Genomic DNA, 248807 nt, shown 5'->3' with positions numbered 1-248807 from the left:
ATACAGGATCACCGGCCTTCTACTCTTTATTACAGTTGGTAGTACAGCATTGCCCATGATCCCAAGTATCAGAGCCTATGATGACAGGTGCAGTACAGAATAACAAATCTTGTGTTCAGAAAAGCAGCCAAGACAAGTAATTAGCACCTCATCTACCTTTATGATGAGATGTACTGCAGAAAAGTAGACAGACGGTTCAACAAAGATTAAAAAAAATAAATAAATAAAACCTAATTTCTCATTAAAGCGATTAAAAGTGGCCTGGTCTGGTTTTTTAATTGATGTCCCATGGCACAAGTCAGACATGACGAAAGGGATTCTCTGTGATGTACTCTCTTTCCTGCTGTGGAAGTTCCCAGGCTTCGTAGAGTTCATCAATGCCAGGCTAATTAACACAATGTAATACTGCCACTTACACCCATTTCCCAATTCATTTGCACATAGCTTCCACTTCTACAGAAATCAGGGTAAATTCATCGCACAGATTTCCACAGGAGTTGACCCCATTATACAAATGAATGCTGTTAACCTTTTCTATTCCTTTCCTCCAAACAATGTGATGCTGATGGTCACCAAACATGACTGGTGATTTAGTGTACCAAAATATCACCTTACGGGTCCTTCAATGTACATCTCATCTGTTATTCACCCATTGCATGTCAGCTGGTTTTAATGGCATCATTTTTATTAAGATTAATATCTCCTCCAGAGCTGTTTAATTCCTTCCAGAACCTGAATGCTGCAACTAGCGGCCATCCAAATATATTTGTGTTATGAAACAATTAAATATCTACATTTCTGATTAATAACTATCTCTGATATGTGATGTGAAGCCCACTGACCACTAGTGATCCTTACAGATCTATGGCATTTGTTTGCAAGAGCAGAGGGTATTATAAACTCCTGGATCTTGGCCTTATTCCAGTTGGGATAATTAAATTTTACCGCACTAAAATTCCCCCTGCAGTTTCAGTTGGAGAACTCCTGTTCTTCACTTCCTGTTTTAACAACCAGACTGAAGTGTTGCTTGAGCTGAATTGCCAACACGTTCCATCCCTGAGCTGGGGAAGGGGACTCAGCCCATGGGTACACATTCTGCCAAATGCTTTGGGACTCATTAGGAAGGAGGTGTAGAACATGTGACCTAGAAAACCATAAAAACATAGCTCCAACCTCAGGGTTACTGCAGATTGATCGCTATGCTCGTGTGTTGTTGGATTTTTATTCTGGCAGAGGCAATCAACATGAAACGTCTGAGTATCTATCAGTGCTGCCCTGAAACTCCCCAGGATGGACAAAGAGGTTTTGCTGGTGAGCATTTTATCAACTGCTCAAGCAAGTGTAAGAATCAATCCAGCTGAGATTTAAACTTCAGGACTTTCTATGCCTGAGTAATCACTTAGTTACACCGAGCGTTTGCAAGTTTTAGATAACAAATTGATTTTCTAGGAATACGCAGTAAATATAAGTACTCATCATTTCGTTATTGGGGAACACCAGAAAATATTGATCTGAGCAGTGTTTGCTACTTAAACAGGGAATTCTGTTTATTGGTTCTGCTGAGCTGCTTCCTCTTTCTATATGCTAAGAATATAATCTGTCTGTAGGGAGGCAGTGAGGGGTTGCAGGGCACCACTTTCACGTCCTAGGAAGCAAGTCTGTAACTTTGTCAAGGGGGGAAATCCATGCATTTAAAGGTTGATTTGACTAATTTTCTTATGAAAAGCATTTCTGGGCAATCTAAATCTGAAACCCAGAAATTGCAGTGACTAAACAGACCAATCCACTGAACTATTAAAAAAGCCTTGAAAGTACTATTTCTGTATTCATTTGAGAGCAAACAGACAAAATTCTTTCCTCTGAATTCCTCCAGCTTAGCGTAAGAAAGATGATACACTGTAGATTCTGTTGCTCCAGGCAACTGATGAGGAACATCTTTGATGTGCTTTGATTAATGCAGACTTCTTTGATTCAGTGATATTTGGTTCCAGTTCTACTTAAAAAATAAAAAATCCTTACTACCACAGGGAAAAATGTTAAGGATACTTGCTTGGAAAACACTTGGGCTTATGTTAAGAGTTCTAATTCAAGATCGGAAAGTTTTGTCACCTCTACTGTTCTCTCTCCTTTTAACTGGTCTCCTTAGCTGCAAACATAACATGAGGTATATTATCACCACGTAGCACTTTACATCTTTTAGAATAATAGAAAAACAGGAATGAAAGGGACTTGTAGAGACTATCCATTCTCTCCCAAACCACCTGAACTGTTTCTATCAAACATCTCCCTGCCAGATCTCATACTGCCCTGGAACGATCTGGGTATTTGGGGATTTGACCATTTCACCCACCTGCAGCTTCAGACAGAAAGATATTGTCAGGAAACATAAGGCCTCCTGAGAAACGTAAATTCCATAGTTTACTACAGAAGTGTCTGTATAAAAATGAGTACAAACCACTTCCTTAGCGTTTGCTTAAAAATGGGAATGGATGTTTTATCCAGATAACATGGAAGGGATTTGCTGGAAGTCAGAACAGTCGGAAACTAGCAGGATGCCCTGGCTATTTCACAACTTTGGGAATTTATCATTAATTTCAAGTCTGGTAGTTTTTGATTAATCAGGCCTGGTCATAATACCAAGCTGCTTTAATCTGATGTCCAGCTAACAGAAAAAGCCAGAAACAGTAGCACAGAAAGGACCATCTATCATGTTTCATCAACAGGGCAGGCATCCTCAGACTCAGTCCAAGAGAACTCCCACTTGTTTCTAAGCAAACTATTCGAAGACTGCATTTTTTCCTGAATGGATCAGTACAGCTCGTAGGCTTAGGGATATTCTGGAATGAGTCAACGGCATTTTTAAACCACTCTGAGTTAATATCAGTCTACACTGCAATATGTATCTCAATAGTGGTTTAAGTCATTTTTTTTATTATTATTATTTTTTAAGAAATGTGAATTCCCCAACGCCCCACTTTGGTAGCGTAAAGATTGTAGGAGGTCAAAAAAAATAGGTCATTGAAAATAACATTGCAACAAGAAATTAATTGCAAAGAACGTTTAATATGACAGGGGACTACATAAAATCCTATTATATTTCTCCACTATCCTACTCAGTAGTCTGTACTACTGCTATACTCAAAGGCCAGGGCAGTCTCCCAGGGTAAATTGCTACATTAGTTTGACATTTCTGGCTCCAATTAACCTTATATTTGAGCTATTTTCTGAGGGTTTTTTTTTTTTTTTTAATCTGTGATAAGGTTATGTTTTTCTATTAGAGTTTCAATTGCTTAATGGCCTGTTCCTGATGCCAATCCCTCTTTATACACACCCTAGGTAAGAAAAATAGGCCGTACTTTGACAATACATTACCTGCAGCAGCAGGACTAGCTTAGGGTATTCCAAACTCTTCCTGCTTGTCCCTGAGCTCACAGGGCAACGCAGTCCTCCACTTTGCATCCACTGGGCTAAGTGCTGCACTGCATTACAGGAAATAATGAGGCTTCAGAAGCTTGCCAAAACACCAATCTTACTAAGTTTGTGAAGGAACAAAAAGAACAGAGAAGGAAAACAAAACAGCATCCTGTTATTGACATTAAGAGCATTGCATCAAATCAGATGTTGCATTCTGCAGTTAGCCCAGCTGTAAATGCTAAGGAGATCACGATGGCAAGTACTGAGAGGGTGCTTAGCCAGACAAAAGTCAGTGAAGATATCAAAGCTAAATCACAGCTGTTGTGGATCTGGACTGATTACATTTCATGTAATGTAGCCCAGCAGCCCAGAGATTTGGAAACAAAACACAGCATGAACCCGCTACTGTGGGTTGTGTGGTGCCAAGTCCTGCTCTCTTTTCTCAGGCTTTAAGGTGCAATTGCACTACACTCCTGATACAGTGCCATGCTACTATGAGGGAGGGAGACTGTCCCATTCAATCTATTCCTAGGTATGCCTTTCATTTGCATGCTTAGAGATCATGCAAGAACAGCACGAGCTGGATCACATAGGGCTTCCATGTGCAAATTAACCTTGATTAAGAAATAAACAAGATTTATATCCTTCTGATTTCTATATTAGATAAAAATAACATGGAAATGAGCGATGCAAATGACTTTCCACACAAGAAAAGAGCAGTGCTAAGACCTTGCTTATACCTTAAACATGCGGTATAAGGCTTGGTTTGCAACTAGCTGGCAAACAGTTTGCTCCCAGTATGAAATATTCAAAACACCAAATTCAAGCTACATGACCTATTCTTTAGCAGAACAGTCAGTTCTAATGCTTCAATTGCAATTCAGACAAAACATTCTTATGTTTACGAATGCAAATTCATTAGCCACAAACAATTGTGAAAAATAAAAAAGCCTTTTGAAACTTTCCCAATGTCGTCTGTTTACTAGAAGGATTCCAGAAGAGGATTACTTGGAAAATGCAACATCTTAAATGGTTTGGTTTTTTTTCATATTAATATATTTCTATATAATAGCTAGAAAGAATAACAGCTAGATTTTGCAGATCCACTCAGCTCCAGTATTAGGTGAGTGGTATTAATACTGCACAAAGCATCGCAGAGACAACTACAGAAGTGCGAGAGCTGAGATATGGTTGGCAAGGAAACCACAATTTACAATAGCTTGGATTTTCATATGCAGAACCTACCACACTGTAATGTTAATTATGTACAGCAAAGCAACGCTTTGCTTCTGAAGTCAAGTCACTCCACTGACAATCACATGAACCAAACTAAGCAAATATTGTGTACTTCCATCATGATGCAGAATTTATCTGATAGAGCCAATGGAAGTAAATGGCAAAATCTGCTTTTTATTCAGTGGGCAAACATCAGCACCTTGGGATTTATTTTACTTATTTTAATCCATTCTTAATACCATTTATGATCCAAAACTAAACGCTATCGTGTAATCTGTATTATGTAATGCAGTCCTTTATTAAAAACAAACAATGATCTAATTTTGGAAACACAGTGAGAAAATAATCATGGCTAAGATTTTCAAAGGACTGATATTTTAGTTGGGTAACTTAAAAGGCAGTGGTACAGCCTTTGAGAACATGGGAGCTCTTGAAATCACTTAACGAAAATAAGGACACTTATTCAGGTGCCTAAAGAAAGTTACAGTTAGATGTGAAATTTTAGTATCCATCAAAACATCTTGACACAAAAGTGATACTCCTGAACTACGAAAAACATTCACCTCAAATCTGAGAGCTTGCTCAGGATCTTATTAAAATTAGGCACATGCAGAGATAATGAACTCCAAAAAAACCCATTATTGAGACCTGACTCTCAAGTGTGACCCAGAGCCCAGCAGAGACGTCCAGACTCAGAGCAGACATGGGGCAAATTTCAGCTCAAACTGGTGACAGCAATTGGCTGTTGCTCTCTCCCTTCTTCTCAGCACCTCAAAGAACTCAAATCCCCAAATGTGAAAGATCCTATTTGAAGAAGCCCTCCTAGAACAGTCCTAATGCATTCTGAACCTAGCAGTGAGATACAGATCCTCATAGTGGACCTAAGGTCAGGGCAGAAACAGCCCTGCACACCAGAGCTGGCCCTTATGCAGTCGGCCAATTCTCATTGTAAACACTGTGCGAGCAACACTTCATCCACCTGGAGGTTACCAGCATATCATTTATTTATTGTCTAAAAATTACCTTTAGAAATATAAATGCTAATTTCACCATAAAAAAAGATTGCAGAGATTCAGGCTGGGGGATGTTTTCTACATTCATTAATGCAAAATCAACTGTTCTGTTTTTCAGGAGCTAAGGATCAAGGACTGTCTTTTACATAATTAAAACTCTGAAATGTTAATATTATCTTCCCAGCACAAGATTTGGAATTCAGGAAACACCTCTCTGAGTATTAATTGTGCAGAATAATATGGCTGTCCATCTGTATGATCTGTTCATCCTTTGATGTTTAAATTGATCCTAGTATTCTAGAGACAGCTTCTGCAGAACTGATTTCCTTGTCTTTATTTTAGCTAGGTTCATTCAAAGGGCAAAATATCTAAGCATTCAGCTTTTGACCCTACTAGCAAATATTTAATGTATGAATTAAACTGGACAGGGCTTTGCCAGAAGCTCTCTTCATGTTTTATTTCTGAAGCTATTTTTACCAACATTTAATCGCTTAAATGTAAGGAGATAAAGACATCTCTGACAAACTGTGTTTATTGAGCTAAATGCAATCAAGGAAAGCCCTTTTATTTTTTTATAATGGGTTCAGTGCGCTTTGCATCTCTGGCTTTATTCTGAACACAATGTTACAATCCAAGAGGATGATACAGTAGTTAATATTACCTCTAAATAAATGCACAAGTGGATGGACACAGAAGGCAAATTGACAAAGAGATGGATAGAAGAACTGAAAACTGCCTTTAATAGGCTCCCATGAAAAAAAACAGTGGTGTACAATGCACAATCTCCAGTTACTCTCTTGCCCTTTCCATGTCTATTTACAAGGGACTGTTCTGTAAAAACCATCAGCAAACAAACAACAGCCAGGCACCTGATTAAAGGTCAAGCCAGCCCCAACAAAGCACAAATTAAAAGGCAACCCCCAAATTTTCACTCCCTCTCCCCAGCCGTACCAACAAGTAAGCGATAGAGACCAGTAGCCTTAAATATTCTGGATATTAACGGTGATCTTTGAGATGAGTAGCACGAGGAGGAAAGCAGCAAGGAGGAGAAGGTTTTAAGAACAAATAGCCCATGGAAAGAGAAGCAGCAGAACGTGAGAATGACAAAATCAGGCCAGTGACAGGTGGAAAGGACATTAGGGGAGAACATGATCAAGTAATTAGCAGGTGGAAGTGGCAGTTAAGGGTCAAAATCAATCTGTCAAGGGACAGCAGGGAGGGATTACCATTGCAACCAGCTCCTGATTGACCAGTGCAGAAGGAGGTCCACAGACTGCTGGGAAGAAATTGCTGCCAAACATTTGTCCCAGCTCTATTCTAGCTGCAACATCCTTCAGCCCAAAATTGTACTGCATGTTCAAAAAAAAAAAAATTGCTGTTTCTGCTGCAATTGCTCCTTTCTGGTGGGAAAAGAGGACTTCTACTTTGTTCCCAATATGCAAAAGCTGAACATATCCAACAGAGAGACAGGCATTGCCCAAACTAATTCCAGTAAAGAAACTATTTCAATGCAAGTGTTCAAACATAATGGCCTGTTCACATCATTAACGTCTTGGATCCTTAATTTTTTTGTTTGAACTTCTTTTTATGAGCACTTGTCATAGAATGTGGAACAAGCAACACAATACACAGATCCTTAGACTCGTGGGAGATTTTTCTCCCCAGTGAGATGAGGGGAATTTGTACACTTTTCTGATTTCAACAACAAAACTGAGTCTCTGTCCTTCTGAAAAATCCACCCTTTGATGTTCAGTTCCACTCTCAAGTGCTGGAGAAAGCGCTGCAGAACACATTTCTTGCCTTTATTTTAGTGAGGTTCATTCAGAGGTCAAATATCCAAGTATTCAGCTTCTGACCCTAGTTAATCTGACTAGCAGGAAAACTGTCTGTAGTGAAGTGACAGAATGGCAGGTGCAGAGACAAACTTCCATACCACGTGTCCTACAGGACAGACTGTTGTCAAATTTCCATTTACCATCAGGGAAAGCATAGCTGTAGCAAGTGAAGCCCTCCACCATGGTCCAGTCACCCCTTGCTGCCCCTGCAGAGGTCAATAATAATGGTGATTTTTGTCATGGGATAGTGATCTGTAATTTAAGTGGGGGCATTCATCATTCAGAAGTCACAGTCGAACAAGCTGCTCAGTGATGACCCTAGGGCACTCTCAGTCACAAAACCAGACTCAAATAGTGAGCTGGGGATATAAATGCTCATGTTTAGAGACAAGTGTTTACATTCTCTCTCTCACTACTTCTATTGTTTAATAGATGGGTTGAGACCTCATATGATGCCCTTCAAGGGTCTATAAAAACCTACATGAGCTTCAGCAACCCAAAGTAAAAAAAGGACTCTATTAATTAGTCACCTCTGATGATCTGCTCACATTCATCATAAACAGACTAAAAAAAAAAGATGCATCTCAGGCAAGACTCTTCAAGAAAGCTGGGATTTTTAATGGAGGAGCACTATAAGTCAGTAAGACACTCAGAATATTTCGTGGCCAGCGCAGCGTACATAGGACATCTTTTAATAGATCATCAGGCATCTTTATGACTGTCTGGTTACCATGCCCATCTAATTACCTACTGGAAAAATTCTATCCATCATCTACTGTCTACCTCCAGTGCAAACAATATTACTGTCCGCTCCAGTTTCTCAGTCAGAGCAGACTGCCAGGAACAGTAGCAATAATGACATCCCCTTCTGTCCTCACAGGAACTGAACACAGAAATATAGCTGCTGGTATTCTTCTGCATGCTTTTGCCAGGTCCGTTGCCAGGCTCTAGCTGGAAGACAGACTGGAACCAGAGATGGCTTCATAAAGAAAAAGTAAAAAATGGAAAAGACCCACAACAACCAGATGTGCCCAATAATCAAGAAAGAAAACCCTTCCTCTCATGTGCTGTAAGAAACTTTCAGCATTTTGTGACAACCAGCTTTAGTAAAAATACATAATGCAGGATTTTGATCCTGCTCTGATTCTTATCCTTTGAGTCATCTATGCTTTGGTATCCATAGCCTAACGAGAGATGACATTACTTTCCCATGCCTTGGTGGTTTTGTGAGGTTTAACCCTTATTAACATTTGCAAAGGAGATTGGGACCATTGAATGTTAGGCTGAAGAGAATTTTCAAAGCTTTCTTACTTGAGAAAAAAAATGGGAAAAAAATATCCCAGCTAGGGGTAGAAGACTCTGTTCCCCATCTTGATGTGGCAGCATTCAGATGTTTGCAACCAGTTTAACCCTGCTCTGTAAGGCCGTTCTCTGGCTCAGCTGGCTCTGAACAATCATGCTCTGCAATCACCTCTTTTCATACCCATTACAAAAGGTGAGCAATACTTATTGGTTCAAGCAGGGCCAAGGGCTGACATTAAGCAAATTTCAAGGGTTATTTGAAGTTAATTGAGTTTAATCATGTAATGATTTTATAATTAGTCATAGTTCCCACTCTAGCACTGAAAAAGTCACACTTAAGAATTATTTAAAAGAAAATTAAAACCAATTTAGAACAAGCGAAAGGAAGCCACATCCATGATTGGTGGGACTGGGTGAGGTGATCACAAAGTGCTGGCTAAATGCACTAACTGCTTCAGTGCGCTCAACCCCTGCCTTTAAGTGCAGCGAGCTGAAGTCCCAGCTGGGGATTTGCACTAAAGCTAAGGACAGCAGTAAGTTTCCAAATGTTAGTTATGCTGACTTCGTGGTATTTCTCACTAGCAATGAGTTGGGTGGATCCTGCCCCAAGGGGAAAGAAACTTCAGAGTTTTTCCACCTCACTGGAGCCAGGTCCACCTAGCTGGTTCAAAGGCAGGCAAAGGCCAGGAGATCCAAACTTGTCAGTGGAAAATTATAACCCTCAGTTATATGTGGGAAGGTAAATCCTGCAAAGATAGTTATTCTCAAAATTCAAGCTGGTGAATTTGAAATGTTATTTAAAAAAAAAAAAAAAAAATCATGTGAAATTGGCATGTACAACAATAAATGAGTTGTAAACAATATTAACATCAATGAGTTCAGTGAAGTGCTGACAACAAAGCACCACCTATTATATCCTCAACTCTGCAATGCATTCAGGACAAGTAGAACACAACACCTCAAAAAGGAATGCTGGATATGTACTTAGGAATAAGGGGCTTACAGAACATACAACCATCTACCTGCTTGGTAATTAGAACCTGTGCTCCTCACTTTCTCTTAATCTCAAGGAGCCACATGACATTAAAATACAGCATATAAATCATGTGGATCTGCTGTGGGTTAAAGTATGTGCAAGTTTCTCTTGAGAGTGAAGGCAACATGCAAACCAGCTCTGAATCTACATATATCATGAAAATCCAGCCTCTGACACAAAGCCATTATACTCCTAGGAAGAGAAAACAAGATGCTTCCAGAGAATAATATCCTTGGGTATGGCTCCCACCAAAGCTGTTCCAAGGTGCTGAAATAAATGACAGTACTGGACCCACCTACAGTTGAGATTTTGGGGGTTAAGGAATGTGTGGGCCCATGTCTCCCCTCCAACCTGGCTCTTTCCGCTGGTACCATTTTCCACCAACCAAAAAGAGACTCAGACTCAATTTATCTGTGCAAATGAACAGCCCCATGAGGATGCTGATTGGATCAGTGTCTGTTCGATGGCACAGGAAGCAATGTAAGGTTTCACACAGGTTCACACTCTTTGATGTGGCATGAAGACATGCACCACGTGTCACAAGCATGGCAGCACTGCCATGTTCAGGGCAGGCCCCACGGTGTAGATGATTTATCCAGATTTAAGAAGTGAAGCATTTATAAGCACTTCAGTAAAGACACTTATCAGCCTGCATAGAGACATAATTATTGATAAAATCATACTTCTTCTCATTACCCACTGACAATTCTTCTATAATTGTCTTACTTATTTTCAACAAATTATAGAACTGATCCGTTCCCAACTACTTGGTGATAATGAACCACAGGAAGCAGGACTAGCTGGGACAATTTTTTTCTTTTGAATACTTAAATTGTGTGGAAAATTCAGCCAAGGAAAAATAATGAGACAAACAAAAATTCAGAGCAGAAGTAAAAGTGGAGTACAGTATTCTCCAACTCCAATATCTTCATAAGTCGAGTTTTCATTTAAAAAAAAAAAAAGATTTTGAAGTGATATCATCCTATCTTTAATTGCAAATACACATTGCAAGTACACGTATTCCGACTTGAAATGATGGATTCTGCTTTTACTGAGCAAGAAATTATTTTAGAGACAACACTAAGACACGAGATAATCAGAGCAGCCCAGTAAATATTAGGCCTTCATCCTTTTCCACAAAGGAATGCCTTGGAGGCAATGCTCTGCAGGACGTAAGCAGTTACAAAGCCTGACAATGCTAGTGCCTGCCCAGTACAGCACGACACATCACACTGCTGAGTGCTGCCTGATGCAAAACCTTTGGTCCTTTCTGAGAGCAAATCAAGAGTGAGAGGAACAAGAGGTCTGTGAGTTAGACCTGTATTCAGCAGGGTGTCCATGACAGGACACGCAGTGTGCCCCATGGATAACCATATCAGAGGCTCTCAGCTGGTGGCTAATTCTTTCAGAGGATGTCCACCTCCCAGGACAGTTCACCAGCTAATGCTTTAACTCCAAAAGGAGGGGTATAAAATGACGAGCCTAACAAAGGCTTCCTTCCATTTGAAACACAATCATATCCACAGCATTCCTACCTTCTCCCTACAGCCATAAATAATATCAGTGTATTACTTAATGATATGACTTATTTATTATTTATTTAAATGATTTATGTAGAGCCTATAGCCTTAACAACTACAATGATAACGATTCAAAACCCAGAAGCAACATGAAAAGGAGATGCTTAAATAATTAAATGCCTCCCGCCTTTCCCGAAAGAGAGCTGAGGAGCAGTGTGTTTTTCTTTCTTTAGGTTTTCAGTTCTCCTACAAGTGAAAGGGCAGAGTGCCATTGGCTAAATGCTAGCTTAGCAAAGGAAAAACAATAAATCAGAATAACCAGTGTTACAGAAGCTCTTGTCTAGCATTTCCCATTCACGCATCTCAGAGGAGGGTAAGTACCACAGGACCTATTTTACAGAAGGTGAAACTGAGGACATGGAGGTGATACAAACAATCCACAGTCACACAGAAGTTCGCTTGCAAAGTTGGGCATAAATCTCCTTCTCCTCCATCTGTTAGACCAGACCTGATCCGCTAAGCCATACTACTTTCCTATTTCCTCTTCTTGAGCTTTTTCTCTCAAGTCTTTTCTGAATCTACCACGTTTCTCCTTTATATCCATCTTTTTTCCAACCCCTACCTTTAAGCATTCCTCCTTCCCAGCAGTCTTTTCCTCCAACCTCACCTCTCCCAATATTCTCTTTTTACCCAATTTTTCCAAATAGGTTTTATTCTCTGCAACTAGATAAATACTTGGCAACTCACAGTGCAAGTGGATAATTGAGCACAGTTGTAAGTGGATTATCACTGAAATGACTGATTTTACACAGAGCAAAAAGCTCAAGGCAGCAACAGGGTGCTTTGCAATTTAAACACTGTAAAGAGAATGAAAATATTTTCAGGTTTCATTTTAAAAGTTTCTAAATGCACAGTGGAAACCAATTTCCAAAAGGCAAGGCATAAATACACACAGCAAACTCAAATCACCAAATGTTTGCCTACTTGTATTAAGGGGAACAGATGAAGTATTAGAATCAGATTTTACACAATACAGCTGGAGTACTACAAATAACCTGAAATTTTTAAAGATGTTCCAGACTGTTCTTCAAACCAACAAAACGACAGAGGTGCCTTGACATCAGTATTGACATGTAATGGAAAAAATACTGAACCAGACTGACAAGTTAAAAGTTAAAGTTAAAACCCTAAATACTTAAACTCAGGGATCTCAAAGTTTACACCTACATTGTGGAATATTCACTGGAATGGCTTTGAGAATTCCTTCATGGTTTGGATTGGTAATTTGCAAACCCAACAGCTCTTTAATCTAGAGATCCTCTCTATTAGTTTAGTACAGAACTGGCTCATTAGCTAAAGAATGTTGAGTTCTTCATTGATTTAACTGAAAGTACAGATAGCCTACAGGTGTTGGAAAGATTTTGTTGGTTTTAACATACTTGAGACACTGGAGTCATTCAATAAAGCAGTTCAATATCCAACCCTACCAAAAACTTTATGCGTGACCTTGGAAAAGTCATTTAGGTCTACTCATCTGCATTAGGAAGTAAATCCACCTACATAATGCAGAGACAGAGACAGGCACCAAAAGAATGGGGATGCAGACCACCTAAATAATACATAAAGATACTACTTTCTCCCACTCTTCATCTCCTCTATTGAGTATTGTTTATTCGATGCTACATTATATTTATGGCATAGATTTTTCTCCCACTTCCAATAGGATCCCAATTTCATATGCAGTCTTGGAGTATTGCATTATTACAAATAAAAATACAAATTCCAAATTGTTATATTTATCTCATCACAGCTGCTTACATTTAAAAGATGTAACTGTCACAGAGAACAGCTCACAAATAACCTGCAAACTAAGAAGGAAAAATAAATAAAATGTTTTGTTAAAAGTCGTTCAAGGAATGATTCAAATCCACAATCAACATAAGAAAACCACAGTCTGCTCAGTGACCCACTGAGAACACAAAGATATAGGAAGTTTGAATGAAAAAATACAAACTTAATCTGCCAAACTACTTTCTTTATTCTCAGAAAGAGCAAATAAAGAAAAGCATTTGTGAATAAGACTATTCAGTGCTGGAAGCAGGTATGTTAGATATGGTGGACTGCATAAGCAGACTCAGTCTGCTGGAGACAGGCAGTCGCAACAATTTCCAGTGTCAAAGAAAAATCTGGCACCTTGTTAAATATTAATAAGCTGTCAGGGTCAAAATGTTTAGGTCCTCCCAACTCAATCACTTTCATTTCTACTTCTCAGAAGCCATTCAATCGGAAATACCCCTTCCTGTCTTACCCCTCCTCATCCTGCCATCTCACCCAGAGCCATGTAAAATCAGACGAATATGGACAGTAAATGAGTTGATAGCCAAATGATGCTTTTGTCTCCTCTGCCTTTGTCAGTATGCATTCTGTTAGTTTTAGTGAGGCACACAAAACTTAAATATAAGAACAAGAACGATGCAAAGAGTTAGTTTAACAAATCTTTGCCACATTTTCTGCAGGTTAGTGCTATTGATTACTGACACCTAAGGGTCTGACACATAATCGATAGACCTCATGACCCACATATGTGACATGGCCTGTGGGGGCTTTAGAAACAAGAATGAACATGGCAGTTCCATCTGAAGCTTTTCATATAATATTTATTTATTTATTTATTTGCAGGCAAAGCTGCTTCTGCTCAAATTACTGTCATGGTGAAAACTGGCGTCAGAGGAGGATGCTCATTTCTTCTCCTGCTGAACACCTGAACACAAGAACAACAATTACTGTCAGTGAAACAAAAATCAAACTCTAAATCAGTAGTCTAGGAGCTAAAGCTCCCTTCCCTCACCAAATTAGTTATTCAGGATGAGAAGTAGTCATCTGAAGAACTACTTAAATAAGAAAAAGAGGCAAGAGGTGTCTCACCAGCTAACCTTCATGTTTATGCAAGGCACCAAAGTAGTGCAAATCAGCATGGAAAACATCAGAAGATCAGAGGAGCTCTCTTCTGGTATACAGTCCTCTAAGACAGATGGTGAGAAGAGCTTTCTCTCTCACCAGTTTGCAGCCTTCTCTAAACATAAATCTTTATCTCTTCACTATCTTCACTGAATACAAACCGGTCACTCTGGATAATGTCTGGGTCTCAGGAGCTACTTCAGATGTGCTCATTTCCTTGACTGCAGCACTGATTTTGTTGGGATTTTACACTCTCAGAACTTTCCTTCTCTCAGGTGACTATCTTCAATGCCACCTGTGCAATCTTCAAATGAAGATATGAAATTCTTCATCAGATTTTCAGATATTACTAAAATTCTTCCTCCCATTTCTCCAGTTCACTCTATCAGTTGCCTGGTTTCTTTCTAGTTTGTTGGAGGTTTTTTGCTTTGTTTTGATTTCACTGCCTGAGCCACAATTGCTACAAATCACCAGTTATTGCATTGTCAATGCAATATTTTAAGGCTCATACATACCAGCTCATACATAAAAGCCATACGCAGGCTCCTTATAACAGCACCTAAAATAAATGCTGACTTTTAACTTCATGAGCAGAAGAAACAAGTGAGAGCACTTATTACGCAGTTACTGAATCCTGGCTAGAGACAGAAAAGTTCACTATTTCTTCACATGGTTTGAATATGGCTCTGGGCATCTTCACCCCCATAAACCAACACCGAGGCTGAAGGTGTAAGCCTTAGACTAGCCAAATGTTATTGGAGTGCTCTACTGCACAAGGGACAGATACTTCACTGCTTTGGATAATTCACAGCATTAAGCAAATTATGTCCTGCTACTACTATACACCCTTCACAATCATAGCAAGTTAATTATCTTTTGGATGAGCAAATTCATGACAGAATAGCCTAGATTTCTTCATAAGCAATGGCTTTCATACAGTACCTGCCTTTTTACAGCAGGCAATATAGCCTGCTGTCAAATCAGGCCTCATGAACCACTTGGTGGGGCTGTCTGAGGCCACAAAAAGCATCCTGCTGTTTTCATCCCTGGAGACTTTTTGCCTCACTTCTGTCACATAGACACTTTTCTGGCATGTTTTGAAGGAAAATATGTTTCTGACCCAAAGCTACATGCACTTTCAGTGTTCCTTCCAAATCACAAGGAAAAACACTACTGGAACCAGAGACTTCCCACTGACTGCAAGTATTCAAGACAGAGGCTTAAATCTCAGAGAAATCCTTTTGTATATTAACTGCCCTCCAGAGCACCTAATCTTGAGATATCAGTCAGCAAAAGTCAATTGAGATGCTGCTGACAGGTCATCCCACAATCCTGTTCACTGTGCCAGCTTCTGTGTCATGCTGGAAAGATTTCAGTTCTTATGAACTCTTTGTCAACATGAGCAAAGTTCCTATTAGGCCAGTGAAGTGTGCATTCCATAATGCATGTACCATGAGGCACTGTGTGTTGAAAAAGGTCAAAGGTAGCTAAAGACAGAGGAGAAAGTAAGGGGGGGGATGACCCACACCCACCTAGTGATCTTAAAGCCCCTACAGTTCTACAGTGGTTCACTACAGCTCTCACTTCTCAAAACAGGAAAGCTTTCAAGATGCTCAACTACACCAAGTAAACCTTGGCAACTCAACAAGTTCCACTCAGATTCCCTCCTGAACGTCTAACTCCAGCACTATTCTGCCTCACCTCAGTAAAGCACACTGATTCCTGATGCAGACAGCTTCACATCAGCGTTGCATTCCACCCCATAACTGATCGTATTTAAGCAGAGGTGGAATGTAGCATTCAGCACTGTTGGTCTGTGAATTGGTCAGAATCCTTCAGGAAGAAGACCACATATTTTACCCACACACATTTCACACAAGCCAACCACCTAATTCTTCTTCTCTAGTTTTCAATTTTTGCAAGACACTGTTATTTTATGGAGAGCTGAAAAATACCCATAACTAAGACAGAGGCAAATAATAATACCCATTCAGTGCACCACTAGAAACCCTATGAAGATTTTTTCTTTCCACAAGACCCAGCAATATCCTGCATGAGAGGTAGCCTGCTGCTATCATTTCAAACGTACAATCTTTTTTTTCATCCTTCCTGCTGCAGAAAATTCTTCATCACCTCCCTGTAAACACTATTTCTGTTTTACTCTGCTGTGCCGCTTGGGGAAACACACTGCTGGGTGCAGGATCTTCCTGGTACCTATTTTACGCCTCCGGGAGTTTTCCAGCAGCCAGCAATAATATAAAAGATCACCAAGGACTGTGATGTGACCAATTACAGCAGACAGCAGTTATTTATAGAAAAGTCAGCAGCTGTGAAGCTTTAACACCAGCCAGTGCACCCCTCTGCTTCCCATCACCTAGTATGTGTGCCAGCATCCTGCAACATCCTGAATAGCAAGGATTTTTAAAGCAATTACCTTGCTACCTGACAAAACTGTGCAGATGCACGGCATATGCCCACAGGACAATAAAGGCATAGCACTTTACATGCATAGGATCCTAGAGATGCCACTACGTATTTAATTTTCATAAATTGTTGACCCCAGATGTCACTTTCACTCTGAAATCCTTGTCCACCTACTCAGCAGCACAGCACATTAGGGCTCAGCACTGTCAATGTGCATAAGACCCTGTAACGCACACCGTCCTGATTCCTAGCTGTTTGCAAAATGTCTCTTATTCCCTCCACACCCTGCTATAAGGTCTGTCCAAATACTAAAGTACAAAGGAGGATGTGCTAGCTAGGTTTCTTTCTGGATTTCCCTTATCATGATATAAACCAAAGTACTTGATGCAGCTTTCATTCTGTTGATGCAGTCAGAGATGGAAAAATCACCAACAAAGCCAGAAAAATCACAGCAACCAAGTGGGCAAAGATACTTACTGGGTACATACCCTGCCTCAAGGAATCCCTGCTATAAGACAGACGATGGTGATAGTCCCTAACATGTAAATGTCTGTTCTCTGAGCTGACAAAGGATAAGGGAAGTTTGGGTAGTTAAGTACCTGACATGAGTAACTGTAGAAATACGGATCCAATATGTAATTTTTAATTATTTTTCTCTGTGAATTTTCCATACACGTTAAGTGCAAAACTGCTCATGGAAACTGAGGGAAAAAGTTCATGGCCTCTTCCTAAAGTGAGCATTTTACAGCTGAGCACAGTGCAGAATGAAATGCAATACTGCCACCTACTGCCTAGACTCAATAACATCTCCTCTCCATCCGTCGCATCCAGCTGAAAATGAGATCAACGTTTCAGGACAGGGAATCTTTTAATCATAACAAAAATGTGATCTTGACTGATCTAAGGTCACATTACATTAATACAGTCTTCACAGCATTTTTAATAATATAATTAACAATTTCTGCCATACCATTAAGAGAATTAGAGACCAAAAAGCTTAAGGGGTATTGACCTATTCAGTTTCAGTTTCTAAAATAACCTCGAAGTAACACGGACTTTTTTTTCCCACTACCACCACCACCTTTAAGCTCCCAGATACATAATTCTTAGATGTGTTTTCTAATTGTGTTCATGGATATTATACTTTTAGTAAAGATGTGGATCAGCCAGTAGAGGCTGGTTAGCTGCTTTTATCTTGTGAACCAATAGGTCAGGTTAGAACAGCTTATGTTACACAAAGAAGAAAAACACCACCACTAATTAGCAAGCTTGATACCACAGTTTGATGCAGAAAGAGACTTACCTCCACAATGACACTGGAATTCACTACCAATCCATTCTCTAAGCCAACATTCTCATTCTCTTAACCTGTCATCACCCTAAAGTGCATCTGTGCCTCTGCAAATGACTTGGAAGCTTTAAGGAAATTAAATAAAGCCTACAGTATACACTGGCTAACTTTTGCTCGCAGTAACTTTGCTCTTCAGCACCCAAAGTCACAAATTCAAATGGTATTCTTCAACAAGTGGTACTGTTAATTGGTTACTAAGTTTAGTGTGAGCATCCTTGGGTTCAAACTACTCCTTAGTGGCAGTGCAGTGTGGGATGATGGCTCCCATGAATAATCCACCACCAGAATGCAGTGAGGTTCAAACTACTCAGAGGCTGTGGCTAGAAAGCCTGTTCTGATGCACACTGATATGGTTATACAAGGAAAGTTAGCCTCAGAAAGCTGCAACATGAAGTCTCACTCTTAATGAGCTCCATGAAGACTTTAGTCCAAATGGCATTATACCACATGCCCTTATATCAGCTGAAATCTCTTCTGAGTACAGGTTTTGGTTTTTTTTCTTCTAATGCATCATACACAAAAATTTACAGTCCATATCTACTTTTAAAGAAAGAGAATCCTGGGTAAGTTGTTTTGAGTCAATTGCAGTTACTGGCAGCGTTTTGTGATGAAAAATAGACTCATCTGAAGCTCCACACACTCCTGGGCAGGATACAAAAGAAGAAAAGCAGAACTGTGCATGTGCATGAAAAACTGCAGATGAAACTAAGGGACCATGCAAAATCTATAACAACAATAAAGAACGCAGCTCAGCTCATGTCATCACCATATGAGCTTATTGTCCTGGGCAAGGGTTCAACAATGGATTTGGCAAAGATGATTCCTTCTGATCAGCATTACATCAATCCACAGCTACAAATATACCGAATAATCTAGCATCAAAGCTGTCATGGTTGTATTACTCTGCACTTCTGGGTTCTGAGCAGCAGAATACTGCCTGCCTCCTGGATTTTTAACAACAGTGACTTTTTCACTTGGCTAAGACAGGCAAGAATGTTTGTCCTGACCTTGCTAAGTTGAGAGGTGAATTATCACAGTATGTCTTACCTCCCCTTCAGATCCCATCGCTGAAATGGCAGGGGACAGGGAGTCACCTCTGTCCTTGTAATTATGCTGCATCAAAGAGACTGGTTGATCTGAGAGAATGTCACTGCAAGGCTGTGACCAGGAAAAAATAAAAACACAGAAGCAAAAATCAGGCACTTCTTACTGCTTGTAACTGATGTCAGCTCAGTCTTTGGTAGAAACTAGCCTTCCCATTCCTCTTCTGACTTCACTCTAAGCTAAGGCCTGTAAGTGAGAAGCTAGGCAAGGACAGAGCACAGCATGGTACAACCATCCGTTGGAAGCCAAAGGCTCTCTGAAGCTCTCAGCCTCAGATACCTCAGTGACTAGAAAGACACAAGGTTTCTTCCTCCACCCCCAGCATGGCAGAGAAACATGCTTTGCAATCTATTTCACAACTCACAAGGATACTACCTATCGAAGTTCTAATGTCTTTGATGCCTTAACTGTTCAGGCAGGACATGCTAAATATCATCTCACAGAAACTTCTGATGTCTACAGGGAGCAAGACCCCTTCTTGACCTTCTCTCTTGCTATTTTGCTGGTTTTGTTCTGTGCTTCTCAGAGGTGTTCCACTCCAGATGTACAAAAGAGGTCAAACTAGCAGAGGTGGCTTGTGCCAAAGGCTTTGGCTTCTGCCAAGAGACACTTGAAAAGAAAGAAATTTGTGCTAGTGACATAGAGCAAAGAGGGACAATATGTCTTTTACTGCAATTGATTTACCCACCAACCTTCTACGCAAACAAGGATAAAAGCAGCATTTCAGACCGCATTACAGCAGATGGGTTCTGCATGCAGCACGAGAGAAATAGCTTTAAAAAAAATACTGAGCCAGCCCCAAGATCTGGAGAGGGTGGGAGAATCAGAAGGTGTTTTTATATTGTGCAGCTTGAAGATGTCATTTACCTAAAACGTGTCTTCGTTAAGATAGTTATCAAAAAGGGACATGCCAAGCAGCAAGCAACTTAAAAATTAGTCAGTTGAAGTAATCCTTTTAGGAGTTGTTTTTCTCTCCTCCTTGCACAAATCTAGGACAGGTTTACCGGTTCTAGGTAGGAAGACAAAGGTATGTTGCACATCTGTATCTCCTAAAACCAGCATGGAACTAAGGCCATTAAGCCAGGTTCACTCTGTTTACCAGAGAGCACAAATAGCTCCCAAAGTGTTTCTCCACTCACGGTCACTGACCTTTAACATTCCACAGTGCAGAAAGGCTGAGCTATTAATTACCAATCAAATACTGTTGAATGAATACCAACATCCCCAAATGTACTCATGACGGTGAATGCAACCTCTGATCTCCTCCATGAGAATTAAAAAAAGAAGTTCAACTTCATCTAACTGTCAAGAGGCTGGGAGAAAAGAATCTTATCAGATGGGGGTTATTGATCTTCCAAAAATGAAGTCTCCATTTTAAATTAAAACCAAAAAGACTGCTTCATAAAACCACCACCACGACTAAAGTAAATAAACAAATAAATAAGTAAAATCCTTCAAGGCACAAAAATTCAAGGCAAATAGAGAAGATTAAACAGAGACTTTACCATAAAAAAAAAAAAATAGCAAGAAGAAACAAATTGAAAAGCAGGCTAATTACAAACTTCTAATTTTGTCTTCTGTGTACCTAAAATTTTATTGCATACTTATCTATAGCAAGAATACATAAAGAAAGGTCTAAGTTAGTGCTAAACAAATAGCTATATCTGGGTATATATCTATATATCTCTATATATTCTTTGTTTATGCAGTTGACTGACAAGTTTGACAAAACAGAAATTCTGTTTGGACATGTTAATTCCATCTTTTTCTGCAACAGCCTTGATATGCTAATGGTAAAAAGGACAGAGTTAGTGTTAATGAATAGAGTTAATGAAGTTTAGATTGTTCTGCTCACTCACTCCTTCTTCATCTATGGGACACAAAAATGTGATTTGAACAAACCAAAATGATTGCAATTCAAAAATTAACAAAGAAGAAATAAAATTAAACATCTTCTTCTTTCTTAATATGCTCTTCTCTCCTTTGGAAATGTCACAGAAAATAGTAGGAAAGGAAGAAACAGCCTTTAGGGCAAGAAGAGAACATCTTTACTTTTCTAACGCTGAGAACATTCTCAGCATATCACGTGGCAGGTGTTCTTGCATGCAAAAAGAAAAATAGCAAAGAAAGTACTTAGTAGTCCTCTGAAGGAACGTGTATATTAGAAATAGAAGGGTCAAAAACAGAAAATGAGATGCCTAAATTATCTATGAAACAACAGAAACAGAATTATCCAGTGCTGATCACTGAAGCAATAACATGGCACAGTCCTATCCAAGCTTCCTGATGAGACATGACCATGAATGGACACAAGCTGGGTGCAACTTGCATTTGGTGCTTCTCTGTGACTTCATTTTGGCATCACAGCTATTTGAAAACCATTACCTCTGGGCCTATTCTGGATAATCTCCATTGATACAATGAGATTGAGTGGCAAACACAAAACGAGCTTTACCGCACTGTAATCTTCCTTTCTCTTAGCAAGTAATCTTTCTCTGGAGAAGTCCAGCCAACCAGCGATGTGTTCAAATCTTGGGCACTGTCTCAAACACCTAAGGCACAACAATGTTAAGCTATCTAACAGTGCCATCTCGTGGCAACATTAAGATGATGCTAGACCAACTCATTCCAGTACTAGGTGCAGCCATTGTGCCCATTAAAGACAAAAAACTGAAACAAATACCTCTTCATTTCACTGCATCATGTAAGTTTTACAGTGTTCACCATTCGGAATGCCATAATGACCTACAGCCACGTCTCAGCAGTCGGGAAATGCTAGCCTGTAACAGTCAGAGTGAGTGTAACTGGAAATGGGTCTCTGATGATGTTAAAGCTTCTAAAAGGAATTTTAAAGAAAAAAAAAAATCTCTCTGAAAGGATAAGAATGATTCAAGGTCTGGAAAATCTGCCTCACAGAAACAGATTCAAACATCTCAGGGCTGATTGCTGATGTCATGTCTAGATCATAAAGAATCTATCATCCCCTCATGGAAGGAGTCCTGATAGTAACAGAGCCATAGCTCAGCATTAAACAGAAGAGAAAAATCCACCATGGGTGACCTAAACCAAATGAATTCAGACTGGACCATCGAGTGCACATGTAAACAAAATCAAACTTGAGAAAAACTCAATGAGGAACATGGCGGATTTCCTATTTCCCAACAGCTGAGAAACAAAACAGTCAAATCAAAATCATCTTTCTATAAAATGGGCTATGTTTCAACCAAAACAATCATTTTTGGTACAGCAACCATGCATGAAACTGTCTGGCTTACAATATGTAAAACATCAAGATTGATGAACATAATGAAATTTCTAGCCTTAAAATCCATGCAGCCTTTGGATTTGGGGTTGTTTTGGTTTTTTTATTTGGTTGGTTGATTTTTGTTTTTTTGTTTTTGTTTTTTTGAGAGATATTCATATCTTGACTTACTTGGCACTCACTCACCCAGATCACTGCTAACACTAATACTCATGTTTAACATCTCACTTTTAGGCCAGACACATTTATGTCCATAAGAACAACAGGTGCTGCCATCCCTCTCATACACACACATTTACCTTCTTGTCTCCTAAGCAAAAATGCCATCGTGTCAAGACACAATTATGAGAGTGTACATTCAGAAAAAAATTAAATAGTATAATAAAATAATAATTGAAATATAATATTTTGAAAATCTAAGTGTAATAATTGAAATACTCATTCAAAACTCTGTCAACTTTCACAGTACTTTGAAATCATTCTACCCTTGAATAAACAGATTTATTTTCGATAAAAGAATTTTCACTGGGAGAAAAAGATACTTGTGCTTTCTGTATTACATTCTCTTAAGATAGTGAAGATATTACATCTGTTTTTGCTTCAGATCCTCTTAGGTCTTCGGACTGTCAAGATCCAAGCTTCTAAATGAATCAGATACATTAAAGCACAAATATCAACAAAAGTTGATAAACAAATAAACATTCAGACTAATTGTTCCATAAGCTCACATTTCTGAAAGAATGAAGAGCAAGCCTGTACTCTCCTCCAGCCTGTAGACCATCAATCTGAAGATGAAGTTAGTCCTAACTGTATTCTTTTATTCTCTTTGAGACAGAAGAGCCATAGGAAAAGAGCCTCCCTGACAATACTGGATTTGTTTCTGGAAAGAAATAGCTACCTCTTCTTCTTCCAAGACATCCATTTAAGAATTCAGGCTGCTAAATCTGTTCAGGTTCCTCAAGACACTAGTGCTGCTCTCCACTGGGCTCATCTCTTTGCAGAGAATTCCTCACAAGACTAAAGACCTGATTCTTAAGAATTCACTTTCAATTGTTAATACCATATTCAAGCATCAGAAATTTTTCACTAAAAAGAATTTAATACAGAATCAGTTCTCAGCAAACAAGATTTCTTCATTGAGCCATGACCCAAGTAATCTGGTGAAATATGTTACACTTCTATGTTAATTAAATTAATAAAAAAAAAAAAAAAAAAAGATCCTACCTGAAATAAAACATGCAGTATATAATCTACACAAAGGCAACTTAAGGCCTATAGCTCACCTTCTTCTGTGTACTGAACTTTTCCTGCATTAATGGAGTTTGCATAACCTCCTGTCCACCACAGGGTTTAAGGCAGATTTTTCTGCTGGAAAAGCTCAAATGAAAGCAATTGAAACATCAATTGTTCACTTTGATAGGAAGGTTACAGCTGTCATTCTGATAGCAATGTGTGTTGCGGTATCTCTCTTCCATAATGCAGGATGTGGTTTCCATAGAAATATCTTCCTACATCAGTATCTGCGAGCCCTCCAATTATTCCCTTTTGGTCATCTCAATCCATTAAAGTCTTTCCTGAGCAGGGAAATAACTGAGCTCAATCACTTGGTAAGAAAAAAAACGAAAAGACAATCACTAAAGAAAAGCTTTATTAAAACCAAACACAAGACAGAGAACATTTCCTTTGCAAAAAAAAATTACATCTTACCTGAAAAAATCTATCTGGTGTTACAAATTATGCACATTCGATTACATTTTTTTTTTTAAGCTAGACTGAGATTTTGCTGCATTTTTAGAGTGCAGTTATGGTATAATCCTGAATCATTTGATGGCCTTGTCTCCAACAACATCCCGAGGATCTGCTCCTCTTCTGGATCCTTTGCATTGCTGATTATTGCCTCCACTTTGTTCTATGTCCTGCCGCTCAGGACTGTGAGTTCAGAATCCTTACTGCTTGCTGTCATCTTCTTTGTTTATTTATTTATTTTCCTGTGGCACCTCCTGCTTCTTTCTCCAACATCAAGAATGTATTCCATGCCCTGAAATCAGAACCAAGAACATCAGATTATACAGAAACAACATAAGCATTGACTTGCCTGTGTCACTGAAGGTCCCCGTAAACATGCTAGGTCAAGAAACTTTGCTGCATTGTTTACAAAGAACAGCTCCTTTCCTGCTGCTCTGCCTACATTTCCAGAAGTGTCAGCATTAAGAAAATTGGAAGTTCATGAAGCCTTTATCTGACTGGGTGGGCTCTAGAGCCATGACCACAACACATAATGTGAGAGTGTACACCACAGGGGTCAGCACTGCTGTGGTTCCCCCAGGAGATTCATGTCTGAAGAAAACAAACTGATTTAATTCTTGTGCAGCAATCAAAACATGTTGCGGAAACAATCCCTACAGCTCTTTGTTTTGCTTCCAATTCCTCAATCCTTTTTCTTTATTAAGTGAAAAAGCCTCACTGTGATTTTTGTGTCAGATATATATTCCTGTAACTAGGCTGAAGCTCCACTGAAACCTGTTGGCCTGCCTGGAGCTTTTATCCAGCAAAAATCTAAGAACACTCAGTTGTGCAGCTCAGTAGTGGCATAAAGCACCTCACAGTGCAAGGAGCTTGGCCTCCTCACTCTAAAGGTGTCACACTCAAGCCACTGTACAGGTGCAAGAAAACACACGAGTTGAGTTTGGAAAGCCATTGCAGGTGCAAACCTTAGAATGTGCTGTATACCAGCTTGGTTACAGTTTGTTTACCTCAGTAAGGATCAAAACAAAAACAGTAATGAGAAATAGCCTTCATTATTTATATTATCACAAACTGCACTGATTAGCTATATAAATCAACGAGCCAGAAGTAAAACAACACCCACTACTATTAGTGATGGTATTTCTCATACTTAATTCACTAAAAAGGGAAAAGGCCACCAATGACAAAGCAACTCAAAATGGCAAATTTATCACTGCATTTTATTCACCTGGTTTGCATCTGATTGTCTGGGTTTATTAGTTTGAGCATTCTTCACACTAGAGATCTGTTTACCCTCTGGAGAAATGAGAATAATTCTGCCCCAGAAACAGTTATAAGTGAAAAAATCTCAGCAGAGATTCACACAAATTTTCACTTCAAAAATGCATAAGAAAAAATTGTTTGGATGCTACCCCTCTTACCTTGCTTTTGTTAATTAAACAAACCAGGGCAGATGATGACAGTACCTCAAAAGACAATTTAATCTGTTTGATCAAGAAACAGCTATCTGTTCTCTAACAGCTTCCTGACTAGCACTTAAATATTTAAAGCTCCACACTTGAAAGAGTTCCCAGGCCAATCATGTAGCTCTACCACAGAGGTACCTTTTGTAGATGTTATCTGAATACTTCTTCAGTTTCTGCATAATAATTTATATCTGATTAAGGTCGGTAAGTTGTTCAAAATATGTTTTTGTCTATATATGTCTTTTGGTAGCTTCTATCATCCTCACAGATTAAAATATCACATTGAACTATTTGAAGGGAGTCTGTAAGCCCATTTTTTCAATGTTTCAGAAGAATCTTAGTGATTAATGATGAGGCAAAACTTGCAAAGAACAGCCAAGTGGCACTAAGCAGATCTAATTTTGATTGTTACTTGAAGAGAAAAAGAGAAAGACCAGACAATACTGAACTGTAGAAAGTTTACTACCAAGACCAGGTGAATGTAGCTGCTCTGTTAGAAGGGAGCATTTAAACCTTAAGAATCTTATTTTTAGCTCCTCACGGTGAACAACTGTGCTAGAAACCAAATGACCCTGGGTCTTTCTTAGCCTGAAAGTTCTGCTGAATTAATAATCTATTCATTCTAAAGCCCAGAAAATCCATAACCTTCTTCCTTTTCAGAAAGTACTCTGAACAACTCAGAGAAAAGATTATAACCAACCATCTGAAATACGTTAAATTAATGCTGCAAGTGTCCATTTTTGGCATTAGCTTCACACTTACAAGTTTTATGCGTATTCTTAAACTATTTTAGAACAGCTGAAGTCTCTATCTTGCAGATTCTGTAACTAGGACTCAAACAATCATGTTAAATGATTTCTGTTTCTCCAGTCGGCCACAGAAGAAAAATGTCACTACGTTCCTATTACTGGGGGTATTTGCTTTGTAAGTAAATCTCTCCATTTTTCAAACAATTAAAATTAAGTCAATATGAATGATTGCAGCTGTGGGTGATGACACGCTAAGGAGATTGATTTTTATAGATATATGTACACATCAACATTTTATGCATCTATGCGCAGTATCATGGTGCTGCAGTTTACCTGTATTGCCACTAGATGCAGCCACACAACCTTGCAAAATTAAAAACTCTAACCTCAAGGTTGCAGAAACAGTTTTGGAATACCTAGAATTGTAAAATTCTCACAACAGCTTTAACAGTGTTCATTCCCAAGCCTTGGAAAACACAGCGTAATGCAAACGATTCTTTTCTTTTTTTTACATAATTTTGTTCCAAAACATCAGAAAGCATCACCAACATTGACAGGAATCTGAGAAATCACAGCAGAATAAAATGGGTCTATTTTTGTGACTGTTGCCACAGATCCCGATTGGATCTGACAATGTTGATTTAGACTGTGTTTTTCTTTCTACACAACAGAGCAAATAGGAATGAAGCACCACGTTCCCAAGTCATTATGTATTCGACTGAATGTGTCCACGTGCAACAACAGGTAAGAGCACAACTCCAGCGGTTTCCATACTATGCTACATCACGCTTCTCTTTTTAGGCCCTATACCACAGCTCTAGAAATAAAGCTTTCTCCTTGCATTTCTGGCAAGCAGCATGACAGCTCCTTCTAAAAAGCATGTTTCCTGCGCTCAGAGAATGTTTCTGCTTTTCTGCTATCTGCTATCAAACAGCACGAAGCCCTGGCAAATTCTCATGATTTCCAGAGCTACGTAGGCCTCACACTGCCTGTAGGACAAAGCACAACCAGGCACATCCTCCCCAAATTTTATTGGGTATTATCTATTCTGTGCTCTCAATTGGTAATCTCGTGGGTGAGCAACTTGCACATTACAAATACACAAGTAGATTCTCTAGGTAAACAGAAATAATACCTCTATTATAAACTGTTTTAAAATACTATTTTTATAGAGGGGTGATTTTCCACTGAAGACTGATAAAGTAAAGCCTGTTCAGCACATTCAACGTAAAGAAAAGTGCTGCCTGGTGAGCTGTGCACCAGAATGGAGAACACAATTTAAAAAGCAGATTTTTATTATGTATTTAAGTACTAAGTTCAGTGGCTTCTGCTCTCTTTCTCTATGAACAACACACTACACTTCACAGTCTATTTGTCAGATAGACCCACTCCCTTCCCTACTGCCCCCACCTCCCTATCCTGCCATTTCTGGTTTATAGTTTCCCTTTTCCTTCTTTTTGTAGACAGAAAAGCATAGTTTCTATCCCCCAAGTCAGATGCCAGGCCTCACATGTATTTCTAAATGACAGCCACTGTGGTGGAATTATATTTACCTGTGTTTCAAGTTGTTTCTCTTTGTTTATTTTTGTTGAAGATGGCAAAAAGAAGAATGAAAACAGAAATTACGCTCTCCTCTAGCATCTGCTTTCTTTTTGATGATTTGATCACAGTTCTCTTCAATTGCCATTAATAAACTGAACTGAGCAAGATGGATTAAAGGAAAAAGGAACACCAGATCTGTTGTTTTAAAGCATGAGAAACATAAATACAATGGCTTCAGAGAAACTCAGCCTAGGGCAAAATTCTGGCTTGATTCTCCTGTGGGGTTCTGCAGGCAAGATGAAACACAATGTTTTAGCTAAAGGTCCCCAAGCCAGACAAAGAAGGACAGATGTGTGAAGGGGTGGGAGCAATTTGCTCTGCAGCACTCCTTGCTCTGCACTTTCAGAAAAAGACAATATGTGCCCTTCTTTTGGAATCTAATGCTGATCACAGCTTGTGTGCAGGCAGCAGAGGGGCCTGTCTGGATCCCCAGGCCAGTTGAACAGATTGCATCAACAAGATCCCCTTATGAACTGTCAAAAGGGTTTCTACTCTTTTGCTGTCTTTTATGAAGTAGGCAGAAAATGCTCCCAGCAAGAGGGATTTAGCCTGTAGGAGAGAACTTTCAATCTTCCAAAAGCCATAATGAACATGTTTGTGCTTCCATCCAAGAATGGTACTGGCAACAAATTGAAGGTAATTAAACACTGCCCACTGGCCATATAAATTTATCCTCTGTAATAATTTCAGAGATACAAACCCCTCTCCGTAACCCAGACATTGTGCTGTGCAACAACAGTTTTTTGGGCCAACTTCTAACCTGCTGTAAATGCACTGCAATGAGAGTTACAGACATTTTATGCTAAGACTCCGATTTGTTCAATCCCTCTCAGATTCTCTGTAGCTCATCTTCATTACCTCACACTTTCTAAGAAACATCCTGCTTACTGGGATAAGACCAGTGAACTGGAACGCATAATCAGTGGTTTCTCTGTTTGCAAACTACACAGACAATACCTTTTATCACTATCTAACCTTTGATTTTAATTCATATCTTCATACAGCTAATGTGGCCATGTTCACACTGTTTAACTTACTTCCTGAAAGGGATGACTCCATCTGAATTTTTAACCAGATATTCACTCGCTGGCTCCAATCTCCTGGTGCTTCCACCTCCCAGAGTCGCTTCTGTTCCTCAGGGTAAGTCTGCAAGTATTTCAGGCAAACTGAAAGGAAAAATCAAAAGGTAAAAAAGCATGAATGAATGAAAAGTACAATGGAAGGGGGAGTGTATTCTATCCTGGAAATTCTCGGAGACCTACTTCCATTAGTTCCTTTTCTTCTCTCTTCTCATCTTCCTTTTTCTTTCAGGTGGTGCTTTTAGAGAAAAGCAATGTGGAACAGCCAGGACAAAAACTGCTGAATCCTGTCTATCTGCTTCAGTTTAGATTACTTCCTCATGAGCACAGAAATTTTGCAAAGACTCCTGCAGGACCTGCATCACAGAACTACCTCCAGACACACAGCAGGTTTTAAATTAACAGTAGTGTCTTTTTACCCTCAGTACTCTGAAGGAGTGCTTCAGTATCTTCCAGCTTTAACAGATATGAATGCTCCTTTGTTTTCTATTTATAGACAAAAATTTTGTATCAGTTTGTTTCTGTATCAATACCACCTTCCATTCTACTACAACATTCCACTGCTGTGGTTTATTTCTTTGGACTGGTAAAACAGAAAATATGAAGACTAACAGAGGAATAACACAGTTACATGTGTCAGATGTATGATTGTCTTTAGAAACTGTATTTCCATGGATTCCTACCACTGTCTCTACACTGAGAGATTAATGTAATTTGGATACACAATCAATTTTAGCCATGCTTATCTTACTAAACTGAGATCAGTCTTATATAGCAGTTTCCTTAGAAGTCTGCAAGTCTGCAGATCTAAGAGGAAGAATATGTTACAGGACATAGTTGAGAAAACAGCTGAATTAGTTGAGCAAACTTAAAGGGTATTTTTAAACTTTCTGTAACCAGCGCTCTATCAAATTATACCATCTGTACTAAGACAGCAATCTGCAAACAGGAATATGATTTTTGTGCTCTCCTCTGACCACTGTACTCCATCACACTGCAGCATGAATTTAAATGGATCTTTTACCTTCAACATTCAGTTGACTTTAATAATGGGATGTCAAAACCCAAACTAGTACATCCACATTCTTTATACAGTAATGAACAGAACACTGTCACTAATTTTATCCAAGGATATCCAAGCTAAATTAATCATATCAATAAAAGCTACTGAAAGTAATATATATACCAAAATAGAGATGCTTGCTAAAAGGCTTTTTACTTCCTTTCAGGCCTCTAGAGCATTTTTTAAAAATATTATTCTATTATACTTTATCTTATTATACAATTGTATAAAGCATGCTGGTGAAAACTGTGAACATTCAGAGCAGCATTTTAGAATAAAAGGTTGTGATCTTTAGTTCAAGTAAGAGATTGTGATGCCAGTGAAAGAAAAAAAAAGGCAACTCCAATATAAGTAATATATATGCAACATTTAACTTCCATTACTAGTATTTTTACAAAGACCTCCCCCCCAAAAAAAACAACTAGAACCACTGATGCCTGCCATAGGAAAAATTGATTTTACTGGGCAAAGGGAAAGAATGTTGTAAATATTGTTCTTTGCTGAATTTAGAAATATCAGTGTGTTAGGAACTCCTGGTGTACATTTTCCATGCATTCGAGGACACATTCTGACTATAGACACAGTAAAAATTGTATTGACATACATTAGGAAATGGATGCAAAGTCATAAATCGATAGAAAAGCCCTTCTAAAAATGACAGCAAAGACTCTGCACCACATAGACACTTTATGCTCCTGTAAAGAAGAAAGTGTTATCAATAATGTTATCAGAGATATTTCCTGAAAATTTTACTAGTAAAACCAGAAATCCAACCTGAACATGGAGAAGAAATAAAACTACTCATCAATTTGTAAAAGTAACAAATGTTTCAAGATCGCCAATAATGAAAAAGTACCAGTAAGACTGGATACATGAGCAGAACCCAGGTGTGTAATTTGTTGCATGTAATTTTATTTTATTTTTTTTTTAACAAATGCAGCATCTACAAGAGCATTATATTCATAGTGTAGGCTTGACAACATCACTGCCATATAAACAGAGCTGATAAGTCACTGTCCTGGGCACTGACATAGTCATGTTTCTCACAGACAGCAAGTTAAGAATGCAAAATGTCAAAGAGGCAGTAAACATTCTAATTGTTTTACATAAATATTGGCTTACCTTTCCTTTCTCTGGAAGTTCCAGAGAGCTCAAGAAAACTAACCATGATAAAAACAGTTCAGTTCAGACAAGCGCACTGAACACTTACACAGCTAAGAAAATCCTACCATGACCATATTGAAATCTATACATTATACATCACCCTTACCTAATGCTTCCACATCAAACAATTTACCTTGATACATGGCAGCAGAAATAGGGCAGCTGATCCCCAAGGCATCCTCAGTCTTGAAGGACTGACAGAAATCACGCAGCATTTTCATCCCTAGGCCACCTCTTCTGTACTTTCTCTGGACAAATATAGTATCCAAAACTGGCAGCAAGTAACACTGACTGGTAGTACCATCACATAGACTCCCTGAAAGAAGATGGTAAAAAGACAGATATATTAACTTGAAAACAAAATTGATACTGCTGCAGTAACTAACGGCAGTGGGATTCTAACCACAAATACTGCGTTGAAAGCTCTACCGAGGCTACAAGGCTACTCTCAGACAAACTGCATTTGGACAGATGGTAGTAATACAAGTAAAATGCCTTCCAAGAGGAAGATGTATGCCATTAAACTGAGAGTACCTGCTATGCATGTCACCATAGTGTTTTCCAGTCTTGGACTCTTCATAATCAGACCATCTATGTATACAAGCCATGTATAAAGACAAGAAAACTATTTGACAACACAAGGACTCAGCCCTGAAATGACTGACTAGCACCAATTTACCATCCATGTACATTTCAGATAAGGTTAGCATTGAAAGATTACACTGATATATCTTCATTTTAAAAAAATATTTACAAGGATTCTATCTTACGCTTCTATCTGGATATGTGATAACTTAAATAAAAATGGATATCCACACCTTTATACCAACATATGACATTTATAATATGACATTCAGTATTACATATGACTGTTTTTTTGCTAAATTGCATGAAGACCTCCTTGGTTTTCTTTCTTATCACCTCCCAGTCTACCATCCAGTCTAAATTTTAAGTGTTTCCAGTCATAAAACTTTCATCGCTTCACTAAGACCCATTGCACAGGATGAAATATTAGAATGGCTTTTCCCAAGTTCCAGTACAAGACTTTTAATACAACCCACTTTTTCTTTATCACAACCCCATAGCAAAATTAAACTAAAGTCAACTTCCATTTCTTAGGGCCACATTGAGTAACTTTTGCTGGTATTTGTGAAGTGTTACTTTGATTACTCTTTTTCCAGGATACTAATTCAGCAAAGCACACATGAATACATTTAATTCTAGACTCTGATTTGTCAAGGTTGTAGCTCTTCCCTCTAGCAATATCCCATGTCACACATATTCTCAGCCATACAGCAAGAACTACATTACCAATCCATTCACATTCAGGGCTGGTCCACCCCTGCTTAATCAAAGTGCATGCTTAACTTCAAACACATGTTCAAGCACATTGTTGGTTTGTGGTGGTGTTTATAACCTTTCAATATTTGTAACACATGATGGGTAGTTGCTCTTTTTTCATAAGCCAAGAAATTGAGTATATCCCCAGTCCCGTTGTTAGCTGAGAGCCCAACAGAGATGTTGTATTTCAGCAGTATTGCATCATACAGTGTAAAAACAGGACAAACTTCTTATGAAGTCAGTAGCTTTAAGAATTCCTGCATGTGGCAAGTGACTTTATAAGCTTATTATTAACACCTATAGTCTGTCTCCTATAAATCCTTATGAGACTGCTGTGGTAGCAAATCCAAGGGTTGAGTGATTTATGGCTATGCTCCTAATTTTGTTGAGAAGACGACAAAAACTTGCAATGTCTAAAGGCACTGTAAATAAAGAAACCACGAAAGCATTCTTCACCTTCTCCCTGGAAAACAGAAGAGTTATAGCCTACAGACATTTGAAATAAAATAAACAAAAACCTTTGGAATGAAGGCCATATTAATTCTAGTTCCAATCCAGTAACGAAGAGGTTATCATAAGCTAAAGGTGGCCCAAAAGAGATCACTGGGGTCTGACGCATTTTGTTTAAAGGTTTGTTTCATTGCTGAAACACACACACTAAGTCCTGAGGTGAGGGAAGAGACAGGGAAAATATGGGCACTGGCAATGGGGATGAAAGCATTCATGCAGTCTGCCCTTTGAAAACCTTTGATCTGCCTGGTTGGGTCACAAATGCCAAATGACCAACTTATGAGACAGCAAAATCATAAACAGATATTATAAGGGCAGGAAAGCAGACAGCCATTAGCATTCCCAAAGAGCCACAAACCAGAAAACAAAACAAAACAAAACACCAACGTTGTGCACACTGACTGTTTCCCTGCTGAATAAGTCCACTTGGCTCACACGTGTTTGGACAGGCCCTCTGCAGCCTGAGTGGCTACACAAAGGGTGGGGAGGGTTTCTGCTGAACAGAACCCAAGGGTCAATCTGTTGTGTGAATTTGTATGTGCCTCCAATAAAATTGAATGAGTTCATGTCTTGACTGGTATGTAGTCATTCAATTTTTATTACAGCCAGAACCTTCAATCTACTTCAAAAATGCACATTAAAAACATTATTGCTAGAAAACACAGGGAGAGGAAAAACAACTGTCCAACAAGATCCCAACTAACAGTCTGTCAGGTTAGCTTCAATTCTGATAACTTCTTTTCCTACAAGAAATGTGTGCAACTTGTGAAAAATTATTTTTTTTTAATTTCTAGAGATCACCAGTTTTGAGATTTTAGCTCATGCAGCCATTTCAAAAACAATCTGCTAGAGAATTTATCATCATTTTGAAGCATTCTGGTGTTCCCTGGTAAGTGTTTGATACCACTTTTCTACAAACAGCCCACAGGTTTCATGGCACTGTGCTTCGCTAACTGAAAAATAAGTCAAAAATAGAATCTGCCCCTTCATCCCAATGTAAGACCTGGCTCAAGGCTTCTCACAGGGGACAAGGCTGTGTTTGTGTTCCTGCCCACAGAAAATTATAAACTACAAGTAAACCGAAGACATTGCAAAGTTTAGGCTCTCATGGAAAGGGGATGGAGGGATGGGAAGTGGAATGGGCAGTGAATGACTTCACACCACGCAGCACCTACTCGCACACGGCCATTTTCCAATGCAGCTGCCTCGATACCAACAAAGGGTTTTGTTACTCTCCATTTTTAAACGGACTAAGACACTCCTGGCTGGCTCAGAGCACCCTCAGACTTCCTCACTGATTGATTTGCACAGTTTTCTATATTCTCCTGACTGTTGCAGACTAATGTGAAGGTGGTAAAAATCCATTTTCAGTAATTGATAACCTTCTGTACAGAAAAATAACAGGTTTTCAGGGAATTACATAGTCACTTTGCACAAAAAGTAGTATCAATAACCACATTCACTAATCCTACACCACTACAAAAAAAAAAAACAAAACCAAAACACATTATTTTAGAGGTTTTCACACAGATTTAGAGGATGCCCAGAAAAAAATCTGAAAGGAACACCTGAAAGAAATACAAAACAATCTAAAAACTGAGGTATCTATATGAGAATTTTCTGCAAAATATTTCAAGTGTTGCAGGCCACCATTTGCAAAGTAAGGTACAAGGACAGGAAACTAATTTCCTGTTGTACCTTTAAGTAGCTACATTCAGTGAGGTCTAACTCGTCAGCTGTCTAATATGGAAGCCGCTGACATAGATAAAATTGAAGACATTTATCTTGGCACGTGACAAAGTGTCTTATCAGCCTCATTAGTGGCTTAGTACGTCTCATCAATCTTTAGTGCACCCAGTGGTAAATGCTGCATGCCTGTCACTGGATAGGAATAGGCACATACCGGAGAGGTTAGGGTGATGATCTGTGCAGTCATGAATAAATTTTGTTTTAATAAAGGTGTCTAATGCTCACGAAAACTGATAGCCTTGAAGAATGAGTCTTCTGTTTATCTACACAACAGGTGCAGGACAACCAGTGTCAGCAGTTGCCAAACTGTCTCAAGACACTGACTTAAAGTCACTGTGTCTCTGAGCAACGTGAGTGCTCAGAACCATCCATCCATTTTTAGCTGCACTACCAAAAGAGATCCAGTTAAAGATGTTCAAAAGATGGATGGATACATTGAACAGAGCCGAAATCACAAAGTTCTCTTTGTACAATATTGTCAAGCTGGTTAACCGGAATCAATGATGTCCATTGAAAATTTAGCTTGCATAATGGCACACTAGATCTGTAGTAAAGATAGAAGAGACTCTTTCCTCCTTGGTCACCACTTCTATGATTCACATAGAAAATCCATGGTTGAGATAGCTGTGCCCCACAGATTTGTTCTGGCTTATTTGTCTCCACTGAAGCATGTTTTTTGTCATACTTTGGATATTGGAAAATCCACAGGTGAAAAATACAGTCGAACACAACATCAGCATCAGACTCTCAATTACCTACTGGAGAAAATAAAACCATAGAGAATGGCCAGGAAACTGCACAGCACAGGAATAAAGGCAATCAGAGTCATTTAGTGATTCTGAAGAAGGTCATTTCTTTCTAGGACCAGAAGTTGTAATGGAGGTTCAGCACAATGTAATGTCTAGTCCATAAAGCTGCTCCTGCTAAATGTTCAAAGCAAAATAGTAAGAGGAGAACAAAACAAAAAGTTCCTAAAAAAATCTAGAACAACATTGTGATATATGATTTCTAAGAGAAGACACTTTACTTAGCTTGTTTCCAGAATAATAAATCATGGCTCTTCCATAAAGCAGAAAGAATAGGATCAGCCAGAGCATGGCAGATGTGAAACTGAAATCATAGAACTTCAGAAAACAGAAATATTCTCCAAATATGCACAGAAAATAGCAAAAACAATCAGTTTCAAGCTTCCCAAAAAGGCTTTGGCAAAACACTGCAGTATTTTGTGACACAGGCCAAAAACTTACAAACATAGCTGCCCAGAGAAAAAAAGCACTGGCAACAAAAGACAGACGCTGACAAAGCTGGACTCAAAGGGCTTGTATTTTATGTGGACGTGGTTTAAAACTCTTAATTTACTTGGAAACATTTTCAACTTGGCTAATACTTCACTCATAAAAGACTACTGTGCAAATTTATTTTACTGATGCATTAATCATTACAGAAAAGAAACATACAAGCGTTTCCTTCCAAAGGCTTTGCTCAGAAATATGGACTTAAAGGAAAATTCACTGCGGTCATTGAAGCATTTGCCAGTTATGAAGAAGCTCATCAGCATATTCACAGATATGTACACAAGATTCCTTAATCACAGGGTGCAAAATGGTTTTTCATTGATAGTCAGTAGCAGTGTATCATAACGGTTGATGTGCAAGCTGTATCTCTGTATGAATAAGGATTTTACACATCCCAGGCAGCTGAAGAGCAGAACAGCTCTTACTGCTGCTGCCTTTTGAGTCTATCAGAGAAGGTGCCTTCAGACTTGTCCTCCAGAGGCTACAGCAGATGACATCTGCACAGCTCTCAACCTGTTTCTTATTCTCCCCTTTTTGATAGATAGCTACTGATGGCTGACTTCCACAACACATCTACCTCCACAGATACCAACTTCTCTACATTTAAGCTGATAGTGTCAAGAGGACAAGATAAACACAGACAGGTAATCAGCTTTTGAAGGAGAGTACATATTACCCAGCTGCATACCTGCAGTTACTCTAATGAAGCCTTTTCCACACTAGATAGCAATACACCCGCATTAATATACACTCATTTTAATAAAAGCCCTTCCCTCAAACTTATAGTGGTGTAGGAATGCATAAAGAATCAAATATGACCTCATGTTTTTCTGTGCAAGTTAATCAATTAATGACAACATCCATTAATCATCATCCTTTAAACCCGGAGCACCACAACTGGATAAACCATGCCAGGACTGATCTGGTGTATACATGTTCCTCTACAGAACCTAGCCACTGCTCCTTCCATATCCAGGGATGCGACCACTTCTTGCCTGGTACACTGCCTTCCCTCAACAAACTTTACTCCTTTCTTTCAGATATCGCAGTTTCTGAGATGCAGTTCCCCATTCTGTGAGCAAGCCTTGCATTCTTTGTTCGTACATATGCAACCTTCCTGTTGTCTGTATTAAAGCATATTTCATTTGAATACACCAGTACCTTAGATCACTCACTGTAACTGAGAATAGAGTTTGGAACCATCATGTTAAAATGAAAGTAATATGGATGGCTTCCAAATTCTGGGAAGGCCTGTTCCCCAAATTCACTCTGAGAGAGATTCGATATAAAAATGTAAATGGGAGCCAGGATTATTTATACTGAAAGATAAACAAAAGTATTACATTTCTAGCTGTCAGAAGCTAATGGGAACATGCCTCTACCATGACCTTACCTTTCATCTTCACTGAGTAAAAGGCAACTGCTTCACCATTTCTCCAGAGTATTTTGGCACACTCAGTGGCAGAGTGAGGTAGAAAGAATGCATCATTAGCTGAATTCCCTTCCGGCATTCCAAAAATAATGCAGTTTAGAACAAAGAGGACAATCCTTTCTCCAAACGTCTGGACCTTAGTGAAGAAACAAAAACAGACCAAGGAAAAATGAAGCAGAAAACTGTATTTTGCCTTTCATGAACAGTTTCAAAATTAAAGAAGCTGCAAGGAAAGAGGTCAGGAAACACGTACCCTTAATTTGGGGAAAATACCTTATGAATTGGTTCAGATAGAACAATAAAAACAATTCTTCCCAGTGTTCCACCCTTCATCCAGAGGGCACCAAATAATTTAGAAAAAAAGTTATAAAGCTTGAAATATCTCCTGAAGTCACAGAGAAGAGTTACAAAGCACCAGGAAAAGCCTCTCGCATGGAGTCACAGAGAACCAGTCACAGATTTGGAAACATGATCAAGGCAATCTAATCCTACCCAAAAGAGAAATAAAGCCAGGATTCAATGAGCTATTCCAATCACCACTTCCCTATTACATGTCTTGCCATGCCAGCAAAGAACTTCAGTGGGCCAGGACCTTACTGAGCAAGAAAAGAGAATAAATACAGAGCCTGTCCCAAGCAGCTTACAATCTAGACTGAACAACAGAAGCAGTCAGCTTTTATGACATGTTTCTTACTGGATAACCAAGACAGGCAGATGGAAGAACGCAAAGAACAGCACATTGGTCATCAAGGCAAAAGTGGTGCCAACATTTAGACTGAAAATAAGTGCTTCCACAAATAATAACAATTCAACTCTCAGTAATGAGCTAGAAGGGACAAGCTTTTTGTTTTCAGATATTTTTTCATTCTCTGTCAATACAGCAGAAGCTCAAAAACCTGAACAGTTATGATTCTGCCCCAAGTTCTATCTTACCAGGATTTGTATCTCAAAATCCCTCCAGTTCAGTTACTCAAAAAACAAAAAACAAAAAAAAAAAAAAAAAACAACCACCTAAATTAATTAATTTAGTGAATAATTAACCTAAGGAAAGATGACAAAGGACAAAATCTGGACATAGAAGTTCAGGTATTAAATAGAACTGAATTAATAGCCTCATGGCAACACAACTCATACTCTTAGTAGAGAGTAGATCACAGGCTATACAAACCTCTTAAATTATGAAAATGTAGTTCTAAGATTATAAATAAGATCATCTGTTTGGAAAAAGAATTGCATATATAAAATCTATTAAATAAATCTGCTTTATAAAATGACCACAATACAAGCATTATCAGAGGCAAAACAATTTCACAAATAATTATGTAAGACTTTGTTCCAAAGAGCAGTAATGCTCCCTTCAGACAGTCAGTCAACAAACACTAATGTCAAGAGTACTGCTAACATGAAATGTCTGCTTATTTGATTATTCCTCTATCAGGCATTGAGGGCAAACTAAAACCAAGTGTGAATAAATCCCACAGCATCACAAAGTGCATGCAGAAAATTGTGTGCAGAGGGTTAATGTGCATGCCTCTCTTCAGTGGGAGATGTCCCCCAGGTCCCACAGGTTATATAGAGAATGAGCTGTAGGAAGCAAAGACAGTTAGTTACGATTGCTTCAACTGGGAGTGTCCAGGGCAAAGCCAAATGCTTAAAAAGCATCCTCACCGAAATCAGCCCATCTCTAGAAGGGTCAGCAGTTTTTACAACATCTTCAACAGGCCACCATCGCTGGTTCATATAAAGTGCCAAAACTACAAAAAGAAAAGAGAGAAACACGTGAACTGCAATAACATACTAGTCTGATTCTAAACCTTTTCACAAGCAGTCCCAGATCCAGTTCTCCCTCCAGCTGACCCTAGTTTGATCTACTATGACGCAGTGGAACAATTACTGTATTTCAATTTCACCTCCACACCCCTTGGCATCCAATTTTCAGTTCTGCACATGAAAAAGTCATCAAGAAACACCAAGTGAAGATAATATTTCTCAGAAATTGAGGTGACTTTGGTATGACAACCTGTGTGCCATATGAATAAAGCATTTCCTGCACAGTATCTATTCAGCAACATATTAAGTGTGGGACAAAGACAGCTATCTGGTTAAAGATTACATTATTTAATTTTATTTCAGCCTCTGTCCCCTGTCCATATGCATGCATGCCAATATTGACAGCCATTGCAAGTAAAGCACAAAAGTTTTCACATCCACCATATCAAACAGCTTCTCAGTTAACTGTGTGTCTCAATTTTAATGTATCTGTACCTTCAGAGTTGCCTCCTAAATGTCTGCATGGACAGATATTCACAAAAGTTCAGATGCATGCAGAGATGACAAATACATGCACTCCTAAATCACAATTTAAGGAGTGTTCAAGAACCCTGATATCTTTATTGTCTTTAAACAGAGTGGCACATATCCCTACAATCTTTATACAAAATGATATAATGCAACAAGTACAATGCACAGATACACGGAGTTCATACTCCTCCAGTCCTAAGGGAGAGCACTCTCCTCTGGCTCTCTAAGCTATCCAAATAAGGCTGAATATGAGAAAGTTAAAAACCATCTGTCAGCCAGAGACAAATTTACACGTAATGAAGTGCAATGACTTTAATAGGATTCATCATTCACCTGTTTTAGCTCCAGGTAATACAAATGTCTCTGAGGTGCAAAGGTTAGTTTCCCTTTTTGATTCAGAATTTACCAGCTCACACTGGCTTTCAGGCTGGAGATTCTGCCGAGCTAACTTATATTTTAAATGAATTATTAAAGCATGTGCCAAAAAGCATTACACTTTGCATACTGGCTTAACAATGAAGGAAGTATTGCACGCAAGGGCAGATGCTTGCTTACAGCACCAGATCAATTCATTAAATATTATGCACTAACTTGCATGGGAGTTTCACACCTCTTCTGTGATGGATTCAATCTGTTCCTTCAGTCCCTTCGCTCTGCTTTCAAATGCAAGCAGCCACTGCTCCATTAAACATCTATGACACGAGTCAGACAAAGGGAACATAATGGGTCAAAGGCTGACTTTAATTGGAGCAGCACAAAGTACAGAGATGTCCAACACGTGTAGTAAAGGTCAGAAAACTTTGAAAAAGCTTTGATGAAAATAAGGAGATGTATAACCACATCCTATGGAGCTACTTTTATAGAGCATTTACTGTGCTATTCAATAATTTAAATGTGTGGAGGGGAACACTAGTTGACATAGCAACTGTCACACCACATTACTTGAGAAACCTTATCTATATGGATGCCTTTCCTGAAGGAAAAACATTTCTCCACATTTCATGCAAACATATGTACTTAGCTTTTTGTTATCATTTTTTAAGTCAACATCTGGTCCACAGTTTAATCCATCTATGCTTGCCCATATTCTCATTTTCATTTTATAGTTAACTTGAGGAATACTATTTCAAATGCAAACATGCTTTGTGAAAGCACATGTTCCTTCACTTATATTTCCTCCTCTTATTGTTCTTTTCACGACATAAGGTTACATTCACCTCATCATAAGAGACCAAGTTAATTACCAATCACCAAGTTACACACATACCTGCACACTGTGATTCATGATTAACATGATCTTGCCTCTGCAGAACTAAGTGAAATGACTAAGTCCAACACATTTCAGTTCACAACTAATGGGGGTATCTACACGCTCAGTTGTGCAGCTGGCCCTGTAAGCACTAGTTTGCTAAGCCTCAGTACTTTGATCAGTTGCAGAGACAAAAATATTCACAGCGCTGCAAGAAGTTGAAACAAACAATTCCATTCCACTACGAGTATTTGGAAAGGGTAACTGAACAATAACAAACTGAATTGGGCACCAAACACAATGCAGTTGTGATTATGAAATGTATTCTTTTGCTATGCAAACACGGATTCTTGCCCAACCCGGGTCTGGATTACATTTTTACCTTCTAGGTGAAAATACACTGGCCAAATGTTCCCACACTGGCGTGCAATTATCCAAACGAAAATTGCACATCAGGACTTCACAGAGTACAGACAGAGAAAAGCAGAAAAAATAAAGTAACATCAGCTTGGTATTTCTTGTTCCGCAGCCTTCATCCAAATTGCTGAAACCCATCCCTCTGTCACAGTCTAAATTAAAGGCAAACACTATATGTAATAGATGTAAATTGAGTTTGTTTAATAAATATTGAATCTAAAAGTTCTGCTGAAGTCATCTTTCCCTAAATTTTGGAAGTAATTCAGGCTGATGGCACACTACAGATTGCTGTTGTTACATTTACACCTGAGAAAGAGAATGGAGAATTACCCAACAAGCATTTCCATGCAGCCAAGTTCAGGTCAGCTCTGATAACAGAACGCGCTCAGACATACTGCATTAAACTGCATTCTGCAGTGCTGACATACACTGAATGGCTGTCTGCCCCAGTTCCCTATCTTTAAAATGGAGTAAGAGCATCTCTCTCTCATTCTCTCTCCCTCTCAATCTCTCTGTCTCTCTAGGAGTCTTATCAAAATAAATACATTAAAGCTTGGGAGGCATGAAGGTGCTGCAGTAATGGCAGCTACTCAAGTATCCAAGATAGATATCTTTCCTGCAACCAATTACATTTTTTTCTACAATTCAAGTTTTACTCAATGATTTGTTGCAAATGTCTTGTGATAAATGTTCCGTGGCATCTAGCAGTTACTGTAAATTATTATGTACAGCACACATGAAGTGCCACAATAGGATATGTTTATTTAGTGTTATAAAGATGTTAATCACCCATGTTATGCTCTGTAAGGCCTTACAACATGATTTACATTCTCATAAAAATATCTGTACAAATACACTAACAGAATACTCAGCCCACCACAAATAAATTAAAAATGCTCCCAGCTAAGACCACGAAAAGCTGCCACTTGTTTTCCCTTTGAAATATGCAGGTCATTTCAGATACATTACATAGCAATTCTGGATAACATATCTGATCACGATGATCGATATAAATCTCAGGGTTGGATTCAATCCCTCTTCAACCTGTGCCCAAGAATCAAATGTCATCAAACTACAAAGCTCTTCACTGTCAAAGCTGTAGATAGGCTGTTAAATTTTGTATTTGTTAAGAATCCCAATTATTAGAATGTTAAACAAATGACTGGATTGGCAGTACTTACTCTGAGACCTGTGGAAATAATTGTTGGAAATAATTATATTATAGAGGATATTATTTCATAAACATAATGTCTGTCATTTTTATCTATGCAGTACTAATCCATTAGTCTCCAATGTGGATTTCAGTTGCTATTTGTAGAAATCTTTTCTTCTCTGCTTCTCTGTGTACACATCTAATTAATATGCATTTTTCCTGTTACTGTTATCCAACTGAAGATCTGTGCTAAACGCATTGACTTCACCTGCATTTATTTAACAGTTCTTTATTTTCATGTAGTCATTACAAATTCCCATTCCTCTTCTGCAGTCTAAACTAAATTTCAACCATGTTCCTTTGAACATGAGTCCATCGGTATGCACAGCTGCCTTCAGTGCAAGTTTGGCCTCTGGTGTAGGCACTTCTCTCCTTTATCACACCAGAGCCTATCTCTCTTCGGAAAAATGTTAATAGAATATATAAATTAATGTCAGGAATGAACTTCTCTCTCAGTAGTTACAGGGGGACAATGAAGACATTTTTATCTTAGAAAGGTGTTCCACATTCAACTATGTGAATCACAGCCCATTAGTGAACCCCCAATTGAAACCCTGTGTAAAACAAGCTGGAAAACTTTGCAGAGTTCACCTCTAAACACAGATGATTTTGATCTGTTTTTTGTCCTTATGAGGAAATTTCCTGATTACTTGATTTGGGCTGAACAGTACTTACACTGCTGTTTTATGTAAGGTCATTTTCCAGCTACCAGCAGAGCAATGCATAGAATTTGAAAGCCCTCAATGTCAATCCTCCCTTCCACTTTGTAGCCCATCAAAACAAACCTGACAGGTAAGGGGAATCCACCTTGTATTCAAAAGAAAATCTCAAGTATTTAAGTATGTAAACCAGCAGTCCACCTTAAAAATCAAAGAAAGTACAACTGCTCAAATTTCAAAATATTTTTACCAATTCTAACCTGTCTCTTTATCCTGTGGATCAGTTAACAGCAACATTTTGCAAGTAGGACTATTTCGGTAGAGGGGGACAAAACACACACAGGAATCTTCAAGTTTAACCTAAAAAACAAACAAGCCCTGTAGCTGTTTGTACTGCAAAGCTGGCAAGAAGCACTTCATGTATCAGATGCACTTACAGTATGTCATACTAACATGCACAGTATATGCTTAGCACAACACCCTCTCAGTCCTCAACTTAAAAACGGAAAGTGATACATATGTAATAGCCCAATATTATCAGCAAGCAATTTAGAAGGAATTAGTTGTTAAAGGTAGTGAAAAACTTAGTATTGACTTACTACAACAGGTACACAACAGAGCTTTGAACACTGTTACATGTGGACAAATGGTGTTACGAAAGACCAGACACATTGTATCAACTGCAAACAAATACAACTTGCACTTCTTACAGCTCAGTCCAGCTGAGTACTTGTGGTGTTTTGCAAACAATGAATTAAGCCTCAGGGTACAGGGAGTATCAAAGCGTTAGGGCAGCGCCTGGGCAGTTGATCTGTGAGGGACAGGGAAGGGAGATAAATTGGCGCACGGTGGTTACGGTGCAGGGAAAGCTCAAATCAAAATCCAGCTTTCAACCTCTCAGACTCAACTTTTAAACGATGTGACACAAACACAAAATCGCAGTGCTCAAACAGCTCTATATGCATGGAGATGACGATTTCCATATGAATATTGTAAATGCTCTCTTGGAAGTTTAGGTACAGGCAACAAGCGTGAATAATTTAGCACAGTATGTACTGTACTTCCAAAAATCTGGTCCATTGTGTATGTGTGGGTGTGCCTCTCTCTAATTGCACCCATTTGTCAGTTTGCTATGAAACTCAAATCAGTCATGTGATACATTTAATATTACTTGGTGCATGGAAGGAGCAGTATGAATATGGATGGCTCAAGATAACAACTTTCAGATGAAATCAGCGTTCACTAGTTTGTCGGCGGCAGAATCCTGGGATCATCTGTGCAAACATTGGACTCTTGGAAAAAAACTGAGAACTCCCTGAAATCTGTATTCATGAGCTTCCTGCTCTCTCACTCTGTTCTGGCAATTCAGCCTTTGTGTGCTACAGATATAACAGCACGGGTATCACCATGGCACCTGAGAGCATTACTGTGATGGAAAGGCCAGTACTAAATCCAATGCTATGGTTGCTATTTGGTTTTGCAATGTAATGTGCACTTTTCATAGGTGCTAGTAACATTAGGATGAGCCAAGTGTAGCTTTGTCTTTCTGAACTCTGACAGTGCTCTTCCATGCTGATTTCCTTGTCGTTTGTGCACTCACTGATTGCCCACAGATCATGACATACCAAAAAGAAGTTCTGTGACCTGAGCAAGTGGGCTGACAGACACTAATTATGCACAGTTGCTGGTCCTGCCACTCAAAACCTGCTTCAATTCAGATGCATTAAAAAAAAAAAAAGAAAAAAAAAAGAAAAAGAAAAAAAAAAAAAAGCTGGTAGCTACAGCCAATTATTTAAACACCAAAATCCTCATCCTTAAGGTTGTAGGTACATAACAGATTCTCTGGAAATTAGAGTTTAACATATCACATTCAATTTATTTTTAATTACAAAATATCAACATTCAGCAAAGTACTTGTAATAGAGTATATAATAGAGTATAAGGAAAAAAACACATAGTGTGAACATTGCCATTATTTATGTCCTTGACTAGCTGTCTGACTGCAGATTAGATTAGACCTGAATTAAATGAATGCAAGGAGAAATGTGTTGCTATGAGACTCAAATCTGTCATGTGATACATTTAAGGTCTGAAGCAATCCAGAGAATCAAGATAGCTCTGAATCAAAAGCCAGAAGTCCTCCTTTAACTGATTTCACTGTGTTTAATTATTGCAAGAATATACACAGCACTGCTTGGGATTTTATCTCAGCCTCCTTTTCAGTGGAACAGAAAATAAGCTTCTGAAAGTATAACCAGGCATGAAAGGCTGAGGGAAGGATGGAGAAGCCCTAACTGGAGGTTCTGTGCGTGGTCAGGTTTATTTGTATTTAACCCTACACGGTCCACTAGAGGGCATTAAAAGAATACTTAAAGCTAGTTACAGTCAGTGCTCAAAGATGGAAGCCAGCCACCTGAAATGGTATGCTTCTGGAAACTACTACTTGTTATTTTCCTAAACTGGGGAACAAACATTGCATTCCAAACATTCATTTCAACTAACCCACTTACTGATTTGATAGTGCAATACCAGGTACTCCAGTATGACGTGGAAAATGCCCAGAATTGAAGGTTTAAACATATATATATATATATTTTAATTGGTAAGGTTGAAGTCAGCATATTTAACAGGCCAGCTCTCTCATCCCCAGATCACTCCTCAGGTGGCTCAGGAATGGATGGTAAATCGCATCACTGACACCTACAGCATTTATCTATTAGTCTCATCTGATCTGAACTCGGAGAATCCACATTCAACATCACTGATGCTACAATTAGAAAGGGTGGGAACCAAAAAATAGTCATGCACCAGTACCTGTGTAAACTGCTAATAGAGGCAGAATAGAGCAGATCCATGGTGTCAACTGCTACCAAGCTCCCTGTTGATCCAGTTCTCTAAGGATCAACAGGTCAATGTGTAAATTTCAGCTAAGTACTTCAGACCTTCACCTACACCTGGAGGGCTTTAGACTTCTAGTTTAAGCTTCTCTCTAATTTGCAACAAGTAAACTATTTGAAATAATGCAGAATTTACTGATTTTAAGAGATTTATAATCTGGTCACACCGGTTTTCCCCTATTCACAAATGGACTACGAACAGAACCAACAAACTAGTTTGCAAGTATCTAACCTGTAGAATGAAAAACAACAGCATATTACCTTTTCTCCTCCAGGGATGGAAAAAACGTCAGGAGCAGATGATGACTGCTTCAACAGTTTTTCATAGTATGTTTCAGCATCTGCTTGCAGAACCTCTGGATCTCCTGCTACTGTATCTACCAAATAACAGCAACCTGCAGTTAAAATGAAACACACAATATTTTTACTTCTAAAGCAAGATAATAAATATGAATTTTAAAACCATAGTTTTCTTAGCATCTGCTTAGTGTGAATGGGCTCTTAACATTCCCTCTAGAGCTTTCTGTATAATCCTTGTCTTAAGAATACTAGTAAAATCCTATCTATTTGTTACCTAACCCTTGACATGCGATTTTACAAAGTAGTACCATGACAGCATCAAATCACAATGGCTTTCTTTGAATTCAACAAGCAGAATCTTAAATTTCTGTAAGTGTTAAATAAATTGCTCTAAAACTGGAAAAAAAAAAACCCAAAACCCTTCCAAACACAACCTGATTTTTAGTACTGTCCAAAAACACAACAGAACAGAATTCCAATTTCTTCTTATTGCTTTTTGGAAGACCAACCCCTTCTGGGTTAGACCATGATCTGTTGTATAGTTAATTATCTCCTTCTCTTTTTTGACTCATTTCAACTGGGCATTTTAAAAACAATTCAATAATGTCCAAAAAATTAAAGTATTTACATGCAGAAGCGTTCCCAAAATAACAAATACAAGTCTTTATGCAACACAGTTTTCTTTCCACATGACTTAACACCATGTGATATTTATTCAAGATATTTGTTAATTGCATGCAAACAAAAATTACATACATCTGATGCCTGCCATCTAAATGCAAATTCCAAGCATCTCTTTTCTGATACAAGAAATCAGACTGATTGGTGGTTCATCACCAGTTGAAAAGAAAGGACAGTAGAATCAATGAGCTAGCAGACCAAATAGTATTCTGCAAGTTTTCTGTCTTCCTTTCTGAGGAAGGAAATATATTCAATTTTAGGTGCTTTCAATCAACAAGCCAACCTGCAGCTCTTGTGTGACCCAAACTGAGGACAAAAATCTTGCAACACACTGCTGTAGTTTGAGCACTAATTCTGAATCCCGCATTTTTAATCATGGTTTCCCTTCACATGGCAGTTTCAATGACCCAAGTTTAATGTGAAATAACTACGCTAATAGTAAGTGCAAAGTAAATGTCTGAGACAATGAACGGTCTCATGAGGGCCATTGTATAGAACTGTCTACATCAAGACTCAGAAACTACAGGTGATGAAAGTGTGATAGTGAAAGCAAGACCTTTCCATGGAAAGAAGAGCATGGGATTTGCAGGACAAGGTCAGACCGTTTGTCCACCGTCCCACCATCCTCCCTCTGGCAGCGATTACGATCTGATTCCTTACCGGAAGGTAAAAATCTACATCTGATACACCACCTCCCAGCACTGCTTAAAACACATTAGGCACTATTTTGCTGCCCTTACAAGCAATCAGCTTACAGCCTGAGCCTTGACAGCAAAGCTCTGTAGTCAGAATGCTGAACATAAGCCACCGTTCTGCGACAAAAATGAGAGAAAGAAGCATTGCAACACTGCACATTGAGTCACATTATAGAATCCCAGCCAGTACTTAGCAGTAGCACTTTGCTGCTGCTGCAGGCGTCCCTGCATAGTGTTTAACAACACCAACCAAACAAGCCGTGTGAAGGAAGGAAGAAATCAAAGATGATTATTAAAGAGCAGCTGAAGGGCAGCACATAAGATTTCAGTTTAGAACAAAGAAAAATGCTGATTATGCTGATAAATACTCTTCATGAGATGCTGCTTACAAGGCGTTACTGTGCCACTGCTAAGCCAAAACAACTTACTGAGTGCATTAGTGCTTTCTCCTCGCTGAACAAAACAATTACCACCTTTATGTTTACAGTAACTTTCTGGTACCTAGTATGCTTGTATTCTATAGGAATGGCAACACATTAGAAGAATGAAATAATATCACAGATTAAATAACAAGATATTTGAGAAAATTTTGAAACATTTCATTAATTCAGCCTTCCACAGAAGTTATTTTTTCTCCAAAAATTGCTTTTAGACTGCCATTTAACTTGGCTTTCCTGTGTAATACTCTGAAAATGTCAGAGTTAGGAGCACACGTTCCAACAAAGGGGAAATCAAAGGAGGAGGTGGGGGGATCCTCCAGGACAACACGTTGCAGGCGTCTAACTTCTGGTACCCCAGAGTGTCCTGAAGAAGTCAGTTGTACTAAAGCCAGATTCTGTGAACATCCACCCAAAATTTGCACACATGTGCACTTATCACTTCTACTGTACAGCTGCCATAGGCAGTAGAAGGATCACAGAGTTTGCTTGATTTTGCTTACATCAACTGTGCTTCCCAGTTTTCCCCAGAACAAAGTGAAGAAGTTACACTTCCTCTTCTGTGTACATACTTTTTGTATGCTTTTTTTTGTCTATGGAACCAAAAACAAAAACCCTGACATAGTCTAACTGTTATTATTAGGCATTTGATCACAGCAATAATTATTGCTGGCTAACAGGGCATTATAAAGTCTCCAAAATCAACAGCAAAATAATTTAAATTTGCTTTGAAGGAAAGCAGCACTATTCTCCTGCGAGCGCTTCAGTCTGAGGCCCCCGCCAGCATCCTGAGATACAAAAATTGCAATGTCCCAAGCACAGCCTTTTTACAGATCTCATTCAAATTGGATCTTACCCAGCGACAACAAAGGAGCACGTTGTTGCAGCCAATCAGCCAGCACCTAGCGAGCACATTTTCCACCAGGCCATGTGCACAAAGGGTTACCATCGGAGCAGGGAGCGGAGGGGGTGGGAGGGTGAGTCATAAAGAAGGGGCCTCTTGCTGCAGCCACAGAGGAAGGGCCATAAACCAGAAGCAGAGTAAATTTAGAACGGAGGCCTGCTGCGTTACAGGGATTCCAGGTATTCACAATGTAGTGGCTGCCAACGTTGGTCAACACGTCATACAGACTGCTCCTACAACTGCATGATGAGGAGGGGTTTGCAGGCAACAGATGGGTACCAGCCTTTGTCTTGTGGGGTTCCAGCACTCGGGGTAACAGAGGAAGAAGTGGATGCAGGTCCACTGAAATAAACCTACCTAGAGATAATTAAAATAGAAAACTGAATGGCTGCAATTTAATTTTGTGCATGAAGAATGGATTTTAAAGCAAAAATTGAGATGGTAATTCTGCTCTCTTGTTCCCGCAGAGTAGTCTGCGCCATATTCTCAGCTTGCACATGTAAGTGCATTTCCTCTCACGCTGGTAATAATGTCCATCAATTTGCACTATGAATCTGATATACGACATGAAAAGCTGCGACGCAGCAAGCAGGCACTGCCCATACTCAGTCATCCTTACGGGACACCAAACTCCAGTACCTCAGCTTGAAACATCACAGTTTGACTAATCCACGTAAACCAAGGCCCTTTGCTTCGGTTCTGATCCCTAAACCAAGGGTTTTTTATCTTCTCCAGACAAGAGAGATGAATTTTATGGGCGTTCCATGAAGTGGACAAATATTTTTCTTGTAGGGGTAGAAGTCAGATGAAGTTCTCTTCAATTAAGATTAAAAAAAAAATCAATATGTGGGAATCCAGATAGATTTGATTAACATCCTTACGTTCTGCTCTGGGTAGATAAATAAAGACTGGAATCACAAAACAGAAGGCAATATTCCATCTTGAACTAGAAAATTATTTTTGTAGACTAGAGACAGACCCTCATCATTACAGATTCAACAAGACTGTCATCTGATCAGTTGAAGTAAGCAGGAAATATTTTTCCACGGGCAAAAGAATTTATTCTCAATACAACAGAAAACACATGGTGCACACACTTGGATGTGAAATTCCACAAGTGAAACTGCAGAGTGCAGGAATGCCCAAAGGTAAATGAAATGCTTCAACTCTGATTCTGTCTGACAATTCTTCCACATCCCCTGCAACTAAACTCTATATTGTAAGAGAAATAATTTAACTCGAATTCAGATAACTGTAGGCTTACATAAATGTGATGCTCCAGCAGCTGAAATCCCTATCACACTCCTCAGGCTCTCTTTGACTAGACCAGTCATTTTAGAGCCCTACTTATCAGCCTTACCATTCTGTCACGGCCTAACAGATCAGTTACAATTTGGGACAATCGATTCCATCTCTTTGTGAAGATGTTTTAAATGCTCTCGTAAATCTCATATTAGTACGTACTGCATATACTCAGTTCCTTTTGATCATGAACCCAATGCATCACTTATTAAACAACACAAATTTGTAGCTAAAAATTTCCCTGTATTCATATGTAGCTTATCAATACTGGGTCCATCACATTGGTGACACAGAGATTTCAGACTAGACCCATCACTGGGTTGACAAACGAAGATGAGCTGATATTTCCAAGGAAGAGTTGAAAAGAACATTTTAGAAATTCATAAGAGCATTTAAGATGCAGCCAGATTTGTAAAGCAAAATACATCAACCTCACTGTGGATGAAGCACGAAACAAGCATTATGTCTGACGTGAATTAATCATTTATCCTACAACTACTTTTTCATGTTCCACAAACACAGGGAACGATTAAGAAACGTATGTTTGCAGAACAGCCATCAGTCTGCACTGTGCACCCATTTGTACCTATTTCTGCTAATTGCACTGCATTTATGTGTAATGAGAAGTGTGGTTCCTAATGAAGCCAAAAAGATAGAAAAAAACAATTCAACATTTCTAACTTTTTAGTCTCATATTTTATTCAATTTTGCCATTCGTAATGTTTGCAATAGCAGCACTGGTTTTATTTATTTATTGGCTTTATCTGCATGCCAATATATTTCACAATTCAAAAAAAAAAATTAAAAAATCTGACACTTCAGCAGATTTTAAGTGCTTTTGACAGTATCATGGGTTTTTGCTGTCCAAGAAGCATTTTCCACTTTTTTCTTTAATTAAAAACCACTTTGCAATATGTGACAAACATATGTACACCAACACAAAAAGTCTGTGTATCATATCAATTCCCAGAAGAGAATGGTTCTGTAATTAAGTGAGGGAACTAAAACCAGAGCCCCTACAATTTACTCCTACCACAGGTGCGTTTTTGTGGCCCCCAACAAATCACTTCATCTTCCTCCCATTTCTTAGCTGTTAAGTGTATCTTATCAGCCACTTCAAAAGGCCGTGACGTTTTTCTTATCAGTCTCTCTGAAGTCACAACATAAAAAGTCAAAGAAATCATGTAGCATAAATGGTTCTCTGTTCTCCTGTGGGCTGCCACCTCCACTACAGCAGCACAGCCACGGCGCTTCTGGGACCTGAAGACAACAGCTCTTGCTCTTGTATTTTGTGTACATGTCACAGAAGCACTTTCCACTAGTCTCTCACTGGAGCAGGAGCTCTGGTAAACAGCAGTGCTTAACACCAACTCCTCCACTCCTTCCAATGAGCCATGCATGTGGTTATCATTAGACAGCCATATTTGTTTAACTTTGCAAAGGAAGGAAGAGGTCTTTGGCATGCTCCCAGGAGTACATGCAGAACCTGACTCTCATATCCTGACTTTCATCGAGCAAGCTCATGTCAAAAACCCAAGTTCTAGTGGAAGTGAAACTGCAGTCTCATCACACTGTGTGATGGCAATGGAGCTAATGGGCAAATGCTGTGGTGTGATATTTGGCCAACTTGGCAAGGCAGCCCTTAACCACATGCTGTATATCATTAACGAAAACAGTGCTCTTCCCCACTGCATCACTTTTCACCACTACAAATAGAGCAATCACACTCAGAACACAAAGGATGAAGAAACCTGCACTGGCATTAGCATGTTTCTATGTCTGATTCCAAAATGCTGCTTAGGTATTAATCTTTATTCCATCACAATTCGAATGATGAAAGGAGATAAAATAAATACAAGTTTCTGACTGCAGATAATTTTCTGCTGTGAAATGCAGAAATGAAGGCAGAAATGTAGGGAAATAATCCTAATTGCATTCTCAGTCAAGAAACCAAAGTTTAAATATGAGTTCAGCTGTAGCTATACGTATCATTATTGCAAATCCTGTCACTCAAACGCAGAGCAGATCAAACATCAAGCATCCCAACTGCAGGATGCTGTCAGATTAGCCATCCCATTCACACTAATACATTTTTACTACTAATTTAGGAAAAGGGAAGAAAAAAGCTCAAAGCATCCACATAAATTTAGCAGAATGTACATGAGCACAGACCAAACAAGACCAGACAAGCCTAACTCTGAAGAAATGTCCAACAGTTTCAATTTCCACTTTCCTCAAGGAGCTTTAGAGGCCATCAGAACCTCGTGACGTGACTGGGGTCTGTGTGCACATCTCGTTTAGTTTCCAAAATCTGTCACAGTAATCTGCAATTTATGAAATGGAGGGGGGGGGAAATAGGCAAATGAAATAAATAATTGGTTTAATTATTTAGCTATTTTGGAAAACTACCTGGATGAAAGCACGTCATTTAATATGCTTTCAAATCAAGGAAAGCAAGTGTACACTGAAGGGATCACAAAATGGTGCTGACCAATCCTAACCCACAGTGCTCCCATTCCTCAAACAGGCTTCATCCACGTGAATTTCCCTTCAGAAAGATTTTTAGCAGTGCTACATTAAAAAACTAAAGTCACACCCAGTTCATAGCACAGAGAAATGAAAACACGTCTATGTAAACAGGCTACTCCTGGCATTTAACACACAAAATGCACATCTGGCTTGGCACAAAGCTCTAACCTAATGTGACTGAAAAAAGCTGAGACATTATGGCCCGCAAACGGACTTTATAAATAAATACTGCAGTGAGCTGCAAAACCATGGGAGTGCTACCAGCTGTAACTCTGATGTATCTAAATTCATACTGCTGCACACCTAACTCTCTTTTTCACAGAGCATCAATGCTAAGAAGAGGTAGAGCTTACAGAATGACCCAGAGAAAACACAGCCGTGAAGTGACATTCAGGACTGTAACGAATAAAACCCTTAAGGTTGCAGTTCACACAGAGATTTTGTCAGGGACATTTCATTAAATGGGTGAGGTTGATGCTAAAACCTCTGAATCTCTGGACATCAGAATTAGGTTCTTAATAGGTACTGTTTTCCATACAACCAAGAAATGGGCAGATATGCTCCTGCACAAGTCTAACTGCAACTACTGAAGGCTGTGGAGATAACAGTGGTAAGGATTTTCTTGGATATCTAAAAAAAAACTTCTGCATTTGGCAACTTGATTATTTGTCCACCACTAAGCAAAATATGCAAACAAATAATGAAGTTGTTATCAACTGTGTCCACACCAGGGGCTTTTTCCTGTATAGCTCTGCCACTGATACATCTCACTTCATCATACCCATAGCCAAAATAGCTGTGCCAGCAGAAATTCATATTTCTAAGCCTGACCTCAAAATAGAGTTTGACTGTCAAAGAATGGGAGGCCCCAAATGACACTGGAATGTATCTCTGAAGTACATTCGTTATTCAAAGAGGCTGAATTGAAGAAAAATGACAGCAAAGTTGCAGTGAACAACAGAAGAGCTTTTAGGAATTACCAGTTCAAATGTGATAGCATTAATTCCTTACAAAGATGGAAGGCAGAGAGGAGGACACAAAACGCCTAGAAGTCATCCCCTAATATAAGGGAAGAGAGGAAGATAACACCTCACGTAGTGATAAACAAGGAATAGTGAAATGGTAAGAAATGACAAGTCAGTTTGGAAAACGAACTAGCATAAAGATGATTTCATCCCATGGGAAGATGCCAGACAGATTGCCAGCTACAACAGCTTCAGAAAATATCTGCAATTTAGGACAGGAGAGCCTTTAAAATTACTACTGAAACAGCCACCCTCACAAATTGGCACCAGGACTAAAGTTTAAGTGACATGTTAATGACATTTGCCTGTTACTACCATCACTCAAAGCACATGTGGGGAACATAACACCACAGGGCCTACATGCAGCCTTTACCTTCACTGCATACAAACTGCCAGTACGGGTGGTATATGTAGGGTACCTGAAAGCCACGGTCTGCCATCAGGAAGCACAGTGTTCCCCATACAAATAATGCAGTAATGAAAATATGAGACAACCAGACAGATTTTCTGTCTCAGATCCCCCCATAGATTGAGTTGCAAATGCTGTACACCTGAGAAATCAGTAGAGCACATAAGTCTACCGAAGACAGCTCAGCAGCCTTCCCCCAAATTACTTACAAGGACTAATTTGTATTGCCAGATTAATCTCAAAATAAAGCAATTAATTTAAGCAAAATAAAAAGGAAACAAAAAAACACCTTCTCTACCATAGTAATTTACACATTAGTAAATTTATTATGCAGCTGCAAATTAATATGTCACCTACACTAGCTATCACAAGCCTCTCAGTCTGTCTTGGAACCTCTTGCTTTAATAAACAGCTGCATGTAGTGGAGAAAATATGCAAACATCTTTCTTGTTTCTCTGTGCCATTGTGTCAGCTGTTTTACATGTCTTTGAAAGTGCTCCAAAATCAGCATGGTTCTGCTTTTTCCTTTATTTCATTTTGGGAGAAGACAGAAGCAGAGAAGGAAGGACAGGCTGGCAATAGTAAGCTAACTCCACGCTTGCTGTGCTCATGATAGTAAAGCTGAGATTGTTTCAATTCAGTTTACACAGACCCTTCCGTAAGAACAAAAGAAACCAATGATGGTGGTTAAAAATGCAAAAGGTTTTGATTGTAATGCCTTGACAATCAGCCAAAGATATGACTGGGGGGGAAAAACACCAGACAGCAATGGCCAGAATGGAAGAAACAAGGAAAAACACATGGCTTGACTTCAGAGCAGAAAATTGACTTAGGCTTTGCATAAGCAGCAGCATACCTCCAAGCTTGCCTGATCCACAGCCTGCCTGGAATGAGAAAATGTAGTCTAAAAGCAGAGCCTATTAAAAGGCATAATGTTTCTAAATGGCATCTGTTGCGTACTAATAAGCATTACTTAAAGGACACAGGCCTTAAATTGCTACCAAACGTGCACTTATCTGAAACTGCTGCAAGGCAATCATTACAAAAATGTCACATGACACCATGGGAATCTGAATTTGATAAGATGTTTTTATTTAGTTTGGCTTGAAATCATTACGCAGAAAAAATATGGAGGCATTTTCTGAGACTTTGAGACTGTGGAACTTCACAGGAATGAAACACTAGCAAGAACTACATCAACAGAGCCATTTGCCATCTGTTGTTGGTAATACTATAAAGACCAGCCACCAGACAGCAGTTTCAAAGGTTACAAACAACATTTTTAAGCATCCACAGACCACTCAGAAAATGAGCAGGACACAGTTTACTTTGGATACGTGTGACCTGAGGGTCTGCCAGTCATTTTCCAAACACAATATGTAAGGACTGTGACCAGTGCATGCCACTAGAAATGTTTGTGAGATTCTTGGTGTGCAGCTCTTATACAGTGCAGAAAATACGCAGCAGTGTGTTCTACATAGGTCCTTATAACACACTCACAAGCATAATGGCAACACATCTTGCCCCTTGAAATTTAAACAGGCAAGATTTTCTCTTGTGGTTTGTTCTCTTATACTCCCTCCCCGAGGGAAGGTGCATGTTTGCTGAAACGCTATTATGAAAAGAGACTCAGATTTGTTTGCTGGGATTTGGAGTGTATTTTTTTGTTTTAGGAAAGTATTTCCAAGGAGAAAGGATTTTATTACCTGTTTCCTTTCCTTCCGGGCCGTAACTACGCGTTTATGTTAAAGCAAGGTGACAGTAACTTACCTTCCTGTGGCACAGAAAGTAAAAAGGTTCTAGAAATTGTTACCTCCTAGAAAAGCATACTCCTCAGTCTGAGTAAAACGCTCTCTCTTCCATAGATGAGAGTTTAGTTATGCTGAAGGAATACAGTTGCTGATCAGACTCTAAGTTAGAGCTTCGAGTAGGTTTTCTAAATGTGCATCCACACTGTCATGATTTTGAGTTTCCACCTTTCAGGGTGCTGCCCTCACACCTGCAAACTTTAAATGATTAACATCAAGGCAGATGGAAAATTAAAACTTCATTAGTGCAGTTGTTAAGCTAGATGTGTGGGTCTGTCACATGGCATCTACCTACTTCTCAGCTCTGGAATCATAACCTTGCAAGTCCTGCTTTATGAAAAAGCCACAGGAACAGATGACCTTGAGATCATGTAGAGTTGTACAACCTCATTATAGAAGACATAACCTGGAAAGTACCTTTTGCACAAGAAAAGCTAATCGTTGAATCCAGTATTTTCGTGAAATGTGCTGTGTGCTCAACCTGTATTCATTCAATTGTTACATATGAGTATGCAATTAACTGAATAACTACGTCAAAATTCAAATGATGGCTACAAACAATGACATTTGTCCCAAAAGAGGAGAGGAATAACTCTTCCAAACATTCCATTTGAGAATAAAGAAATCTGGAAAATAAAATGTAGGTGTACCTGAAGCACCCAACGGTCCATTTGCTGGGACGTGAAAAACCTAGTCCCATTCATCTAGAGATACTGCATTTAAAAACATGAGTAGAATAAGAGAAGAGAAGAGAAGAGAAGAGAAGAGAAGAGAAGAGAAGAGAAGAGAAGAGAAGAGAAGAGAAGAGAAGAGAAGAGAAGAGAAGAGAAGAGAAGAGAAGAGAAGAGAAGAGAAGAGATCAACATGCAATTATTATCAATGTTTGACTTCCACAAGTGGCTGGCAGGAGAGGAAAAAATAGAGCATTCTGACTACAAGTGCATTTAGCCATGAGCAGTTAGAGGAACTAATGAACAGCATCATTATTCTACTGAAGGGGATGAAGTAGGTGCTTTAGATAAATGGTAGCAACTTAAAATACGTTTCAGAAGATAAAATTCACTTTCTCTCCATTTACCTGCTGGTGTGACAAATTAAGAAAGAGCATAAAACAGGAGCAAGAGGGAAAGCAATGCAAAAGGTAGCTGAGGGGATGCAATGGGCCCTTATACAAATGGTGCACACACAGAGAGTGCTGGAAGAGCTCCTAGACAAATACAACCAGGACGCTTCACACACTGGGCTGCCTTGGAAATCCGTGACAGAGTTTGCTCTGAGTTTGTCCTAAAATAAGACTCCAGGCACCAGAAGTGCTGCCACCCTGGAACTAACCTAATCTGTTTGCTTCAGTGTTGCACCTGGAATGCAATCAGGAGCTCTCCCAGCTGGGCTGTGCTGGGCAGAGGCTCTTTGGCAGCTGCCACAAACACCACCAAATCGATGGTCGCTGCAAGCAAAGGGGCAAAGGTTTTCTTCCCCCAGAATTAATCATTAGAGACAGTGAGTTTTTTTACCCTACAGCCATCTCACGATTAACAAAGTATTCGCTGAAGGGCCGAGCACCCACGCACAATGGAAAAAGCCTCCTGCAGCTCCTCTGTACACCAAAACCACCCAGCTAACTGTTTCTCCGCGGTCAAAAAGCACCGCGTTCGCCTCTCCTCGTGTCCCCGACGCCGTGCTCTGCTTCCCCCCGAGGAAGCACTTGAACACAGCCCACAGTTTGGCCTTAAAGACGTATACGTGTGCTTAGACAGTGTTCTCCCTGCTCTTTGTTGCTTCTCGCACATCGAGCCGTCGGGCCACGAGCTCCGCACGGCTGGACGGGGAGCCCAAGCGGGGCCGCCTGAGGCCCCTCCTCACCTCAGCGATCCTCTAGAAGCACGGCCGCCAAGGCCGGGGCTCGTCCTGCCATGACCTCAGGCGACGGAACAAAGCATTCCTGGAAAGGCCCGCGACTTCGGCCGCGTTTTGGCCGTTTCTTCACAGCGCCGCGGCGGGCGCCGAGGGCAGCGCGGGGAGCCCGCCGTTTCGCAGCGGCGCGAAGCTGCGGGCGGGACGGGGCACCGCGGGACGGGAGCTCACTGCGGGTGAGCGACGTGCAAAGAGCACGAGGGAGGAGAAGCGAGCGGGGCGGCTGCCGGCGGAGGAGCAGAGCGGCGCGAGGGGACGGGCGAGACGGGGGCCGCTGAGGGAAGGAGGGGAAGCCGCGAAGCGCGCGGCTCCGGCTGGCGGGCGGGCGGGCGCGCGCGCTCCCTCTCCTCTTACCAGCGGCTGCTCGGCCTCCTCCCTCGGCCTCCATCACTTCCTCTGAGGCGGGCTCCCAGCACGCGGCCCGCCCTCGCCCCGGCCGGGGGTGGCGGTGCGGCCCCGTCCCTCAGTGCGGGCGGGGAAACAAAGGGACCGAGAGGGAGGGTGGCCTGAGGAGGAGCAGGCAGGAGAGGTTCCGGCTGCAGCCCCAGGGCCGAGCGAGCGGCCCCCGAGCTCCCCTCGGCCAGCAGCGAAGCTCGCTTCTTCCCTTAACAGCAACGAAACAGATCAGCATACCTCTGCGCTTAGCTTTGGGGGAGTATCGCTGCTTCAGTCCATTTGAAGCGACATTTCAGAGTTCTTCAGGCGGCTCGCGCTGCTGTTGCACGCTCTATTCCTGCCAGAGCTGTAAGAGAAAACTCCACGTGGTTGATCTTCCCTTCAAACGTTTGTAAAAACGTACTCAAGCAGACCTGTGTTTTCTTTCCTCGATAAGACAAAGCGGTATTGCCCTCCGCTGTGGGACAAGAGCAACCTCGGCGCTGACGCTCAGTCACACAGCCACTGTGCAGCACATCAGTGCATTTCAGTGCATGCCTGTGAGCGCTCGAAGCCTTGCACCTTCCTCCATTCCCTCAGTATCACACACGTCACTCAGCCCAAAGGTTTCACCGTCATCTTGAAAATGATGAAACCTGGCCAGCTAAGTCTTGTCAGCTGGGTTTTGTTTATAACCAGGAGTGGTAAACATATTACCATTAAGCCCAAGGAATCTGTTGGTCCTACTTAAGTATTTTGCATACTATCTCATAAATAATTACTTAAATCCTGCATGTGCTCTGTGGATGATGCCTGAACAAAAGAGACCCACTGATGGAAAGTTACACTCTGCACTGCTGAGGTCCTTTTTCTCTGTGTTAAACTATAGCAGACAATTAAAAAAAAAAAACTGTTTATGCACAGGAGCTGAATTTTGCTAATATTACAAGAACAGCACAACTAAACGATAGCAGCCACCCAACAGGTTGACTACATTAAGATTATATACAATTTCAGGGTTTCCATTGGTGCTAAGCACAAGGCATGCACCGATAGAACAAACTGCAGAAGAACTTCCATAAACAAGGCAACGCTGTTCAAAAACAAATGTGAGTGAAATTGCTATAACATTTTTCCATTTCCCATTTCTACTGAGTTTGTTTCTCCTTCATGGGCACTGACCCATAGAGAACAGCAAGCTTTACACCAAAATGTTCTTCTCCTCTGTTTTTGTGACACTGTATTCCATCTAAGAGTGATAACCAGCATTTTCATAGTTGAGTTGCTTCCATTTCTTCTTCACTTCAAGATGAACACCATGTCAATCATATCTGTATGCAGCTAGAAAAAAAAACACCAGTATTGAGCTGAGTCAGCTGTGTCTGTGATCTGCTCTCAAATATCCAGGGCTTGTTTTCTTAATTGTGGATGAGGAAACAAACTGGCACACACCTCAAATACCCATATGCTGCAAACACATAAACTGCATGAACACATCTTGATTGACCTAGGAAAAAGAAAGACAGTGGAATTGTAAATGCAATTCACTGATGGGAGTGGTAAATTTTACCTTATTTAAAGCTGCAGTTTCCCATTTGGTTTACTGGCTGCTCCTTCAGCCTCAGTGGCTAGTAAAAGTCAGTTCTGCAAGCTCTATTAGCCAGGGAGAGACAGGGGTGATAGAATCAGTGTCATTTTATCAAAAAGAATCCACAAATTACTCTCAGTTTAGGAGGATTCAAAGGACAGAAGCAGCTTGTAACTCCAAACATTGCTCGGCCACCAGCCAATCCAGGAGAGTTCTTCAGGGATTTTCTCTCTTAGGATCTCATAATTACCATCTCTCTTGAGAATGCACAGCAACTTTCTATTCTTAGTTTATTTCTCTCCTCTCTCTCACACACATGCACATACTTCCTACTCAAAACAAGACTCAGCAAAACCCTCTGCCCACATAGTTCTAATTCCCAAGAGGACTTTCATATGCTTTTGTTTTGGGCAGTGACAATGTGCATATGTTTTGATTTCAGGCCCCCTATTGGTTTTTGCACTTCAGTTTAATGAAGACACACCAGCTATTAAACTCACTGCCTCAAGATTTCCTTTGACATTTTAATTTGGACTGAAGTTTTGCTATGTGTTGTCCATTCAGTCGTGCCAAGTAAATATTTTGCTTTAGCAAATACATATTTTCCTGTTAATGTTTATTTTTAAAGTGTAAGGAGCTTGGGGAGTTTAATAAATAATGTAAGATAAAGCTGAAGATGAGTGAACGAGGTAAGTGCTGTGAGGGAGCACAGGAAAGTTACCTCTATGTATTTATCGATAATAAGAAACTAACCCTAACACTGAATGGAGTGGAAATAGAGGTACGTGTTTTTAGCTCAGTAGTTCTTCACGATTGAAGAGAATTACAGCAGTGACAAGAATACAGTATCCACAGGCATACACTAAAAGTGACCCAATTAGTTTTGCTTACTTGTATATATACAGTTTTCTGATGCAAAGTATTGCTGGATATTTTATTGCTGGACATTTTGCAAAAAGTTTCTTGCAGCCTTTTCTGTTCTTGAGGTAACCTGCTGCCTTTAATATGCAGGTGTAACAATTTGTTTTGAAAGTTCCATGGGACAGAAATCATTCCTCTGGTGTGAATCCCAACCCATCCCAGCTTTATGAAAACACTTTCTTCATCCAATAGAAATCTGCATGCTTCAGAACGGTTTGAATCAAAAAATAGATGCCCCAGATGAGGAAGTTTTCCACAGATGCATGAATGCTGATACCACTGTTTGGAACTGCAAGTCGATGAGATTTCACCTTTTGGAGCATGGATTCAAATTCCAACATTGTGGTTGTGACTGGTAAGATTTTTGTTTTTATTTTCTTCTCCTTTTAGCTAGAGATGGTATGAATACATGCTTGATCTCTGTCATAAACAGTTCCCTGGAGGGAAAAACAGTAGCAAACGGTCATACTTACAATTCCAAATAGAAAATAACTTACTGCTGTGCCTTCTTAAGATACATGTCAGCGGAAACAAACTGCAGCATGCCCTCTTTACTGCCATCCAGTTTGGTTTGTTGCTCATTCTCTCCATGTTTTAATCTTTGTTGACATTCTCTCTGATCCAAACCACGTAGCTCAAGGCAGTGCAGGCTAGTATTAGATAAAGCTTACCCAAAAGGAGCTCTGAAGCAGCAAAACCAGGTTGCATCACAATGTCACGTAGTCAGTGTCCAGAATTAGAACCACACATGGCAAGTTTCAGGGTCTCAGTGTCACGGCAAGGTAAGAGAAATTTGAACAGTAGATGCTGCCTCACCACTGCTGAACTACACCATTAACTTTAAATATATCAAAAGAACATGTGTGAATGTGCAGCATAAGGGACAGAATTTGTTCTTTTTCTTGCTGGCTGATTTACAGTGGCAGTGCCACCAGCTAGAGACTACTAGCTTTAAAAGGTTAAAGCTCCTAAGGAACGCTGCGACTCGCTGTCCCTCTCATTGCCACTGGCTCATCCAAAGGCAGTCATTACACATATCTTGACATGCGAGTCGCAGGATAATTTTCCACTGTAGGTCAACCGAGGACACAGGAACGAGGTTGAAGCTACATCAAAGAGATTTGCATCTTGCTGTTTTCAATTAAACACTTTTTTTTTTTTTTTTTTTTTTAATAGCTCCAAGATGAGCAGAACTGGTTTGGCTTGCTCCAAAAACCTGCAGTTGAAATGAATGGGAGTGCAGGAGAGAGCAAGAGGTATTTGCTAACCTCTTAAAAGGCTGACAGCCTGGTTCTCCCTATGATATTTATAGCACGTACCCTTGATGGGCACACTTCTTAGCACCTTGTTAGGTTTTTTTCTCCCCTTACATCGCCATTTAGGTACAGAAATATACTTGTTCAAATGCTTTTAGTCTAGTGTGTCCCATTAGAGACACAGGTGCATCTTCAAGCTATTACAGAGATTATCACAGCATGCCTCTGTCACATTCTCACCTGCTCATAATATAAACCTGCTGGCAGTGAGCCCAGTTTACTATATAGTGCCTAATAATATTCAACCTGTTAGCTCTTGAAGTTTTTGCAGGAATTTCAGTACTGTAAAACTCTCCTACATTTATTTTGTTACATAGAATAATTTATCCCAAGCAGTGGATTCTTACAGCCACAGCTGGGATGCATGAATTCAACTCCAGATTACTTAATAGCGTTGTTAGAACTCTGCACGCATGCAGGTACCCCAACATGCACAACAACTGCAGCTTCAAAATGGGGTGACTGTCTCCCTAATTTCACTCTGTAAATCTAGCCAGAGAGATTTTTTTCTTCACTATCAATGTGAAATGAGTGCTGCTTCCCAATCCCAGGGAAATCATTGCAGCAATACAACTACCACCAGGCTTTGCATCATATTAAAGAGAAAAGATCAAGCAGTTATTAAACAAGTATCAGCAAATTAAGAAATGCTTAAAATATATCATTAATTATTAAAGCTGTTGTAAAGTTTAATAATGTAAGTTCAACTATTCCCATATACAAGTAACTTTCAATGTGTAAAGGAGTAACCATACACTGTCAGTATTTATTTGTCCATTTGTGGATTTTTAAATATTTAAAGTGTAAAGCACTACAACCATTTCACAGACCAGTTTTCCTGCTGCCCAGTGTCTAAGACTTTCCAACACACTGGACTGAGAGCAGTAATTGAGATTAATAAAGGCGGTGGGAGCTTTCCACCAAACTTTTAGATGACAAAATGCCCATCCAAATCAAACCAATTTTTGTCTTCTTGTTAAATAAAAAAGTAGCTCACAAAAGGAATTGTAAAACTAAATGAAATCAAGTTTTACTCTTTCAGACGTGTACTTTCATCTTCCTGAGCTCTCGACAGTAAGAAAGGTACAATGACAGCGACCTGGGATTGTTGACACCAGTCAATTTAATCTAACATTTCTGTGGCTAATGATATTCTCCCCAAATCATCACTTACATGAACGGGGCTCTTTTGGCTCCAAAACATTTAGCAGCTTCAGTTAAGTTTACCTCATAAGGCTTGTAGGATTAGCTACTATGTCAGCACATCTCAAAAAGTGCTGACCCTTCCCTTGAATGTCATAGAGGCTAAATAATATATTAAATAAAAAAATCAACCTCTGTAACAAAAAATATTAAAGTACAAACATGTGATTATATACCTGTTGTCAGCTAATCTAACCTTGCAGAGCAAGGATAAGTTAAAAGCACATTCTTTCCTTTTCAGGTTTTGGTCCCTTTAGACAATACCTGGTTAATTCTAGCTGGGAAGCCGTGAAGGTAAGCAGGAAAAAAAAAAGGGAGGGAGGTGTTTTATTTTGTGGAGATCCACAGACAATCTGTTTCCGGGCTTTCCATTCCTTCCTAGACAGTTATTTTTCTTACTAAACAGAATCGCAGCCTTTGGAACAGACACAGAGGGAAGAAAATAATGAAGAAGTGAACATGATTGGCAAGGGTTTTTTTCAGAACACTTTTAGAAGTCTAACGGACGTTTGTTCCTTGTCTGCAGTCAGTGCATGTGCCATGAGTTATCTCTGCCTTCTGTAAACACGCCGTGATTCATTTTATCGCGCCTATGTGAGGTGATTTCCTTCTTATCCACTATGAAGCTGTTACTGCCTACTTCAGGAACACAGGATGTAAGCAGGTCTATTCTAAGTACGTTTTCACATCTTAGCTTTGCTTTCCACTTTCAAAAGACAGCAAAGTCTGCAGTTAACACTGAAAGCAAGATCATTCAGATTTCTCCCCAATCCAGACACCTGGATTCTATCAGTAGCTGCAGCATGTCTAAGATGGAGTCCTGAATGTTCCTGATTATTTCCTAAATATGTGCATTAGAACAAATTTAGGGTGGTGGTTATATAAAAACATTGTTTGCATCCCTGGCTTTCAGCGTAAACTTTTCAGTTACAGTTATTCTCAAATAAGAATGTGTGACTTCACATTGAGTAGCCAATATCAAAAATTTCCACAAATAAATGATTTCCCAGAACACAATTATTCTTTTTTTAAATTGTGTGTATCTTAAGAGCTGTGCATAACTTCTATATTTAAATATGCCTTACAAAACAAACACCCACCCCTAGTAGATAAGAATTGTATGCTACAAGGTGATAATTTACTAGTTTGATACTTTAATATTGTAGCTCAATTTAAAGTGTGAAAGGTCATAATATACATACTTCATCATTAGGAACAACTACAGAGATTTGCCGAGCCTATGTACAAATCTAAGGTCTAAGCTTTGACCCTAGATCTCCCGGCACAGACAATGGCCATTCCTTGGGTTCCATTACTTTCTTCAAGTGTTTATGAGCAGAGTTATTGTGAAAGGGTCTTTCACACAAGTTTTTATCAATCTTAAGTAGAAAGAAGGTTAGCAATGAAATCTGAAACTAGCTGGAGAACAACCAAGGTAGTAAAAACTAATTGGAATGTTGGTGAAGCATATGCAACACAACAGATAATATTGGTAAAATGGAAAGTTAGACATACAAAACAAACTGAGGAGATTATGGTCTACTAGAGGAAATGGAATAAGCCCATAATAATTAACTTTAATTGATCTGGACATTGGAATCAAAAAAACAGCTGTAAGATAATGCTAGTAGTGATAGAAAGACTGTGACCTTACAGGACTGTAACTGTATTACAATTTCAGGTGACAGCTTCTGAGGATCTGTCTTGAAAATGAAGTGCAGACAAGTCAAGAGATGATGAATAAATAAACAAGGAACTAGCAAATATTTCCAAAGACCAAGGCTTCTAGCTTTGCTGAACAGGGAGCGCCAAGTGTGAGCTGCTGTTTGGAAAAATGTATCCATTATCTACCCTAAGTCATGAGGGATGTCATCCCTGTGGGCTGATAAGAAAGGAAAAAAAAAAAACAAAGCACTTGTGTTCTACCTTTCCACTTTCTAGTCATCACAGAACACCTATAAATTATCACAGCTCCAACTTGAGGTGATTTAAACCACAAATATTTGTCAGTTGACAATATTCTTGCTCATTATTTCCTGGGTCCCATTGGCTCTAATTTTGGATGCAATATCACCCACTTCCCAGTGAAACCATGTTATTTATCTGCAAGCAAAACAGCCCAACACCAAAATACACTGATGAGTCTTCTGTAACAATGGCATGCACTTGCTATGCCAGGAAGTTATATAACATGGACTGCAGCAGTCTATAATGAAACAGATGTCGGTTCTTGTGTATAGAGTACAAACCCATTTCTCTCTGATGTGACACCCTCTGTGAGGAATTAATTTGTATTCATACTGGCCATGCTGCTTTGGTTTCCCATTCCCTGGCAAAGGTGGGTAATCCAGACAACTCATGGAAATTTGTTACAAATCTGGAAGTACTTGGAATTTCGATAGGCTTTTTGATACTAAATAGCAATCTCATGGTATTGTTCCATTAGCCTTGTTCATATGAGCCCAATGGTCTTGAGAAAGCTTATGCACATATATTCAAGACAGCAAAATGTAGAATTTACATCTGAAAGTAATCCTAACTTGGCTTGGAGTTACTGCATGGATCACTAAAGTGACATAAAGCCCTCCTGCGGAGTCTCTTTCCTGAGAATCATGCAAGAGTGCACTCGAAGTACTGAGCAGCCACACCACAGCTACATACTAAACATGATTACTAAGGCTTAATTGTTGCATAGTATTACCCAGAGCTATCCTAATTACTACCTCAGGCTGAGCTGCACTCTTATCAAAAGCCACGGCAGTCTCAGAGATGCTGCAGAGCTGCAGCACTGACATTTATCATCTCAAGTAAGAGCACATCCCAGGAGAGTCCTCACATGCAGAACATATCAATTCCTGTAGAAGTGCATGTATTGGGAGTCTCAGGTTATAATTCTCAAAGCGTAGCCTTCCCTCTATGCTTCTTGGGATGGGGCCTTGCCAAAGAGCAATGCCTTCACTTCTGTGCGCAGCACTCACTCTTATGTGCATTTGCTTCCTTAAGATCTCTGTTGCCACCTTCACTGTAAGATGCTCTTTCACTCTTCGGCTTGCTGATAGGATCAGCAATTTTCCTACAGCTTATTTTTTGCTGGAAGAAAGATCAAAGATCAATCCAGTGCGCACACATCTCGTTCCATGAGTAATATCCCTTTTATACCCTTACTGGTCACTCAAAAAATTAGCATGATGTTGTTTCTCTTACAAACTAACCATGTAGTCCCTCACAGTCAGCAGAAAACCTGATTTCTCTGACGTCCTCAGGAACCAGATGATAAATATTAAGACTTTACAGATCACTGTTAGTTTAGGAAGAGCATTTGTTCTGAGTTCTTAGATCTCTTATTGATACTATGCAGCAGTGCACTCTTTTGCATTTCCTCTTTTAGCACCCATCAGCATCGCTATGGATCCGTCATTCCTTAGCAAACTCTCCTTGAGTGTTTAGGAAAAGGGATAATCAGAAGAGTCAGAAAGTACCAGCAAACCTGTCAATTCAGAGTTATTGAGGAAAACTTCAGGGCCTTTACAGACATTGTCACATGGCCCAACATAGTTGCCTAGCACTAGAAAGACAGATTCTCTTTTGGAAACCTGCCTCACTCAGTTTTTCATGGTTCTCACAACTGCACTCACCTGAAATACCCTCCTGATATATGCATGAAAGCTCCACCAGCACCTCTTAACTCTTGAAATGCAGAACATTCTCTCTGGAGAAAAACAACACTGAGAGTTAACACCACATTTGCAGACAGATCACACAGAGTTGTTATGATGTGTTCTTCAGAACCACGTGGGACCCTCAGAATCTCAGATCTCCTGAGCCATTTATTCCATCTTACAGACCAATGGTCCCACCTAACACCCCTGATCCAACTCCATTGCTATATATTTCCTCCAGAAGCCTACGTCTGGCACTTGGCAGCTAAATATCCTATCAGAGCAACCTACCATCAAGGTCGAATTCCCCAGTTAGTAGGGCACAAGTGTAAGCTGAGTGACAGCATTCATAGCAATTAAACTGTTAGTGCAAACAACAGGTCACATTTCCAACTGCTTCTGAGAACTACGTCTGATATCAGGAGACAAGGATCAGACCTCTGCTCGCAGTTTTTCATTCTGCTGCTGACCATGTGGTCTTTGGAAATGTGTCATTTAATCTCTCTCCCTCTCTGCTTTGGTTTCATCATCTGTGAAAATAAGACGTTGCTATTTAGTTCTTTCATTTGTGTTCTGGAACTTTCTTATATCTCTAACACGTTAAAGAGCTATCTACAGGATTAAAAGGAAAAAAAGACTTTGCATCAACCACTTTCTGAATGAGGTGCACAAAATTAACACATGCAACCGACTTCCCCACTCGCTAACGTCCTGGCAACCCAAAACTGTGAAAACTCAAAGAAGATCTGTGAAATGTTCTGGAGCTTTCTAAAAGTTTAGGTTGTTTGTCACACTCAGTGTAACACACAACCACCGCTTCTGACCTCAGCTGCTCTGTGCAGATCGTTTCTCTTTGGAGAGGGCTATGCATGGGCATGAGCCAGAACTCCAATGAGCTGTGGTTGTGATCACAACTCACCAACAACTCCAGGTTGTCAACTGATAATACTGGATTCTATTTTCCTTTTAGGAAGACTTTCCAACAGCAACAACTTTGTTTTCTTTTGAACCACTTTTCCCACAAAAAAATAAAAAATAAAAAAAAAAATAAAAAATAAAAAATAAAAAGCAGTTCTCCATAGGTTCCATAGTCTCTCAGTGTTTTCTTTGCTGTCTCAGCTACAGCAGACAGGCTGTTTACTGAATTGATTCACCAGTGTGGGATTCAGCGTTCCTTCTCATCTTCAGATTCTCACATTAAATGTAAAAATCGTTTTGATTATGGCTGAGACAAGGAACAACCTTTTTTTTTGTTCTGTTTGCTCAACATGTGGTGTAATGGAGTGTAAGTCCATGCTCAGGATTCCTGAATAACAAAATAATCATATTATTGACAACGTGCTATAATTCCTTAGGACAGAACCAACCATCATCCTTTGACACAAATTCCCAACCCTGGGCTACTGGCCAGCTTCTGATTTTGTCCTGCACAAAAGGAATTTCTGCATTTCTCTACGACAGAGAGCGACAAGAACCTCAATCCAGAAGCACAAGGAAAGAATAGCTTACAATAGTTTATACAACTTTGGGCCTTCTGATTCTAAACTTGTGGATAGCCAAGCACTTTAAGTCCTATAGTTAAAAAGGAAGAATCTCATTAAATGTTAAAATTAAAAATGTTTGAGAAAATAAAATGCTAATTGTGAACCAGCTGGGGTTTTCTTTTTTGGACGCTAAGACACAGTACAGCATTCTTAAGCAAGATGATGCAATGGCCTCTCAAAGACTGTCAGCGCCCAGAGGAAAAAAAGGCTGGCAGTGTTCTCTAAATGTGTTTACTTCCCTGCAGGCATTGTTTCCTTGCTTGTGTCAAATAGTTTATTGAGCACAGCTAATCAATGTTTCCGCTGACAAGAGAATTGGAACAGTTTATATAGGAAGCCAGTGTTGAAGGGCAAATTTCCCAGTAAACTCAGCCCCATGCACGCAAATATCCTTGGTAAGAAAGGAAAGCTTAAGGAAACAATGACATTGAAAAAGTTACAAGTTTCTGGGACTATCAAATACTGTTGCTGGTGACTTCTTGCCCATGCCCTCCATAGAAATTCAGAAAATTTGTACACTTTTTTGTAGTGGTCTACTAAGATGTAACAGGGATTTTCAACCACCATTTCGCTTCACTGGGACAAAGCTTTCTGTCTCAGTTGTATTCTTTCTGCATCCTGCCACTGCAGTGTTTACGTTCTTCATAAAGTCTTATGGCTTCTTCATTAGCCCTGTTCCACTGACAAAATAACTTAAGGCATCACCACATGATGCTCATCCTTGACTCCTACCAAGACCATCTTGCACACATCTAGCCAACCTGCTGTTTTAAAGGATGCCTTTTTTTATTTTTTTTTCTTTTATCTCAGTCCTGGGCAATAATTTTTGTTTCCTTCGGGAAAAGGCCCCATGCAGAACTTCAACTCAATAACAAAGAAGTAACATTCCAACAAATAACACTTCCTTCTTTCATAGGGAAACACATTCTAGATCAAAAGGAAATGAATTCCTATCTCAACATGCTACTGTGCTGACACTCACTTTGAGCAAGGGTTTTCAGAAGCAAGTTCAAGACAGCAGGTGGAATGTTATCCAAGGGACATCTGATGAGAATTCTCTCTCATTTGTGTCTCTCCAGAAGCTCAGGTTTATCTACTTTGTCTTTCAGAGGAACAGCTTACCTATATCAAAGCCTACTGGATGTGGGTCTTTTCTGAGAAATTCTGTATTTCATGGTTCCCCATGGGCCAGTTCACATCAGGATTGCACAAACCACACACTGGAGGCTGAGCACCCTTTTGGAAAATATAACCATGGCTCAACACGGATGTGACATTAAGAAATTCTTTTGTACAGCTGACTTTCCTTTAATAAAAACGGAGAGCTGTCATCAGAACTGGGTCTCGCTGCAGAGCAAGGAACAATAGGGCTACGCAGTGATACACTGCTTTCCGTATCTGCTCAGTTGAATCAGCCTGATTTCTACGTCCCACTGAAAAACCCACTGCTCTTACACATCCATCACAGTTGTTGGCTTGTTTTTTGTATCTATAGGAGCTGTCCAAGAGAGGCCTTGGAAAAAACATTGATCTTCGTATCATGCAGCTACCAGTGGTTTACCAAAAAGCAAAGGAACAAATCTTCAGGATATGGACAACTCTTCATCCAATAGTGAGTAGTCACAACGTTGGGCAATTTCCCCCTTCATTTCTAAATAACATTTTCGGTAAATCTTTAGAAAGATCTCCAAAAGATTATTGCACAATGTGTACCAGGCAGCTCTGGACAGTGACTGTACAAACGGTGATGAAGGCTCCAAACAACTTTGGAGCACAAATTAATTAGCATGCCACTTTAATCCTGTGCCACGTAAACAGTATAACTGCATGCAGAACAAAGAAAAATACATCTACCTACATAAATGGTAGGGAAAAAAAGGAGAAAAAAATTTCAGCTTTGAAGTGTGGAGTTGAGTAGACACAACAACAACGAAAAACAAAAAAACCACAATTTGGTTCTCATTTATAATCTCTTATCAAAGTTATCTTGAAGCATGAGCTACAGCAAGGCTTCCCACCTTGAAGACAGTATTTCACATAATGCTTGGCACTCCTGCATTACATGTTTTCAAAAAACAGGTCTCATTTTTAATTTCCTGTTATTCACTCTGGTGGGAAAAAACAGCTTGCTGTTCACGTTGGGCTGGCTTCATCCACCAAAGCAATCATCATCCTTGAGCAGTGTGGGAAGAACAAAGGCTATGAAGAGATGGATGCTTGTGGTTTTCACCCAGAAGGTGGCTGCTGCATGCTAGATGGTCCGGAAAAGATTGAATCTACAATTAACCTGAAGACTATCTGGAAAAATATTTCAGTGGAAGGAATTGATATCATCTTTTCCAGAGATGCGGGAAGGTAAATATTGTGTATCAAGGCCTCAAAGTAAAAGCAGAAGTAATTCAATCAGCTCACTTAACCTTGAAGAGTCTCTGCAATGAATTCTCCTCTCACCAAAATCACTTTGAAGTGAAGACTTCCAAGTGTCACAAGTATAAAATGAGGACAAAGTTAAATTTTATGTAGAGAAGCCTTCATGGCAAACAACAGTCAGTAGATAGTTTTCCATGGACTGCAAAAGAAACAAGTTTCAACATAGCACACTGCGATGAGCAACCCCAGTAAACCTGTGCTTTCTGAGTCTAAAAGCAAAACTGACTAGTGGGAGATTTTAATCTGTTTTTCCCAACTGGGAGAGATACAAAATGTAAATACACACACTGAGGAACAGAGCAATTATCGGTACCTTCAGAACAGTATCTGTGATCTCACTGTAGGATTCAAATTTTCTTCAGTTAAAAGGAAAACAAAACAAAGTGTAAGTTGTTTTTTTATATATAGCTGATCTCATCCTGTGCTTTTAGGATATGGATCTGCGAGCTAAAAGGTTAAGGTGATAAACAACAACAAAAAAGGTTGGCGGTGAGCCTGTATGACCTCCACAAAGAAATTTACTGATGTGCTGTAATGGTACGGCTGCAGTGCTGGGGGGCTGCATTAGCTTTCTCATCTGACTTAGCTTACAGAAACCTAGAAGAGAATGCATGTCTTATGATTTATTTATTTCTATTATCATTTCTTAAGTTGCTTCTGAGTGTCTGAGACAGTAACAATCAGATATGGAATATCTGTTTCTCAGACCAGTTTTATTTCAGCATTCCCTTTACTCAGCAAGCAAATACGTTTTTAACATTTTTGTGAACCAGATCTGGTTTGGCTACCTAATGAATATTTAAATTTAATCAAAGTTTACTGTTCCTTAATTCGGGCTTCTGTTTCTGTTTTGTCCGTTGCATTTCAGGTACATCTGTGATTACACCTATTACACTTCCCTGTATTACGGCGCTGGAAGAGCAGCTTTCATCCATGTGCCTCCATTATCAAAGTCGGTAACAGCAGACTCTCTAGGAAAAGCATTACAGACAATTATCTTAGAAATGTTAAAACAGTGTGGGGAGCAGACAGAGTAAGATGGAACAGAAGGAAAAAGGAGGTTTCTTAAAATGGAATTTCTTATCTCTTAGAAGTAGCAAATCTAATGATTATTTAAAGCCCTTAAAAATTTTATTCCAAGTTATTTTCAGGGAAATCTCCTTACAAAAGCCAAACAACTGTTTCCCTCTCTGCTATAAAAATCTTGAGGGGAAGAAAAAAAAAAAAAACACAAAAAGTGACAGTTTGTAACACTAAGATTGCTTCAGATTTACCAAAGTGCAAAAAACAGGACTTAAAAATGGTTACGTATTTCCTAAAATCTTTTAAAAGCATGTTTTTAAAAAATCTAATTAAAACAAAACAAAGCAGAGCGAATGTCAAAAGATGTTACTGCAGACTTGTTGAATCAAGATCCATTCTTACGTCCGTAAGGACATTCAGCACTGATACCACAAAGTTCCCCAAGTCCCTGTTCAAGTGCAGTGACACGGGCTCATCTAACACAAGCTGCCCATATATAAACTTTAAATATGAGGGAAAAATAAAACACAGGTAGAGATCCTGTTATTTTGAAGGTTTTTTTCAGTTTCTCTTTGAGACCTGCTGTACGTGCCGGCTTTCACAGACAAAACAGCCTACAGATCTGGGGTGATTAATACAAAAAAAGCTGGAAGCTGGCAGACACTGTAAAGCTGTTTGAGTTTCAACTGCCTGAAAACACCCTTTCCCCAAATTCTCAGCATACGTCCCAGAGGAAAACACTGCTGTCCTTCCACAAAGCACAGCACAAAGACAACAGCCTTTCAGTACAATGGGTCACGCTATGCAGGGATTTGTACATCAAAATCAACAAGCCAACTTGTCCCAAGAAAGGCGAGCAGTGAAGCACCGCGCAGTGGAATGTCACGGCACATTATCTTTCTTACAAAACAGGAACCAAATGAGATCCCAACTTATAAAGCTTGGGATCAGACACTGACAGATCACTTCTGAGCTTCTCCCCTGCCAAGCCAGGCTCCTCGGTGTCTCAGACATGGCTATATGCAGAAGCACTGCTCTATTAAGGCTGGGCAAGACAGAGGTTTACAGCGTGTCCTCTTTAGCTCACAGGGAACGTCAATGCACACAGTTTTGCCTGTACCATGACAGACAATTATGACATAAAACCAGCAAGTATTTTTCAAAAACAATCACCGGAACAGAAGAGCAGCATCTTGACGTGGACACCTGGGATTTTTCTAAGGGAAAAGAAAGCTCATTGCTCTAGTGTTGTGTCAGTGAAAAGGACAAGAGACAAGGACAGCCTAATGGCACAGACACCTGAACAAGCTCTGGGCCACCACTGTGCCTCAGTCAAGACTTTTATGACAAGACTCAGAGAAATTGTAAATGCCAAGATACTGCTAGCTTTCTTGTCGCTATTTTTCTAACAACATTTGCAGAAAACTGATAACTTTGTACTGGATGGCCGAATGCCTCATGTATGCATTGCTGTAACAGCAAACGAAAGGATTTCCTTCAAATAAATAAAGAAAAAGACTTTCCTTATTCAAATGAATCAAGTCCCGCTGACAAATGGTCCAAAGGTTGGTGTCACTGGATGACAATACTTCTGACTTCAACACAGCATAATGGCAGCACTGACCTCTACGAAGATCGTTTTCAGAGTTGCTCAACTAAATGCAGCCAGAAGTGCAGAAGAAAAAGTCTTGAGTCTTCTGAGCTGCACTTGCTTTGCAATGAAGAACAACAAATTCAAAAGCAGACAAATGCATACAGAATTCTTTTATTTAACTTAAATCAGGTAGTACTGAAACTACTAGAAAAAAGCAGAGTAAGAGAAACTAATGGAGCCTTAGCTTCAGCCATTCAAAATAGACAAAGTTTCTTCTTTTCATAATGTAAAGAATCCCGAGTATATCGCAATAACAGGAATAAATTCTTACAACAGAATATACAAAAACATTTTGAATTTTTTTTTTTTATCTACTGATTCATTTTAATATAAACACAGGAATTTCTTTAGGAATAATTTATACACAGCAAGTCTTTTTTATGTAATAAATTGGCCATGTTATTGTTGAATTTTCTCTTAAAAAAATCTAAACAAGAAAACTCAGAAAATGTCGTATTTGCAACTGCATCCATTCCTTAGCACTTTCTAGTTTTGTTTTTGTCCCAGAGGTAGACAAACTCTGGCCAATCCTTTCATCTCAAACCTCACTGGTTTAGAAAACAGAAGAGCTGATCGTTAAATAGCATCTAAATCATCGTAACGCTTCAGAAATGCAGTTAGTCAGACTTCAGGGGGAAACAGGGATCTTCAGTATTCTTAAATAAAAATAAATAGGGACCCCGCTTTGCTTATTTCAACAAAGCTTCAAATGGTAATGCTTCAGCATCTTTAGAGGCTGCATACAAACTTTTAAAGTGATAAGAAATATGCAAATAGTTCTTCAATTGTAATTACAAAAACTGCCTTCCCGCTTTCTCTTATGCAGTCATTTCCTTCAAACCACCTGGCACCCATAAAACAGGTACTGAACAGCACAAGTGAGACTGTGTAGCAGCAAAACCCATTCTGTTTTCCCAACCAGTGAGGTTCTTGCAATCCGTTAAGTTCACTGCACTAGACAGCAAAGTGAAATGACCAGTTAAGATGATCCCACCCCAACTAGAGGGCTCTGGAAGACCAGGATGCTGAAGATACAGAACATTTCCTCAACTTCTTTACTCGTTCTCTATGTACTGAGACACAAAGCTTGGGCAGGTAGTGGGAGAGGGATGAGCCTTGAATTGGACGAGTTAGCGATCCTTTTTGGCATATTGTAAAGCTAGCTAGTAAACTGGTACCATCAAAGAAAACCGATCTCATACAGACACACGCACACACAGACAGAAAAAGTGCCCTTAAATTATATTTTAGGCATTAATAAACTACAAACATTTTATAAAATTATTCTATGTACTTACAAAATGCAATGAAACATTTAGTTAGTTCTTGTAAACCAGATCTTCGTCAACTGACTACCCGTAATCTACTGGACTTAAAGCCCTATTGAAAATGCTAATGGATTACTAATCAACAGAACGCGCACAAAAAAGGTGGACACGCACACATACGCACGCACACAACTGGTGATAATCTGGTACTTGCAAAACAGACCAACAGAAGGTTGAGGCTGACTCATACAGACCAATGCCACAACCACTGAACTCCTGTTACGAGTTTACCGCTTCAGCTGGAAAGTCCGGTTTATTTACAAGTACCAATGATCAGAATGGTGACACCTGAGCTCTGCTGCTGCCCCACGCACACCAAGCTCAGGAAACAACTACAAGCTTCTGCCAAGCCCTGTGTCTTCATAAACATCCTTTTCCATACCTTTTGTTTTCAGATGTCTCCATATAAGCACTTCTCAGTTCTGATTTACCTGGCTGCACTCCGTGACAGAGACTGCTTACTGCCTCTGAGCAGCCAGTTTCCTGAACTGAGGCAATCTTTATGCCCTCCTGCCTATTTACAGTTCTGTATCTTCAGCACCTCTGGCCACTACTGTTATTTTCTACACACCATTCTTAAATTCTTGTCTGCACAACTACTCATGGGTTAAGTTGCAATATCTGGCTTTTATCACTGGTTAGTAAGGAGTGGACCCCTTGCACCTTCCTCCGCTGTTGTTTAGCCCAGTGATTAAATACACCGTTGACAAACAAAATAAGAACAACAGGAAACAAGTGTTACTTGCACTAGTGGAATGAATAGGATTCAAATACATATATATCTATATTACAGACATACACACGCGGATATCTATGTCCATATAGATATATACTTATGGAGTTACACCAACAACAGGAGTGTTGTTCGCTTAGACTCAGATTGTACGGAACAACCCTCGGCAGTTCCCAGAGGACCTGACAGCGGTTCCGCCTGGTGACCAGTCGGTCCTGGGCAAACTGGGCTTCACTTGTTTTTAAAGACCAACAGGAGCATCAGTGCGAACATCTCTAGAATCATACATCACTTAGAACCAGCTTTAAAGAACAGAGGCGTCACGCTGAGAAAGACCTGGTGAACACAGGCTGGCCTCGAACTTCCAATCACGCTTGGCTCCTGTGTCCAACTCATCTCTCGCTCAAAAGCGCTTCTTAGTACCAAGCAGCTGACACTTCTGTGCTTACACAGGAGCCGCCTTCCTTTGCAACCAAACCACCTTCTGTGCCACTGAGAAGCTTTTAAATGTGAGGCAGGTGAGAACAATGGCCCGAGTGCTGAAATCAAAGCCTGCCCCTGCAGTGATGCCAGCTTGTTATTCTACTGCATCAAAACAGCTTGGTAATGTTTGTCAAAACGCTGGGTTTTGGGGCTGGGTGGGCTTTTGTTTTTAATTTGTAAGGAAACTGGATTACTTGAACTTTATTCAAACACAGTCGAAGTTCTGAATAAATTTACCATACCAGACAAGCCAGTGGTCTCAGGAAAGAACAACATTACAAACCATATTATGACTCTATCAAGCCAACATTAATTCTCAGTTGTTCACATGCATAAACAACTTGATTTACTGTCCAAGGGAAGTCTGCATGAAAAGCCCATGTGAATAAAGCTATTCAAAATGCACAAAACACAACAAAAAACGCTATGGAAACAAACAGAACAAAAAAGTAATTAAGCCTGAATTGCAAACACAGAACACAATGGTATCATGAAGGTGGTTTGGTCCAGGAGAGCTGACTGTCATCACACGTGCGTACTTTTAGTCCCGTGACTGTTTTCTATTGAAGTGCTTTTTGAAATGTCTATCACAATGGGTGCTACGTCATTAGTGTTTCTTCCTAACACATTTTTAAACCACCTACATCAAATTACAAAAACCAATAACTTGGACAGTTTTAACAAAACCCTCCTAGCCAGCTGAAAGATCTGAGGATCTCCAGTTGTGGTAATCAATATGTGCAAGTGAGGGGAACAGTCACTGCACCAAAAGGTCACTGGAAGCTTCAAAGAAATGGAAAGACAAAAAGGACACGGTAACAACTTTAAATTTGCTGCTTTTTCAGGGTCTGAGAGAAACGATCCCTCCAAAGACAAGCCCTGCAGTACTCAACCACAGCACTGTATATTCAAGAGGCCGCGTGCAATTCGAAGTAGCCAAGCATCGCATTATTCAGATACCACAACCAACACCTGCACGAACAGCTGCCTGAGCTGGAAAAAGAGAAACATTATACATCATGTTGATGGCAAGCCTGTGTTAGTCCTGTGTGCTTGTAAACCAGTTACACGCTGTCAGAGGGCAGTTAAAATTTGATGGCTGGTCCATCAGAATCCACAGTTATGAAGCATATAAACGGGGGATGAAAGGGAAACTGACTTTACTGGCACATCAAAAAATTCAATTCTATGTTAGTTTTGAAAACAAAAACAAAACAATAAGATAAAATAAAATAAAATAAAAAAATCAGTGCTCTCATTGAACAGAAGCAGCAAAGATCCAAAGCTGTAAACTCGACGTGGTATTATCATCAGGCAGCCCGCAGCAGGTTTGTCATTGTGTTGGTCAAAAACAAAAAAAAGCAACACTGTGCTACGTGAGCCAAATGGGTGCTGGTTCAGCCAAATGTCTTTTTGGTGCTTGCGGCATCTGAGGAAAATTTGCCAGGAATGACTGAGGCCAAACAGACCACTCTCCTTATTCTAGCAATTCTTCTGGACCTTCAAACACTGTAAACAATTCATTTCTGTAGCAAATTTGATCGAAACTCGTCAGACTGAAAAGTTCTCGTGTCAGGTCAGATCTCCAGCCCTCCGAACACGCAGCAGCCCTGCTGCTGACCTGAGCACTGCCACGACGGCCCGTTAAAAAGCCTTCGTGTTTCCTTAATGAACGACCACCTCCTGTCAGGCAACTCTCGGATTTTCCTCACAATACCAGATTGGAACTGAAAAGGCAAAACTCCTTGGAATTGAGGCAAAGATTCTGAAGTGACCCTTTGTGATGAGCGGTGACTGTTCCCCTCCGGAACCTAGAGCATGTGGTTTATGGAGTGAGAGGTTACCAGTATCGACGGCATTTATTGGCTGCTGAGAAATGTGAGATGTATTTTTTTTATATACACACATATAAAAAAATAAGAGTGAGGTAGATAAATGTTTGAAAAAAATCAAAAACTGTCCCCCTGTCATACTCAAAAACCCTTATCTCAGTATTTAAATTTATTATGGGGCATCTCTACAGTGATTTAAACTGATATCACAAAAAATAAATAAAAAATCCTACATAGAATACCTTCTTAATTAACTTTTTTGTCTTTTTCATTTTTAAAAGGGAAAAATAACTATGGGACAGAGGCAAGAGAAGATAATGGGACCTAAACTACACAAGCAAAAAGCACTACAAACTTTTAAAAATCTCCAGTCAAAACTAGCAATCAGTATATTTTAAGTCTTTGTTCTTACTCAAAGGTTTTAAACATTTCCATCCCAGAACCACCTCTTCACTGCCATCAGTTGGCTGGATCAGTGCTAAACAAAGGCTAAGATGCTGTAACTAAGATGAGCAACTGCTACGACTCCTTGGTTGTAGGCTTTATGATGGCCCCCTCCTTCCCTTTTCACCAAGGCTTCTGCAACTGAACAAACAAGCTCACTCATTTTCTTTTGTTCTGAGGTTTGGTCTATGACTTAAGCAACAGGCTTGGACTTGAACAGGTTTCCATAGCTGCCAACACTTAACTGTTTGCTAGCCGAGCCGCTGGCTCCAGCTACATGCTTTCCACCCTACCCCACGGAAATGGCGTGCTGTTGATTTGGGTGTTTTTAGTTCTGTTTACCTTGGGGTGCAAAATGCAGCCCACTGCGTCCTCCAGGAGGACTTCCTCATCGGGAAGGCAAAGAGCTGGGGCTGGAGCCAGGTGTTCAACGGCCACCCAAAAAGTGCCCTGTGCCGCCAGCCATGATTCACACGGCTCTTCTTCAAGGGGTGGCAGAGTTCAAATAGTCGTTTTCAAAATCAGTGACCCAAAAGCCTGGCGTCTGCTGTTGTACCCAACAAACAAAAAGAGTGTGTGTGTGCACGTGTGTGTCTGTGTGGGAGTGTTGTGGGGATGGGTGGGGGGTGTGTGCCACAATCTAAACAAGCAGGGAGGGAAGGAGGAGCAGGACCCTTGTACAACAATGAACATAAACACTGAACAAGAATGTACTAAATATTTAACCTTTTTTTCTGACCTGAGTTTGTATCATGCCTTGCACTGTAACAGACTCGCATGCTGTCTGGGCAGAGGTTCGTGGGAAGGAAGGAAAACTGGGTCTGAAAAACACCACACCGCTGCTGGAGCGCTCGGTGTGGGGCGTCCCTTCTTTCTCCATGTCCTCCTCAAAAGCCCTGTGACCCACACAGCCAAGATGTTGTAAAACAACTAATGGGAAAAAAAAAAAAAAAAGAAAAGAGGAGGAAATGCATTTATAAAAAGGCATTAAACAGTTCATGGCAAATCATATGAAAGGTATCAGTTACTGGGAAGGAAGAAGTAAGAGTTACACACTATAGTACAAAGCATAAGAAAATTTGTTGAAGTGGGAGGGAAGGGAAGGAGGGCAGACCTGAAGGTTTTCATAGATTAAATCCACAAAGATAAAGAACAAAAAAAATAGCAGCTTTTTTCTGTACAGACATATAGATGAGTATCTGAACCGTAAAAAAGTTATAAAAGTGACACAAAAGACAATGTGTATGCAAATGATCCATGGTCTAACATAGAACTGCAAGACCCTTCGAGAAGTCTTAATCATAAAGAGAAAAGGTCAACAAAGCATTATATACTTGAATCCGGTTACTGCTTTTTTTTTTTTTTGTCTTCTCCAATTTTTGTTTTATTGGTGCTTTTTTCCCTGCAAGCCTGTGGAGGAAGGCAGGCTGCAACGATGGAGATCTCTGCCGCTTTTGTCATGGTTCTCACATCTCATTTTTGGCGTGCGGTTGACTTTTTTGTACCAAATGCACATGTTGGTTTAGCTCACCACTGCCAGTTTTGTCCAGAATTCATCGGGATGGGCACGGGGTGGAGGGAGGGCTGTTTCTTTACTCCATCCCTGTTATCTTCTCCATCACAAGAAAAAAAAAAAAAATTATCACATTTTATCCAGTTTTGAAAAAAAGAACCTAAACAATTTTTTTTTTTTCCTTTTAATACCAGTGTATGATTGAATAGAATGTATTGGTCAGGATTTCTCTTAAACAGAGCAGTTGATTACTGTGCTCCTTCCATGCCTACAAAAAAAAAAAAAAAAAAAAAAAAAAAAAAAAAAAAAAGTTCTTTTATTATTTTTTGGCAAAATTTGGCAGCGTTGAAAATGGTAACAACCTTGGACGAATGATGGCCCTTTTTTATTCTTTTACACGTTTCTAAAAAGTTTAAAGAGCAACATTAAAAATCCAGTCTTTCAATTTTTTTTTTTTTTTCTTTTATGGATTTTTTTGTGGTTTTTTTTTGTTTGTTTTGTGTTGTTTTTTTTTTTTTTCTGTTTCTTTTTTTCCTGTTTTTTCTTTTTTTCTTTTTTCTTTTTTTTTAAATAAAGACCTACAGTGTTAGGCAGGTGCTTGCAGGGGAGCAGGAGCCACCTGGCCTGCGATATCTTTGATCTGATAAAAGTGCCGTACGGTTGAACTTGCACGCAGATATGTTTCCCATTATGAAGCAAAGACAGACAGAAAGAAAGAGATAGGGAGGGAGGAGAGAGAGAGAGAGAGAGAGACATCAAATCTCAAGTTTTCTGTTGCTATTAAGTGTTAACATCAGAGTTTTAAAAGGCCAACTGTGTGCCCCATGAATGGAGTCCTTTACCGAAACAAACATCTGCTTGCATATTGAAAAAAGAAAAAAACCAATAACTTGTTTACTGAAAAAAAGGGTTCTCCCAAGTGCAGCTATGGCAGTTCTGAAGATCCACTGAGGTACAGTAGGGCTTTTGAATATTTTGTAGTTTCCTTTCTTTCTTCCCCCAATACACGCGTTTTCCCGTGCTCTGTTTCTGTCAGATTCTGGGTCTAAGGATCAGCAGGCCGAAGACTGGGGCAGCGGCAAGGCCCGCTCGTTCTTGCGTCCCCCGTTCATGTGTGCGTACGGCTGTCTCTCCTCAAAGCTGGCCCTAAGTACCACCACCCCCGGGCCGTTCTCGGCTTTGTGTCCTGAGTGCTTGTCAGTGGGTTGGAGGGTAGAGGAGGGATCTAAAGGAATGCTCTCCATGTTCTCAGTCTCCAGGTCAAGCTCCTCTGTGTCCGGAGGCTTGTTCTCTTCGCTGTAGAAGAAGGAGACCTCTTTGAACGCCGGATCCAGCTCGTCCTTAATGCTGCTGATGATTTCCAGGAAGGAGGGCCTCATCTTCGGGTTGTACTGCCAGCACATGCGCATCAGTTCAAACCTGGACGGGAAACACACAGCAAATCCATTTAGTGAGGTGTTTTACAAGCCCTGCCTGGAGTGCGACCGGCCGTGACTGAATCAGATCGAGCGTCTCAGAAAGTCGCTTAACAAAGATGGGAGACGAAGTGACAGGACTTTTACAGGCTGACATCCCTGGGACACACACTGACCTGCTTTCCAACCGCTGATTGACTCCTACGGCTCCGGTCTAAACCTTCTCAACCCCTTTCCACACACGCCTGCTCGTAAAGCAGTCCTGCGACACCTGACATCCAGCACTATTCTGTATTCTTATTCCCATGTGGCACGTCCCTGGTTCTCCTGCAAAGCATCCTCTACTTACCCAGACACCTGACAGCACCTCTCAGACCATCTTTTCAAATAAATCAGTTCTTACTCTACCAACAGTGTTTTGAAAAAAAAAAAAAAATAGAATAAGAAATACAAGGTAAAAAAAAATAATAATAAAATAAAGCTTTTTTTTCTTTGGAAGAAGAAAATTCTTTAAAACTACAATATCCAAAAGGCATTTGCAAATCTCAAAAACATTCTCTAACCTTTTATTTTAAAATTACGTTTTTTCATTTACGTCCTGGGAAGCATAATGCTTTGAGGAGCCTGAGATCACCTGTTGAAGCACATCAACAAACAGACCTGTACAACGTCCCACGCTGGCAAAACAAAAACACAAAACAAATCAGTAATATGTAAATCATTTTCTTAGCTTGCACAGGTGTTTTTCCTTTACAGATGGTCAAAAGTAAGCAAGAAATTCCATGTTATGCTTCACTCTGCACTGCCTTTGGCCCTCACAGCGGGTCACCAGGTCTCTGCATCAGCATGTGGATTTTTTTTCTTTTTCATTAAAAAAGACAAAGCCAAATAAACAAGAACACGCTCTTTTTTGGGATAGCTCCCAAGTCTGCCACAGACTGAGGCCCTACTTTCTGAAGGGTCGCTGCCCTGGAGTAAGCCTTGCAACATGACTGTCACCGTGCTGGAGCCCTGCTCCACGCCTGCTGCACCAATGCACAGCCCTGGCCTGAAACACAACCAAAACAAAGCAGTCCCTCCCTCTCAGCTCTTTGCGGGGAAATGCTGTTCCCAGCCGACCAGAACCAGCAAAACCGGGGAAGGCTGCTGTGTTTGGGATGCAAACACTGCTGAGAGCACTTCAACCAAAACAAAAGTGATCTTAATTGAAGTACATTTGAATGCACAAATATTACAGCGAGAGCTCGGCTGGCACAACGCCGTGTGAACAGAAGCCAACCACCTGAGCACGGCCTTGTGACACCCAAAAGAAGCTGGCAAAACCGGCTGTGCTGTGTGAGCGCCCCGCTCCTCAACGCCGGATGGCAGCGGGCACGTAGACACAAAACACTGCTCAACTATCGCTTGTTTTCGAGTCTTTAAGAGGCTTTCATAGCGAAAGTGAAGCCAAACTATAAAACTGTATTACACCCTCACCCACAGCCGAGGAGGAAAGCTTGAGACATAAATATATAAAATCCATTTCTGTTACTTCATTGCTGTTTCCTTTCCAGCTGACTGCTGAGTCCCTGAATAGCAGCCTCGGCTGGAGCCAAGAACACTGGATATTCACTGGCACTTCGCCCTGAGGCCTAAGGGCAATGCTAAGGAGATACCACAAGCAGTGGAGTAATGCATGTGACATCAGCACAAACAAGGACATGTGATGTTTCTTTTAATCCATTCCAGATTTAAAAACCCTACAGAGTTCCCATAAAAGGATATTTCTTTTCTTTTTAACTCTGTGGGCTCTAAGACCTTGTTTACATTATCTTAAAAAAAACTTTCCAGCAGACAATGGAAGACTTTGCAGGCTGCTAATACAACCCAACTACTTCTATCGAGTGTGTTTCTGGCTGGTGGCAAGTGAGCCTGAGGAAGCTGGAGGCATTAGACTGGGGAATAACCAGCGCCACCCTAAAGCATCTTTTGCTCAAAGAACACTGCAGAAGTGCGGTTACTTCTTGCACTGAGACATTAAAAAATATATATATATCTGGAAAATTACTACAGAAGTTGCATTCCATTTGAGTGTGCACTTGTGCTTTGCATCAGACGTGATTTGATAGAGAAAAGAGCAGCGAGCTCTCCTGCCCTGCTGCTGCTGCATGCTGGTGTCACCTCTGAGAGCAGACCCTCAAACCAAGTGAGTGCCAGGAACAAAGGAAAAATCAGTACTACGTAAACAGTCTAGCCATCTACACGTGGGGGAAGCAAGTCTTACTTCAAAAGCAGCGTGGAATTCCAACCTACACAATTTCTAAAAGCCCCATGGGAACGCACTGTCTGAGAGCCTCAGCTGTAATCTTCTCGCAACGCAGCCATCACCTGACAAATGCTGCCTAACAATGGTAGTACATAAAAACTTTCCTTATTACACAGGAAGAAGAGAAAAACAGCAAAGCTTCTCCTGGCACCATCTTATTGAACCATCTGTCTTACTGCATGGTTCTGTCTGTAAAATCATGCAAACTATGCCAAGAGGGTGTAGCATAAACAGAGCTGAGTCTTGTTTCACCCTGTGCAAGAGTGAAAAGCCTGCAGAAATACCGTCTTCTTTGTGCTCAGCCCCTTCCCAGTGATTTACCATTTCTCTGACCCACAAGACAACTGTGCCATAAAATCCACCTTTGCACAACCATCTGATACATCCACGCTGCAGAACAGAACCCCTCCAGTTCTTCAAGTGTCCTTGGTCTCTGATCTGCTGGGAAAGCTGATGGCTCTCTGCTAGCAGGGGTTAGCAAAGCACAGCCACTAACAAGCATTACAGGCATTGCAGTCTTAGGAGAGATGGAACGGCCAAGACCGCTTGCACCACGTAGCATTCACACAGGGGGCAACAAGAGGCCCTTACAAGAACTGCTGTGCTGTGGCAGGAGTGTGCACGGCTGTGTCAACACTCACATCATCCGCAAGGTTAAAAATAGTCGGTTCGGTGTCAGTTGCAGAGAGATTCTTCTATTCTCATCCACGCTTCCCCACAGCAGAACACCTACTCCACCTGTTCTGGACATTTTTGTGTCAGTATATTTCTCCCTCTCTTCAGAAAGGTAAATTTGTTTTCTACATTAGATACCATCCTCCCCTTATTACATTTTAGTTGTTCACCTGTCAAAGCAATTTAAATAAAAAATACATGTGCAGTCATCTCCTACCACCACGTATGCTCCTAGCTCCACTTCTGGTTTGCTGAGCATCAGAGAAGTATGCTGACTTGCCTACAACAGGCAGGCTTTGCTTTCTGGGCATCTTGAGTTAATGCTGTGAGCTAATAGTAAGTCCCATAGAACGGTCAGTATCTAGCACAGAGAATACATGCTTGCAACTGCCACAAGCATCTTTCTGTAGGTTCAATAATAATGTCCCACACTGAGGAGTGGGTAAACAGACAGCTGGAGGGAGAGAAGCAACTCTGCCCCTAGGGCAGCTCCCTGCCTACCAGCAGTAACAGCGAGCTGTGATTGCACCAGTTGCTGAGGGCTAAACAGCACCTACACCCAACCTGGGGCCAATAGGACAGACAATGGGAAAAGCAGTGAAAGTGTGCAAAAAACCCCAGGCACTACAGTACATAGAATAGGTTCTTTGGATGCCCAATAGGTGAAGAAAAGGTAAAGATTACTTTTGGAGCTCCCTACTGCTATTCTCTTAACAGCCTCGTTGAATTTCAGCAGGCTAGAGAGACTGTCCTAATATAAAGACAAAATAAGCTGAAAGGAAGCTACAGCAAGTCACAATACACTTCTAAGGCCAATGCATTCAATTTCTTTCAGCATCTGGACAAAGTTAGGATCTTTTTTTCACAGCTCTACTGACGAAATAAGAGAGACATCACTAATCTGGATAACTGGATGTGCCTTAGTTCTGCTTCTTGTTCCAATGGAGAGAAGTTAAAATGAAAGGAAGGTATTTTCATTCTGCCCCTCTGCCATGTCCATCTAGTTTTGATGGCCATTAACAGCCATCAGTTGTGAGCAGCTTCATTTAAAATCGGCACAAAAAAAGGTTTTTGCTGGTTTACAGCAATGCAAGCACACGCTGGTTACCCTGCAAGCAGACCTGGTGAAAGCAGTGCCCATGAGCACAGAAATAGTCTCAAGAAATAAGGCGAGTAGACGATGGGCTGCAGCAGTGAGAGCTTCCCTTCGCCCTGCCCATACCACACGTGCCCCAGGTAAATGTGGAATTTCTGAGGCTGAAACTCTTGTCAAGTTTGCTCTCACTGCAGAGCTCACTTTTCCCCGCTGACTCGGGGAGCACAGCAGCCTTACCCAGAGCCCCTCACAGCCCCGTTCCGCCCCATCCCTGCCTCCATTACACTGTGCTCACCATGTGAAACAATCTCCGGTCGATCCGCCTGCCAGAAATTCTCCACAGCATCGTGGAAAGGAAAGAATGTGAAACTGAGGAATCACATGGCACTACACCTCCCCTTGCACATACACCCACCCCCCTCAAACAACAAAAACAACACTGCCTGTCATCTGAAACCAGAGCCAGCCGGCCAGCCAAAAAAGCTCTTTTCCTAAGAATCTCAAGCAGCTGAGGCCCTTAAGTGATTGTATCCCTTCTGCGGGCCTCCAACAAATTTCAATAAGTGCAAGACGCAGTATTTCCTTCCCAAAAGCCAGTTTGGGAAGTATATCAAAGTAATAAAGTCTGAACAACTGAAACTGCTGCACACCAAAGCCAGCAGAAGTATTTCAGCAATGTAAAGCTAAAAACCGAAGCCTGCTGCGCTGCATGCTGCTCGGCCGTGAGGCTTTGTGCGGGCTTGAGGGGGACACAAAGGTTTTTCTGCGTGCCTCTTTCTGTGCTCAGAGGGCAGGAAACTGTTGGCTGGGCAGACTTGTTTACCTAAATGCAATGAGCAGCGACCAACATGGCAGATCCAAAGCTGCTTCAGACACAGGAACGAAGGATTCATTTATCTATACGCCAAACTGAAAACTTGCATTGCATAGAGTTTAAGTACAGTATAGCTAAGCTCTTTTTTCTCCTAATCCCCAACAGATTTCCTTGGAGCAGAAGAGACAAGATACAGGTACAACATTTTCCACTGCAGCAGATGACGCTTATGAGCTGTTATTAAATGTAAATTTAGTTAGGAACACAGAGATTGGGTGTTGCTTCCTTATTAAAGAGCCCAATGTGAGATTCTGCCCACAAGCAAAGGTGTTTGATGGTAACTCTAATTACTACAAAACAGAAAATTGACAGAGACTGTTCAACCACATCTTTCATTGCAGTCACATCTTAATAGCCTCTCCTGTGGCAGACAGGGCAGGAGCAGGCACAAAGGGATCATGAAGAATAAGCTGAGCACTCAGGCAACGGTAACTGCAGACACTTACAGCATATCAGGGCAGTTGTCTGGCTTTTCCAGCAGACCTCCCTCCATCACAAAGCGGAGCACTTGCTCATTGGTCATGCCTTGGTACGGCTGCTCCGCTAATGTTGCAATCTCCCAAAGTACAACACCAAAAGACCTGGAAAACAAAAGAACTTTAGAAAGCCAAGCAGTGTTTACAAGGATATTTTTCGTTGATGACGCTGAGCAGGTCGGTTTCTGGGGGAGCTTCCTTTTACAAAGAAATCTCTTAATTTTCACACCGTAACTTACAGGTGAGAGCTGATCACCATTATTCAGTAGTCCAACACTGCTTGTTTATAACGGTTCTGCAAAGGTCGATCAGTAAGAAAAGCCATCACAGGCTCCTTGCACTGACCAGAAGCCTCCTAATTCAGAGGACAGCTAAGCTGGGCACTTGTCTGGACGATCTGCACAAACCTAATTTCCCTCTCCCACAGCTCTGAGTTCAGATTCAAGGCACCCTGGGAGGTAGGAAGAACAGCAGAGAAGGAAAGATGCAGGTAAGGGAAGAAGGAAAAAGAATACTGCTCCTATCAACCTCCTGTGTAGGTTGGAGAGCTGCTGGAGAGATGGTTTTTTAAAGAACAACCACCAGTCCCAAAGTGACAGAGACAGCAAGGGAAAAATAGCAACTCTGTGCATTAAAGAAATGAAACCCAAAGTCTGCATGTGACATCTTTCAGGCACTGCTGATAGCAGCTGAGCTGACAGTGAAGCAGAACTCTAAGCTTTCTTTCCAGTGCAAGCTGCTTTTTGTCAGAAATCCTCGAGTCACACAAATTTCATTTCAAAGCTTCAATTTTTCCTTACCATTCCAGGCAGCAAAGAGCTAAACAGTAAACGCACCCACCACACTTGTATCTCAGCTGCCTCCCCTTTAGAAGCAAACCAACCAGGTTTGCTTCCGTTCCCCAGGCAGAAACTGAGCAATACTTCCCATTTGTCTCTCTGCTCTGATTTCCTCCACATTTTAAGTAAAAAATGCAAAGTAAGGATCAAGGCATTTGAAATACAGAAACAACTAATGGAAGTGATCTGTGAAAAAGGCTGAGAAGCAGCAGAAATGTTCTCCAGCTCCTTGAACAAAGGCCCTACACTTTGCTGCTTCAGCAGTACAGCTAAGTCCCACTAAGAAACCCAGCTACTCCTTTAGCAACATCCTGAAACAGAGCTCCTAGCTATTCCCAGCTAACTACAAAGGACAGTAGAAGCGAAAAACAAGAAGTTGGTCTAATAAGACAAACTGATTACTGGTGAATAAAGATAAACACAATTATGTAACTGGAGAGTTCAGATGTAAATATCGACACTTTCTAAAAATGCCCCAATTTAAAATTAGTTTATTGAGCAGACGGATCAAATTGTCTGCCCTGCATTGAACAGTCATCTACTTTTAGAGCTGCTGCGCAATGAACAAATCTAGCTGCTGTCTTGTCTTCTGCGGCTAAAATGCTGAGTCAAGTTCAGACACAGAAGCACAGCTCCAACAGGACGCTGCTGTGCAACCAGGGGTCCAGCACTATTAGCTGGTCATGGAACAGAGGTTTTTACCTTTCTGTAATACACTGGATCTGAAGTGGCTTGTAACTGAAGCCAGAAGCCACAGACAGACCTGCAGCTGTTAGCCTTTCAGGGGAGGCAGGAACAGAGGGTCAGTTCAGCACCTTGGTGGCTTTGAAGCTGCTTTGATCGCTGCAGGAATAAGGAGAGCAAGTTCTGCACACCTCCTAGCCACATCACCATAACAAGTACACTTACACTGCTCCTTCAAGGCAACCACTATCTCAGGAAGAATGCAAGATGCTGAAGACCTATTTACAAAAGCACACCCTCATCCTGAACAGTATTACACTCATTTTAAAATGTTCTCCTACACAACAAGTGTTCTTTCCAACTACAACAACAACACTCTTGTCTAATTACCTCATTCTTCAGCCTGGAAAGCAACAAAAGAATGAATTGCCAAAATAAAGCTCCACCCTTAAAAACCTCCAGACACTTGTACAGTTTGCCATTTCACCTTACAGCTTATAAATCTTGCACTCTGACCACTTGCAGTTTTGTCTTTTTGACATTTTGGCTCCTAAAACTGATCTCTAAGAACACGGAACCAGATGTCACAATTTCCTACCAAAGAGGCAGAAAAGAACTATCTACTTTTTTTTTTTTTAATATATTGTTTGAAAAAAACCATGAATGGCCCCTCAAAAAGTCTTCATAAGCTCAGCAAGTTTTCATAAAGCAACTTCAACACAGAGACTCAGGTGATTATTCATGGGGATGAAGAGGCCTTCAAGGTACACAACTAAAAGTTACTGAGAAGCAAACTAGAAGGAAACACTGGAAATTTTTGATCTGAATTAAAAATTAAGACCATCTCTATCCATGGATATGTGGCAAATGCAAGCATTACACATTCTAATCCTCGTGTGGAACCAGCCGCTTTGTTCCTCAAGGCAGCATCCCCACACGAGCTGAATTTTAGGAAAAATATCACTTCACCAGTCACAAACCACGCCAAGAGGAAAGCGAAGTGCTGACGAGATCTGTAGAGCTGCAGTCCAGCAGCTGATGTTTTCCTCCTTCTATGCTTACAACTACGGATCTGTCAGATCTGACTTTTCTCCCCTACGTTTTCCAGCACTCCTGTCAGTGAGCTGCTTTCCTTTATGGGACATCTGCAGTAGTCTGGCTACAATACGTTCCATGTCCCACTACTAAAATGCAATACAGTTTGATCAGTCTTGCTTTGCACAAAGAACACTCTTTTGTTAACTCTAAGAGAACAACATACACTTCCTGCAACAACTGAAGCACAAATTCAGTACTGACGCTTGACTTTGCATCTCATCTGTTATTTTTGTGTGTTCTGGAATCCAAGTCCACTTTAAACAGAAACACCACCTAGGAGTTGCAGGTGAATAGGAAAATTTGCATGAACAACAGCAATACATCAACAAAGCTGAACAGCTGCTCTGCTACAGACATGAAACAAAGGCTGAAGATGAGGGCTGGACTTGGAAGTTCCTGTTTGGTGGTTAGAAGAGGCAGATCTGCCAGCTCTTCACTCTAAGCTAAATTCACTTGTAAATCTGGGGATTTTTCTAGTGATGTATTTCAGATCTGTCTGCTCTGTGAAGCCATTACAAGTCCCAGAATTGTTTTACTACAGAGGAACTGCCAGAAGCGTGGTTCTGTTAGGTGAATGGCTGATGAGGGCTTCCCCTCCAACTCAAAGTGGATATTTTCATTGAATTCAAACTTTGAGGTTACTGGATACATAAGTTATTAGCCATATGGAGAAGGGGAAAAAAAAAAAAAAAGCACAATAACTGAAGTAACATTCTGATACTGTGCTTTTCCACTTGTTTTTTGAAGTTGATGCCGTGGATCGCAGCCCACTGACTCCAAAATCCTCAAGCTGTTTAAAGAAAACGCAGTTTACTACTAAAATACCATTTCAACTGACTTTTAGGCACTTGGAGGCATTCAGCTGCCAATTCTGTAACAAATCAGCAGTAAAAACATCTTGTTAAGGAGGCAGAGAAACCATAAAAGTCTGAGTAGAGGCAGAGGTTTTGCCAGTACACATTCATCTTTTGCCAAGGCCTCTCTGTCTTTCTGCAAAAGCAGAAAGAAGCAGTGGGGGGGTGGGGGTGAGAGGGAGAGAGGAATGTTCCAGAGTATTATTTCTACTAAGAAGTTTATTTTGAAATTTCCTGAATGCCTCTATTAATAACTTCATAGATACAGCAACTAAGCAATGTGCTTTTAAAGAAAAACCTATTTCCGCATCTTGCGGTATATAAAACAAGCAAACAAAGCCCCAAATGGAGGAGAATGCACACGAGGGAGAGCTCCAAAGAAAAAAATTGGTAGTGTACACAAACCGTCTGCAGGAAAGTGGAGCTATTTACACAGAAGGTTTTGATAGAAAAGCAGGTCAGCGCCATGAACCTTTCCATATTCTTGGCAACTTAGAATGCTTTTCTTGAAGGAGGGCAATTTGAAAAACGACAACTTGCTCTTCCAGGTGAAGGTAATGTTCTTCACTGCACAAATGATTTTACAACTCACAGCAAGAATTAAGCTGCACCTCCAGCTTTGGAAATCCATTTAAGGCTCTGCCTCTGAGGGCAGAATAACCTCATGAGCCCTTGATTTTTGCAACAGAAACAACAGAAAGTAAAAAGCTTTGCAGTGGATAACCAGAGCTACATTTGAGGAGCCAGAAGAAGCAGGATACTTAATTAAATCCTGGAAAACAAGAGCAGAGACCAGAAAGAAAAGGGCTAAAACTGCTTTTTCAAAACCCCTTTTTTGTTACCAGACATCGGAGTGCGTCGTGAAGACTCCATCCTTCAGTGATTCCGGGGACATCCAGCGGACAGGCAGCAAACCTTTCCCTCCTTTCCGGTAATAATCTGTCTCGTAGATATCTCTTGTCATACCAAAATCTAGAAGGCACAAGTTGTGTTAGTCTGCATGATGAAACAACTAACATTTCAGTTTACTACAAGCCACTGTCATCAGCAGATGACCACAGTTTGGTACAAAGAATCTTCCACCTGTCAGCAGAGCCTTTACCTGCCTGCCTGGGCTGGCTGCCTTTTCTCCCAGCAAAACCAGCAGGCATTTTTACCACAGACATCAGCGGTCAGAGCTGGATCCAGATCAGCTCTGAATGACTTAAATAGATTATTAAGGAAAGTTCCACGGTTTATGTCCAAGCCTTGCAGTAAGTTATATCTTCTGACGTTCACATCCTCACTAATCCGCTCAATAGTTCAGTGTTTTTCTTTTTCTTTTTAAAGAATGCAAATAACTCTCTTATTACTTATCCTGTTTAAAGAACGCAAATATTTATTACTTATCCTACTGCCTTAATTAAAGAATCTCACATTTTGACGGAAGCGCTTCTCTCACTTTTTCCTTTCTCCAAAGCAAGTTTTCAGTTCCTACATAATATTCTACCTCAAATTCCACAGAGGATTAAGCTATTCACCTATGACTAATGCAGACCACTGTTAAAGCCACACTCCCAGTTACACGTGTCATGCCCTTAGCTGGAAATACGTAAGCACTTGCAAGGCTTGGCCTAACACCATCTGACTGGCACTCACTCCTTCCAGTTTTTTCCATGCCATCAGTTTGATGCACACAGCCTGGCTGGGCCTTCTACGAGCCTACTCACGTAAGCAACTTCACTTCCAAATATTAACAAACATTTAGTAAATCACGTGTGATTGAACTGCTTACTAAATTAAATGCTATCTGCTGAAACAGAAGGGCTCGGACAAAATTCAGTTTATCATTTTTTGTCCTGGAAATGTGGAGTGAAGAGAGAAATCCTCCAGCTTAATCAGTTCTCACAGTCATTATTACAAGTCCACGGCTTGAATGAGAGACCATTGATCTTTCTCATTCCTTACCTGCTAGAGCTGCTGATACCCCAGTGATCCTGACTAACAGCCCCATCTGTGCAGCCATTCCATCACTCCCACACGCCAGGCTGATCTTACCCCCCCGCAGGAAGGAAAATTCTTTTAAGACACAATACAATGAGCGTAGGACAGCACAACACCAAGCTTCTCCTTTGAGATCTAAGCAGTCTGATCTGGCGTGTTCCAGCCAAGATGTTCCCAGACTGTGTCCATATGAAGGGATTTTTAATACAGGCACATGAACAAGAGCAGTGCAGCATATTTCATGAAATGCTTTTTGGGTAACTATGCACCATGTTAAAGGGAGGACAACACACCACCTTCAAATCACAGAACTGTAAAACATGCTGGGGTAGGAACACTGAAATGGAAAGGATTTAAGGCTGACTTCCTCAAACCTGCAGAAAATGTACATAATTCCCCAAAGATCTCATTTCCTAATTAACTGACTCAAAATGAAATCATATTTTCTTTCTCCCAAATGACAGGATTACTTACACAAATTATCAGAATAGCTGAGTTAAGCTCAAAGAAAAAGAATTAGTTTCCTAGAGCAGAAGGCTGTTACCATACATGCTATTTTAATATGCACAACTTAAAAACAGCCAAAAGCTCAAAAATCACTCTCTGGAGGGAAGTCTGAAAAAACTCATCTGACACTGTTTTGAAGGAATGGTGAAGGGGGAAAATAAGTGGTGTTCTAACAGCAGAGCAGAGGAAAAGCCATTCTGTTGTCTGGAAAGCAGCACTCCAGTTCACACTGGAAAGCATCCAGCTGAAATCAAGCCTTACATTCCATGTCTAATTCAGATATGCTTTAAAATAATCCTAAAATTGTTTTTCTTGAATCAATAAACAGGAGGTAGAATTATTTCTGCGCGTTAACAGAAGAGCAAATGACACACAGTGGTAACTGTGCCATACACCCAGATGTCTGCAGCATCTGCCCCTCAAATCGCTGCCTCACCCGCTCCTTTTAAGCCCACATGCTATGCTACTTCCTCAATGGAACAACAGCAAGGAGAGGTATTCCAAGAGTTTCAAATCAACGCTGACTGCTCACACATCTTAAATCACAGCTAGCCTTCATATGAAACATAATTCATTCTGCAGAAACTAGAACTAAGCTCAACAAGATTTCAAAAACAGATTTAAAAACAACTAAAACACCCTCTAAGATGTTGATTTTTCAGGGTGATGCTTTTCATTCCTGTAAACATCAAAAAACACACCTCCGATTTTCACTGTGAAATCTTCTGCCACCATGCAGTTCCTCGCCGCAAGATCTCTGTGAACAAATTTGTTGGCGTTGAGGTAAGCCATCCCATCAGCAATCTCTCCTGCCATTTGAATCATCTTCTTCAGAGTTGGAGGCGCTTGGCCAGGATTACTCTGAGCAGGATTAAGAAGACAAAACATGTAAGGGGAAAAGAAAAAAAGAAAAAAACTTATTTCCATACCAAACTGCAACATACTTTTTAAAATGATGAGCACTGTAGCACCTGCTTAGAGGGAAAACTGGGCATAACAAACTGGTTTACAGACAGAACACCCAAACAGCTCTTTTTTAGTAGCCATTGGCCATGCTATTATACGGAATACAAACAAGAAAGACTTTATAGTACAGCAGTGTTTTTTCTTACACCTGAAGAGCTTAAATAGTTTATTCAGCCTGGACATTTTCTGCATCCAATTGCTTCAGCTATTTGATATGTTCAGTGTTCTCCATTCATACCACATGTATTCTCTGTTGCACATAACCATATACTCATATTCTGTTCCTTTAAATTACTCGTGCCAGAAATTCTAGATTATTCCACCAATGGCAAAAGAAAACTGCTGGGTTCATTCTCTACAATGTCTACTATGTTTTCAACGTTCAGTATCATTTTTCAGACCCTACATCATAAGGGGCAATTTTAGCTGTTAGACAGATGGCCTACATGTTGAAGTACGTTCGTGTATTAGCAAGCACACTGGTTTTTTAAATAGGCCTTATTTGTAATTATTTTCCAGCAGAGGCAACAGGCAGGATACAGAACACGAAACAATTATCCTAACATGTATACTTCAACAAGCCAATCTTTTCAACCTCTTGACAAGAATTAGGTTAGACAAGAGATCTAATTCAAACATGGAAAATCAGACTCAGTACCACAAGACAGAGCCTATTCCATACAGCACACTGGGCTATTTGCAGTAATTACCACATCAAAAAGAAGTGTTGCAGATCACACAGCAGCATGTTTTGTGCTTACAGCTTAAGGACAAGGGCAAGAAAGGCTAACTGCCTGCTCCCTCTGACATGATGCCTTTTTGCTCAAGATGATTTTGAGCAAAGAAATAAATAAACAAAATCCAACAAGTTGTGACTCACCTCTGTGTCTGGCCTCAATGATCTCAGATAACTTTTGAGGTCCCCACGTGTCATCAGCTCCATGATAACTAGGGTAGGCTGGCCCTGAGAAACAACACCTAGCAGGCGAACCTGGAAGAGGAAAAACAAACACTCAGCTCCAGATCCCACCAACTGAAATGCAGTAAGCATTTATTCATGTGATACGTAGCCCCAGACACCCACGAACCAGTGGGATGCGTCCGGAGGCAGATTTATTTTCTCTCTGACTCCTGCTGAACAGCAATATTCTAACGCTGCCGAGTTGAAGCTAAAATCCAAGCACCTCTTCATCCAGTGAGGACATGCCCCAAACACCCTCCCGCCCTCAAAGCACCACGGCCGTATCAGCCCGCCTGGTTACACGTTCATGACTTACCACATGGTGACAATTGAACTCCTTCATCACCGAGGCCTCATTTAAGAACTCTATCCTCTCACGCATGCTTGCAGACTCATTGACTGTTTTGATGGCCACCCGGGTCTCCGGCTCATCCTTCACCACTCCCTTGGCTATTCCCTCATACACCATCCCAAAAGAGCCTTGCCCAAGCTCCCGGCACATGGTGATCTTCTCGCGGGGCACCTCCCATTCGTCTGGAACGTACACTAAGCAGAGAGAGAACACGCCATCACGTTCTGTTTTCCTAAACACCGGGGTCACTTTATGATATCAGTTGTCTGAACAATTTTACCATAAGCAACGCTGGCCATAATGCTGAGCCCCTGAATGATGCATGCAAATATTCCACTTTCCCATACAGAGACAGGCAGATCATTTGCATACAAATACATCTTAAAAGGAATGTGTAGACGGATGCAAAGGGACTGGCAGAATGGGATAAAAATAAGGAACACAATGCGCACAACCAGGGTCATTCAGCTCCTGCTGCTGCTCAGGAGCAGCCAGCACAGGACCTGCCAAGGAGTTTATCTACAGCACAAGCAGCAAACCCCTCTGCAACAAGTGAAGTACAGGAGAATAAGACAGACATACAAAAACCTATGTGTTTTTTTGTTGTTTTGCTTTCTGTTCATTTGTTTCCTGTATGATTTTCACAGAATCACAGAATTGTAGGGGTTGGAAGGGACCTCCAGAGATCATCGAGTCCAACCCCCCTGCCAAAGTAGGTTCCCTACAGCAGGTCACACAGGTCGGCATCCAGGCAGGTCTTGAACATCTCCAGAGCAGGAGACTCCACCACCTCCCTGTTCCAGTGAGGAATTTCATCATGTTTTACATCAGGTGAAATAAATTCAAGGTCCAGAATTATGTATACAAGCAAGAAATTGAAACTAAACAATCCTAATGAACAATAAGCCTTCATCTTCAACTGATCCTGAGATCAGTTTTAATTCTTGCTTTTTATTTGACACTGGACACCTTCACCATTATCCTGATGGAAATTTTCTGCAGTCTTCCAAACCATTGGTGCAGTTACATTTCCTCAGGTATGCTGCCAGTCATACAAGCCCAGCATCCAGTCCTCTGGGTAACAAAGTTCTGTGCTAGCTCTCAGCAGCACCCCCACACCTTCAGAAGATGCTTCTGGCAGTGTAAGAATCTCATACTACACCATTCCCCTCAAGCTTTCAATGGGCACATTAGATGCTTTTGTTTCTTCACCGGAATAAAGGAAAGAGTTATTTATTCTACCAGTGGCAAACAACCTCATTTGGAGGCAACCAGAACCACTTTAAGCAAAACTTTCCAATTTAGTAGCTAAGCAAGAGGAAAGCCCATTAGCTGCCATTTCCAGCACCTTCTTCCATTTTTATTCTTTCATTCAAAGAAACATTACCCATGTTACATATTCCACAGAATGTTGTCATTTGCATCAAGTACAAACCTGCTTGGTCAACGTGAAACTAGTTTGAAAAAGCTTTTTAGTCAAAGAGTAACTGACTTCTATATTCCAGATACTAAAGAGAAAAGAAAATGGAGATTACATTACAACGGCTGTGCTCATTTTAACACAGAATTGCCACACGTTATGACTGGCAAGCAGCAAGCCAAGCAAGTGGTGAGCTTGTTCCAATAGGTCAGAACGGGGCTCAAAAGGACAAATAGTGAAGACACAGAATTTATGAATTTTTCCTTCATTCTAGAAACAAAATTACTGCCTAAGTAGACAATGCTCTGAAAGGGAAACCCACCCAAGTTAATCTCAGCTTAAACTCCAGGAAAAACTTCAGAAACTCCCCAGTTTCAGTAGGCAGACAACATTCACGTACAACTGCCTATGAATTAACCATGGGTGTGCAGATACAATGAAGAGAAAGAAGTTTTACCACATCCCTTTGCAAGGGTTTCATACCTTCTCAAGTCAGACACAAACAGAGCATACAGAAGTGAGCACACAGAGGCTCAGGCCACACTTACCATCCGAAGCACTGAAGTACTCAGGGTTCACAGATGCATAAAGTACTCCGTTGCCCAGTCTGTCACTGTTCCTGTTGAAATATTTTTTTTCTTTTTTAATCTTTAAACTCAAATAATTGCAGACTGCCTATTCTACAGCTTTTCCACTGTTTGCACAACCATGAAGTATTTACTGTACGTGGAGAGCTTTTCAGAGAAAGAAGACAAATCACATTCTTATTCTACTTCCCATAATCAATAGGAAAACAGCTCAGAACATTTTTCCCAGGAAACCTGCAGTCTTTTCTGGTGCTGATGTGGTACAGAGAAGTGTAAACACACGGTACTTTCAGCTGCTGGGCAAACTTCCTTTAAGAAAGGCAGCTGTGCACTGATACACCCAGGAGACTTGTGGCTTCAACATCACCTGCTTTCTACTATGAAACATAAGTGATCAAGCAAAGAACAAGGCTTTTTTTAGTTGGGTTTCTTCTATTCAACTACTTTATAAATTGTTTCTATTATTTTATTTTACTGGTGTGATTTTCAGAATAAGACATTTAGTGAGAGTTGTATGAGTTCTTGCAGGGGGCAAGCAGTACAAATAAAATTATTAATCAGACTTCAGAAAACCAAGGAAAACATTTTTGTGTGCTAGAACAACAATTTAAAGAAGGATGAGGTATCAGTTACTTCACTCCAGAGAGGACATGGGAAGGCCAAGCAGGTGCCTCACATCACTTGAGGCAAAACCCTTTCTGTAGTGCAAAGCCTTTTCTGTGGTGCTTGGGAACTGAGATTACAGTGTGCACATAAAGGGATGAGAGCTGGAGATAATGAGATACTCAATGAGCATAATTTAAAAGTAGGTGTAACAAAAAAGCTCCACACTTAAAAAGTTGCAAGGGAGAACATTTGCACTGACTTCTGCTAAGTTCTCATTATGTATTTCAATTAAATAAATAATTTTTTAAAAAAAACCCAGTTATTTAAGTACAACACTAAGGAAAACAAATCAATTGAATGTTCTGTCCAGCATACAAACATTATTATGTATAGACTTCAGAATTTGCAAGAAATCACTGACTTGAACTAAGTTTATAGAGCAACCTGCATTTCAAAGCATCTGATTATAAAGGTTCAACACATCTGCCATCACTGGGTATCTTCCTGACAACCCCTCCTTTTCCCCTTCAAACATGATACTGTAATAAAAAGCCCTTTTGCATCCCAAGCAGCAGGCAGATACTGGCAGTAACTCTACACCACCTCCTTCTACACACCAACAAGGCTGAATCCACTTGAGCTTCTCAAGTACTCTGAAAGCTATTTCACTTTTTATTTTCTAACTTGCTCCACAGACACAGATTTGAAAATAAGCATTCCCCTCCTGCAGTTTAGCTTCAACCACAAATATAACTCACCTCTTCTTGTTAAAGACATACAGCATTATCAGCAAACCCCCAATGATGAGCAGGAAAGCAATGGGGAGCACAATTATCAAATGGAGGAAATTGTCATAGTTTGCTGCTGCAACCAACAAGAAAACAATTGTATTAAGGTTTCTATAAAATCTCCATTAACAAAGAAACATTCAAAACCCACTCAAGTATATTTCCATACACGGGAGAAATCAAAGTACTCATTTTCTTGTCTGATGTGGAAAAATGTACTCAGAAACACTCCCTGACTGCAGATGAGTGGAACAAGAGAACAGAGATTGAAAAGCATTAACTTTGTACAGAACAGCGTCTGTCTGGAGTTTGGTTTCACATGTTATGCTTGAAGACTTACATTCCTCAGTGAACAATACGCGGTTGTTCACTTGTATATTAACCTTTCTTTTCCACCACCTTTTGTTCACCTTGCAATTGCTCGTACTTCAGAAGATATTCACGTTGGTTTGGAGTTTAATTTTCTGTGGATACAACTGCTTGGAGAAGGTCTCCGTGTACCCTGTGCAGAGCTATTCTTCCAAAACCTAAATTGCTACCATTCTCAGGAGCAGTATCCCGTTTCATTAGTACCATCTTTATCACAACGTGCCTAAGATCAATTCTAAAGTATAAAAAAATCATACTGATATTTAAATAAAATCTGCCAGGTCAAATCTTAACAGATCACTGGTTCTTAAATCACTTTGCAATTCAAAGTAGGTGTGCAGATTATCACAGTTTCTGCACAATTTAACTCCAGCATTTAACTCCTAACATTACACAGGACTGTGAGGTGGGCATCAGAGAGAGCCACAGTAGTGAACTCTATGCACCCATCACCTGGCTGCACCTCATATATGTGCAATGCATGCAACAAAAGGACCACACCTCCAATACACCTGTTGCTTATAAACAACTGTCAGAAAGTAGAACAAAGAGGAATTTCCAAAACACATCAACAGGTAAGAGTATTCAGAGTTATGCAAGTAAACCTTAGGAATTTTCAAAAAGTCAAGTCCCCAGATGGACACAGCCAAGCAATACTGGTCTTACATTTGGGCTGTACATAGAAAGAGACTGGCTCAGTCCAAGATCCATTTCCAGCCAATGATGTGGCCTGAACTCTAGCAGAATAGTTTCCGGGGTTCAGATGAGTCAGCTTCGCCCCTCCAAGCTTCTTGTATTCCTGTCTCGAAACACATTCTCGTTTCTCCTGAAAGGAAAAAGCAATTTGCAGTTCATGTTAAAATCTTCATACTCTTCACTCTGGAGAAGAGAGTAGGGCTGCAACATAAGCTCATCTGTACAACTAAATACCCTGCCTGATTAGCCTTCATTCCAACAGCTTAAAGAGATGTGGAATCCAAAACCTGACAAAATAAGACAAAGGAATGAGACACTGCTTGTTGCTGAGTGTTTGAAATCACCATCTCCATCACTGGTCTGTAGCAGCACTCAGAAAGAAGAAAGTTAAAAAAGATTCCGTTTGTATCTCAGTTGGGACTAAGTTAAACACTGTTCCATTATTAAGGACTCGGTAATCCAGAGATCTCTGAAAGAAAGCAGCTACCATAAACACCACATAAAAATTACTTTTCTTAAGAATACAGAAACAGGTCTATTCTGAATATTACATTTTTGGTGAAAGTCACAAAGATAATTTTTGCAGTGCTACCAGATCTCCAAGCTTTTTATTACAGCCTGCAAATGATTAAAACCAAATCATTAAACTATTAATTTTTATAGACTGAATGTATCTAAACACTGTATCCCCCCCACCCTTACTCAGTTTTGAGGTATATTTGGTATTTTAAAGCATAATAAAAGTCATAACTTGGAAGCCCTTTCAGTTTCTCATTCCCAAACTGCAGGTAACCCCCGTGGGCAACAAGACTAATAGGGAACTCCAAATTAATGTGGATGGCAGACTGGCTGCTAAGTCACTGTCTGTGGCATCAAGTGCTGTGTGACCCTTAGCAAACTCAAGTGTGACACAGGCTCTTCACGTAGCACTATGTCTTTTGCACAAAAGTCAAAGCAGGGAAAATATTCTACAGTTGTACTTAAGCCTAGATTTTCTGAGGCTGACAAAAACAGGCTGAAAAATGCTACCTTGGTTAGACAGTCTGATGTGACAAGATAAAAGTATAAACTAGAGTAACAAGCAGTAAATATTCACAGAGAAGTGTCAGATCCTCACCTCTCCATGCTGCCCATACTTGATTTCATACATTAGTATCAGCCCATTTGGATTTGTAGGCTCTAACCACTTCAGGTAGACGGTGTTTTCTTCTTTTGCTTCCCATGCTACTGTTCCTGGAATGTTATCTGCTCCCTCTGTAAAATATTTACAATGAATGTGAGAAGAATACCTACTGCTAAAACAGGAACTTCGGCAACAGTTGATAGTGGGAGACAAAAATAGAAGTTCATACTATTCTTTAGGTCACAAAGAGTTGAAGGAAGTACTATCTGAAGATCCAGAGAATGAAATGCATTGGCCAGGGTCTGGCTGGATAGATTAGTATTGCATGAACTGCTGATTGTCAGAAGTGAGGGTGTACATACAGCTTCATCAGATGTCAGTGCTTTTTTACTAAGTGTGCTATATTTGCATGACACAGAGCTGCTTATCAGCGTTTGGTTCTTCATTCCAAGCCTTTCACTCTATCAAAGCCATGCAGACACAGCTAGTCCCACCAAATGGCTGCAAACAACAACTGCTAGAAAGACAGCAGAATCTGCCCCACTGCCATCCCTTCTCTGTAGGTAATCTCAGGAAACTACTCAGTCTAAAATAGCGTCTCATCAGCAATTCAGCAGTTGTGTTTATCCCCAGTCATTTTCATTCTTGGTCATTTTATAATGTTTATTCAAATTCTAACAGAAGTATGAAGACAGTTTCAGTCTTATAAGGTACAGAATAAAGTAAAATAACTTAGCCTTTAATTTTCAAAGCCATACTCTAAATATCTGGGAACACTTATGTCCCTTTTCTGGATCTTACATATTTCCTTACTTCCTTGAAATAAGTAATACTTTCACTGACACACATGAACCCAAATTATGAGGGAAACAAAGCAAAATTACTACCACTGCATCAAATATTCCCAGACATCTGCTGGAGTCAGAAACTCTTTGCTGGATGCATGTGAGCTTACACTAAAATCATCTCTATTCTTCTCAGAAGTACAATCTGGATAATTCCCAGACATGAGTAGAGCATTCAGTGTTTCTTATTTGAAGTATTCTAGATGCCCACGACTGGGCACAAAGCATCTCAGTGCTCCTCCTGTTTCCAGGCTGGACAAATGCTTGGTCATTCTGTGACAGAGAAACATTTGGCACGCATTTCCACCAGCAGCACTAACATCTGTAAACAGTTCAGCATGAACACAGCAAAACTGAACACCAGCAGAGAAACATTCCCTTGTCTCTATTCAGCATGCAGGGAACTGAAGAATAAAACCTTTTAATCCATCACGTCTGCGGCTCTCATCTACAAAGCTGGGAAACCATTTCTCTCACAATCATCTAGGTACTGGAGGCAGGGCTGCCCTTCTCCAGATCAGAGACAGGCTCAATACAGATGACTCAGTACACAGGAGAGAGCAGACGAGACAATTAAACTACTGCAAGAAACTTTCATACAATTCCAATTTATCTCCTCGCGTTCCATTTTTATTTCATGCTCCCAACACTTCTCTATGTGTTTTCAAAGATTTGTCCCCCCTGAGACTCAGCTCTTGCCAGAAAAAAAGAACACAACAAAACCTTGATGCTTATGAGAGCATACCTGAAGGCATGGTTCTTGCAAAGACAAAGTTGGAAGCGCTGCAACCGAGTGTGTCAGCTTCGTGGTTGCAGCTGTGAATATCAATGCGGTAAAGAGTAAAAGGCTGGAGATGGGAGATCACAGTTCTCTCCTTGCCATCCACTTTGGTCTCAAAGAACGGGTATTCCACCTCACTCTCCTCTGCGTCAGAAACATTGGTGAAATGATCTGCCCCAGTTGTGTTCCTGTTCCGAGTGGCCAAAGTGGCGTTTGCAATTCGGAACACATCCCTCCGCTTCCGATCAGGTCTGTGGAGCAAATACAGGAAAAAGGCCTCGTTAGAGAAAATTCACTTTTCCTCTAGGTTCAGGAAAACTGGTGAAGAAACACAGTAAAATAGATAAATGCTATTAAGAAGGAAAGCTAAATAAAGAATACTGCAAGGCAAGCAAACAGCTCTCTCTTTAGCTGAACCTGCAGTGCATCAGTACACCCTATTGCTCTCTTTTGGTTGGAAATCCATCTCTGAAGCCAAAAGCAAGCCTCATGATACATGTGCAAACTTATGACCACCCTGGTGCGGGCATGATAAACTGAATAGCAAAGACAGTTATTCTGTTATTTAAAAAGCAAACTGGATTTGTATTTAACGACAACAATGTTGAAGCTTAAAATAAAAATCAAGATGGCAAAGGCTTAAAAGGTTAGGGAAAAAACATTCTGAAGTTTGCTCAAGTAGCAAAGCTAACTCTCAGTGGGCTTAACTCGTTGGCCTTTTCAGTTGCAATGGAACTGCAGAACTTTGAATGCACCGGACTGAAAAAAGAAACCTTGGATGGCAGCTGAAAGCCATGAAAGTCAATCACCATCACTGCATGGTCATTTGTGCATCTCTGTTTCTCTTACCTGCTGTAAAGGAACAATCTTCCTAAATGAGAAAATGCAGCACTAATTTTGTGTACAGCAAAGAGTTCAACTTTGCTTTGCATCTATATGAGATTTGTGCACTGAATTAAAAACGTGAGGATTTACAGCAATGCTACTACTTTCTCAGGTCTAAGGAACAACTATAATGGCCAAGCAGCGGCATGACAAACATCAGTATAAAAATACCCTACAAATGTTTTGCTGGTATGAGCTAACCAACACACAACTGCTAAATAAAAGACATGTCACTTGATCATGTGTCAAATCCTTGCCTGTTTTGCCCATAAGCACTAACTACGTAGGCAGGAGAGTTTCTCCACCTCCCACTTCCCTCCTCGCTGAAGTCACCTGCACTGCTCACATACAGATAGCAGTGCACCAGGGCAATTCATTGGCCTGCATCCTGCCCCACCTGCCACCCTTTAGCACCTGGTCAGTGCAATGGATCTCAGTTACAAAGGTGAAGTCTACCACATTCCTACCAGAGTAAGCTGCAGATCAGGTGCGTAATGTCTTCCCCAAGCACACAATGGGAATAAGCTGATGCAACAGGAGAAATTAATTCACTACCTGACGAAATTCAGAACATTCAGTCACAAAGCAGCATGTTGCAGAGTAAGCCAAAAAGAGCCTGACTTGATTTTGAAATCTGGCTGTGGATGCACTCATTTTTTTAGGAGTTGCCTATGAAATTTTCCAAAATCCTTTTCCTGTGTCTTGAGGAATCGTTCTGACACTCTCAGCTGCCATGTAAACCACAGCACAGAAATAAAGATAAGAAAGAAGCTTAAGTTACCAATAAATTGCTTTAAAAAACATACAAGCCAATGTAATTTCTTGTCGGTGGGATGTTTATTTCACAGGAGATGTAAGCATTTGCTTCTCCTCTACAGCGATATTCATGGAAGTTACTAAATCCTATTTAGCTTGCTTTGGAAGAGCACCCATTGACTCTTTAATTCAGTGGGAAGAAAAAACTTTTCAAGACCTACAAACACATGGAATGACCTCCACCAACCACCTGCACAAATTCTGTGATAAAAGCAGTAAAAATACAAAGCTTGTTTCCAGTCAACAAAAGCACAAATTAAAGTATGAACCCAGAAAGCATGCCTTAATCCACCACCTTTATGGGATACAAGATATTTCACTCTTCAGTGGTATCTGAAAAAAAGTACAGTCCTAACTGGTCTTTGGGAAGAAACAAAGAGAAAGCAACACTAAATTTGGTGGTAAAAACTATAGTCATATAACGGAGAGAAAAAGACCTACAGGAAAACAAAGGAAAATGTGATTAAAATATCAAGAGATTGGACACTACTGCTTTGCTGTCAAGCAGTTTCCTGCTCCAGTGAAAGGAACAGATAAAGACAAAAGAGCAAAAGCCCAAGAAAACAAGGAAAAGGCAGGAGATAAAAACATGAAAATTTATCTATTCTGTTAAAGGGAGAAAAATAGGACTTTGTAAAAATGAAATCAAATTGACGTCAGTAAAAAAAAAACAAACAAAAGCCATTTAAAATGCAAGTTAACTGTTCACAGAATCATAGAATGGCCTGGGTTGCAAAGGACCACAATGATCATCTACTTCCAACCCCCTGCTATGTGCAGGTCGCCAACCAGCAGACCAGGCTGCCCAGAGCCACATCCAGCCTGGCCTTGAATGCCTCCAGAGATGGGGCATCCACAGCCTCCTTGGGCAACCTGTTCAGTGCCTCACCACCCTCTGGGTGAAAAACTTCCTCCTAACATCTAACCTAAGTCTCAGTTTAAAACCATTCCCCCTTGTCCTATCATTATCCACCCTCGTAAACAGCTGTTCTCCTCCTGTTTATATGCTCCCTTCAAGTACTGGAAGGCCACAATGAGGTCTCCCTGGACTTCTTATACTCTATGACAACTTTGTAATTACTTCTGAGATACCTTCTATTACAAACAGCATGCATCTCATCCTGCTCATTACAGAACTAAGGAACCTCATGAATAACTTTTCATCCTGTGGTCACGAGCATCTGTTCAAGACTGACCAGAGTCCTAACGTTTGAAATCTACTTCATGACTCCAATAACCACACTCATCCAAGAACTGCACACAATATTAGATCAACAGACTTCAAGCAAACTTAAAACCACGCAGCTGAATATTTTAATGCAGTATTACATGCTGCATTTCTTTCACAATATCCTGGAGACAGGTAGAACACTGGAAACAAATACCACTATTGAGGTTTACATTAACACATTGAATAACTTCTCCCTTTGGAAAAAAAAAAAACAAAACCATGGACATCAGCAGGTAACAAGCTGCTTAGATTTGTCCCACAGAGATATTTTACTAGCTCATAATCTCTAATTTCCCTAACATAACATCTAAAGTTGCTTAGCTATGCAGCTATTTCTGAACATTATACTTTATCTACCCTTGCTGTTACAAAACACACCCTTATGGCAGTAAGTTAAGCAAAAGGGGAAACAATCAAGCTTTCAGGAAATTCTTTGTGAACTGACTGTCAGAGTTGAAAGTTCTGAGATTTTCCTTTTGTTTTGGGAAATGCAAGCAAATTGGCAAGAAAAACAACACATTTTAGATGACCGGACTTTACTGAAATAAAAATAATCTTTTGTAAATGCTGCTTTGATAGATTTTCAGGTAGTTTATAACTTTAAAATGCCTTTCAAAACTCCTTCCTATTTCATAAAATCCAAAATAAGCTCACATTTGTACCATCTCACATTGCACAGGGGAACCTGGGCAGTCATGGTGGCTGCTACGTTATCTTTGCAGCTGGTTCTTATCATCAGTAACAAAACACTGCATAAATTCACCCACAAACACTAAACGTGAACCAGCCAAAGCTCAGGCACAGTAGTTAGCACCTCCAAAGAAAGACAGTACTTATTTCCTCATTTTTTCAGACAAAGCTAAGAAGAGCTGCAAATATTGTCCCAAAACCAAACAGGCCAATCCAAAACTGCCTTGAATAAAAGTTCCAAAAAAAAAAAAAAAAGAAAAAATTATACTGGAGAGTAATATAACCCAGTTTCAATGAGCAACAGAGCCACACTTCAGTGTACTCAAACACAGAGCTTGAACATAAACTTAACCTGTCAACAGTGACAATGGATAGCATGCATGATTGAAAACTGATTCCTTACAGAAACTTAACATGTTAAACAGCTGTATACCGTGTGCTAGGCTCCAGGGTCCAATTACCCAAAGACCAGCTTACATAAAAGATAAATAAGAAACTCAAGGATCAAAATCATCAATTCATTCAGTAGTATCTATTCTAGGATGTAGCATAAATTACCATTCCGTGTGGTGTGGAAGTAGTAATGTTTATAACAGAAACAGAAGAGTGGGTACATTAAATACTTCTCTGCAGGATAGACCCAGGAAACCAGTATGGCCACTATAATAAGAGCAGTGAGAAAGCAAGACCAGTTTCATTTCTGCAAGGTGAACGTGTCTGCAAATTTCAAAGCCAAATAAATCTTCAGATTGGGAACACAAGCACTTAAATGGCTATTTAAAGATTACATTTGAAATCCTTCATTTGCCACGTGTTGCTCATCTCTGAAACTCTCAGAGACAAAGAGCTGCTCAAGTGACTCTTGACTCTGAAAATAAGCCATCACTGAAGTCTTTGAACAATATAGGTAAGAACTCTCACTACTAGCTAAAATTGAGAGAGTGGGATGAAAATCTGCAACTAAGAGAAACCGCAAAGTAAAAGGACTGCAGACTGTCTCACATATACTGAGAAACAACACTGACACATTTGAGGTATTACCTACATATTCTTTCTCATTCAGGAAGCCTGAGCTCTAGGAAATATCTTTTAAAAAAATGCAATGAGCTGAAGACCATTACCTGGGGACAAAGATGGAGTTGTGAAGGAAGTTCTCAAAGACTTTCCGGTACTCTGCTTCCTCCTTCTCAGCTTGTTTTTCTGCCTCTGTCTTGGGACAAGCACAGCAAGGTCCTTTTTCTCCCCCACAGCCCTCTGGCTTGGTGGGTTCAGTAGCTTCTTCTGTATCAATGGTCCCATCAGCATATCTTCGAATTGGGACTTTATCTTAAAAGAAAAAAAGGCAGCTTATTGCTTTTATCTCTGTGTTATAAACATGTTAACTATTCACATTTACAAATTCCTGTATACTTGTAGTTATTCACAAAAGTACTGTGAAGCACGGCACAAGCTTTAGACCTTGTAAGTAATCTACCCTGACAGGTAAGAGTTACTGGCATTTCAAAACTATGTTCAGTTAGCCTACCTTTGGAGCAGTAATTGTGTCTGTAAAGGTAACTGTCCTGAGGTTGCTGCTGCCATCGTACAATATAATAGGAGAGGTTGCCATTGGGAAGAGAGGGAGGATTCCATTTGACAATCAGCTGTGAAGAGGAGTTGGATGCTGAAATAACATCCAAGGGAATGGATGGCACTGGCAGGGAAAAAGAAAATGAAGGCACTTTAAACCCAGCACATACTACAGTGTATTTGGATGCTTTTAAAGTAAATCCCAGATAATAAGCATACCTAAAGTCTTATCAGCTCTTCACCAAGGGACGAGGATCTTACCTGCAGCATTGGTTCGTATATACACAATTTCACTTTTTGCTCCATGAATGTGATGGTTTTCCATCATTGTGAGGGTAACAGCCTTGACATAAATCGCGTACTGAGTCCAAGGTTTTAATCCCTGCAGTAAAATTCCAGGGTCATTCTCCTTGTTTGGTGGCAGGTCAACATCGACCATATTCCAGCTATTGGAGCCGCACGCATCCTGTCCATCATACTCTGTCACATTTTTGAACGGCCTGAAACATTGGGGGAAAAAAAGTGCAAGATATTTATTCTCTTCTAAAAACTGTCACACACTTATGCAAGTACCTCACTTCAATGTTGTCTCACCTTAGCCTTGCACCTAACACCATTCTGAACCTCCCCTTCACCCCACTCCCCCCAACTGCTTACAGAGTTGTTAATGTATTCATTTGTATTTTGACTACTTTAAATCTGAGCCCTTACAAAGATATGCAAAGGTAGATAGATCTCTGAAGAAATTATGCTCCCTCCAGTAACTGCTTCCTACTTCAAGAGATACTAATGCAGAAAATTAATGAGGTTGAGAAACCTAAATAACTTCAAATACTGAGTAAGACAAGTCATCGAGGTGGCAGGTAAAACGTCCTCTTAGAGCTACGATTAGAGAATATCTCAGCAGAAACAACAGTACGACTTAGCTCCAAATTAGTGCCCTGAGAATTCTGAAGCCATCCAACTCATTTTCCCAAATTTGAAACCACCCAATGGATTTGGAATCCATTTATAGTCTTCAGGCAATATAATCCTCATTTTAAAGGGTTTTTTTACTCAACCAAGTATAGAAAGCAAATGAAGGCAGGATGTGAGAATGAATTACGTAAACTGAATGAAATATGTAAACTGTGAAGTAGGAACTACCTGAAGGAGTTTTGCTGACTATCTTGTCTCAGTAAAATGACAGCCAGAAGAAAACTGCCTACTATCCCTTGACTGTCTCCATTAGTCTCTGAAGATATCTACTCACGCTTCTTTGTAGTAAACAGTGAAGCTAATGAGATCTCTGTAATCTGGAGGGCGATACCGTTCCCACGTCAGCTTAATCCGATTCTTCAATGTTGTGTTGGAAACAAAACGCAGAATGTGGCTTTCACCTGCAACACAGAAAGACATCACAGGGCTGAGTCATCACTGTACTGCCTGATTGTTTAGCTTAACAGTTATTGCTTTTTCTAATGTACCAGTTTTTGCTAATTAGTCTTTCCTGCAATGCCTATGATAGCACAATATGCAGGCAGCCTTTGTTTCCTTATACCTCAGTATTTCATGGTACCCTATTTCGAGTGCTTAGGGGTAAGCACTGGCCTGGCCTTGGAAATCACTGCAGTGTATATTGAAGCTACTTGTTCTTTAGGGTTTTAGTTTTTGAAGCACATTTCCTTTTAGTGCACCACCAGAAGCTCTTGAAAACTACTTCAGCCTTTCCCTGAATGAGAAATCGAAATCCTGTTTATTCACAGGATGGATTTAGTAGCACTAAATTCACCATCCAATTGCAATGCAAAGGCAGAGATGTAAGTGGCCTCCATATTCTCACTTTCTGAGACAGTTTTAGGCAATTACAACTAGTCTTTCAGAAGAATAAACAAGATAGAAAGGAGAAAGAAGTTTATATTCTTAGTCATTACAGGCTGGACCAAAACCTCCAAAACTCAGATCATATACTGCACAACCATTTGATGGCAGCAGCTTCCAGCTCCTCTTCTGAACAGAGATGGATGGAAGTTGGCAGCTTTGAAATGAGTGGTTTCCCACTACCAAGTCAGAGTTTTCCAATCCAAAATAAAATAGCATTTTAAAAACTTAATACTTGGATGAAGAAACTGAGTTGTAAGGATCAACTGTGTGGCAGTTTCTAATGTTTCATACAAGTCTCCAAAAATAAAGGGGGTTTCACCCTCATGTACACTGGCACTGTTGGTGCTATCTTTTCAAAGGCAGTTTAGCTTTTGTTGATTCTTTTCCCCTTTTCAGAGTCAGAAAGCTTTCTGTAACGTTTTGTTTTTTTTTTAAACAGGCAGAGGCTGGCACTTGCCTCAGTGGTAGTAAGGACTGACTGTGTGTCTGTAACTCCTCCAGGACTGCAAGCCTTTGCTTTATTGAATGTGTAAAGAATGGAGTGTACTTACAACAAGGATCTATGCCATCTGCATTTATGCATCGTGCCTAAAGAGACATTCAGCAGAGTACGTGCCCTAGTTTTGTGAATACCATCCTGAACAAGGGGACTTGACTTATACACAGGATACGTTTTAATTTACTCAGCTCCAAGAGCACCACAAACAGACCAAAGAAAAATGCACCATCAGTTCTAAGAGTCTGAGTGTGAGGTCAAAACTGTAAGCATTCTGCCTTCTTAATTCCTACAAGAGAGATTGCTTGTAAATGTGTTGGTTACACCTGGAGACCTTATGTGAACTCCACAAAGCCTAAACAGGACTTTCCAATAACTTTGACATCAAGAACATTGCAGAATCCAAAATTAAATACAGACACTGAAGTTTAAGCACACTGTAGGACACTAAAAATAGTTTGCAAATCAAAAGCAATCTGAAAAATAAAGCACAAAAAAATTGAGCGTGCAACAAGCTCTTCTAGTAACAAAATGCAATATTTGGCAGGAGCTGAAAAGAAGCTCAGAAGTAACACGAAAGGTATTTTAGAGTCTGTGAAATTGTTATGTAGGCAGCTTCCTTAATAACAAAAAGAGTATATACATCTCAGAGAGAAAAATACCAATAATTATGTAAATCCGCAAAGGAAACAGAGCAACTGCTCTTCATTGGCCATACCAAAACCCAAGATTTTACTGACTCTGTTCCTGTTGATATAGGATGCTGTTGTTACAAAACAGTATTCTGAAGGCAGGCTTCTTTATCAGTTTTTATAGATGATGCAGTGACTATGTAACCACATCCACCAATACAAACAGACTTTCAGCTACATTTGCACAAAACAATCAAGCAGAATGACTGAAAGCCTAGCATAGTTTCTAACCTCTACATGTTGTAACAGTCAATAACACGGCCATGTGGTGAATGGCTTTTTATTTTGTTTTGAAACTTACAAGAGGCTCTCTCCCCATTGTTCCTCGGATTTATATCTCCTTTGCTCTGTCGCCCTTTGGTTCCTGAAACTTCCTCCATGCGGTAGATCTCAGAAACGCACAACTTAGGATTAAATGCAAAGTACATTTTCCCCTCCTTGATCGTCAAATTGTGATGGTTCCAGTCCCACAGCTGCTGCAGATTGTGGTTATCAAGCACATAAAAAGAATAATTCCTAGAAGAAAGTTTTTGAAGGAAAACATCAGTTTTAATTCATCACCAATTCCCACGAAGAACATCTTCATATACGCAAACTTTAAAATTCTGTACTTCCTCTCATTAATTTAAATCGGTATTCAGCAGAGTAAATGATTTTCTTCTCTCCCATGGAGCACGTTTTTCTGACTGCTCACTTTGGTCAGAGGGCAGGCAAATGACTAACAGAGGACCCCAAGGCTGACACCACATTGTGTAAAGCCTGCTCCAACATATGTTTTAATCATGGATGAATATGCAAGCTGCTGGAAGGAATACAAATTCATGTCCTCTGGACGGCAGATCTCTACAATAGATTTTCCTTTTTGTGCCAGATAGGAAGTTATGACCTTGTATACCTTATGGGAAGGAAAGCAAGCTGCAGTTCTGACAATAAATAAAATGGTGAACACAGCTGTCTTGCTTATGTTTACAAAAGCAACTGCAAGAGTTTGCATAGTGAAGCTTCCTTGCCTCTGTGTCTTAGTTTACCTTTTGGCCCAGTAGAGGCTTCCTGCGCTGTGCCAAGTACAGTTGTGCCTATACATCAAAACTGACAGAGAAGAGTTGCACGGACTGCACAGCACAGGACCCACACTTCAAAGTGCAGAGCTAATAACACAGGCTGTGGCAGCACGTGCTGAGCCCATTCCCGAAGCACAGCAGGGGAAAAACATGAGCATCCTTTACTTCCACAGACATTAGATGCAAAGTTGTTTCTGTAAATCCTATCACACAGTAAGAAGAAATTCCTGGTGCCACTCAATTGTGCTGAATTGAAAAAAACAGGTGTGCAGCCAAAGCAAGACAACAGGCTGCACACCAGCAGTAAGACAACACCTGCAAAAACACATTTTGGGATGACAGAGACAGGAATGCACAATTAGGAAATGAGTTAAAGGTTTGCTGATGGATTTAAATCACAAGAACCTATTCTGTCAGTATTTATTACATTATTTTCGGGACGTCCTACCAACAGAAGTTGGTAGACATCAACATGTAATCGATTATTAGCACGATAAATCCCTGCAACCTGTGCATGTCATTTTGCCTCGGTAAGCTCCCATCAGCACGGTTAAAGCTACAAATCCTACGCATCCTTTCAACTGCAGTCAGAGTTAGCCAGAATAACATGGCAGACAAACCACTCTGCTCACAAGAAGCTGGCACACTAGAGACTCATTTACGGTTTTCTTTCCACTGTTTCAAGTAAAATTTAGCATTCATTCCTCCCTCACCCAACCTGAAGTGAGAATGCACTCTGGTTGCAGCCTGCACAGAACACAGCTGCAGTTTCTCATGACACACCAAAATGCTCAGAGTATTTTGAGAGCGATGTGAAAGAGAAGGGCTTTGTCCTATTTCCAAGTGCCCCCTAAATATCCAGGGCTTGGTCACTAAGAAAAGTGATACACTGGAACTATTGCAGTAGGATGCTGAGAAGAATGTGCTCTGGTGACTAACAGTTGAAAAGGGAGTACATACTTGCATGCCAAATGCTTCTTGCCAGGAGAAAACAGTGGTGTTACCCTGCATGTGAGATTCAACAGATACCACTGGAAAGTGTGTTTATTTGTTACAGATGACTAAAATCCCTGCAGCTCCTTGTGCACTGCTCAGAAGATGACACTTCACTATAATTAGCTGTGTGATTAAGCAACGGCAACTAAGCTTTTCAGCAAAGACCCAAAAAGCTGGACTCAGACTTAATGCAATAAACAGGTGTGGCTCTATGGCTACAGAAACCATCTTAAATATTTAATAACAGCCTACCTGTCTCCTGCTCACGACTGTGGCAATAATGCTTCAGACACAAGAGATCATTCTTGTACTGAAGCATGACAAATAACTTGCATTTCAAGAGAGTCGAATAAATGGGGCAAATCAAGTACACATGGGTGCTTTACACAACTGCACGCTGACTGGGACAGTCTGGGATTTCTATGGATTGTACTTCTAGAGGCATCCACACAAGTTTGAGCAGCAGTCTGAGGCAAGGCAAACAAGTCCAAAGGGATCCTATATACACTGTGACTATAAATTAGTGGAAGTTATTCTGGCACCACACAAAGTGCCAAGGAAACCAAATCTGGAATGCTAAACCCAGATCCAGGCACAGGAGAGGTGCAATGCTGCATGGCTCAGAAGGTGGAGCAGCGGGCAATGGGAGGGCACTTAGGGCTTGGGTTGTAAATAATGATTATATCAGACACTGACTCCAACAGCTGTGGAAAAAATAGAGATTTCAAGGAAGATAGCATGGAAAGAATAGAAGATTCAGTGTAGGAAAACAAAGCACTGCTACTCAAACCCTTGAGAGACTATTAGTGTAAATGACTGGAGACCATGACTTGAAGGACAGGCTGAACCTCTGAACAGGAGCAGGAGGCACATCTGGTGCCAGGCTGTGCCATAAAGAGCCTCAAGTCAACCTGCATAACCCACACACGCCCACAGGAGAGCATTCCCACAAGGTGACGCATACCCCAACTGCAGAGCACCCAGAGCTACTTAATTATTGACTGCATTCATCAGAAACCTGTTTCACACTGTATCTGCACACAGTGCTGCATTTATCCACATGCACACAGCATAAAGCAATGATGCAGAACACTACACCTACAGCGAGAGGAGATACTGGTAAAGAAGAGTTCTACATAACAAGCTTTCAATCACCTTTTATTCCCATTCACAGCATATATGACACCAAAAGCTCTGGGAAGAAAGTAATGACCAGGTAAGTTTGCTGCTGAAGGGGTTAACACAATGTTAACGTGTAAAGAAGTGACTTGCACCAAAATGGGAATAAGAACTGGTAAAGGACTGTGAATGGCTGCAATGGATATCCTGGCTACAGAAGACCAGGCTAGTGGCAGACAGAGTCTGCCTGTAAGACAGTGACCTGTAAGTGACCTGTAAGACACACAGAAAAGCTGTTCATCTCTCAGTGCTACAATGAAGAGAAAAATAAATCCCGCTAGGCCAGCTGGAACATCAGCCAATATGAGAGCAAAAAGGAAAATGCTTACTGCTTTACACCTACAAAACATCAGCTAAGAAGCTGCCTATTAACTTGGCATGTGTTCCACACCTATGTGGCCCTGATCACCGAAGAGAACCTGATGGTAACAAAGCCAAATATGTACACAATAACATGGCAGGGAGCCCTGGCCATCGTCTTCTTACTTCTCCTTAAGGCCACAAATTACTTGTGTTCCAGGTAGCCAACACTTGAAGAAGTGCTGCCCAAGTGCCACTCACTCACAGGGCAGAAATGAGCACACAGCACTCAGCAGAGGACAGGATGGTCAGGCAGAACCAGCACCAGACTATGAACGAAAATCCTGCAGGGAACACAGAGACCCTTCCAGCACATCTCCAGTTCAGTTTCCCTATACACAGAGGGGAATTTTTTTTTGTTATGGGAATGCATTCCCTACTGATGTGGTGTTCAAGAGAGGTAATGAACATCCTGAAAATAACTGCAGAAATGAAATTCCCTATAATCTTCCCACGTTCTGTAACAAACAAGGCAGGCAACAGCGACTGAGTAAGGAAGAAATACTGAAGTACTGTTTTGCTACTCCTGTTCAATAAAAAAAAACAACAGTGCAACGGGGTCAGTCATGTAATGAACAACTCCCATAATGGTTCTTAATTTAACCTCCTTCTCACCCCTGAAGGCAGCACTCCCATAAACTACTGTCTGAGTACAACGGTACTTCCCCCCAGGACTGCCCCGCTCCCTGATGTTCACAGCTCTGCCAAAGTCCTACTTCAAGCTTACTTCTTCCTTGCCAGGTGTCTACTTTCACCCAAATATTTTTGGAAATGTTATTTAGATTGTGGCAATGCCTAAATTACGCTAGGCATTCTCCAGGCAAAGCGCCCCTGACATCAGTATGCAAATGGAGCCACTTCCTAACTTCCCTCAGCCCTATTTTCCTCTTCAAAGCTGCACCATTTCCTTTTCTAGTCGGGAATCAGATTTTAAAGCCTGTCATTCCTCTTCATATCAGCTCTGCTGATATCTGCTTACCGACATCCAAGGTAACAGCAATATATACTACTTAAACCTCAAAGCTGAACTCAAATTTAAGGAGTGCAAGAGAGGGAGAAGAGAGGTACGAGAAAAGACAAACAGATAACTGGAGTATCTGTTAGAGCACAGAGCATCATGCGTGGCTGAATGTGCTCAGAGTGACAAGCCTCTAGGATTTGCAATTAGAAACAAGCTTTCCCATAGAACAAACAATCTTACTGAAAAAAAACCTGTGTTTTGCAAGTGCAAGATGAAGAGCTGCCCTTTAACTTGCTCTGTCAGATGATGGAATTTGAAGAATTTAAGGCTGACCAAAGACTACTCTGACAGAAGCAGGGAAGTTGAGAAGAATCTGTCATGCTGTAACTTTATCCTGTCAGGGCAGATAAACCAGGCATAAGCAACCTTTCCCATGACCTTCCCACTACCTTTTCCTATACAATTATAAAATTCTTTGTTTAATAATTCTCTCATTACTGACACAGACTTAACTTTTCCCACAGAATATTGGTTTAAACTTGAACTGAAACTTGATTCAGGGAGAGAAGGAGAAACACAGCTTGCTGAAGGAACATCAACAAACCTGAGCACTGCAAGTTCTGTGGAGGTTGAAAGCTTTTGTTTCTGCTACCTGTGCCATCACAGAGAAACGGGAGCTGCATACAACTGTAACTGCGGAGCAGCAGAAGTATCACACATCGTATATGCATTACAGAAACAGAATAACCCACAGCAACCATTTCTGGGGGATCGAATTTACTCTTCCTGACCAAGCTACTTTCTGCTTGATAGACAATTAATTTAATGTTAACATTTTAAGGAACTGCAAACAATCACAACTTACAAACTAATTCATACCAGTGGAGTCTCTTCCAGTGCAATCCCCCATTAGTGACATGTATTACCAGATATTAGCAGAAGAGATAATTGTCTAACAGTACACGAATGTTCATTAGGAGACTCAGCCTCTTGTGGCTTTGTGTTAAAAGTTAAATTGCACCTACAAATGTATAAACACTTACCCATCCACCTGTTCCTCTCCCAAAATATACCGCAGGTTCTTCAAGAAAGACAGAGAAACCAGTGCATGGGAATGGCGAATCTTCACATACCCTGTCACTGTCTCAATCAGACCCATGAAATTCTCCAGTTCTGAAGCTATGTTATCTACATTAAGAAAAAACAGGGTTTTATTACTCTAAAATCCATAACTTCATTCAATATTCTACTTTACTCAGCACTGTTTTAGTAAAAGTTTGCATTTTAGTCTGCATTTGTTGCTTTTGAAAATGACAGACAACGGTATTCCTCCTAAAGTGGCAGTTAACTGAGCAGACAGATGGCTGGAGGACAAACACTAAGGCAGAGCAATGCTGTGAAGACACTCTTGCTTTTCTGTATTGTTATCTATGTTTCTTCCCCAGACACTATGCTCTGAAGACAGCACCAAATACTGAGCCAGTGTTCTGGCCAAGCTGAAGACCCTTGTGTAAATGCATATATCCATGGGAATGGAATTGCTCTTCAGGTCCAGAGCAAGGCTCAGGCAGAAACCACCACTGGAGAATGGAGAATGAGACTGAAGACAAATGTGAGGAGGTAGAGAAGTGTGCTAATGGTCTCCAATGGGGCATAAAACACTGATTTTGGTGGCTTAGAAAACTTTGCCCATCAAACTTGGAACTCCATGAAACAAGGAAGACAAAACTATAAGGATGTCGTCATGCCACAGACCATGCTCTGTGCAGCATCACACTAGTGATTTTCCACACTAACTTATTTAAACTTCTTCAGAGCTAGCTCCAACCTTCAGCACTCCATTTCCCTAGGACGTGAGCTGTCCTTTCCAAGCTCTGCAAAATCCCACCCTTCACCCTTCACCAGGCTCAAGGATTGCAGTCCTTGTGTGGTGTCACGATCTTCAACACACTTAGATAATAAGTAAGCCACAACATCCCCCCTCTGCACGTATTTGCTCCAGTTATACTGAAAATCTCTCCTGATGCAGACTCTACTAGCAACAGTGGAACCATGAGTGAAGTAACGCACATACTGCTGTTTCTAAACCCCATAATTTTCATTAAGCAGAAGGAAGGGAATCAAATATATCTGAAGGTTCCAACCATATTCATGAAAAAGCAAAAAGCCCCTTCCATACAGAGACAGATTTCCAACAAAAACTAACAATTTTTACTGCGTATTTCTTTAAAAGCTCACCAACTCTCAGCACTTCCCTGACCAACTAATGACATCCCTGACAAATTTAATCCAGAGCTTGTTCAAGACATGCAACAAAGACTGGCCAGCTCACTAAGGATGACCATCCAAAGGCACAGTGCTGGGCTTTGTATGAGCTTTTGGAGCAATTGATTGCAAATTTTAGCAAGACAACACCTCCTACCTTAGAAACTGAGGCTATTCCATCTTCCAGTGCCACTCCCTCTTATTTACCTGCCCAGATACAAGGACTTTCACTTTTTCACTTTGTTAAGGCTTTATTACTCCTTTGGGACTATTTCTCATCTCCCTTCCTAGTCCTGGTGCCTCCTGGTTCCTTGCCCTGCTGAGAAAAGCTGAAGAAAATACCAGCTTTCCCTGCTTCATGGTTGGTAGCTGACTACCTATTCCATCTGCACGTTGGAGAATGGTGCTACAAGTGGGCCAACCCAAACAGGAGCACTGCTATCTGACAGGAAAACAAACAAGTCATGGCTTTTTTATGTTCCTGTTATTACGCTGACAAAAGAAAAATATTAAAAGCAGTCTCATCAGAGGTTTGTAAAGGCAGGGAAGTCACTTACTTCCACGACGGATGTTGATCAGCAAATTGCCCTTGAGAATCGTGCATCCCTGCAACATTTGTGCTGATGTGACAGAGTCAATGGTCTTCGTTTTCCCATCCTCACAAATTTTGGGGCAAGGCCCCTCACAAGGGCTGCAGAACATACTGTTTGGAAAGAAAAGGAAACAGAAAATAAGCAGTGATACACAGCTCAGATTCCACAGACTGCTTTCAATTTCATTTTGAAAGACATTTCCATATGAAGCTCAGGAAAATGCATCAGCCCACAATGAGAGTTACCACACTAGTGCAGAGACTTATAGGTAAGCATAACAACACACTTGTAGGACACAAGAGAGGCTGGCACATCACACCTCCTGTCCACAGCAACATGGGAGCAATTGAATGGACTCCTACCTGCTGCTCGCCAGTTTCTTAAAGGCTCTGTTACCCTGAGCAGAAGGCACTTCAGGTAAAAAACACCACTGTTTCATTTACTCCAGCTTCATTATAACCACAAAGATGACCCTTCTAACCTACACAAGCATCAAGTGCTATTGAAGTTTTGAGCTAATTTAGACTTAACCTCCAAAAATAGGCCAGCTAGGAACTGGAGATGGGCAAGTACTGTTACAAATTCTATAAAGTTCTCTTTCTCCACGTCCTCAAACCAGCATTTCAAGACCAACCCTAGTGTTTTAACCTGGGAAAGACAGCTGTGGGTGTATACAGTCCTGAGTGACACAGAGAAAGTGAGCAGTGAATTAGTCACTGTTTCTTATGGCGTCAGAGGTATTAAAGCAGCAAGTTCAAACAAACAAAAAGATGCACCTTCATGCAAGACAAAACTAATTTGTGTAACTCACTGCAAAGGACTGGGAGAGGCAGACAAGAAGTCTAAACAGATCCAAAATGGATTACACAAATTAAGAAAGAACAGGTACACCTGTGACCATGAAACATCAAGACAGGCATAGCCTAACTCAGAGAAACCTGACTGTCAGGCTGATGTGTCCTGCTTCCCATAATCACAGACATCTATAAACATTTTAACAGGCCAAACTCAAGGAGCAAGATTGCAGGCTAGCCTAGCCTTTGGCTACTGCAGCTTCATATAGACTGTGCCATTAAACACATGTGGAAAAAACATGCCTTCTGATCACTCCTGGTACAAATTTCCTGATGCAAATTTGGTTTTGATCTCACTCACAATGAAAATATTGGAATAAATTGGATTTCATTACCACTCACCCTACATTATTGCTTTAGAGGGGAAAAACAGGGAAGAGAAAGAGCTCCAAAGGCAAAAGCTTTTGATGCTAACAGTGATGACCACAGACTTAATATTTATTACCTTAAAAAGAAACTGAGTCCACTTTCTTCTAAGGCTTAAAGAAACATGTAAATTGATAGCAGCCATTTTTTGTGTGCACAGTGTAACGAAGGAAGCTTCCTTTTCTTACTGGTAAGGTCCTATTTCAAAATCCTGCACTGTAGCATGCCACAGACCACTAAAAGCTACAGACACAAGCAAGAGGCATTCAACTAAATGTACAAAGAATGCGGGAAATGCTTTCCATTTGCAACTATTTGTTAACATCACCTCTGGGGAAGAAAACATTCTCTGGCCTTGGGTTACAGCTCCTTCCAATCTCTGCAACTGAGCGCTACACTGAGATAAGATAGAACTGTCATGCACTTCAGTGTAAGCAGCTCAAACAGCTGGGACTACAACCTCAGGTAGATAAGTGAAAGATTTCTCTGGTGAATACTGACTGGGCTTTGAGCAAACACAGTGTTAAGTTGCTTACAACTTAATGTGAACCAGGGACTGCCTTGCTGCTTGAGTGAACAGATGAATGCCATGCACAGACACACAGCCAGTGCAGGTACCATCACAACCATCTTTCCAAAAACCTGTATCTTACAGCAACTTAAAAGGGCATCTGTTTAGCATAGCACTGAAGCACCCTCCCTTATTTGTAGAAGTTTGGGTCAGCAGACAACAGAAGCTGTTAGCTTAACCCTATGTAAAATAAGAAAGTGTTCAGTACACATCAGTCCAACTGTCAGAATGAAATAAGTGGAGGTGAGTTACACCCTTCCAGAAATTTATTCTGTGTAATGTTATCTGCATCATTTTTGTAACCAATTTTACCATTGTTCTCTTCTAAAACATCATTGCTATTTTCTGGAAAGAGTGAAAAAAAGGAAATAAAGTTACTAAAGAACACATGTCTAAAATGTAAGTATACATAAAGCAAATAACATGTGAAACAAGGCAGCTCCTAGCTTGCTGTGAGTGTGACAACGGTGATCTGCCAATCTCCAGCCCTGTCTTCCTTGGCTCTCACTTTCTTTTGTTCAAAACCTGGGTTTGCACTGTTCTGACCTGAAGTCTTTCAGAACAAGCAGCATGAACTGATGTGCACAGGCCATCATTGGACTTCTAAAATGATGTCTGAGCAAGTCTTTACTGAGAAGTGATGAAATTCCAAAACACTTCTTCCACCAAAAGCAACTTGCATCACAAGGCTGCCACAGAGTAGGGAGGGAGGAATAAACATGCTAACTGTGTCGGACTTGAAGAAAGTTGCGTTACCTTTGGCTCCCATTGCGTATGAATCCAGAGGGGCACTCTGCCATGCACTCATCGTTGTGAATCACAAACCTCTCGTATTCACTTGTTTCAGTGGCAGGGACTTTGGAGCAGAACTCCTTGGTCACGCAGCGCCAGCCCTCGAACTTGTAGGTGTTGGGAGGGCAGGTGGGCATGCAGACCCCTTCGTAGTAGTAGTTGCGACAGGCCACGCAAGCAGTGTTGTTGTCGGGTGCTGTGCAGCTCCCCAGGCACTCAGGATGGCAACACTCGTTCTGGTCTGTGCAGGCTCTCTTGCCACATGAGCTGGGGCACACTGCAAGAAAGAAGGCGAGGGATCTGAGTTGCTGTGAAGTAAGGGGAATGGTATTATAGAAAAACCCCGATCTGCACAAATCTACGTCTTCATTGCCTGGGCTCTAGGGAAGCTCTGCAGAAGAGTCAATTCCTTTAAAACTGACTGCACTGACTATTTTTTTCCTGTTTCAGTTGCCTGAAAATATCTTTTTTTGCAGATGAAATTCGTAACATGAGCCAATGAAATAATGCAGCTTTGAAAAGAAGAACAACATAAGGATAATGGAAACAATTCAATACTCCCCCATCCCAAAGCCCTAGAATTATGGGATTTCTTGGTGGTTTTTTTTTTTGAGTGCTGACTTATTGTCTTTCTAAGCATTCCTTGTCTTTCCCATTTGTACACTTCAAATTGGTCTTTACTGGCAAGAAAATGAGCCTCCTTTAAACAACTTAATTACACTTGTACAATAAAGCACTGCTATACTATAGCACACATGGTTAGGTCAACCCCAATGTAGCATCCCAATGTTGCTTATGTATGCAGAATGAGGTTTAATAAAGTACAGATGGTAAACATCAAATACTGTGCAATCAGAGGCGCTGCTATTTCTCCCTGAAGAATTCCATAACAGAATTCTGCCTTATCCCCAAAATTCCAGGTTTGGAGAACAAAACAGGTGAAGTACAGGAAAAAAAAAAAAAAGAGAAGAAAAAAAAAGAGGGGAGGTGCAAATTTATTGGATTTATTGAGACATTCGTTTTCTGTGAAAGCATTTTGCTTGGAAGAAACGAACAAAGAGCAGAATCGTCACCAGACAATCTCACTATTGTTACATCAAAAGAAGTGGCAGCATTATATTTATGTAACAACAACATTTTGATTGCAGCTTTGTATGGTCCTTTAGCCATGCGAGCTGTGTGCCAGAGGCTCTGTAAACAAACACAGATAGGAAATCTGGTTTGCATTAAGTGACTGTTTTCCACTTTCTAACTTAGCTAAAAAACAGTACCAATAATAACAGCGTAAAGCAGCATTTCAGTAGTACAACTCCAGTATGATCCAAGCAAAGCACCACGAGACATTTAACTGAGCTATTGGAGCAAAAAGCACACGACCAGCAAAGAAACTAATGTCCCAGAATGCACACAGAAGCAACAGAGCCCAGCCTGCAGGGAAACACGTTTTAAGATACTGTTAACAATTCCACAAAAGAAATTTTACACTGCAACTTCCTCTTCCTGACTGCCAAAAATCTGCCATGTGGCAAAGCACGAATATCTGAGAGGAAATTTCGTTCAACTGGTGCAACAAACCAGAAAAGTCTTCAATTCCTCTGCTCATTAAAAATCAAAATGGTTCACAGCCCTGCAACAGGATCTACGTGTTGCTCACAAAAAGCCCGTGCCCACCCCCAAACGGACTCATAAGACACACATCAGACAACTCTGCATTTGTAATCCAAATGGTTTTGTACTGATCTTGCTTCAATATTTTGCACTTTCCCCCGGCCCCTTTTTAAAACAAGTCCCAGCTGCCAATCGCAAGTTGAGCCTGGCATCCAAGTACCAACCAGCTTCTACGATCACCACTGCAAACATTCTGCAGAGGAAATTCAACCTGCAGAGGTGGTGCTGCATATCCTGCTAGCCAAACTGCCAGACCAGGTGAAGGCAGCACAAATACACCTCAACAGGTCAAATGAGGAAGTTTCCATAGGGAGAACTACTTCCAAAACCCATAGCAGGAGTGAGGACTGCTACAGAATGCACAGCACGGGTATACCTGATTTCCTCTGAAGAAGGAAAAAACACCTACATCACACACCAACAAAAATAAAACAGCATATTGGTGTAAAGTCTCTTATTGATGGTTACTTGCATCAGTGTAAAAGGAGAGAAGCATGCCCACACACCACCCAGTAAGGCACATTCTGGTACACAGCACTACCACACCGACAACTAAGGAGTTAAATAAACAAACAGTGTGCCTTGCTAGCAGATGGACTGCTGCTCTGAGTGACCCCCCCAGTTAGTGCAGTAGCAACGTTCCCACTTCAGAGCCATACTAAGAAGCAGCACACGTCCCCATGCCTCCGCAAAGTTCTAGATTTACTGAAGCAGCACTGTGTGTTTCCATCAGGGCAGACACTTGCAAAAAACAAAGGCTGCCACACTAAGTGTCCACGTGAACGTAGTAGAGAAGGAGCGAGATGATTTCACTCCTGGAAAAGCCTTCCATACTGCCTTAGTGCCTCTGCAATTCAGGAACAGACTGGTGTATAAATAGGATTCCCTGCATCTCTCTGTAAATCTGCTGACTGCTGCCTGCAGGAGCACAAAGTGAAGCAAAGGAGGATATCCGAGTTCACGTGAACAAGGTAATCAGTGAACTAGATTTCTAAAGCGTAGGAATAGTTTTAACGGCAGTCATTTGAACGATAACTACTGAAAATGCTGTACACATAATTTTTTAAAAGCTCAGCAACCTCATTTTTCTCTCAACCCTATTTCTCACTTGTTGCTAACGTTGGCAAAGTTCTCAGCCTGGAGACAATACAGGCATCCTGTTTCTTAGAAGAGGCAGGACAAGAACTTTTGTGTACAGGATACAGAACAAACAACACGAAGTCCTATCTGCCTAAAATGCCAGGTCCCTGAGACAGCCCTGCTCAGAAGCCTCACTACAGAACATCAGCCTTACTCCCCCTCTCCCTCCCTCACGAATCGTGTTACTTGGGCTGCTACATCTTAGCAAAACATTGAAAATGAAAGTTTGCCAAAAAAAAAAAAAAAAAAAAAAACTGAATTACATTTGAATACTTGTTGACTTGAGTCTGCAGGAACATCAGACAAACATAAGCGAATGGTGGGCTGACATTTTGGGACAGAATTTAACTGCTAGGTACGAAAGTGCCTTGAATCAGAAAGGCTGATGACTGTACACAAGAAAAAAAGAACAAATCCTTGCTGACAGCCACAAGGGCAAGAAATACTTAATTGTCATCACGTGGAGCTACCAAGATAATGGAAAATTTCAGAGACCTTGGAGTGCAGCCATGGAAGGAAGAAGCCAAAACAAGACCTAGGAATAGCAGACCCTTACGCAGCTTCATGATCCTACTGAAGAGATGGCAGTGGCTCGACTAGACCAGAGAGCCTCGTTGTTTACTTTCAGGGAGTGAAAGTACCAAATAATCAGCAGCTCTTCAAAGAATGACACGACAAGAATACCACAAGCCACAAATCAAATTTACCAGAGCAAAAATAACAGCACTAGTTTTTCTGACCTTCTGTGCTTCACCTTCCCTCTGATTTCTTCAAATGAAAGTTCTCCTTGTCAACACAATTCAAGAGATTTTCCAAATGCTATTAAGATAGGATTACTCAAAAATGCAAAATATATCACTTCCAGCTAGCTGCTCATTGAGCAGCCCGGCCAGACCTGTCACACAGAAAGGAGATACTGGAAAAATAAATGCAAATCTTTAAAAGAAGCAAGAAGAATTCCAAGAGAACCCAACTCAGACTCATCACTCTCAATTAAAATCTCCAAGATGCTGAACTGCAATTGCAAACTAAAAGCCAGGTTGGGAAATCCTCAAACAAAACAAAAAAGGCAAGAAACAAATCATGTCTGTATTTACAGCAGCTACTTTTGGGACAGCTTCACACCGTGGCAATAAGGCTTTCTGCCACGAGTTATCTCAGTGCTGTATGGAGCGACACAGAGCGAAAGCTCCCTGAAACGGCCCCGCGTTGACATCACGGCTATTGCACAGTTTGGACACACAAAGTGCTCTTATCAGCTCCAAGACGCTGGGACTTCAGCAGCCCTGGAACAGAAGCATCAGGTGAACGAGCCATCCGTCTCATGGAGGGGAGCGTGGCCAGGAGAGGAAGACTTCTGGCAAGCTGTGGCGGCCGGCCCTGCCAAGGCTGGCACCCGGCCAGTCGCACGCGGGCAAGCACCGGGCTGCCAAGTGTGGGATACTATTTTATTATTATTATTATTCTTTAAGATTCTTTCTCTCCTTCTGAAACGATATTCAATCCTTCCTTTTTTTTTTTTTTTTTCTCCTTTCATAATGCATCCTTCACATAAAGCATTTCTGAAAGACAAGGGAAAAACCCAGCTTTGAGCAGAAACCAGAAGAGGGAGGGAGGATGTCCTCCCAGCCAACTACTGAAAAAATTAGCTGTCTAAATTTATCCACAAAGACAGAAAAAAAACAGTCATTTTTGGAATGCTAATCCTTCTACATGACAGATTTTTTTAAATATTGCATTTTAATGGTCTAAACTTTGGTCTGGTCTTTCAAACAGCTGACTTCAAATGGACAAACAGCCTCCACAAGACCTGATTTCTTTTGCCCAGTATATGGTAAGAATGGAGAGACTGGAGATATTACTCAGAAAATCCAGGTCCAGTGATTCACGGCCAGGGCTGGAATTCAACAGCTACAGAATAAAGGCTGCAAGAAGGAAATATGCATGTTAAATACATGCAGTAACATGTTCTGATCACAGAAATATGGGTAAAGTCATCTCCAAAGAACTGAAGAAGCCACTTGCTTACATGACTTGTAGAAAATCTTCATATTGCCATAGAAACAAGTACTACTAACACACACGGTGCGTTATATTATTCCCTCTCCATACTCTCCTGCACTCTAAAACTGGTATCTCATTTTTGGCAAATATCCTAAAATAAAAAAAAGCTGCCATATCAAAGAACTTCCGTACCTTCCAGCAGCTAAGACATAAAAACGTGGCACATTTTGAAATTACCAACTTGATCTCAATAAAGGTTCACTTTAACACAACTGTGAATTTAAAGTGTTCAGCGCCTTTCTCTGTACAATTCCATACAGTCATACAGTCACACATACAGTCATTCCCACCACTGGACTTTTTGGCTGGTCCTATACAAACTTCTACTAAGAATCAAGACCAGGGCATTAAGCCTGGCCTGCAAGCTACATCTGACTGGAGAGACTTCACTAAATCCACGTGTTTCCATGTTCACATCCTACTTGTTACCAGCGTCTTTTTATCTGGCAGACCTTTCCAAGGATCTTGAAAGTATTCCGAAGTTGTTCTGTGAATTATTTTCTTCCCACTGTACAAATCCAGCTGATGTTCGGCTACATTTGCTTGGTTTATACACCAAGCTTTTTGATCCCCTGCACCCCAACACTGCACTTCATCACAGATACCACATGAGATAATCTCTCATCGAAAGGCACGGTGCCACAAAGCACCCAGAACTGCGGCTCAGAGGATATTTCCAACCTGCAATCAGCCCACCAGCAGCTCAGTCTTCAAGCACATGAAACAATGACCAAGCAATCTACCTGGACATCCCTCTTCCCCAGGATTTGGTGGCTAAAATTCAAAACCGTGCTAAAAGCCTGCATAATGCAGGTCAGCAGCTGGGTACAAATGCCACAGAGGATCAGCTGAAAGCAGCTGCCAAGGATACGGAAGAGAAGAGCAGGGACTGGCCAACGGAAGGAAGCCCAGCACCACACAGCACCTGGAGATGCTCAGAGACCACCAAGGTAAGGCATGAGGCAGAGGATGTTCGTTGTTCAATAAAATGAATATTCTTCTAGAACATACTATTGTGGTGAGCTACTCAGTGCCCTCGAGTCCTGGGACATGTTTTCATCAAAATTAATACTCTCCCTCCCTTGGAACATGGCATGCCACACTAGCACAGGGAGCAAAACAGCACACTCCTGGGGAGCCAGAGGCCCATGGCATGGTGTGCAGCCCCCCCAAGACACAGCATATCTGTTGCTCTCCTTCCTAGCTGAAAAGAATACAACAGCTCCCATCCGAAAACGGAGCCAACAACAACAGGAACATTTCAGCTGGATGCAGTGGACTTCGAGTGGCCTTCCCCACTTCTTTCCACCATCTATCACTCATTCCTCACCCCAGAAGTCCCCCTCAAAACAGCCTTGAGGCTACCCAAGTTGTGATAAATAATGATGTGTGCTCAGTTTGCTTTATTTAGAGTGCCTACAGGACGTAGGGACACTGTTTGGCACTGCAAAACCAACCAACCTTTCAGGTTTTCTGCAGATGAAGCAATCAGCCCCGTTAAAAGCTCCCACAGCTACTCACATCTCACAGAAATGAGAGCAAACAGAAAGCCGAGTGAAGAAAACAACTGCCTTAAACCACAGTCAACAGGAACTAATAGATTGTACATTCCTCCATTTGCTCCAACGTGCGTAATAGCAGCGACCAGGAAGGTGCAAATAAACACGACTTATTGATGAGAACGGGCAGCACGAACTGCATTCTCTTTCAAAACAGCTTATGTTGCCCAGCACAACTCAGATTGGCATCGCTGAAGCTGGCACTTGAGAGAAAGAGGAAAAAAACAAGTCCATTTTGTCCTTTCCACGCCAGTATGAATTCAGTACACAAACAAACACAGCTCAGGCGCACACACAGCACCCAGCAGGCGTCAAGGCCACTTTTACTTTATCTTAGACACCAGGTAAGCAAATTGCTTGGGAAAAGTTTATGATCAGCACCATACTGTTCTAAGAAGTGAAATTTCCCCGGCAAAGAGTGAATTTCCCACTGAGGGAATGCAGATGGAAACAATAACTGCAGCACCAGTGGGGATGTAAGCATGGTGTGGAGGAGAGCAGCGGCTCAGCTCTTCCCCAGTCCAGAGAGAAAAAGAGAAGCTGCCCTAAAGTACCTCTCAACCAAGTTCTTTTTCCTTTCCTTGCTTTCACAACCAAGATATTGGAGTGTTGTTTTGTTCCCTGCGCTGTTGCTTAAAGCAAGATCTAACCTGCAAGTGCAAGGCAATAAACTTTACGCCATTTAATTAATAGACTGCAAGCAAGGAGTCTTGGTCAGTCGTCTTCTGGCAAAATCCCAGCTGGAGGAAGAATACTTCCACATTCCAGATCTATTCTAAAGGAAGAAGATGGTTTGATAACATTATCACAAAGGCCTCAATTTTGTAGTTCTCTTAACGGTGATGGTTAACAGCAAAAAAGTCACCAGTCCTGAGAAACGGGAAGGACTACAAGTGCAAAACAAGATACGAGAACACCAACACTCAGGAAGTTGTCAGAAACCCAAGTGTAGTTGTTTTAAATTAGGGACTATTAAGGCTTTGAGTACAGCATCACTTCAGACATCTTCACTGGAAGTGAAGTCATCCTACCAAGATCACACCACTTTAAACAATACTAAAGGCAATTATCTTCAAAATGATGGGCAAAATATTGCCTACACAACTTCTTGAAATACAAGAGCGTGTAAGCAAATCTGACAGTAAATGAGGGTTGTGTTCTTGAGATCCTCAGCAAACAAAAAGTAAGCACTTCTCTGGGTTCCTAAGAATCATGAATAATCTTCATTCCAAATCTCTAATATAAACGCAGACAGAACACACAGTGTGCCAGAGTTCACAGCACCCAAAGGCAGACTGAGTCCCACAATGCACTTCAACTTACACACAACGTGGACAGCAGAGAGGGCACAAGCGACCTGAAATCTGCACTAAAATCACTGTCTTCTCATACAAAATGCAATTGTGAGCTAGAAAGCATTCGAAAAAGGAAAAAAAAAAAGGCAATTCTGATGGGTTTTCTCAGTGTTTTCATGTAACCTAAGGGAATGATGGCACTGCCTCATCCAGGCTGCACTCACTTTGCTACCTCTAAAAAACCTCCTCTGCTATCAGAACTATTTCAGCTCTTCCAACACAGCCATAAAACAACCTGAGTGAGAAGAACCGGCACCCCCTGGAAACTGCCAGCACATGATCCACTCACAACAAGGGGCACACAAAGCGCTGCTGCCCACAAAGGCAAGTACAGCTGATTCTTGGATGCACAACTGCCTATGCTTACTTACCAGCACATGCTTTTGAGGAATTCCTACTAGTATGACTAGAAAAAAATGACATTGCCTCTGATTTTCTAAATCCCTTCCCGTAGTAAGGATTTGTGATCAGATTAGGGAGTAGCAGACAGCTTTGTTTATTTATTTTACAAAGGACAGTCAAGGTGAGCTGTATCGCCGAATCCGACAGGGACTCTGGGCTACAGCAAAGCCAGTTCTGAGATGCTGCCTCTGCTGTACTGAAGCTTGAGAAGGCACAGGATGGCACTAATTTAAAAGGAGGGGGAGAAGGGAAAGAAGAAGAAAGAAAAAAAGCAGGATTCATGTTTCGATACTGACAAAAAGTGGGAAGCACTTCCCACTATGTTTCAGCTTGAATTTGGCACATCTGAACTACAGCTTTCCACTCTCGTACCTTTTTTTGTACTCTCGAGTCACATTCACATGAACATATAAATACACAGATCCCTACACACTGTGTATAGCAGATACTTACATGGATGGTCTCAAAAAAGAATACGCTTTTCACACACTAAAAAAATTATACAGAGTTATTTTAATGCAGAACTGTTTGTATATTCCTTATAAGTTTATAAAACTCTCACTGTCCTCCCATGACTAACGAAACTGGAATTGAGAGAGTAGTCTATATTTATAACTCGTCTGGTTGCTCATGCCTATGGCCCTATTTCTACTCTCTGTTACTGTACACAGAGCTATGTGAGGTATTGTGGGTTCCCAAACTTCACCGATTTCCTAACAAGGCAGGCCTGTGTCCCGGAGGAACAAACTGGGGGCTGTTTCATTCCAGTATTGGCCGAACTCAGAGGGAGAGGCCTTCAGCTCTGTGGTTTTGGCAGCTCCTCTTGAAACTGGTATTAGAGGCCATTTCTGTGCAATTACATGCCTAACTGGCACCGGATCGTGCATCGACGCTACCGATAGCCCATCTGCAGCAGCACAGACCCAGGCCTGGCCCAGCCCATGCAATGCACGCTTAACGCACCGCTCTGCTCTGACCGCTATGGTGCTCGGCTGAGCAGCTCCCGCAGTGAACACTATGGACACCTCAAGCACTAAACCCCACTCCAACAGACTGCTCACAGCTGGGAGGAAACAAAAGCCAGAACCTGATCCAAAACCCTCCATTGATCACAGCATGTTCAGCAACACTCACATACTGCAAAACCTAGAGAAGCAGTGGAGAAGGAACTGCATCAGGTACCTAAATGCAGTACAATAAGACAAAAAAGCTCCCTACAATGAGGAGTGGCTTATGCCTGCAATCCATATGAACGTAATTCATACAGACGTCATAAGACCTGCCCAGGCATCATCTTTTAATCAAAATCTCTTCATGGGTTCAGAAATCCTGGAGAGAAGGGTGAGCCTCCACCACGCTGAACGCCTCGGAATGCACCAATCTAACACATGCCAGGCACCTGTAACACATGTGGGGCACAGAAATAGCTCCTGATTTGCAGATCTGACACACGTCTAATGAAAACAACTGATCATACAAATTGCAGAATCACAGAATGCTCTGAGTTGGAAGGGACCCATGAGGACCATCAAATACATCTGTCCTTCAAAACTGTATTAGATGAGAGAGAGAAAAGCACCTTTGTCCCTGTACGAAACAAAACTGGATTTCAAAAACAAAAAAGGGCATAGGTCAACAAAGACATATTTTGGTTAAGTTCAAACAAGTGCTGTTTTAATAGCTGAGGACAGCAGCGCCACACTGCCAGACACAGGCACCTGTGAAGAAACATCACCATAAACACACACAGGGCTCGGTGTCTGGTTTGTTTGCATTTTCTGTGTGCTCAAAACAAGTACCAGCACGAGGAGAACACTTACATGTGTTTTGCAAACAATTAAAACAGCTCTAAACCAAGTGCTGGGCTGAAGTCATCCTCAGGAGGGCCAGGGCTCGGCACAGGCAGGCAGTGCTGCGCTCTCCTCCTGCCCTTACATCCCAGCACTGCGCTCATTTGACAAAGGGTATGGGAAAAGCAGCACCATTTTACCACTCCCAAAACACACACGATGCCATTCAGTCACATAACTATTTGTAACTTCATGCAGAGCCTGCAGACTTGAGATAGGCTGTGAAGACTTCAGGCAACTTTGTTTGCCCTGGCAAGTATTAGGTCCTAGGACACCTACAACACCTACAGAGGAATGGCAAATGTAATGAATTTTAAGTTGAACTCTCAGAGATGCTGCAATGAAAATTACATTTTCTTTCAGTTGTGGGCCTCCTTAAGCCAGTAACTGTAGATACATTTGGCTACACAGGTTAAATGGGTGAAAGCACTGCTGTTCCTTCCACTTTCCAATCCCACATGCTATGCTTTTTCTACTCAAAAGTACAACTTTCTCCTTCCCCCAACATTCTGAACCTGCCTACAATGCAGGCAAGGAAGCTTGCCACTTACAAATTTCCAATTCACAAAGCAAACCAAAACCAAAATATTTCTGGCTATTCTGGAGTTATCAATCTGTTAACATCCCCAACAACATTCCGTGCTGACACCAAGAAATGTTGTGACAAAGAATTATCAGTCACCTCTGTTCCAGATACTTGTGACTATAAAAGGAGCTCAGTGACCGGCCTTGGCCAGCCATGCTGGGACCAGGCAACGCTGCCACCAGAAAACATTCAGTTTGAGAAATGCTTTCCAACTCCATCATTAGAAATGACATTTCTCTTCCAATGTGTTCAACTGCAAAAAGAAGCAACAAATGGATCTGATTCCAACCATAGGAGGCCATGGCTCCTCTGCAGTTTACGGGCTAGGAAGCTTGCATCTGCATTCATAACGAAGTTTACTGTCATTATGCATGCGATGCCTGAACGCGTGGTTGGAAAATCACACTGGTTAAAAAACACACAAATCCTAAAGGGCAGACAGAACAGGTCTGAGCCTTCGATGAAAGAACAACGAAAGGAAACTACCAAATTAAGACAGGTCCTGCTTGTGGACAGTTGGGGGTGAAAATCGTTCTTCCAGGACATTCCCCCCACTAAACTAAAAGCACTAAGTTGGATGGGAACAAAATAGTTCATTACGCCCGCAGTCAAGTACAGAGAAACATCATTTAAATTGCAAATTACAAAGCAACAGATTTTTGCAGGAAGCTCAAGGGATGTTTATAGTTCAGTTTTATGAATTAGAAATGACATGAGGAAGAAGCAAGGGGGTTGGGCTAGCTACTAACCTTAATGCTTGCTCCAGCTTAACTGTTTCTCAGATTTGACGTACGCACCAAGGCTTGTTAAACTGATGACAGCAAAGCAGTTTCTCAGAGATCAGCCCTGGGGAAGCACTGTCCGCTGGTGGCCACGCTGGGGCTGAAGATTAGCTGCTACAGGAGGAACTCCGAACAGACTAACTGCACTCCATCCCCACATCACATGGCTCTCTGCAAGGCAAACTTTTAATCCAATTCCTTTCCCGGGAGTTTCTTTTCATCCAGCAGCTCATTTGACAAACCTTTTGCTTCCCTTTTCGAGGTTTCCTAGTCCCATCAGCTCCTTGGTCTTGGTTTCTACTAATGAAACTTCATGAAAGCTTAGTAACAGAAATATGCATACTTAATATTTATGCCTATATTCGAGCAGTTCTCAAAATGTTTTACAAAGGATGAAATCTAATCAAGTGGTCATTTTCATGTCCGTTTTGAAGTGACAGAAAATAGATGCAGTACGAGACAATGAGTTACTCAAGGTTGCAGCAGAAGATGCAGAAATAGAAGAAACTGATTGTCTTGATAGACAAAGCCCTTCTCCCTACATGAGCACCACAACTTTATTTGAAGATATACGAAGTCCTGAATTACAGACTTGAGCACACAATTAAACAAGGCAATCCAGATGCCCTGGGGTTCAAGCATTACCTGTCCAGCTGCCAGTACATAACAGGAAAGGCAGAAGCCAGAAAAAAAGTGTTTTTAAAACTAAATAATCAGCCCATGTAGGGGTTATGGACAAAAAAAAAGAAGAAAAACAAAAAAGACAAGAAAGGAGTAGACATGTCAGTAACCACAAAGAAATATTCTATTTCATTTAACAGTAAAGGTTAGCCTGAAAGAGGGCACTCACACCTCCCAGACTCTCAGAGGCTGTTTATCTCTGATCCTCACCTAACTGCAGATCGCTGCACAGTACATATGACCTCTACTGCACTCATCCCAGCAGGATTTCCATGGCCAGTGACAGCTGTACCACACAGAGCCCTGTGGCCACTGGTGCAGCCATCTGCCTCCTGGCCCAACGCACGGGGTAAAGCAACAGCGCTGCACCCACAGTGCAAACCAGGAACATGGAGGCTGTGAGACCTTCCAGGGCTGCACAGCATGGGATGTGACCCACAGGGACTCAATCCTAACTAAGGAGATTTCTCCAAACTGCCTTTTTTTTTTTTTTTTTAAATTTTTATTAACAAACATATTTAGCTTTAAAAGTTATGATTTAGAGAATGACATGACCAAGGCAACGTGTTCCTCTGCATTAAGTACCTCTGAGAAAAGATCATTCAAAGATCACTTTGTGGTTCTCAGTGCAATGGATAAGAAAAGAAGATTAGGCTCAGTACAAATAACTTAATAGTAATGTTTCTGGAAACCAAAATCTTTTAAAATGCCACTTGAAATCTGCCAAACTAAACTTGAAAGAAACTCTGCAAGTTCACAGGCCCCTGGGCCAGCTTCTCCTTCCCTTGGATTTCCTTTTGCAGAACAGCTCTGCCCATATCCCTCAGCTCTGCACAGGTGAGGACAGCCCCCTGTTGTCCTACCAGCTCCCCCCACCAGCTTTTACCCTGCTCCACTGCTGGCCTGAATTACCCTTCCTAAGCCTGTGCACTGGGCAGTCTCTTTGTCTAGCTCTCAACTCACTCCTCAAGTCTCCTCCTACCTCAGCCTCCAAAAAATGCAATCTCATCAGTTATTCCCTGCAAACCACTAATGAAGTATTACCACGAGTCTGGTACGTCCCAAATGTCAATACAGCCTACTGGCAACCCTATCAATAACCAGAAGCTACAAAGTTCACACAGCTCATCAAATTTCTGCTGGTTTAGATCAGGGTTAGCATGATAAATTAGCGATGTTGACACACATCCAACAAACTAAAGGATTGCTGAGCTCTGCTATCTGAAGATGAAGAGTGTAACTAAGAAGTATACAGCAGGATGACTGATCTCGTGGTCTAAATTATGATCTTAGCAAGGTACTGCAGCATATATTGTTTTATGGGAAGCATCTTAATCATTTATAATGTATGCATTGTAAATCAAAAGACCCAACATGTGAGAAATTGAGTTGTAATTACACTGAGAGCTAAGTGCTTTCGAAGTCTAATCATTCTCAATGAAGGGCTGCCATGCTGTTCCAAGGAACCATCTCCCATCCAGAGTGCTGTGGCTTCTGTAGTGTAAGCTATGGGTCAGGAACAATGCACCAGCAAGCCCAAGAATCCATTTTTAATAAAAACCTCTACTGGTTACATGGAAAAAAATTGTACTGAGCAAAATATTGAAAATCTCTTACACATTCATTGTTCTGCCTGCACCTTCATATTCCCTCACTCAGTATTAAATGTACAACGCTTGCTCGCATTGATGTATTTTTGTCAAGAAAGAAAAGCAGCCTGCAAGCACCAGTGTTTACAGAAGCTTCTGCATAGGTTCAGTGACCTAAATCCAGGTTGGGTGCATCCTAAATCCAGTAGCTGAAAAGTAAAGGCAAAGAAGAAAAAAAAAAAAAGAGGAGAAAAAAAAAAAAAAAGGAAAAAGAAACGCCTGGTGTTGTTTCATTCACCACACATTCCAAAACATTCAAATCAGCAGCAGCTCAGAAGGGAAATCCAATAAGGATAATGCTCTGGCTCTCCCCGTGCCGGCGCGGCTCTGCGGCCACGTGATGTTTGTTTATGAGGCTGGAGCAGCATCACGCGGTGCCCCCGCTGCGCCCGCCGCTCCCAGGGACCTGGAGAAGCATCTTCAGAGAAATCATCAGTTCAGAACTCTGCGCATGCACCCAGGCGCATTAAACAAGCAGGACTGTGTGGTTTTATGCTGCCAGCATCTCAGCACGTGTTTCTCGGCTTCGGGCCCCAGTCAAATGAAAGGGAAGCAGAGGCAGCCGTTCAAAGCACAGAAGAAACGTGGGCTTTTAAAAGCACACATGCTCAAAACAAAGCGAAATGGAAAGGCAGCTCTTACTGTAGCCTCCGTTTGATTCTGCAGGTATAGATTTCTCTCCATAAAAATCAATAGGAGATTATTTTAAGCCATTCGATTTCATTACCCCGTATCAAATCTCTGTTCTGAATGGAACATCTGAATCAATTTGTGAAGCTACTACAGGCTGTGCCGTCGTAGGCTTTCAAGTGCCTTTTCTCTGCCTCTCTTACCACAAAGAGATAAAAATCCCACACTGGAGGTTATTTGATAGCTCTGAACAAGTACCACTGGATTTCTTTTCCCTTTAGCCCTGCGATTCTTTACACTGGTGTTTCAGGAGGGAGGAAGGAACCACCACAAACAGCACAGAGCAGTGTGCCAGCTCCCTGCAGCCTTGGGTAGGGTTCCTTCAGGAGAACATGCTCAATTCGACAAGGACACACGCACACAGGGCACTCCTGAGGTAGTGGGGTTTTACCACAAAAGAAACATTTTGCATCATTTAATACATGGCAGAGCGGATTTCTGTGTAGTGCTCTGAATCATAATGAGAGGCTTGTTAGAGACTGAGCATACCAAAACAAAGTCAGTATTTTCACTGTTTTGGGCAATATATTACAATAGAAGAAGCCCGATGCTTACAGTTATGAGTTTCCCAGATTCCCCCTCAACAAAGAATTCCCTTGGGTTAAATTGCTGCCTTTACAACCCCATCAGCCCATCCCACACGCCTCGGTCAGGAAGGCTGCAATCCCAATTGCTTCCCACATGCACAGCTCCCAGTGGCAGGACACAGCTCCCTGAAGCAGCACGGAGCGGAGCACAGCGGGTTCTGCACCATTGGAACTGCAGCTGTAGGATCACTGAGCAATCCCTAAATCCATCTTTCTTGCACCACCACCATCTGAAGTACTTACAGTGTGAAAAATGCTTATAATGATCATAGCAGTATGAACAAATGTGGCAAGAAATAAACGCATTCAGTAAGAATGAAAGTAAAGCATCAGGTGCATAATCAGTTAAATAACTGCCATACGGCCTAACGCTTCTGGGTGTTTTTTCAGTTCGTTTTTAATTTGGCTATTCTGGATTTCTGTAAGATGCTTTGTGCTGCAGAATGCAGACACTTGTGCTACCTGCCAGGCACACTGCTGTATGCACCTGCCCAGCAGTAAGAAGCCAACCTGCGCAGCCGCACGCGCACTGACACCGCGGGGCCACGGGACTCAGAGGGACCATGGGGAGGTTATTTGTTTTTCTGTGTTCAGAATAAGAAAGCGAAAATGAATTCAAACACCTCCCTTCTTGGCAGTAGGCAGCGCATTGTTAGCATCTCGACCCACCAGTCTGAGCACTGCAGCTGCCGAGAGGAAGGAATAAATAAATATGAGCCCAACCCCTAACAGCAAGGCATTTCAAAGGACAAAAGGATATAAAAAGAAGAGCTGCAATAGATTTCAGTACAGCCACAAGTGAGATACACTGAATTCCTGCAGTTTACAGCCACTCTCAGATTATTCCTTTTTTTTCTTTTTTTTCTTTTTTTTCTTTTTCTTTTTATGAAAAGCTCCTTACAGTAAGAGTTACGTATCAGTCCAGCGCTACCACCCTCTCCTCCCAGCCAGGTTCCATTTGCTGCAAAGGCTGCCTCCATCCATCAGCTCCCAGCCCTCACTCCTCCTCCGCTGCTCAAACATCCTATGATGCTGGAGAACCAATCAGCAAATTCAGGAGGTTTCAGATGCAATCTTATTCTAAGCACACTGAAAAATAATTCATGTCAATGGTTTCAAAACCAAAGCTGTGACTGATGGACCACGGGTTCTGTTCAGCTCTTTAAATATCTGAGCAGAGAATCAAACAGCCCTGGTCTGCCTGAGCTGCCTGAGCCACTGGGGAGTGTCAGCACGTGGCCCATGCTTGGGGTTGCACCAGAAGGACCAAGGAATAAGATACTCCAGAACTTGCACTTGGGTTGTCTCATCGAGGAGAATTGCAAACATGGAGGACAGATATGACCTGATCCCTTTCTGATGCAGCCTGGAAGTGACAGCCCTGGAGATGCAGGTTACAGCCCGGATCCTTCACAGAACAATCTGAACAGACCTAGAAGCCCAGCAGCCACCACTGCATAAGACACACCAGCGCTCTGCACCAGTTTCGCATCGTGCAGCTTCCTGTTGTGCAGTTTCAGGGGAGAATTATTACAGAAAAGAGAGCAGCTAATACATTCTGTTACATTTAAAAGCTCTTTAGCGATCCTCACCTTCCTTTCTGGAATACCACGAGAACTGCGCTGCACACAAGGCAGGAGACAGATGAATTACAACGAAAAGGATGTCACTCGGTGTTTCATTTATCTCAATTTCACATATTCTGGACAAGTCTAAATGAAAATCTTATTGAACTGGTAAAAACGCATTAACAGAAGGCAGAAAACTTGGGTTTGTTAAGCAATAATTGCTTTTGAAAACACAACTATTAGCATGATTATTTGAGGTAAAAATGCTTTGTCTGCCCCTGCAAAGCGTGGGGGAGTGAGAGGGGAGAAGAAGTGATTTCCTAAAGAACATTTACTGGTTGCTTGGGAAGCCAGAAACAGGATCGAAGACAAGCACAAAGGGGCTGCTTCCATCATCAGCACAAAGATTTGCTCCTTCATCAGCACAGGCACCGCTCGGTACCTGTAAGCCATTTTTTCCTTCTGTAAGCAGAAATTACATATCTATAATTTTCACTCAATAGAGTTTTGAGAAACACATAAAGCCATTAGATTAACACACATAAAGTCACTAGATGAACCTCACAGATTTAATAGAGCCTGCAAAATTCACTAAATATTAACTGCAACCCTCGCCATACCGCACCTGACTTCCCACAAACGTACCCTAATTCTTTGCAAGTGATTTCCCATACCCTCCATACCCACACACCAGAAGAGCAACAAGAAATATCAGAGCCGAGGGAACGAACACTAACGCCATTGTTCAGCTTCTGTCTGAGACCTGTCGGCTCTGCTCATTGATAAATGTACGAAGCAACAGCACACTGCGAGCGCTGCTCAAAGCGGCACATGTCCCTCCTCCCAGCAAAGCACAAAAGCTGCTGGTAAGCTGCCCCCCCTGCACCACTTGTGAGCACCAATTTGCATTGAATTGAGAAGAATTAGTCAAGTACATCTGTCCTAGAAAGCAGCGCTATCACAACAAAGCAAGGTTCCCCCATACACACTGCCTCCAGAACGTTCTGCTTCCCCTGGAGCACGTGCATCATTTACACAATACAACCAGATTTGTATGGAACAAATAATTCTAGCAGAAATTGCCAAGAAGTCTCAGAACAAAGAACAATTTTCTGACAGGCAAATCCTCGTTATGAAGGAGTGTAAAACAGGAGGAAAAAAGCAAACTTTCAGCACAGAAAGCAGAAAGGTAACTAGCCGTAGACTTGTGTGACTTGAATGGTCTAAGGATACAAGCAAGGGAGCTTACAGAGGAACACCTTCTGTCGGACCACCAGATGGGGGCTGAGAAGGGAAAAACAACAAGATCTGGGGGCAAACAAGTTTTTTTTCAGGTCAGACACACCTGTTGTGCTGAAGGACTTGGCTAGTACTTGTTTTAAGCACTGCTTTGCTTTAGTCAGAAGAGAATGCTTATCCCATTTGAACCTGAAACGGAGTAGATGGTATTTAGGAAGATGTGACAAAGCTAGCAATAAAGGGAATGTGCTCAAAATGAATGTGGAATTAAAACACTGCTAAACTAGGTCAAATTACTGGAGGGGAGAGTGCCCTGAAATGCACACATAAAAAAAAAAGGTATTATAATTTCCATCTCAGATAATTTTAATGATTAATAGCAGGAGTTAGCAAAAATGAATTAATTCCTGAAACTAATTCAATTCTGCTGCATTTCCTTAGGGTGTCTGGAGTTTTAAGCTTAGTGCCCAAAGTCCTTTATGCTTTTACTTTAATACCCCCGTGAACTTGTACTTTTATTTTTTCACTTACTTCTTCCTAATTCTCTCCTAGCTGCTCCTGTTTCTCAGCATCTTTTCCAAAGCTCTCCCCCCATCAGGACGTGCAGAGGCAGCTGGGGGATGCAGCTCAGCTCCAGCAGTGCCCTGCAATGTTCAACGCACTCGCAGGCGCCAGGAGGAAGCAAGAGGAAAACCAAGCCCAGCCTTGCCCAGGGAAGCACAGGGGGGAAACGAGAAGCTGCTCCCTCCCAGCCCCAAACTGCTTGGCGTGGTACCACAATCCTTCTGGAGCCCACTGAGGGGCTGTGGCAGCTCCTGCAGCTCTCCCCAGAGAAATGGGGAGCGGGGGGCTGCCCAGTGCTCACAGCCACACAAAGGAGCTCAGAAGGGCACAGCCTCCCCTCCCACTCTACCCTTTACCCTCTCTCTCCTCCTTTGGTCAAAACAGACCTTGGTCTTTTCTAAAAGGTGGGGTGAAAAAAAAAAAAAACACACCAAAATAACCCACCCTACAGCAACCCTCTGTTTTTTCCCTAGAGGGCAATTAAAACAGCTCCTTTATTAATGAGGAGAAAGCCAAACTTAGAAGAGGTGCAGCATCCAAATATAGGCTTAAACACACCTCACTCCTGAGAAGGGGCTCACTGTTCTCTTCCCTCTGACAGCAGACATGGGCTGAACTCACGCTCCCAGGGGTTCTGCAGCATCCCCACATCCCCACAGCCCCTGGGCAGCACCCCAACTCCTGGGGCAGCACCCACCAGCCCAGCCCAGCCCCACAGAGTTATTTCAGCAGAAGCCAATCCTGCTCCACAGAGAGGATCCCTAGCACTGGCCCTGTTATTCCAAGTGGAAAGTAGTAAACAAGCTCCAGAGCTGCAGACAGAGGTAAACCCCAAAGATGCCCTGTCCCTGCTCAGGCAAGCTTACTGCAGGCCATAACAACAACACAGAGCTTTTGAGGTTGCACTAAAAAACATAAGGGAATAGGAAGGGGAAAAATAAAAATCAATGTTTTTCCTGAAGGACTTAATAAAGTTGTTTAAACAATTTTCACAAGTACTCGAGTTACAGGACATAATTCCACTTATTTTCTATGCAGGTGGATGTATACAGACTATTCTACCCCTTTCTTTTTCAGTGTTTCCTCTTTTTCCCAAGGAAAAAAAAAAAAAAGGGAGAGGATGGATTATCAATGCACCAAAATTAGCAGTATTTTCCACTCATACTGAAACACCACTAAAAATACTTGGTATTGACCCTGACAACATACAGATGAGGGGTGAACATTCCCAGTGCTGCCCCTCAGGGGAGGATTGTTATGATGGTTTCAAATGCTATCTGAGCACGTTCTGCTGCTACTCACTCGATGTCACGACTGCTGAAGACACAAAATGCACGGCTCAGCCTAACCTCTAAGGCAGCTCCATCCGAGATGGGAGGATTAGTTTGGCCTCTTGCAAGAGAGTAAGTTACTGCTGAACATGTTTACACAATGCAACTTCATGGGCCTGAAAGGTGGCTTTCAGGAGAGGAATGCAGCCTATGTGGGGAGACAGAGTGGCAGCGTGAGGCCCAGCTCCGTGCCGGCCCCACACTTCCCTCCAGGTGCCTATTTTGGGAGGCACAGAGTTGGGCATGTTTGTGCTGCAGCTTTGAAAACATTTGGAGTATTCTAGACACAATGGACCCCAGGTCATATTTTAAAAGCTATTTGTGTTGTAGGAAACGTTAAGAAAAAGTTCCCCAGCAGCAGGAGCCCAGAGCATAAGGAATATTCTACAGATCAGAGCGCCAGGGAAAATGTTGCCTTCCTTTCTGCTGCACAACCACAGGGCAGCTCATCTTTTTTCCTTTGTCAAGTCAATGACACACACAGCATTCCTGGGAACAAAAAGTTGGCCTCCATTTCTTCCTCAAGTGCTGCAGAGGAACTCAGGAACACAGGAACTTCATCCTTACACAGCTGCATACAGACACCGCTACCAGCACTGTATCCCACACATCAGGAAACACCAAATTAAACCAAGAAAGTCCATTTAAATGAAATATCTCAGACATTTTGTTTCCATCTTGACCAAAGTAAGAATCAGCATTTCCATAAAACTTAAAATCTGCTGGGTTGCATGGGGAGAACAAGGAAGAGAGAAAGGTAACCCCTGCACTGCCCCAACCCCTCGCTACCTCTTCTAGTCTTGAAGCACAAGAGGTGCAGGGACAGCAAAGGAGATGAGAACCAAGACTGAAGACCTTACTAGAGAGGAAAAAAAAACACCCATGAAGCAACCTCAAAGTTGCATTAAAAGGAACTGAAATCAAACAAACACTTATTTTGGAGCAACTCCAGAGATAGTGAAGAAGAGAGAACACACAACTGACTTCATATTTATGGAGAGTCTGCAAGATCTTTGTGGCACTGCTTGTGCTTGAACTGGGAGTCGTCTTGGCCTGGCTGAACAGGAGCCCAGGCCACCAGGGGAAGCAAACGCTGTACCACTGGACAAAACACCTGCAGAGCAGCACAGCACCAAAATACCTGCTGAGCAGTTCTTCACGTATCCATGCAGCTTCAAGAAAAGCAGCAAGAGACCACAAGTGATTTGGTGTGAGCTGCCACTGATTAGTGCATACCAAACACTGCCATACCCTCCCTTATCCATATGCTTCCTTCTCTTCCTAAAAACCTTTAAAAGCAGAAGAATAGCCTTTTGTGTAGGCAAGAAAGCATTCCGAATTGATTGAAAATGGCTTCCATTTGGAAGCCTGCAGGCAAATCAGTAGCAAGACATCTCTGATCAGCCAGGCAGTTCTCTCCAAAACCAAGAAACACCTCCATCGCTCATATGGATCAGCAACACGCCTCATGGAGGGAGCAAGAGATCAGGTAGCGCCTGTTACACAAGCTGCACTTCACAGATCCAGCATCAATTAGAAGATGCTGTGTATTCTGAAACTCCCACGCTGCTCCTGCCTACACATCAGCTGTGGGCTTTCTTGGCAGCAAAAGTAGCGGCACTGAGCCTGATAACAGAGGATTGAATTAAGCTTCAGCATCCTCTTCCCTGCACTCTGGGTGCAAACAAAAGTAACAAACAGAACAAGTCAGAGCCAGCCAAGAAGTTTCTGCCAGTCACGCTGTATCACACGTGCACAGATAACGTGGTGAATACACACTCTGATGCCTTCACATCAAACAAATGAAATAAATCTGGACATGGCACAGAGAGGATGACAAAGACCTACTGAGACGACAGCAGCTCCCTCACCATAGGCTCTATCTTCAAGTGATACAGATTCCCATCACTATAGCAGTGTCAACTATAGCTCCCAAGGGGCCATGAAAAAGCTGCAAGGCAATGTGTTAGCATGTCCTTAAAGCTGTTGCATGGCTCATTTAAAATAAAACTAATATATTTATGTTGATCAATATACTTATAAACCAGCTGCCTTTATTACCATTTAAACATAAATGATGCTTGATTAATTTGGGGAACAGCACTTAATTTCAGCATTTCACACAACCAGCAGGTGTGCTTACAGTGGGGTCACAGAACACACTGCTTTCCACAGCAGCTAATTTTTAACCATGCACATAACTAATGGCACAGCAGCTTTCCCCCTGGTAAAATAACAACAGACATTTGTTACAAATTAGGTAGGCTGGGTGGATTCTGGTCTTATCCTTCTATCCTGTGGCAAGGATTACACCAAGACTCATTTACCTGAAGTGGAACAAATAACATATTACTGGTTTTCACGTGGAGAACGGCATGTTTTTTTGCACTGAGGGAGAAAAGGTACAGATGCAGGAAACAAGAAATTCTAGCTGCTGTCTTAAAGAAGCCTTCCTGGCACACTAATCCCCAGAACATATACTTTCAGAATATTTAAAATGCCCTTTGCCCAGCTTCCATGCACCTGTGCAGCAAGCTCCATCTGAGCGCTTCTGCAATCCATGAGCGCACCGATTTATCAGCAGCACACCACCACCAAGATCTCCTCATCTACCTCCAAGCCAGCATCTGTACTTGAAACGAATTTGTTTGTGTGCTGGAGCTCTCAGGGTGGATGTTCAGTTCACCCTTCAAGTGAATCGGAGCATTCAGACCCCAAAATCCTGCGGGCTGTCCAAATTTTCCATCATCTTCTAAGGCTGCTCTTTACCTTCTCAGGAATCTCCTCCCTCTCTACTCAATAAACAAGATGATTTAAGCTACTGATAGATCTCTGTTAGTCTTACTTTCTTGCTTTCTGCAAAACATCTAGATGTTTACTTCCTTTTTTTTTTTATCCTGCTACGCTCTAACTATTCTCATGAAGTAACACATTCTCTAATGAAATCTGCAATTTTAATTGAGATCTGCTCTCCCAATCTACTTTTAAACTTGAACCAAGCCACAAATGATGTTTGTTCACATTTGAACAATGTTTTCATTTACCGTGGATAAAAGAAGAATTATCTAACGCCACTTATGTGGAGTCATAAATTGATTTTTGATTAATGTTTAATCAAAAACAAACAGATCCATCTGTGCAAGGAAGAAGTGGTGAACAGAAAGCCCTGTTCATGGGAATCTGCAGCACCCGCTCCAGGTAATGACAACGGATCCGTCCCATTCTGCTGCTACAAGAGCACACACTGTTGACAGAGCACTTCACTACACTGGATAGTTTCCTTTGGGAAACACTAATTTAAAACAAGATTGTTTAGTTGAAACACAAAGAATCCGCAGCACAAAATGAGTGGTGGAACACTTGAAATCACCCGAAACTGGGAGCTCTTGGAGAAAGAAGCCAATCAAAATGAAAAATGAGTACTGAAGTCTGCAGGGGGGCATGTGTGACTTCTCACAGGATTTGGGGAGCTTCAGCATTGAAAAGTAGTCAGAAGTCAAGACCGATAGCATCATAAGGAAACAAACACAGGAAAAATGAACATTTCAAATTATAATGAGACTATCCAAACTCACAAGAGGCTCTCTTGCAAAGCAGAAGCATATCTACCACGCTTGTGGTGCCAGCAGCCTGCTGTGCTCTCAGGAGGGCTGTGAGGTCCCAAAGCCACTTGGGGTGTTTCAAAACACCAGGCAGGTGAAGCTTCCAAGCAGCTCACAGGGACATGCTTGTTTGTGCCCCTAGTAGTTTTCAACCATTAAGACCTCCCACAGGAAGGTAGTACACAAAAAAAGTGACAAAAACAATCTTAATTATAGTTCTGCTACCACACTATGATAGTAAGTACATTTCTTCCTCAGACATTGAAGCAAATTATTACTGTTCTGAATTAAAGGAAGAGCGGTCCAAAGAACGGGGATCTCTGTCTCCCTTACTGAGGTCTGCTTCTGCCTTCAGCTGACACTCCTGATTTTGGCTTCAGAAAAATAACTAACAGCACGTTCTCAACTAGAGGAAAAGAAGTTCCCTTCGTTCCCTTCACTGAGATGCTCACAAAGGAGCAGCAGCACCATTTGTAGTAATGCTGCATTTCATCAGCCCTAAGGAAAAAAGGAAAGGAAAAAAAAAAAGATGAAAGCTCCGGCTCTTCAGGTAAACAACAGGAGCAGATCACGGAGTTAATACTTGTTTAATACTTGTTTTTCTTCATATTCCTCTTCTTCCTCTCCACCTCCCTGGAGCCCAGACTAGAATTACAGCCCAACAATAGCCCAATTGTGCCCCCGGCAGCGACTTCCAGACGAACAATAGATCTTTCCCTTTTCCCTCCACCCAAAGTAAAATTAATAAGGAAAAAATTCACTGATTACAGGGCAAAGAAAAACATTTTCAAGGGGAAAGACAGAGAGACCTATGTCTATGCCATGGGACTCTGAGCTTCCTTTGTACCGAAGAATTCGCGTTCCCTTTCCCAGGCTCCTTTGTATCCCGCAGCCCCTCCTATGCTGGGGAAGGGGCCGGAGGAAGGTTATGCGCTCCGGCACGAACGGCATTTCCTAAGAAGGTCGCTGAAGTGCAGCACGGGGTACTTGCCTTAACAAACCCCACGAGCACTGAGGGAGAGCTCAGATCCCCCTCTATTTGCTACCATGATAATCTGCAAGTGTGTGCGCCTTCCTCAGCTCCAGATCACAGACATTCACTCTGAGGAGCAAAGCAGACTGGATTTACGAAGCAAACTTTTTTCTGTGTTTTTTTTGGGGGGTGGAGGGGAAGAGCATTTACATATAGGAACAAATATGCTTTTATTTCCCACTTTCACGATGAAAGAATACATGCGATTGCGCTGTAAATATTTTGGTAACATGTGCCAAAATCCCAAAACAGAGCAAGAAGCCCCTCCTCACTTTTAGACAAATACAAATCCCAATTTACTATAGCTGTAAGTGCAGAAGACCAGCTCATCAGCTGGTTCTGTATGCCACAAAGCCCGACTTTTACTTCCCAAACCAAGTGATAACAAACACACAAAGCTGCTTTCCAAAGAAGCTGTGAAATATGTCAGGAATTTTCCTGTGCTCTGCCCAAGAGCCTCGTGCCCCTCCACGGGGCTCTGCCTCTGCAACCAGGGCAGCATCTGTTGGCTGCAGGGTGACCGATCAGGAGGCACGTGATGCTTTCTGATCCTGCCCTAACTGCCACTCATTTACTCACACAACAGCCAGTTAAAAGCTTCAAGTGCCTCTAAATATTTTAAATTCGTCTGCATTAATCAAGGTTTATTCTCCTGTAGGGTTAAGTAGTTATTAAATCACTGCTCTCGCTAACACTGCCATCTGATTCCTCCCTGCTGAAGCTATTAAGAAAGATTCTGTCATTTGGCTACTGCAGCTGAAACGAGAACAAAATCAGGTCCAATTTCACTAAGAAAAAGCCTACATCCACCTACCAGACAGAGGAATCCGACACTGCAAATGCCTTCACAACATACATATAGAGCCCGCCTTGTCAGCAGTGCTCCCACACTAGCTGAAGTCGCAGGAAGAGGGGCAAGCTCTTTTTAATGAAGAAGTTCAGCATTTGAATGTTAACAGAAACTCGCAGCTGAACAGGAACGTGCCCACCTCCACACAAGGGCGGCTGCCAAAGGTCCATTTTGGTTTAGCTCAGTGCACAATCACAGCCAAACACTGGCAACCCCCAGTCCACGATTCTCAGCAAATGGTGCCCAAAGCAACAACGCACCCACATCATCAGCAAGGGGAACCTATGGGGAAACATGGCTGCTTGTTTACAATGGTTATAGGGTGTAAAAATAAGCAAGGAAAGTGTCGCTTGTTGATGCAGTCCCTTATATACAGCACTAAATGCCAAGAATCAGGGAAGGATATCTGGAGAAGAGACTTCCTCACTCTGGCTGTCCCAGCTTGACATTCCGTGCTTAACCAACCACCAGCAAATAAAGCCAGTCCCCATTTTGCACAGAAACAACTCACAGATCTAAAACAGGCACAGTTCATTACACGAACCACACTTATTTTCTGACGTAAAAAGACCAAAGCAGCCCATACAGCAAGATGCCTTCCTGCCTGACAAAGCCGCGAAGCTGCCACACTTGCACGTGTACAAATGCAGTAAAAACATCACAGGATAGAAAGATGCTGAAGGCACTAAAGTTCACTGCACATTTGACGTAAGGATCTGCAGGATCAGAAAGTCTGGGGCTGCAATACGACCCCGTACTCAGAGCTCAGTGCATTTGCTGCTGATAAATCCTTCTCAGAGTGGTTCCTCAGTCTGTTTTCCACAGAGCTTTACACTGAATTTATGATTTAGATCCTAAGTGTTGAGGAAAAGGCCTATTTCTAACATGCCAAAGTAGTGCTGTACCAAAAACCAGCAGGTACACCCACTGTAAAGGAATTCACTGGTGTGGGTGAAGACTGCATCTGCTAAGAAAACAACACAGCATTTCAACAGGCAGAGATGATGTTGTGTTGTACTGGGGTTTGGTGGGTTTTTTTTGTTTTGTTTTAAAGAATCAACACTAATATTGTTACTGACATTCCTTAAGGAGTATCACTAACATTTCCTTGCTTCATTTCCTTTTTGGTTAATATTTAAGGACAAATATTTTGTTTATAGTGAGTTGAGCACACATCCAGCTCATCTGTGTCACAAAACTCTCCCTAAGTTCATCCAGAGAGAACCTCCAGGCTGCCCACGGCAAAGTCAGATAAGCAGGGTCCAACTGTGGGAGCTGGAGAACTGGAAAATAGCAGTGCCAGCTATTCCTCTTCTTCCAACAAGGCATTTATGAGGTGAAGATGTCATGCAGAAGTCCAATATCTGCAACAGCTCATAAATAACAGTTTGACGCTTCCCTCGAAGACACAGTGGGAAAAAAAGGGAAAAAAAAACCACGAATCATCCTTCCTTTGTTCATAGAGGTAAATTTAAAGCTAACTTGAAACTGTTTCACTCTGGGGCTCTAAGTAATCCTCACCCATCTCTCCATGCTGATGACTAAAGGAACGTATAAGAGAACAGTACTCTCACGGCTTTCTCTAGACTGTGACCTTCACTGCTTGCCTCCCTACCCTGCCAAGGAAGGAGCACACAGGTAAGTCCAACAACACGACCACAGTGTCCCTCAGAAATTCACAGTCCGTGAGGGATTTTGCTCGTAATTGAAAGCCCTCTGCTTTCTGGAACAGAGCGAAGCACGACAGAACAACTTGCCTGAGACCCCAACAGACCCCTGAGAGTCTCCCAGTTCCACAAATCCATCCCACAAATTTAACTGCTCCCTACAAATTCTCATCACAGGAGCCTGTACCAAGCGAGGGCCACCTTGGTGCCTAGGACAGAGCATGCACCCCCTGAGATCTCACTGCAAAGCATCCTCCTTATGCAGCTCCAGGAACTGCAGTGCTGAGGAAGCAGTGGCTGCAAAGCCCTGCACTCTGAGCCCCCCTGCTGAGCCATGCTCACAGCATCTGTGCGAGGGCAGCTATGATTCCTCACTTCGGTTCACTTAACAACCTTAATTGTTTGTTTTGGCTCCAAACAGCAACCATGTTTATGAAAAACAGGTTAAGCTTTTGGCACCAAATTGTTTTCAAAAAAACCTCAGCCTTTGAAATAGTGTTTCCTTAAAAAATTGTTTTGCTACCTTTAGACCCCGCATTTTCTCCTCAGTGACATTTCATCCCTTCTTCTCACTCGCTGGCATTACCACTTGGCATTCCCATTAGTAACTCGTGTTTCTCAACACCTTATTGCTTGATCTAAAGATTCTGAGCTAAGAAGCACATGTGAAATTTCAGGGAATTCTGACAGCTATTATTTGTAAAGAGAAACACAAGTCTCCACTACACGGACATTGGAAACAGGAACCAGATGAGAGCAGTCATCTTCCCTCCACAAGCCAGCAGCTCAGAGAGCACTACCAGCATGAGACGCAGCTACAAAAAAGCATGTAGATCCAAAACAACCTGCCTGCTAGCCATCTGCTTTGAAGGAGACTCTCTAATTATCTATCTGCACAGCACTCAAAGAAGTAAAATGGAAGAAAGAAACAAAATGCAGGAGTAGGGGAAGATACGTTGGTGAGGTAGGGAGACAAGAAACCAACCACCAGCAAAATCACCACAAAAAGATGGAGTTAATATATAAACAAACATAAAGTTATAAAGGATCCCTGAGCAGTATTAGGCAGCACCAACACCACAAAGCACTCTCAGGGACCTGTAAACCAACATCAACTCCAGCTATGAGCCCTGGACCATACAACCAGCAAGTCCTGTCCTGTCCTGTCTTGCTCTCTGCGTGACCCAAGGCAACCAGAATGGTGCACAGCACAGCAGGGAACGCAGCCGAGCCATCCCACCATGGGCTGGGAATGGGTCAGCTGTGCCACTGGTCCAGAGGACTGTCCTCACAGCTGCCAGGAACAGAAGTAGGAAAGAGGAAGGAAACAGCAAAAAGCACAAACATCCAAGCCGTTTTGGTAACTCTGTCTATCAATTTAAACTTAATATCAGCTTACTCAAAAGTGAAGTCCAACCTCAGAATACTGCTTTGGTCAAATTACTGGCCTGTAAAATTAAAGCTCATGCAATAACCTAGAAGACTGATGAGAAGAGAGGCTATGTGATATAACCTCCGGCACCAACCTCAGCCACTGTTTTCTGCTGCCTCCGGCCAGCTGCTCAGCTCTTATATCTGGCCACTGCAACAACGGCAGCCCACGTTCTAAAAGGAGAAATCTCACCAGCCGTTCTTCTACCAGAGCACAGAAGGGAATGTTCAACACACAGCGTACCAGCTGAAGAGCAAGAATGCCCAAGCCATCAGCAGGAAGTTCTCCTGCCGATCAGCTGAGTAACCACGGCATCCTCAACCCTCAGTGCTGCAGTGAGAGATCTTCGCTGCACTGAACTGAAGGGAACACCAGGAGACCCAGCAAGCCAGCATAAGTCGGAAACTCTTTGATGAACCCAGCCTAGCATCCATACGTGGCCTGGCAGCCCTTCTCTCAATGCCAACTTCCACTACTTGCAAATCTAACACAAAACTAATACAGGACCCCGCTACAAGCTCAGTGTGCACAGTTCTACTTTACTGATAACCCATTTCCTATTTCAGATGATTATTTCCATATACCACAAAAAGCCAAAACAATTGCTGAACTCGAGTGCCTACACCCAAAAACAAGAAAGGAGCACAGATCCACATGCACTCACTAGGACACACTCACCAGTGAGTTCCGTATCCCGCTTTATCAAATAGCCCTATCTGCAGTCTTTGCATTGGTAAAAACAGCCCCACAAAGATCTCCAACTTCCATTACAATGCAAAATTTGCCGCCGTAGTTCATCAGGAATAACTTGAAGTAGCACTCAAGTGGGAAAAAAAAGACGGTTATGTCTAGTCTTCAGTTTTCAATTCAGCTATATCAGACTTTCCCAGAATTAGATACGCTATAAATGGAAACACTTGAGCTGTACTAGTTTTGCTTTCAAGTAAAAAGTACTCCTCTAGGAAACTACGTATAAGAGATGCTCTATAAATTAAGATTTAAAAAAAAAGAAAACAAAACTAGCTGCTATTTTTCAACAACATACTACAAAGTACAGCAGTCCAGTACAGAAAAGTGCAGCTCCTCTGCTCAAATGGGAATCAAACCAGTTTGGGCTTCACCTTCATCAGTGAAGCCCTCAAGCACCCAGAGCTGCCAAGAGCTCAAAGAACACAGCTGAAACCACCATGGTGATGGCTGCTCTCAGAGCACCCTGCCCACCCAAGCTCCCATGGAATTTAACATGCCTTTGGCTCATTTCAGCTCCATAACAAGGGGAAATGCAGGCTCTGTGGCTGCACACTCGCACACAGCAGCGGCAGCATCTGCCAGTTGCAGCCTGAAATGTTTATGGTCTCTTCAGGTGTTTTAAACCCATTCCAAAACATGTTTTTGGTTGTAAAATACAGCACTCTTTTTGCCTTCAGCATCAGTGCTGCTAAGCCACCAAGACGACTTTCAATGAGAACAGTTACTTTCATTATTTTCCTAATGCACTCTGATGTAAATAATTGCCGTTACTGTAGGATTCTTTACAAGGTAAGAACAACAGTACAGAAATGACCCCCTGGTCCAAAGATGCACAAGTTTCCCATACACCTGGCAGTGAAGAAAAGAACAAACTCCAAAATAACATTTAATTTATAGTACCAGTGTGGTTTCTTAATAATCCAGCTATCTGAAGCTGCATACTTTTCAAAAATACTCTGACTGTTCAGAGATGAATTACATCTTTCAGTGGCTCACATAAATGCGTAAACTTATTTTTTTGTTCCTCCCAGAAAGCAATTACAAAACATTAAATCACTTCTATATTGTACTATGAAAACAAACACCTTTAATTTGGGTCGTGATGTGAGCAGCTTCCACAAGCACCAGAGAACACACGGGCTGCTCTGCTGCTCAGCTTCCTGCCTGCAGCAAATCCAATTTATGATCCGGCTGCCAGAGGTCAGGGGAAGCAGCCGCTCGCAGCCTTTCATTCTGCAGTTTCCTCACTTTGGAAGACAACTCGCCTCCTCCTACCTCTCACCCCTCACGAAAGCAATCTAGTGCAAGCTCTTAATGAAACCTTTTGTCCCAGCTGCTTCCTGGGTCTTGCTTGACTCTCATTCTAACAAGCATCTTAGGAATCCCAGCCTTTAAAGCTGATCAAACATCTCCTGTATGTGTCACATGAAATCCAACGTAGCTCAAATATGAGAAAAGTTTCAGTAGTTGGACTGGAGCAAATGACCTACTGCTAAAAACATGGAACCATCAATCTGACATAACTTCTCCTTGTCTCAGACACAAACAAAGCCCTCCTCCATCCCCTCTCCTCACCATTTCTGGTCTCGCTGAAAATTCCTAATCCAAAAGCATGAAATCAGTACACAGTCTGAAGGAATCACTGGCTCTGGACAACTCCTCTTCGTAGGCATCTCCCCAAAGCTGCTTCCCCAAGATTCACAACCCTAACAGCACAACACGACTGCCTGTCCTGGCCAGGGAAACAATGTGGAAACAGCTTCTTTAGAGGGTGGGCTTGTAATTCTAGAAGGAGTAGTGAGGGGATGCTGCAGCAGGACCCTGCTTGTTCTCTAAGACAGAATTTTGTCCTATCTATTTTTTTCATGTGTTTGCTTTTATCTTTCTTGTCTAACTGGTGCCAATAATGTCCTAAAACAACATAATATTTCTTCTTTCTTTTTAATCTGCCTCCAACTGTACATACAGTCATTATTTTGAGGGTCAGAAAGGGTGCCTCAGCTTTCCAGCTTGAAAAGCAACTAAGATTCAATTAAAAATAACAAACAGCTCTTCCAGCCTCCAACAGCCTGAGCCACCAAGGCGTTCCACTCATCTTCTCCTAACTGGGTAGGAGGAAACAGAATAGTGGATGAAAACGCAAAGCTCATCTATGGGATTTACTAACCACAGAAATAAATGAGCTTTGTGCTACGTACTAGAATCTAAGCAAACAAGAATGGTTTATCATACACATTAGAAGTAGAAGCCACACACCAACACAGACTTTACTCAGCACACAGGGCTGAACAACAAGTACTGTAAGAACAGTACGAACAGATCCGTTTGCCTGCTCTTCGCGTGCTTCATTAACGAGCTGTAAAAGCTCCCACACAGTTCTGCAGCCTTGGGAAACTTCTCAATCCCAGGAAACTGCAGGATTGATGAATCGTGTTCCACGCACATTTAACTCTCAAATAATACACTTCAAAAGGCTCTGTCCCGAGCAGTTCCTGGTGGTGACAAAGGGACAACAGGAGAGCAGGGGCTGCTCCTCTTGTTGTGCGGACACGGGGGCTGCCAGGCATGTGACATCACCCCTCCTGATTGGCCAGCAGTGACATCATTTTATTATTCAGCTGGGTGCTTGCAGTTCAGCTTCCCCTTTCGGGACCTCCAGACCTCCCACAGATCCGCAGGAGGGCCAGGAGCAGCTCAGCAGCGCAGCACTGCGCAGGCTGGGGCCACCTTGCTCCTCAGGGCTCCTGGACACAGGGCATGGGGAGAATGGAGAGGCCCACTGCTTTCAGACTGTCTTCTGAGATGGGAGATGATAACAGCACTAGGAGGCCAGGCAGGAGTCAGAGCTGTGTGACAACGCAGCAAGAGTTAAAGCAAAACTCCAAAAGATTTGTTGCAGAAAGGATCTGAAGACTGGAAAATGGAAACCATATGCAACATAACAACAGAGACTGTGCTAACAACACCTGTTCACACACATAATTATGCATGCATACACAACACGCACACAAAGAGCGTGCTGGCACCACAGAGTGATGAGAGCAGTGAGCAGCAGGCTGCTGCCCCAGCCCTAAGGAGCACAGAGCTGCATTGCAAGGCCCTGCAGTGCCGGACCCTGCTCTGCATGCAGCATCCCACGGCCCACCACACTGCCCTTCTGCTCCGATGTCTGAAAGCCAACACCAAGGAACTTTCATTTCTTGAGTAATTTTAAGAAAGCACACAGTGACAGTCACTCAATATCTCCACCATTTTGAAAAATACTGTCTTACGGCACATACAACCATAGGAAAATCTATCTGGTCCACAACAAGGCCTTGGAAAAATAATCAGAGAAGTGGGCTGCTCTGCCTCTTGTATGCCCACTGAAGGGTAGGTTTTCCACTTAGCATACAGGCAGGCACTAGGATGTGTTTACACACATAAATACAAACATGCGTGGATGAATTATTCATGTGCACAGAAACACACACCAACCAGACAGATCAGTTTCAAGTACAAGAATATGAACTCGAGCTCAGCGTGAACTAACATTACAGACACAGCGTGGACAGTAACTTGTCTCTCACACAGCACTCACCTATTCATCTCTCAAAACATAACCACAGTATCTGCAATTCAAAAATATCTTTATGAACGATTTACACAAAATCAATTAAGCAAATACAGTGTTGCCTGGAAAGCTAGTTCCCATATTTACATAATGGATTTTCTGCACACTTCTTCCAGCACCGCACTTTTAGAACATCTTGCACAGACTATGTCTAATGGAAAAAAGCACAACCCCAAAGATTGGCTATTCTACAAACCCTGTAGTTTGGCCACCTGTGAACACCGCAGCCAGCAGTGAGTGCAACTTCCAGGCAGGCTGCACTGTTACCTGCACACGTACTGGGAAGCAAAGCTTGCAGAGTGCCCCTTCTGCACAGAGCATCGTACTACCTTGAGCTATCACCAACTCAAGCCAATATAACGTGAGCTATACCTAAACTCACACACTGCATTACCAGTCCAATCATCCTCTTACACATTATATCACTACCTCTGGTTTTAAAAATTGCAGGTATTTCAAGACATTCAATGTGCATGCTTTTACTTTTGTAACTATCCTCAAAACCACAGAACTATATTTAAAACTGTGCCTTAATAGTTTCAGTTTTAATACATATTGCTTAAACTACTCCAGCACATTTTACTAAGACAGTAATTCAGACTGTGCTCCCTTAGACATAAAGAAACTGAGAGCTTTTATGTGCAAATGAAGTAGAAATGCTGTAGAACTGCTCTAGCTTCAACTTCCAGACAATAACAAGGAAGACAAAAAGGCCTAGTGAAATTAAGCAAATAGCAAAGTGAGATTTTGTTTTGCTTACCTTGTGTGGTTTAGAATACGGCATTTCATAGTGGGTGTTTTCTGGCAACCATGATCTCAGCAATAAAAGTTCCTGTGCTACCATGTGAGAAATCACTCATAAACACATAATCTGTTCTCACCAGCATGTCAGTTGGGTTAACACGGTAAGCCCCACATGCACGGAGGATGACACAGGTACAGCTGAGTCCACCTGATCTGCAGCAGGCCAAACACACTGCTATTATCACATGGGAATAGGTCATGCTCAGAGCACACGAGTCCCTGGATCAGGAAGCTTTTCCTAACTTCAGCTCAGCAGGCTGCTGTCACTAAGCAGGACCTAAAACAAACTCTTCTGTTATCATGTACTTTTCGGAATGCTTTACAAATCATTCTGTACAAAACAGTGTTTTCACCAGCCACAGGAGCACTCATTCAACCACGTCTCACCAAAACAACCGCAGTAAGATTCATCGTGGCAGCTGCGCATTCTTTGCAGTAAGAATGGTGTTGGAAAAATCACGTAATCACCCCATTTTCCACTAAGATGGCACTTCTCAGCTCTTTTGGCAAAAGGGGCAAAGATTTATCCCCTGATCTGATACAAACTTTCAAAGAATTACCAATCCAGGTACCCTGACGAGGTTTGCCTTCCCATTCACTTCAGCTACAAGACTGCGGAACTCTCCAAAGTGTTCCAGCTGACCACCACAGCTCATGATGAGCCTGCCTAAATTTTCACCCAATGAACCACCACTTACAGGCATCTACCAAAACGTGACTCCAGGAGAAGGACCAGAGGAGCAATGTTGCAGTGGGACTCCTCCGATGCACACTGGAGGCAAGGAATCACTGGACAGTCCTACAGACAGATCAAAGGCAACAAATAGGGACCCCCCCAAGCTCTTTCTCTCACTACAGCCACGGTTGCAGGGAAAACGGAGTGGGACCCCACATTTCTAAACACTACTACAAAACGTACGAGGCAAAAAGCATGAAGGGCCAGAACCAAGCCCCTAAAGCAGAGCTGGGTGTATTCATTTATGACTCCAAATGAAGATTTGCAGAAGCAGCGTGCTTGTTTCAGTAGCAGGACGTTCACCACAACACGGATTAAAGCACGTCCACTGCGCTGCTCAAACTGCGGACGGGAAGAACAAAAGGAAGAAAGAAGACTTCAAAACAACGAGAGAGGTAAATCCAGCTTCCCCGCCCACCTTCCACAAAAAAAACATCAAATATTTTCTTTCCTAAATAATTGCAATAGGATGCCGTAGCCTTTCCCAGGCACACAATAGCGAGATTGTGTAACGCTTGGGCCCGGGGGGGGGGATGCACACAAAGGCCGCTTTCAGGGCGCGGGGCGCTGGGCGGGCGCCGCTCCCCTCGGCTTCCCTCACACCTCCGCCCCAGGCGGCCGCCGCCGGGGTTCCTGCTGCACAGCGACGCAAACAAACAAACAAGCCCTCGTTAGCGAGCCCCTCCGGCTCCCCGCCGACCTCACACGGAGCTGCGTCCCACAGGGCCCGGCCGGAGGCCAGCGGGGCTGCGGGGCCAATGGGGCCCGCGCACCCCCAGCCGGGCACAGCGCTCCGCCACCGAGCTGTAGGGCGGGAAGGTCCCCGTGCGGGGCCGGAGAGAAAACAACAGAGATCTCCTCTGCCCGGGAGGTGTTTTGAAATAATCGTCCGTTTGAGTTGAGAAAGCCGAGAGCTGTAATTCACTTACTGATTCACCTTCCTCCTCCGTGTCAGGAATTAGAAAACAACCCGCCCCGCCAACATCAAAGGGTGATGGTGCTCCCCGGCAGCCCGCAGTCCTGCCCGCCCCTCACACTGCGGGCGGCTCCGGCGGGCACCGAGCGCAGCTCTGAGCGCAGACCCAGTGCCATTCCCGGCCATGGCCTCTCCCAGACCCCCAGCTGTGACCCACCTTCACAGCAGCGCACACTGAGATCAGTCCCACACTGAAATCAATCAGTCCCACACACGCTACCACTCGCACATGGAAGCGCTCACATCACGACAAGGCTGAGCAGTGAGAGCACCCAGCTCTGCTGCAGGGTAACACCAGCTCCCAGAGCCAAAGGTTTAGCGCGGTACTGATGTATAACACTGTATTACTCTGTGTGAAGCAAATCCAGCAGCACAAGCTGGATAGATGAGATCTCACAATCTGTTCTTTACAACAGAAGATTGAAGAAAGCAAAAGTGTAAGTGTGGCTGCACAAGGGCAGAGCCACACAGCAGTCTGCCATTGCTCCGGTTATTTGCTTTGGTTTCTGAAGGGCATCAGAAAGACTGCAACAAATGCAGCAGTGCAGGTGAACTGATCTGAACCACACTTCAAAACACGGACCACAAGGGACTAAGGAAGCAGCAGACAGCTGATGGCCACAGCAATTAACCTCCGGTTTTTAACAAATTTACTCAAAATCCTTGCTTTGAAACTCAGGGGGAAAACAGAACAGAATGAAGAATAAAAAATGTAAGGTCAAAAAACTCTTAAAGACATTTCTGCAGATGGAGACATTGCCTCGCTTTTCTATAAAGTATAAAACAAGAAAAGTAGAGGAGCAAAACCACTAATTGCTGACCCTTCCCAGTCTCACTTGTAAAAACACGTGTGGAGACATTACAGAGCATTCTCTCAGCAGCCCAGGCACCCCAGCACCCCTCTGGGCTCCACACATCCTGACAGTACAGCTCATGGCCACCCCAAGTCACCCAACAGAGACCCAACCAAACCTGACTGCATCATGAGAAAAGAACAACGAACTGCTCCATGAAAGCACTTTTTTATTATTTTTTGGGTCAGAAGTAGTTCCCCCTGGCTCCCTACACATAAATGTCTATTTTTAACTTCAGACTCATTACTGATAATTTGTAGAGAGATTTAAAACACCACCCATCTACTGAGCACTAACATGTTTCCACAATCTATGTTTGTAAGAGCTTGTTTTGGGGTTACAATGATTCCATGCATTTTTCAGGTAACTCTGGTTAAAGTTAGTGCATACACAGACATACTGACAGACACAACATCATCGTGTATACATTACTGTGTGTGAAAAAGTTAAGATATAAGCAAGGTTTCTCATCTGTGCAGATGAGTTCAAAACTGCTCCACAAGTTCATCCCAGAACTGCTTCCAGCAGCCTCTGCCATAACAAGTCCCAGTCGGGCTCTGTGATGGTGCTGGGAGCAGAGCGAATGCAGGAGACCCTCAGCATACGATACCAGGATCTACTGGGGGCTTTCTTCATTTAATACAAATGACCCCAAATTAAATAAGGTTATTTCACAAGTGATGTGCCCATTTACTAGCCATGCAATCTCCAAATATCACTTGAAGACCAGGGCTTCAGTTCCCAGCACTGCCTGGCAAACTGGGAAAACCCGCAGAGTATAAACGCTTTATACCTTAGGGGCTATAGCTATCAAATGAATAAAGGTATAGGTGTGCATGGAGAGAAATATTTTGATCTATTCCTGATACATTTTGTGAAAGTGCTTCGGAATAAGACTGACTGCACTTGAAACAGTTGACAAAGAAAACCTCAAAAAATCAGTTCTAATAACTAAGCAGATCTCTGTATTTTTAACCGATCCTACAGCTTTTTCTTCTTGCTTTTTACTTTTTTTTTTTTTTTTTTTAACATCTTACACTTTAAAATACATGCATGAAAATCATGAGCACAGTAAGAGAAATATTTATTTAACAAAACATTCAATTTCAAAACCAAATCTCAAAATCCCTAACAATTCTCAGATGCAAGGCACATCTTAGACCACCTCAGGACAGGGCTTCGATCCTTTAAATGAAAGGCTGAACTCCTCCACAGATCTGGGCTTTACCAGGCCTCATTTCGTGAGAACAGGCTCCCTCAAGATTCCCAAACCCAATTTCTAAATCAAAAAGATTCAGATAAGTATCTGTAAATTTGCAATGCTTATCTGCTAGCTGCTTTTCAATTCATTTCTGCCTTGATGTTTTGAAGGCCTCCACAATGAATGTTTGCCTAAAGAGAATTTCATGGCCACGCAAGTTAAAATTTCTCTGCACATGAAGGTAATTTAGAAGGAAGGCTCTGTTGTTTTTATGGAGAGCACAAGTATATTTTTGCTCTGTAAGCACAGTGCAGTCGTTCAGCAGCAATGACAAACACGTATCTGCATGACCAGCAGGATGGTCACCATGAAGCGTGTCTTTAGCTCACATGCACAAGTGGATTGCCAGAAAATGAATGCATTCTCCTTTTTTTTTTCTTTTTTTTTTAAGCTTTGCTTTTAGTTTAACTACTTCAGAGCTAATTTGTTACCCTGCAATGTTGCTGTGATCTTGTAGGAGGAGCAGTTAACGCGCCATGTCAGTTTCTCTCTGTTCGCCATCAAGCACAGTGCTACCTGATGGAGCAGCTTTGTCCTCCCTTCACGGTCCTGACATTCTCTTAGACCACTGCATTTTTCTTCACAACTGCAGTCTAGCTTTATTGAAGATTTCCAATAGCAATACAAAATGTTTATCCTAAAAGGGTTGATGAGCATGTGCTTTGGTTTGTCCAAATGTGGAAACACTGTTTTGCAATGCAAGGTAGTGTTTCATAACTAGATAATGAGATGCTCTTCTTGAGAGACAGGTACCTCACTAATAAAACACTTGGGGTACAAAACCAGAAAGGCAGCACAACAGCTCCTAGCCTGCTGCAGAACCAGCCTGGCAGCCTTAGGGGTTCAAAATCATTTCAACCCAACAAACACAGTGCCAGTCAGGGAGAGGAGACCGCCTGCTGAAGCATTATAACAGAGTGAAAAGGTAAGATACAGCAACTTCTACAAAACACCTCCTAATGACAGCCCACACAGCCAGCACAGAGGCCAAACATATCAGCTTCCCACTCAGCAAAGCTGCCAGAACTCAGCTCAAAGCAAAATTCATATAAATCAAACAACAGTATCATATTCAGCTATCATTTGACTGCCTTCATTTTGAGAGCTGCAAGTACAACAAAGGATACTGATTTACAAAAGCAAGGGGGAATGCACTTTCCCATCCTCGCATCCTTCTGATACCCTGTTCTAAAACTTCCTAACTTTTTAGCTCTGCAGCCCTAAGAACCTGCAACATTTCAAGATGATTGCTTCTCATCCTAAAAACAAATCGAAGCACATAATGGAAGGACTTCAATGCTCTTAACATGAACTCTGCACGCTCTCATCCTGAACACCACAAACTCTGTTAGCACCTTGCTGCACGCATTCCTCTTATTCCTCCTTATTCACTGGATCACAAGACTTTACTGCAAAAATATTTCAAAATGAACTGAGCATTAGTGTAATACATGGAGACAATTCTGGAAACTCACAGGGCCCTTCCAAGCTCAAATTAAATCCCTACAATAGCAGCAAGCACACGGCATTAGCTCAATTACAGGCACAGTGAACAGAACCAGGTTCTGGTTAACAGCCACACTCGTGTTCTCAAGTATTAGGGGTAGCAGGTGCTTCACTCTGAGAGTTTCTAATAAAGTTTAAGATCGGGAATTAAAACTTTCTATGACCATGGAAACAAACTGCTTTTATACTACACATTAATCAGTTGGAAAAGGCTGGCACGTACAGTATTGCCTATTTTTGATTCTGAGGAAGAGACAAGCTCACGGAACCTATTATTTTGATCTAAGGTACACAATATTAATGCAGCCAGAAAGTTAGATCACACTGCTCTTGCACCCAAAATACACAGAAAGATACGGGTATAAAATAAAGAGGGTGGTGCACTTAAAAACAAGCACTGCATGAATAAAAACATTACCTAAGAGCCACCTTCTCCCCTCTGGTATTTTCAAGTAAATTCTAAAAGGATTTGCAGAGTTAAAGATAAGGACCAGAAGAGAGATAACAGATGGCAATGGAAGGAAAACAGCATGTAATAATTTGATACAGTACATTCAGTACTCTCGTATGCTAGGAGAAAGCCAGAGAACTTCCACACGCGTGTTGCTTGGTTCCCAATTTATGAACAGCAGCATCATCAAGGGCTCAGCATATAACATTTAGTTTTCTATCTACTGGCCTCTGTTTCTGCACCAAAAAGCAAATATCTAGGATCCTGTCACCCACCCTGTATCTGGAGAATTGAACATGAAGATACCTTGCACCCAAAGAACCAGGCCACCGACAAACACACAGACAGGCAAAGCTGTTAGTTGTCATCTGTGTGTTTGGACTGAGAAAGAAGGAGACAAGGGAGACAAGAGTGCCATAAACTTTTGGTGAAAACAAAATTCACTTATTTTTAAACAGAACTGCTTCAAGATTGTTCTACAGGAGCAAATACCTAAACAGTACTGAAGAGCTATGTGAACAGCACCATCCAAGGTTGCTGGAGCACTCTGCATTGCCTTTTCCAGGACTCCACTCCATGGAGTTTAGTCTTCTTGTGGAGTCAGGCTGCTCAAATCACGATAAGCACCCCACCCCTGACCATGAGACGTCAAATCCGCAGCACACAATTATAACAATTTGAGAAGGACAAACTGCAAGGTTATCATGGACAGGGTCAGTTTTACCCAAACAGATCACTCAATGGTGAGCAATTACAATTCTGAGCCATGTCTAAGCTTAATTTTTTTTTCCATAGAGAACATGGGGGCACAAAGACAAGTCACAAAAGTCTAACAAGCAAAATAAGAAAAATGGACAACAGAACCATAAAAGCAATTGCAACCTGGTCTGCATTGTAGTTTTGACCCTCACAAAAACATCTAACTATATCCGGAGTCATTTCCAAAAGCCCTCTAGATCAGCTGGTAAAATACAAGTTGCATATATTTATAGATAGATGGTTACCTGTCTACAAGGAACCCTTGAGCACAATGGCAGCCAGTTCTCACTTGTATTTTGGTTCTGTTTGACCAGTTGTACCCACACAGGCGTTGCTGGCTAAAAACCAGTGTAGAAAACCCATAAAGGAGAACAGTTAATTTGTAGTTACCTCCAAGGCACAGATTCCAGCATGAAGAAACACAGAAGGGACACGTTTTGTTTTGGTATTCTAATTTGCTTTCAAAAATGTGTTCAAGTCGCTGGCAATTAAAAAATGTCTGCACTAGCTTAGAAACAACTAGAACCCTGAACAATCAATAACGATAGCATCCAGCAACACCTCATTTATCAGCCCAGCTGCTGGAACACATGCAAAATCTCTGCTCCAAACATACATGAGCGAGAGCAAATGGGTGCCATGCAGAAGGTTCTGTGCTACAGCAAGTTGGTGAGATGAGCAGAGATGCAAATAAAATGTTCTTTATGGTCAAAAAACCAAGCTGGGCTGGACGCATTGCAGTAAGTGAGTATGCTGCAGGGGGAAAAAATACACAAAGATCACAGCAGTGTTTTAAAATAAAATGCAGACAAGATGTCCTAAAGAGTATCTTTTTCCTAAATGGGTGAACTGACAACTGCATGCAAGCCAGTAGTTTACACACAATTTTAATGAGGTCAGAGTTCCACGGATGGACACAGGGCTCAGCTCACAGCCAGCCCGGCCCCCGCCGTGTGCTCTGTCTCTGACAGGGACCAGCCCATGACCCATCTCTCAGGCTCACTTTCAATCTTTTTCTTATGCTTCAGTTCCTCAAATGGAAATCACCTAGCAAGCACAGAATAGAGGATTAGCTCATACTAGATTATAAAGAAAGATTAGAAAATCTGGGATTTCCCCCATCTCCTTTGAGCATTCTTTTAGAATACCGTGGCCAACAAATGAATTTAATTTCAAGGAAAGATAACCACAAAATGAAGTATACATTTTCCAAATAACTAAAATACACAACAATTGTTTGTCTAATAAAATATTAATATGAAAAATATGAAAAATATGAAAAAAACTAAGAGGTATTTTCCTTTTTTTGTTTCAGCTCAGTTTCTCTAAATAGCTTACAAAACCCCCAAAGAACATGTCTGAAACTGCAAAGCAACCAACACAACCCTCCCCACTTCCCTCCCCAAAGTGTAGTCCCTAATGTGCAATGAGGCAGAGTTCAGAGAAGCAGAAAGGAGTGCCATCAGCAGAGGGCTCTGAACTGGAGGGCAACCACAGAGCCCTGCCTGGAGCTAATTCTCTCCAGCCCCGCACTGCTAAGTGCATCCACCTGCAATCGGCACAGTTCTGCATCCGCTTACTTAACCTCAGTTAAGGCAGGAAGAGCTCACTTATGTGGTGCAAGATGAGCTCTTTCCTACACTTTCTTCAAGAGTTTTATAAAACTGGCACCGTGACAGGCCTTGCACATTTCCAAATATTAAAAATAGCAAGGCAAGAATTTACAAGCAGTGTATTGCTGAGGACAACTCTCAGAACATCTACCTCTCAAACTGCATTTTTGTTGTTTTTTTCCAAGCCAGAACCACAAGAGATCTCAAGTTCAAGCATCAAGAATATGTCTCCTCAACTTACCCAGGATAAGCCAGCAACCCCATAACATACCTAAATAGCTTATAAGTTGAGCACACCACCAACATAAGCAATACAGAAGTACAGAGAGAAAGAAAGCGAGAAGGTCCTTGCAGAAGAGATGTCCTAAGCACATCAATGTCTTCACTGTTTTTAGAAATCTTAAGTAAAAATTAGACCCCCCAAACTCCCCAAAACATCTACAGCAGGACTTTGGAGATGCTTGTGAGCCACACCAGGGTCATACAAAACACACCTGTAGCCTGTACTTGAGTGGAACTGTAGCGTTGATTTGGCTGACCCTCCAAAAAAGATATAAATACATCCACATGCAAAGCTGGGGTGGAGAAACAGTTATGTATCTGTCTGATGCTACCGCCCAAAAGCTTTCTGCCCATCCAAGGTGCAAGCTTATCAACTCCTGTGCCCACATTATGCCCCAAGTGCTTAATTCCTCACATGAAAACTGATTTCTGCAGAATATTCCATTATTTGCACAAAAACAAATGTAACCTTTGGAACTCTTTAGGAGCAACCTGAAGTCATGCTCCAGTTCCCTTTAGCCACTCTTTCATGGCCCACAAACCTCCCAAGTCATCTGAGCTTACTCACTCCCAAGAATCATGGGTCTGTTTTAGTGGGCGTGAGTCACAAAGAGGCCCTTCACTACACTTCCAAAAAGGATTTGGGTCTTTGGGAATGAGATTACTTTGTTCTATATCTTTAAAATATATAGCTGCTCACTTCTGGAAGGAGCCAGAAGTATCTGCCCAGAATTTGCTCTGAAGAGCAGCCCATCTGCCTAGCTTCACATCAGCAGCCATCAACATTTGGGGCTCCACAGCATTCATTTCCACATGGTAAAATGCTCACCATGTTCACCATTCTGAAATACCTTTTAACCAGAAAAAAAGCAAGATGAAGCCACTCTCCTCGCACCAACAATTCATTCCCCTTAGATACAGTTCTCAAAGGACACATAAAAAACAGGAAATTAGCTTCCCTCACCATACTTCCCAACCTTTTCATCAGTTTCCCATATCCGGCCAAAGAAGCCTTTTAAAGAGTTCTTCTGAACTCATAAGCCAGCTTTGAGATCCCACTGCTAGTGACATCTTCCCCGTTGAAAAACCCATCCACTCCACACACATTACACACACCTAGGAAGTTATTGTGCACTCAGCACAAGGTTAAGTGAACGAAATCTCAGATGATCAAAACAGCAACTTTTTTTGGAAATAACAACACAGTGGGTTTTTTTGTTTTTACAGCAGTGTGCACTATCCTTCACCTTAACGATCATTAGAACAGAGCACGGGGCTGTTCAGGATGCACATCTGCACCACCATCTTACCAATATCTGACATCAACACTCCTATGGCCAACAAACCAACACCGCAGGGGACGTGACTGCTAAAGACTGCCATCTAGACTAGGCAAATAAACTCGCAGGTGAGCTGTTTTGGTGTGTTTCCGTATCACAGCAGTTCTCATAAGAGTGGCTGCTTAAAAGCAAGCGAACAAAAAGTGCTTTTCGTAGTAAAAATGTAAAACTGACTGTTTTAAGACTTAGGAAGAACAGTCACTAATGCTATAGCTTTGCAAGCCAAGGTAAGAGCACAATACTGCAACAAGGCAGCACATATCTGACCAGATTCACGCTCTTGAGAATTTTATGAGATCACTGGCTTAGTGAGCTTCATGGAGGAGACATCTTTGATTTCAGAACTTGTGACCTCTTGTACAGCCAGACTGGCTTTTTGTTTTTTAAACCGAATTTGGGAGGTAGGTGGTTTGTGAGTCACTATCAGCAGCATCATTACTTGTAGCATGTCCACACAAAAAAAGTTTAACTTACATGTCAAATTAAAAGGAGATACAGCAGCAGCTTCAGAAAACTTACCGTTGGTAATTAGGTTTCAAGTCCTAAACAGCCTCCACTGTTCTAGCTCAAACAAGAAGCTTTAACTGAGTTGTCCATCTCTTTCTGTTTCTGTTTTGATAGAGGCTCAATTATGCTCAAGACAATGGCCTGTCTCTTCATTTTGCTGTGAATAGGAAGCAAGGCTGCCATTGTCACCCGCTTCAATGCAGTTACAACAAAGGGGTCTGAAGTGCCCAAAATAATGGGCTACCTAGAGTAGCTGGTAGGAAGATGGAGGGGACTAAGAGCTGCAGTCCCCTTGCCTAGCTCCTCCTGTGCCCCAGACTACCGCACCATTTGCTGCTGTGTTTTAAGGAAGCTCAACTGGGAGCCCTGTCCTTCACAGTGTGCGGGGTGGCAGTCTGGGGGGCAGCGGAAGGGATGCAGGAAGGCGGAAGGGAAGTAAATCACATAGCAGACTACAGAGAAAGAAATGAATGCATTTTGTTCTTCAAAATCAGGACAGGATGTTATTAAAATACAGCATCAGTCACTCTGGGATGGTGAGGTGTGAATGAAACCCGGCCCCAGCAGGTTTGGAACAGAAATCCCCTCCTCCCCTTCTGGTGCCTCATTCATAAATGGCTGCTGAGGAGCTCCAGCTGCAGCCTGGCCAGCACATCTGCCGACAGCCAGAGGCAGCAGCCCGGCCTGCCCTTGGGCTCAGGACCTGCTGGCCATCACCGCTTCTCTCTCCTCTCCGACGCCTGCTGCTCACTCTGGAGCTGGGGACGGTGGCAGCCTTGTTTACCACCAGCGCCGGAGGATTCCGCAGGTCGGGCTGCACGCTGCTGCTGCCAGCCCCTCTCAAAGGCCGCCTTTGTGCTCCTGGAGGGCAGCGTGCTGCGGGGACCCTATGGATGGAGCGTGCACAGAACGGGCACGGGGCAGGAGAACCAAACAGGATGGCACTGAGGGAAGAAAACGGCACCTCCGATTCTGCCTGCTTCAATGAGAAGTGCTTCCCAGCTAATGTGCACGTATAGCTCAATTTATTGGTTCCCACTGTTGTTTTTATGCTATGTACTGCTCGGATTTCCTTCACTGCATTTTAATTAGACAGAATAAGACTCAAGCATGCCATAACAATATCAGTGTGAATAAATCCCTGGCAGTAGTGTTTGCACTTACAAAGGCAGCTTCCAAAATATTAAAAAAAAGAGAAACTGAACTGGACAGTGTGCTTAGGAGCAAGAAAGATACAGGGAAGAGGGTGAAGAGCCCGCTTGTGATGCTCTGTGTTTGTGCAGATGTACTGCAAGTATGAGGAATGATAAACACCCTCCCCCCACAAATATGTCTTCTTTTTTGAAAAAAGCTTTGTCAAAAACTTGGGTATTTTTCCAAAACCTGAGTAACTAATAATATCTGGTAAAGGGGCCAAGGCCAGACCGAAGACTTGTCTCATTATCAGACAATAAACTGACTGATTGTAACTGTCACCATCAGCGCGAGTTCCCCATTTCTGACTCTCCTGCTAAACAAACCTCAATTCCTGCTGAACAATGACCAATTCTCCGGCTGAACAATAAATCAGGAAGTTCAAATCCACTTCTTACAAAGTGATTTAATAAAGGACTTATTTTACAGCCAACTTCCCAAGATAAGTAACGTACATAAGAAAACGATTCCTTATTCCCAAGTTAGAGTAACTGGACAATGCAGAAGATGACAAATAATTCTCTTCCATTCTCCTCAACATCCGAAGGGGCCCACAGCCAACAGCGTGCAATTGAGAGCAGCTCACAGGCAGGAAGAGAAAGCCTGCCCTGCTCTCATTTGTTCATTTTGCACTAAGAAGAAAGGAAGGATCATATTCACACTAGAGGAAAAATAACCCAGGTGCATTGCAGAACTGACCCCAAATGCCAGCTATGTCTTATCACTGAAGCTATTTTCTCTCCAGAACCAGAGAGAGGAAAAAAGAAAAAAAAAAGAAAAAAAAAAAAAAAAGGCCCTGAATAAACACAAGTTGGAACAGATTAAAGGAGCAGATAATTCAGTGGTACTTCACACAATCCTGCTCACCCATCAGAATGCCCACAGAAGGCTGTGAGATGATGCAAGATCCTCAGCAGCGAGCCATCAGCTCTCATGCATTTCAGGAGAAAACCAAGTTTCCAAACTCCCAAGCAACTGTTGCCACATCTGACCCACCCAGATGTGCCCATCTACCAAAACAAAGCAGTAAGACATTAATGCTCAGTCCAAGACTATATCTTAATCAGCAATGTCTCATTAAAAAGTTACTCAGAAAATAAAGGAAATGTGCCCCTACCCCACCCACACCACTTCTCAGGTTCCATTCCACAGCCCCGAAGACAGCATTTCCCTGCAGGCATGCCCTCTGAAAAGCAGGCATAGCGTTATCAAACAAACCGCAGCTGGCATCTCTTCCCAGAATAACTCTTTGTAAAATATTTCAGCAATTGCTTGTGTAAGTCTGAAGTGTATTTGCTGGAAGAAGTCCCACAGGCATGTGCTGAAAGCCATTTGGAGCTGCTGGCCCCCGTAGGTGTGATCACCAGGGCAGATCCCAGGCTCCACAGATGGTGGGAGCCAGGAGCTTTGTAGGAGAAGGTTTCCTGATGAACGCTGCAGCACCAGTTGTCTGCGAGCATGGTTTCCATTCACATTTCTGAAACAGTTTCCATTATAGAATAGACAGAAGATTCTTGGACCAGAACCATAATGTGAACTCCTGTGTACATCATTTCACCTTGGGCAGCATTTCAGCAAGGAGGAAGAAAACACAAGTGACCTGCTAGGCAGAACATATTCTCTCTTCAGTGCACCTAAACTATATCATTACACCTTGCTCGTTTTCCTTAAACTGTGTGCCTGACCCAAAATTAGTATTCTGGTATCAGACTCTGAAAGTCTTCAGATAGCCTCCGAGGTGCATGAAATCACCTGTGCAGGTTGCAAAGAGTTCCGTAGTGTGGGATCTCTCTTTGAATCTCCTCAGTACCAAGTCCTCTTCAGTATCAGAAGCATACCAAGCCTTTTTGACACACCACAAAAACAACCGAACGCATTTATTTTTAAATAAATCACAGCTCTTCCTCTCTTTATAATATTTTCTATGCAGAAAACATGACAATGAATTACAATCTGAAAATGTCCTTTGCCGTCATCATCTCAATCCTCCACAGTGCCCACCAGCACAGAGATCCACTTTTTGTCCTGCAGGTGCAAGAACGCCCACCCCACAGGTACCCGAAGAGCACAAACCAGCACCACACAGCTGCCTTATGGCCTTCAGTGCAAGACACAGAAGCCACAAACTGCAGGCACCGCATCTGCTAAGCATGGTCTCAAATCTCAACAATTCACCAAGACCAAAGACAACCCTTAACAACTTGTGCACCACGAACCAGAAACTGGGGAAGAGACAGCTTCCATTTAGTATTCATTAAAAATATTAAATTTTGCACCCAGCCAGGAAGCCCACAGACTTTTTCTTTTTTTCGGTATTTATTTTTGCTGCTGGTGTCAGCTCAAAGATTACTATCCGGGCAGAGCACAAGCTCATGACAAGTGAAACAGCTTTTATACTTTCCTCTTCCACTTAAACATCATTATGTTACTTTCTTGCAACTTCACCATGATCAAAGTCCACACAAAAGAGCAAAACAAAATGACATGAAGAAACTTGGAACTCCAGACGTTGGCAAAACAGAGTCATTTAGCTTTCATCGCAGATCGTTTTGTCCAAAAAGTAACCACTACAAATCACATTATGCTCATTTTGGCAGGAAAAAGGATAAGACACAAAAAGAATAGCAGAGTAAAGCAGTTTCCATCTCCCTCAAAAATAAGAACAGACTATTTCCGCTAGCAAAGATATGGCAACTAAGGACAGAAACAAGGCATTAACTATTCCAGCCGTAGTGATAGCACATAGTAGCATCAGAAGGCATGTGATTAGGAGCCAGGCTCCTCTGCAAAACACTGGACCAAGTTAATGCATAACTCAAGCCAGCACCCACTGGTGACTGCGCGCCCCCACCCAGCCCAGCAGCCATGTGGGCACTGCTGCTCCAGTACCTCCCATCTTCCCACTCCCCTGTCAGTCCACTCAGCACCAACCATCAGCACTTTGACCTTATATTGATGAATGAGACTGCAGGCATCATCACCTGATGTGGAAACACCTGTGTGTGGCTCAATTAAAGTTCAGTGAAATGTCCCCATGCTTCCCACAGCTGAAACTGGAACAGAGAAGCAGGACGCTCTTCAGAGCCCATGCTTGTTTGCCTATGGAAAGAACCAGTGCCAACTGAGGTCAGTTCTCACTCTCCCATAGCACCCAACAGCTATCAACAGACCATTCACTACTTCCAAGCGTCATGCACTCTTAAAGCATTTGCTCAAGACAAACATTCGTGTATCAGGTTCTTTCTTTTGATGGACGTTCTCAAGTAAATGATTTTCCTGTGCGTGTGACAATGAGAGGCCAAACAACGGCAGTGGAATTGGCTTTCTCTCTATCACTCCCTACTAAAGAGCTACTTCCTGCATTCACCTGCCAATTCTCAGATTCGTTTTCCATGCTTCTGGATTCCTACAGGAACTCCGCAGCATCCCTTCTAATTTGTTCTTCTCTTTCACCACAGGGCAGCTCCCTTCCTGACTCCTTTGCCTGCTTACCACGAGCTGCCCCACACTGCAGCACAGAGAGCACACAGTGCTGGTGCTGTCAGCAGGACCCACGTGTCCCCTCAGCCAGGAGCTGACACCACAGCTGTGTGTACCACCTGCTCCCTCCGGCCTGGAGCACCAGCTTGCCGCGCTAACAGCCATCAATGTGGAAAAGCTCACCAGGGCTCAAAACCTGTTTTCCCATTTGGCTGGAAAATTACCCAACACGTACAATAGTTTTTATGATCATCATAAACCAGTTTTCCCCCATCCTGTCAGCTCTAACAAGAGTGTGTGTGAGGGAGGGAGGGGAAGCTTCCCCATACTCATTTGGGCGCAGTGTTGAGCTGCTTTAATTGGAAGCCGCTTTTCCCTTCAAAACACTCACGCCTACTCAGCAAACCGTAACCGCAGCTGACTCAGAGGAGGAGGACAGGCTCCTCAGCTTTTCTTCCTGCTCCAGACAAAAACAAGAGGGCACAGCACCGCTGCCTCCCTCCCTCGTTCCAGGCACAGCCAGCTCCAGCGGCGCTCCTCATTAACCGAAGCCAGGAGAAACCTCGCTCGGGGACGTGAGCGGTGACAAAATCTCTGCTCTCACAGTAAACAAGCATCCTCAGTGCAAGTGTGGGGAGGTACGGGTTTATAAAGCCGGACGGAAAGCCAAACGGCATGTCATTCCTCTTCCCACACACATATAAAGGGCAGAAACAGGCCACCCTCGCCTTCCCCCTCGAGGTGCCTCATGCCGACACGCTGCTGGGCCGCGGCAGCAGTGCCTGGAGCAGCTTGCAGCAGACACAGGGCCCCACTGCTGCTTGTAAAGCACTCGCTCCATCTCCTCAGCGTGTTGTTTGCTTCCCCACTTCTGCTGCTGCTGTTTGTTTTCAGGACTGGGAGTACAGGAACAGGCAGTCTGCTCTAACCACACCCTAGATTAAAAAAAATGTATGTATGCATAAACACAGTGATCTGCATACATGCGCTGCGCTGAAAAACACAGCCTTGGCGTAGAAACGCCCTCCACCTCTGTAAGGGGAAGCAGCACCTCGGCGCCAGGCTGCAGGAGCACAGATCCTGCCCTGCGGCTGGGAGGTGGCACCAAGCAGACACTGCATGGCGTCTGCAGGCAGCGCCCACAGATCTCCATGTGCAAGAGGCTCCAACATCTCAACAGCGCACAATAAAGGTTAAAAAATACACAAACACAGCACAGGAACGTCTCCCAGGCATCAGACTCTCAGCCAGGAGCGTATTACTTTCTAAGGAATTCCGACTGCAGTTCCTTGATTCCTGCAGATGTGGAGGTGTTCCCTTGTACCAGATTCCAGAATTCTCCTCAGATGAGCACTCTGCATTTAGGAAAGGAGGAAGTGCACTGTAACACAGCACCGTACACCTCGTGCTGCTGAAGCAAGCAAAGAAAAGGGCAGTTCCTGCAGACTTTGTCTCATCCCTCCCTCCCATCCACCTCCCACGCTACTCCAGACCAAAGTACAAAAACAGATCTCCAGGTGTTTCTTTAATTATTGATTGGATTCAGGAAAACCGACTCACCAAGCTCTGCTGCTCCTTCACACTGCGCTTGTTCCTCAGTACAGGAACGCTGGATATGGATATTCACTGCTATGAGAATGCGGGGCACACACATTTTTCAATGAACACTCACTTCTGACATACATCCACCCGCAGTCAATACTTTGATAGCTCTGGAAAGTCATTAAAATTTGCTTTCTAGCACTTTTAAGCATTAAAAGCCACCTAACAAATGCAAATGTAGCAGAAGCACCCTACTCCCATGTGCACGGGGTTCAAACCCATTCCAACTCCACTCCTACAAAGATTCTAAGACCCACTGACAAATGTGTTGCCACTACTCACACCTACACTCAGCTCGCAGTACAGAGCAGGGCAAGCAGCACAGCCTCTTCCTCAGGAGTTATAGAAGGAGAACATGCACACAAATTGTAGTTTTGCCTTCAGAAGACAACATGGCACTACCAGGTGGTGGTAGGATGCCCTCTGGGTCAGGTTTTTGGCTCCCAAGCCACATTTCAGCAACACAACATTTCCTGTTATCAGCAATGCAGAAGCTTAAGGATTTTTTTCCAAATTCATAAGCCTAAAACAATTCTGAATCAAAAATGAAACAAGTGGGCACTCTCACACTTAGTCTATCTCACCATATGTAGCTTTATTTCCAGTACTTATTTCTGCATTCCTTGAACATCTCTCCAATTTCGAACAGAGCAGCACTTCCCTTCAAATGACACAGTTGATGCTCTCGGCATTTACTGACACTATTTCTTTTTCCCCCAGTATCTTTCCCAAATCTCACCTTGCAAATTCAGGGAGTCACACCAGGGCTGCAGGGAACCCCCTGCATCTCTAAGCCTTCCTCATCTCTCTTCACACCAGTGCAAGGAGCAAATCTCAGCTTGTACATTGCTTTCCCCAGCTTCAGAAGCAGCAAAACCTTTACAGCTACACTGGGAAACCCCTGGCACAGCACAGAGCTGTGTGTGCTATGAAAGGGTTGCTGAAGTATCTCCAGTAAAGCAATGTGAAAGGTAATGGGATGTCCTGAAACTTCAGGATTTGTACTGAACAGCCCTTTAGAAACAAAATGACTGAGAAGTCTCTGTCCAGGAAGAGGCAGCCCTGGTTTCCTTGTACCCAACAGACATGGAGCACGGGTGGCTTTAGATGAAGGACAATGTGGGTTGGTTACGGTCCTCTCAGTAAGATGGGCAAGGCTCCGTGTGCCGCATCACTGCCTGCTGCCCCCAAAACTGAGCCTGGGAAGTTCAGGTGTTTGAGGGAGTGAGAAAAACTTCAATTTTAAAAATGGCAATACTTGCCATTTTTTTATTTTGCAACTTCTAATGGAGTAATGAAAACAAAACACGCCATAGAACAATTCCTTTGAACACAGGAACAATCAAGACTTGGCAATACAAAGAGACTGCTAATATGAAAGAGCTTATTATACAACTCTTATTCAAAGGGAAAAGAGTTATAATTTTTAATTATTTCCTGCAGTCGATTATGTCAAGGATGTAGCTAAGTGTCTGCCTTTCCTCCGTTTTCACACATGATCGCAATATACTCCAACTGTAAACAAAACCAATGCCTGTGAGCACCTCGTATTCTGAGCAGGACAGCAGCACGCAAACAGCAGCAATTCCACTGCCAGAGATGGGGTTATTTTCACCCCACTGAGGGGACAGATCTGATCACAGATGATCAGAGAACCTTCCAAGAGCTAGAAAAGTACTGGGTGAATGGCTATTTCCATATCTCCCAGTAAGAAAAGACACTGGATATTCCAACAAGCCAAGAGAACACACTTCAATATGAGTATTTTTCACTGCATGCATTTCAGAAGTCTGTTCCTGCCTTAAGGCAAATGGGAGCACCTCAGTTCAGCACTGCACAGCAAGAGCCACATGGAACCGCCTCCAGCACAGCAACAGAGCACAACGTTGAGGTAACAAAAGCCACCAGGTACACCTGCACGCGTCACCAACAGCTGCTCTGCAATGAGCTCAGATGGCACCCAGCAAGATTAGAGGTGTTCATGGACCTCTAAGATCATAGCTACACTTCCTGGACTCCATTCATCCCACTGCAACCTTTTGGCAGAATGAGGTGCAGATCTTTGCATGCCCAGGCAGCAACAACAACAAAAAAGGCAAGAAGATAAATGCAAAAGGTTTATATTCATCTCATGCATTAACTTCTCACAAGCTCTGTTACAGGCTGTTCATATAGCAACTACAATTTACCCTTTGACCTTAACTCCTAGCAACACATTAGAATTCTGGTAGTGGCATCTCGGATGTTTTAAAGACTATGCAGACTTCAAAAATGAATGGAAAACATACTGCTGCAATGCAGTTTAGTACTACTACTTTTCTTTCATGCGAGCTCTGCAAATGAGTCTTGAACTCAGTATACAGAACCTGAAATCAAGTGGAGAAGGCTCTACCAGCTGCGTTCTCAACACAGCCTTTTCTCATTTCGAGGTCAGCTGCAGTCAGCAGGGCTGCAGAACACGCCTGGCTGCAGGCTGGTGGCTGCAGCATGTCCTCCTATGGCACCGGACTGGGACTTCAAACCCAGGAGCACATCTGAGTCACTTCACCATTCAGGTACAGGGGTGCCTGCATGCAGTGCAAACTCATGATGCCTGCAGGTTTGGGGTTTTCTTCCCAAAAAGCAAGGTGCTATTCCAAAGAGAGGAGTATTCTCAAGCACTGAGTTAATCACACTCTAGGTTCAGGGCTTTTTTCCCCCTTACCTCACATTCTTATGTTATCATTAGAGAACAAAGACATGCAACGTTTCCTACTACACGACATTACAGTACCGAATGGCAGTGTTGCGATATGTACTGTTGCTTGTAATCGTTCTCCTACTTTTCATCAACTTCCACAATGATAATGAAATTAAAATGCATTCTGTGTGTGTTTTCTTTCCGTGCTCCTTTTTTTTTTTTTCACCCAAATCCCTTTCTTTTCCTATGCTTTTCAGTACAATTAGGCAGTTCCCATGCACATCCCAAGAAGTTGAATTTCTCTGTTTCACTCTTCAGTTGCGAAAGCATCACAAGTGCTGCTGGGCTGGGGCTGATCCCTCCAAGGATGAGGGCAGAAACTTACCATTCCTGATTCAAATAAGAAAACATTCTTGTTCAGACCAGGGTATGCAATTCCACCGCCTTGTTTCTTTTCTTACTTTCTAAGTAAACAGGACTAAAAACAAACGGACAGTGACCCTCTTACAATAGCAGTGCTTATGAGGTTTGCAGCCCAGCGCCAGCTCAAAGCTCAAGTTCTGGCCAATTGACCAAAAGAGAGCTAAATAAATTTATTTTTACAGTGAAATCTCAAGATAAAATGTTCTGGTTTGAACTCATGCATTTATCAGAAACGCGAAAAAAAGCAAACAGTGCTTCTGCAAAATAAAACCATTCCTAAGCACCAACAACGACCATTTCTTTTTTGATATACAAGCACAGAGGATGTAGATGCAGCCCTGCACCCGGAGCCCTGCACCCAAGACAGTGGGCATGAGCAGCACCAGTCCTGCATGGAAGGGAGCACCTGCCCCATCCTCACACACACATGGGTGCCTTTCCAACAGAAAGCACAGAGCGCAGCTTCATTCCAGGATTATTTTCTATTTCCAGGTAGCAAAGCTGTCCCCGAACAAACTGCACTATTTCACAGCTATCTATAGCACATAGCAGGCAGCAAGTCATTTTAATCCCAAATCCTCTTCCCCCTTCATTATCCCCCAAACTGACACCAACAGCTTTCAGAAAAATCATCTTGCTGAGAATCCTCAGTGTCACACAGCTTGGCCTCCCGCAGATAACGCTCAGCCAGGAGTGCCTGCACCCAGCCACACGCCTGGCTTCCAGGAGCAACCCTGAAAGACAAATAAGGTGTGGGCAGAGCTGCCTGCCAAGCACAGTATCCATCACTTGCTCCACGTTCCTAAACCCTGCTCACAAAACAACCTCACAGAGATCAATGCGTACATAAGAACATAAATCAATTCACACAACCGCCCGCTAATTTCAGATATTCTGTTTCTATTAAAAAATTCAACCCTATTAATCTATAAAAATGACTGCAGCCATTTCAGCTCAAAGCATCTTTTTGCAGCAAGTCCTGGTAACGTCAACACTTTTCCCTCGTACAGTCAATGCTTAATGGCACTGAGATTTTATAGTGACTCTTTTATTCAATAAGATTTTTACAAGTGAAGGGTGCTCCAAGGCCGAGACCCCCAGAAGGACAGAGCTGATGTTGCTCATATGCTTGTTCCTCACCTTGCAGCACACGCTGCGTGCACATTTTGCTGACCAGTCAGTGCCATTCTCATGCAGCTCAGCAATGCCATTTCCCTGTATCAATTATGGAGAGATATGAAAGCAAGAACTGAACTTTACATCACAGGTTCTCCCAGTCCCGCTGAGCAGCTGGTATAAAAGTGCATAAACTCAGGGCTGCTGTACAAGCAGGGGGAGGGAGACCAGAATGTCAGAGCACAGTGCACACACACCATGCTGCTCTGTCTGCAGAGGCACAACTGCACGACAATCCGTGCCACCAGTGCACTGATAAATGCATGGCTGATAAGGGAGACGAGGAGTCTGCTGTGGAGAAAGAAAGATTACCACAAGTTTCAACTTTTTTTTTTTTATTCCTCCGAATCTCAGGAAAAAAAAAAACAATATTTTGAGAGAATTATGACTCAGATGAATACCTCCACCTCTATGACTGTTCCCTTCTCAGCAGAACTGCAGCAGTTGCTGGCAAACAGACGGCAGACGGAGCGATGTTGTGTATACAGTGACTGCATTTAGATAACAACAGCACAAGGTTGGATCACTTTCTCCATTTAAAATCATTTCCAGGCTCTTAGATTACGATCAGAACAACTCCAGAAGAAGTGGTTTGGTTGGTTTTGTTCAGCTAGAACAACACAAGTACACTCAGACAGGCACTACCTGCATGCCAGTCACTATAGGATCTAACACGTGGGTATGCTCCTACCAGTTGGAGAAATCCATTCACAAGAAGTGAAGATTTGTACTGAAAACTGTGCTTTGGTTCTTCAAAATGATGTGTAGGAAATGGAGATCATCTTTTTCCTCATTTTTCAGAAGTCTGAATACATTCTGTGGCACACCTGCCCTGTAAGCACTGATTCGCAAACCAGTCCCCATTCAGATTACAGCCTGAGCTCTGCAAGTCCTTCTTATAGACAGGGCACCAAAAGATGAGGCAGAGAACCTTTGCTTGTTCTGCACAGAAGACAAGGAACCTTAGCTGATGTTTCTAGTTTTCTGGAAGCTCCCACCCTCTGGGACAAGCAGCTGTTTCGTCTCCCATTCTTTTAATAAGGACACACTTCCTCAGGCTGCACGCAGAGGCCCTATTTCACATCAGTTTAAACATGACCATGACATTCCTGTCCCTCACTGCCTCCACAGGAAACCGGAGCAATCTGCTGAACGCATTCCTCCCGCTTCCCTCCTCCTCCAGATGAGCTCTGCTGTGTTGACTTGCATTTACAGGAGATGCAGGATCCCAAGGACATGGAAGGCGCAGGTGACGGCACAGCACTGCAGAGCTGTACCTGGACAAAGCCCACACTCCAACTATTCCACCGGTTCTTGAGAGAAAGCAGCTGGCACAAGAGCAGCAGAAAACAGCTGGGAAGCAGCAAAGCTCCAACAGGCACAGAATGCAGACGGACAGCAGCTAATTGCATTTACTGAAGTGACTTTGGCTCTCTGCTTGTTCCAGTGCTGGCCTCCACTGTGCCATGCCATAGCCTGGTTGGTTTCCCAACACCAGGCAGCCAAGGCACAGGAGGAACAAAGCTCCCTGCTCTGCTGCACCTCCTCCTGCTTGCCCAAAAACTCTCTTCCAGAGTCAGGTAGGGGAGTACCACCTTAGTGAGCTGAAAATTCCATTTATTGGTGGTTAACTCTTATTTCCACGGTGTCTGTGGAGAAACAGTACCTGTGTCTGGCTGCAAGAGCTGCATACAGGTAACCCAAAGCAGTGTGCAGCCCCAGGAGGACCTCCGCAGAGCAGACACCCTGAGCTCCCCCCAACTCAGCTGTAGCTGTCACCCTCCTGCCAACCCACCTATGTGACCCTTGCAATGTAATCTCTGGGTTCAGATGTTGCAGGAGGCCTCCAGCTTCACTTGATAAATGACCGACTGATTTGTTAACAAGTGGCATGAGAAAACACAGCAACAAGAACCATACCTCGCACAATTTAGTGACTTGCTACGTAAGAGTTTTGCCTTGAACAGAAACATCCCGTCTACAACACCCTGTGCTTGGCAAGCATTATCAAGGAGATTACTTCTCAACTGCCTTTCAGTAACAGCAGCATTTTTATTACACTTATCTCCTACTTGTGCCTGACATGTCTTAGCTAAATTTAACCTGCTAATCCTTACACACCTGAGACATGCAGCAGTGGCTAACACTATCACCCCCCTAACTTAAACAGGAAAGCAAGCCACCAAGTGAGATTACTCAGATTAAGTGATTGACTTGAGGTCACAGGAAGCACATTGTCTAGCCTCAAGTGGAGCCTGGGCTGTCTGATCAATTTTTGAAGCAACTCCCTCTTATTTGCCCAGTTCACATATTCATATGCCACCTATTATTCTGCAACAGATAGATTTAGCTCTTCATCTGCTTTTATGTGAATGTCCCGCAGCCCTGTGGGCATCCCTGTTCCTCGAACGTTGCTCCAGGTTGGTGACAGCAACCTGCAGTGATCTAATAAAGCCAGGTGTAGGCTTCTCCCACAGTCTGATGCGATTTGATGGCTGCACTCAATGACCTTGAAGGTTATTCCCAACCTAAACCGTTCTGTGATCCTAAGCACCAGTCTCCAGTCCTGAGCTGGAACCAACAGACTGCAAAGGCTTCCTGTGAGCTACTGCAGGTTTAGGATCTAGGGCCAGCTCTGTTAACATGTATGTATGTTAGTAGCATTACAGTATCTGCTCAAGCAGCCCCAAAGATGCAGTAAGTAGCTGCAGACCCAGTGTCTGTGGTCTGCCTCTCATATTGGGTTTCTAAAGAAAATGGCTATACTTACTCAGGAGCCACCTTTTCCTGTTATCTCAAGGTTTTGTTCCCTTCCCTCACAAAACAGCACTACAGGAAAAATTAGTCCCTGACTTGCACCAAACAGTCACCTGCACAACAACATTCCAAGTGCTTTTGAAATACTGTGATTTGCTGGATTAAAAAATTAGATTGGACAAAGTAATGAGGTAATAACAGCTCCCAAAATCACCAAAGATCGTTACACGTTCTCATCCTATTACTCGTTCCTCTTTCACTTTTCACAGAACTCTACACACACATCTTAAGATCTGATTAAAAGCCACCACCCTGATTTTAGTGTTTGTGGTTGCTATGGATCCAGTGTTCTGCTCTAGTCGGATGCTAACACTGAAGCTGTGAACATGGAGAGCTACTGGAAATCTGCATCCTTGAGTGTAAGGGAAGGAGGAACCACACAGACATCCAGCCCTCCATGCTGTGAAGAGCTCATGGCTCATCTGCAGCGCGTTATTCCTGTGCAGATACTGCTGGTATAGAATTTAAAGCATGAGAAAGGAAAGGAGTATGTTTTAATACCAGAAGTTCAAGAGTATAATACTCCTCCACACAGTTTTAATTCCAATCTGCTGGAACAAGCAAAGAAAAAATACAAACAGCTTTTCTCTTGCCTGATGCATCTTGGTCCAATGGCTTCCTGCTGATTTCTGTAGTTAAATGTTTGACCCTTGCCAGCAATGGAACCCAAAGTGAAAAGAACCACAGTTTGCCAAGTGAAGCAGAACCCACAAACAAGCGTCTCACACTGGCTCCAGTCTGTTTCCTTTGAGAGATTTAAGAGGCAGAAAGGAAGGAAGCCATCCCATGGCAAGTCTGTGTGTATTCTTGTGAAATCCATTATTTACAAAACAGAAAATAATGCACAGAAATCTATTAGTGGAGAGGAAGGCATGCAACATACCCTGCAAAGCCCAGCATGTGTTTATCACCTTATCTTCCCCTTCCACACACACACAGATTCACTCCCCAGCAAGCCCAGTGCAATGAGAGCCTGCTTCAGCCTGCCTTTTGGGGCATTCCCACTGCCCAGCACTGCCTAACCAGGGAAAGCTGTCACAAGAAATATTTATCTTCTCAAAGCAAGGAAGATACAGCTTTTTCCATGTGTGTACACTGCTGAGTTGTACAAGTCCGCAGTAGAATAACGTCTGCTATTTATTATACCTAACACTGGGAAATCTGTAGCGCTTACAAAAGACCATTACGATGCCATTAGAAAGATTTCATGTTCAGCTTTCTAGGCATCTTGGGCACACAGCCACAGCTACAATAATTATTATATTTATCACTATGTAAACTAACTTTAATGCTTCATTAAGATAGAGAAAAATGATACCAGTGAGGTCCCTGCAAGAACCAGCACTGTTTTGCTCAGTTACGTGTAGGTTTGCAACAGACAGCAATGCACTGCAATGCCCAGACTGACTCAAGGAGGTTTTACTGCAACAAGACAGCCCAGAGACGCAAGCTAATGAGGGCCCTGAGCTGCAGCGTGCGGCCTGCAAAGGCACTGGTAGCAAACTGTGCACACAATCAAGCCTTCTGGTCACAGCAGGTTGAACACGGGGCTGCCAGGCACAGCCCATGGCTCCCCGCTATCTGCTTGTCCCACAGCCTCCAGACACAGGCAGCTCTTGTTGTCAGTATGAGGCTGGATCCTTCTGACATGGAAAACTACTGAAGAGGGCTTCTACGTAAGCATGAACCTTGGAGAGATTCCAAGCATGCTGCTGTGACGCGGGGCTGATTGTTCGAAACTCCTCGGATTCATGGAGAAAAACAGTTGCAGGCAGAGCTCTGCTCTCCATGGAGTTGGTCGTAACCGGAGCCTGCAGCAATGGCACTTTCTGACAAAAAAGCACTGCTGCATTCTCTCCCTTCCTTCTCCCCCCGCCCAAGGTTCTTATGTGCTCTTTTTGCTGGTGGGTTTCCACAGCCCCTGATCCCCAGGCCCTGCCCAATCCCCAGGTAAGCAACCGGGACAGACACAGACCCCAGGCAGGAAGCTGAACTCCTCACACATGTTCTAGTTCTGATCAAGGAGAAAGAAAAGAAAGAAAGAAAGAAAGATATTGTGTCCAAAACAAAGTAATTGTGCCTTTGGAATTCCACGTGATGAAAGGGAAGGTGATGAACCCAGCCATCAGAAGCAAGGGTCTGAGCCACGCCAGCACCATCTCACTGTGCTCTCAGCACTGACTCATACAATTTTTGTCAGCACTACGACCACAGGATACTGAATCTGCTTGGATTTACATTAATGGTTATGGCAGAGATGCTTATTGCTCCTGTTTTCAACCACCAAAAAAGCACATGCCTCAAAGGTCCAGCTCCTTTTTCTTCTCTTTTCTTTTTTTTCCAAACAGGATTCTTACCTAGAAGTCATTATCGAGCCTCTGAAGCAGAATGCAAGAAGCCAGAAAAGCAACAATAATTGAGGTAATTTGCATTGATTACCAGCAGCACGTGCTCTCAAAATAAAGCCAGTGTGGCAAAATACAAAGAGAGACCCCCCAGGCCCCCCTCATTGGTCACTGAAGTCACACCCCTACAGATGAGGGTCAGTTAGGAAATGCCAGCACATGAGAAAAGGGAATTTGTGGCACAGAAACTCCTGCAGGCAGACTTTTAAAGGACAGGAAAACAGAGGGGTGACAGTGCTGGGCTGCACAGAGGCCCAGAGCAGCAGCAGCTAGCTGATGCATTTGGGCCTCTCCTGCATTCCCTTACCCAAACCCCAAATGGTACTTTATAGTCAAATACTGTTATTTACTAAGGAATGCAAGGCCTAAAAAATAGGACCAAGATTCCATGAACATTCTTGCTTTCAATGCAGAATTAGAGCAGCAGCATTATGGGTATTTGTACAGCCCCTCGGTAACAAAATCCAGCAGCACTTCGTCAGTCACACAGGAACAGAAACAGCCACAGCCACGTGCTAAGCAGCAGGATGGAGCTTGGTGCAAACAGCATCCCCATAAGCAGAACTGCTGCACTGCCGGCTGCAGGCATGGAAGACGTGCAAGAAAGCAAAGCACTCACTTCGAGTAAACAAGAAAAAAGGTAAACACACTCAGGTTAGAGACAAATGGTTCTGCTCCAGGCTGACAGCGGGAACTCAAGCTTGTCATCTACCCAAGGATCAGAAATTCCACATCTCTGCTCTAAATCCTGCTGTTTGGGTAAACTGCAACATTCCAAACTCCATGATACCAATGCCACGACATTTCTTTTCCTGTTTCTTCATCATCAGTAAAGGCACAAAAGAAATACTGGAAGCTCCAGGAAATGTCTCACCATGATCCCTATCTCCCCCAACCCCAGGGACAAGGACAGCCCACACATGCATTAGCACTGCTTTCAAGGTAAGGATGTCACCGTGACCCAAGTTACTACTGCTGGCCACAGAGGCGTTTACACGACACGGTGTTATCAGTGCTGAGCTATCTGCACATCCTGCAGGCCTCCTGCCAACTGCACTGCAGCTTCACCCTCATGCTGACTGATGGGACCCTTCCCTTCCCCACATCGATCCCAGCGATGCTGCATGGTGGGGACATCTCCAGTCGGCATTCTATAAGAGCAGCAGGGTCTGAGATGGAAAAGAAGCTCACAGTGATCAATAATTCATGGTGTTAAGTGAAAAACTACTCTTGTATCTGTAAATGGAGGACTGCTCCGCAGCACAGTGCAGACACAGCCTCACCCATGGTACAGAGAGCTTGGGAGCAATGCTCCATGTAAATGGAGTATTTATTGTGATACTGGACCTGCATCTGCAATGCTGATGATGCTCAAGTCCTGGGCTTCTCATAAAGTAGTCCCATTTCTCACACAGAGCAAGCTGGTGCTGACCCAAGAGAGACAGGACAAGGCCAAAAAGAGAACTGGAGGTGGTATTTATTGCCTGTTCTCTTTTTAACACAAACACGAATAAAAGAAGGCAGCTGAACAATGCAGTGTCTTTATGACAACCAAGTAAATACAATCCTATAAATGGCAGCACATAACTCCAATCCAGCCCACAGATCTAAATGCTGCACCCGGCAGGAGCCATCTCACTGCCCCCACATCCCTACAATTACAGGAAAAAGTGGCATTTATTTCTAAGACAAATTGACACCACATTCCCAAACAAATGGGGCACAACAGCTTCCAGAACTTCTATTTTTCTAGTTACTATAATCATTTCTCAGAGCCAATAATTAGTGTGAGAGAAATCTCATATGAACTGAAGTACATAAACTCAGTCCAGCAAGAGGAACACGAAATTAAACCGCGTTTGCCTCTTAGGAGTAGAGATGGCCCTGCAGCACACTACTCACTGCTAACCCAGCAAACTCCAACAACAAGACCCATAAACTTCATCTAAGCAAAAGAAAAACAAAAAACAACAACCTACACCATCACAAACCCCAGCCTAAGCAATAACAACAGCAAGGCCAAAGGGACTGCCAGCTTCTCAAGTGTGGCACAGCACTGGGCAGAGCTGCACTGCTGGTTTCTCCTAAAAACAAGGACCAGCTCTGCAATGGCCACGCATGCCTGGCAGCAGCTCCTCCAGCAGGGCAGTGACCTTTGGGAGCCAAGTGGGAGGCATGCTCCTCATTCCGAAGTCGCTCACAGCTGCTCCGTGTGTGCCTGTCCCATAGCAAAGTGCCACAGCCGTGAAGCGAACCCCAAACGTGGGGTGGCATCTCATCCAGCCACCATGAACAGCATCACTTACTTGGGCCAGCAAACGGCTTCTGGGTTGAGATCTGATCAATGGATCAGAGACTGAGCACGACTCATCTAACATACAAATGTTCATAGGACACAAACTTGGCAGGGCAGCCCATTATCTGTAGTATTTACTAACACATTTTGGAGAATAGCATTGCCAAATAACGTAGATGGCCCTGATGCTACAACTTAGCAGCTCCCATGTCACAACAACCCAAAGTTCTGAGACAGGTTTGCAAGCCCAACCATGAAACCAACAAGTGCATCTCAGAAAGGATCTTCTACTGTGGGCACACACAATCTGCTACAGATAAATGAGGAAGATGGGCAAGCAGTTCAGCAGAGACACTCAGAATTTGCTTAAGAAAACATGGAATTTAAGCAGTTTGCAAGTGGAACATTAAATCCAGGACATCTCCCCCACAGTAGGATCAGAATGATTAAGAAGGAATTTTGTTTGTTATTGGTAACCAAAGAGCTACATATCAATTGTAGCTTACTCAGATGAAAAAAAATACAAACACGTATATTCTTGTGCACCCTTATTATAAACCCATATGGGTCAAACTCAAGCAGAAATTGGCCACTCAAAGAAAAGTACAGATTAGAAAAGTAAAGCTACATTCAGGAAGGATATTATTTATCCTAATGCTAACATAACAAATTTCTTCTCCAGGGCGCACTGACCATCAAACAATTTTCCCCTCCTTTCCCCTGTTGCCACTCTGAAGTTTCTGTCCAACATTTGAACGTGTCCAGCATTCGGCACACATACATTCAGGAGTACAACCAGCAGCCAGAATCTTCACACATCAGAACCTTCAAGAATTGTAATTTATTTATTCTTACTAAGAAACAAAAGGAAATGTGAAAACAGGGTATGTTGGAAAAATGAGAGACATCTACCTCTCAGGACAGAAAGCAACCAGCACTTCCAGCGAGTGATTACTTCAACACATGCTCCTAACACCACGCCGCAGCCAAGGGTTTATGACTGTAACAAGAGAACTGAGGTATTTCTTCACTTATGAAAAAATTAGACGTACCAAAGCAAGGTAATTATGTAGAAAGCCCCAAGGAATCAGATGATATCCAGGTGTTGGCACCAAGAAGCCATCTTTCACAAGTCACTGGAAGCACCCTGAACAGGCCAGTGCTCCAGATAAGCCTTTTGTAATATCCAACCTTCTCTAGTTTCACCCTAAAACCAGTCCAACCCATGTGTGGGCTCCTCTCATACACAGCACAGATCCAGGCTAAGCCCTGCCACGCAAGCTTCCCACTGCCCCCATGGCATCACCCCCAGCCCCAGCAGCCCCTGCTCACAGCACTGTCCCAGACCCAAAAGCGACAGCCTCAAAAACAACTGTTGGTTCAATGAGGGCTGTACAGACACAGCCCAGGTCTGAACAGGAAGCCATACTAGGGACCAAGGCATGCCATTCCTAGGACCTTCAATACACTAAAATAATTCTGTGAAGTGCAAGAAAAACAAAATTTGCCCTCTCCTCACTGTGGAAAAGAGAACACTGATAGAAGCTATGCTGAAGAGAGGTCTGAATTGAAGATCCAACCAATGAGAAGGCTGAGCCCTCTGACTAATTAACTACTGCACACTCATTTCTTCCTTCAGGTGTAAGGTGCATGGGATTCTTCCTTCTTTTAGAGCTGAAGATGAGATTTCGGCTTCAGGAAGATGCCAGCTTTTACCTGCAAAAAGCAACTCTGGCAGAGCTGAGCTGTTGTAACACTGCTGGGGCTCAAGGATGACTCCGTGCACTTTTTCTAGGAAGTGGAAGAGATGCAGAGCCCCCAGATATCTACAACACACATCCCTCCGCTGCTGAGGAAGCAGCAGAACTAGTTTCCATGCTCACTTCCCAGCCTCCTTCCCCTGGTGGATAAGGTGAAACCTTGCTGGAACAACCTCCGCTGCCCCGAGGACACTGCAGCACCTCCACGCTGCGTCACTGTGAGCACTCACAGGGCTGCACCGTGTTCTGGAGCAAGAAACATGACCCAGGTTAAAAATACAGTTTAGTTTTTAAGACCAAGTTATTTTTAAACCAGATGGAGTTCTCTGCTCCCACTTACTGCTTGAGTCCATAAACAATTGTACCAGCAGAGGGGTTGGTGCGGGGCAAGGAGGCATTTAAACCAGCCATACTACTGAGAGGGGGAAAGAAAAGAAAAAGTAAAGCCATTCCTGTATAGCTGTGCTGCAGATTGATGGGCATCTTCCTTCAATACCTATGAAATACAAATATAATTCTGTACTGCACTCCAAAACTTCTGGAAGCTCTGCTTCTACAAACACTGACCACAGTTGGTGCTATGCCAAGTATTTCACTTACACCAAGGCAAACCAACCACCCAGCAATAATCTAAGTTTGTATATTTTAAGAAATAAAAATATATAACGTATACAAATATATAAAAATATAAAATGTTAGGCCTGCTATTACTAGAGAATTTGAGAGAATGAGGGTACTCACCAGAAACCAGCATGTTCCCTTCAGAGCACTCCCAGCCTGGTCAGTAAGTTGCAAGTTACATACAATATGCATCATGTTTGCTGAGGAAGGATCCCATGGAAAGATCTTCCATAGCCTCCCCTCTCTGAAATAGAGCTCTCCCACCACCACACTCAAATTTCTGTACTTGTTACGCATTAACAAGTGATTTCCAGAGGAAAAGGCCAGGTTGGATGGGGCCCTGGGCAGCCTGGTCTAATTAAATGTGGAGGTTGGTGGCCCTGCCTGCAGCAGGTTGGAGCTTCATGATCCTTGAGGTCCCTTCCAACATGGGCAATTCTGTGATTCTGCAATCTAAGACAAATAAAAATCCTCCTCACATTAAGACTTATACTTGCTAAAGCCTTGCTTCCTCACAGGAAAACCTCTTCTAACTTTTCTGTTCTCTTCTGCATCCCAGAGAACTCCAAAAGAAGAAGCTACCAGGAGGCTGGGGATCCCTGACAACACAACACAACATAGATCAGCACTGTTTTCCTTCTTTAAAATGAAAACCAAATATGCTTATTTGTACCATGCTCCTAAATGATACCTAGATGCAAATATTCGAGCCACATTTGTCATTTGGCGCTCCATGTCTTGCTGCCTGGGGCACAGTGCCTGCTGGCAGGTCAGGAGCAGCAGCAGAGCTGGGATGCTCAGGGGAAACAAACCCCAGCACTTCTCCTTCCTGCACACTGCCCACTTAAGAAGTATTTTAACATACAAAACTGACCTCTCTTCCTTGGCCAAATATACGTTGTTCCTTTGTAAACAAATTTGGTTGAATAAAGACGCTGAAGTGGGAGACAAACAGCTTTCATACAATTGTTAGTGTAACTTAAAAACACAGACATCTCAAGGCAGTTCATTTGTTTGGGGTTCTTTTTCAGTGGAAGCAGGGGGTGGTATTTTTCCAGTGCCTGTTCCACCTCACAACAGGAAGCCCTGGTGTCAGGACATACACACACGGAAGGCTGCTCAGCAAATACCACAGCAGCAGTTCATGCCCCTGCAGACGTACCTGCACCAGTGTGTCAGCAGGTAATTGATTTCACCCTCCCATTCACCTCAACTCTTCCACTCTCCATTCCCACCACTTGCATATTTGGTGTAACTGCATTAAGCGTGGCAAAAATCAAAGGGTCTGCAATTTGTGTTATTTTAATACAGACACCATTGAGTGAAACAAATCACTTGCTACTATAACTGGATCATGCTTTATACAGTAAGTTGTCTCCATCACTTCCAACTTCTTAGGAGAGCTAGAGTTTGATTCATACAGCATTTCACCCTGCACACTGCACTACACCATTAACCTCTTGCTGAGATGCATGTGAAACAACGATCAGGCTTTCCAGAGCACACAATTAGCTCACATTCTTTACTTCCTCACAAAACAACCAAGCAATATGGACTTAGCAATCAAATTATTATCTAAGGGTAAGTACTTTCCTCCCCTGACTCACAAGTCCATGCATTGTACTGTTGCCTAGGTAACGTGAGTAGATATGTGGAAGAAAATGAGAAATTAAAGCAACAAACACCAGCAAGAACAGGAGAAGCAAGTATTTCATCTTGTGTACGCTTCCTTCTTCCTCTACAATGCTTTCAAGTGCCTAAATAGCAAACTGGAAGAAAAATACCGAAGTTGTCCTGATGGACCTTTGTACTGAAGCAATGAATCGCAGTCTCTTTCATTTAAAAGGCCTTACACATGCTTCCAAAAACCTCCAGCACGCTCACCCAAGCAGACTGATTTTCCTTAAGCAAGAAGCTACAGAACTTTAATACAGTCCTGCATATCACTACTGCAGTGCAATGGAAAAAACCAGGGTTGTAGAATAACAGAAATGCATCTGACATCAAAGCATCCAAGCAAGATGCTCATCAGTTCTTCATGCTGATAGCTAGAAGGCACAAGCAACCAGTCACAAACATGAAGTCGTGCACGATACCCGTGCTACGTAACGACACTCTGCTTACAGGACAGCTGGGACACTGCAACTTACAAGCTACTTTCCTGCAAAGCAGGCATGGGACAGAAAGAGAAAGCGAGCCCACCTGAAGGTGTGAGACCATTCAAAACAGCTGCCCATGCACAGAACAGTACGCAGAGCAGACACAGGCAATGCATCACCCACAACACAGGTAAGAGACTTGCAAAATTCAATATGTGAAGCTAAATTCTGATTAGACTGATCTAAAAGATGTGATAGAATTAAAAATTCAAAGGTACTGAGAGCACTAAAAAAAAAAAAAAAGCATCCTGGGAATTTTATGAAATAGAGACCAATAGCAATAAATTTCCTTATTTCTTTTACCAGTGACATTCACCGCAATTCTAAAGCTGAAGCAAAGTAGATTTCTGAATACAGGAAACATGAAAGAGCAAAGAAGCTGACACATTTCCAATCATTACCAGCAGCATTTAGCATGTAAATGAACACACAAAACGTCTACAAGTGTTTGTTTTTTAGCTGCTGGGAACAAAAAGTTATTTAGTATTTCTGCTCTTTACTCAGAGGGAAGATGCAGGAATACATAGCTTAAGGACCATTGCTTGGCATCATTCTGAAACATTTGATACGTGCTGAATGTGTTAGAAGAAGGGGCCTTCTCCTGCAGAAAGCCATCTATCAGAGCAGAAAAACCACGGCAAGGCAAGGCGTTCATCATTTACATCTGTTGACATTTTTATGACACCAACCATCTAAAAATTGAATATTTGATAGATACAGAAAGATAAAACCTCTATGAAGAAAAACAGAAGTGGCTTCTTTTAGAAGCTTCAAAATTAGCCACTCGTGCTTATGCACTTTTGCTTTAGATTTTATTAAGATTTATTAAGATTTTGCTTCAGATTAGTATTCATTTCTCCCTTCCCAGATCCCAGCTTTCCCAACGAGGCACAACAGAACAGGTTTCGAGTTCTCCCCCATGGCACAGTGTGGCTGTAAGGGCAGCCAGCACTGAGCACAGCCAGCTGTTAGCTCCCATCCCCGCAAAGCCCACGGTCCTCATCTCCAAAATGCCTTCGCAGCACTGACTGATCTATACTTTAACAAGACATGTTAGAGAGTCATTAAACCATTATTTATTGGTTGATTTTTGGAATCAAGCAAAGCATGCCCTTAGGCTGTAACCAGCAAGAGATTTTTCACTCGGAATTAAATTACTGGTTACTTTTCCACACTCCTTGTTGGGGTTAAAAAAGAAAAAAAGCCTGGGGTTCCACATAGCCTTTCTCCTGCCATAGAACAATCAAAGCTCCATGGCCGTTTTCCCACTCAAACAATAAAAGCAATAAACACTCTTCAGGCATTCCCAAAACTCACAGATTAACAAAAGAGGCTGATGGGTGTGGGGGGTAAAATGAGGACTGACAACAACCAGCCCTGGGGAACACAGGGCTGGGGAGATTCCACCACCCCATGTACTTCCCCGTGACCCACGCGGGGTGAAATCGCCCCCAAACCCATCAGATGAGAGAACACTGATGCAGAACAGGGTCTGCACCAACCTGAAGCTCTCTCTGAATGCAGACCCACCCCCGGCTCCAACAGGAGCTGAGTGGGACTCAGTTCCACAATCCACTTTTTCCTCCTGCATTTGCTGTAAGTTGGAGTCCGTGCTTCTGGACTTCACCAAGGCAGCTGGCCCAGATGAACCCCAGCTGAGACAACTGGGAGATAGGTTACTTTCTAAGGTGCCCGATTTTACTCAAGGTGACACTGGTAAAATCAAGTCTAATTGGACAAGCTGGGAATTACTATTATAGATGAAAAAGGTCCCTTTTGGTTGGCCTACCTAAACCACTCAATTTAGAATCTGTGAGATGTATAAACTGTGTAAAAGCCTGGGCATAAAAAGCCACGTCAAGGGCATTGTCTGGCCTTCCAGTAAATTATGTTAATGAACCAAAAAAGTTTGGTTGTTTTTCACATCATGAGTCAATATTTACAGTTGGAAAAATCCTCTGGCCTAGATTTTCCAATACATCTGCCTGTTTCAGACACCTTACATTGGAGTTGTCAGCTCTGAAAGCTGTGGACCGCAGCATTTCCTAAAAATACCAGAAAAAAGATAAATAAGTCAGGACACCATACTGAAAAACACTGAAATACTCCAGTTTCACTTCATCCACCCAAAGCACAGCCCAAACAGGCAGCAGTCCAGAGGTAACCTTTCCCAGACTACTTGCACTCTTCTGTTCACTGGCACTGCTCTATTAGCATCTCCAAAGGCCTTTGACACCAGTGCTGAGAGGTTAGCATTCCCCCTGGTCTGACCAGAAGCAACAAATCTGCCAGAGAAACTCCCTGAAAACTCATCCAATGCTACAGGACTCCAGGGTTTTGAAGCATCATTCGGCTTTGGAGAGTTTCTACGCTTCCAATTCACAAAACCCAGTGCTGAAGACAAATTAAACAGCCTTCTATAACACGTTATAAAACAGACCATCTGGCCCAGTGACTCACAAGTATTTTCCTATATTACTACCATTTTCTCACCTCTTTTTACACAATAAGTAGTGAGAAAGCAGACTAAGATGTCAACAGAGGTCCTCCAAAGGACATGCACACAGACCCAACCCTCAGGAATACTCTGGTCACCTGGAGACAGGAATGCTACAGACAAAAGATTCATTTTGAACCCAGATAATGATTTAACTGGAAGTCACTTGAAACAATTCCCTTACAGAGTTTAGGCAGCTTGTCCCAGGAGCCACAGAGTAGGAGAAACAAGTTTGTAACCACCAACTTCCATCCATGCCTTGCTTTCAGACTGGCTTGCTAAACCAGTGCTTGGTCCCTGCTTAACTGGTTCATTGCTCGCCTCTGGGTGCCCCATCAGCTCCCATAGCAGCACAGACCAAACACTGTGTTTTAGTTATTCCTGACAAGCTCATCTTACACAACTACACACAGAAGTTCAAGCATTCATTACTGCAGTACATTAAAAAGGTAAAACCACACCTGCCTCACAAGAATGGAAAAAACAAGTATACAAAAAGCACTTGAGACAAGAAGAAAATTAAAAACAAGTTCAATTCCCACATCTAATTTTACTTAAGAAGTATGTTACCATAATCACATCTGTGACTCTTCCTCTGTTGGTTACTGCAACTGCTAGACTTGCAATTCCTACATCCTTGAAAGCTACTGTTTGCTGCCTTTCTACTAGGAGGACGATGAGATCCACCTCCTGTATTTGCTCTTCCAAGGGGTACAGACCAAGGTCCCAACCCAGACCCCCACGTGCCATGGCCACAGATGACCTCACACTGCCGGGACGCTGGCCTCCCCCTGCAACCACATTACACCCATCGCTGGGAACCAAAACAAACACATTCAATCTTAGCGGTTAGAACAGCGGAACCCAGCAAACTGACCCAGAAAGCAGAACGATCAAAGACCTTGTGGCTTCTAAACTAATGCATGAACATAATCCTTTGACTCTTAACTTCCCTGCAATTGCTTTTATCGTGCACAAGACACACCCATTTACCCACACAAAACAAAACAAGCCCAGCACAAACCCTACAAATTTAATCAAGGAAAGAAGAAAGAGCATGAGATGTTTATTTCTATTTTTAAATACTCAGGAGGTGCCCCAGTGCTCCTTCCGCAGACAGATACCGAGGGAGGTGCTGCAGAGCAGCAAGATCTGGTGCACGATCTGGCACTAGCTGGCACCTCTGACAGCAAAACATCAGAGCAGCCACTCAGAAAGGCTTTTGAAACAATTGCTGCCTCTAAGCCAGGACAGAGGGCAGCTCAGAGTGTCGCTCCAGAAAAGAGGCACATAATATATACATATATATTCAAGCACACCAAGCCGCTCACATCTGAGCGGCACTACAGTTTGTTGAGAACAAGACTGTCTCCTTCTTCTTCCCACAGTTCTCTTCTGCCTCAAGCAAAGTTGGTTGCCGCTCTGGTTGCTCTCTCCCTCATCCAAATGGTTTGCACAGCAGATCTGCTGAAACATCAAGTTTTAACCAAGCCCTAATCCTGCTGACTTTTCTCACAAAACTGCTGGAAAGGAATTCCTGCTGGCAGCTGCAGTGCCTCTGCTCATTAGTTTACCAAGCAGCAGCAGAATGCAACAGACAGGCAGATCACGTCAGTGCTGCTCCGGAAAGAGGCAACAAGCACCAGCAGGAAGGCTCCCAGCTCCTCACAGCATATGCAAGGAGGACAGGCCAGGCAGAGATCTTCCAAAGAACACAGGAACATGGCCTGTAAGAACCCCAGCAAGTTACTGCCATAGTCACTGCCGCTGCCCAGAACACAAACAGGAAGGCTTGTTTCATTTCAATCTCTTCTAGTAAGATTTGGGGGGTGGGGATGATTCGTTAAGAAAATCAAAATGAAAAACCCTACTGCGTTAAGGCATTGTGTTTAATGAAGCAAGACAGAGAGCTGTACGCACCAATGTTAGTCTCCCCTGGATACTGGAATAATGACTGGGACAACAGGGCAAAACAGAAGCCCACCGCATGCTGACAATCCTCATCACAACAGCACTCCGGTGTTCCAGTCAGATGATGCAGATCTCTTAGCACAAACAGAGAAGTAAAGAGCTTCACTTCTTGCCACACGATTTCACTGAATAAACATAGTACAGATTTGTCTTGTCAGACATGCTAAAAGTGTTCTGCGCAGATGCTGCTGGGATGCTGGATAGAGCACCCACATGCTTCCCAGCGAGACGAGTGCACCACTGTGTGTGTAGTACTGAGAACTTCAAACTCTGAAGTTTTACTGTATTTCTTCTTAATAAAAGGTGGCTTGTCTGGGAGGATAAAGTACTGAATGCTGGGCTCACCATCACCACTCCACCCCCAGGCTCTCCAATGGCAGAAGTTGGTGCAGACCAGTGCATTACCACAATCTCAGGTGTGCACTGCGCTCTGTATGATCAGCCTGTTCTGATGGCCAGACGGTCTCCCCCAAGCACTGCAGGTGAAGCACTTTTGCCTACATGTGCTCCTTCAGAGAATTCCCCAGCAAACAGAAAAACATTCACAACTCTGAACTGGTTCAGCCAGAAGTCGCAGCTCCTCCTCTCCACACTTCAGGGCCAGAGGTGGGCCCCGCTCCTTGGAGGTTATTGCTGATCTCTTTGAGGAAAAGATAAAGCCAACCGATGGGAAATGCCACCCCAAGAGACAGAGCTGCATCTCTCACTGGCCAACCCACAGTGTGCTGGAGAGGAGGGGCTGCGGAACAGACAGTGAGCACAGGGCAAGGCCAGGCAGGAGATGCTGAGCAGCAGTACCACGACCACAGCCAGCAGGGCTGGGCTCCGCTTTGGTGCAGGGCTGTTGCTGTTGGTTGGTTGGCATATTTTCCCCCCTCCCACCAAAGGCAGTTTCTCTGGCTGAGCTCGTGCAGCACGAGGCTTCCTGGTACTGCGCATCTGAGGACCACAAAGGCCTCAGAATTAACACCATACTTGTCTCTTGTCCAGGGAGAATTCTTTACAGCCATGTGCCAGCACTGTAATTGTCAGCACGAAGCATCCTCCTACCTTCATAATGCCACAGAAGCCATTTTCACCAAACAACAAGAACATTCTTTCCCTTTCTTTGTTTTTTTCCTCTGGTTACCTTTCTACCCCTTCGCCACACCCACATCATGACCTCTCTGAACCGTGCTTACAAGCTGGGTCCGGTGCTCAGTGATACATAACTTCCATTTTAGCGAAACAATCCATCTGCTCCATGTGACTCAGAGCCCACTCTAAGAATGCAATACTGTTTAGGCCAACCGTTGCACCGCACAAAGTGTTTTGTTCACATGCATTCCTTTGGGATGACAGAGCCTATCCACGGCTGTAACGGTTGGGGCCTGTGGTTTTTTTCCCTCATCCGCTGAATGCTGCAGTGACTAAGCTGACAAAAATTCCTGGCCAATTATAAACCCACTTAAAGGGACAGGCAACCCCCTTGCAGCCTTCCCTCGCCATCCCATATGGGAAGTTTCTATACATAGAAAAACATCTCCTCCTCCCAAGGCTGCATTGATATAAAAGACTTTCACTGCGCGCTCAACACTTCCAGCATACTTCCTAAGTGGCATCATGTCACAGAACCAGGGCCGTTATCACCCAGCAGCCCATATACTGCTCACATCAAGCAAAAAGATGAAAAGAGGAAAAGCAGAGCCTTCAACTGCGTTACACTAACAACAAGTTGGAGAAACCATTGATGGAAGGACACCGAGTACACAGGAAGCGGCGAGCATCAATAGTCACAGAGTGCTGTTTATTAAGAGGGGAACAGCTAAGCGCCTATAAAGCAAATATGTCACAACAAGCACCGAACACATGGCAAGGTCGTGCTGACGGACAGGCTGTAGGCTGCACCCACCTAAGTGCACCAGCTGAACTTCAGCTAACAGCCAGCAGAAGAACTTGCATCCCAAGCCCCTCTGACCACACACATCAGCAACCAAACATCCTGGCAGCAGCATGCCAACCAGTGATCCTCACCCATCCAGTTTGTTCTCACTCATGGTGTCAAGGGTCACACACACACATTTAATGATTAGCCAGGGCACACAGAGCAGAGCTGTGGGCAGGTAGCCACAGGTTCATCTCGCCTACGGAGATACAGTCCACAAGAAAAAATGAGAACACCCTGAGCTCACAGGCTTTTAGCCTCACCCGTGCAGACTGCAGGCACCTCAGGATCTGACCACGTTACGGTGGAGAAGTCATTGGCTACAGCATTTTCAGTGCTGAGCTGACACACATACACATTCCGTTGCCAACGCTGAGAATTTCACTGCGGATGGAAAGGAAGGGACTCAAGAACTGAACAAGGCCCAGCTCACCCCAGAAGTGGAGGGCGTAGAGGAGCAGATAAAAAAAAATAACCAAAGTGATCCTACAGTCTGAATTAACATACTATTATTCAAGCATCCTATTACAAGTTCGTTCTCAGAGCCATAAACTGACTTGAGAGGAAAATCACACCATTAGTGGGAAGGAAGCCTAAACAAAGACTGCTTCATCACTGTTACACACTGAGAAACTTGTTTGCCACATGAAAACAATTCATGAAAACACTTCAGGACAATTAGTTCCCACATTCATGCTATTTGGAGGAGGAAAAACGGCGCATATCATTCAAAATGTTAGGGGGCACAACTGACCCAGGGTTGAACTCAGATTTACCTTTATTTCATACAAAAATTAGGTTGGTGAGTTCAGTGACTTTGCTCACATGGCCACATCCATATCTCCTTCAGCCCACTCCAGCCAGATTTCACTGCAGATCAGCCATCAGCGCAGATACAGCTCTGTGCAGTCAGTGAGGATGAACAGCCGGGTGGGGGACAGACCTGTTCAGGGCCCCCTCCCACAAAGGACAGGGCTCACCTTCACTCACATCCACACAGTCACTGTCACAACAGGAATCCCCAGCAACTACTCAGCCAACGGCCGACTTGCACAAGTACCAGGCACAGACACAGAATGCAGAAAATGCTGAGCCAGAGCAAGTCTGCCTTGTCTCTGCAGCATTAGCAAAATCACAGCTTTCTTCTGGTTTTACAATTGACATTTCCCTGACATTTTGCTAGCTATTCCCAGTTGTTTCGAAAATTTATCATAAAACTTAAGTCTTACATTGCATGTAATTAACTACACAACTGCCTATTCTACTACCAAACATTTGCCTAACATCTATCAACCGTGCCAGGAAACCTATGCTGTGCATGGTAACCAAAGCTGAGGTTCAAGTTTAGACACATATTTAACTTCACAGATCTAGAATGGCACCACAGCAAAAGAAGGCGAAATAATTAAAGAAAAAAAGTAATTCTTCAAACCTTACATTGTCCTCAGTCTGTGCAGCGATAGAAGTTAGCTGCTATTTGCAGAAGCATTGCATGCAAAACCAAAAGCAGAAAAACTGTGTGCACACATGTATGCAAGCACAAGAAGAAAGCACAAGGTTCAAGATCCTAAGAAAAGTTCATTTTACCTTACAAATTCAAGGTATTTCTCTTGACTTTATAACTTACAATTTTTGCATCGACTTTGAAGTGTTTTTAAATAAAAAAGCCACTGGCAAAGTCTCGTTGCTGCACACAATTCATTGTATCAAGCCTTTAATAATGAAAAACAAAACTCAAAAAACTGAAGGCCTCCCCAAAATGCCATATAGTTGTGTCAACACAAATCACAAATAGTAAACAGCAGCACTTGGTTTTCAGTGCCTGGCGCTGGCTGCAGGACTTGAGATGCTCCTCCCAGGTTATGGCAACCTGCAACAACAGAACCTTGCTACAGCACAAAGGGAAACAGCAAACGCACGTTTACATTTTAGCCCTTTTCTCAGAATATGAACTGCTGCTCCTGTAATTAACTGCAGATTGGCCTGCACTACTCTGTGGCCGCTCCAGCTTCCTAATTAAATATGCTCTCACAGCCATAATACAAGTTCCAGGAACCCTTTGGCTGAAGAGCAGGCTGCTCAGGAGGGAACTGAAAGTCAGGGAAAACTTCATTCAGCACCAAAACACTAACCAAAAAATTTTAACAGGCTCCAGATTTTTCTAACTTGGTGACACCGCGTCTTTTCCAATATTTTTGTCCACCCTTCTGTTTATTCCTCACATCAGATGTTTATTTGCTGCAGTTTGCATACCAACCAAATGGACAAACAACCTGTCAACGTCTAAATACGTCCAGGTTTGTATCAAGCCTTTTCTGCTTTTCTTAAACCCAGCAGAAGCTGGATCAGTGCTACGCACACAAGTTCCACTTAATGTTGTATCATGCCACATCTGCCTGCTAGAAGAGAAAAACTTGAAACGCACGTCATCTTCTGCTGACACAGAAAATTTCTACTATATTTCAGGATTCAAACAAGCAAACAAACAAAAAAAAACAACTCTGAATAAAGAAGCAAACAGCAGTGCATGCATGTAATTGAAAACAAAATACAGGCAGTGTGATCCAGCACCTCCAACTCCCAGCTTGTCTCCTTGCTGTCTTTTGCCCCCTTCCCTCCCATGTGCATAGTTCACATACATCCAACATTTCCAAAGGAAGGGAAGCGAGAAAGAGAGGGAAAACCAAAGAGGAGGAAGGGAAAACAAATCCCAGCACATGGTTTTCGCCACTACTCTGCTGAATCAACAGGGAGCAGAGCCCCAGATGGCGCGCGCTGGTAAGCACTGCACGAGTCAATGGAGCTATGTCAAACGATACCACTCAGCTGCATTATCTGCTGAGCTCCGTGTAAACAAACAGGAGCAGATTCCGAATATTTGTGAGAACACATCATGTTACTGTCTCCATATGTTTAAACATTTCAGTGGAAGATACATATGGACCACGCTTCCCACTCACTGTCATTCTTTCCCTCCTGTTCACCATTCCCCACATAGACCGCATCTTTTCAGGCCACTGTCAAAGCAATTCAGAGAGGAATAAGGATACATTTTCATTGAAAACATTTTGTGCTCAGTTGCCATCTGCTTCTTTATCAGCCTCTAAATCCTCACATGCCTTTTCTGTGGTCTTTGGTTTCACACACTTGGAAGGCTGAAGATTTCTTCTGTTGTATATTGGAGCAGTCTACACGAGCTATTGTTTTTCACATCAAATTCACCTCTTAAAACACACGCTTGAAGTCCCAACTCTCTAGAAAAAGAATTCAAACCCATATTAATTTTTTTAACGTAATTCTAAAGGTCTCTCATACACTTCAGACAATCGCTTTCATGGCTTTTACAGCTGATACCTGATGGCGGATGCAGAGCTGATAAATGATTAAGACGCAGAGACCAAAAACCCTAAAAACCCTACAGATCTACATACTCGCATCACCGCTGGCTTTGCTATTGCTCCCCACAAACACCGTGCATGCTTTGCTTCACATGGCCTCTGCAAGCACAAGTTCTGTAGGAAGCATTAGCTGGACTCGTTCAAAAAACTGAACACAGATTATGGTAGACAAGGGATCCGAAACTTCAAGGCAAGCTTTCAAGGCTGCAATTCACAATTGGTTTATGCAAAGGCCCAGCGACTAAGGCAGCAAACCTCAAAATTTGGCCATCAGCAAAAGAATATAGAATACAATGGGAGTTCTCTTTACAGCAGGTCAATGGACAGGCCAAGCGAACGTGCCACCGACTGCACTTTCAAGGGGCACAGCAGGAACATCTTTCTGGTTCTCACATCAACCGCTGAGTAAGATGCAAGCAGCCTTCCACAAGCATTCCCAGCAGTCACAACTTGTAAGAAAAAAAGCCAAAGAGATTCTTACTTATGTGCCTGAGCACTACATTTTTACCTCCTCCATCTCTGCCTGTGCCTCAAAGCCCAACCATTGATGTAAACAGCTTCAGTACTTTACTAACTCAGAAGAGGTTTCTATGTGGATCTGCAACAGAAATGAATGAAGTATGGTGGGCATTTGGTCCACGAAAAGCAAACTAGGTGCTGGTCACAGGGATCACAGCATGCCAAACACAGCACAGCCAGCAAAGCAAGGCTGCTGCCCTGGGGCACCCCCAGGTAAAGGGATGTGCACTGCACAGACACCAGGGAACACAGCTGGCAGAGATGCTGCTGGCACTTCATGATGAACCTTAAAAAAAAACTTAAAAGAGTTACAGCTTTGTAGCTCATTCTATTACAGAGACGTCAATGGATTACTGCGAGTCAAACACAGCATATCCTTCCCTCTCTCCTCCCTCGACATTGTTCCTGCACAAGTTACATTGAAGGAAGCACAGCATTTTTCCTTTGTTTGTGAGCAAGAAAGAGAAGGAAGAAAACAACTTCTACTCAATGGCAACGCTAAACATGAAGGCAGGCTACTTTAAAGTACTCAGTGTTCCCACACAACGTTTTACCCACCAACCTGATATCTTTCAGCGTAAAACCTACACAAGGACAAAAGAGATTTCATGTACCCTCCTCCACAGATCCAGAACAAAGAAAAATAAAAAGGCATAAATGAACCCTGAGTGATAGACAGCATTTTCAGTTCAACGTTACTGTGACGCACAGGGAGAATGTCAGGGTTAAATAAAATACTACAATGAGAAAATATCCCTGGAAAATAGCATAGGTCCCATGTCTGCACAGGAAGGAAAACACAGATAACAACACACAGTCACTTCAAGTCCTTGCCTCTATTCTTTTTCATGCCCTTGCAGTTTTGTACAGCAGAATCCTCTCCAGACCAGGAGTTCATTGCCAACACATTCACGCAATGCAGCACAACAGACTAAAAGCTTCCTTTTGAACAACTGGGCATTTACACCTCCCTCGCTTATCTCCATAAGGGGACTGACTTCTGGATTGTGGTTTGGCTTTTTTAATTTTATTTTTAAGACTAACAGCTGGCAAATGGAAAGCCTTCCCCTCCCAAAGTAGCTTATCAGGACTAGGAGATTAAATAGGTCCAATTTCTTCACTATTTATTTAATAGAACTTGGTAGCTTTTGTTATGCTCTGCATGTTAAGATACCCTGAAGTTTAGAGCCTAAAACTACACTGTTTTTGCAGCATAATGCTCTTCATGAGCCTTTTAAGGCTATATTTCAATACTTGCTTTCTTCCTCATGATCTCCCACAAAAGGAAGATGAAAGCATACAGGGAAAGAACTACATTACTTACATTCCTTCCTTAAAAGTGCTGTCATCACAGTTTAACTATGACCTCATCTTATTTAAACAGATCTCTTCTCATGTGCATTTGGGATCCAAATTATATTAACATTCCCCTAGAAGTCAACAAGCTTTCCTCTGTACATTGTTTTTGTCTATTCCAAATAGCTACAGCACACAGCAGGAAAAGTATTCCATTAAACATACTCTAGTTACATCCATTCAAACCACTAAGGGCAAAGGAGGTTGCAAAGGAATCACCTATGACACTGCAGAGAACAGAGTTGCACTCTTGTGGAGGACATAAATTTGGCTGCTGAAGCCAAACGACTCATAGCAGCACATGGGAACAAAGCAGAGCAGCTCACTTCCCTCACCTCAGACAAGCCACATCTCTGCAGTTAAGTGCGAGGGGTTTTCTCGTTTCAATGCAAACTTCATTTCCTGTACAAGTTACTAATAAAAATCACAGTCCTATCCGTGACTTCTGAGATATTTTTGCCATATGCTCACTGGAAGGGCCCGGCAAGGTGCTCCATTTCAGTCCCATCTGAACATGAGGGCTCTGCCCACCTAAAAACAAGCAAAAAACCACCTTCCCCAGACAAAGGTAGGCTGAACAGCCGAGGTTATGTTTCCCAGCATTCGAGCAGCTTTACTCAGGACAGTGCATGGAATTTAGGAATCGTTCCTCCCAGCGATGACCGCTTGTAATTAAGACCTGCTGATACTCCGGGGCTCAGCTTTCCTGAAGTTACAGGATGAACTCAAAGAGCCTGTCATGCAATCGTGTTATCTGAGTAAACTATGTATTTGTTTACTCTATTTTTAAAAAGTGAGAAGAGATCAGCTTGTGCTTTTGCTACTGATTGCTATCGGAAAACCAAAAACCCCATCGTGCCAGATAACAAGAAAACAGGCAAGGATCATTTCACTGAGAGCCACGATAGCCATCAAATCTTTAACACTACAGATTGTACTACAAAAAATGATTCTAGTAAAAATGTTTACATACAGAATTTATTATAACAGAAATTCCTCAAGGTGCGTGCCAGGGGAAACAGCACGGCAATGAGAGGCACACACAGACACACATGAACCGTCACTTCAGCAGGAAGAAGATGGTACCTGAAAGCCATCTCCTGCCTAAACCACTCACAGACAGAAGTGGTTCCAGCTTTGCTACATCGCTCTAATTCTACACTGAAACACTCGGCACTTCTTAATGAGGAAGTAGCCCAGAAAGTTTGTGAGCTTTCGTGGCTGGTTTGGTTTTGTTGCCATTTTAATCGAGTGCGATGATCCTCTGCTTGTTGATAGGAATTCATCTGTCTAGTAACTGGATAACATGTCATGTGGGCCTACATACCAGAATAAAAGCTTAGGTCGTTAAAGAGCTTAAAATACAACCACAAAATTAAACCTTTACTTCAGAAAGAGATAACAAAAAGCACAAGCTGCTCAGTGCTTACTTTTCTGGCAGTGGTTGGTGGTCCAGCAGCGGTAGTTGTACTCGTTGTTAATAGAGGTCTTCTCGCACAGCGGCTTCTCCTCCATCGTTCCTGGACACAAGTCCCCACACTCCTTCGGCGGTTTATTTCCAACAATGTAGTTATTAGAGACTGCATCTAGGATGAGAGACCAGTCCACTGTGGAGAGGTAACACAGGTCAGAGTTTTTCTCAATCCGTATGGCACCGCGGGTTATGTTCCTCAAATTGTGAAGCCCGATCTCCTTCAGATTTGTCATTTCAAAGATAACCAAGGCATAGTTGTAGAAGAGGTTCCTCCCACGAATAACTGTGAGGTTGGGGAAGAGATCGCTGAGGCTTTCCAAGCCCGCCACACGGAACAGCAGCAAGTAGTCAGTTATGACAGTCAGCTTCGGGAAGCGGAAGTTGCGGTAATCCTCTGCTTTAGAGATGAGCAGAATCTGAAGGAAACCCTCCACTACCGTGCAGTTCTCCAGACGTTTCAGCTCATGGATATCATTGCGAATGTCGACGTTCGGCCCACAAACTGGAAACGTGGAAGAAAAAAGGAAAGTTAGCAATAAAGCCTTTTTAAGACTTTTAAAGTTGTAATGCACGTAGGCTATTCCCGCGGCCATACACTCGCTGAGTGGTTTTTTTGTTTTGTTTTGTTTCAACTTAATAATCAGGCTGCAATGTTAAAACAGGAAACGAGTGCTTGGTGTACATCTATCCTGAATATTTGCATCATTTAACTCATCACTACAAGCACTATCAGCACCAGCACAGCGCTATGAGCCATATCCTTCAGCAGACAAGCAAGCCTTGCTTTATTACTGCTGTGGAAAAGAGCGCTGCAACAGATTGAGGAATACAAACTGAGTGCATCTGCATGCCCTGCTGCAAGTTAAAATCACTATATACATGGGATCTGAGCAGGGGTTCAGCCGCACAACTCCCAAGAAGTAACACAGACAGCAACCCACTGGTCAGTGCATACTGAATTTACTTCCTCCTTCCTCCCCAGCCTTCATGATACATGGGCATAAAGGCAAACATTTTATTTAAAAAAAAAAAAATTACAACTGCTCAAATCATCTTCTCTTCCAGCGTCACAAGGTAAACTAGTCTGAATTCTCAATGCCAGCCCTGCCATAGACCAGCACCACTGCCAGGACCAGAGAAAGTGCTCAGCACAGCCTGCACTGCAACTGGGAGGAAGGAAAGCACTTGGGCCTATATCTAAAGCGTGGCGTTCCCATGTTCCTGTGAATCCAGTTGCACTGATTTTTGGCATCAAGACAAAAAAGTTCCTCTAAGAAACAGGATAAGTTTGTTTACAAGAACACACAGCATCACAGAGAGAAATTTCCCTTGAAAACATGAGATTGAACTCAATGCACTCTAGAAAACAATGGCCAAGAGGATTTTTCCCTAATACGTCTATGTATTAGATCCTTCCATCTAATACATGCACCACAATAAGAATTTTAAAGGCAGTGGAAGAAAAGCAATAATAATGCAGTAATTAGACAAAATACACTTTGAAGTAAGACAAAGAACGATGGCGTGCAGAGCTGTTGTTCTTGGACTCCCTCTGACTTTGTCTTCCATGGAAAACATGGAAATAAAGATTCCCCAGAACAGATAATGACTTGCTTTTAAGCAAACAAAGTCAAATGCCAATTTATTTGGGAAACCCAAAACTTAAATAAACCCCAAGCAATTTAATTTTGTGGAAAGGTTCTCTTCTTACACATGCTAGGCTTAATTGTTTTAACAACATTTTTTCCTCAGACGAGGAATAAGCCTCAACATAAACACTGAAGCCAAAAATTTTAATTCTAACCCTGACAAACAGTCCAGAGATTCAGAAACCACTCTGACAATCCAAAGCAGCCCTTCCATAGTACAGGGCTTATCTAAAGCTAATAACTTTAGCTAACAAAAGGATCCAGAACGCAAACAAACTAAAACCACAGCATCTCTAATGTCCAACAACAAATTCATAACATCCAACAAGGAATTAAAAGACAGGTAATACGCCAAATGATTACAGCACACAACATACGTTACAAGCAAAGTAAGAGTGTCACTTTCTTGTTAGAGGGATGTTAAAAAAACAAAACAGGACGGGATCTCTGCTGACAAGCAGCTGTTTTCTGTGCAAACTGCTACCAAATCTTCCTTCTGTAAAAGATCGGAGCTGAAAGCATAGGCTAATTTAATGGGGACTGCTGCACTGTAAGCAGCCACCACCAAGAAAACCTTAAAAACAAACCAACAAACAAAACCTCGTGTACCTAGCCTGGCCTTCAGGAGTAGCAAGGTGAGAAATTCTCATTTTAGTATATACTGATCACAGAACAACTGCATACTGCTGCATGGGGTAAGTGTCAAGGTTTTGACTTCAAGGAAAGGAAAACAGCAAGGTGAACGGGTTGGCACTGCTCAGCTTTCAAAGCCAGATGGGAGAGAGGGAACACACAAGATCTCCAAGGTCACAGCCCTGCTTACAGATGGAGCAGTCACATGAGGCAAACACAGGCTTCTCCTCCTGAACCTGCACTGACAGCCCCAGCCCAGGTAAAGTTGCATCTACCTGGCAGTACCAAGTCTTGCTCCAATTTCCAAAATTCTCTTCTGAAGAAGTCATCTCTTAGAACAAAGAATTGGACTGGATGATCTCCAGAGGCCCCTTCTAACCCCTACCATTCTGCGATCCCTCCAACCCAATCTCGAGAGGCAGTGCCCTCTGCCCAAAGCACAGCCCACCAATACCAGCATGTTTACAGCCAGGCAGTAGGCTTCTCTTGTGGAAAAAAAGCCAAATTACAGCATAGTTTCTCCAATTTAACTGCTTCAGTTTCTGTCTCATCCACCTGGCAGGACAAGGTGAACAGTATGGTTCTTGTTATGGCAAAGCCAAAGCAGCAAAATCTATTTTACTGCCATCAAATTTTAGTAAAGCTTAGCTGCTCCAAGCCCTTTATTTCATTAAAGGAGTAAAATTTGCACTTGCGCTGACATTTTGTAGGCAAGGTTCCAGAGTGATGGGTTTAAAAACAGCTGAGTTACAATACCCTAAAGAACAATTTGTAAGAGAAATGGCAGCAACCATTAACTCAAGCGTTATACGTCTGCTCCTGCACCGGTTCTGCAGCTTGGCTTTACAAGTCATATTGGTTTTAGCTTTATGTTTGTCTCAGCTTGAAAGTTACTTAATTTCAGATATTTAATGCTTTTATAAATCAATGAGATTCCTAGAACTTTATGGAAAAAGTATGCACTCCCTTTCCTCAGTTATGAAACCTCATCCCCTTAATACAGGGGAGGAAGAAGTCCAGCGGGCTCCAGCCTAGGAACTGCCTGCAGACGAGCGTGCTCCTGATTTAAGAACTTACGAACACTTGTGATTTAAGAACTTACTAGCTTATCAAGGAAGTCACATCTTGCAGACCTCAATATATATAATGAGAATTGCAGAGCCCTAAACGGGAGGTAGGACAAGCACTTCAGTCTGTGCTAATATTTGGGAGAGATAGTTCCAATCAAAGCAGACTTGTTTTTTTCTCAGTTCATTTAAAGTTCACGTTGTTCTCAAAAGTTAATTATAACACAATGCATCATCTTCTCTCACGTTTTTCTCATTGCCCTGAAAGGGATTTTATAAAAAATAATTAATCAGAGCTCAAAGCGTACCACAATTTCCATTTGGCAGTGCTGTGTTTTCTTTGGATCCCATTTTACAAGAAGTGTGTGTGGACTTACAATACGCTCTGGCCTGTCAGGCCAAACAGCACCTCAAATGTTCCTCAGAATATTTATTTTCCATTTAAGTGATTTTGATATCCTAGCAGATATCATTTTTAAACATGACTGCCACAGCTTGCTTCTGCGTTGTGCTCTGTTCTGAACTGGAAATTCACTATCATGCATTTACTTTTCTCACTAACAGAAAAATAAAAAGGCAGCACGTGTTTTCATCCTGCTCCAGCAGCTCTCAGGCAGATTACCAACACCCAGGATAACTACCATCAGATTCACACAGTTTTCAATCAGCTGCACACAGACCTTCTACCCTTTCCTTAAGCTGCAAACCTAATCTCAGATTTATTCTAAGCTAAATCTGATTTTAGATGGAAAACCACCTCATGAAAGAAATGCTTATTTAAATAACAAGCAGCAATAGATTCTTTACCCAGACACGAACACATCTGTGGAATTAACATCTCAGCACAGAAGTGCTGTGCTGCAGCTCCTGCCCACAGAGCCAGGCAAGCATCACTGCCATCTCCCAACCTCATGCAAGGAGAGGCTCAGATGCACCATCCTTCAGCAACCCAGCCCTGAGCTGGGGTCTGCTGGGAGAGCAGCACGTCTTTGAACAGCATTGGCATTTATTCCTTACAGAGCCACTTCCTGCCCATCATGTGTTTTTTAATCTATGGCAGGTCTTTATTTAATTAGAAGTCCAAAGCAGCTACTGAACGTGGCTGCGGTCCAGCGGTGCTCATCCCAGCTCCGCACCATACAGTGTCCTTTTCAAGGCAAACATCTCCAGCGTCACAATCTCTTTCACAACAACAAAGAAGGCACTTATTGTACCGGATGGACTGAGATCTGCATAATGCATAACGGTCTGCATATTGAGATGTTTACTATATATTGGATTAACTCAATAGAGGGGCTGTCTGGCACCTTAAGAAAAAAAAAGACTCAAAAAAGACCGTGCAGACACTTGAGGGTTAAAGAAGTACGGCTGATGACAGCTTCTGAGCCTCCAGGTTACTCAAAACCGACCCGAGTCAGGTTACCAAAAAGGTACCAAAGCACAATAAGGCCCTTCAGCAGATTGAAAGGGAGCCTCTCTTCTACACAACTGTAATTGTTCAGAAGGGAAGCAAAGGATCAGTGGAAATGGAAAGGCAACGGTCTGAAAACATTGTGCCTGTATAGATTACAAACAAGGAACAGTAATACTTCATCTTCATCGTTGTTCTTCCTGATACCTACCATGCTCGTTTTAATAAAGCCATCAGCATTCCCACACAGCCCTGACAAAGAGAACTGATTTTATTTGACCATCTCTGAAGAGCCCAATACTGCAGCCGGGGCCCGACCGTCTGCACAGCCCATCCTGTAGTGCCACTCCAAAAGGCATCAAGCATGTTGAGCCCAAGGAGGAACCCATCAGCAGCCACAATCCCCCTCTGTGCCCACGCAGGAAGCTTTCAGCATAGCTGCACCATCTGCAGATGCAGGGAGAAATGTTACTGCAGAAATCTAAGGATTCTTTAATTGCATACTGTGTAAAGATGAAATTAAATGTGGAGTTCACAGAAATCAGTGGTTGAAGAGATTTCTTACGACACTTTACATTAAAACAGTCTTCCACCACCCACCACGCTCTCGGTTTTTGCCTTCGTAGTGACATTGTGAATGAAATATATATTTTAGTGCCTTTAATGTACTTACACAACCTCCCACAAAGTTTCTGTACTCTCTAAGCTCACCTATCCTGTATGTGTCACATCAATCACTTGTGCTCTTCCTAGGGAAGCCAGCTCCTCTATTACCTCTTGGGATGTCAGAAGCAGTAACAAGGAACTAATCCTCAATCACGCGCTCGGAGCTGCCTTCCAAGCCCTTCAACAAGGGTGCTTCCTCACTCAATTCACCACTTGAACCACCTGAGGTCTACCAAGTTCTCCCTGCTTCGGGAGGGAGACAAAAGACACCCTCCAACCCATGAAACATCAACCATTTCAGGCCATAGTGTAACTAAAACTCTCTAATACTCATACACCACTGCCATCTTTAGCTCACATACTCAACCCAAACAAAAACTGTTTCCATTTGAATGCAAGTCTTGAGAGCATTCTTGTTTACACATCTAAGCCCAGCTTTCTGTTCATTTAATTAGAAGTCAAGTTTTTGAGGGCAAAGCTAGACCACAACCAAGGGACTGAACACTCAAGGGACTGGTGATTATACTGCAATATAACCATTGGTTATCATCAATTAACCTTGTGCCTCTCATCATCCTATAGAATTTCCTCTCTCCTAGAACTGGAAGGAAAAAATGACATCCAAAGGCACAAATGAGATTTGGCCCAATAACCCAAAAAACAGACTGGATTCCACACACGTTCCCGTTGCCTCCCACAGTCCCTAGAAAAATACATGCTATTTCAATTTTCTCCCTTACCACTCTACCAACTATATATTTCCAACCCAAGGACCACTGTGTTACCAAGTTGACCAGAACAAATCATTCACAGAAATAATACACAGAAGGACTACGACCACATCACAGCTAAGATCGGCCTTTCTGTGCCTGCCATTTCAGTTGTCACAGCCTGAAGGTACCTCTGGCATTGCTGCTTTCCACGAACTTCCTCCGATTTCCCCTTAGAGCACGCAAATAAATTTTCAGAATAAATTACATATCTGTCCCTCATCTTGCTTGCTTTCTCCATGCCAGCACTTTACTTTGAATGCCAACAGGAACAGCGGCTTAACAAAAATGGAGCCAACAGAACGAACCGAATCCCTATAATAATATTGATTGATGCCTTCTCCACACGGCTCACCAGAGCAAGCAGCTCTGGATTTAGCCGAGTTCACATGAAAGCATCCTCATGACAAAGTCATCCCCAAATTAATCCTCTCTCACTTCGGCTGCACTGACCCAGCACATCCCTCAGGGGCTCCTCTGAAGCCACATCTGTGAGCTCCTGCTACTGAAATAGCACAACACGAGCAGCTCAGTTGGCATGGATTGCTGTTTGTCCCCGTGGGTACACAGGGCAAAAATGGAAGACAGCATTGCAGTAACATCCAAGTGGCCGGGCTTGCATGGTAATGCTTCACGCCTGACTATCAAACAACTCAGAGCAGCACCAAACCTTGGACTCCACAGCCTGTAGTTCCCAGGTCAGATAACACCTACAAGAATCTCTGCCCCTCAACAGAAGACAACAGCTAACTAACATGAAATCCACAGCAAAGTCCTTACCCATCACTGCCCTACGTGTGCCCAAACCAAGAGCTGCTGTTGGAGCATCACAGCTGACTGCTCCAAACTCTGGTGAGGTTGCTGTGGGCTGTATGGAGCAACAGCTTACTGCAATTTCAGAATAACTCCAAAAACTACACAGCAACATTTGAGTCACAATACAGTTGAGCTTGCCAGCTTGTGAAAACATTGCCCAAGCCAAACAAACTAAAAAACCCTCCGCAAGAGTAAGCAGGTAAAGCCTAAATTACAAGACAAGCTTCATCCTCGTGAGAAGATAGAATTCAAACCTCTGCATTCCTTCCTGCCCTGCAGAACTGCCTCTGACAGAAGCACAAAATAAAAAGCATCCCACTCTATACTAAATACACAGTAGAGAAGGAAGCTGGTGGCACTTTATGATCGATAACTACAAGTGTAAAACTTTTTTTCTTTTTCCTTTTTTTTTTTTTTTTACTGTGGTAATAATGTTTAAACTCTATGCCAGTAGCTTCTGTCTAATTCCTGCTAACACAGAAATGGAAGACTAAAATTACAAGCTGTTTATAACACTGAATTTATGTTGCACAATCTGCCATGACAATAGGGCTTAGCAGAAACCATCTCTCCTGGGGACTGTTCTTCCCCACCTTTAAAAAAAATAATTGTGTGCACGATTTTCTTTATTTACTTTCAGAACAGCTGTCTACACATCCAAGTGAGTCAGCAGCTGACTGATGGGAGGCTATGGGATGTACTCACTTGGGATGCAGGGATAAGCAGCCAATTCTTACAGAACAAGAAGTCATCACACGGCTGGGCTCTGCAGTTCCCACTTAAGGAGACCTTACTGTGCTGCACTTACCTGGGGAAGTGGCTTCTCCTTCATGTATTTTAGCACTTCTATTTTCCCTTTTCCAAAAACCACTCAATGAGGTCAGATCATTTTGACTTCGTTAGAAGCAAATTGCCAAAACATGACCGTGCCATAGTATATAACTGCAATCATCTTCTAATCATCATCTTCAGCAAAAGAATTTAACAAAGAGTCAGAAGTTGTACTTAGCTACACAGGAATCCACAGCAAATGACAGGTCTGACACCATTATTCATGACAATATGTAATACACGACCATCCTATCAAATAGTAATAATCTCTCTTAATTTCTCTGATGAAACACAAGTCCTACATGCTCTGACCTTCTGCAGTACCGCTTCTGTTTAACAAACCTAATAAAAATTTCCACTAGAACAGAGAAGCAAGATATTTTTTAAAAGCATCTAATTCACATGAGAAAAAGACAACGCTATCGAATTTGATTTAAGAGAGCAGGGAGCCTTCCCAGCCCTCTCTTCACATGGCAGCAACACAGCTGAAATCACACAGGTCGTGCTGGAACCTGTTTTTTCAAGGCAGTTAAAACATGACCAACTTGCACCCCCAAAAAAGGTCCTTAAAGGTATTAAGTTACATACATGCAGGCACTGTGGGGCTTTCCAGTCATGAGCTAACTAGACTGAAAAAAGAACCTTCCTCTCCAAATACATGGTAAAACATGTGGGTTGGCACCAGAGACAAAGTGACGAGTCTGGGGCTTATCAACTGCAAACTGTTGCACCAGAACCAAATTTAACAGTAATACAAACCCACATAGCTGTGGCAGTAGGAGTTCCCATGCAAACTCGCTTTTCTGGATGCTTTTGACTTTGGATTTATATACTGCCCAAGCCTCTAGATTTCCTACCCCATAAGCAGTTTTTAAACACTGTCTATAAGCACTGTGAACAACGTACAATTCGTTAATTCTAGTTAACAACGTGATTTAGGTAGTTATTCAATCTGCCTGTACTGAGTTATTTTGCTTGACAACTGCACTTACTGTCACAAAGATGCCAAAACAACAGCACCAGGTATCCTGGATGCTTGCAAAACTTCTTCACTGCCACCTGCAGACGCACTCATTCCAGAAGGTACATCAAGGGCAGCCTTGGCTGAGATCTGGAGGTTCAGACCATCTCCATGGTTATGTTTACTTCAAACCTCGTATACACAACCCACTCCTAGTCACAGATACAGCCTGGAGAACATGTCCTTAAGCACAGCTTTGATAGCTCCTTGCTATTATTTCTATATTCAATCTATTCACGCATAAGGTGAAGTAAGAATGAGAAGACATGTGAGCTAGAACAAAGGTGGATAGTCACAAAGGGAAGGAGATAAAACCAATCTATTGTTCTGTTCTTTCAGCTGAGTAGCTCTAACCAACCCAATTCAAAACACTGACACTCTTACACAAAACCAAGTTGACAACTTCAACAGATTTCTTGTTTTTAAGCTTACTGGCATTAGTCAGCTACTGAATGCTCAGTTGTTGGCAATCATGTTTGCCATGTTCACTGTGTACTTCTACTAAACCAAAAGATGAGTAATATATTTACTCAGTACTAAACTTCTTTAACCAAAACTATAGAAGCAATGCAACAGCATAACCAGATGCCAGTCCTATAAGGTAAAGGAAGAACCTCATCTCCATTGCATAAGATGTGCCACGACAGCAGTCCCAAGAGTTTTCCTGCCTATAGTTCCCTGCCTGTTTGAATAGCATCAAGCTATGCCAATCCAACTGCTCCTGCCAACTGCGGGCAGGGGACGATGGAGCCATGATGGTGGGTAACGAGAGCACCGCAGCCATGCTGAGCACACCTCCATGGCGAAGCACCAGCTCTGATCTGACAAAGGAAAACAACAGGAGAAAAAAAAAAATGTAGGTAGAAGCATTCCGAAGAGGAAGAGTTTGAAAAGCTCCTTTCCAGCTGCACTGGGGATGGCTCACTCAAGGCAGACCCACAGGAGAGCAGAGCTGACAGCCCTTGGCCTCGCTGCACTCACAGCTCCATCAGCTCGTTTTGTGAAAGAAAGCCATGGTATTTGTGCAGGGCTGCTCAGTGCCACGGTAAGAAAACATACCTGAGCAGCCTGCACTTTGCTGTACCATGTACCAGCTCCATTCGGCTGCACAAGGTAGTCCCCATCTTTTTCCTACAGCTAACCAGCAATTCTGGGAACCAACAGATAGGTGTAAACCCGCACATCGCCCCGGCCCTGTGGAGGTCACACACAGTCACCACTGGCAGTTTTTATGGACTGCTTTGGACAAGGCAGCCCCCCAAAGGGGGTCTTCTCAGTGACAGGGATGGCAGCATTGGGCAGCACTGCAGCTATCCCCTCCTACAGGTACAAAAGCAGACCCAACTCCATCCCACCCTCACCTCCTTCCCAGTTCTGAGTGGGGTAAAAAAAAAAAAAAAAAAAGAACAGCTGCTTTTCTTTCTCCCTTTCTCTTTCCCAAGGCACCGAAAGGCCACAAAGCTCTGTGCAGCCCTGCATTAGTGCTGGTACAAAGCCAGGAGTGCTCATGCCCCAGCTGCTCCAGCTCAGCAAAACCCCCAGCAATCGGCCTCCAAGGAGGCACAGCCAGGTGCTAGGAAGTCAACACAGACCTCTACATTTAATGCATAGGAGGAGAGTGGCAGGTGAGCACCACTGAAGAGTCACACTTTAACCTTAATATGGATACCCAAAGAAAAGCTAAACCAAAGAGGAAACTAGAAGGCAGCACAGATGAATCAGAACGGAACTTCTCTGTGCTGAAGCAGAGTCTCTTGGCAGTCATGCTGCCAAAGGCTGAACAGTCTTACAAACAAAATCAGATTTTTACATTCCTAGCCAAAATAATCAAAAAAATCCCAAATAAGACAACCCATGCAGGAAAAGAAAAAAGCAGCTGAAGTAACACCTAGGCAGGGCATGGAACAGACTCCGCATCAACAAGTTGAAAACAGAACAGATAAAAGCCAAGCATAAGAACAGGCTCAAAAGTGACCTTGGTTTTGGTGTGAACACGTGCCCACCCATACTGGGGAAGTGAGACAGGAGCGAGTCCCATCAGAATATTGCATCAAAGAGCATAAAGGCAGCGAGCCAGCAGGTCAAGCAGGCTGCATTCACACTGACCAGCACAAAGGGTGATGTTTGATCTGAACGGAAAAGCCCATCGAGAAAGACAAGTGAGGAAGGCACCTACAACAAGCAAGCCTGGAATCCCACACCTGGCTGCGTGCTCACCAAAAAAACTCCATTAACGAAGTGGAAAACATCAGACTTGGTAACCCCCCTGCTAAGGAGTTGCTCCCCAAGGACAACTGATATTACCACACACACACAGGTAAGTGGTTTTATCTCAACCTCCATGTGACCCACACACTTTCTCAAAGCAATTCACGTTCTTCAAACAGAGGCAAGGTGGGGAAAAACAAGTGGGAAAGATTTCATTTCTGTGCCCTTTCAGCCCATTTCCACTGACGGGTTCTGAAACCATCCAAGAGAAACAGCAGAGAACACATCTGTGCTACCTGAGCACAAAAACAGTTAAACTTTTGGTCACTAAAGCAACAAAACTTAGGGATGACAGCAAGAGGTGCTGTCTGTGCACATGCCAATTCCCAGCCGTGCTGTCAGCCCTTGCAAGTCTTTGCCCTTCCTTCACTGCATCGAAAGCAAAGCATTTTTAGAGAATTCCCCTGAAAGGCTTGAACAAATGCCATGACTTGCAAGATCCACTCTCTGCAGCACTGGAAAAGGCAGATCATAAAATGGGGAGTGAGAGGAAGGCTGGCAAGAAAGGAAGAGGTCTGATCTTCAGACAGTACTTTGGTGAACCAGTAAATAAGCCCAGATGTTGTAGGCATCTTCTGACATTTAACCAAGCTAAATGGAAAAGTGCCAACTACATCCCTTATTCTCTGGGCTATTTCCTAAGGTGATGCATTACAATCTTCTGAAGGGGCAAGGCATTTTTTCTGTCTAAAACAAACACTATGAGTCCAATGCTGAGGTGGCCTCTAACAGGACTTTCTTTAAGCCAAGGAAACATAGGCCAGTGGGTTTAAACATTCTGTAGTGCTGAAACCAGCCTGCTCCTGACATTCTCTCCCTCACTCTGCTCCAGTACAGATCAGACTTGCAGGGAACATCCTGCTCACCAGGAAAAAACAGGAGCACATTGCTCTTGAGAGGACAGCAAGTACCCCTTCCTAATGCATCCTACTTTGTCAGCACAACAGTCTCATTGCCATTTCAAAGGAAAATGGCCATAATTGATTTTCCAAAACACAGCATTACAAAAATATCATGCATTTAATTGTTCTAACAAAGTGCTTTTATTATAGCAAATCACAACATGGATCCTAAAGGACAAGGTATAAAGTAACAAGGCACAGCCTTTTAAGTTTATTAATACTCTCCACAAAAAAAACAGGTTTGGGAGCTGCAGCTCCCTGCTACCACAGCCCTCCTGCAGCTCCCAGGGCTCTCATTACAACCCAGACAGCTCTGCTACGTGTACTGTTCCTTCTCAGCTCACTGTGCATGGAAGCAGCAGCCCGACATCTCTAACAACCACCGCCCTGCCGTGCTTCATCAAACTGCAGCCACGCAGCTCAGCGCCGGGAGTTTGCAAAGTTCTGTTTGAAGGAAAGTTCTTCACATGCTCTGCAAGTCACTTATTTCTCTAGTTGTTTACTTGCAAAAACCAGACCAACTGCATCAGCTTCTCTGACTGTGAAAACCACACACCTAGCTCGTCAGAAACCCAGGAGAACTTTCTCCCCTATTTTGTTTATCTATTTGAACAGCCAGCTGCTCTCAGACAGCAAGAACAACCATTCCTTTTCCCTCCCTCTCAGTTTTCTGCAGCCCTAGGTATGGCAACGTTGGAAAAAGCTCGCATGGGCTTTCCAAGAAAAAGTGTGTTTTTCCTCCTTGGTCAGTTTTAGCACAGTGTATCCGAGCATACATCAATGGCAAGCTTCAATGGTTTCAAAGTTACCCAATGGCCACAACACGGAACGCAGATTGCTAGCTTTCCTTCCAAATGACCACTTCAGAAAAAGTCTATAAAAATGCAATTCTGTGAGGGAAGCAATAAACAGAAAAGGGACAACCCTACCTCACATCTCCTGCTCCTCCAGGTAGCCAAGCTAAGTTTCCTCCTCGTGTATCACTCCAAGGCTTCTTCACAGCTTGGTCCCAAACCCAACTAAGAACAGGACAAATCCTCCCTTTGGTTTCTTCCAGAAATCCCCCTTCAGCAATTTGCTCTCATATATGCAGTGCAGGCAGACCAGGAACTATTAAGTTACGTCAGTAACAAAAAATATTTTGTAACAGAAAATGAAAATAAATGAGAATTCTTACCTGCATGTGCTACAACAACATGTTGTTTGCTACCTCAAAGCAGCATGAATCCCAATTCCCTGCAAGAGGACAATGCTGCACAGTGACAGGGGTCAAGAATTTTTTCAGAAGGTAACCACAAAAAATGACCACGATGTGCCAGATGTTCTCCATCACAGCACTGCATCCCACCCTCCGTCACTCTGCAGTCTGACATTCATTTTGCAGTTGTGTTGCACAGTAAATGGCACCTGGGAGCAAAGGAATTTTGGGACAAAACCTGAGCTAAGCCACAAAATCTGAGGTCGCTCAGATGACTTCTGCAGTATGGTGAAGGCTAATGGGAAGGTTCACCTCAAGCCCCCATCAGCTGCTCCTGGCCGATCCCCTCATCCCCAGCCCTGCATGGGCACAGAGTCCTGTCCCACCAGGTGATGCTCAGCCCAAGCTGCTGCCCCACACCTGTTCTCACAGGGACATTTCCATGCAGCCCCCCGGGCAGCATCAAATTACTGCACAGAGCCACTTCCACATTCCACCCTCCAACTCCCCCCAGGAGCCATCGGTCGCTCTCAGCTTTCACACTTCACTAATTTTGGAATCAACAGGAAATGGAGATCAATTGTGATGGTACCAACCCTGTAATGACTCACCACTCAGCTCCCCCAGCCCACCATCCATCCCTGAGAGATGCACACAGCAGCAGACCCAGCAGGCACACAAGGTCCTTCCCAGCCTTGTGATTCTATTCTACGATCCTATTCTACAATTCTACACAATACACACAGCCTGGCTGCCCACAGCCCCATGGTCAGGCCGCTGCAGAAAGCACCACACCGTGCTGTCTCCCCCCACCAGCTCCTAAATGCAGCAGCTATTGGGTTTTCTGAGTTTCCACCAGGAAAAATTAAGCAGAAAAGTTACATAAAACTCATCCTGCTCCATTCCATACCTGCCCAAGCCTCAATCTGCATTACCTCCACCCCCATGAGGGACAACCACCCTCCTGCTCTTCCCCTTCAGAGAATACTTCCAAATCACGGCGTTTCGTTCTGCTTACACAGCCACCGAGCCAGAAAAAAAAAACAACAACCATTTGCATGAAATTAAAAGTCAATAAGAGCTGATTATTTCATTTACCAAAATAGAAAACCATTTCATATGAACCACTTAAACGCATTCTTCTAAAAATAAACTTCACTACAAATCGAACGTGAAATTATAACAGCATATATTAGGGTAAATGCCTACTGTAATTTGAATAAAATAAAAATAGTAAGCATATAATTTACACAGAAAAAGCTGCGCTCCCTCCCAGACACGACAGCTCCTTGTGCCCCTGCCTCATCCCATCCAGCCCCATGGATGCCACCCGTTCATCACTGAAGTGAGCAGTCCCAACATCGCAGGGACGTCAGTGTGGTGCAGCACTGACTGATGGGCACTGAGCTCTTGGCTTCCCAGGGACAACGAGAAATTATTTTTTCTGTTGATGATTTTTTTTTAAATCACGCCTGTCCACCTCAATGAGTTTTTAATTAAAGCTCAAAACGTATCTTCCACATTTTAATTGCAATTCCGTTTTCCGTCCAATTAGAAAAGGAATGCAAATGAGAAGCAATCCACCAGAAAATTCATAATCTCCTACTCTGCCTCTTAAAAATGTGAAAGCTGAGGATCTGAACAAACATCTTTGTCGCTTATTTACACAGATGTATCAAAGTGACAAATGCTCTTTATTGGCAGGAAGAAAACAAAGAGATGCACTGCCCATAAGGGCCACGTTAATAAATCAAGGTGTGCAACAGCTGGCAGTCAAAAAATCCAACTAGAGAATACAGGCTGAGAGCTCCTTGCTCAAGACAGGAAAACCAACGTGCAGCACTGCCATGCTGAGCCCCACATTCCAAGCTTCTCACCCCTCATACAACACAATGCACCGCAAAGTTAAACGTGAAGTCACTGCTATCAGCCACGCAAGCATCACAAACATCTCTGACAACACCAGCTCAGGCAGTGCAGCAGGTGATTTTTATCCTCACATCATCACTTGAATCTTATGAAAATTACTTGAGATGCTGCTGCCAGGTTAACGCACTCAGGCTTCGATCCCACTGACATTTGCCCAGCAGTGCTGTGCTCACTGCCAGCTGCCCGGCACCATGGGCACAGCGGTGACACAAAGCTGCCCTGCTCACATGCACAGTGACAGACTGAAGCAGGGCAAGGCCCAGGAGATGCAGCCCCAGCAACTCACAGAACGCCTATCTCCAGCCCTGTCGTGTTTTAACTTTGTGGGTTATTTTTAAATATTAGAGAGATGAAAGAATCAAGAGCAGAGATCGCATCTGTTGCCATCACAATTTAACCACAGCCCGTGTATTTATACAGTGGAATCTCCAAAATAACACTGCATCTGCTGAGATGACCGTGTTTTTTCCATGGGCGCTGGGCTGCGTTACAGGGGAGTCGCTCCAAAGCAACAGCTTTTGAAGTGCTGATTGCGATCCACCCCAAATTCCTTTTGTAATCTTCTCCGAATGCACTGAATTGTGAAGCTGTTGTTTCTCAGACCCGCTGGAGAGCAACAAAACCCAACACAGCTTTACAGCAGGCACTGCAGCCTTACAGTGAACGCAGTGTGTTTGCTTAAACAGTGAGCTACCAAGAGATGCACAGAACAGAAACCGTGTGAGAACAGACGTCCATCTCACACGTGACCCTGCTCAAGTCCAGGACCACTGCCTGAACACACACTGCACCGAGGGGCAGCACTTCTCTCCTCCTCATTCCTGCTGCTAACAGCTGAGCCAACCTGAAGGGACTCCCAGCTCACCGCCGGTGAATTTTCTGCCACTTCTTGGAATCACAGCCCATCAGAGCACGGAGAAGCTCAAATTTACAAAGGGGGTCTCCCGACCTAATTCACGTATTAAATACACAGAACGTAGCTTTTGTTAAGGTGTAACATCAATGAGAGAGTCTGAGCTCAGAACCAGCCTACTCCAATCAGACAGAAATCCCAGTATTTTATTAACGCACATCAGAACCGAAACAAAAAGCAAAACCTTCTGTCACTCCCAGGCTTCAGAGCCACAGGTCCAACCAAGCCAAGTGTCAAGCTCAGAACAGCAGCAGTGCTTTCCTTACAGCCCATCCCTGCCTCTGTGCAGTGGCACTGGCACACACACCCCGCACCGTGGCTGCAGCCACTGGCAGAACTTCAAAGGAACACCAACACAACCTGCACAAACAACACCTCTGTATCCCAGGTAGGTGAGCAGCAGGCCTCGCACACCTGTGGACTTTGGGCATCCTCCTCCAAGCCCTGGTTTGCAATGTATTTTCCCTTAGTGTCCAAAGAAGCACAAGCACATGCATGAACAGCAACCGATGTGCATCCCACAGCTCAGCTGGGTAGGAATTCTGCCTGCACTTTCCAGTAAGTGCCACACATGCATCCCCAGATGCCACTCCTCAGATACAATGCAGGCAAAGCCACCTGGGGCAGCCTGGCAATAACAGCCCATAACTCTGTATGTATTTTGGGGAGCACACCAAATCCCCAGTGCTGCACATGAAGTTTGAATACAGCAGTAATAATCAAAATGCACATCACAACCCACACACATAAACTACCAACAACAATTCCTGCAGTGGCAAGAAACAGAGGGGATGGGCAGCACAAGAAAGCTATTTTCAACACGATCCTAACTCTAATGCTACAGCCCAAGCATTCCCCTGTGACCAGCAAATAACAAGGAAACCACTCCAGTGAGATCCAGGAATAAAGCCCTACTGCAGCCCAAGCCAATTCCCTGAGAAGTTTGCTTCCAGGAGCAGCTGTCACCAGGCACCAGTCCAAACACCGTACCTGGGTAAGGCTGGAGATGCCCATTAGTCCCTGTCCGACTGTCCCCTTCCAGAAAAGCCTGACTTTTTTGATGGCCACTCCATCACACAGAAAGCAGCCAGCTCCTCCAGTAGATTACAGCAGTAGAATTTAAACACCAATCTGCTTGCCCATGAAACAGGCACACCAGCAACACATCTGTTTGTTTGGAGAAGACATTTTCACATCCAAGATACCTGAGACCCTCTTCCCCCATCAAAAACCTTGCCAAACACAGCAGTGCAGCTCTCGCCAAGCTTCCCTGTGCGTCCATACCTGGAAGCCTTCTCAGGCTGACTGCCATGCTTCAAAGCAAACCCACCACAGCATCCCACTGAGCACCGGGCGAGCCTCCTGGTGCACCACCAACTACCAAGAACTGCAATAACACAATGCCAGCCCACCTTACCTCAGCACAGCAGCCCCCCAGAACTGCGGTACTTACAGAGGCTTCGTCCCTTCAATACTCCCCACATTTTGGAAGAAACACCTGTCACAAAGCACACCATGAGCACTTGGCACTCCCTGCCCCTTCACCTCACAGAGCTGTTGTCCTAACACTACCCAAGGCGATGATGTACTCCTTACTTCAGGATCCCACCCAGCTGTTTCAGCAGTTGCACACATAAGAGACTTCAGAAAGCATATTACCCCAGCTCTAATTTATGCATGCTCCCTCTCCCCAGCAAGACATTTATTTTCAACCTGTCAGGTATGCTTGTAGCATCATGGATGATTTGAAAAATAATCTGCACAAACCACTCTTGTGAAGCCAGCATCAGGTGCAGTACCCACCATCCAGGCAGCCTGCACTCCAACAGCACACAAGGATTGAGCACTGCTCCAACGTGGATTCACTTCACAAATTCTGAACTTGAAAAAAACCAGTCTTTATTTCTTCCAATCCAACCCTCTGCTATAGGAACACGACTGCCTAAGCAACCAATTAAATGAGGAATGTGCTAATTAGTGATCCGTTCCTACTGAATGAAATAAAGCTTCTGGAAACACTCACTAAAAATATATGACACCTGATCGGCCACATCAAAAAAAAACCAACAACCCAACTTCAAAACAACACTGCGTCAAGGTTCCCTCCAACAAGAGCTGCGGGGCTGTTGCTGTTTGTCCATCACGCTCACACACTGCTCTGGCCATGGGGGAAAGGGCAGCAGCAGGCAGTGCAGGAGGAGCCCACCTGAAAGGAGAAAGTGCTTCCATCAGAGCTCAGCTCACACGCCAAGTCAACAGCTCTATCTTTACAGCGTAATGGCCCCAATAACAGCCTGCAGATAACGCCCTCCTGACCGGTCACACACGCTGTGCTGGCAGCACAGTCAGCTCCTCACACCACTGGACTCAGCCAGCCAGCAGAAGCTCAGCACACCCCTCTTTTATGCACCACTGCAGCAAAGCACATAAACGTACAATCCAACAATTTCCTGCTTAAGAAGCCTTTTGTCTTCAGCAATCATTGTAACGTGAATCGTTCCTCCAAATTATTATTAAAATGATTTTGTGCAGCTTTAAGACCAACAGTTGTTCTTCCAAAGCATGTTTCAGTGCATGCAGAGAACACCCCTCTAACTTCACTGGGGTCAGATCTCATCTCACTGGCGAAGTCCAAGCACTCAGTTACCACAAAGACCTCCGTGGCATCACTGGAACACACACAGACTTCTTTCTGCTCCTGCCCACTAAGCAAGGAGCAAGGCATCAGGACTTGCACAAGCCTGGGTACATCCACATCAGTACAGAAAGCGGTATTGCATTAAAGCTTACAGGTCAGCTGCAAATTGAACTGTAAATTACAGTAGTAACACTGCATCTCACGTTTGCTTTTCAACAAATCTTAAACAATTTCATTTTAAAAATCAGCAGCAACACCCCCATACACTGACAATGAAGAAATAATTGCTGTCTTGAAAGAAATCCTGAAGGAGTTGCTCATATTTGGCACTTGCAGAGGTTGGAGAGGAAAGCTTTCCCTGATAAACGCCAGTTAAACCTTCACAAGCCACTGCCATGCCAACACCAGCTCTGCAGGAATGCATATCCTTCATTAATGAATAAGCCAAACTGTTTGCAAGTTCCTGCAGCAAAACAAGCCCTGTGTAAAGCACAGCGCCCGCTTCGGGCTTTGGGGAACCAGTGCTGCTGAGTGTGAGCACAGGGAGGTGTGAGCATGGCGTGCAGCTCATCGCTCGGCTGTCCTCAAACGTGGTCTCAGACAGTTCTGGACACAACAAAGACAAATATAGTACTACAGAAACCAGCCCAGATTGTACCTGTCATGACTTGGCTACAAGGAAAAACCAGGCTGGCCAACAACCACAGCGTGTCTCCGGCGACTGCTGTTTGCTGAGTCCTGCTTTAGTGCAATACGAACATTCTGAAGCCATTCTTTTTGAAGCAGCTTTCATAAATCATAAAAACTAATCCAACTATCCTACACAAAGAAGCTGTCTATACAATTTACAGTGATAGAAAAATTACACACGTCAAATATACCCAAATACTAAAACAGTATTTCTGCCTTTCAAACACATCACTGCGCTCCCAAAGTCTCTCCGAACACAGCACTCTCATAAGCAGCAGATTCCACTTCCATCTAAGCCCAAAAACCTTAAAGTCATGCATTTGTCAGAAGGAACTGAAATAAACTGAAAGTACCAATCTGCAGCAACTGGAATTACGAGATTACAGAGCCTTGTGCCTCAGTCTTCTGACATTTACTAATGTATGGCAGTCATTGAGAATAAACTGCAGCTGATCCATTCCATGTGCACAAACATGCATGCACACAGCAGAGCTGCTGCTCCCTACCACCACACGTCTCCAACGAGACAGCTTTATGCCAGAGCTCAAGTAAGAACTGATGCAAGTCCATAACGTGAAGATTAAAGAACACTTGATGAAAGCTATCATTGCTTCCCAGTTACCACCTTTCAAAATGAGGAAAAGCCATTCATTTCACTGTAGTCAATTAAAAAAAAAAAAAGCAATAATTTAATGCAGCACACTTTGTGAGTTATGAGCTCTACGGCCAACATAGAAGGTGGTGAAGTAGGTGAGCTGTGTGCTGTGCAGGACCACAGAGCCAGGAGCAGATGAGAAGCAAAACATCCCCTGTACACACACATCACCTCCCTCAGAGGGTGGCGAGGCACTGGAACAGGTTGCCCAAGGAGGCTGTGGATGCCCCATCCCTGGAGGCATTCAAGGCCAGGCTGGATGTGGCTCTGGGCAGCCTGGGCTGCGGGCTGGTGATCCAGCACACAGCAGGGGGTTGAAGCTGGATGATCATCGCGGTCTTTTTCAACCCAGGCCATTCTATGATTCCCTCCAGACCCGAGTGTTCTCCCTACCACAGCCAACACACTCTGCCTTTTGCTATACTGAGCCGTCCTGCTGTCCGCAGCTCCTCACTGCTCCCACCACCAAGAACCAAGCTTCTCTCCCTTCAAACACAGAGGATTATTTCTTTCCAACACCAGCTCAGCCTTGAAACTTCTCAGTCACCTTCCTTCCACACCCGTTCCTCTGCTTTCTCACATTCTCAATGCATTTTGCCCAATATCGGCCAAGTCATTTCCTAACCCCTCTGCTTTCTGACTCACACAGGCCTTTGCTCCAGTCCAGAGCACACAACCTGAGCCCAGCGCTCCCTCCTACAGCCGTGGTGACCGCTGCAGCCCAGCAGCTTTCCACCCCCACTGCTCCACCCCCGGCTCCTCTACCGCCAGCATTCCCTGCCTGCAGCCTCAGCTCCAGGAGCCTCCCAGCTCCATCCAACAACATCCACTGACCACGAGGTGCACACGGAGGCGCTGATGTGAAGCCAGGTGTGTGTAACGCCAGCACTGGAAGGGCAGGAAGGTTTTAGTAGGCAGCTTGGGATAGAGATTAAGCATACAGCACGAGCTGCCGCTTATTAGTGCCAGAAACACAAAGCAGACTGGTTAGATGAACAAGAGCTCATAGAAAGGTGAGCAGATCCATCAGGGTACCTCAGTCCGAACTATGATTAATAACTAGAACCATCTACTCTAAACACTCACCCCATTTCCACTCAGACACCCCTTCATGAGCACCAACCACACGAGAGAAAAGCACAAACCCCTCCATGCTCAAGGCACAAAAGGAAGAAAACACTCAGGCTAAGCTGTGTCTGAAACCCATCCCTGGATGGAAGAGCTCCCAGCAATGCAGCCCTACACACCAAAGGCACTGACACAGCACAAGCTTCATCCTCACCAAGGGCCTTGTTATTTTTACGCTGTTCTAACCAAGTCTCAGCAAACTCGTACCATCCTGTAGCATCCTCTCCCACCAGATGTGCACCACTGAGGCTACCTACGTTTTTCAGAGTTTTCTGTCACCTAACCACAAACAGATTTTACGTAATTCAGCATTAAAAAGATGGGCTTCCCTCTCCTGTTGCAACTCCTTTGTATTCCTATTTAGGAATGCTGTGCTTGTTTGACCGAAAATGGAAGTGCCTTTTAGCTATGACACAGTATATATGAAAAACAAATAAAAATTACGATTAATCTTCCTTCCACTATTGCAGGGAGAGAAGAATATGAAGAGATGCAAAACATCTGCTCTGGAGATCATTCTTCCCCCTGACAGCAAAATTCTTTGGGCAATAAGTGGTGAAAACAAAAGCCATTAAAGTGCAAACTACAAAGGCGATCGATCAGAGGCAGCGCCCGGCCAGGACGAGTTCCTCAGCATATCTCCCCACGCGTAAACACCGAGATCAGGAGGAGATATTTCATTAGGGAGTTTCTTAATTGGGTCGTTTCAGTTAAATGGCAACGGCAAGCATTTGGGAGCACTGCAAGCCAATATCCCAAGCCTTCGTGCCTGATTTTATTGCAGGATCTGGGTGAACACTTTGACTTGAGGCAGCACATCAGGAGAAGCTCCGAGCGCACACCTCAGGGCGCAGCGCATCTCCTCGTCCCCGCTTTCCCCACGCGGGCTGATCCTGCTTAAGCCCTGAAGAAGGCCGCGGGGGTTTTGTTTTCAAGCCTGCGGATTAACGTTGCCTCTCGGAACGGCTCTGGGCAGCAGGGCTGCAGCTCCCAGCCCGGCCGCCCGCACCGGCCCAGCTCGGGCCTCATTTGCATGGGGTTAATTGGCACTCGCCGCCTAACGAAACGCGGCATTACTCAACGCGCGTTACACACTCCGTCTACACGCATCTTGCTCAAACATCGGGTTGTTTTAGCCTCGTCGTCAGCGCATCCGAGGAACTTCCTCTTCAACCTGAAACCCCCACTACCGCAGGAGCTCCACAGCTCCCCGATGCTCGCCCTTCCATCCCCACGACAGCGCGCGGCTTTCCCAAGGCGAGGCACGCAAGGACCGCGCCGAACAACACACGCAGCGGATTAAGCCGAAGCACCAAAACACAGGAAACGAGCACGGCTCTGCGGGCGGAGAGAAGAAACGAAGCAGCCCATAAAACGGTCGGGCTTCCCGCACGGCTCCTCGGGTAAAAGAGGGGCGGCCAACCTGACGCACGAGAGGCTCTCAGTGCGGGCACCCGAACGCGGCTCGGGCTGCTGTGACTGCCGGCGGGCGTGCCCCACGTTTACACACATGGAGGAAGCAGCTCGCTACCAAAAAAAAAAAAAAAAAAAAAATCACTCGTTACTACGCGGCCCTTCCGGCCATCAGATGTCTCCACACAAGCGCTGCGCACCGAGCCAAGCGCTCACGAAGGAAACGAAGCCCACCGCCTTCATTCCGAGTCCCTTCCCCGGAGCCGCGCCGGGCAGCAAAGCAGCGCGCTGCCTGCACGATCGCTCCGCTCCCCGCGGCAGGTCACTGCGCGCAGCGCTCGCAAACATCGACCTCCTTCCCGGCCCGGCAGCGCCTGCCACGCGGCCCCACGCCCCGCCAGGTGCGGGACACAAAGGCGGGCGGCAGCCGGGGGCCGAGGAGCGCCGCGCGGGGCAGGGGAGACCCGCACGGCCGCACGTCTCCGCAGCAGCAGCCGCCGCGGAGCCGCCCCCCGCACGTCGCCGTCGCCTCGTGGTCCCTCACGGTGTCCTCACGCACCTCGAAGTCCCCCGACGCGACGCCGTCACCTCGCGGCCCCGCACGCGACGCCGCCGCCCCCCGCGGCCCCGCTCCCGCAATACTCACTTTCCCCATTTGTCGGCCACAGGCAGAGCGCGGCGAAGACGAGCAGCAACCCCCAGAAGACGGCGAGGGACCCTCCTCCGGCGCCAGACTTCATTCCTCTTTTTTTAGTTGGAAAAAATCCACTTTTCCGGGAAAAAAAAAGAAAAAAAAAGAAAAAACCGGAAAAAAAAAAAAAAAAAAACCAAAAAAACCCCGAGTCCCGAACGGTTCGCTGTCCTCTTCTGCCCTACAGATAATAACGACGGAGGGCCGAGAAGCGAACGCCCCACGCCGCCTCACGGAGCGACGAACCGCAGCGGGAGCTCCGATCTCCCGGAGGCGGCGGTGCAGCAACGGCGGCAGCGCGGCTCGCAGCCCCGCGCCGGAGCGGCCGCGTCCCCTCAGCGCCGCTGCCCGGAGCCCGCGGGCCGTGAGCGGGGCCGGCGCTCGGCATCCTCAGCCTCCATTTTCCAGCACCGCACACACACAGAACTGGGAGGGCTGCGGGGGAGGCGGGGGGGCGGCCCAGACAATCTGATTACAAAACAACAACAGCGGCGCGCCCGGCCCTGCGCGCGGGGACGGGGCTGCCCCGCCGGGTCCCCCTCCGCCCTCCGAGAGGCGCGGCCGCACCGCACCGCCGTGGGGATGGGGCTCGGCTCGGCCTCTTCTCGGCGCCGCTGCCGCCGCCTTCTCTCAAAATAAAAATTAATAATAATAATAATAAAAAAATATGAAAATCTAGATTAAAAAATGAAGGGGACGCGGGGCAGCTCAGCACCCCGCCGGCTCCCCCCGCGGTCCGGCCCCGCGCATCCCTCCGAGCCGCCGAGCCATGGCGGGGGCGGGGGGGCCGGACGGCAGCGCGGAGCCTCCCGGAGCCGCTCTGTAAATCCTTCGCCTCCTCTCGCTCTTTTTTTTCCCCCTCCTCTCGGGGTGCGCGCGGCGCCGGGCGGGGGGAGGGGAGCGCCGGGAGGGGCGCGGGGGGCGCGGGGCGCTGAAGGTCACAGCCCCGCAGCGCGAGGAGGTCCGCGTTCCTCGGAGGGGGGTGAGGGGGTGCTCCACTCCTCGCGCTTAACGCTCCGCTCGCAGCTGCGATCCCCTCCGGTCTCCTCCCGCTCCGCTCCGCGCCGGTAAACAACCGCCCGACGCTCCGCTCCGCCGCGCCCGACGCTCCGCTTCTCCCTCTGCGGCCGCGCGGGGACGGGGCTCGCGCCCGCCCTGCTGCTGCCTGCTGCCTCCGCGCGCACGCGCCCTCGCTGCTCGCCGAGCGCGCGCCCGCAGCACGCCCCCCCCAGCCTTCTCCCTCCTTCCCGCTCCCCTCGCCCAGGCGGCGGCGGCGGGGCGCGAGCGGGCGCGAGGCAAAAGGCGGAGCGCGGCGCGCGGAGCGGAGCGGCGCCGGGAGGGGCGGGGCGGGGCGGGGCGGGGCGGGGTGGGAGGGCGCCAGGTCGGCAGGCTGGGGAAATGAATGAATGAAATGGATGGAATGGAATAAATAAAATAAAATACCAGGAAACGAAACAAAGGAAGTGGAATAAATAATGAAATAAAATGAAATAAAATGAAATAAAATGAAATAAAATGAAATAAAAATGAAATAAAATGAAATACAAATAAAATAAAATAAAATAAAATAAAATAAAATAAAATAAAATAAAATATAAAATGGAAGATCTTGAGTTAGGAGGAAAGAGAAGCTCCCAGTTTCCATTTTCACACCACAGCCGCTTATCGGCTGCTTTCAGTCCCTCCAGGCACATGGTGCAGTGCAGGCGCAGGGCAGCATGTGTCCCGTTCCCCATTGCCCTCCGTGTGTTTGCACCCAGCGCTGCCTGCACCCCACTGCGCCCCACAGTGCTGCCAGGCGGGCGGATGGATGCACTCAAGCAGATAGGACTGGGGGTTTCATTAAGGAAGGGTCAAAACTGATGAGATTAATGCAAGTGCTCCTGTAGTTTCTCCGTCTGCTTTTACACCTTCCCTGAGGACTGCATCCAGGCCTGGGTCCCCGGCATGAGGCAGACATGGAGCTATTGGAGTGGGCGCAGAAGGGGCCGTGAGGATGCTTGGAGGCTGGAATGCCTTCCCTATGGGGATGAGCTGAGAGCACGGGGAGAGAAGGGCTCTGGGGAGATCTCACTGCAGCCTTCCAGCACATAGAGGGGTTTATAAACAGGAGGGAGATCGACTCTGTATGCAGTCTGATAGTGATATGACACTGGTGAATTTTGCTGTTGCTGCGTCCAGCTGTGCCCAGTGCTGGCACTGGACGTGGGCAGAACAAGTGTCCTTTCTGTGCATGTTGTGGCATCGATGCACACACATCATAATGCGTAACTTACAGATTAATGTGCTGTTGTGTTAAGGCAGAGCTGAAGTGGGAACGGAGTGTCCATCATTCATCACTCTGCTGTCATAAAGAAGTTCTATTACTGTCGAAGAGCCGTTCTTTCATTGCTCTGACAAATAGGGCAAGCCATGGACAAGCACTCCGTACTAGATGCTGCACAGAGAACAGAAAGTTGTGCTTACAGTCTCTCAAAAACACCATCCTATAGGTATTGGAAAAGAGCTTCTTTCTGGAACCTGACAGACAGTTTTAAAAGGAAAAAAAAAAAAAAAGCCAAACAAAGTGATGATATCTGCTCAGGGTTGGCTGGGTGGTGCTGGCGGTGCTCTGCAGCCACCAGGTGCAGTGCCAATGTGATGGTAGTTCCTCAGTAGAAATGGTGTGGCTGGATGCTGCTAGGACACCTGCACCTGTCCCACTGCAGCTGCATGGTGCCTTCTGCAGCACAGTGCCTTCTGCTGCAACCTGAGCAAAATACAGATCACTTCGTAGTACTGTGCAGTGGTGCATCACAATGAAGTCTATTTCCTTGTTGACACTGCACGCACCTGTTTTATCTTCAGACCTGCTCAAAAGAGGTTGGTATGAATCATGAGGAGTGTTTGGTTACTGGGGATCCACACCTGGCATCCTATCACAGCTGAACACCAACTGTACAGATTGAAGATTGAAGTACAGATTGAACAATTGCCCTTTGGACGGAGAGGTGATTAAAACGTTTGATTGGAATTGCATCCAAAGGGAGTAAATCTGACTGGATGCAAACATCCCCAGCTCAGAAAGGAAATGTTTCGGCTGTCGGGTTACGTGAGGCGCTCAATGCGCAAACCCCCTGCAGGTCCAATATCTGTGAGTCCGTCTACGTACATCAAGAGCGTGTTAGGAGAGCGCTTCCCACTGCAGTCATTGCCACTCGCAGTCTCTGCTGGGATGACATCCCTCTGTGTGCTTTGCCAGCTGCTGTCCTTCTCTGAGCACTGGGCACCCCTTCCCACCTCCAGCACTGCACACTCTGGGGCCATCACTGGCCTCTTGCTGTCCTATGAACTGTTTTGAAGTAACGTAAGTTTGGCTTGATGCACTGTGCATCTAGACTTGTGCAAAATCTTCCCCTGCTTTCTTTTTGCTCATGAAGCCTACGCTATAATTTCCAGCAGCAGAAGTTCCCTTCTCCCAGCTCGTCCTGCCCGCATCCCGCTGCTTCCACACTCATTCCCCTCTCCTTGTGCTTCCTTTTCCCACTTCTGGTTTACAGTCCTTGAGACAGGCAGATGGACAGAAAGGAGCGCCGACTGCACACACATTTCACCCTCTGGGGCGCGGTGCACAACGCCACCAGCATACCTGTGTCCTGTTAAAACTCCGCTTAAGTGGAAAGTTCAGGAAGTGCGGTGGTGGGGATGAAACGGTGCGGTTAAATCAGCCGCTGACCCCGGTCTCTCCAAACATGTATCTGCCCAAGGCAAATATCCTCAGCCATGTTTTAACTTTAACAGCAGCCTCACCGCTGCCTTCTGGGGCCACCACTGGGGAGAAAGAGGCCTCGCTATTTTCCCTGTCCCTGTGCTCACTCTCGGCATAGGCCTGGCTAGACTTTATTTTGGCTTCCACACCGCTCCCAGGGCAGGCTGACCTCTCTGCCAGATTCCGGCTTGTCACAACCTGTAACACCCAAGCATTTTGCTACTGCTGCCCTTCACCTCCTGCTTGGAGCATGCACCACCTTCCTTTTCCACCTCTCCATTTGGCCAACCTTTTCCAGGCTCTGTTTCAGATTGAACATCTCCTTGTTCTCCGCCCAGCATGCACCTGCACCTGGACACATGCATTGATGCATTGCTCCTTTTCCTCACCAAACATCCATTTACAAACCACTGAGTCTGACAAGAAACCCTTCCACGCTATGCAAAATGCACGTTGTCTATTTATTTCCTTATTCGCCACTTTTTGTGCTGCTGTGAATTGCATCAAGCACCAGCAATCTCCACAGGTTCCCATTTGCAAGAAAATGTGGCTTCCCATTTACACAGGGACAGGGATGGGGACAGGCACAGGGACAGTATGGCTGCAGTGCCCAAGGTGTCTATTGAGTCCCTCCATCACCATCTGCTACTCCAGATCTGCAGCACAGGGCAGGATATGAGTAGATCACACAGCAGAGGTTTCTAATTCTCCTGGCCCTGATACGACTGCAAAGAGTGGCCCAAAATTGGTCCCTTCTGGAGCAAATAGAAAGTGAAGGGGAGAAAGGAGATTGTTTATCGCTTCTTTCCCACACACCCCTCCTTCAAACAAGGAGGTATGCCGTTACGTGGACAATTTAGGAGCAGCAGCCCTGCAGGCATAACTCTAAAATTCATGTTTTAATAACAACAACAATAATAAGCACACAACAGCATTTATAACCCTAGTTACAGGCCTGGGATATCATATCCATAGCAACTGCAGCGAGTGCTGGATGCCATATATTTAGAGTTCCCATGCACCTGCCTAAAATAGCCACCAATAAATTATGCTGATGTTTGTGCCTTTCTGACAGCATTCTAACAGGCTGCCGGTGTGCTGCGAAAGCACTTTGTGAGGGGAATCTCGCTTTGGTACCAAGTGCCTCACAGTGGCCTCCTCTTCTGTGTTTCCTGCCACACCAAGTCAGTCCCATTATCAGCAGGAGGGGAACAGGATCAGACTTCCACCGTAGGTCTTGCACGTCCCACCTGGTGCCCTGTTCATTCACTGGAGGGTGGATTCTGCAGCCTCTGTGATGGGAAGGAAGGAAATCGGGTGCAAGTTGCCCCAGGGAGTTTAAGCTCATCCCTTCTACCTGCAGGAGAATTGCGAGGACCACGGGTGCTGCTGGGCTTCAGTTTGGTTTTAACCTCAGTTGTTTCTTTAAACTTGATTTCAGAAGGAACTTTTTTCTCTGTGTACTTGTGTTTGACCCCAGAAGGGACTGGAGCTTTCATTGTAGTTCGACAGAAAGTAGAAAGGAACACAAAACAGTCAATTAAGTGGGCTGTAATCCTTCACTGGTACCAAATGTTTGATAGAGTCCTATGCAGAATAAAAAGACCTAAATATTACATGTGCACGACGCATATGATGTATATTTTTAAGTTTTAATTTCTTCACGTTTCCATTCATTTGATAGCATGCAAGCATCAATACACTCCTTCAAGTCCAGTGAAATCCAAACTCTCTTGCACTTGCAAGAAGAAAGAAAAATGTTTTTGTTCTCTTGTGTCTTTTCTTTAAGAAGCTTATGGAAAAAACACAGCTTTACGGTGAAAAAACTGGATCCTCAGCACTAAGAGAACATCCAGAAGTTGCTGAAGAAAAAGAAAATCCTGTCATCCTGTTGGAACAGGAATTTGGTTTTCTGGTAAAAGACAGGGCTGTGCATACTGGTTTTGTTGCTGTTGTTTTTCCTGTGGTGATTAAACTATCGTTAGATTTAGGGTAAAATAATATTCATCTCTGAAAGGCTGAATGTACATTTAATAATACTAAAAGTGCTTTAAAGCAGTTGGAACATATTTCCAGATGGTTTGGGAATGTGTAAATATTAGCACATTCTGAGGGCAGGTTTTAAAAGGCCCTTCAAACTTGGTAGGCTGTGACATCAGCTTTCCCCTAACGCCCTCTGCGCATTGTAGCTGCGTGAGCACGGCGTGCGGTGCAATGGATGCCCTGCAGAGGTTCAATGGCAGCAGGAGGAACGTGGCTCTGAAGATGGAGGAGACAGAGAGAAGGACGTTAATCGCCGGGGGCTTGGGAAAGATATTTCCAAGCAGTCACTTCCAGGCTGTGCCAAAAACCAGAGACTTCAGCTTTCCTTTCGGAGCCGCCTCTCCCCGGCGCCGTGCTGCCCTGTCCCTTTGTCCCGCTCCTGCCCTCGTTCTTCACACCACATATCAGTGCCCAGAGCGGGCGCGCTGCCCACTGCAAGGCAGGGATGTCCTTCCCTTCCCAGCACGTGGTTTGGAGACCTGCAGTCCTCACTGAGCCGTGGGTACACCGGGCTGCTGTGGCGTGTGGCCCTGAGATGGACTCGCATCGCAACTACCAACATCAAACATCATCACAGAGCAGAGTGCAGCACGTGGGTCTAGTACTGCTTTTTATTATTGTCGAGAAATTAAAATGAATTAGATGTTTCTTTTCTTTCTTTTTTTAATGTAAGAGCTCCAAGATTACGTCTTTTATTGCAGTCTTAGTTTTCTCTTTTTGTGCCTACAAACAACCTGCAAAGAATACATGTGCTGTGTGATCAGAATGGCTCTGGAGCAGAAATTACTCAAGAGAAGGGCTTTGAATCGCAGTTGTTTAAATCCCAGTTAACAGCAGCTCACAGCCCCAACAGAGACAAACTGTCTCCTTCACATAATGCTTTTGTTAACTCCTCTGTATTCAATGCCACGTGGATACTTTCAAGCTACTGCCTTTTTCTGGACGGACTCCCTAAGCCCTGTCTGTGCTCCCATTCCCCTGCAGATCTCCACAGCCAAATTTCAGCCCAAACTGGGAAGAAGGAGCACAGCAGCTGCTGAGACCAGCCACCAAATAGCCAGGAGATGTGCAGGATGCCTCCCCCAGCCACCTCAGACCGCGGTTCCTACAGGGTAACCAGCGTCCTGAGTAATTCAAACATTTGTTCCATTACCTTGGACAAACCAATCAAAGCGTTTTCCTTAATAACTCCCTCCATTTTCTTCTCTCAGAGTGTTTCTGAACCAAAAGCATTATTCGTGCCAATGAACTGGGAGAACACTGAGATTTTGTCCCTCAGCATCGTGTGAGCTTCTGCATTTGTGCTGCGAGAGAGTTGTCATTTGCCTGGAAGTTCCCATAGTGAATTTATTGGTCCTCTGATGTTCCTGGCGCCAGGGCTGCATTCCCATAAAACAAGCCAGAAGAAACTTTGGAAACAAAACCTTTATAGTATCCACAGATTGGGCCATATTCAACTCCAAAGTCAGCAGGTGCAACTCCCATTGATTTCAGTGGGAATTCTGTCTGCTTACGCTGGAGCTGAACTTGGTCCATGGTATCTGGGCATCTTTCCCAAAAACTCTCTTCACTGAATACTGGGAGTGACAAAGCTTAACACGCTTCTCCGCTGTCCCTCAGAAAGGAATCTGTCTGTCTTTTCAAGAGGCTGCGGGGAAAAAATACCTGCTAGGCTTACAGAGCTGCCTTTGCCATTACACCCCCAGTGTGAGTGTCTGATCCATTCTCATGGGCTCACACTTTACCTTGTTTAAAGACTGGCTGTCCAAAATCACCTTTTTTTTTTTTTTTTTTTTTTTTTTTTTTTTAAGGCATTAGGGAAAGGATTCATTTAGTCTCCTTCTCTTTTCTTTATATATATATATTTTTTTCCCCTGGCATAATTATTTGTTCCGCAATGGTTTTTAAACAACGTTGAAAAAAACCTATAATGTAAATAATGTAAGAAAGAACCTCTTGAAAAGGGAAGTGATTTTGTCTGCAGAACTGCTCTTTCTGCTAAGTCATCTTGCATAGAAAAAAAAGCACAGTTGCATTAGACAGCGTTCTTCTAAATTCCTTCAGAGGTGAAGGAAAGCTCTCGGATGCATTTTTGAGACCCTCATTCTTTAGGATGTGTCAGTGAAGCTCAGTATGTGCTTAAGTGTGTTCTTAAATAAGACACTTTTGAATGAGGTCTTACGTAAGTGTATCTTCATACAAGAGAGCTGCATTTTGTAGTATTTGTTACAGTAATGGTGGATGAATTCAAATCCTGTTGTAATCTCCAGGCAGTGTGGGCTAAGGCATGGGATTCCAGTTACCAGAATGCGGTGAGACCAGATTCTGAGGGAATGTCCATCACTGTAAGCCAGGATCTTATCAGGGAAGGCTGTTCTCACAGGAGTTTGGCATAGATTCATTTATGTAAATTTGAGAGAAACTGCTGAGTGAGGTACAAGGGTGCCTGGCTACCTCCCCCACCTTCCAGATCCTGGCAGAAATAACTGAGACAGGGCTGCGTCATTACCTGCTTGTGTTGAGTTGTCAAAGTGAGCAGATCATTCAGCCACGCTGTACTAGCTTCCAGACCCGCCTTTGAAAATCCTCTCCCAGGCTTCTAGCTGCTGTGAGCCTGCCTGTGTGTGTTTCTGAATGCTGATTCCTCTTTCTTGCACCCAAACCTGCAGGGTTTTCCTGGGGAGGTGGCACGTATCGCTCCATCCCAGAGATCCATCCTGGGCAGGAAGCCAGCTGCCAGGAAGAACATGGGACATCCAAGTTATTGCCTGCTTTCCCTTCCTTTTAGGAGGTGGCTTTCCCTTTGCTCTACTCACAGCAGCAACTCTTACTCACAGATCAGCCAACACAATGCCATAACTGTGGCATCTTTTAAATAGCTCTTAATCCAGGTGATTGTCTTCTGTAGGTGGACACCTCGAAGCAGGTTGCTGGTGCAATATTAGCTTTGCAACATCAGGGATCAACAAGAAGGGAGAAGTACATCAGCTGTCAGAAAGGTGCCGTCGCTCCTGAACAACCTGCATTGTCACCTTTTGTGCTGGGCCCCACAGGTTGTTGAATTCAGCACCCAACTGCAAAGCCCCCGGCACCTTCCCCCATATCCCTGCAGGGCACAGCCCCAGCAGCTCCAGCTGCAGCTGCAACACACTCATTTTATCACATGTACTGTAATATTGTCCCTAGTAAAACCTAACGCTCTTGAGTAGGCATAGTAAACTGAAGACAATCAAGATCTTAAAGGGTAATATGTTTTTATGTGTTTACTAGCTTATGATGTTGTATAACTGGGCTCAAATGCAGCAGTGGCCTCTCCAAATCAAGCTATTAATATTGTATAATGAGCAGTGCTGCTACTCCTGGGTTCTGGCACACCAGACGGTAATTTCTAGCACTTCAAGTCCCCAGTAAAAGTGCTTTCCTCCCTGATGGCTGTGCACTTGCCTTATGCTGGGCAGAATTTTGTGGCAGCCTCCTGCTCTACACCACCCTCTGTGGCTGAGCTTAGCGTTCTGCATCCTGCCATCTCTTCTGGGGCTCCACGTGCAGATGTCTGTAACAGAGCTCACTGAAACCAAACCAACAGCCAAACAAAAGAACTGCTGGAGAAGGTTTCCAAGCTCACTCATGGAGGACAGGGCCAAATTCTGCCTCAATTACTCACTTCTGTAGAGCATGACTGTACTTCTGAAAAGTGCTTTTTATATGATTCTTTCTTCCTCCTAAGGACAACTGAGCAACTGTGTCTGCAGTTCAGCCCTCATTTGCTGTCAGTGGAAGGTGTGTGGATGGCAGTGGAGAACAGTAGCAGTGCATTGCCACTTCAGAAAAGTGGGCTTCTTAGCAATAAACTGTCACATACACAAGCCTAACACAAATTAAGTCTGTTATGCACCAAATGTCATCACATTTTCAAATCGACAACATCTTGCTCAGGGAGTCTCTTTAATTTTGGGTTTCTGATGCCCTAAATCAAGTCTCCTGCAGCAAACACGTACCGGCACCTGGGCGGTGGGCACAGGACAAAATGGAACAGAAAAGAACAGCTTTTTCCCCATCACTTGTATTTTGCTTCTTCCCACAGTAATTAGAATTCAGATAATGTTAATGTTCCCATTCTTATGTTAAAATTAATAGTAGAGTGCTGGTATTTCAGCTAGACATTAATTGTATAATATTCATCCGACAAATGCTATTAGTTTTAGAAATCTTCCAGATAAACTTATATAAATTTGTCACCACAAACCCATGAAAAAAACTTTCATGCATACTGATGAGGGCTTTTCTATATTAGTGCCAGGATCCTGAACAGTCCGAGGGTAGCTAGCCTGCTTCTGAACAGAAAGGAGAATATCCAGCTGGATCACCCCTTTCTTTCAGTCTTTTTCCTGTTTAATTTAAAACCTATTGTTTCTCACCAGTATGTAACACTGAAGAAATTACCTCCATTCCAGGACGTACTTTATAGAACGTGTTGCACGACGGGTTAATATTTTACAGCTATTATCTGAATATTATTTGGATTTGAGTGGTTAGAAAAGGGAAGGCAGTGCATACAGCTCTTCTGCAGATGTATGACCAGTGGCTGGGGTGTGTTTTCCAAAGACTTGGGTCTGTAACAAGGATCTGTGAGACCTTCTCAGCCAGAGGAAATAGAGAGAGCCCCCCTCATCCCCGAGGGCATCTCGCTGGTAGCAGCCACAGTGCACTGCAGGTGTGTGGGGCTGGCCCTGAGCCCTGCTCATCCCCCCCACTGGGCTTCCTCTACATTACCCATGCCTCCACATTGCCTCCATGATCCCCTGTGCCTTGCAAAGAGGCAGAGAGAGCCAGCTGGCATAGAAATCACAGATCCAGCAAGGTACCCTGTCTGATCACCTTCCTGGCCATCCTTCTGTAAGAGCTTAGCAGCACTATTTGTGCTACAGTTAAATGCCAGATGTTGGGATCGTTATTCTCTTGTTCTTTGAAGACTCTGACAAATGTTTTTTTGCTTCCAGCCCCTCCGTTCTCTTCTCCATGACTTCTACAAACAATTGTTTGAAGGGCCAACCACTTCTCGAGGTGAGAATGCAGGTCCAGCCAACCCTCTTCTCAATGGAGGCAACAGCCTGACTAGTACAAATGGTAATTTAATAATGCTTTTATACATATATCCATATTTAAAGAAAGTGAAAGCGTTTGTTCCAGTAGCTGAAATGCTGGCTATAACGTCAAATATGTACTTATCAGAGTACAAAATTCCAGAAACACACAGCCCTGAACCCTTAACTCGTAACTGCTAGAAAATTACTTTCACAAATGCTCTGCAGTGCTTTGTGTAACCGGACTTTTCCCACTTCCCTTCATCGTACTCCTTTGTGTAATTTAGATTTGTAAATCATTCCAGGAAACTTTTGATTAACTTTACAAGAGCACTTTAAGACAATATCCTGTAGTGCATTTTCCAGCGGCTGACTCAGACTGAGCTATCAGCTGAGAAATATCAGTGACCTTTTCGTGCCGCTCGTCTTCCGGTGACCACAGAAAACCAAAGTAACTTCTGAACAAAGTTCTGCCCACTGTTTTAATGGGGAAGGTTTTCCCGTGCTGGTAAAGCACCTGAATTCACAATGAATAATTTCACCATGCCTATGAAAATTCCCCTTCCAGCTAAAAAGCACCTGGTATTTTTCTTCCGCTGCTTACAGCCAGGTATCTAACTAGCTGCCTTCCAGGGGAAGTGAGGCAACACCTTTGTATGATCACAGTTTCACCAGAACTCTCCCACTGAAGCTCATTCCCTGTTGTTGTCATTGCTTTTCACAGTGTACTTCTGTCGGATTGACTGACATTTAAATAAGCCACCAGAGAATTGTACCTAGGACATTTCTACTAAATATTGCCTTTGCGGTAGGAGGGTGCAAACACAAGGGAGGCATTTGGAAGAGACTTGTAAACAGTTGCCTTGGTACTACCTAATTAGTGTTATATTGTCTGGTGGTATCCACTCCCAGGAATGTGCACAGCCCGGGCTAATTCCTGCCGAGCCAATGTGGCAGACGCTATGCAGTCAAGATAAGAAATCATTTGAGAAAGGAGCTGGGTGGCTCTTGAGTTTCGTTTCCTGGCTTTTTTCCTGGTGAGCAGATATGTTGTTCAGCCTGATGCCAGGGCAGCTGTGTCTGTGTGAAAAAGGGTTTGGGCTCTTCTAAAAAATTATGTCCTTGCTTGTCCTCTCTCTGTGGGGCTGCTGCCGTGGAAAGCATGGTCCAAAGAGGCACCTCCAGGGAGGATCCCAAATAGCTGGGCTTAAACTTGCTCTTGATCTGTTTGGCAGCTTTGACCGAGACACTTCTGCTCTGTTCACACCAACAAGTTTAATTCTCCTGGCCCTGGGCCCTACACTTGTATGGGCGCCGTGAGGCTCTGCTGCAGCTCGAGGTGACCACAACGTGCCCAGGGAGATTTGGGACCTATTACCTGCACGCTGCTTGAAGCATCCTTCTCCCAGTGCTGCTGTGAATTCTTCCATGGAACTTGTTTCTGATCAGAGTACAGTTGTGCTTTTCCACTTAGTTTTCTTTTTTTGTTAATTCTTCTATTCATCTGATTTATCACGTTTGCTCACATCAATGCCCTGCTCTCCCAGGTTCTATCCAGAGCTGTGGAAGAGCCATCAGTGGAGAGGCTGTGAGCTGTCAGTGCTGCATGCTTCACTACTAGCCAACAGTTTGAAGGCAGAAACCACTGCCCCCAGCTGTACTACCAGGGTCTGGGGTAGTGCTTCACCCGTGAGTGCTGCAGGAAAAGGATCCAGATTTCCCCCTTAGCCAGCATTCCCAGGACATCCTGGGAGCACTTCCTAGGTGAGGGACTGTTGAGAGCACGATGCTGGTACTGAGGCTGGATGGGAGATGCTGTGCATGCAGGGCACGTCCTCAGGAAGGGAAGGAAGCTTGCTCATTTCTCAGCAGAGAACCAAGAGCACTGGGTGATTTTTCCTGTGCAGCGGTGAAGGATTGGACCCTACTTAGGGTATATGAGAGATCTCGTTAACGCAGTCTAGCCATTTATTGCACATACTAATTACTTACTTAATGGCCTTGCTATTTGATTATTTAATGGCTGTAGCATCCCTTTTGATAATTCTGCTGTACGCGCTTAAGTGTTACAATTTCTAATTAATTAAATGGCTTTGAATTTCATATTACATTTTAAATAAAAAGTACAGGGGTTAAAGAGAGCTGTTTGAATACATTCACAGGTTCCTTCATTGTTGGTTTTTTTTTTTCTTTTTTTTTTTAAGTCTGTTTGCTCAGTTATGGAGGAGAAGCATTTCCAGCCTTTGAATTTGGAATGTACAGAGAGAAAAGTGCTGGGAGCCGAGCCCTGAGCTGAGAGCAGTGTTTGTATGGGGCTGCAGGTGATCAATTCTAGATGATGCACTTTGCACAGTGTGGAGGATTTTTTCTCTATAAGGAGAGCTGAACTATTGCTGCTCATATTTCAAACGTTTTAATCATTCTAAAACTGAAAAAATAAAAATGCAAACTAAATGTCAGACAAACTTGACACCACAGACCTGACTGAGAGCTCGTCTAACAGAATGCCCATGGCAATTTAACCAATTCCAAACTAAATTCTGCTTTCATTATTGAATAGCTGGCCAGCTTTGGTTTCCACGACTTGACGTGAGTGAGTCCAACTGCCAATACTTGTGGCTTCAGCCATCACATTTTAAAAGGTTTTTCTCTTTCTCTCTTTGCATCATTACGAAAAGAAAACCATGTGAGGAACAAAAGGAAACTATTCAAGTGACCGCAGAGTGGAAACACTGAAATCAAACACCCCATCCACAACACGATATCGAATGAACCGAGCAAACAACCTGGGAAAAGAGAAGTATTTCTCTTATCTCTTTCACTTTTAGACACCTTAGACACTAATTTTTTGACCACGGCAAAGATCAGGCCGAAGGGCAATTTCAGGATGCCGAAAAGCAGAAGACTCGCGAGGGATGGCAGCGGACCCACGCCGCGGGATGGGGTCGGGCTGCGCAGCTTTCCCTCGTCCCGGGGAGGAGGCAATGGCAAAATTCGCGTCGTTCTCTCGCTCGGGCTGAAACGATTTCTTTGCTCTGTGCAGAGCGAGTGAGTCAGGAGCAGGAGCTGCAGAGCGTGCGGACCATATGCGGGAGCCGCAGAGCTGTGACTCAGAGCTGTGAGTGTGCGGCTGTGTGCGCAGCCGGCGCTCGGCCGCACGCCGCGCCGTCCGCAGGGTTTGCTGGTGCGGAGGCGGCGAAACGAGAAAACCTTTTGTCACTTTAGGGATGCTTCCACCGGAGGAAATCGATTTCTTCCTCCAGGTCGAGAGCGGAGATGCGCGGCGAGCGGGCGTGGGCTGGGAGCGGCAGAGCCTCGTAAATGTCAAATCCGCAGGAATTTCTGGCGGAGGGCCCGCGCCCGGTGCCCGCATCCCCGCGGCCGGGGGTGCCGGCCGGCCCCGAGCCCCCGGGCTCCCTCGGGGTCCCGCTCCCACCCGCTCCCGCTCCACGCCGGCTTTTAGGGCTTTTAGGGCCGCATACTTTGCCCATGACATATGGGGCCTCCTCGGCGTTCGCGGCAAGAGCCGGGCTGGATCTCACCCCCCGAAACCCGGAGCCTCGTTGAAAACCTCGCCTCGTCCAGAACAAAGGAAGGAAAAATCCCAAACGGCGATGCCCGCAGCCGGGCTCTGCCCCGCCACTCGGCCGTTCCGCCCCGCGCCGTGCCGCAGAGCTGCTTCCTACGGCCGCGGGCTCGCTCCTCTCTCCCTGCCCGCACAGCTGCCGGCGTGCTGCGCCTGGGCTGCTTTGTTTTGCTTTGATACACGGAGCTTTTGTCTGATAACCTCTTACAGGCTGGGATGCTGAGGGAGGAGGAAACGCGAGGCGTGCTGGTAGTGAGGGCGTGTTTGCGGGGAGCTCCTCCACCGTGCTGGGAACCCCGGGCCGAGGGCACCGCTGGGCACCGCTGGGCACCTGTGGGCATCCCTGGCAATTTCCTCTTTGCATGAGCAGAATTTCGTTCAGCCCCTTCCATGTTCGAATTTGCCCTTGCCTTCAGGTGGGGAACCTGCCGCAGGCTTCAAATGGACCTGAGACATTTAATGGGCCTTTTGTATTTAAACAAGTGAAATTGGGTCGAGGGAGCAAAGAAATTACAGGGGAAAAGGACGTTGCCTTTTGTCTCGATCCTGAGAGGTGGCAAGGCAGCTTGAGGCCCCTTACATCGCCTGGGTTCTCAGTACTGCAGCCTCTCCGTAGCCTGTGCGAGAGCTGCTTGAGGTTGGACCGTTGCATCATGTCCATAAACTGCAGATGCATTTTGCATAATTACACAGCTTCATTCCTGCTGTTAGGGCATGCTCTGGGTGTCTGCAATGGCTCTTGTGAGGAGTGTGTGCTCAAAAGCTTTCTGGAGGCTGGAAGATCATAATCTTGGTGGTGCTGTTCCCATCTGACCAGAAGCGGTTGTGCTCCAGGGCTGTGCAGAAACCCACCCACTGTGCACTGGGGCTATTTTCTGACCTTCCTGGTGACTTTTCTGCTTGTCCCCAGCCCTCACAAGTCAGGCAGCAGAGAAATTTGGTTTCCACTTTGCCACTCTAGAGAAAATGAACAGGGGGATGGAGTATCCCTGGCAGCCAGGGCAGAGCAGGGCAGAGCTCTGTGCAATGGCAGTAAGAAAATCAGGGGATGAGCAGGAGCTGCAGGTCTGGGCACAGTTGTGCCTTCCCTAGGAATTTTGCAAGTCCCTGTCTGCATGGTGTTGTTGATTTTGCCATCTTTGATCAGGGTAAACAAGAGTCATGCTCACAATGAAAACAAGACAGGCTGGAAAATATCATGAGTCAAGAAGGCTCTCCCAGTGCCTCCACCTTCCTTAACCCCAAGTCAGCAAGTGCTTCAGTGCTTTGCAAAGCAAGGGACAAGCCCAGAACTTGAAGCTCAGGCACCCAGCCTCCTTGTGGGCTCTTTCCCTCATGCTGGGTGACCAGCACAGTCTTACAAACAATTGTACAGCCACAACTCACAAGCAGGTTCACTCTGCACCAGAGAGCAACGCTTAGTCCTCAAAGCACCCTCTTAAGTTCATTTCTGGGGATCAGCAGTAAGCCTTTTTCCATTTGCTGTGGAGCAGTAGCTGACTCCTTACTCCTCTTCACCTCTTTCGTGCAGATACCATCAGGTGGAGACTGCATGCTCTTACACACACAGCTTTTCTTTCATCTGGAGCCAGTTCTCAGGATGATACAAGGTCTGGTTGTTTCTTACTGTTTTCTGCATTAGGCAGATGGAAAAGAAATAGAAATTTGAAAATCATTCTCTTTCAGTATTTCACTTTGGCTGAATCACTTCCCACACTATTTTTATGACGAAGCACTCACACTTTTTGACATCAAGACAAATGCTGGCAACGTCCCAGCAGGCTGGGAAGCGCAGTGCCTGCTGAGAGCAGCTCTGTCTGTCTTTCAGTCTGAATGAAATTTATTTGGGGTGCAAAGAGATTTTCCTGAGCACCAGTGCTACTCCCTCTATTCCAGATCTGCCTCTCAACCTTGCAGCTCGGGGTGCTCAGAAATGTGAAGGTCTGATGATGTGAAGCTGGGAGATTTTTGCTCCAGCTCTGCTTTGCAGGAGCACCCAAAGCTGCGGTGATGCTGCTAGACAGAGACGATAGCAATGAAGATTCACAGTGCCAGAAGGAGAACTGTGCTGTGCCACAGAGCTGAAGAGAGCGCTTTCCAAAGGGCTTGGAACACTGTGTGGGAGAGGAGAGGCTGGGACTGGGTCACTGGCACCAGAGCCACCTTGGGGGTTCTGTTGTCTTTGTGGCGGATTGTCAAAGGTGCACATTCAAAAAATCCGGTTGGGTTGTTCTTATGAGCCCAGCAGGGGCAGCCCAGGCGGGCAGCAGGGCTCCCATCCCACAGGCATCACAGCTGCGTCACTCACGGGAGATGCTGGCATCTCAGCGCCTTGATTGCCACTTCCTTTTTTACGACCTGAAAGAAATCACGAGCCCTGGGTGTTTGGGAGCCCACAGAGAGAACGCAGCCCCTGTGTAGCTTTTGAAAAAATGTGCTTTGGTGAATAAATAAGCACAAGGCACCAAACCAGTTGTCATCTCTGGCTGTTTCGGAATTGAAAAGAACCCAAGATATTAGATAGCATTTATGGCGGAATACGAATTAATCTCTGCTTAGCTGAGCCACTCAAAAATTAAATGTCGGAGTCCTGAAAGTAATAAAATTGTTAAATAATGTAACCAATAATGAGGATGTCCTGCAGACAGTTCTCTCTGTTTTCATCATATGTAGCTTGTTTGATTATTCACATATTTTATTTTATTGTTTGGGCAAAAAAAGAAAGGCTGTTATTTAGTTATTTCCATATTAAGAATCTTGCCTGCACCCTAAATTACAATATTTTTATTGCGTTACTGAAATTAAGCAAGACTTATTCCTGCCCCCAAAGTAAAGTGTAAATGTATGAAAACTCTAGTGTGAACAGAACAGTAAAACTGTCCTTCTATTTACAGTATTCAATTTATTATTTGGAATAGTTCTAACAGCTTCAATAGAAATATTTGTCTGCGCACTTCACGCGGAACCAGTCAGGAGTTTGTAACTGGTTCCTTAGCAACTATTTTTCCCTTCTAAAATTAAAGTATTTTTAAGCACAGATGTAATGTAAAAATTATCTAGACTGCACATCAGTTGTTACAGTTGCACCACTTCACAAACGATTCACCCATCAATTGTCCAGAGAGCGATGCAGATAATTCTTTGTTTGCGGCTAACAGAACATTGCAGTGTTTTCTTTCCTTCCTCTTCAGAATGAGCATGTTTTTCCAATTTAGAACTTTTAAGGGAAAAGCCAGTCACTGGAGCTAAACACATTAAATTTTCCAATAGACTTCTGCATGGTGTTTGTAACAAATGGTCCTGCACCTGGACTTCTCACAAGGTGCGTTTTCCATTGAGCGTAGCAGGAATTAACTGAAGATGGGCATTATTAAGCTCTGCGCTGCAGTGGGCTTCATTTCCATCTCAGCGCTACAAGAATAAGCCAGGAGCAGCTCTGCTGCATGCAGTGGGGTTATGTCTGCATGCAGGCACTGAGGGCTGAGGTAGAAGGTGAGCATTTGGGGTCTGCATCTATTTCCTTCATAGAAATGCAACCTGTAAAACTGATAATCTTGAACTGCTTTAAACTCATGCTTCATTACTATTATTATTATTGTTGTTGTTATTTGGCTTTAATTTGAAAGAAATAATGTGAAAATGACTTGCTTTTAAAGATGCCAGCCGTCTCAGTGATGGAAAACAAGTTTTACAAAGAACAAATTCTAATCCTTTGTGCCCATCGCATGGGTCACTGGTAACCAGGGCTATGGAAATGGAGTCACTCTGAATGGGGGTGCTACAAGATCTAACGGGGGTTCCTGGGGGCAAAGCCCAGTTGCAGGGTTAGTGGCAGTGGGGGTCTGGTGCAGCCCCCAGAGGACTCAACCCCATGGGAATTTGCCAACCTAAATAACACACTCCCTTTCGTAGGATTTGTACGAGTGGCTTAAACTATTATGTGAAGCAAAGCTACCAGCTCAAATGAAATTAAGTTGAAATTACACTTTTCTTCAGAACCGGGCAAAAACTTCCATCATGGTTTTATGTAAATAACTGTATATATACATAAACACACCAAAATATGAGCTACGATACTAACATGTGGCATTACAGGCACCTTAAGATTATGACAAAATAAAAATGAAAGTGCAAAGCCAAAGTTTCTTCTTTCTCTTTTTTGCACATAAAGTTAGTGGCAGTTCAGCCTGCAGTGCATTTTTGCCATCAGCTCTTGTGTTTCCTGCAGGCAGCCACGACCAGGGCAAACCCAACGCAGCTCAACCAGAAGGGACATTCCCAGCACTTCCTGGAGGTCAGGACCATCCAGTAAAGATCAGCACAATATTAGAACTTTTGTTTCTTTATTCAAACAGCTGAATCTTTTCCAGCTGGCCCATAGCAGCTCAATAATCATATGGAGTTATATCAGTGGCACTCATTCATTTTTCACAGGCTATAATAAACACAGCAAAAATTAGATGAGGTTCCATTTGAGGTTAAATGTTTCCATGAGATAATAACTTGTGTTTACAACAAGGAAAAAAACGTGGTCTATTTTTAAACCTAATTTAGATGCCGCATCCATATTGTACAACAGACTACGAGTGGATACAGAATCTTGCTCTCTCCTTCATAGTTCTGCGAAGCAGGGTGCTGGGAATCCTGCTGGGCAGAGGATGGAGGAGGGAAATGCCAGGCTTTTCACTGCCCAGTGACTCTCAAGGTAACGAATTTCCCTTCTCTGCCCAAGGCTGAGCCTTTCTGTCCTTGCTATATATTCCGTTTCTGAAAACTGGCTATGGCCCTGTAAAAGGCACTGCTTCTCACCATTCCCTGCAGCCACTCAGGATTTGCAGGACAGCCTTGATGAGTTCTTGCCAGGGCTGAGAGGGCAGTGGGTGGTGGGTTGGGATGTCACCGGCACGCATCAGCATGGTCAGGGGAGTGATAACAGAGCCCAGGATGGGAGGGGTGCAGCTGAGGCTGCAGCTGAGGATGCTGCCAGGGAACTCCCCACACTGTAGGCAGCATCTGCTGCAGAAGGAGTGCTCATAAACCAGCTGCCAGCACCAAATTTTGCAGTTTGTCAGTGGGAACTTCCAAACAAGCTCTTAAAAATATACTCCTTTGATTACAGAAGAGCATGGGGCCATGGGGAAGTAGAAAACAACCAGCATGTGCAACACTGCTATCAAGCTAAAGAAAAGCAATACCAGAGAGTTACCGATGGTTGTGTCTTGTCAGGGTGTGTGAGTCTCAAAGGGAGTTTGAACTGCAGCACGCTGGGTGCTGCACAAATGTACCAGCAAAACACAATGCCTAGCTGTGCTGAACTGCCCAGCCAGATCAAAGGGTGAGAGGTAAACGCATTAGTCTTGTTTGCAGCTTGGAAACTACAGCAGAAGAACACTCGCAGGTGATTTTCCCCAAGGTCCTACTAAAAGTTCAGGGTAAGTGTTGAGCAGATCTCTGGGGCTCTGCTCAGCGCTGTAACCGCACGGTTACTCTTCTGACTGGTGCTTGCATTTCTTGGCCTCTTGTTGACTCCAAGAGATTTTTGGGGTGCATAAAGAGGAAAACTTCCATAAGTACAGGCAGTGATGTGTTAAAGAGCATTCAAAATGCTTTTCTCTGGTTTTGTATTTTAACAAGAAGGCATGGTTCTGTTTTTCCTAAATCGTGCAGCAATGTGGAGTTTGGATATTTCTTCTTATGGTGCTGCACATTCTGGTTCAGCCCCATGTATTTTGTGAGCCACAGTTGCAGTTTCTTTTCAATGGGAAAACAATGAAGAGACTTGCTTTTGTCTCTTGTGAGATGTAATCATATGGGCTATAAAGTGCCTTTTGGAAGCTCAGCTCTGCTTGTGAACCAGACCTTGCTACCCCATCCTGCAGCAGCTGTAATTCATCGTGCCATTAGCACAGTGTCACCAGCTGACAGCAGAACAACTAGCTCTATGAAAATGTTCTGTAAACTATTTTGCAATTTACCAGAAGTGAATCCTACCATAGCCAAATACAGATGAGGCATCCCTGGGATGGACTGAAGCAGTCTCATTAGAACGAAGGAGGTCTGCAACTGCCAGACCATGTGTGGGATGGAGCCCCCGCAGTCTTGTTTCTCATTCTTGTTGTAGCACGAGATAAGCTTGAAAATTTAAAGCCCAGGCCTGAAGATGAGGCAGGTGGATGATGATGAGTTTTAAGTTTTGGCTGGGAAGTCCTGGCTCCAGAGGTCCATGATCCTGTCACAGTTGGTACAACAGAAACCTCATGTTGTCAGACCCCAAAACTCCAGGTGGAATGGCTTGGCCACGTGGGAAACAGCAAAATCCTTAATGGCTTCCTCAGCTTACTGGCCTTTAGGTTGGTTGAATGGCACTGGTAACTTCAGTGATTAAGTACATTTGGAATTTGGAGACAAAACAAAATCATGAATGAAGATGATGTTCAATAATTTTTTTCAAGCCTAAACATTTTTTAGAAGAGTTACCAGAGTTCTTGAAAATGTTTTTAATAGTTTGGAACAACTAAATTTAGCTAAACTGCAGATAGGCCTCTCTCTATTACAGCCAGAGTTACTATGGCAACATGCTACAATTATTTATTGCCATGACAATCCACCGTAGATTTTTTAAATGCAATATCTATTTTTGTTTGCATTGTCATTCCCGCCAGGGGAGGGAAGACACCAATTTGGTGCACAGTGAAGTGGCCAACACTGCACTCAGGCAGTCACGAGGGAGAGGCCAGGGAGCTTTCAAAATGAGTGGCAGTGAAAGCCAAGGAACAAGCACCCGCAGGACTTTTTTTCTTATTTCACCTTAAATAGGTTACTGTTTCTAGCTGACAAGTGAATAGGAACTTGTTCTCTGATAGTCTTCCTCCTGTCTGCTCTTGGATAATCTGCAATACCAGAAGCAAGCTGGATGAATGAAGCCGTGTGGCACACGTGCTGCTGTTAGCTGTGCTGTGGAGAAGCATTCTGCCAGGCAGCTGAGCTGTAGGAAGGCTGTGGGTGGGACCTGCATCTTTGGCCACGTTCTTCAGAGCCGTGGCACCGCTGCAGTTATGGAATTTCTGGCACTCATGCCTGGGGTCTTTGCCACATATAGAGGTCTGGGGAGAGCAGAAAAGCCTGCACATCCCTGACATGGTGGAGAGAGAGAAGGATATCTGCTGTTTGCTGCACCTGCAGTTGTTCTGCCGTGTGCAGTACAGCTTGAAGGGCATTATATTTTTCATGCTCTAACCCCCAGTGTCTGTGCGTAAAGCTCTGGCCTCAGCAGAGCAAGATGGACCTGCCCCATTTGGGGCTCAGCTCTGGGCAGCACCAGCTAGTGCAGGAACTGCAGCAGCCATCCCAAAGAGAGGCTGAAGGGCACGAACGTGCTTGAGGAAGAGAGGGTAGACATTGTTCCAACCCATCCAAGTGATGCTCTGCTGGTCTTGTCCGGAGTGATGGTTAAGTAATCCCAAGGAAGACTTGGAAAAAGCTCCCTTTGTGGCTCTCTGACTAATGAAAAGCCCTTTATATAATCCTGCAATCAATTGCATGGTGCTTCTGGAACGAGTAATTGGGCTACGAATGGGCTCCGTTTACGGGAGGTTATGTAATTTACCATTCTGTCATTATCTGCTCCCAAAACTGTGATTATTTCTCCAAGGCTCATGCTTCCAGAGATACCAGTAATGACCAAGACCTACCTCTTTCATCTTGCACCATGAGCAAGATCTCTGTAGTTACGGCAAGTTTGGGCTAAACTGGAGGGCTACTCAGGCAGCTTTTGATGGAAGATCCCAGATTCCTATTCTTATAGAGCAGGTATAGATGTGAAAGTGATGGGTGCTCAAGAATCAAAAAGGTGTTTGCTGCAGGTGAGGGTGCTGGAGCAATACTCATGTACAAAAGTCAAGAATAGCTCTTCCTGCTCCTCCACTGCCAAACACACACTCAGCAGTGTCCACACACACAGGCAGGGGAGAGTTTTGCAGCATCCCAGCAGTGATTCACCCATGGCTTCTTGGTCCTTTTCAGATGCTGCCCTACGTCTGGGCTTTGGTATCTTCATCCTGCCACTTGCTCTCATCTCCAGGTGCCAACCAGCAGCCACAGAAAGGTCAGGGCTTCCCTGAGCCATCCATCTGGTTTGAAACCTTCAGGATATGGATAGCAGCTTACAGAGAATGGGATTTCCCCAGTTTTGCAGGCTTGGTGCCAGGATAGGGACACACAGACTTGCCCCTGGTGCCAGTGCATGCAGGAACATGCAGACCTTTCTGAGGAGCTCTGCAAGTCACTGGGTGTCCCAGGTTACCCCATGCCTGTACAAAAAAACTGTGCCTTACGGATTTTGCAGGACACAGAGAAAACCTATGAGATCTTAGGCTTTGCACCAAACACCACAGTTATGCAGAGTAAAGACAATATCTGTCTCCATCTGTTTGTGAGCTGTACAAAGTAAATGTGGGATTCCAGTAAAGAATTGGAAGCACAGGTATATTCAGTGACTTTTCACAGGTGATGCTTATGGCATAGTGTTTTCTTTGGCCAAACTATTTACTGTTGCAAGAAACAAAATTCTGCTGGAAAAATCAGACACACTCTGTTTGGAAAGGTGCTTTCTGAGAATAAAATCTAGTTAAAGTCCTGAGCCAGCTTCTGCAGAGCCTAATGCACCAGCTGCAGGAGGACAGAACCAGTTCGAAGGCAGTTCTGCAGGATTACAGGGAACCTGCTGATATTTCTCAAGCACTGAATTATTTCAAGCAACAGCAGGGGCTCTAGCAGCCCCTGCCTCGTGGTGGCAGGGTGAGAGAGGAATACTTTGAGATGTTAATTAGTAGGGAAGTGCTGTCTTTCAAACTAACCCCCGAAGATCTCCAGTGAGGTGATTGCAGGAGGCAAAGGAGAGCAGTAGAGCATTTCATTTGTAATGCATGCTTATATTTCACCTTGGAGATCAGCTCATTGACAGATTTGGAATGCAGATAACGAATCTGCACTGCTGCAGGTTCCTGACTGCAGGGTGATTAAGCATAAAGGGAAGCCCCCAGGAAAGCTCCTGGCAGGGGGACAGGAAGCTCTGCTCTGCAGAGGCTGTGGGAAGCGTTGGCAGGGGAGAGCCTCACCTGCAACAGGCTGCGAGCAGCCCAGGGTAAGCAAGAGGAGGCCAAAATGGCAGAGGCAGGATGAAGCAGTTGTGGGTAAGACAAAATGCATGAGCTGGGAGGTGGGAAACATTTGAGCTCTCATGCTCCTTTCTGTTATACTCTGTGTTGATATCTCCCTGGCAAGGCCCATTTGTCCAGAGTCACCATCCAGCCAGGAGAAGCTTCCAGTCCTCCACCTCTGTTTCCCAACTATTTCCTTGAGCAGGCAGCTGTGCCAGGGCTGTCTTCACTGGTGTCAGCAGAGGGGCCACAGACAGGATCAAAAATAAACCGAAATGCTGCTACCTTAACACTGCCTGCTAATTTCGCTTAAACACAGAATGTGGCTAGTAGTATATGCCATAATGTGACTGACTTCAGTGGCTGCTTTTTGGCTTGGTGGCATGGAACCTTTAAAGGCACTTGTTGATACCAGAATGCAAAATGCTGTGAAAATGTAGCATTCCCTCATGCAGCTGTCTGTCAATCCCACTGCAGCTTGCTTATTTTCTGTGGTTAGGGAGAACTGCAGTTACAGCACTCCTGCACGTTTAACACTGTTTCCCTCTTGACTTTACTTTCCATTCTTCTTAAGGGCTGCAATTCAGCTCTCTGATTTCCATCCCCTTGGACTGAGGATGCCGCTGAAGCAAAGCACTGGAGCTGCTCAGCACACTTCAGCCACACCAAACTGCCACGGGCAAGCACAGTGATGGGGAATGGGAGGCACTTCTGTGCAACCATGTAGTGCTTAGGTTTTATAGAGACAGATTTTCTTCATTTACGCAGATCTGAAAGCTATTCACGTCTACTATAAGCAGATATGGCAACAGGGAAAGAGGGGGAGAAAGGAGGGATAAGAGTGCAATCTACAGAACCAAATGCAAGGGCTGTAATTAATCAGGTAATTGCAGTATTTGCATGGAGTGTCTGTAAATATTACTCCTATTCCTAAGTGTAGTACTTTGGACCATGTATCTTATCATGGAACCAACTGTCAAATAGAAAACACATGCACTTGACTGGAATATAATGAATATTAGGTCAGCCAAAATGCAAACTGAATTAATTTGTACTTGTGTACCAAGTGACGCTGGTGAGATAATTTAATGAAACCCTTCAAATAAATACCCACTGGGAGAACAATGCAGGGGAGCAAATGGTGTGTGCACTGCAGGATCATGAGGGTTTCATGCGATTGCAGGAGTCACCCAAGAGCAAGCAGGAGAGGCGAGGATTTTGCAGAGCACAGGGAAGTGCAGCGGCTGAGCAGGAACTGGCAGTGCTTTAGGTAGGGCCAGGGCTGCTCTTGGGGCCTGCAGTTGCTCCAAGGGCCTTGACTGGGTCACCTGAACCTCAGCTTCAATTTGGGTACCATAAAGACAAAAGCAAGTGATTTAAAGCAAGAGAGAGCACACAAGATGACTAAGGAACAAATTG

General features: G+C 43.2%; 3 protein-coding genes and 1 long non-coding RNA gene across 9 annotated transcripts; 1 reads left to right on the top strand and 3 right to left on the bottom strand.

The window, feature by feature from the left end:
• Window positions 1-24081: 24081 nt before the first annotated feature.
• LOC128075331 (protein FAM169B-like) lies at window positions 24082-58870 on the bottom strand. The gene is made up of 8 exons (XM_052671971.1): window positions 58746-58870; window positions 46649-46782; window positions 43751-43850; window positions 39320-39405; window positions 37613-37787; window positions 31458-31640; window positions 29056-29184; window positions 24082-24493 (listed from the first exon to the last, which is right to left on the bottom strand). The coding sequence occupies exons 1-8, from the start codon at window positions 58777-58779 to the stop codon at window positions 24474-24476; spliced, it is 861 nt and encodes a 286-aa protein (XP_052527931.1). The 5' UTR covers window positions 58780-58870; the 3' UTR covers window positions 24082-24473.
• PGPEP1L (pyroglutamyl-peptidase I like) lies at window positions 58248-72664 on the top strand. Of its 5 annotated transcripts, none has more exons than XM_052671972.1 (6): window positions 58248-58567; window positions 61366-61630; window positions 64036-64088; window positions 70493-70609; window positions 71123-71352; window positions 72296-72664. In XM_052671972.1, exons 2-6 carry the CDS (start codon window positions 61597-61599, stop codon window positions 72462-72464), a joined length of 603 nt encoding a protein of 200 aa, XP_052527932.1. In that variant the 5' UTR covers window positions 58248-58567; window positions 61366-61596; the 3' UTR covers window positions 72465-72664. The 5 variants fall into 5 exon arrangements, with proteins under 5 accessions (XP_052527932.1, XP_052527934.1, XP_052527935.1 ...); XM_052671974.1 differs by lacking the exon at window positions 58248-58567 and adding an exon at window positions 58909-59875 and having other exon boundaries at window positions 61468-61630; XM_052671975.1 differs by lacking the exon at window positions 58248-58567 and adding an exon at window positions 60103-60927 and having other exon boundaries at window positions 61468-61630.
• Window positions 60019-62433, bottom strand: LOC128075339 (uncharacterized). The gene is made up of 3 exons (XR_008203779.1): window positions 61773-62433; window positions 60219-60273; window positions 60019-60107 (listed from the first exon to the last, which is right to left on the bottom strand). It is a non-coding gene; the product is annotated as an uncharacterized LOC128075339 (long non-coding RNA).
• A 1535-nt stretch (window positions 72665-74199) lies between the features above and the next one.
• Window positions 74200-224045, bottom strand: IGF1R (insulin like growth factor 1 receptor). Of its 2 annotated transcripts, none has more exons than XM_052671965.1 (21): window positions 223725-224045; window positions 200437-200982; window positions 120942-121254; window positions 118359-118504; window positions 116580-116724; window positions 111281-111495; window positions 109181-109307; window positions 108190-108428; window positions 107885-108052; window positions 107481-107685; window positions 102702-102988; window positions 101106-101242; window positions 99959-100118; window positions 98894-98999; window positions 97491-97561; window positions 95487-95716; window positions 95090-95200; window positions 93945-94104; window positions 91596-91725; window positions 87249-87383; window positions 74200-81856 (listed from the first exon to the last, which is right to left on the bottom strand). In XM_052671965.1, exons 1-21 carry the CDS (start codon window positions 223816-223818, stop codon window positions 81490-81492), a joined length of 4092 nt encoding a protein of 1363 aa, XP_052527925.1. In that variant the 5' UTR covers window positions 223819-224045; the 3' UTR covers window positions 74200-81489. The 2 variants fall into 2 exon arrangements, with proteins under 2 accessions (XP_052527925.1, XP_052527926.1); XM_052671966.1 differs by having other exon boundaries at window positions 98894-98996.
• Between the last annotated feature and the right edge of the window lie 24762 nt (window positions 224046-248807).

Source organism: Tympanuchus pallidicinctus, unplaced genomic scaffold, assembly GCF_026119805.1.
Source record: "Tympanuchus pallidicinctus isolate F22 unplaced genomic scaffold, pur_lepc_1.0 scaffold12, whole genome shotgun sequence".
NCBI lineage: Eukaryota > Metazoa > Chordata > Aves > Galliformes > Phasianidae > Tympanuchus > Tympanuchus pallidicinctus.
The sequence above is the reverse complement of the archived record's forward strand: the minus strand, read 5'-3'. Positions and strand labels throughout refer to the sequence as shown.

Coding starts and splice junctions, on each gene's coding strand:
- LOC128075331 (XM_052671971.1), bottom strand. CDS start 58,779: ATGGAGGCCGAGGGAGGAGGCCGAGCAGCCGCTG. Junction 39,406..43,750: donor TCCACAGGATAAAGAGACAG/GTTAGAATTGGT, acceptor TTCTTTTTGTAG/TTTTGGCACTTTATATGAAC. Junction 31,641..37,612: donor TTACTCAGTGAAGATGAAAG/GTAAGGTCATGG, acceptor ATCTTCTTTCAG/GGAGTCTATGTGATGGTACT.
- PGPEP1L (XM_052671972.1), top strand. CDS start 61,597: ATGGATTCAAATTCCAACATTGTGGTTGTGACTG. Junction 64,089..70,492: donor CTAGCTGGGAAGCCGTGAAG/GTAAGCAGGAAA, acceptor TTGTATCTATAG/GAGCTGTCCAAGAGAGGCCT. Junction 71,353..72,295: donor TTTTCCAGAGATGCGGGAAG/GTAAATATTGTG, acceptor GTTGCATTTCAG/GTACATCTGTGATTACACCT.
- IGF1R (XM_052671965.1), bottom strand. CDS start 223,818: ATGAAGTCTGGCGCCGGAGGAGGGTCCCTCGCCGTCTTCTGGGGGTTG. Junction 111,496..116,579: donor GGAGAGGAACAGGTGGATGG/GTAAGTGTTTAT, acceptor ACTTTCTTCTAG/GAATTATTCTTTTTATGTGC. Junction 94,105..95,089: donor CATTGAGGCCAGACACAGAG/GTGAGTCACAAC, acceptor AATCCTGCTCAG/AGTAATCCTGGCCAAGCGCC.